The sequence below is a fragment of the Homo sapiens genome, chromosome 15 (genome assembly GCF_000001405.40).
Source record: "Homo sapiens chromosome 15, GRCh38.p14 Primary Assembly".
NCBI lineage: Eukaryota > Metazoa > Chordata > Mammalia > Primates > Hominidae > Homo > Homo sapiens.
The window spans coordinates 23,844,701-24,088,493 of record NC_000015.10 but is presented as its reverse complement, the minus strand read 5'-3'; the positions used below and the strand labels follow the sequence as shown (position 1 = coordinate 24,088,493).

The window sequence follows — 243,793 nt, the reverse complement described above, 5'->3', positions numbered from 1 at the left end:
GACCTCATCTGTAAGAAACCAAAACAAGAAAAAAAAAAAAGCGTTGATAACAGTAGAAGGAATATAAACTTGAATCGGTCCAAATTTAATGATATGGGGCCATTAAGCAGATATTCCGGTTTAATGTTGCAGCTTGGGTATTTAAGGATGGTATTAGTAGTTTTATGACAGGTTGGCTGAAGTATAGTTCAACAGATGTATGACCATGAGCAAGTCGGTGATTCCCCCATCTTCCCTGTATTATGTTGGATGAAGGAATTCATAGGCCTAGGGAGATAGGAATGCTAGAATGGATCTGCCGTTTAAAAGCAACTTACAGCAGGGCATGGTGGCTCATGCCTGTAATTCCAGCACTTTTGGAAGCCAAGACAGGTCCATCACTTGAGGTCAGGAGTTTAAGACCAGCCTTCACACCTAGGGTTAAGTGACGAGTTAATGGGTGCAGCACGCCAACATGGCACATGTATACATATGTAACTAACCTGCACGTTGTGCACATATACCCTAAAACTTAAAGTATAATAAAAAAAATTGAAAAAAAAAGAAAAACTCATTCTAAAATTCAAATGGAAAAAAAAAAAAAAAAAGACCAGCCTTGCCAACATGGTGAAACCCCACCTCTACAAAAAACTACAAAAATTAGCCAGACATGGTAGCACACACCTGTTGCCCCAGCTACTCAGGAGGCTGAGGCCGGAGGATGGTTTGAATCCAGGAGGCAGAGTTTGCGGTAAGCTGAAATCATGCCACTGTACTCCAGCCTGGGCAAAAAAAGTGAGACTCTGTTTCTAAATAAATAAAAAAATAAATGCAACTTACCCATATTGATAGACTCCAGAAAACATACTGTTTATCAGGACTTTGTTAGGTAGATTTGTGTGGGGAGGCTGGGTACAACTGAAGAGCTCCCTGATCTCTCTTCTCTGTAGACCAGACCTTAATACAGAAACCACAGTACACCAACTGGAAAATCAAAATGCAAGGGGAATAACCGAGTTTCAGGGAATCTTGGGAGCAAGTAGCAACATTCGATCTTCAAAGGCAAGGTTGGCATAGTTATGTCAATGGACAGCAAAGGCGAAGCAACAATCAGGTTCATCTGATTCCTATAGATTTATGTTGCTGGCTAGTTTATAATAGTGTTCTTGGAATTGAAGTACACAGGTAGCCTACTAAAGGCTTACTTGATTTGAAGAAGCAGAAAATCTTTAGATCAAATGAACAAGATTCTACCTCAAATCCTAAAAACCAGAGACTCAAAGAACCTCACTCAATTCTCACAATTGAGCGAGTTTACAATCTCAGAACCCCTTGAAAGGAGCAGCAGCCCAGTCCTCTTGAAGTAGGACACAAGTACACTACCAAAATGTTATAGTTTATATTTCTGCTATCCTTCCTAAAAGGAACCTACAATCACTTACTAGAGTAATGACAGCAGCAGGAGGTAGACACATCCTTAGGCAGATATGGGCCGCTCCCCGATGAAACCCCACCTTCAAACCAAAGACTGTTTAAAGCCTGAAAGCCAAGCTCCAAGACTCAGATAAATCCACAGACCATATTGGGAAGCTCCTCGTTTGGCACACTTTCCTCTGATTGGTCCCCACCCTTCACCTACTTTACATATACCTACTCTTTCCTAATTTTCTTTTTTTTTTGGCACCATTGCACCCACCTTTGAGTGGTCGCTTATTTTACCATTTTATGCATTCTCACAAACCAATCAGCATGCACTCCCCCATTCTGAGCCCATAAAAGCCCTGGACTCAGCCACACTTGGGGACTACCTGCCTCTGGGTGGGGAGGACCACCTGCCTAATGTATTCTCTCTACTGAGAGCTGTTCCATCACTCAATAAAACTCTTCTCTGCCTTTCTGACACTTTGACTGTCAGTGTAACCTCATTCTCCTTGGACATGAGAACTCAGGAACTGCCAAACAAATGCGAGTACAAAAAAGCTGTAATACTGTGGCCCTCCACACTCTGCCGGTACCCACCAACCACTGCACATGATGGGAAGCTGCAGGAGGGCTGGGCCAGCTCTAGAGTCATGAGTCAGAGTGAGGCAATGGTACTGAACGAGCTGTAGCATGCTATAACACCCACTTTGGGACTTTGGGGTTACTGATGTCTCCGAGTTTTTTGGGTGCCACTGCATTCCCCTCATCCAGATGCCAGTGCCCAAGGTGAAGCAGTTTGTGGCAGGCCCAGCCCAGCTGCAGGCTAAGCATGGATCTCACAGCCAGTGTGGGATCCAGGGCAGAGTGCAAGCTAGGTGCCATCTGGAAGGGTGAGAGGGCAGGGTGCCTCCTGCAGTGAGTCCGAGGTGGAGGGAGGCCTGAGCAGGGGCATCGCCAGCCATGGAAGTCTCCAGCTGGTTTTAAGTGGCACTGAAAATCATCCTTCAGTAACTGTGCTTTAATAAAATAAATTTTGAGGATCACTGGACACTGACTCTGCACTTGACATTGATTCCAGGAGACCCACAGTAACCCTGTAGCCCACTAATTAGAGTACCTTCTTATAGAGGTCAGGTGATTAATGGAGTTTTAGCTCATGTCTGACTCACAGTGGGTCTGGTGGGTCCCTGAAGCCATTCTCTGATAATTTTCCAGTTCCTGATGCATAATCGGAATAGAAACACATAACAGCTGAAAGAATGCCCATATTGGTAGCCTAACCAATGAGAACAATTAGGGTGAGAAAGCACAAATGCAATCCAAGAGAGATGCTTCTATCTAGGAAAATATTAAATCAAAAACATAACTGCATCTTTGGAGGAATTTAAGACATTAGTGCCACCATCACGGACTTGGAAGATGCAAGAATGGTTATTTTCACCACATTCCCATGCAACTCTCCTATTTGGCCTATGCAGAAGATAAATGGATACTAGATAATGACAGTATATTCCCAGAAGCTCAATCAAGTATCAACTAAAATTGAAGTTGTTATACAAAATGTTGTTTCATTGTTCCAGCAAATTAACACATTTCCTGGAACTGGTATGTAGCTACTGATCTAGTGAATGCTTTATCTCTATCTCTGTCCATAAGTTTCAAAAGAAGTTTGTTTTCAGATGCCACAGACAGCACTAAACCTTAACTGTCCTACCTGAGGAGTATATTAACCATCTATCCCATGTCACAAACAGAACACTTCATTAACTTCCCTTCCACAGGTATCACATTGGTCCATTTCATTGATGGGATAATGGTGATTGGACCAAGTGAATGTCAAGTAGCATTTACACTTAGCATACTCATAAAATATTTTTATGTCAGACAATATATTATGACATAATATGTGGGCAATATATTTAACTGAAATTCTGTTAATATATATTGTGGGCAATATATATTATGTGGGCAATATATTTAACTGAATATATATTATGTTAATATATATATTCAGCCCACAGAAATATATTATGTGGGCAATATATTTAAATGAAATTCAGAGGCCTTCTACATTAGTGAAATTTGTAGATATCCAGTGGTGTGGAACATTTTGAGGTATTCCTTCCAAAATAAAGTAAAATTGGTTGCATCTGGTCTCACCAACAACCAAGAAAAAGGCACAAGGCCTAGCGGGCCTATTTGGATTTTGGAGGCAACAATTTTGTCCTTTGGGTGTGTTACTCTGGCCCATCTACCAAACAACTCAAAAAGCTTCTAGGTTTGAGGGGGCCCAGAACACAAGACTTCAGCAGTACAGGCTGCCATGCAAGCAGCTTTTCCACTTAGGCCATATAATCCAGCAGATCCAACAGTACTTGAGGTGTCAGTGGCAGATAGAGATGTTCTTTGGAGTCTTTCTTAGGCTCCCACAGGTAAATCACAGTAGAGGGTCTTCAAATTTTGGAGCAAGGCACTGCCCTTATCCACAGATAAATACCCTCTTTTTCAGGGTCAGTTTGTGTCCTACCACTGGGTTGTAATAAAATAAAATGCATGATTTTGAGCCACCAAGTTCCATGTATCCTGAGCTGCCCATCATGAATGAAGTGTTTCCTGACCCACCTAGCCATAAAGTTGAGTGTGCATGGTAGCACTCTAACAAATGGAAATGGTACATATGTGATTGGTCCAGAACAGGTCCTGAAAACACAAGTTACATGAAGAAATATACAACTGCCTACAATCTCCACTCCTGCCACATTGCCTTCTCTCTCCTAATCTGCACTTATGGCCTCATGAAGAGTTCCCTATAATCAGTTGACAGAGTAAGAGAAGACTGTTCAGATGGTTCTTCAGGATATCCAGACACCACCTGAAAGTAGACAGCTGCAGCACTATCGCCCTTTCTGGGACATCCCTGAAGGACAGTGGGGAAATAAATCTTCTCTATCGACATAAATCAGTCAGTATATCTAGCTGTGCACTTTGCTTGGAAGGAAAAATTATTGTGAGTGTGCTTATATATTGATTCATGGGCTGCGTACAATGATTTGATCAGTCAGAAACTTGGAAATACATGATTGAAACATGCTGACAAAGTAATTTGCAATAGAATCATGTGGATAGCCCTCTCTGAGTGGCAAAAGAAAATGTGAAGACATTTGTGTTCCATATGGATTCCCACCAAAAGACCAACATTGAGTCCCTGATAAGGCACAATTCCCCAGAATAGTCGACCATTAACCCGGTGGTAGGTTGGTTATATTGACCTACTCTGATCATGGAAGGGGCTGGGGTTTGCTTCCTACTGAATAGACCCTTATTCTGATTATGTGTTTTCCTTTTCTGCATGCAGACCTTTTGCCAAAACCCATCCATGGACTTAAAGCCTGCCTTATATACAATGATAGTATTCCATACAGCATTCCTTCTCAACAAAGAACTACACAACCATAAAATTGTTGCAATGATCTTATGCTCATAAATTTCACTGGTTTTTCCATGCACACCATAATCTTGGAGAAACTGGTTGGATAAAATGGTGGAATATGCCTTTGGAAGTCACAGGTATGGTACCTGCTAGGTGAGAACACTATGCAGGTTTGAGTCAAGGTTCATCTGAAGATTGTATATGCTAAAAAATCAGAATGTATTATATAGAAAATTTTATCCCCAAACCATAATTTACAGGTTTAGAAATCACAGGATTAAAAATTAGAGTTGCACCATTCACTATTCCTAACGTAACACTAGCAAAAATTTTACTTTCTGTTCCTGTGATTTTAAGCTATACTGGTCTAGAGGTCTTACAGACAGAGGAATGCTGCTGCTAAGAGATACAGCAATTATTCAACTGAACTAAAAGTTAAGACTGCCACTCAGCCATATTAAGCTCCTTATATTTCTGAGTCAAAAGACTGAGAACACAGTTGCAGTGTGGTCAGGAGTAACTGATCTAGACTACCAGTTTAAAATGGGACTAATACTCCACAACATGGGTAGAAGAGTATTATATGGGAAACAGCGGATCTTGTGACAGTTACTGTGGTTGGAACATTTTCCCTTAACCGAACTCATTTTTAAATTTAATCCCCAATGTGGCAGCATTGAGAGTTGGGGCCTCATAGAGGTGACCATATCATAAGTGCTCTGCCCTTATAAGTGGATACATCTACTAAAGTATTAATGGGTTAAAGGATTAATGGTTTATTATGTGAGGTTAAGTGGTGACTTTGTCGGAGGAAGAGAGGTCTGCACTAGCATTCCAAACCTCCAGCCAGCCGATACCCTGTGTGGCCTCAGGAATCTTCGGAGAGTCTCCACCAACAACAGGCTATTGCCAGATACTGCCCCTTAACCTTGGACCTCTCAGCCTCCATAACCAAAAGAAATAATTTTTAAAAATAAATTACCCAATATTCTGTATTCTGTTTTATAAGCAAAGAACAAAGGTTACTACAGAAATCAGTGATGAGAAGTGTGATCTTGCTGATAATGAATACCATACCTGAAACTGTAAAACTAGTCTTGGAACTAGGTATTAATAGGGCAGAAGTTTGAAGAATTTGGAAAAACAGGCTGGAAAAAGCCTAGGTTCTGGTGAGGGGTTAGAAAACAAGAAAATGGGAAAAGTTTGGGAGTCCTTAGAGACAGGTGAAGTTGTTGTGAACAGACTGTTTACAGAAATATGAAGATTTAAGGCCATTCTGACTAAGTTTCAGATGGAGCTGAGGAATTAGACATTGGAAATTAAGGCCATTCTTAAAATCAACGGGCAAGTAATGTGGCTGTGTCCATGCTCAAGGGCTTTGTGAGAGGCCTATCTTCAGAGTGATGAACTAGGGAACCTGACGGGAGAAATTTCTAAGCTTCGAAGTGTTCAAGCTGTAGCGTGGTTACTCCTAACTGCTTAAGGTAAAACTGCTAGAGAAAAGAAAAACACAAAGAAAAAATCTGAAGCCTGGCCAAGTGAGAATGAAAAAGCCTTTCCAGGAGAATAGTCCAAGGTTGCGGCAGAGCCACAGTGTTCCAGAGACGGGCATGATTTAAAGGGAGCTAGGTGTCAATACTCAAGACAATGGAAGAAAAACCCCACAGGCATTTCAGTAATCTTCTAGGCTGTCCATCCCATCAGAGGCCCAGCAGCATAAGGGGACAGGATTGTTTCTGGGGACAGGTGGTGGCATTGCCATGTGCCACTTTAGGGTGCTGCTCTCTGAATTCCACCTGCTTTGGCTCCCAAGTGGGGCTTGTGCCCCAGCTCTGGAAGATACAAATTGTACTACCTGGAAATGCTTATGAGGTGGTAATTCTGTAGGCTTACAGAAAACAAGAGCTCTGGAGGCTTGGTAGCCTCCACAAATTTAAAAAAAAATTTCAAAAGCCTGGGGTCCCAATCAGAGATTTCTCACAGGGGTAGAGCCCCCAAAGAGAGCCCCCAGTAGAGCAATATTAAGTGGGAATGTAGGTTGGAGCTGCTGCAAAGACTCTCCACAAGAGCATGCCTGGTGAAGCTATAAAAGCAGGGTCAGCACAGAGTCCTCACTAGGATAATGCTTAGTGCTGCTGTGGAGGTGGTACCACCACCAGGACCCCATAACTGCAAAGTCACTCACAGCATTGACCACTTGCTTGGAAAAGCTTCAGGCACCTGACTGCAACCAGTACAAGCAGCCCTATGGCTCCCAGAATAGTCTGTTTTTCTCCTTTTCAAACAGAGATATTTCAGGAGATCTTTCTGAAAAATGCTAAAACAGAATGTATCACACCTGACATTTATTCAAAACGTGATATTGGAATTCAATTTAGGGCAGAGAATGTGTGAACAGATTACAATAATTGAAATGGTTATTTGAAAAACAATTATGGGCTAGCTGCAGTGGCTCACGTTGGTAATCCCAGTACTCCGAGAGGTTGAGGCAGGAAAATCACTTGAGCTCAGGAGTTTGAGACCAGCCTAGGCAACATGGCAAAATCCTGTCTCTACAAAAAAAGTGAAAAATTAGCCAGGCATGGTGGCATGCATCTGCAGTGCCAGCCACTCATGTGGCAGAGGCAAGAAGATTGCTTGAACCTGGGAGGTCAAGACTGCTGCGAGCTGTGATCATGCCACTGCACTCCAATGTGGGTGATAGAGTAAGACCGTATCTCAAAAAAGAGAAGGAGAAGAGGAAGGGGAAGAGGAGGAGGAAGAGGAGGAGGAGGAGGAGGAGGAGGAGGAGGAAGAGGAAGAAGAAGAAGAGTAAGAAGAAGAAGAAGAGGAAGAAGAAGAAGAAAGGAACAATTACGAATGCATTTGAAAAAAAAAGAATGTCTTATTGCACAACACAAAAATAAAATTTTCTCTATACGTGATGATTATGTGACCACAGAGGAAATTTAACCTAAATGCATTTGCAGACAAAAACAGGAAATAGTATTACAGTGCAAGAATAGTCAGTGAATTGGAAAAGATATTTTTTTCAAAAATGTTCTAGAAAATTGAATATCCTTTAAGAGGAATTAAAACCTGAAATGTGACCTCACATTAAATGCAAAATATATTCCAAGTGGATCATAGACCAAAATAAAAAATATTTAATCCAATATATACAACACAATTTAGGGAAATATTTTCATGAGCATGGAGCAGGGTAAGATTCCTAAAACTAAACTTAGAAAGTATTTACCATATAAGAGAAAACACATTGGAATACAGTTCATGAGAGCTAAGTCTCTGGAGACAGATTGTGTCAAACTGAGATTCTCCTAATTCTTTCCTTCAGAGTTTTTGGATCACATTCAAAATTGGACTATGGAAATGGTAATAGCACCTACTTCCTCGTGTTGGCTGGATTGTATGAACTAACAGTATTTAAAATATATAGTGTACACTAACAAGTATTAAAACTTTTTCTAGTAAATTGCGAGATGTATTACTGCATCAATTGTAACATGTATCACTTGTTTATATATAAGAATGGAAGAATAAAACCACAACCAAATGATGAAACAAATACATTTCACATAATATATTAGAAATTTTAGGGACCGGGCGTGGCGGCTCACACCCATAATCCTAGCACTTTGGGAGGCTGAGGCAGGTGGATCATGAGTCAGGAGTATGAGACCATCCTGGCCAACATGCTGAAACCCCGTCTCTACTAAAATACAAAAATTAGCTGGGTGTGGTGGTGCACACCTGTAATCCCAGCTACTTGAGAGGCAGAGGCAGGAGAATTGCTTGAACCTGGGGGACAGAGATTGTGGTGAGCCAAGATCACACCACTGCACTCCACTCCAGCCTGGCAGCAAAGTGAGACTCCGCCAAAAAAAAAAAAAAAAAGAAAGAAAAAGAAAAAAGAAAAAAAAAGAAATTTTAAGTGATTTTTGAATTGCATAAAAATTTTACATTGTAATTGATTTTAAAGTCTTTTCCACTTAGATCCAAGTCTTTAGAATAATTTTTACTTCACTAGCCCATGATTGATTATTCATCATCTGTGCTAATCTGAAGCAATGGTGATTCTGCATTTCTTGTGAGAGTCCTGAACTACTCTTTGTGAGATTCTCTCTCCAAACACTTCTGTGAATTACAACAGTGATGATATTATCCAAAGATATCAAAGGAAGATTCTTAGACCAGTTTCATGTATGTGTACACGAGGACAGTGACATTAAAACTGCCTTCTGGCCAACAGTGTTCTGACACTATCAAATTTAAAATGCTGCATCTGTATGTGAAATGTGAAAATGTGCACTCTCAGATGAATGGAACACAGCATTTCTGTTAATGCCCATTTCTCATTGTTAAGTAAGGGTGGCACATCTGTGTATTCTGGCCTGTTATTGAGAAAACGTGCCTAGAAACATTTTCACAGAAATTGACCACCTCTGTGTCTTCCCAGCTATTAAACACATGAGAGCTTCTGCTGGGGTTTTGGAATTCCTATTTTCTATGTGGAGAAGTTGTTATATAAACTATGATTCATGAAATCCATTGAGAAGCAAAATAGAAATTTTAAATAGGTATTTGAAAATGCAAATTTGGTTAAATACACAAAAAAAGTTAGTGCCATGCAATATATTAAGAGAAAGAAAAAAAAAATGATCAAGATTTGTAGTACTGAGAGGTGACAATGTGCTAGCAGCCCTCGCTTGCTCTGGGTGCTGCCTGGGGCTCTGCGTCCACTCTGGCTGCACTTGAGGAGCCCTTCAGGCCGCTGCTGCACTGTGGGAGCCCCTCTCTGGGCTGGCCGACACTGGAGCCGGCTCCCTCTGCTTGCGGGGAGGTGTGGAGGGAGAACCACAGGCGGGAACCTGGGCTGTGCATGGTGCTGGCGGGCCAGTGCGAGTTCTGGGTGGGCGGGGGCTCAGCAGGCTCCGCGCTCCCAGCAGCAAGCTAGTGCCGACGGCACTGCCCTGGGCAGTGAGGTGCTTAGCATCTGGGCCAGCAGCTGCAGAGGGTGCGCCAGGTCCCCCAGCACTGCCAGCCTGCCCACATCGAGCTCGGATTCTTGCCAGGCCTCAGCTGCCTCCCCACGGGGCAGGGCTCGGGACCCGCAGCCTGTCATGCCCGAGCCCCGCAACTGGTGGGCTCCCGCCAAGCCTCCCTGATGGGTGAAGGCTCCTGCTCCATGACATCCGGTCCCATCGACCACCCAAGGGCTGAGGAGTGTGAGCGTGCAGTGCAGGACTGGCGGGCAGCTCCGCCCTTGGCCCCAGGCGTGGGATCCACTAGGCAAAGCCAGCTGGGCTCCTGAGTTGGGTGGGGACTTAGAGAACTTTTATGTCTAGCTAAAGGGTTGTAAATGCACCAATCGGCACTCTGTGTCTAGCTAAAGGTTTGTAAATGCACCAATCAGTGCTCTGTGTCTAGCTAATCTAGTGGGGACTTGGAGAACTTGTGTCTACCTAAAAGATTGTAAATGCACCAATTAGCTCTGTGTCTAGCTCAAGGTTTGTAAAGGCACCAGTCAGTGCTCTGTGTCTAGTTAATCTATTGGGGACTTGGAAAACTTCTGTGTCTACCTAAAGGATTGTAAATGCACCAATCAGCACTCTGTGTCTGGCTCAAGGTTTGTAAACGCACCAATCAACACCCTGTGAAAACGGACCAATCAGCTCTCTGTACAATGGGCCAATCAGCTCTCTGTAAAATGGGCCAATCAGCTGTCTGTAAAATGGACCAATCAGCAGGATGTGGGTGGAGTCAAGGGAATAAAAGCAGGCTGCCCAAAGCAGCAATGGCAACCCACTTGGGTCCGCTTGCATGGTGTGGAAGCTTTGTTCTTCGCAATGAATCTTGCCGCTGCTCACTCTGGGTCCACGCTGCCTTTATGAGCTGTTAAGACTTACCACAAAGGTCTGCAGCTTCACTCCTGAAGCCAACGAGACCACGAACCCACCAGGAGGAATGAACAACTCTGGCCGCGCTGCCTTTAAGAGCTGTAACACTCACCGTGAGGGTCTGCTGCTTCATTCTTGAAGTCAGCGAAACCAAGAACCCACCAATTCCCGACACAGCACTAGTATAAAAATAGGTATATGTAGGAAACAAATGGCTAAAAAAAATTTTAAAAAGGAATAAAGTAACAATAAAAAAGGATAGGTATATAGATCAATGGAATAAAGCTGAATGTCTAAAAATTACAACTTTATGATCTCATGATTTTATAAGAATGTCAATTTAATGCAATATGGAAACTTTTTGATCAAGTGTTGTTGGGTCAAGGGGATCTCTATGAGTTGAACTATTTAATCTGACACACATACATGTATATTAATGACTCAAATTATGATTAACTTAAATACAAGAAATAAATAGGCTTAACCCATAGAAAGTCACATAGGAATACATGCAGCTTCAGGTTAAACAATGGTTTCTATGATATGAATGCACACGCACCAGAAACTGAAGAAAAAATAGATACATTAAAATTTTTCTGAATTAAACAGTTTTGTGACTCAAAGTATACCATTAAGTAAAAAGACTCACAAAATATTGAAGAAAATCATTGCAAGCCATGTAGCTAATTAAGCTTCTCCTATGCAGAATATATAAAAGCATCTTAACAACTCAAAAATCAAAAGGCACATATCCCAATCAAAAAAGGTAAACTATTTGAATAGTTATTTCTCTAAAGAAGTGATTGTCATGTACAATACGCACATCAAAAGATGCTCAATGCTTTTTCTCATAAAAAAATGCAAATCGCACCTGTAATCCCAGCTACTCAGGAGGCTGAGGCAGGAGAATCGCTTGAACCCGGGAGGTGGAAGTTGCAATGAGCCAAGATTGTGTCATTGCACTCCAGCCTGGAAGACAGAGTGAGACTCTGTCTCAGGGGGAAAAAAAAGCATTTCAAAACAACTAAGAGATATACTTCACAAACTTAGAAGTCATATTGATATGTAATTACTTTTTAAAGTCTTTTCAACTTATATTCATGTGGCTATTTATCTTGTGATAAATCTGACATCATATTCTGGGAAAGGCAAACATGTAGAGATAGTAAAGCAGTAAAGTTTAGTGGTTACAATGGCATCAGGAGAGGAAATGCCAGTAAATCTTAAGTACAGAGGATTTGTTTTGGGCAGTAAAATTATTCTGTATGATACTGTAAGTGCGGATACATAACACTGATTTTCAAATTCTAACTTACATTATTACTAAGAATGAGCATAAAAGTATGCAAATTAAAAACCTTATTCAGTAGGTAGGGGTATCCCAGGAGGAAATGCAGGCAAAAATTAAATACAACTATATAATAACTATAAGACATAACTTCATTGAATGGAGTGGGGAATGAGGGACTGACCTATGAAACAGGAAATAAATGGAGATGCTGAGTCTTAAAGGTTTTGTACATAAGCACTGCACTTTAATTGGCAAAATTCTTTCTCATGGGAACATTACCAATTCTAAACTCACTATATATGTACATATGCATGGGCATTCCTAATTCAAAAATCAAAATTTCAACATTTAAAATGCCATTCAGCAGAATGCCTCCTCATCCATATGGGATGTGCTTCCTGGTTCCTCAACTGTTTGATTTTTCTTCTCACCTATTAAAATAAAATATGATGTATAGTAAGCTTTAAATCAAAACATAACATCACAGGAGGAGGCAGAAAACATGCCATCATTTGTTATTTATGGTAAAGGTACAGTCATGCATTGCTCAATGAATGAGAGTTCTGAGAAATGGGTTAGGTGGCTTCATCATATGTGAACATCCTAGTGTACACATAGAAACCTGGAGAGTATATAGCCTATTGCCCTTAAGCTACAAATCTGTATAACATATTATTATACTAAATACTGCACACAATTGTAACACAATCGTACCTGTTATTCTAAACACACCTCAACACAGAAAAGATACAGTGAAAATGTGGTATAAAAGATAAAAAATTGGTCACCTGTCTAGGGCACTTATCATGAACGGAGCTTGCAGGACTGGAAGTTTCACTGGGTGAGTCAATGAGGAAGTGGTGAGTGAATGTGAAGGCTAGGATATTACTGTACATGAATGTAGACTTCATAAACAGTGTATACTGAGACTAAAATAAAATTATAAAAATATTTCCCTATATTCAGTTATAAAAATGTATCTTAGTGTAGCTGTTTAACTTTAAAACTTGGTTTTTTAACATTTTGACTGTTTTGTAATAACACATTGTACAGATGTAAAAAAATTTCTTTATATTCATATTTGATGAGTTTTTTTCTACTTTAAATTCTCTTAATTTTAAATTTCCAACATTTTGCTAAAACCTCAGAATAGCTTAGGCCTACATATGGTAGGGACCATCAATATCACTATCTTCTACCTTCCTTTACTGGAAGGTCTTCAGTGGAAAAATACAGCCATGGATCTGTCCTCTTCTACAACAATACCTTCTTCTGGTTACCTCCTGAACTACTTATCTGAGCTTGTTTTACAATTAACTTTTTTTTAATTAGTAGAAGGAGTTCATTCTAAAATAATATAGTATTGTAAAAACATAAACCAGTAACATAGTTTGTTACTATTATCAAGTATTATGTACTGTACATAATTGTATGTGCTATACTTTTACACAACTGGCAGCACAGAAGGTTGTTTTTCTTATCAAAACACCAGGGGTTCAATCTAGGTCCTTTTGCTCACCACACAGAAAGTTAATTACTGAGACAAATTTTGCCAGGGAAGAAGCCTTTATATTCAGGTGACATCACCTAGAGAGATGGGAGATAAGCCTCAAATCCATCTCTTCCAACCAACTAAAATTGAGGGTTTATGTAGTTCAGAAGGAAGGTAGCCACCAGCAAGAAAACAGGCATTAGAAGGGGTAAGGAAGCCGTAATGACAATGAGGAATCTAGCATCTCATTGTCTAGATGCAGTGAACTGGTCAGTTTCAGTTCCTTGCCTGAGGGTCAGTTTCCTGAAGAAGAAGTTCAGATAAGACAGATAAAAGTTTCAAGTTTTAAGACCAGTGTGGGTCAATATTTATGTTTATTCAAAAAAATTATATTTGTCCCATGGAACAGTTGGGCTGGCTTCATTTTCGCAACACCACAATAAACAAACACATGAGTAATGCTTTGTACATAGCTAGAAGATAGAAAATTTTCAGCTCCATCATATTCTCATGAGACCTCTACCATATCTGCAGCCCACCTTTGTCTGAAATGTCATTAGGGGGCATGTGACTTTATACTAGGGATGCTACTCTGTTGCTTAGTTACCCTGAACATGCAACTATTTCACTGTATTAAAGGAATATCATTCTTTATAATGTTAAGCACTTATGTATAAATAAGTGTAAGAAAATAATTGCTTATCAGTAACATAAATTCAGAGTCAAGGACCATGGTGATGCTAAACAACCAAAGATTGTCTGCATGGGAGGCCTCTTAAGATAGTGACACCTCTGCTTTCTGATGGCTCAATATATGTAAGCTTTGTTTCATGCACAGTTATTAAAATATTGTGTAAAATTACCGAGACTACGTGTATAAGTCATATTTAAAATATAAATGCCTATTCCATTTCCACTGCTTCATTTGACTAGACTTTTAAAAGATATTTAAATATTAATGAAACAAAATATAAATGAATCCATGTATGGACTTGTGTCCCATCCATAAAATATCTCATCATGTATATAAAAATATTCCAAAATCCCAAAAAATCAAAAATCTTAAACATTTATGGTCCCAAGCATTTTGAATAAATAATACTCAACCTGTATTTTCAAGTGGTATTGTTAGAGTAGATAGTTAGCAGACATGAGCAGTGCAGAAGTGAGTTCCCCCTCCACCAGGAATGTCAGGCAACCATCAGATGATGGTCAGGCGATTGTTAAACTGTCTCTCTAAATAATAATTGGTGGCAACTGGCACTGGGGGAGCAGTCTCCCCATAGATAGAAAACACCTGAAGCTGGTGATCAGCCGTTTCCCCGTAAGATCTCAGCATGTGGGAAAGTGGACTCAACCATGTGCATTAAGAGGCAAAATGGCAGTGTTTGGTGTATGATCTTCCTCTAGGAACCATTGACTGGTAAGGGAAAAATGCCTCAAGTGAGCATGTGCACATCTTTAGTAAACACACTGCGCACGCAGCCCCTCCCATGTGCTGGCAGGCCACTGCATATGTGCACAGCCCACCCCATGGGAAGAATCAGAAGAGAAGAGATGCAACACCCTGGAAGCCTGTTAATGTATAAAACCTCAAGTAAAAGGTCAAACCAGGCACTTGGATCTCTCAAATCACCCACTTGGCCCTCTTCCAAGTGTACTTAACTTCGTTTCACTCCTACTCTAAAACTTTTTAATAAACTTTCATCCAGTTCTAAAACTTGCCTTTGTCTCTCACTCTGCTTCATGCCCCTAGGACAAATTATTTCCTCTGAGGAGGCAAGAACCAAGTTGCTGCAGACCTGTATAAATGTGCCACTGCTAACAGCATAATTAAATTAACAGAACCAACTAGCTCATTATTAGAGCAGTAGGCTATATACAAGTAAGTGGTAAAGAATAGATAGATTAATGTGGTACTAAATAAGATCCTGTGTAGCAGGAAACATTAGTAAAAATTCCTGTTTAATTTAATATGGATACATATTGACACATGTTGATATATATTGTGTCAGTATACAAAGAATGCACAGATATATCTGTTTGCACTTTCTGTTAACAAAGCATCAAATCAATAGATTTCAAAGTCACAATGTATACACCCAGTGCCTGGATCTTCATTCCTTTCCTCCTCCTTCTTTTTTTTTTTTGAAACAGAGTCTGCCTCTGTTGCCTAGGCTGGAGTACAGTGGCACGATTTCAGCTCACTGCAACTTCTGCCTTCCGGGTTCAAGCAATTCTCCTGCCTCAGCCTCCAGAGTAGCTGGGATTAAAGGGATGTGCCACCACTCCCAGCTAATTTTTGTATTTTTAGTAGAGACAGGTTTTTGCCATGCTGACCAGGCTGGTCTCAAACTCCTGGCCTCAAGGGATCCACCCACCTCGGCCTCCCAAAATGATGGGATTACGGATGGAAGCCACTGCACCTGGTCCATTACTAATTCCATTCTCTAACTTAAAAAAATCTAGAACTTTGTGAACAAATGATTAATACAAGGCTTAAATAGGGAATAAGCACAATTAGCCTGGTGCACCCAGTAGTCCCAAAATAATAGAAAATGCTAAACAACAAAACAACCAACCAACCACACATAAAATTGCAGACACAGGTATTGGAAATTAATAGAGTATCCAACTGAAAAAATTTCCAGTGACATTCGGCCTGATTCCATCATTACACCAAGCCCTTCCATGGTTCTGAGGATTGCAGTCTTGCACTTAGGTGCACTATCAGCATCCCTGCATTTCCTGCTTCTAGAGAGCCTTTTGTGAAAGATCTCAGCCTCCATATTTATGCGATCAAATACCATAAAGTAAATCTCTATGTATCTACCTACCTACCTACCTATTCTATTGCTTCTGTTTGGAGAACATTAACTAATACAGATATTGGTAATAAAAATGGTTCTAGAGAAACGACATTTTTAAAATGACCATCCCTAATTGGTGTGAGGGTTTCTAGAATTGGCTCTCAATCTGATTACACCTAAAATTCTAACAATGCTACTTTTTTTTTTTTTTTTTTTTTTGAGACAGAGTCTTGCTCTGTCACCCAGGCTGGAGTGCAATGGCACGATCTTGGCTCACTGCAACCTCTGCCTCCCTGGTTCAAGCCATTCTCCTGCCTCAGCCTCCCAAGTAGCTGGGATTACAGGAACCTGCCATCATGCCCAGCTACTGTTTGTATTTTTGTAGAGACAGGGTTTCACCATGTTGGCCAGGCTGGTCTTGAACTCCTGACCTCAGGTGATCCACCTGCCTTGGCCTCCCAAAGTGCTGGGATTACAGGCATGAGCCATCACGCCTGGCCACAATGCTACTTCTAATAGAAAAAGAACACTGATAGTCCATGGCACGAACTGTTCATAGAGACATGCAAAGTATCTGCATTTCTCACTCCTAATCAGTTTCTTTAGCTGATTGGCTGAAGTAAGGTAAGAGGCAAGGAATTTGGTGATCTTTGAGCATTTGTGAAAAACCAAGGAAGATAATGTCATTGTGTGTTTGCTTCTCATGTGCCTTGGCAAAGAGATAAAATGACAGGAAGTGACTAGATATTCAAATTTCCAGAATCTTCTCTGCATAAATAGCCTAATAGCTTTTAATTGTGCTCTGAGTCAGATTCTTCCCTTCTCTAGTCAATGGGGCTGAAATTGCTAAAAGTCAAACAGAAGCTCTCATCATGAAAGTGGCAAAATTACAAAGAAAGTTTAACTCTCAGTCTGGCAAGGTGTCTAAAGTTTAAGTGAGAGCAATGGTTAGGAAATAATGGGATTCTGTAAAACGGGGAGAGGATAGTTGGGAAGACACTGATGATGCGGGAACATTGAACTCCTAAATTCTAATGAATTTTGTTTGCCACCAGCAGTGAACTTTTTAACCCTACCCACAGTGGAAGCAGCTTTCCCACGTACAATGATGTAAGCCTTGTATCCCCTGTCTGAAAGGATTAAATATTTATTTACCTATGGAAATGATAATGGACTCACCTGAGGCAGTTGCCAAGCAAGACAATGGTGATTTTCATTAGGACTGACCACTGACAGCACTGTTTCTATAATAGAACTATATCTAGGTGCAAGTTTCAGTGGGATCTTAAATATGAGGTACAAATTGTTACTTATGAGGATGTGCACTACATTTAAAAAAAAACCTACTTGAATTTTTTTTAAAAAAATATGTATCAACTAAAACCTTCAGAAAGTCTGTGGAAATGGATCTTAAATGGCAGCAAGGTTGTGGGATAGTGGAAGGAAAATAGCGTTGGATCAAGTTGAATTAATTAACATGGCCCATTAATGTTCCCGTTTGGGGAGTCACGAAAGGTTCTAATAGTTTTTTTAGCTGATCAGCTGAAGTAAGGATAAAAAAATGGCCGACCATGAGCAAGTTGTGCCATCTATCTTGGTTTACCACAGAGGAAGGTATGCAAAGGCTTAGAGACAGATTAATGTTAGAGTGAATTTGTTATTAAAACCTATTCATTCACATTGGAAGGGTCCAGAAGACCTATCATTTACCAATACTGTGAGAAATAGATTCGTGATGGGATCCCCAGCATCCCTGAAGAGCTCTGTGGATGCTTTTCTCTGTAGGACAGATCTTACACTGAGAACCAAAATCAGTCCAATGAAAAGTTTAAATGCAATGAGAATAAGTGGATCCAGGGGTGGCAGGAACCAAGCAGTGGTCCTCAACTATCAAAAGCAAGGGGGCATTGTTATGGTAATGGAGAGCAAAGGCAAAGCAACAATAAGAACCATCTGACTCCTACAGATCTATGGACTTAACCAGTTATCCACAGTTTTCCTAGAAGTGAAACAGGTAAGAAGCTGACTAAATCCTTATTTGATCTCTCTAAGCAAAACACATGTTCGTGTCCATGAACACAACTCTAACTCAAATGATAAAAAAGAAAAAAAAAGAATTATAGACCCACAGTCAATTCCTAGACTTGAGCCAATTTACAGTCTCAGAAGCTTTCCTTGAAGGGGAGGCAGAGATCCTCCAATAAAGACAGAGGTACACTACCAAAACTATACATTAATCTTCCTCCCACACTTTCCTAAAAAGACTTACCACTTTTTATTAAGGCAATTGTTTACTGACAAAAAGGAAATAATCACATCATTTAGGGATGTCTGGACACTTGCTGTGAATGGACATTGATTCCAGGTGACCTGAAACATCAATGTTCCCTTCCAGATAGAATTGGCGCTAATGGAGGTCAGGTGGTCAATGATGTTTTAGCTCATGTCCTAGTCACAGTGTGTCCATTTGGTCCCGAAACCCATCCTCTGTTAATTTCCGAGTTCCCCAATGCATAGTTGGAATAGACATACTTAGCAGCCTACATCTTTGCCACATTGGTTTCCAAAGTGATGTTGTGAGAGATATGAAGGTGGAAAATGCCAAATTGTTATAGGTAGTTAGGAAGGCATGAGCAGGGTAGAAGAGGGCTGTCTCCCCCAACTCACAAGGAATAGCAGGCGATCATCAGATGATTGCTTAGCAGTTATCACATTGCCTCTCTAAAAATGATAATTTGGCAGCCAGTGCCAGGGACAGACAATCTCCTGATTGCCCAGAGCTGTCACACTAAAGTGTTAATTGAACGCAGGTGCCGGGGAGAAACAACTTTCCAAATGGATAAAAACACTTCCTAAACATACTGCCGCATGTTCACTTCCCAAGCATGAGGAGGGCACTGTACAGGTCCACAGCCCACCCTAATGGAAGAATCATGGGAAAGGGGAGCAAGACGCCGAAGGTGGGCCAGCATATAAAGTCCTATGATCAAGGTAAGACACTGTACTTGTCCTTCAAGTTGCCCACTTTGTCTCTTCCAAGTGTACTTTCCTTTCTTTCCTGCTCTAAAGGTTTTTAAAGTTTTCCAAAAAAAAAAAAAAAACTTCCACTCCTGCTCTGAAACTTGCCTCTGTCTCTTTTTCTGCCCTATACCTCTCAGTTGAATTCTTTATTCTGAGGAGGCAAGAATTGAGGTTGCTGTAGACCCACATGGATTCACCACTGGTAACTTGGAGACCTACCCCTAATGTATTTGGTGCCTTGTGACTCACTCAGATCATTCCCTAGTGTTAAGAGAGCTCTGTGCCTCACCTTCTTTGGCTGGAGGCATCTGACCCAGAGCATGGTTTTTTTTCTTCCCTTTCCCTCTCTCTCTCCTGCTTACAAACCAACACGCAGAGCAATTCCTCTTGGCCATAGTTGACTCTGCTCCCCCAGGCTGATTTCTCAGCTTACCCAGACCAGTGGCTTGTGGGGGTGTGAAGGACCTTAGGGTCCACACCCAGCAGATCGGAAGCACTAATGGCCATCCTAAACAGGAGGCTCATGAGATTGGTGAGGCTAAGGCCTAAAAATCACGCAACGTCTGGGGTTTCCTTTGCCTTTATTAAACTACAATCGGCTCTTTTCCAAAAACCTGCACCACCCATTTTCTGGTTTTCTCTGTGTGTTCTGCAATGGGCTAGCGCACACCCTGGACCTTCTGCCTTAGGAGCAAGTCTGCCTCTTTGTTTTTACTTTGCATGCCACGGGACTTCTAAACACACACTCCCTGTTATTCACACCCTGCGGCTCTCTACATTGTATGGCAGCAAAGACACAGGCTCCCTGGTGGATATCCCCTGAGGTTTATATTTGTTTTAACCAGCTCAGGTGACCTTCAATCCTTCCCCTGCATGCTGGCACATGGCCAGGACAGACTCTAATTGGAACTCTGGCTCTGCTGGCATCTTATAACTTACCACGTGCTTTTCAATTCCCGTATGCCACCACGGGGCCAAGTTTCTGATGGCTTTTAAAAGCAGTTTGCCTGCATAGGGCTTCATTCTGGCCCTTTAAGAATCCCACCCGCTTGCTTTTTTGAGATAGCACTACTATTTTGGGAGGAGAAAAAATTCTCCCTTTGCTGCTTGTGAGTTCTTACCCGAAGCCCTAAGTCTTCTGGAGCATACTGCTTTATGTCCAGAGTGTGAATAAACATTGCTGTCTTGAATCCAAGGACTGTTATTTACGTGAGCATGTGAAGGCTTTCCAGATGTAGGAGTCAGATGGTTCTTTTTCCTCTCACTTCCTTCCACTTCCTCCTCTAGGCTTCATTTCTCTAATTACTTCCATGCCCTTCTCAACATGCATCAAGACCTTTAAAGACATATTCTAAGGGAGCAGGGAGGAAACTCAAGTCTCTGTGGCAGCTGAAAAACACGCTTCTGAGAAAAGAGTTACTCATTTTATTGTTAAAATACTCTGAGTGAGAGTTGCTATAAGGTCATGGAGACAAGGTCAGCCAGAGGCCACAGATGCAAGAGACCCATAGGACAGAGACAAAGGGTGGTCACAGGCCAACAGATTACCACTGGAACAGAGATGAGAGGCTCAGGTGGTACATGTTAAAGACCAGTTCATTCCGGAACCCCAAAGATTAACAGGGGCCCACTACTGTTCACTCCAGCATCTCCTCTGTTTTCAAGTGGGTAATTGTGTTGAGATGGGACCATTGGTACACAGTAAGACTGGTTCATTCTGGAACCCAGGACCATGGGGGATGCCCCATTCATGATAATAGAAAGAAAGGGATCTTCTTTTTCCTCTTTCTCCTCTGCTATCTCTTCACAGATGGGTTATCACATCTCTATACGACAGGACATGCTTCTTGGATGCATCCCCCAAACCTGGGAATAGTTTAATTTCCCCAAACCTTCAGCTGGCTTAAAAATGAACTAAGAGGAAAATTATAAAAGTCAGCATTGGAACCCAATGACCCTGTGCAGAGGTCCTCAGATTAGCCTCTTCAGTCTTTTATAACTAAGAGGAGAATAAGGAGGACAGGGCTAAGGAGAACAAGGCAAATGGCATCCCCTCCCTCCAAAAGAAAAGTTTCACACCTCTTTATATTACTTAAGGGACCAATTACCATTCTCCCACCAGTCCCTGGTAATGTCTAAATACCCAACAACTCTTTGGGAAAAAATATACTTTCTAAGATCTGTACTAATTTAATATTTATCCAACCTCTGAACTCCTCTTTCTAATAGCCTATTTGTCTCCACCTAAATCATTAACCAAATCTATAACCTAAACAGTGCTACATCAGGGGTCCAGAAGTAGCCCACACTTATTCAGACAAGCCCTGGCAAAAATATAACTGAGCAATCTCTTGAGAGGGGATAACTTCTACAGTATGCAGATAGCCTCTTTATCTGCTCCCCCTTCACAGGACACACACAGTAATAGGCAGTACAAATCTTAACTTTCTAATGGGAGGAAAATGACTTTTGTCTAATTCAAAAGTTATAAAGGTAAAAAGGTATTTTTGGTAAAGACAGTTTTAAAGAAAAGAAATTTTATATAAGAAAGGATCCTGTATGGTAAATTCTTGTCCTAAAGTAAAATACTGGTTGTTTAAATAGAGGGATATTTAGGACAAGTCAAAAGGTACAAACAAGTTGTAGATGGTTTGTGTATTTCATGGAAGAATTTGTGAAACAGAATTTATGAAAGAAATGTACAATTTAAAGGTTACCAGGCCTCATAAATGCTTCATAAAATGCCAGTGTGACTCTCAACTGCACAACTTAACTACTTTATGGCTAGTTAAGGCCTGGGGTCATGTGGAGTTAGCCATGACCCTAGCTATGCTGGAAAGAGTCAGACCTATCTGCACTCTGGTTTCCTAGGCTCCACACCTGGTACATAAGTAAAATTGCTTAATACCCAGGTTTTTCACCAAAAGTAAAAGTTGCTAAGAGTTAATGATGCAATTGAAACTACTGAAGAAACAGCTTTACACACAACTGTGTGTAGAATGTCCTTTTGGTAAAAGATTATAAGAAGGCATGGGAATGTAGATTTCTTGCCTAACTACAGAGGGCTAAAGGATTGTTTTAAGTAAAATAGGAAAACTCTGACGGTTTGAACAAGTTGTGGAAGGTTTGTGAACAACTAATTATAAAATAGGTTCTGTGTGTAAACATATTGGGGAAAGTTAAAGGGGTATTATTCAGTTTTTCCATAAATTGAACATTGGAATAAAAGAACAAGAGAGTTTCCTTGGAGCATCAACCTTCTCTTTGGCAAAAAAATTGTAAAGGATTATAAAAGACTTCTTACCTTATGGTCAAACTGATTAAAATTGAATAAATTTGTCTACAAGGTTTTATTAATAATTGACTTTAACATTACTAATACACTAATGCAAAGGTGAGATTTGGCTTTCTCTGTGGAACAAGAATTTTTTAATATTAAAAGATAATGAAAGATTTTCATTTTCCTTTTGAATAAACTGTAGGAAAAAGAAGAGAAAGAAAAGAGACAAATTGGAAAGCTAAGTCTCCCTCTTAATAGGGTAGAGGTTTTTGCGTTTATAAAATTTTTGAGTTATTATTTTGTTTAAATGAATGACCTATGGTAAACTCACATTTATTTTGTGATATCAAGTGATTCAAAGTTTTGATATCTGACAAACCTCCAAAAATTAAATTGTAAATTATCTTTTTCTGACCTAATTAATCTTTAACATACTATGCCTTCTAAAGTCCAAAAATGACATTGGCTTCTTTCGTATAAAAATCAAAGAGGAAGCATTGTCAAATATGACATGGTTTTTGGTTTTCCTTGGGCTGTATTTGTATAAATATGTTACTGATATGTGTTCCAAAGTTATGGAATTCTGATACAACTTAGGGCACATTATTAATAGTCAGAATTGTTATGTAAAATTGTTGTGTGCCACAGAAGTAACAAATTTCCGTCAATTGTGCCTTTAACTGTGGCTGTCCTAAAACTTTTTGTTATTCTCAGACAATTGTTGTCTTGTTTTAATCCTCTTCAAATGTAGTTTATGATTGGTTCCAGAACTTTCATAGGTGTTCTTTAGTGCAGGTTTCTGATAACTTTGGAGATTGTGACATTAGAATAAAGGAAAAAAATCCTTTCAGGACTCTCACGGAGAGCTGAAATGTTCATGAATATCAAGCAAAACAGGAGTTAACTGCATGGACTAAACTAATAGAAGTCTGAAGTAATCTTTTTTAAATTTTTGTTTAAAACATTGCTGATCTTTGAAGCAATTGTGAATGGGAGTTCAATCATGATATGTAGAAAGCTGAAACTGGATCCCTTCCTTACACATTATACAAAAATTAATTCAAGATGGATTAAAGACTTAAATGTTAGACCTAAAACCATAAAAACCCTAGAAGAAAACCTAGGCAATACCATTCAGGACATAGGCATGGGCAAAGACTTCATGCCTAAAACACCAAAAGCAATGGCAACAAAAGCCAAAATTGACAAATGGGATCTAATTAAACTAAAGAGCTTCTGCACAGCAAAAGAAACTACCATCAGAGTGAACAGGCAACCTACAGAATGGGAGACAATTTTTGCAATCTACTTATCTGACAATGGGCTAATATCCAGAATCTACAAAGAACCCAAACAAAATTAAAGAAAAAAACAGCCCCATCAAAAAGTGGGTGAAGGAAATGAACAGAAACTTCTCAAAAGAAGACATTTATGCAGCCAAAAGACACATGAAAAAATGCTCATCATCACTGGCCGTCAGAGAAATGCAAATCAAAACCACAGTGAGATACCATCTCACACCAGTTAGAATGGTGATCATTAAAAAGTCAGGAAACACCAGGTGCTGGAGAGGATGTGGAGAAATAGGAAAACTTTTACACTGTTGGTGGGACTGTACACTAGTTCAACCATTGTGGAAGACAGTGTGGCGATTCCTCAAGAATCTAGAACTAGAAATACCATTTGACTCAGCCATCCCATTACTGGGTATATACCCAAAGGATTATAAATCATGCTGCTATAAAGACACATGCACACGTATGTTTATTGCGGCACTATTCACAATAGCAAAGACTTGGAACCAACCCAAATGTCCAACAATGATAGACTGGATTAAGAAAATGTGGCACATATACACCATGGAATACTATACAGCCATAAAAAAGGATGAGTTCATGTCCTTTATAGGGACATGGATGAAGCTGGAAACCATCATTCTCAGCAAACTGTCTCAAGGACAAAAAACCAAACACCACATGTTCTCACTCATAGGTGGGAACTGAACAATGAGAACACTTGGACACAGGAAGGGGAACATCACACACCGGGGCCTATTGTGAGGTGGGAGGCGGGGGGGCGGGGGATAGCATTAGGAGATATACTTAATGTAAATGACAATTTAATGGGCACAGCACACCAACATGGCACATGTATACATATGTAACAAACCTGCACGTTATGCACATGTACCCTAGAACTTAAAGTATAATAATAATTTTAGAAAAAACATCGCTGATCTTTTTTGTTTTTCAGAGCCAAGAAAACTTTTCTTTTGAGCGATTTAAGGCTTTCCACAATTTCAAGGAGTAAAGTATATTCCTGTGAACAATATATATACATAATAAAAGCACATATGATATGGAAGAGGGGAAGGGAAGTGCTGGGAAGAGAATGGTGTGGTCCCTTTAAATGATACAAAATGGTGGAAGGGCGTGGTCCCAGGCTAGGGCTCCACCCCTGGGCCTGTGCCCATGAACCTAGGTTAGAATAGGCATTTTTGTTTTCCTGCCCAACTGTTGCATTTCCCAAGACAATCCTGGCCTGCCACACCCCCATCCTGTGCCTATAAAAACCCTGAGACCCTAGTAGGCCGAGGCACAGGCAGCTAGTCAGTGGAGGAACACACGGGTGGCTGGACATCAAGAGTAATACACCAACAGGCACTGGCATGCTGGCCAGTCACAGACCGGCAGAATGACACGAAGTTTGGCTGGGGCAGTTAGAGGAGAGCCCAGGCTGCCAAGCAGCCCAACTCCAGGGGAAAATCATCTCCCTTCTGGTTCCCCCATCTGCTGAGAGCTACTTCCACTCAATAAAATTTTGCACTCATTCTCCAGTCCTACGTGTGATCTGATTCTTCCGGTACACCAAGGCAAGAACCTCAGGATACAGAAACCCCTCTGTCCTAGTGATAAGGTGAGGATCTAACTGAGCTAAATACACAAGCCACCTATGGACGTCCAAACTAAAAGAGCACCCTGTAACACACGTCCACTGGGGCTTCACCTTTAAACATTCATCCCTAGACACTGCCGTGGGGTTCAAGCCCCACAACCTGCCCGACTGTATGCTCTCCTAGAGGTTTGAGCAGGGGGGGCACTGAAGAAGTGAGCCACACCCACACCACAGGCCCTGTGAAGGGGACAAGGCAACTTTTCCTGTTTTGTGTATGTGTGTTTATCAGTTTAAAGAGTAGTTCAACTCAAACATAGATATCCCCTTGACCCAGCAACACTTGATCAAAAAGTTTCCATACTGAATTAACTTGACATTCTTATAAAATCATGAGATCATAAAGGTAAGAGTTAACTTTTAGACATTCAGTTTTATCCCATCGAGCTATATGCCTATTTTTTAATTTACTTGGTTTTTTCTGTTTTTAATTCTTTTTTTGTTTTGTTTTAGACATTTGTTTCCTACATATACCTATTCTTGTACTACAAATGTGTTTTCTGTTCATTCTATTAATGTATTGCATGGCACTAATGGTTTTTGTGTATTGAACCAAATTTGCATTTCTGAGAAAAATACCCTGGGTCATATGGTATAATAATTTTTACACATTTCTAATTTGTTTTGCTAGTGTTTCTTGGGGATTTTTTCTGTGTTTTTATCGCATATTAGTCTTCATTTTTCCTTTTTTGAAATGCCCTTGCCTTGTTTTCTTACCAGCATAAACTAACTCATAGTAACTGTTGTAGAGTGATTTCTTCTCCACTGTTTTTATTACTGGTGTTGTGGTTATTTTATTTTTTGGAACAATTTGTGATAGATTGATGTTATTTATGATTTACAATAATTTATCAGAGAAATCATCCCAGTGAGGGGAGAGATGTGAATCCTAACAACAATCACATGACTTTGAAAGTGGTTTCTTCCCCCACTGATCCTTCAGTTAAGACTTCGGCCTTGGTCATTATTTCCAGTTGAATTCTTGACCCAGAGAAACTGTGATTAATGTGTGTGTGGCTTGGAGCCGCTAATCCGTATGTTAATTTGTTTTGCAGAAACTAGAAGTATTAACCTGACAACAAATGTAATTTGGTATCCTGGATTACATTTAGGTACAGAAAAAAGTCATTATTAGGAAACCCAATGATATGAAGAACGTCTCTACTGCAGTTAATAATATTGTAACATGGTCCATTTCCTAGTTTTCATGAATAAACTACAGTTATAGAAATGTTAACATTCTAGTTGGCTGAAGGATTTATGAAACTCGTTTGAATATGTGTACATCATTCTGTAAATCTAAAATTATTTCAAAATTTAAAAATGTTTTCCATAGTATTACTTTGGTCCAAGAAGAAAACAAAAACAATGGAGGACATAAGCAGAACACCTACTCCTCAGGAGATGGATATGTAGGGAGAGAATAGCTGAACAGCTTTCCTTATCTATCCAACATTCCATATACACATGCACCTACTTCAGTACAACACCAACAGTCTCCAAGGACTCTCTCATTCATTTCTACATTCACCGTCATATTCTTCACTACCCAGTAAGGAGTAAGCACTGCTTCATAGATTGGTGCCTGTGCTTCACTCATCCCCACAACCTCCATTTTCACATATTGTTCAGAAATGTGTCTGCAGAATTTCACTAAAGCCTTTTTGGAAGACATAACTTCTGGACATTTGGTGCCAAAATTGAGAAAGTCTAGTGTCACAGAATTGAAATCTTACTTCAGCACTCAGAAGAGCATTTCCTTGGGACAGGGATTCCTTCTTTGAGTGATCAAAAAATAACTTTACCTTCAAGATTTTTTTGGGGAAAAAAAAACCCTTCCATAATTTCTTTTCATTCTAAGGTCTCCATGATGAATTCTCTAGAACCATTTATTCTGTTGACACTTACACTGTAGAATTATATTACCCATTGCTAACACGAAAAAAATCCACAGAATAGGTATGGCCATGCAGATACAACATAAAAGCTTACAACTATGGTGGTTTAGGTTAGTCCTTGCTTACAAAGACCTAGACATACATCTCTACCAGGTGTTTTCCAGGTAAAGGCTAGTGAGTGATATACATATACTGTGCATAGGTGGAGAAAGTGCCATACGAACAGAAAAAAGAACAGACCGGTTACAACATATCCCAACTTCACCATGCAGTGATCCAAAAGATGAACACAGGATGACTGATGATTCCGTGTATGTTCCACATTACAACAGAGATGTTGACCACTCATTCCCCACAGGATGCCCTGTCACAGACCACAGCACTCTGTTGGGTAGCAGCAGCACTGTCTCCAGAAACCATGTTTGCAAAGACTACAAAGCTTACAAACCATACTGTACACTCTACTCCTAGTATCCACAAAGTCAAGTATCTTGTTTTATGTTTAATATCATGGGTTATATTCTCCATACCACAAAGTTTCACATAGTTTCAGTGAGAAAATGAGTTTCTGTGACCTGGAGTAAGAGAGAAAGCTGATCTGGACCACAAACCTCAACTGTAAATCAGGATAACAGTTATTTAGGTGCAGTTATGTGAGCATTTGTTACTGAAGAAAGATTGTAACTTCATATTCATACTTCACTCATTAAGACATGACAGCCTCATTTAAATTCCACATCTTAACATATCAAGGGTTATTCCATTTATTTTTTTTTAATTTATTATTATTATACTTTAAGTTTTAGGGTACATGTGCACAATGTGCAAGTTAGTTACATATGTATACATGTGCCATGCTGGTGCGCTGCACCCACTAACTCGTCATCTAGCATTAGGTATATCTCCCAATGCTATCCCTCCCCCCTCCCCCCACCACACAACAGTCCCCAGAGTGTGATGTTCCCCTTCCTGTGTCCATGTGTTCTCATTGTTCCATTTATTTAGTTTTAACTGGATATTGTATAAGAGGTACCTGACAAGTCAAATCCTCCTTCCCTCTTCAATTACATGCATCTATTCTAATGTATCATGATGTAGACTGCAAATACAGTGACTCACCTGAATCTAGGATAAAAAAAAAAAACCAGGCAGTCCATAAGTGAGACACTAGTAGATCTAGATGGAAGGGATGCATTTAAATGTGGCAAATCAGGATCAATTAAATTATAAAGGTCAGAATTTTAAAAAAGCAGGCAGTAAACAAAACTGTACTAATATGATGCCACATGCACAGATGACAAAGTACAGTGAAGCAAAGCACCAAACTCCCCAGTAGAAAGGAAGGTATGATTTTCCGCAGTATATTAAACCACCAGATTTACTAGTAGCTTGCCTTTTCAAGAAGCTGTCATGAAAACAAGCCAGATTCTCAGACCACATCATGAAGCAATTACCCAAAACTCTACCCTTATCAGAAGTTAGTGTTCAGTGAATGAATGGCCTGTATATTTGAGATGATAACTGCATGTTCACGTAATTCATAATTCCTGGAGTGCACTTCTCTAGGTAAACTTTCAGTCAACATCCTACATTGTAAACTCTAAGGGTTTATCACTTAATCCTAAACTGCATGTTTCCTTCTCAGTCAATACATTCATGAGGGAACACCAAAAGTTATTCCTATATTCAATAGCCCCAAAGTGGAGTTAACCAGAGTAGTAAGGGGGCAGAACAAAATATTTTATAAAGACCATAGGATCACCTAGTTCACAGTGACTGATCATAAGGTAATTTGTGTAATTACCTGCTATGTGATTAAAGGATCAGCATGAGGAAGAAATATGAAACATATGTTACGGATGAAAGCATTGAATTTCTATTGCAGATTGTAGCAAAACATTGCTCATATTTCTAGAATAAGGAAAGAAATGTGAAATATACAGCTTTTCCCAAGTCTTTAAAAAACTATCACTCCAGTTATTTTCAAATAACTAACTCTTCAAAATATCTATTTTGTTTCTCAATGAATTTCACGAACCATGGTATATAAAACAACTTCCCCATACAGACAATAGGAATTCCAATACTCCAGTAAAAGAATCTGATATTTTTAATAGCTAGGAAGAATATAAATGGAGGTGGTTAAATTTGTGAAAATGCTTTGATACATGTTTTCTCAATAATAGACTAGAATACAGCAGATGTGCCACCCTAACTTAACAATGATTAATGGGCAGTCGCAGAGAAAAAATGGTACGTTCCATTCATCCTAGAGTGCACATTTTCACATCTTTCAAATAGAGATGAAGCATTTTACATTTGATAGTGTTAGGACACTATTGGCCAGAAGGCAGTTATAATGTAACTGTCCTCACGTACACACACATGAACCTGGCCTAAGGATCTTCCATTGATATCTTTGGATAATATCAACAAACTTGCAGAGGAGGTGTGATAAGGTTGGAAAGATAATCTCACAAAGAGTAGTCCAGGACTCCCATAAGAAATGCAGTGGCTGGGGACAGTGGCTCATGCCTGTAATCCCAGCACTTTGGGAGGCCGAGGAGGGCAGATAACTTGAGGCCAGGAGTTCAAGACCAGCCTGGCCAAACATAGTGAAACCCCATCTCTACTAAAAATACAAAAAAAAAAAATTAGCCAGGTGTGGTAGTATGCACCTGTAATGTCAGCTACTTGGAAGGCTGAGGCAAGAGAATTGCTTGAACCCAGGAGTTGGAGACTGCAGTCAGCCAATATCACGACACTGTACTCCAGCCTGGGCAATAGAGAAAGACACCATCTCAAAAAAAAAAAAAAAAAGAAAGAAAAAGAAAGACATGCAGCATCACCAGATCACCAGTGCTTCTGACTACCACAGAATAACTAACCATGGATTAGTGAAGTAAAAATGATTTCAAAGACTTTGCTCTGAATTGAATAAATTTTAGGCATACCTTTGCTTCTATGTTCTGTGATTATAGGAGTGATACAAGACAAATATCTACATGAATGTAAGTTCAAAAGAGGTTTTTCCAATAATTGTAAAATCTTGAAGTGATTCTGACATCATGATTTCTAAAATGTTAAATAATAAGTATTTGTTTCATTACCTGTTAGTGCTTTTATTTTTTCATTCTGATATATAAAATAATGATAAAATGTTACAGTTGATTCAGTAATACATCTGACAATTAGAAAAAGTTGTCATACTAGCTAGCATACGCTATGTGTTTTAAATGTAATTAGTTCATACAATCCTGCCAACATTCAAGAAGTAGGCGCTATTACCATTCCCATAGTCCAACACTGAATCTGATCCAAACACTCTGAAAGAAAAAGTAGAAGAATCTGACCTTGATTCAGTCTGTCTCCAGAGGCCTAGCTCACATACACTATGTTCCAATGTGTATTCCCATACATGGTAAATACTTCCTAGGGGTAGTTGCAGGACTCTTACCCTGCTTTATGGTCATGAAGATACTTTCCTAAGTTGTGTTATATACTGTTTTAAATATTTTTATATTTTGGCCTATGATCCACCTGGAATTGACTTCATGTGTAATGTGATGTCAAACATCAGGTTTTAGTTTCCCTCAAAGAATATTAAATTTTCTAGGACATTTTTATAAAAAACCATCTATTCCCATCCACTGACTTATAAAATATTTGATCATGTATATATATATATATATATATATATATATATATTTTTTTTTTTTTTTTTTCAGCTGAGTTTTCTTTTTTTACAGGCGTGCACCATCACATACGGCTTATTTCTGCATTTTTGGTAGAGATGGGGTTTCAACATATTGGCCAAGCTGGTCTAACTCCTGACCTCAACTGATCCACCTGCCTCGGCCTCCCAAAGTGCTGGGATTACAGGCATGAGCCCACATATTTACATCTTTCAAATAGAATGCGTAAAGAACTTGATACTCCGAAAACACTCTTGGCCAGACAGCAAATTGTGATTGCCCTTATTAGCACACACATGAACTTGGTGTAAAAACATTCCATAGTCACCTTCCAGTGATATTGTCAGCATCGAAACTTGCAAAGGGGCCATGAGCAGGTTGAAAAAATAATCTCACAAGAGTAGTACAGGATACTACTAAGAAATGTGCATCAACAAAGCTTCTGATTAGCAGAGATATTGATAATGTAAGGAAAATCCTGGATAAGATGTATTGAGAAGTGATTCAGAGTTTGATCTGAATGAGATAAAGTTTCAGGATACTTAATGTTAGTGTATTTTGCTTGTATTTCCCATCTCATATAAATCATACGTGTAATATAAAACAATTATCTACATATAATCATAGGTCGTGCCACTACACTCCAGCCTGGGTGACAGAGTGAGACCCTGTCTTAAAAAACAAACAAACAAAAAACACATTTTTTAAAAGAAGAGTTATACATTTGCAGAATAGTTACAAATGTAGTAGACAGTTTCCATAAACTCCACTCACAGTGCCTCTTATATTATTTATCTGGTACATTAATGTGGGACATTTGTCAAAACTAACCAACTAATACCATGTATTATCATTAAGTACTATACACACTTTATTCAGATTTCTTAGTTCTCACTTAATGTTATGTTTTAGGATCTCATCCAGGATATGTTATCACATTTAGATATCATGTCTTTAAGTTTCTCAGAGTTTCCTTGTTTTTGATGCCATTGACATTTCTAATTTGGGATTTCTCTGATGTTTCGCTCATAATGAGGCTGATCCCCACCCAAGGGTGTATAAGCATTCCCTTCTCACCTCATCCACACCAATATCTATCATTTATTGACTTTTTAATAAGAGCCATTCTGAATAGGGTAGGGTGGTATCTCATTGTGGTTTTCATTTGCATCCCAGATGCTGATTCATGTTGAACATGTTTTCCTGTGTTTGTTGGCCATTTGTGTATCTTTTGAAAACTATCTATTCATGTCATTTTCTCACTTTTTAATGGGATTATTCATTTTTTTCTTACTGATTTGTGTTTTTTGTAGATTCTTGATTAGTCCTTTGTTGGATGTGTACTTTTCAAATATTTTTCTCCCATTCTGTAGGTTGTCTGTTTACTCTGTTGATTATTTGCTTTGCTGTGCAGAAACCTTTTAGTTTAATTCCATTTATTTTTTTTATGTTGCTGTTGCTTTGGGGGTTTTAGTCAAACATTCTTTGCCCAGGTCAATGTCCAGAAGACTTTTTTTTCTAGTTTTTCTTCTAGAATCTTTCTGGTTTCACATCTCACATTTAAGTCTTTAATCCATCTTAGTTGATTTTTTTATATGGTGACAGAAAAGGATCCAATTTCATTCTTCTGCGTGTGGCTATCTTATTTTCCCAGTACCTTTTATTGTATAGGGTGTTCACTCTTCAGTGTATGTTTTTGTCTACTCTGTTGAGTATCAGTTGATTGTAAGTCTTCATTTCTGGGTTCTGTATTCTGTTCCATTGGTCTATATGTTTAAGTTTATACCACTGTCATGTTAGAGTGCCAGCAGATGTTGTAACGGACTGTATTTCTTGACCTCGGGCAAGGGTGCAGTGCTTGCAGGAGACAGCCAGCTGCAGTCATGGTGGTGGGATTTACGCTTAGCCTTTGTTACCCAGGGGAAGTACTCAGGTAGCAAAACAGGAATGCCTGTTCTGCTACTAGGGTAGGTAGAGGGGAAAAGCTGGGTGGGGAGTCAGGAAAGTCCACACTCTGGCTTTTCGAGTGTGGGCACAAGCAGCAGCCCAATGGGGATTGGTGGTTACTTTCCTGGCCACTGGGATAGGATAATGTTCCAGGGAGAAAGAGAATACGCTCTGCTTCACGAGGGTCTGTACATGCAGGGAAGGGTAGCAAATGGCAGGTCAGTTCCCACGACCTTGACACAGCAGGTCTCACACATGCAGACTTCTGCTGGCAAAAAGCCACAACAGCCAGCTAGTTCCAGGCAGTCCAGGCTCAGAAGACAAACCACAAGACTTCCCACTGGAGAATGAAACTGAAACAGTAGCTCTGAGGCCACACCCCTCGATTTGGCATGTGAAGCAGGAATACCCAGCTCCCGTGACCCTGGCAAAAGAATGCTTCCTGCTTGCGTTCTGGTCATAGGGGGTTCATCCCCTGTTCAATACTGGATTGCGCATGTCAGTTGGGAGCTTCTTACAATGTGTGACCACTGCCTGGGTTACCTGGATGTTTTCCACAAGGTTCCCCTATGAATTAGTATCAGGATTATCCTTCTTCTGTCCCTGCTGTGGTCTGAGAGTAGACACGCAGCACATCCAGGTGCCACTCCTTTCATGCTCCCCACCTCTCTAAGTCAGCTCCAGCGCTGGGTAGGGTTAAGGCACTTCCCCATGGACTGGATTGCCTGGCTCCCCAGTGAGAGTGTGTATCATGGAGACTGTCTCCCCCTTTTGCACTTTGAAGACTCAGTTTCCCATCTGACACATGGTGCGAGTTGCTGCCTGCTGCTCCTTTCAAATTATCCAAAGTTTCTTTCACTTTTTCTGTTGAGTTCCTGTGTTTGTTGGATACAAATTTAGTGTAAATCTCTGCACACTATTTTGCTGTTTAGAAGCAGGGAGGTGTGCTAACGAAGCCTCCAATCTGGCATCTTGAAACAAAAACCCAAGAAGACATGCTCCACTTTATGGGTAGAATGTCTACCAAAGTTATTTGGAACTTTCACCATGAACACTGAATATGTATGTATTCTCCTTTAATAATTATTATATTGATTCAGTCATTTTTTATGTCAGACCCCAAACACAGGTGTTTATTTTACCCTTTACTTTTATTACTTCATTTATTTGATTAAATTGTTGCAGTGTTGGCTATTGGATCATCTGTCAATTTTGAAACACCACCATAATTAAGCTTTGATGTTGTTATGTGGTTGTTTAGTTGTTTGCATTGTTGTTTGGCTTTTTTTTTTTCTAGCATTACTAGGTGCTCAGGCTAATGGTGCTGATTCCCGCGCAAGCCTGGTATTAACCTTTTTTTTTTTTTTTTTTCCACAGTTCCCTCGTTCTTTTTATTGGAAAGTTGAATTACAAATGGAGACCTGCGCCTGGACGTGTTCATCACTCCTGTAGCATCTGTATTCATGATCTTGCCTGCTGACAGATCAAATAAATCTACGTACACTGATTCATATATATACGTATGCATATATGGATATGCACACACACATATATGTAAGTTTATATATATGCACATACATACACATATGTATATTTTACCATGTATACAGTGATAAGGATAGTTCTTTTATTTAATCACATAATCCAAAAGACATGTATAGTGGTTTCAGAACTGGAAATGTATACTTGACCAACTGAAGTACTTATGGATAAATCTTTACCCTTTAGACTCAGAATATTCACTTGTTTGCTAAGTTACTTGGGTCCGCTGCTTTTCCCCCACTCCCTTCAGTGAGGTTATTTCACTGATAATGTTATACAGTCACATTATATGCATAGCCCCATGCTATCTCCTACCTACTGTATAAGATTTTTAATTTGCTTATTTGTATTATAAAGTTATTTAGGATTTGTAAAATATAATCATGTGTTTATCATTACAGTATGATACTACAATAATTTCACTTCCCAGAGGAGACCTGCTGTGCCTCACCAATTTGACCTGCCTCTCTTCCAAGCCCCTGGTAAATACAAAACATTTTATTGTCTCTATGCTTTTTCACTTTCCAGAGTGTCACATAACTAGAATCACACACATATTTTGCCTTTTAAAATTTGCTTTGTTTTTTTGCAATATGCCCTTTAGATTTGTGAAGTGTATTTCATGGTTGTTTAGATTTGCATTTTCCTAATGGCAGAAGACTTAGGCCTCACATCATGTGGTAACTAGACATGACTATAGTATCTTTGGAGATACAGCTATTAAAGTAATTTACCAATCTGATTGTGATATTTATTTTTAGTTGTAAAATATTTTTATATGTTGTAGATAATAGACCCTTTTCTGCTATGAGATTGCAAAGATTTTCTTCTATACTTTGTGTTATCTTTTTGCTTTTAATGATGTACTCTGATTTCCAAAAGATTTTAATTCTATGAAGTTCAATATATTCATGTTTTTTACTTAACTTTTTTGGGCTTTAGCTGTCATACCTTAGAAATCACAAATTATTGTTCAACCTAAGACCACAAATATGTATTCCCATATTGTCTTCTGTGGGTCTGGTATATTTAGCTCCTATATTTGGATATATGATCATTTTGGTCCAATTATGTGTATGGTGTGAGAGAGAAGTTCAATTTGTTTTGGATACTCAATTGTCCTAGCAACATTTGATGGAAACCTATTTTCTATATTCAATTTACTTAGCTACCTTGTAAAATCATTTCACCATAAAGGAAAAGGGTAATTTTTAGAATTCAGTTCTATTATATTTCTTTTATCTGTAAGTCTATGTTTACACTAGTACCACAAATCTTGATTATGATTGTTTTGTAGTAACTTTTGAAATTCGAATGCATGAGTCTACTTTGTGAACTCTGCTTTTCATTTGAAAATTTTCTGGCTGTATTGCATAATACATGAATTTTAGAAGCAGCTTGTCAAGTTAGAAAAAAAGTCACCTATTTTTAAAGAGATTGCATTACATCTATATGTGAATATGAAAAATATTGCCACTTAGCAATATTAAATCTTGTGTTCATATTTATTGACTATTTAGCCTGTTTACATACTCCTGTACAATGTTGACAACAAGTGTCAAGAGTGGTCCTGGTCTTGTTTCTAATCTTGTGGAAAAAACTTGAGCCTTTCAGATAAATTGTGATGATATGTGAGGTTTTCATGAATGCCCTTTAACGTAAAGAAAGTTTTCTCATAGGCTTAATTTGCTTTGTATTGTTATCACAAATTGATTTTGAATTTTTCAAGTGAATATTCCGCATCTTTTGAGATGATCATATGGCTTTTGTATTTGATTTTATTAATAAAGGGCATGACACTAATTATTTTATATGTTGAACCAAATTTGCATTTCTGAGCCAAATACCCTTAGTGATGGTATATAATTCTTTTTACATTTGCTGACTTGTTTTGCTGGCACTTCCTTAAGAATATTTGCTTCAATAGTTACAAAACATATTGATCTTAATTTTTCTACCTTGCAGTGTCTTATTTTAGTTTTAGCATCATATAAATTCACCAATAGTATACATTGGAAAGTGATCTCTTCTCCACTTCTGTCATTTTTGTTTAAGTTGTTTTTAAGTTTTAAGAATTTGTGATAGATTGTTACCAATTATTTTCAGGATTGAATAGTTCACCAGTGAAGTCATCTCAACCAGTACAGGGCCTTGACTCCTAACAACAATCATGAGCTTGGAAGAGGATCCTTCCCCAGTTGAACACTTAAGACCTCATTCTTGGCAATGATCTACATCTGAATTCAATGATCCAGAGAAACTGTAATGTGTGCATGTGGTTTTGAGCCATCTAGTATGTTATAATTTATGCAGAAATAAATAGCCCAGCCTGCACGGATGCTGGCGTGAATGCTCTCCCCCATTCTTACCACTGAATGTGGAGAATGGCTTCATGAAACTCAGCTAATTTGTGCTTGACTCTCAGTTCCATCTTCTTAACTCAAAAACTCAGAGTATCTTCAAAAGTCCATGCCACACTACAGGACAGAAACTCTCCCGAAGCAGTGTCTTGAGAAATTGGTAGGGCTCATGTCACTGTCTTGTATGTCTCAGATATCACTGTCCTTCATTGTTTGATATAATCTGTTTTACAAGCCATTGTTCCACTTGTTTTGCCCCTTTTTTTGTTTGTTTATACATGTGGTATAGCAGTCTAATCCTCACAGGGAGAGTATCAGAAAAGAGTTTTGCATTATCTAGAGTTGTGGGTCATTGGGAAGCAGCTTAGAACCTACCTGCCACATCAGTTTCTGTCCAATATGCATCAGTTTCCCCATCATTATTTATTTTGTTGATGTCGACCCTTGTGAACTTACAAAGTATTTTTTAGCCTGTATCACACAATATGGATGTGTTAAATTTTCTCAAAATTTGACTAAGATTACACATTAACTTACACACATATTTATCTAACTTTGACGACAAAAAACCTGAACAGTATATTATTTAGAAATACAAATATAGAAAATAATAAGAATGAGGGAATGACAAAGCGAATTCAATGTTATAGTAACATTCACCACGGTAAAAGAGAGGATGGAACATATGTGATGCATCAGTAATATATATACAATATTTGGTTATTAATCTTGACAGTGGATTAAGACAAAGAAAATGCATTTTTTCTATTTTAGAATAGTTTTAAGTTTACAGAACCATTGGAAGTCACTACAGAGAGTGTATGTATATTTATCCAACACAGGGTTTTCTTTATTAACTTTCTACATTACTATGTGGGATATTTTTTCACAATTATCACACCATTATTATACATTTTCATTCATTTAACAAGTGCACGCATTAATTGTATATTTTTTGCCTTAATGTCAATTTTCTGTTCCAGGATTCCATCCAGGATACCACAACATATTTAGATATCATGTCTCCTTGTGCTCTTCTCCACTGTGCCAGGTTCTCAAATTTTCCTTGTTTTTTTTTTTTTTCATGATACTTACACCTACATTTGGAATTTGACGTTTTTCTGATGATTCGACTGGTGTGGGTTTAGGTGAGGAAGACCACAGAGGATATGTGCCACTCTGATGACATTATACCAGTTATACGTATTAATATATCTATTTCCCCCTTTCCATGTTGTGCTTTTATTTTAAAGTCACTAAGTACAAAACATACTTCACAAGTGAAGAATTAGCTTTAAATTTTATTGGCAGTGCTTGCAGAAATATCATTTGCATTTCTTTTCCACAGGCAATTTATCTGTTCTCCATCATTTATTATATATTTTAAATCGATTATTTATATCATATGGGGTATTATATAAAATTATAGATAAGTATTGTAAGCTATACTTATACTAATTTATTTACTTTGCTGCTCAAATTGTTTCAGGGTTTGTCATTGGAAGGTCTTTCTGTCGGATCCTGTACCATATGGAATTGCCAACATGATTGCTGTTTGATTTTGTTTGTTTGTTTGGTTGGTTGATTCTGTTGTTCATTAGCATGATTTTACTTGCTAGCACTTTAAAGTGTTCCAGGCTTATTGTGTTGTTTCCCTGCACATGCCAGATACTATTTTTCAAGGAATCATAGTTTCTTGTTTTTGTGCATGGTATTAGAAAAAAACATTTGGTCTATGTGTGTTCCCATTTCTACTAGGGATCTGTTGATTCTACTCTGTCATCCAACAAGGCAATAGAATATATGTGTGTATACTAACTCTCACATACACATATAAACACAACATATGTGTATCTATAAACGCACACATATTTCTACATTTGATCATATATATGTATATAAAGTCAAACATGAATTCCTACTAATGTCCTCAGTACCACATGATGTAATCCAGTACCCTATGAATCAATTTTTTCATTTCTACTACTTGTAGGTAATCTCTCACATTTTTTAAGACATTTCCTTTATTAAGTACAGCATTGAAGGTCTCACACAGGTTTTAACATTTGTTATTTAGATCATAATTTTATAGACATATTTACATATCTAGCAATAAGGTTTTTTTTCTTTTTCTTTTTTTTTGTTATACTTTAAGTTTTAGGGTACATGTGCACAACGTGCAGGGTTGTTACATATGTATACATGTGCCATGTTGGTGTGCCGCACCCATTAACTCGTCATTTAACATTAGGTATATCTCCTAATGCTATCCCTCCCCCCTCCTCCCACCCCACAACAGGCCCCAGTGTGTGATGTTCCCCTTCCTGTGTCCAAGTGTTCTCATTGTTCAATTCCCACCTATCAGTGAGAACATGCGGTGCTTGGTTTTTTGTCCTTGTGATAGTTTGCTGAGAATGATGGTTTCCAGCTTCATCCATGTCCCTACCAAGAACATGAACTCATCCTTTTTTATGGCTGCATAGTATTCCATGGTATATATGTGCCACATTTTCTTAATCCAGTCTATCACTGATGGACATTTGGGTTGGTTCCAAGTCTTTGCTATTGTGAATAGTGCCTCAATAAACATACATGTGCATGTGTCTTTATAGCAGCATGATTTATAATCCTTTGGGTATATATCCAGTAATGGGATGGCTGGGTCAAATGGTATTTCTAGTTCTAGATCCCTGAGGAATCACCACACCGACTTCCACAATGGTTGAACTAGTTTACAGTCCCACCAACAGTGTAAAAGTGTTCCTATTTCTCCACATCTTCTCCAGCACCTGTTGTTTCCTGACTTTTTAATGATCGCCATTCTAACTGGTGTGAGATGGTATCTCATTGTGGTTTTGATTTGCATTTCTCTGACGGCCAGTGATGATGAGCATTTTTTCATGTGTCTTTTGGCTGCATAAATGTCATCTTTTGAGAAGTGTCTACTCATATCCTTCGCCTACTTTTTGATGGGGCTGTTTTTTTCTTGTAAATTTGTTTGAGTTCTTTGTAGATTCTGCATATTAGCCTGTTGTCAGATAAGTAGATTGCAAAAATTTTTTCCCATTCTGTAGGTTGCCTGTTCACTCTGATGGTAGTTTCTTTTGCTGTGCAGAAGCTCTTTAGTTTAATTAGATCCCATTTGTCAATTTTGGCTTCTGTTGCCATTGCTTTTGGTGTTTTAGACATGAAGTCCATGCCCATGCCTATGTCCTGAATGGTATTGCCTAGGTTTTCTTCTAGGGTTTTTATGGTTGTAGGTCTAACATTTCAGTCTTTGATCCATCTTGAATTAATTTTTGTACACGGTGTAAGGAAGGGGTCCAGTTTCAGCTCTCTATGGATGGCTAGCCAGTTTTCCCAGCACCATTTATTAAATAGGGAATCCTTTCCCCCCATTTCTTGTTTTTGTCAGGTTTGTCAAAGATCAGATAGTTGTAGATGTGTGGCATTATTTCTAAGGGCTCTGGTCTGTTCCATTGGTCTATATCTCTGTTTTGGTACCAGTACCACGCTGTTTTGGTTACTGTAGCCTTGTAGTATAGTTTGAAGTCAGGTAGCGTGATGCCTGCAGCTTTGTTCTTTTGGCTTAGGATTGACTTGGCAATGCGGGCTCTTTTTTGGTTCCATATGAACTTTAAAGTAGTTTTTTCCAATTCTGTGAAGAAAGTCATTGGTAGCTTGATGGGGATGGCACTGAATCTGTAAATTACCTTGGGCAGTATGGCCATTTTCATGATATTGATTCTTCCTATCCATGAGCATGGAATGTTTTTCCATTTGTTTGTATCCTCTTTTATTTCATTGAGCAGTGGTTTGTAGTTCTCCTTGAAGAGGTCCTTCACATCCCTTGTAAGTTGGATTCCTAGGTATTTTATTCTCTTTGAAGCAAATGTGAATGGGAGTTCACTCATGAGTTGGCTCTCTGTCTGTTATTGGTGTATAAGAATGCTTGTGGTTTTTGCACACTGACTTTGTATCCTGAGACTTTGCTGAAGTTGCTCATCAGCTTAAGGAGATTTTGGGCTGAGATGATGGGGTTTTCTAGATATACAATCATGTCATCTGCAAACAGGGACAATTTGACTTCCTCTTTTCCTAATTGAATACCCCTTATTTCCTTCTCCTGCCTGATTTCCCTGGCCAGAACTTCCAACACTATGTTGAATAGGAGCGGTGAGAGAGGGCATCCCTGTCTTGTGCCAGTTTCCAAAGGGAATGCTTCCAGTTTTTGCCAATTCGGTATGATATTGGCTGTGGGTTTGTCATAAATAGCTCTTATTATTTTGAGATATGTCCCATCAATACCTAATTTATTGAGAGCTTTTAGCATGAAGGGCTGTTTAATTTTGTCAAAGGCCTTTTCTGAATTTATTGATGATGATCTAGTCATGTGGTTTTTGTCTTTGGTCCTGTTTATATGCCGGATTACGTTTATTGATTTGCATGTGTTGAACCAGCCTTGCATCCCAGGGATGAAGCCCACTTTATCTTGGTGGATAAGCTTTTTGATGTGCTGCTGGATTCGGTTTGCCAGTATTTTATTAAGGATTTTTGCATCAATGTTCATCAGGGTTATTGGTCTAAAATTCTCTTTTTTTTTGTTGTGTCTCTGTCAGGCTTTGGTATCAGGATGATGCTGGCCTCATAAAATGAGTTAGGGAGGATTCCCTCTTTTTCTATTGATTGGAATAGTTTCAGAAGGAATGGTACCAGCTCCTCCTTGTACCTCTGGTAGAATTCGGCTGTGAATCCATCTGGTCCCGGACTTTTCTTGGTTGGTAAGCTATTAATTATTGCCTCAATTTCAAAGCCTGTTATTGGTGTATTCAGAGATTCAACTTCTTCCTGGTTTAGTCTTGGGAGAGTGTATGTGTCCAGGAATTTATTCATTTCTTCTAGATTTTCTAGTTTGTTTGTGTAGAGGTGTTTATAGTATTCTCTGACAGTACTTTGTATTTCTGTGGGATCGGTGGTGATATCCCCTTTATCATTTTTTATAGCATCTATTTGATTCTTCTCTCTTTTCTTCTTTATTAGTCTTGCTAGTGGTCTATCAATTTTGCTGATCTTTTCAACAAACCAGCTCCTGGATTCATTGATTTTTTGAAGGGTTTTTGTGTCTCTATCTCCTTCAGTTCTGCTCTGATCTTAGTTATTTCTTGCCTTCTGCTAGCTTTTGAATGTGTTTGTTCTTGCTTTTCTAGTTCTTTTAATTGTGATGTTAGGGTGTCAATTTTAGATCTTTCCTGCTTTCTCTTGTGGGCATTTAGTGCTATAAATTTCCCTCTACACACTGCTTTGAATGTGTCCCAGAGATTCTGGTATGTTGTATCTTTGTTCTCGCTGGTTTCAAAGAACATCTTTATTTCTGCCTTCATTTCATTATGTACCCAGTAGTCACTCAAGAGCAGGTTGTTCTGTTTCCATGTAGTTGAGTGGTTTTGAGTGAGTTTCTTAATCCTGAGTTCTAGTTTGATTGCACTGTGGTCTGAGAGACAGTTCATTATAATTTCTGGTCTTTTACATTTGCTGAGGAGTGCTTTACTTCCAACTATGTGGTCAATTTTGGAATAAGTGCAGTTTGGTGCTGAGACGAATGTATATTCTGTTGATTTGGGGTGGAGAGTTCTGTAGATGTCTATTAGGTCCGCTGGTACAGAGCTGAGTTCCATTCCTCGATATCCTTGTTAACTTTCTGTCTCGTGGATCTGTCTAATGTTGATAGTGGGGTGTTAAAGTCTCCCATTATTATCGTGTGGGAGTCTAACTCTCTGTGTAGGTCTCTAAGGACTTGCTTTATGAATCTGGGTGCTCCTGTATTGGGTGCATATATATTTAGGATAGTTAGCTCTTCTTATTGAATTGATCCCTTTACCATTATGTAATGGCCTTCTTTGTCTCTTTTGATCTTTGTTGGTTTAAAGTCTGTTTTAACCGAGACTAGGATTAGGATTGCAACTCCTGCCTCTTTTTGTTTTCCATTTGCTTGGTAGATCTTCCTCCATCTCTTTATTTTGAGCCTATGTGTGTCACTGCACGTGAGATGGGTTTCCTGAATACAGCACACTGGTGGGTCTTGACTCTTTACCCAATTTGCCAGTCTGTGTCTTTTAATTGGAGCATTTAGCCCATTTACATTTAAGGTTAATATTGTTATGTGTGAATTTGATCCTGTCATTATGATGTTAGCTGGTTATTTTGCTCATTAGTTGATGCAGTTTCTTCGTAGCCTCGATGGTCCTTACAATTTGGCATGATTTTGCAGTGACTGGTATCGGTTGTTCCTTTCCATGTTTAGTGCTTCCTTCAGGAGCTCTTGTAGGGCAGGCCTGGGGGAGACAAAATCTCTCAGCATTTGCTTGTCTGTAAAGGATTTTATTTCTCCTTCACTTATGAATCTTAGTTTGGCTGGATATGAAATTCTGGGTTGAAAATTCTTTTCTTTAAGAATGTTGAATATTGGCCCCCACTCTTCTGGCTCGTAGAGTTTCTGCCGGGAGGTCAGCTGTTAGTGTGATGGGCTTTCCTTTGTGGGTAACCCGACCTTTCTCTCTGGCTGCCCTTAACATTTTTTCCTGCGTTTCAACTTTGGTGAATCTGACAATTACGTGTCCTGGAGTTGCTCTTCTCAAGGAGTATCTTTGTGGCATTCTCTGTTTTTCCTGAATCTGAATGTTGGCCTGCCTTGCTAGATTGGGGAAGTTCTCCTGGATAATATCCTGCAGAGTGTTTTCCAGCTTGGTTCCATTCTCCCCGTTACTTTCAGGTACACCAATCAGACGTAGATTTGGTCTTTTCACATAGTCCCACATTTCTTGGAGGCTTTGTTCGTTTCTTTTTATTCTTTTTTCTCTAAACTTCTCTTCTCACTTCATTTCATTCATTTGATCTTCCATCACTGATACCCTTTCTTCCAGTTGATCGAGTCAGCTACTGAGGCTTGTGCATTCAACACATAGTTCTCATGCCATGGTTTTCAGCTCCATCAGGTCCTTTAAGGACTTCTCTGCATTGATTATTCTAGTTAACCATTTGTCTAATCTTTTTTCAAGGTTTTTAACTTCTTTGCCATGGGTTCACACTTCCTCATTTAGCTTGGAGAAGTTTGATCGTCTGAAGCCTTCTTCTCTCAACTTGTCAAAGTCATTCTCCATTGAGCTTTGTTCCATTGCTGGTGAGGAGCTGCATTCCTTTGGAGGAGGAGAGGCGCTCTGATTTTTAGAATTTTCAGTTTTTCTGCTGTTTTTTCCCCATCTTTGTGGTTTTATCTACATTAGATCTTTGATGATGGTGACGTACAGAGGGGGTTTTGGTGTGGATGTCCTTTCTGTTTGTTAGTTTTCCTTCTAACAGTCAGGACCCTCAGCTGCAGGTCTGTTGGAGTTTGCCGGAGGTCCACTCCAGACCCTGTTTGCCTGGGTATCAGCAGCAGAGGCTGCAGAACAGCAGATATTGGTGAACAGCAAATGTTGCTGCCTGATCATTCCTCTGGAAGTTTTGTCTTAGGGGTACCCGGCCGTGTGAGGTGTCAGTCTGCCCCTACTGGGAGGTACCTCCCAGTTAGGCTACTCAGGGTTCAGGGACCCACTTGAGGAGGCAGTCTGTCCATTCTCACATCTCAAGCTGCATGCTGGGAGAACCACTACTGTCTTCCAATCTGTCAGACAGGGACATTTAAGTCTGCAGAGGTTTCTGCTGCCTTTTGTTTGGCTATGCCCTGCCCCCAGAGGTGGAGTCTACAGAGGCAGGCAGGCCTCCTTGAGCTGCAGTGGGCTCCACCCAGTTTGAGCTTCCTGGCCACTTTGTTTACCTACTCAAGCCTCGGCAATGGCAGGCGCCCCTCCCCCAGCCTTGCTGCCGCCTTGCAGTTTGATCACAGACTGCTGTGCTAGCAATGAGTGAGACTCCGTGGGCGTAGGACCCTCCAAGCCAGGCACAGGATATAATCTCCTGGTGTGCCGTTTGCTAAGACTGTTGGAAAAGCGCAGTATTAGGGTGGGAGTGACCCGATCTTCCAGGTGCCATCTGTCACCACTTTCCTTGGCTAGAAAAGGGAATTCCCTGACCCCTTGTGCTTCCCAGGTGAGGCGATGCCTCGCCCTGCTTTGTCTAGTGCTCAGTGCACTGCACCCACTGTCCTGCACCCACTGTCTGTCAGTCCCCAATGAGATGAACCCGGTAACTCAGCTGGAAATGCAGAAATTATCCAACTTCTGCGTCACTGACACTGGGAGCTGTAGACTGGAGCTGTTCCTATTTGGCCATCTTGGAACTGCCCCCCTCTCCCACTTTTGACAATGAAACAGTTCACCTCCTTTGCGTAATTATTGAGTTCCAAAATACTTGCATAGTGGTTTCCAAATTGGTGGTGGAAAGTGTCTGCACCAAGTAAGATGCTCACTTGCAAATCACAAATGTTTTAGACTGTGAATCTCCTCTTATTTCCTAAGTTACTTTGGTCAGTCTCTTTTTCACCCACTCCCTTCATGAATTTTTTTCATACATGTGTTACACATTTATGTTATGTTGTCTGCACGGCTCCCTGGGATTCCCCAACCTACTAAGTAAGGTTTTTAATTTGCATACATCTGCATTCACACTTTGTGATGTAAAATTCTTCAGGATTTGAAAAATAGTGTCATTCACCCACTATTCCAGTATAATAGAAAATAATTTCACTGTAAAGAATATTTTTTACCTATTCAGCCTTTTTCTCTGAAGTCCCTGCTAACCACTAATCTTTTTACTGTCTCTATAATTACACTTTGTCACAATATCGTTTAAATTTAATTACCCACAGAATTCACTCTCCTCAAACTGGCTTCTTTTGCTTAAAAATATGCCTTTAAGGCCAGGTGCGGTGGCTCACACCTGTAATCACAACACTTTGGGAGGCCAAGGCAGGCAAATCACGAGGTCAGCAGATCGAGACCATCCTCTCTAACACAGTGAAACCCCATCTCCACTAAAAATACAAAAAAGTTAGCCAGGCGTGGTGGCAGGTGCCTGTAGTCCCACCTACTTGGGAGGCTGAGACAGAAGAATGGCGTGAACCCGGGAGGCAGAGCTTGCAGTGAGCCGAGATTGTGCCACTGCACTCCAGCCCGGGCGATAGATCGAGACTCCATCTCAAAAAAATAATAATAGTAATAATATGTTTTTAGTATTTGTGAAGTGTCTCTTGGTTCAGATTTGCATTTTAGTTGAAAGGTCAGGTATTGAGCAACTTTTCATGTGCTTTTTGGACATCTACATAGCATCTTTGAAGGAAAGAGTCTATTCACAATATTTACCCACTTTTATTTTTATTTATTTATTTTAAGTTGCATAGAAATGGGGTCTGGCTCTTCCACCCAGGCTGTAGTGCAATGGGGTGGTCACTGTAGCTCACTGTGGCCTCAAACTCCTGCACTCAAGTGATTCTCATACCTCACTGTCTCGAGTAGCTGAGACTACACGTGCATGCTACCATACCCCGCTAATAAAAAAAAAATGTGGGTACAGGGTCTCACTATGTTGCATAGACTGGGCTCAAATTCCTGGCCTCAATTGATTCTTCCATCTCAGCCTCCCAAAGCTCTGGGATTACAGATGTGAGCCACCGCACTCAGCCTCACCCACTTTTAATTAGGATATGTCACTTTTAATTTTTTAGTTGTGAGATGTTCTATGTATTTTGAACAATACACTGCTATCAGTTGTATGATTTGCAAACATTTCTCCCATTTTTTTAGGTGGTTTTGAAGGTGGACTTTGAATTATGAAGTCATTCCATTTTTTTTTTTTTTTTTGAGACAGGGTCCCACTGTATCACCCAGGCTGGGGTGCAGTGGCGTGATCTTGACTCACTGCAACCTCCGCCTCCGAGGTTCAAGAGATTCTCGTGCCTCAGCCTCCCAAGTAGCTGGGATTACAGGTGTGTGCCACCATGCCTGGCTAATTTTTGTATTTTTAGTGTAGATGGGGTTTCATTATGTTGGCCAGGCTGGTGTCAAACTCCTGACCTCATTTGATCCACTCGCCTCAGCCTCCCAAAGTGTGAGGATTACAGGTGTGAGCCACAGCGCCTGGCCTAAAATGATCCAGTTTCTTGGTTTAAAGGAGGAAGACCGCACAGAGAAAATGACATCACATCACATCAAGGTTAAATATTACTAACCTGGTTTATGACTATTGGTATTAATTTTATCACCTGGGTGAGATCATTCTTATCAAATTTCTCCATTGCAAAATTACTTTTTCCCCCTTTCCATATTGTATATTTCAAGAAAAAATGTGAGTATATACAACATACACTTAAGAAGTGGGCAATCACACTCTCCTCCTGATGAGGCAGAATTAAAACAAAACACAACCAAAAAAACCCTGTTTGGACGTGTGTCTATATTTCTTTGTATATTTATCCAATTATTTATTTAAATCAGTATACCAACATAGATATCTAATTTCCACTTATTACTTATTCCACTTATTACTACTTCATTGATTTTCTTGCTAAATTTGTTCCAGTGTTGGCCACTGATACCTCAATAATTATGGTTTGATGTTGTTATGTGTTTTGTTGATTGGTTATGTTGTTGTTTGTCATTGTTTTTAGTTCTGGCACTACTAGGAACTACAGGCTAAATGTGTTTATTCTCTTCACATGCCTAGTATTCACGATTTCTTCACATTTATTGGAAAATAGAATAAAAAAGAAGATCTGGGCACTCAATGGGTGTACTAATTATGCTTGGGGTTTCTGTTAAATCATGGCTTTCTTGGCTGACAGAGCAAATAAACATGTATATTTGTGAGCGAGTATACACTGATATATGTGTACAAAATTCTTTTTTTTATTTCATTATTATTATACTTTAAGTTTTAGGGTACATGTGCACAATGTGCAGGTTAGTTACATATGTACTAATATAAAGTTCTTCAGTATATGGAAAACATTATTATGTATCCACCATTACAGTATCAGAGAAAGTAATTTCACTGCCCAAAAGAAATCTCCCATACTTCACTGATTCAAACTTTCTCTCTCTCCCAAGCCCCTTGTTACCACTGAATTCTTTACTATCACCATATTTTTTCTAGAATCATACAAAGGGAATTATACAGTATTTTGTCTTTTCCAACTTCCATGTTTTTATTTAGCAATATGACATTTAGATTTTTGAAGTATATTTCATGATTGTTTAGATTTTCCTTCCACTAATAATTGCGGGACAGGTGAGCCCCCAAATTAGGGCTTAGACTGGGAAGGTTCTTAGTTTGCCCACGAAATTAATTTAAGGTTGAGCTGCTGGTATTAGACAGCAATTTTTTACTGAGTATTGCTTCTTCCAGAGCAGGAGTAACACATAGGCATTGCATCCAGAGTTGGCAACCTGTGACCTTTTGGCAACTGTATTTATACTAAGGTAAATCTGCTTTCAATTACATGCAAATTGAGGGGCAGGTTATTTAGGACTTTCTAAGAAAGGGGCAGTAACTTCTGGGTTGTTGCCATTGAAATTGCGGGTGGTTGCAATGGAATTTGTAAACAGTCATTGTGCTGTTGGGAGTGTCTTAAGGCAGTGAGCAATGAGGATAGCCAGGATCACTTTTGTCTCCATCTGCTGGTTTCTGGTGGTTTCTTTACTTTATCCTGTGTGAAACAGATCTTGTTTTGCTCAGTAGGGTTGTTAACAGAAAACAAGTCCTGCCATTCTCTCACCTCATAATGTCAAAAGGCACTGAGTGCCTTTTCATGTGATTTTGGATATGACAATAACTTTTTGGAGAGTTGGCTACTTGAATAACTTTCCAATTTGGATTGGGATATTTGCCATTTTATCTTTGAAGTGTAAGATATTGCCATATATTCTGCATAACAGACCATTATCAACTATAAAATTTGCATTTTCTCCCACTCTTTGGGTTTCTCTGTATTTGATGGTGTACTTTTAATTTCAAAGGTTTTCAATTATAATGAAGTTAAATATATATTTATTTTTTCCATCTTTTCCTGGTGCTTTCAGTGTCATATCTTAGAAAGCATTGTTTAACATAGGACTGCAAAGATTTATTCCTATGTTCTTTTCTACAGTTTGTACCTATTTAGCTCTTATATTTCAAGTATGATCATTTTGAGTCAAGTTTTCAGTGTAAGGCAGGAGTCTGACTTACATGTTGATACCCACTTCTTCCAGAAACACTTAATGAAAAAATTTCTCCATACCTAATTTATATGGCCGCAGTATACAATTATTTCATGATAAATTTAAGAATTTATTTTTGAGCATTATATGCTATTCCATTGAACAATATAAATAGATCCTTACACTACTACCATAAATTTTGATTACTCTTACTTTGTAGTAAGTTTTGAAATCAGGAAGTATGTGTCTATTATGCCAACCTTTTATTACTTTTTCTAGATTATGTAGGCTGCTCTGGCTGTACTGTATTATATATGAATTTTAGAATAACATTGTCAATTTAGGGGAAATTTAAGGGTCAGAACACACTAGTGAATTCTTCTTGATCAGGGCAGGGAAGTGAATCTGAAGACCAATCACATGAGCTTGGAAGGAGACCCTTCTCCAACTGAGCCTCAGCATGGGTCATCATCTACATCTGGACTGAAGACTCAGAGAAACTGTGAGTAATAGGTATGTGATTTTGAGACACTAAGGTATGTAGTAATTTGTTATGCACCAAGTAATAATAAGTAAAATACCTGACAGTAATTGTCATGTGGTATTCTGGAATAGGTTCTGGAATAGATAAATATATCATTATTAGAAAAGGTAGACATGTGCCATGGTAGTCTGCTGCACAGCGAATCCCATCACCTAGGCATTAAGACCAGCATCCATTAGCTATTCTTCCTGATGTTCTCCCTTCTAAAGGCTTTAGCCTTTTCTTTAGTCTTAAAGTATATTCTTGAAATATATTTTGAAACTCCACTACCTTCCATTTCCCACTGTATACTCCTTTGCCTTATGCACATTTATCTAACTGTATGTTTGTTAAATTCACACCATGCAAACTAACTATATGCTTTTTAAGAAATTCCAGAGGCTAATTTTAAATGAACTGAGCATAAAGCCCCAGCTGCAGAATTTTCCACCTCTTAATGATTGCCTCAGATGGATAATCTATGGCCCAGCTGCAGTTGAGACGGCATCTGCCTCTGGCTCCAGGTAGAACATAACTCATGGTAGGCATTGGAGAAAGACAAACAGTCCTTGAATTCTGCACAACTCTTGCACAACTCCCATGTCACATTTCTTTTTCTGTAGATCTCTGCCCTCACCCCAAAGTTTCAAAGTGGTCTACAAAGGTGTAATCCCACTGTTTCCCCACTGCTAGCTTTAGCAAATAAAGCCATGTTCCTTTCACTGCACTTCTTTGTAAGACTGTAGGTCTGCTTTCCAACGAATGGGGCAATTATCCTCAGAAGCACACCAAAGCTTAACCATTTATGCCACCAAAGGAGGCAAGGAACACTGATAAATGCTAACTGCTTGGGGCTAGCTGACCCCATGGTTGGGGCTCTAAAGAATTTCCCTGCACCTGCTGAGATGTTTTTGTCTTGAGGAACTTCCTTTCTCTTCTTGCTGCTGCACCAGCTACCTACTACGCTTCCTTAGCACAGGGCAAGTGACATCTGCAGAAACTGACAGACTTCAGAACGGGGTAAGTGAACCAAAATGCACCCTGAACTACCTACTCTGTGATGTCACTTGAGCTCTGCCCTGTTTAGACATAGCTGCTTGTGACCACCTGGGCTTGTATGGCATCTGTATCTTTGTCAAGACCTGAGCTTTGCTTCATTTGGCCTCAGCTGCTTGGCAGGGAGCATCTGATATTGAAATGAGGTTTCAGGACTTTTATCTGGCCCTTTGGTGGGGATCTGTCTGGGAGTATGCAGTCTGCACCTGCAACTGTATAAGTGTGTAATATCTACATTCAGGCCTTTATCTCTGCCTCTCTCCCCTCCTCACTCTTTCATCTGCAAGGTGGTCTCCATAAGCCCCACTCCATCCAGGATCCAGCCCTCAAGGAAACAGTCTCCACTGCCCTGGCTTGGTCATTCTAGGACCCTGGAGTACTTCTCACAACTGTGCCAGTTTTTATGGGGAAAGGAAGCATGTGAACCATTCCATAGGTTGTCTAAAGGGCTTTCTGCCATGCTTATGGTGCTTAATGTTTGTGTGAAAAAAAGCTTAACAGTATATGGGATTGGTATTTAGGCAGTCCTGACTCCAACCTCTTGCCCTTTTTGTCTGCCGAATTCACCATCTCTTTTGTTGCCATTTGGTTATCTACTAGAGTACTAAGTACAGCAGAACACAGACTTGGGATGAAGTTGATATTCTGGTTAAGGAAGCAGTGGGGGAGTGCTGTGCTAGCTGTTGCTAATTACCAGCCTGGCCAAGGACTTTATTCTCTGATCTCATTGGCTGTTCCAGCTGTATGGTCAGATTTGCACACATATGCCTTTTGGGTCCATGGGTGGTACTACTTGCACTGCATATATGAAGAGCTAGAAAAGTCTTTCCAACCCTGGAGTTATGGTTGAAGGAATGAGCAGTGCAGAATGGAAGAGAGACAACGAATAAAAGTTGTCATCACTGTTTCGACAGGGGTGAGCAGTATGGATATAAGAACCAAGCCAGGAGGGGAAACGAGGTCTCTATTTCCTTTGGAAGGCCCTGTGGTATATCCTAGCTAAATGTAGAGCCTATTGCTAATGTGTCTGTGACAGAGAAATGTTGCAATGCTGTTTGGACTCTCTACCAATTGGGTTATGAATTTTGGTCTCTGAATGTAAGTAACCCACACTGGACTGTAATCCAATTAGAGCCATTTTGTCAGAGGTCTGGAAAATGGAAAGTAATATCATATATCCAAGCCTTTATGCTGTTACATAATCAGAGTTCAGACCACAAGAAATGATGCTGGCTGCCAGCTGTACAGAAGGGTAAGAGGAGAAGGAGGTTCTTCACAAGCCATAGAGCCAAACTCAGCCAGAGAACCAAACTCAGGATAAAGAACTGTGTCTTTTTTTTTTTCTTTGATGGAGTCTCACTCTGTTGCCCAGGCTGAAGTGCAGTGGTGTGATTTCAGCTCACTGCAAGTTCCGCCTCCCAGGTTCACGCCATTCTCCCGCCTCTGCCTCCCAACTACCTGGGGCTACAGGCGCCTGTCACCACACCTGGCTAATTTTTTGTATTTTTTAGTAGAGATGGGGTTTCAACGTGTTAGCCAGGATGGTCTCGATCTCCTGACCTCGTGATCCGCCCCCCTTGACCTTTTAAAGTGCTGGAATTATAGGTGTGAGCCACTGCGCCCGGCCAGAACTGTGCCTTTTTAATGCTCTCCACCCAGCTGCTCCCACAGCTCCAGCCACAGCTGCAATCCTCCCTGCCAAAGCTCCATCTAGTTTGCCCAAGACGGCTTCCCTTCATTCTGGGGCTATTGCGTGAGTACGAGGGGTTAGGAAATACCTTAAGTATTTAATCTTTTGAGTTGAAATCTGGGCCTTATGTGTTGAGACCCTATACCCATTAGTTCACAGAAAATTTAGAAACTTAATGGTATTTTCATCTGAATCTCTTTTGGTTGGGCTGGAGACCAAGAAGTCATCCATATATTAGATAATAGTACCTTATTCAATTGTAACAATTCTCTAGCTGATGCATTTCCAAATAGATGAGTGTGTCCCTAAACCTCTAGGGAAGAACTATCCAAGTTAATTGAGAAATAAAATGACTAGCAGGATCAGCCCATTCAAATGCAAAGAGGAATTGCAAATCAGGATGTAGTAGATTGAAAAAAAAAAAAAAGCATCTTTAAGATCTAAGAGCTAAACTAATTGACATCCCCAGGGTCCTGGGCTAACAGCATGTAGAGATTAGTTACTATAGGAGGTATGGGAATAACAGCCTCATTGACAGCTTGAAGATCTTCAACAAATCTATAGTCTCCATTTGTTTTTTCAACAGGCAAGATTGGTGTATTACAAGGGGACTCACAGGGTCTTATCTATCCAAACTGCAAAAACTTAGCTATTAATGGCTGGATTGCACCTTTGGTTTAAAGGGGTAGTGTCTCTTCCAGGGGTATGGGTTACTAAGCTTAAGTTGGACACAAACCAGAGGAATGTTTAACACTTTGCCTGGAAACTCAGTGTCCCATACTATATGATTTACTTGAGAGGTTACTTTAATACATAAGCTAGGTAAGTTTCCTACTGAGTTTCCTCTCTTATCACAGGAAAGGAGAAGGAGCAACCCCTCCTCTGCCTTGCGATTTCCAAAGATACCACTGTTTGCAGCTATGTCAACAAATCCCTTCCCAACAAGGGGATGGGGCATTCACGCATGATAAGAAAGACATGTGAGAAACCAGAATCTCTGAAGAGAAGCTTTAAAGGATAGGTAAAGTGGCATATGAGCTTGTCCACATGTTCCCATGACCATACAGTTTTGGGGTGACGGATGCCCATTATAATGGGTTAAAACAGAGTAAGCAGCCCCTGTATCCAAAAGGAAGTTAATATTCTTATCTACTACTTCAAGGGCAAGTATCCATTAGCTATTTGATGCTCTCCCTACCCAACCCCACCCTTGACAGGCCCCCATGTGTGTTGTTCCCCCTATGTACCCATGTGCTCCCATCATTCAGCTCCGGTGTTTGGTTTTCTGTTCCTGTGATAGTTTGCTGAGGATAATGGCTTCCAACTCCATCCGTGTTTCTGCAAAAGGAGATAATCTCATTCCTTTTTATGGCTGTATAGTATTCCAGGGTGTATATGTACCACTTTCTTTATCCAGTCTTGATTCCATGTCTTTGCTATAGTAAATAGTGCTGCAATGAACATAGGTGTGCATGTGTCTTTATAACAGAACAATTTATATTTTGGGAGGTATATACCCAGTAATGGTCTTGTGGAACAAATGGTATTTCTGACACTAGGTCTTTCAGGAATCACCACACTGTCTTCCACAATAGTTTACCTTTTTTTACACTCCCACCAATGGTATAAAAGAGTTCCTTTTCCTCCACAATCTTGCCAGCATCTGTAGTTTTTCTGACTTTTTAATAATTGCCATTCTGACTGGCATGAGATGGTATCTCATTGTGGTTTTGATGTGCATTTCTCTAATTATCAGTGAGGTTGAGATTTTTTTTTCACGTTTTTTGGCTGTCTGTATGTCTTATTTTGAAAAGTGGTCATTCATCTCACTTGCCCACTTTTTAATGGGGTTGTTCATTTGTTCTGTTTTGTTTATTCAAATTTGTTTAAGTTCCTTGTAGACTATTTGACCTTTGTTAGACGAATGCATTGCTAAAATTTTCTCCCATTCTGTAGGTTGTCTGCTTACTTTAATGTTAGTTTCTTTTAATGTGAAGAAGCTGTTTAGTTTAATTACATCTCATTTGACAATTTTTGCTTTGGTTGCAATTGCTTTTGGCATTTTCATTATGAAATTTTGCCTGTGCCTATGTACTGAATTGTATTGCCTAGATTTATTCTAGGATTTTTATAGTTTTGAGTTTTACATGTAAGTCTTTAATCCATCTTGAGTTAATTTTTGTATATAGCTTAAGGAAGGGGACCAATTTCAACTTTTCTGCATATGGCTATCCAGTTCTCCCAGAACCATTTATTAGGTGGGGAATTCTTCTCCAATTGCTTGTTTTTATCAGGTTTGTTGAAGATCAGAGGGTTATAGGTGTGCAGTCTTATTTCTATAAATAAGACTGTGTTTATATGTTTTCTTATATTTACACCTAAATATAAGAAATAAATAGGCTTAACCCATAGAAAGTCAGATAGGAATATATACTTACAGCTTCAGGTTAAACAATGATTTCTATGCCATGAATGCACAAGCATAAGAAACAGATGAAAAAATAGATATATTAAAATTTCTCAGAATTAAACACTTTTATGACTCAAAGCATACCATTAAAAGACATCCAAAATATTGAAGAAAATCTTTTCAAGTCATATAGCAAATAAGCTTCTACTGCCCAGAATACATGAAAGCACCTTACAGCTCAAAAATAAAATATCAAAAGGTAAATAATCCCAATAAAAATAGTGAAGTATTTGAATAGTGATTTCTCCAAGGAAGTGATAGTCACATACAATAAGCACATCAAAAAATGCTCAATGCCTTTTGTCATAAGAAAAATGCAAATCAAAACAACTGTCAGATATATTTACAAACTTAAAAGGTATATTGATAGGTGAAAAAAGGAAGTTGGAAAAGGCAAAGTACCATGTAATTCTGCTCACATGGTACTCTGGAAAGAGCAATCACATGGAGACAGTAAAATTTAGTGGTTATTAAGGAATTTGGAGAGATGAAAGGAAAATATACATACAGAGGATTTCTTTTCCTCTGTACTGAAATTATTCTGTGTGATAGCGTAAATGTGCACACATGACACTGAGTCTCAAATGTTATCTTACATTATTACTAAGGGTGAGCATAAAAGTATGCAAATTAAAAACTTTATTCAGGGCCGAGCGCAGTGGCTTATGCCTGTAATCCCAGCACTTTAGGTGGCCGAGGCGGGCAGATCATGAGGTCAGGAGATCGAGACCATCCTGGCTAACACAGTGAAACCCAGTCTCTACTAAAAATACAAAAAATTAGCTGGGCATGGTGGTGGGCACCTGTAGTCCCAGCTACTCGGGAGGCTGAGGCAGGAGAATGGCGTTAACCTGGGAGGCAGAGTTTGCAGTGGGCCAAGATCGCACCACTGCACTCCAGCCTGGGTGACAGAGCGAGACTCCATTTCAAAAAAATAAATAAATAAAATAAATAAAAAATAAATAAATAAATAAAAACCTTATTCAGGAGGTAGGGGGATTCCAGAAAGAAATGTGACAAAAACATGTACAAATATATAACAATGGTAAGAAACAACCTCACTGAAGGGATGGGGAATGAGGGACTCATCTATGAAATAAGTAGTAAGTGGAGATTCTGAGTCTTAAAGTCAAAGGTTTTATACATAAGCACTGCACTTTAGTTGGTAAAGTTCTTTCCCATAGGGATATCAAGTACCAATTTTGAACTCACTATACCTGTACATATACATGTGCATCCCTAAATAAAAAAAAAATTAACATTTAAAATGCCACCCAGCAGAACGCCTCATCTATACAGGATGCACTTCCTGGTCCCTCAACTGCTCATGTTTCTTCTGGCCTACAAAAATATAGTGTACAGTGAGCTTCAAATCAAAACACAACATTATAGAAAGAAACTGAAACCATGCCACTGTTTGTTATTGGTGGTACATAAGGCAGGAGAATAGAACCCGGAGGAAGAAAACCTTCAGTTCCTAGAACTAAATCAAATGGAAAGAACTCAGCAATGACAGGAATGTGAATGGCTTTGTAACTTTACTTCATCCTCTCTATTTTCATAGGCCACACATCAAATAACATCCTCTCCAATTACATAGGGCACACACCAAGTAACCAATAGTAAACCTCTAGAGGGTCCTGAAACCCCAGAAAATTCTGTAACCAGGGCCCTTGAGCCACTGCTTGGGCCTGCTCCCACCCTGTGGTACATGCTTTCATGTCCAGTAATTCTCTGTTTTTGTTGCTTCACTCTTTCCTTGCTTTATTTGTGCAAAACTTTTGTCCAATTCTTTGCTCAAAACGCCAAGAACTGGACACCCTAAAGTGGTAACATATTTTGGTGGGCCAGATGGGAGGTAAGACCAAAGTTTAGGGTTTTTCTTTTTTCCCCTTCTTTCTCTCTCTCTCTCTCTCTCTCCCCCTTTCCAGCTCGGGACCCTCGGTGGATGGCACCTAAGCATGGAGAAAACTGCAAGTTTATGGCCAGGGCCACTCTCTGGTGAAACTGAAAGGTTTCCATGTGGAAGCGCCTGACTGCCAGGGCCAGGTTTGGGAATGGGACCTGAGTCCTTTTCCTTTTTCTGAATCCTATTCCTTTTTACCTTTTACTGAGGTCTTTTCTTTTCTTCCTTTCTCAGTCTTTCAGTGGCCATTTCCTAGTAGCTCCTTTGTAAGTGAGGGCAACTGGCTAGGGCCACTCTCTGGCATTGCCAGAGGCCAAGGAATGAACAGGGATGGTCACTTCCCCAGAACGGGGACTCTTTTCTATCCTTTCTAATTATAATTTCTGATCCCTACATGTGATGCAATTGGCAGCGGCAGCTTGTCCAGGGTGAACTCACACATTTCACCTATCTTTCTTTCTTATCTTTCTTAAACCCTCTTTCCATATGCTAAATTCTTCCTTTCCCCTACTCAGCCTGCTAAAGACAAGTCAGAGGGTTTGGGCATGTCGCAGATGGTCTGTGAGAGTGATTGGACTGATTCATAAAAGGGAATTTATGTACAATTTAATTGTACCTAAATTTAGTGAGTTAAATAATTAAGTGGGATAAAAAAAATCCAAAGGTTTGACTGAAAATTAATTCCACAAGTTGAGACCTTCATCCAGAAACAAGAGGGAAAGCTAATAGTAGACCATCAGTGGTGGAAGGAACCATTCCAAAGCAGTGCTGTCACCCATATAAGGTCAGAGATTTCTGACAGACTAAGATGAAGCCCAGTAGGGGGACACCAATGGGGACCCCAGTCAGGGCCCAGCATTTTTCCAGGGGGACACCACAAGTAAAATTTGGGTCACCTGATAAACCTTCCACTTTTCAAAGCACTTTTCCCTTTTCCAGACCACTATGGGCAACTCTCCCTCTATTTGACCTGATTCCATTGTAGACAGCTCTCCATCTGTTCCACCCAATTCCACTGTAGACAACTCTTTGTCTATTCCACCTGATTCCACTGTAGACAACTCTCCATCTATTCCACCCAATTTCACTGTTCTGTGATTCCCAATAGACAGGGACTATGCTCCAAGCCACCATGAAGCAGTTACAGATTAAAGCATTGGTCCCTCTGCCTCCATAAAGACTTATGAGGACCACGTCTTTCAGGGGGGAAATGAGGCAGGAGAATAGGGGCCTGGAGGCAGGGAACCTAAGGACTTCCTAGAACTAAATGAATGGAAACACTTCAGCAATGACAGGAATGTAAATGGCTTTGTAACTCCAACCTCTTCATTTACATAGGGCACACACCAAGTAACCAATGGGAAACCTCTAGAGGGTATTCAAACCCCAGAAAATTCTGTAACCAAGGTCCTTGAGCTGCTTGCTTGGGCCCACTCACATCTGTGAAGCATGCTTTCATTTTCAGTAAATCTTTGCTTTTGTTGCTTCATTCTTTCCTTGCTTTATTTGTGCAAAACTTCTGTCCAATTCTTTGTTCAAGACACAAGAACCTGGACACTCTCAACCAGGAATGTACAGGCACAGTCATGTGTCACTTAATGATAAGGATATGTTCTGAAAAATAATGAGCTGTTAGGTGATTTTGTCATTTTGGGAATATCCTAATGTACTTACAGAACCTGGAGAATATAGCCTATTGTCCTAGGCTACAAACCAATATAGCATGTTATTATAGTACTTGTATATGTAAACACACTTCAACATTAAAAAGATATAGTAAAATATGGTATAAAATATAGAAAATGGTATGCCTGTCTAAGACAGTTATAATGAATGGAGCTTGCAGGACTGCAAGTTACCCCAGGTGACTCAGTGGGTGAGTAGTGAGCAGATGTGAAAGCCAGGATGTTACTGTACACTATTGTAGACTTTATAAATGCTGTACACTTAAACAATAAACTTATGAAAATTGTTCCCCTATATTCAAGTATTAAAACATATCTTAGTTTAACTTTTTAACTTAATAAACTTTTTGATGTTTAAAGTTTTTGCTGTTTTGCAATAATAATTCGCATTATACATTGCACATCTGTACAAAATATTCTCTTTATATTCTTATTTTTGAGCTTTTATCCATTTTAAATTTTAAAGTTTTTCCTTTTAAACTTTTGCTTAAAACTAAGATGCAAACACACAGAATTTCTTAGGCCTTCACAGAGTCAGAATCATCAGTATCACCATCGTCCACCTCCACATCTTATTCCACTAGGTGGTCTTCGGGGGCAGTAACAGGCATGGAACTGTCCTCTCCTATGATAAAAACAACTTCTCTGGGGCCGGGCACTGTGGCTCACACCTGTAATCTCAGCACTATGGGAGGCTGAGGCAGGCAGATCATGAGGTCAAGAGTTGGAGACCAGCCTGGCCAACATGGTGAAACCCCATCTCTACTAAAACTACAAAAATTAGCCGGGCATAGAGGCGGGAACCTGTAATCCCAGGTACTCAGGAGGCTGAGGCAGGAGAATTGCTTGAGCCCGGGAGGTGGAGGTTGCAGTGAGCCGAGATTGCGCCACTGCACTCCAGCCAGGGCAACAAGAGGGAAACTCCATATCAAAAATAAATAAATAAATAAAAATAACTTCTTTGGCTACCTCACGGGAAGCCAAGATAGTGACACTGCTTTCTGATGGTTCAGTGTATGCAAGCTTTGTTTCATGCACAGTTATTAAAATATTGTATACAACTAGCTTCAGGCTATCTGTGTAAAGTATACTTGAAATATAAATGCCTGTTCCACTCCCACTGCTTCACTTGGCTAGCCTTAGAATTTTTTAAAAATAAAATAAAATATAAATAAATCCATGTATAGATTTGTATCCAATCTGTCAGGTCCTAATTAGCGAAAGGGAATCAGGCTGGAAGGACCAGGGGAAAGCAAAAGAGATAAAGCAAAGAGGCTATCAATAGGCCCTTCTGCATGTCCAGAAAATTTAAACAAGAGAAAGCAGGTAAGTTACAGGTCTGCTTTTCTTTATGGCCCAGGACATATGGTCCAAGACATATGGCCCTCCTGCTCAGATAACATATATAACTCACAACCTTCCTGCTTACTATGAGTTGCCTCAATTTATCAAACACCCCTGACAGAAGAATGCAGGTTAAGTGCCCTGCTACTTGGTGTTATCAATCAGCCCAAGTTCCATTCTATAAAATCCTCAGCAATCCTTTGTGTCCTCACAGTTAGCTTCCCTCATGCTAACTTGTCCGCTGACTTTTGTGCAACATATTTTCCTACTTTCTCTAATAAATCTAACCTATCTCTAGCTACGGCTGTCTTGGTAAAAATTCTTTTACCCCATGCACTGCTGTCCATTGTTCCTCTACATTTTAGTGGCCCATAAGGGGACTCTATTGTACAGGAACTCTCTCTCCTCACAAGGAACTCCCTCCCTTCTCTCTCTTTCCCTTTCCCTATTTTGGACCCTCATTGAAGAGTGTCTAAGCACAGAGACAATTGCAGGTTTCTGGCCACGACTATACTCTGGGACTGAATGGTGGGACTGAAGGGTCCCCATGTGGAAGCAACTGATTGCTGCTGCCTGGTTCGGGTGAGTGACCTGAATCCTTTTCTCTTTTCAGTCTTTCAGTGGCCATTTACTAGTATCTCTTTGACAATTGAGGGTAACTGGCCAGGGTCACTCTCCGGAGTTGTCTGAAGGCCAAAAAGTGAACAAGGATAGCCGCTCTGCCCAGAACGAGGGAAGGCTCTCTCCTCTCTTTTCTGGTTATAGTCCCTCATCCCTACATGGGAGACAACTGACAGTGGAAGCTTGTTTCAGGTAACTCATACACTCTCTTTCTCATTCCAAATTCTCTTGTGGACAGTCAGCCAGCCATCCTGTTCTGGACTTGCCAAATCAGATGATCTCAGACAGCCTAAGAATGATGAGCTTTCCTACTGGGCTGGAACCAGATGAAGATCTTCCTTTACCTTCTTTCCTCGTACCTAGGCTGATCACTCAGTGAGAGTACCTGGACTGGCCATCCAGCATAAGGCCCTTGAGGGGCCGAGTGGTCTTTTCCAATAGGTGGGTACACCTTTAATGTACCCGGAGTTCCTTAGGGCTGCTGGCCCTTGAGCAGCATGTTTTCCAGTCCAACCGTAAGACCAACCCTGTCCATTCCTGCAAACTCACTTAGGCTGTATTTTAAAGCACTGGGACAAATTCAACCCCCAAACCCTCAGAAAGAAACACCCTCTTATGTAATACAACATGGCTCATATAAGAAAAACCCTCAAATTGCCCTCCCTAGCCTAAATTTATAATGGAGAGCAAAATGAGGAGAAAAGGGTTAAAGAAAAAAGCAGAGACAAAAGGGAGGCTCAAATGTTGGCTGCTTTACAAGCCCCATCCCCTTATAGGTTTAGGTCCGAGGAGCTAAAGGAGAAAAACAAAAGGAAAAAAGGTGCTGGCTCCACACCCTACAGTGGCTAAGAGGCTCACAAGCTCTCCTGTAAAACGTATCCCTTTCTTCTCCACTCCTTTCTTTTCATTTTTCTGTCCAATCCAAAGATCCAGCCTTAAAAGGGAAAAAAACAGTTTCTAACATCTAACCCCTGATTTTGTCATTCTCTTTAAAACTCCAGCTGGTTACTTGTTATAGCCTGTTTCGGTGCACATTTTAAACGAATGGGCAAATCACTATCAAAAAAAAAAAAAAAATCAGAGCTCAAGTGTTTAACCTGCACTGTAAAGTAAAATTTGCTAAATAAAGCTATCTTCCCCTTTTCTTTTCTGCCTGCTTTAAATCTGCTTTCACTAAGCTGCTAGTGCTGAGATAAAGCTCATTGTTTATGGTCTATCTAAAATGTAAACATTAAAAACTCATTTGAAATTAAAGCATAAAAGAGCTTTTATTAAAACAAACTGCCATAAAGATTGTTTTACCCCAAATTTTGGTTCAAAGCTCTCCTTGGATTGCAAAGGTAGCCATATAAACAGGTTTCAATTTTATCAGAAAAATAACTTAAGTCAGGTATCTTTTATAGGTTAGTAAATTTGTAATACTGAATCATGGCCAAAATTCTAATGTAAAAGCTATTCAATCTTTGTATATATATGTATGTATTCATGTTTAAATATGTTTATGCAATGTACATGTTATCTTGTTTTTTTGTTTAGCATGCTACCCAACTGGCAATATAAATAAATCAGTACACATAAATCACGTCCAAATACTTTTCAAGCTCACAAGAGCCTTAAATAAGCCAGCTTTAAAAATTCTTGATAAAATAATATAAACAATGTCTTAAAAACTGTGAATATGTATTTTTTTGTTTGGGTTTATTGCCCTCTAAAAATTTCTCACACAATGGAATTCTGTCTTAATTCTCCATTTCTGTGTATTATATGATATATATGTGATGTTTATAAAAAAGAGCTCTTATTAATTGGATTAAAGAAAAATAAGTGCTTCAGGCCGGGAGCGGTGGCTCACGCCTGTAATCCCAGCATTTTGGGAGGCCGAAGGGCGCAGATCACGAGGTCAGGAGATCAAGACCATCCTGGCTAACATGGTGAAATCCCGTCTCTACTAAAAATATGAAAAACTTAGCTGGGCATGGTGGTGGGCGCCTGTAGTCCCAGCTACTCGGGAGGCTGAGGCAGGAGAATGGTGAGAACCCATTAGGCAGAGCTAGCAGTGAGCCAAGATTGCACTACTGCACTCCAGCCTGGGCGACAGAGCTAGACTTTCATATCAGAAAAAAAAAAAAAAAAGGGGGCTTCAATCAAACATATTGTCAAAAAATGGAAACTTTAATGGCTTTAGGTCACATGATTCTAATCTTTAAACAAAGACAGTTTTAAAGATTGTTGGTAAAATAAATGTCTTCAAAGTTCTGACATTTAATCTAAATTAGGCAAGCTAAGTACTGTTTGCTAAATGTTTCAAGACCATAAACTGCTTCTATGACTTTAATAATTGTTTAACTTTTCTGTTTTCCAGCGATTACATTCTAGGTAAGGCCTAGGAATATATGGAGTTAGGCAAGTCGCCTGGCTAGGCTTAGAAAAGTTATGGGCTTTGCAATCTTATAAATGGTTGAAGTTGCTGAATTACTAGATTTCTCACCAAAAGTAAAAGTTGCTAAGAGTTAACAGCGTAACATGTACTTAAACTACTAGAAGAGCAGTTTTAAGAAAAGTAAAATGTGTTTTTGGCAAAAGTTTGTAAGAAGGTATGAGAATATGATTTTTCTTAAAGGGAATGTAATTTTGTTTAGTTGAGAAGGTTTTAAGGATTGCCTTAACCTAAAAGTAATGGAATAAAACAGAAGGTTTAAGCAAGTTGTAATAGGTTTCTAAAAGGTTAATCTTGTAAAGAAAATTCTGTGGATCTCCTTAACAAATTGCTAAGATTTGAAGGAGATTGTTTAGTTTTTGCAGATATTAAATACTTTAAAGTCCCAAAAAACCCATATTTGGCTTATTTGGTATTAAATTCATATAAGAAACATTATCAAGTACAAAATGGTGTTTAGCATACTTTGAGTTACACTTATATAACTGTGTTATTGTCATTGATGTGTGTTCCAGAATTTTATAAGATTCCCATAATTGTGATATGTCTCAGTATACACTATCAGTAATAATTATGATTGTTACGTTAAATTATTGTGTGCCACAGAGATAACCAGACCTTAACCATGGGTGTTCTAAGACTTCTTTCATCTACAATTGTTTTACTTAGTTATTGTCAAGGTCGTTCTATAATCAGTTATAGAACTCTTAACAGGTGCTCTTGGATGTGGGTTGCTGATAACTTAAAAGATTGTGATATTAAAATAAATAGCTTCCAAAAACTCCAATTGAAAGCTAATGTGTTCCCAAATATTGAGCAGAGTAGGAGTTAATTACATAAACTAACAAAATACTAAAATCATCTTTTTATGATATTTGGATATTACTAATTTTTTATTTTTCAAACTCCAGAAAAACTTTTTAAGCTACTTATAGCCTTTTACAATTAAATGAAGTACAATCTCATCACCAAAAATCTGAAGCATATTTCTCCAGAATTTAAAAACTATTTGTAAGTATACTGAGTTTATGGCAGTATAGTTATTTGTATAAGTTCTTTAAGTATCTGTTTTCTTTTATAACAGGACACAACTGGAAACACTGGTTATTTTACCAAAGCTTTGGCTGGAATGGCATGCTTTCAAATATAAACAAATTGCTTTAAAGAAGCAAAGCTGACTTACAGAGCCAATCAAAGCTGGAAAAATTGGCCTCATACCTTGTCTTCAGTCCCTGTACAGGGTTTCTTGCTTGCAGTAAGTAAAGAATGTCACTTTCAAACAGGCCCAGGAACCCCAAGTTATTTTGGGTCCTCAAGAGGAGAGGAATTTACACAACTCATACAGGTATTTAATGGCACAAACCCACGACTGGGCTCAAGGCTTTAACATCTGAGATTCCTTATGGAATAAAGTTTCAGCAAAGCCAATTTTTAAAAAGACTATATATGAAAAATAATTATTCTTGCTGACTTTATGCAAACAGTCAAACCAAGTATAACATGACAAAAACTTATTTTGGCAATAGATTTGTCCTACTATAATTTGTCTTTAGTAAAAACAGGGACTGGAGAGAAAAATTATGTTTCAGAAAAGCTGTAGTATACCTGTTGTCAAATTCTAGTCTTGTCCAATGTTTTCACATTTTTCTTATTTTCCGTAGTTTTAACTGAATCCTACAAGTTCCCAATCTAATACTTCCCATTTGTTTTCCTTTCAGTTTTCTAACTTAAACTCAACAGAGCTCTTTGCTAAGGTCCTGCAAACTGAAACTCTATAATACAGGCAAGAGAAAGAAAAAAAATGCCACTGCCTTTCTCCTCTATAACTAAAATTGCTTTAAGTCTAACATCTGCATGAATTGTGCCCAATGCTAATCTTTGTTTTTTTTCTATTTACATAAAAATACCTCTTATTAGAAATTTGTCTGCCTTCATCATACGTAGAGGCCTGTAGGCTATCTTCTACATCAGCAAGTCCGAGGGTCTAATTCTTCCCTAAGGGCTTTAACACCAGCCCATTGCAATTACACTTCAACTATCATCAAACACACCAAAACGGGAGACGAGTTCACTACGTGTACCTCTGCAGGTTTTCTCTATGGTGGGGAAACAACGAAGTTAATGGCAGCAAAATTTGTAGTAATTCCTTTATGCCTATAAATAGTTCAGCAACCAGGATGGAATATGTAAGAACGGGGTCAAGACTAGACAACTTCTCAACCTCACTAATACATTTACAACTTTTCCTCAATTTTCTCTTATCCCACTAATATTTAAAAGTCTTTTCTATCAGGCTCCACTTTGTCACCTATAACAGTGCTCATATTCATTTATTTGCACCATGTATTATTCATGCAATATCTTGTTTTGTGTCTTCTAGAATGCAACAATTTTGAACCAAGAGGTTACTGTAGCGAAAATATCAGTCAGTAAGAGAAATTCATAAATCTCCTTTGGATGCAGCAGGACAAAATTTTAGGCTGCAAATGTTGTTCCCCTACTGTCCCACATCAACTCTGCCCAGTTTAAGTCCCAATTCAAGGATTTAGGCCCATGTAACCACCTGACCTACTAACAATCCTAGATGGGGCCAGCTCTACACCTCCAATCAGCAGGAAGCAGTTAGAAGATAAGACCTTCACCCACATGCCACACTTCAGGACCAGGGGAACAAAAAGAGTTAAAGCAAATAAGCTATAAATATGCCTTTCTCCATGTCCAGAAAATGTAAACAAGAGAAGGCAGATAAGTTACAGGTCTGCTTTCTATATGACTGAGGACATATGGCCCAAGACACATGGCCCTCCTACTCAGAAAACATACATAACTCACAAACTTCCTGCTTACCATCATATGCCTCAATTTATCAAACACCCCAGCGGACGCCAGCTGAAAGAAGAATGCAGGTTAAGTGCCCTGCTACCTTGACATTATCAATTAGCCCAGGTTCCATCCTATAAAATCCTCAGCAAGCCTTTGTTTCCTCACAGTTAGCTTCCCTCACGTTAACTTGACCATTGCCATCCTTGCAATGTGTTTTCCTACTTTCTCTAATAAATCTGCCTTTCTCTACCCATTAGTCTCTTGGTAAACTATTTTATCCTTGCACCACTGGCCATTGTTACCCCACACCACCATCCATAAAATATCTCATCATGTATATGAAAATATTCCAAAACCCCAAAATTCCAAAATCTGAAATACTTCTGGTCCCACACAGTTTGGACAGGTAATACTCAACCTGTATTTTCAGGGTATGATTATATTAACAGAAACATCTAGCTTACTGTTAGAGCAGTAGGCTATATACAAGTAAGGGGTAATGGGTAGATAGAGTCCTGTGTTACTGAATCAGATCATGTGTGGCTGGAAACAATAGATTCACCTTGAATTTAATGTAAATGAATATTGACCCATGTTAACATATATATTCTGTGTCAGTAAAACAAGAATGCACAGATGTATTTGTTTGCTTTCTCAGGTACAAAGTCTTGAATCAAAGATTTCTGATTCACAATGTATAAACTTGGTGGCTAAATCTTCATTTCTAATTCCATTTTCTAATTTAAAAAAGCTAGAACGCTATGAAAATTGATTAGAGTTCAATTAGGTGGCAAATAAGCATAATTATCCTGGAGCATCTAGTAGTCCCAAAACAATAGAATATGCTAGAAAATGACACAACCACATATCGAACTGCAAACATACAGGTATTTGAAATTGATTGGGGATACAATGAAAAAACTTCCCAGTGGCATTCAGCCTAAACTCAATTACACCAAGCTTCCATGGTTCTGAGGATTTTGGTCTTGCACTTAGGTGCACTACCAGCATCCCTGCATCTACAGCTTCCAGAAAGCCTTTTGTGGAAAATCTCAGCCTGGATCTATACTTATGTGAGAAAATACCATAAATAAATCCCTTCTCATCTACCTATCTACCTACCTACTTACCTACCTACATACATACTTATCCATTCTATTGCTTCCGTCTATTTGGATAAAATTAACTAATACAAATACTGGTAATCAGAATGGTTCCAGAAAAACATTTTATTTTTTAAATTGTTTTTATTGAGATGGAGTATCGCTATTTATTTCTCTTGCCTGATTGCCCTAACCAGAACTTCCAATATCATGTTGAATACAAGTGGTAAGAGAGGGCATCCTTGTCTTGTGTCCATTTTCAAATGAAATGCTTCCAGCATTTGCCCATTCAGTATGATATTATCTGTGGGTTTGTCATATATAGCTCCTATTATTTTGAGGTACGTTTCTTTAATACCTAGTTTATTGAGAGTTTTTAACATGAAGGGATGTTTTTTGATATACTGCTAGATTTGGCTTGCCAGTATTTTGTTGAGGATTTTTTCATTGATGTTCATCAAGGATATTGGCTTGAAGTTTTCCCTTTTTGTTGTATCTCGTCAGGTTTTGCTATCAGGATGATACTGGCCCCACAGGATGAGTTAGGGAAGAGTTTCTCCTTTTCACTTTTTGGAATAGATTCAGCATAAATGGTACCAGCTCTTCTTTGTACCTCTGGTAGAATTCAGCTGTGAATCCATCTGGTCCTGGGCTTTTTATGGTTGGGAGGCTATTTATTACTGCCTCAATTTCAGAACAGAACTTATTATTGGTCTATTCAATTTCTTCATGGTTCAGTTTTGGGAGGGTGTGTCAAGGAATTTATCCTTTCTTCCAGATTTTCTACTTTGTGTGCGTAGAGATTACAGTTACAGTATTCTCTGATGGTTGTATTTCTGTGTGGTCAGTGGTGATGTCCCCCTTATCATTTTTGATCGTGTTTATTTGAATCTTCTATCTTTTCTTCTTTATTACTCTAACTAATGATCTATGGCCAATCTATTTTACTAAATTTTCAAAAAACCAGCTCCTGGATTCATTAACTTTTCAAGGGTTTTTTTGTGCCTCTATCACCTTCAGTTCAGCTCTGTTCTTGGTTATTTCTTGTCTTCTGCTAGAGCTTTGAGATTTGTTTGCTCTTGGTTCTCTAGTTCTTTTAGTTGTGATGTCAGGCTGTTAACTTGAGATCTTTCTAGCTTTTTGATATGGGCATTTAGTATTATAAATTACCCTCTTAAGACTGCTGTAGCTGTGTCCCAGAGATTGTACATTGTGTTTTTGTTCTTATTAGTTTCAAATAACTTCTTGATTTATGCCTTAATATCATCATTTACCCAAGACTCATTCAGGAGCAGGTTGTTCAGTGTCCATGTAGTTGGGTGGTCCTTTTGGCTTTTCTTTGTATGTTTAAATTTTCAATGTAATCAGAAAACTGCTCATGTAGTTACAAAAAATTATGAATTCCCCTGCTATACTCATAAACTTGAAGATAAACTCTGAGTCTGATTAAATTCAAAACACATTTTCATAAGATTTAACATCCAGGTTATCTAAATAGACTTCCTATAACTGCAAGTTTTACTCTCTGCCTTTCTGTAAACTGGTTTAAGAAACATTTTTTTTGCTTTGTTTTATCAAAATAATTCTATACTTTCTTTATTAGTTTTTTAATTGCTAAAAAAATACCTAAAAGGGTTAAGGTTTTTACATTCATGTAACCTTCTTTATTGCCTTCAGAGTGTTTTGATTATTGCTTTGGTAAAATGAGCAACTACTGTTTTACAACGACCGGTGGTTCTGTTTTAATCAAATGTTTTGAAACTCTTAACATCTTTAACATCTTTGACAGAGGTAAAGTCAAATCCTAAATTAAGTCTCTGACATATTGCTGAAGTTTGTATCAAAGCTATAAAATTAATCACTGAATGATAAATTTTTTTTACCACTTCCAGTCAGGTCATGGACCATAGTATGACCACCTCCAGCCCCTTAAAAAAATCCTTATTAGGTGCTATTAACTATCCTTGTGCTGTTATGTTACAGAGCTTTGACTCCTAAGTACACATATCTCATCTAAAAAGTGGCACCGACTCCTGCCATTATCTAACACCAAATTCAAGTTAACCAAAGTCTCATCTTGGCACCAGGGCAAAGGCAACAATCAGAGTAAACTGCTTTCAAGAGTCACCAGGACATACTTCGATTTAAAAACATTACAATTCTTAGATCCTTCAATATATAGTTCTATATGGGCTACTAGAATTGGTGTTTGGTCTGATATGTGGCTTTTTATGTAATGACATCCTTTGATTGCTATTTCTGTTTATACTAGTATTTCTATATCTACTACGTGTGCTGTCCGTTGATTTGTGATGTCAACAAATGCTTGGCTGTAGGTATATAAGGTGGGTGAGTCGTCTTTAGTCATGTCACGTATGCTTTCTTCCAAGGTGTATTTAGGAATACATAAAGAACTTCTATGAAGATGCACTGATTAAAAAGCCAAGGCAGGAGGATCCCTTGGGCCCAGGAGTTTAACACCAGCCTGGACTACATAATGTGAACCTGTCTCTATAAAAAATAAAACGAGCTGAGCATGGTGGTGTGGACCTGCAGTTCTAGCTTCACAGGAGACTGAGGTGGGAGGGTCACTTGACCCCAGGACTTTGAAGCTACAGTGAACTGTGATGGTGCCAATGCACTCTAGCCCAGACAAAAGAGTGAGACCTTATCTCTGTTATTATTTTTTTAATTATACTTTAAGTTTTAGGGTACATGTGCACAATGTGCAGGTTAGTTACATATGTATACATGTGCCATGCTGGTGTGCTGTACCCATTAAATCATCATTTAGCATTAGGTATATCTCCTAAAGCTATCCCTCCCCCCTCCCTTCACCCCACAACAGTCCCCAGAGTGTGATGTTCCCCTTCCTGTGTCCATGTGTTCTCATTATTCAATTCCCACCTATGAGTGAGAAAATGCGGTGTTTGGTTTTTTGTTCTTGCGATAGTTTACTGAGAATGATGATTTCCAATTTCATCCATGTCCCTACAAAGGACATGAACTCATCATTTTTTATGGCTGCATAGTATTCCATGGTGTATATGTGCCACATTTTCTTAATCCAGTCTATCATTGTTGAACATTTGGGTTTAGAATGACAATCATTAAAAAGTCAGGAAACAACAGGTGCTGGAGAGGATGTGGAGAAATAGGAACACTTTTACACTGTTGGTGGGACTCTAAACTAGTTCAACCCTTGTGGAAGTCAGTGTAGTGATTCCTCAGGGATCTAGAACTAGAAATACCATTTGACCCAGCCATCCCATTACTGGGTATATACTCAAAGGACTATAAATCATGCTGCTATAAAGACACATGCACACGTATGTTTATTGTGGCACTATTCACAACAGCAAAGACTTGGAACCAACCCTATCTCTGTTATTAAAAAAAGTAGATGCACTGAATAGATATGTGTATGGAAACTCTTCAGGCATTGTATTGGGTCAAATGAATGTCAAGGAAATGGTCTAATTGAGGCTCTAAATATTATTGTTATCAATTCCTTGGTTTTCCAGCAACTGTTCCAAACATGATATATTTTTGTAAAGTACAAATTGTGGAGTGTGTTCTGGTAATCCTACAAATTTAGGTGCTGTGTGAGTTTGCATTGTTTGATATGCATATATTATCTGATATTAAAAATTAAACATAACACTGCAAATAAACTAAGATACAATACCCCACTGATGCATTGCATCTTCATCTGTTCTAACAACACAGCATAGGGTTGCTGTTAGCAGTGGTATGGCAGTTTGAGTAAGGTGAGGTACATAAAGCAAAGGTAGTTCGTTCTATGGGTTTTCTCTTACCTTATTAAGCAGTTTAGCAATACAATCTATATGACAGGGGACCACCGTAATCCTCAAAGCCTGTGTATTCAGCTGAGCTTAAAATGGTTCCTAATGCTGTACTTACTTCACAAACACAGAGAGGATAAAACTGGTAGTGGTGTCTGGTTTCCACCAGGTCTGGTTTGACATTCCAGTTTGGGCCTATCTGATGGAGCTCACATGCTTCAGCTGATTCATCAAGAAAATCTGGTGAGATGGTCATAAAGATCCTAGACAGTGAAGATGTGGCTGAAGATAAAGAAAAAGGTGAATAAGGCAAGAACATAAAGGGGTGATAAGAGATCTTGGAGTTGCTGAATGTGATCTTGGAGATGCTAAGTCCATACACTGGAGGTGCATTACAGGTGTTGGTGTGCAAATTATTAATCCAATGATGTAATTAGCAAGAAAATAGTGTAATTTTTAATTTTTCTACAGTGAGAGAAGTGTGTGCTTGCATTACTCTGGTTTGCAATCTCTGTGGTGGCAATATAAGGAATCACAAGACTGTAAAGTCACTATGATGGCTAGTAAGATGTGAATAACAAAGGTGGTAAGACCAACAGTTGAGAAGCTACAAAAATTCACAGGTGTGATGTTGTCTTAAGCGAGTGACATATTTTATTATTCCAGTGATGGCTATAAGTGATGGTATTAGGTTAGTAGCAAGTAAAATTCGATTGAATTCAATACAATTTCAATTACATTAATACAATGATTAAAAAACAGCAGTGCAGTACCAATTTTGCAGAAAGTATAATAACAAATATAGTTCTAGTGAAAACCAGGAGAAAGGTTGCAGATTGTGTATAATTGTATTTCTCCTATTTTTCCTATAGTCCAGTAAGTATTTACATGTCCATTGGCCACAATGTCCACTTGGGAGATACTGATGTCATTAAGTTTAGTGCTCACCTTGTAAGATATAGATAATATTTACATCATTTTCTTCCTTATTCTATTTTTTTTTTTTAGACAGGGTCTCACTCTGTCACCCAGGCTGGAGTGCAGTGGCATGATCTTGACTCACTGCAACCTCCGCCTCCTGGGTTCAAGTGATTCCTATGCCTCAGCCTCCCGAGTAGCTGGGATTAAAGGTATCCGCCATGACACCTGGCTAATTTTTGTATTTTTAATAAAGAACGGGTTTCACCATGCCCTTTTCAGGCTGGTCTCGAACTCCTGACCTCAAGTGATCTGCCCACCTCGGCCTCCTAAAGTGCTGAGATTACAGGAGTGAGCCACTGCACCCAGCCTCCTTATTCTGTAAGACCACTAAGGTCAGTTGATTAAAATAAGAGTAGGGTTGCTCTCATTGAGTCTTTCTCATTGTTTTAAATTAAAACGTATCAGGTTATTGGATTGTACTCATTTTTTCCTAAAGTTTTTAATTCTCTTTTTGATAATCCATTTTAAATCTATATATATGCAGCTGCTGTGAGATGATAAGGTAGGAAAAAAAATTCCATTATATATCCCATTTATCTGCCAATGCCTGTTATTGCTTGATGCAAAATGAGTTACCTGATCACTTCCAAATTTTTTAGGGGCTGCACAGTGAGCTACCATAAATTCTAAGGCTGAGATGGTGTATTTGGCAGGTAAGTGGCTAACTTTATTGCTATGCAAATTGCTGTACATATATCCAGCTTTTTTAGTGCATATGTTTGTGGGTAGGGATGATTCAGTATCCAATAAAAATCTTTTGTTAGCCCAAGTTGAACGTGCCAGGTCTATGGGTTTAGTGTAACTATACTTTTCTAGATTGGTTTTATATTGTTCACAATTACCTATGCCGTATTGAATTTGATGCCATGCCACTTTTAATTTGTCTGATCGCCACCTGTACAGTGATCATGTGCCTAAGTCTCTTTTTTTCATTATATACTTAGAGGTGTGTTTGTGAAGTGTAAGCTGCTTCTGGTGTCTGTTTAATTGTAAAATCACTTTCCTGTTTTACTATAATTATTAGGGGTACTTGTGGTATCTCCCATTTATTGTCCAATTTTCTGCTGCATTGTAGAGGTGGTACTGAAGTGTCCCATGAGTTGTCTGGATTTCTGTGTTGCTTTAGTTGGGGTGTGTTTTGTGTGCAATGGTTATATTCCCTGATAATGCATCTACTTGATTATAAAAATTTAAGGTCTCTGAATTATATTTTTGTTGTACTGTTGTATGATAAGTATCTTAATTCTGTTTGATAACTCACTTCCTCCCAATAAAACTTGGACCATATATCTTTACCATTAATTTTAAAATCATTTTGTATCTATTTGTGTGACCATAGGTTTATTTCATTTGCAACTGCCCATGAGTCTGTAAAAATGCAAATTTTATGTTGTTTTTCTAATACTGAGTCTCTGACTGCTAGAACATCTGCAATCAGTCCTGCACTCTGTGCAGAGAGTAACTGATCTGCTTCCTTCAGGATTGTGTGGTCCTGGGATCTGAGTGCTGCTTTGTCCATTGGATCTGGCTTTGGGTCACGGAGGCTCATCCGTCTGTAAACCAGGTGTTGAGCAAGACATTAGACCAGACAGGGCCCCATTTGCCGAGATTGACATGGATTGTCCCTGTCCTCAGAATACATTCTGGCAAGTCTATTTCAGTCTTGACAATCTCCTCAGTGAGGAGACCTGGTTGACCCTTAAGGCCAGTGTTTCAACCCTGGATGCACCATTTTCAGGTGAGCAGCTTTAATCAATTTGGATACCTGTCAATTCTTCAGGACTCAGTTTTATCCAGTGAAGGAGAGCCACATAGCATCTAACTGTAATGATGTTGTTGCCAGGCAAAAGCTCAGTATCTTAAGTACATGTAGGCCATGTACATTTTTCAAATGGGCTTTTAATTTGTTGTTAGTGTGAAAATTTTATTGTACAAAATCCCACTGGCAGGAAGAATTTAGAATCTAATTTCTTTGTCCACAATGACCATGGACCTTTCCACATTCAGCACGCATCAGAATTTCCAACCAAAGTTGTGAATCAGAAGATGGATGATGCAAAGTGTGAAATGTGTTAATGTAGCCTTTCAGTGTTGCAAGTGCTTATGTTTGTTTTTGTCCCCACACGAACTTGGAAATTCTTAGTTGTCTTATGTATTGGTTTTAGGATGATGTTTAAATAGGCATATGCTGTCTCCCATATCCAAATAAACCTACTAATCTTTGCCCTACATGTTAATTGATGCCTTAGGGGCTTTTATCTATCATTATCATCATTACTTTTCTCCCTTCTAATGGCTGTTGTACTCCTTAAAATTTGCATTTGGTGTCTGGGCCTGTGGTTTGTCTATATGAATAGTCTATCTCAGTGATCTTAAAAGCAATATTAATTGGGATGTTTCTTGTTTAACATTTATCTGGCCATTGTGTTAACATTTAATGTCATGTATGTATATTATTAATGATGTGTATTTTAATTCATCTATGAGTGATGATAAAATACAGTGGGCTGGCCAGGCGCGGTGGCTCACACCTGTAATGCCAGCACTTTGGGAGGCAGGCGGATCACGAGGTCAGGAGATCCAAACCGGATATCCTAACACGGTGAAACCCTGTCTCTACTAAAAATACAAAAAAAAAAAAAAAAAATTAGCCGGGCATGGTGGCAGGCGCCTGTAGTCCCATCTACTCGGGAGGCTGAGGTAGGAGAATGGCGTGAACCTGGGAGGCGGAGCCTACAGTGAGCTGAGATTGCGCCACTGCACTCCAGCCTGGGCAACAGAGCAAGACTCCGTCTCAAAAAAAAAAAAAAAAAAAATACAGTGGGCTGTTTAATTGCCTTGCATTAAACTTTTAAATTAGTATTTTTTGTCTTTGTAAATAAAGTTGGTATATTCCTGGTTTTCTTTACTGGTAAAACAAAGACACTATCTAACAAGTCTATGGTTACATAGTCTTTTTGATTATAGTAAGAAATTGTAATAATAAATTCTACATCTGGTAATGTTTCTGGCATTTTAGGTGAGACTTTATTTAAATTGGTATCATCAATAGTTCATCTATAGCTCTCATTTGGTTTCAGGACAGGCCATACTGGACAATTAAAGTTATTCAATATGCCCATTATAGTAATATCTTCTTTGAGGAGTCCACATCCTTTGCTTTTATTTCTTCATGTATTCCCTGTAATGGGTACTGTTTAGTGTATGTAGCCTGGTGGGGTGTAGTCACTGTTAGAGGTTTCATTTTAATTTGTGTTAGGTCAGAGAACTTTCATTCCTTTAGTTTCTTAATAAGCCACCTCAGGTTTAAAAGCTTTGCAATCAATCCATTTCTGTAATGTTTTCTAATTTTGGTGAACAGTAAAACATGCAAGAAATACATTTATAGTGCATATAGAAGCAGAGACTGGGGAGACTCTAGTTAATATTCCTCAGTCCTTTATAGAGATGTTTGTATCAAAGTGTGGTACGCTGTATCTAAGGAGGCTTATTTGTCATCTGGTGTCTAAAAGAAATGTGTCCATATGTGTATATTTGTCTATCTCTATAGCCAGTGTATATATGTCCTGTGATCCCCAAGTTCAAGTATTATAGCCTGGGGGGGTCCAAGATTTAAGAAAAAAATGTCTTGTAAAATTTCTGTTTTCACTGCTGTTTCTGAAGAGGTGGGTTTAGTCTTGGAATTCAGGAGTGTCTTTCCCGTTATTTTGGTATCCGGATGGTGGCCTTAGATGGTCCTGTTGCCAGTTTGGCCTTTATGTCCTTGCTTGCCAATCATTTTGTTTAGATTGTGAATTACTTTACATGGGTTACCAATTTCTCTATGTTGGTTTATTTTGCCAAGGTATACAGCCCAATTTTAAATAAAATTTGAGACTTTTATATTGAACATAAATTTAATTTTAGTGCCTTCCAGGGTTTATTTCTTAGTATTTGTATTAGGTTTGTAATAAATATTACCTTATAGGCAGCTGATTTATCTGCCAAAAGTTTGAGTGTTTCCAGTGTATCTTACATGTTTGTCCATGCTGAGAGAGTGTTCCTTTAGGAGACTTTCAGGTTAGGAGGTACTCATAATAGGTGCTCTTAATTTCATTTGAAGCTAGAATTTCAAATGAGTGGCATATCACTTCTAGCTATAATATACCAATTGTAAAATGACTAATTTCCTTATATTTCTTTGTGGCTGATGGTAAATCATTGCATTTGAGTCCACCTCTAAATTTTGTTGGGTCTAAATATGGTTGGATGGATCTACAGGTGAATGTGACCCAGTCCCAGAGATTATAGGACATGTTTTGGGTATTTTATTGTCAGTTCTATGCTGGCAGACCAAACAGTGGATCAAAAACGTTTTTCTGATCCACTTGAAGCCCCTCTGATCTGGGAAGGCTCTGTAAGATAAAACCTCAATATTCTTCTGTGGAAACAGAATGGGCCACCTCTCAGGGATACATGTTTCAGTCCTCAGGATGGTTACAATCAGAGGATGGCAAGGTTCATCTACCAGCTGCCGGCCAATGGAAACCTTCACCAGGCCTTCCACCAAAGTAAGAATAAAACCTATCAATTGCCCCAGAGATTGTTTTCAGGTAAAAATGTGCTACCAACAGTCAAATAGGTCATTAATGCTTGTGAGACTTGCCTTAAGAATTATCCCCTCAATCAACAGCTTATTACCCCCAGAACCCAAAGAACAGGAGCTACCCCAGGGAAAGAATATGTTTCCCAGGCTGTTCTTGAACTCCTGGGATCAAGCAATCCTCCTGCCTTGGCCTCCCAAAGTGCTGGGATTATAAATGTGAACCTTCACACCAGGCCCAATATTAGACCTTATTGTTTGAGAAACTGAGTCTCTTCTCTTTCTATCAAATAATAAAGGTTTTGGTTTTTAAAAATATTTAAAATACCATTTTTGGCTTAATAATTTATTCTATACTGATCACTGGTTCTGTTTTGTAACATCAAGTGTCTTGAACCTTTGATATTTGACAAAATTTCCAAATCGAATTCTAAATTCAGTCTTAATGGCCTAATTAACTTTTTAAATATTAGTTCCCCTGAAGTCCAAGAGAGACACATTTGGCCTATTTCATGTGTTAAAAATCATACAGGTTTTAGGTCTAACATTTAAGTCTTTAATCCATCTTGAATTACCTTTTGTATAACGTGTAAGGAAGGGATCCAGTTTCAGCTTTCTACATATGGCTAGCCAGTTTTCCCAGCACCATTTATTAAATAGGGAATCCTTTCCCCATTTCTTGTTTTTGTCAGGTTTGTCAAAGATCAGATGGTTGTAGATATTCGGCTTTATTTCTGAGAGCTCTGTTCTGTTCCATTGGTCTATATCTCTGTTTTGGTACCAGTACCATGCTGTTTTGGTTACTGTAGCCTTGTAGTATAGTTTGAAGTCAGGTAGCATGATGCCTCCAGCTTTGTTCTTTTGGCTTAGGATTGATTTGGCAATGCAGGCTCTTTTCTGGTTCCATATGAACTTTAAAGTAGTTTTTTCCAATTCTGTGAAGAAAGTCATTGGTAGCTTGATGGGGATGGCATTGAATCTATAAATTACCTTGGGCAGTATGGCCATTTTCACGATACTGATTCTTCCTACCCATGAGCATGGAATGTTTTTCCATTTGTTTGTATCCTCTTTTATTTCATTGAACAGTGGTTTGTAGTTCTCCCTGAAGAGGTCCTTCACATCCCTTGTAAGTTGGATTCCTAGGTATTTTATTCTCTTTGAAGCAATTGCAAATGGGAGTTCGCTCATGATTTGGTTCTCTGTTTGTCCGTTACTGGTGTGTAAGAATGCTTGTGATTTTTGCACATTCTCCAACAAATTTACAAGAAAAAAACAAACAACCCCATCAAAAAGTGGGTGAAGGATATGAACAGACACTTCTCAAAAGAAGACATTTATGCAGCCAAAAGACACATGAAAAAATGCTCATCATCACTGGCCATCAGAGAAATGCAAATCAAAACCACAATGAGATACCATCTCACACCAGTTAGAATGGCAATCATTCAAAAGTCAGGAAACAACAGGTGCTGGAGAGGATGTGGAGAAATAGGAACACTTTTACACTGTTGGTGGGACTGTAAACTAGTTCAACCATTGTGGAAGTCAGTGTGGCGATTCCTCAGGGATCTAGAACTAGAAATACCATTTGACCCAGCCATTCCATTACTGGGTATATACCCCAAGGATTATAAATCATGCTGCTATAAAGACACATGCACACGTATGTTTATTGTGGCACTATTCACAATAGCAAAGACTTGGAACCAACCCAAATGTCCAACAATGATAGACTGGATTAAGAAAATGTGGCACATATACGCCATGGAATACTATGCAGCCATAAAAAGGATGAGTTCATGTCCTTTGTAGGGACATGGATGAAGCTGGAAACCATCATTCTCAGCAAACTGTCGCACGGACAAAAAACCAAAACACCGCATGTTCTCACTCATAGGTGGGAACTGAACAATGAGAACACATGGACACAGTAAGGGGAACATCACACACCGGGGCCTGTTGTTGAGTGGGGGGAGGGGGGACGGACAGCATTTGGAGATATATCTAATGTTAAATGACGAGTTACTGGGTGCAGCACACCAGCATGGCACATGTGTACATATGTAACTAACCTGCATGTTGTGCACATGTACCCTAAAACTTAAACTATAATAAAAAAAATCACACAGGAAGCATGGTTGAATATTTAACTTACTTTGGGTTCTATTTATCTAAATGTTTTATTAGTTTGTGCTCCATTATCATATGAGATGCTAGTAATTCTGATATGTCTTACTATATGTTATCGGTAATAATTATGATTATGTTAAATTGTTGTATGCCACAGAAATAACCAAATTTCCTTGTCAGCTTTGCCTGTAAACATGCTGTCTTAGTTTTTCATTCACAACTATTATTTTACATTAAATATTCTCAAAAAAGTGGTTTATAAAAAAGCAGTGGGCCAAAACTCGCTTCTTCAGTGGAGTTCATGAAAATGACTCTGACCAGTTTTCTTGAATTTAGGTTTCTGATAACTTTGGAGATTGTGCCATTGTACTAGTGAAAACAACAATAAAAAAAAACCCAAAAAACTTCCAGAACTCTAATTAACACGCTGATGTGTTCATGAGGATTGCTAAGCCAATATAAAGTAGAACAAGTTAATTATGTGGGACTGAACTAATAGAAGACTGAAATAACTTTTTAGGACTTTTTTGTTTGAAACATTGATGACTCTTTTCGTTTTGTTTTTCAGAGTAAACTTTCTAAAAGTTATTTACAGTTTTTAACAATTGAGTACAGAATACTCTTGAGAAAAATTTGAAGCATATTTCCCTCTACCTGTACTTCTCCAAAATTTGAAAGCTATTTCTGAATATTCTTAATATACAGCAATATAAGTTATTTGCATATAATCGATAATAATCTTTTTTTTAATGGGACACAATTGGAGATGCTGGTTATCTTGCCAAGGCTTTGCCTGGAATAGCGTATTTTCATCTATAAGCAGATTGCTTTGAGGAATTTAGGTTGAATTATAGAGCAATAAAATCCTCCTGGAAAGACGGGCTTTGTACCTTCTCTATGCAGTTACTTTGCAGGTTTTCTGACCTGTGGCAGGAAAAGTTACTTTGAGAGGCCTAGGAACTCCAAGTAATCTTGTGATCTCAAGATGAGAAGAATTCTCCCAATTCATGTAGTTATTTGCAGGCACAGCAAATACTTGGTTGAGTTTGAGAGGCTTTTTGAAAAGTCACATCTTAGATACCTTATTAAAAATGCTCCATCAAAGCCAATTTATAAGAGCCTATATGAAAAAAATTATTCTTGCTACACTTTGTGAAAATAATCACGTCAAGTAAAATAAACTAAAACTTATTTTGAAAATAAATTGGTCCTACTATGATCTGTCTTAAGTAAAAATGGAAGACTGGAGAAAAAAATATAAATTTCAAATGAAATTATAGTATATCTTTTATTGGATTCTAGCCTTGTCCATTGCCTTCCAGTTTTATAATTTTCTACAATTTAGCTGGACTGGATCCTAAATTCTTTGCTGGCTACAAATATCTAAACAAGCATTTTCAACATCTTTTTTTTCTTCTTTCCCATTTCTTCTGACTTAGGATCAGTAGAAATTAAAACTGTGCTTTTCATAAAGCCCTGCAGACTGAAGCTAGAAAACTTAAACTTTGGGAGAAATAACAGCATCTTGTTTATGTACACAAAATATTTTCATGACTGTCTAGTGATATATGGACTGCTCTGTAATATAGCCTGTATAAGTTTTCCAGAATCGCTTTCTACTTTGTTGCTATAATCCAGCTGTTTCCTTTTTTCTTATTTCTTTCCTTTCTTTCTTCTTCCCCCTATTTCTTCACAACCTTCTAGAATGAGTCTTCTTAAAAATGTGCAACCTAACATTCTAGGAGTAAACCATTGTAGTGTTGAAATATCAGGGAGAAAAACATAACCAAACACTCATTTTCTTCTAAAATGCTTTCTCTGAAATATTTTAAAGAACAAGGAAAATAAAATCTTGGGACCCCAAACTCACTATGCCAAAGGAAAACTTGGGAACTGAGTCATGCAAATACCACCTTCCTTTTGTTTCCCAAACAGACAGCTGTAATTTCACAAGTTCACTTATCTTATGTAAAATGTATATCTACCAAGCATTAAAGAAATGCACATCAACTTTTTCCCCACTCCTCTTTACACTTGTAACATAAGAATGTAGTGAGTGCTAATCAAGGCCTTACAAGAATGTACCACTTGACCCACTGCCTATCCCCTACTTTATTTTCTTTTCCTCCTTTTCATTCAGTGTGGTCTCACCCCCATAAATACTGAAGTTAGCAAAACCCTCTTTGGAAAAAGTACAGGTCAAACATCCTACCGTTACTTGTGTTTCCTTTTCCCAGGCATAACCTTAAAATTGACAAAATAATTTTCTAAAATGAATGAGATACGTCTCAGTTGTTTTTGGTTTACAAAGGTCTACACCAAACATTAAAAGTCAGTATTTGCTACTATTGACAGCTTTTTTCAAGTAATTTTCATATGCATCAATTGTAAAATACATTGTTATTTTATGTCTCAATAAAAGCATAAAACTATGGAAAACTGTAACTCTTCTTACCACTTAAAAATTTTATCTCATATATAGTGAAAATAATACTTTTGAACTTACATATATGTCTTATGTAACTCCTATGATCACATGAGATAGAAAATAAGAGTAAAATAGATGATATGGTTTGGCTTTGTGTCCCCACCCAAATCTCATCTTGTAGCTCCCATAATTCCGTGTCATGGGAGGGAGCTGGTCAGAGATAATTGAATCATCTTTCACTGGTTTCATCTTTCTCATGCTGTTCTCACCATAGCCAATGTCTCATGAGATCTGATGGTTTTAAAAAGAGGAGTTCCCCTGCACAAGCTCTCTCTTGGCCTGCTGCCATCCATGTAAGACATGACTTGCTCCTCCTTGCCTTCCACCAAGATTGTGAGGCCTCCCCAGCCACATGGAGCTCTAAGTCCAATAAACCTTTTTCTTTTGTAAATTGCCCAGTCTCAGGTATGTCTTTATCAGCAGCATGAAAACAGACAAATAGGTAATATTTAGATAAAACTCTTCTAAATCACTTTTCAACTTAGGTTGTCCATGAATTTTCCCAACATTGCATCATCACTACTAATTAGAAGCTTTGTTGATGCCACAATTATTGTGAGTACCATAAAACCTTCTGTTAGATTATCTTTCTTAACTACTGATATCCCACTATGAGTTATATTAACAGTATCACCAGAATGTGAAAATGAGTTTTTTACACCAAGTTCATGTGTGTGCACACAAAGGCAATCACATTATGACTGTCTTCTGATTAACAGTGTTCTTACAATATTAATTTTATGATCCATCTCTACTTGAAATATGTAAAAAATATGCCCTTTAATATAAATGGAACACGCTCTTTTTCTCTATGACTGCCTCCTTCTCAGCATAAAATCATGGTGGCTCATCTGATGTATTCTGGTCTATTATTGAAGAAACATGCTCAACTAGTTTCAAATTAGTTGAACAACTGGGTTTACCTGCTACCTAAGGATTAGAGTTAGAGTTATTACTGCACTACAAGAACTCCTATTTTAAATGTTGCTGTGAATTATTTAAATTTCATATTACTTGGGCATTTATTTTGGATATAGGTTTGATTTGCTCATACCAGAAATAGGGTTTAGAAATCCATGATAGTTTCCAGTTTGTGCCCTCTTCCAATTTCCTCAATGTGGTAATTCCATATTTGTCCTTATAAAATGCTCTCCAGGTGACTATTCCACGTAGGACAGCTGGACACAACACTTATTTCACCCCCACAGACCCTTCAGGGAAATGCATAGATATTCTGCAATAACCAACTCTTGGTCACAGCACGATGCTATGGAAATCATGGTTGCTTGACATTAACCCAGCACTTTGAACTCCTCATGAGAAACCTGCTTGGGTGACACTCCAAAACCCAATTGTGATGTTTTATTTTAGGAGTCAACTAACTGTATTAGGGAACACCTAGAACACTGGCAAAGCATTGCTTCTGGGTCTATGAGGGTTTCACCAGAAAAGTCTGATACGTGAGTCAGTGGACAGAGTGCGGAAGATCCTGTGATAGAGCAGGGACCCCTTGTTAGGGGCCTATGGGTTCCCCAAGCAGGGAAATAAAGGAAAATCGTGAGTCCCTTCAAGGCAAATCCCAGGTACCTAGCTAGCACTGAGAAGTCAATGAAGAACTTGATAAGCAAGAAGGTAATAGTAGCTCAAACAATAGCCAAGGATGTTACAGTTAGAAGATGTTTGTTTTGTTCCCCATGAAAACCAAAGATACCATCTTAACATACATTGCTGAGTCATTTTTCATAAACCTGGACCCCCACCAAATGGATCTGCTGACACGGAGACCTCAGATAAGAGAGACCTGAAGGCTGAACTCTGACTGCTGTTGTCCTAAATATCTTCCTAAGGGGCCTACAGGGAGTCATATCCGTGAGCCAGAGCTAACACGTTTTTCTACTGACCCCAAATTTTAAAACAAAGCTTCTCTTCTTTAACCAACTGCAAATCAGAAACCCTTGAATCTGTATATAACCTATAAGCCCCTGCTTGAGCACTGCTTCGAGATATCCCATCCTTGGCCAGGCACGGTGGGTCATGCCTGTAATCCCAGCACTTTGGGAGGCTGAGGTGGGCGGATCACAACGTCAGGAGTTCGAGACCAGCCTGGCCAATATGGTGAAACCCTGTCTCTACTAAATTTACCAAAATTAGCCGGGCATGGTGGCAGGTGCCTGTAGTCCCAGCTACTCAGGAGGCTGAGGCACGAGAATTGCTTGAACCCGAGAGGCGGAGGTTGCAGTCAGCTGAGATTGTGCCATTGCACTCCAGCCTGGACAACAGAGTAAGAATCCGTCTCAAAAAGAAAGAAAAAGGAAAGAAAAAGATATCCCATCGTTTTATAACAAAACCAATGCAATACTCCATGTATTGATTTATAGTTTTGCCAAAAACTTCTGCTTTCCTGAAATTTACCCCTTCAGTTAACCCTTACCTACAAGCCATTGGGGAAGTGGGAACTTAAGCATTAGCTGCGTGATTCTTCTTTCTTGACAGCATGCACATAAACACCTCTTTTTCTCCCACTGCAAACATCAATGTAGATACCTGGGCTTGCTGCTCTGTGTGAACAGACCCCAGTTCGGTTCTGTAACAATCCACTCACTTTGTGTGTGAGCAATATCCAGTGGGCTGAGGGCCCAGAAAAAACAAAAAAGGAGTGAAAATGATTTTGCTCTCCCTCTCTCCTGGAGCTGGCACACTCTCTACCTCCTGCCCTTGGACATCTTAACTACAAGCTCTCTTCCTTGGGACCCCAGAACTTACTTCTGCATCCCTCCACATTCTCAGGCCTTTAACCTCAGACTGGGAATTACATTGTCAACTTTCCTCATTCTGAGATTTTCAGACTTGGAATGAGCTATGCTACTGGTATTTCAGCGTTTCTAGCTTGCAGAAGATCTGCCTTAGGTTCCATAATCATGTGACCCAATTTCTGTAATTAATCTCCCCCCATCTGTCTGTCTATGTATCTATCCTATTTGTTCTCTCTCTCTAAAGAACCGTAATACAGATTTTTTTTAACCATGAATGGGTTATAGGGAACAAAATTTCAAGGATAAGTTTTTTTCACTGGCTTAGGGGTTTCTAAAATTTTGGATCGGTAACCTGATGATACCTAAAAATGCTTAAGACTCTACTTCTAATAGTAAAGAGAACACACTGCTAGTCCATTTCATGAACTGCTTAAGAGACATGCAAACATCTGCCTTTGACACTAGTAATCAACCACTGATAAGAGGCAAGGAACTTGGTGACTCTGAAAGCATTATCTTTAAATATCAGTGGAAAACTTAAGGACTCTGCTTCTAGTGTTGCTGAGCAAAGGGATGAATAAAAAAAGATAAACTAAGAGATTCAAACTTCAGAATCCAGCTCCACATAAAAAGCCTTACAGTGCTCTGAGAGAGAATTGTATCTCCTGTAGTCATAGGGCTGAAAATGCTGAAAATGAAACACAAGCCATCACCAAGCAGTTGGCTGAATTACTGTGAAAGTTGACTTTCCAGCCTAGCAAGGTGTCTACTGTAAATTTATAGCACTGTTCAGGAAAGAATGAAACCCTGTAAACTGGGTTAGGAACATGTTGGGAGACTGTGTGGAGGTTGGAGACATTGAGCTCTGAAATTCTGATGTCTCTGCCAGTGAAAATGGCCCCCTACACCCATCTCCATGGCAGTGGCCTCCCCACCCACATTGGTATATCCAGTTCCACCTCTGTTTGAAGGGAGTAATCCAGCATTGCCTGAGGAAAAGATAGTGGACTCCCCTGAAGCAGTTGCTGAGGAATGCAGTGCTGCTTCTCCTCAGACCCCACACCCACCACTTCCTTTTTGCTTCTGGATCTGTAAGTAGACTCGAATTCCAACAGTCCCTTAAAAATGACATACAAAGTTTGACCCACAGGAACTTCATTACAGTCCAAGAAAACTATTTGAGTTTTCTAATTTATACAAGCAGAAATCTGGGGAACACATGTGGAAAAGGATATTAAGAGTTGGGATAATGGGTGGAGAAAACATAAAGTCGGATCAGCCCAAATTTATTGATATGGACCCATTAAACAAAGACACTGGTTTTAGTGCTGCAGTATGGGGAGTTAGAAAGGGCTCTAATTGTTTGGTTGGCTGAACCATGAATCAAAAGATGGCCCTCCTTTATCCAGTTGGATGTGTGTGATCTCCCTTGGCCTATGTGGAGGAAAAGATTCAAAGGCTTAGAACAAATGGGACTCTGGAATGCACTTGTCATTTGAAATTTACTCACCTACTCTGGGAGTGTCCAGAAGACACACCTTTCTGCAATACTTTGAGAAACAGATTTGTGAGGGGAGCCCAGCATCCTCGAATAACCTCCTGCTTTCTCTGTAGAATGAAAACCACAGTCACTCAATAAAAAATTTAAATGCATTGAGAATAAGTGGATCTCAGGAGTCCCAGGGCCAAATGGCAGCTGTCAACCTTCAAAGTCAAGGTGGGCATAGTTACCGTTAACAGTCAGCAAAGGTAAACCAACAGTCAGGTCAGTCTGACTCAATTTGATCTATGGTGTTGGCCAGAAAATCCTGGTACTCTTAGAAGTGAAATACGTAAGAGCCTAATAAGTTGTTAATTGATCTGAATATACTGAAAACATTCATGTTAAGTTTACAGAAGTTTAACTCAAAACAGAAAAGTAGAGAATCACAGCCCCTACTCAAATCCCAGATTAGAGCCAGTTTACAGTCAAGAATTCCTTGAAGGAGGGAGCAGCCAGGTCCCCTTGATGAAGGACCCAGGTATACCACAAAAGCTTTTATTCTGTTAATCTTTCTCCTATCCTTCCTAAAAGGGGACCTACAGCCTTTTAACAGGCTGTGTTTCAGGGAAAGGAAAATAGTAAGAACTTTGGGGAACTACTAGACACCGGCTCCGAGCTCACATTGATTCCACAAGACTCAAAAACATCACTATGGAATGCTAGTCAGAGCAGGGGCATATGGAGGTCAGGTGATTAATCAAGTTTTAGTCAGATCAAATCACAGTGGGTCTAGTGGGTCCACAAACACATACTCTGGTAATTTCCCCAGTTGCAGATGCACAGCTGTAATAGACATAGTTAGCACTAGGCCCATTTCCCACATTGGTTCCCTGACCTGTGGAGTGAGGGCTAGTAAGGTGGGAAATCCTAAATGGAAGGCACTAGAGCTACCTAGGGAAATAGAAAATCAAATTCATAACCACATCCCTGGAGAAATTTCAGAGATTACCACCACTATCAAGGTCTTGAATGATGCAGGGGTTGTGATTTCACCACACACCTGTGTAATTTGGCCTGTGCAAAAGACAGATGGATCCTGGAGAGTGACAGTGGATTCCCATAAGGTAAACCAAGTGTTCCCTCTAATTGCAGCTACTATATCAGACATTATATTATTGCTTGAGAAAATTAACACATACCCTGGTACCTTGTATACTCCTATTGATCTAGTGAATGCTGTTTCTCTGTTTCTCTCCATAAGGTCCATCAGAAGCAGTTCAATTTCAGCAACAATGCCAGTAATATACCTTCTCTGTCCTACCTCAAAGGTGTATCAACTCTCCTTCACTAAGTCACAATTTGCAGAGAAGCTGATCACCTTCCCCTTTCACAAGGTATCACACTGGTCCATGGCATTGATGGCATTATACAGATTCAACCCAGTGGATGTGCAGTTAACAACTACTCTGAAAATATTTATAACATATTTTCATTTCAGAAAGTGGGAAAATCTCTTAAGAAGACAGCTTTTGCCAAAAGCAAAATGCAGTACTTCATGGCCCTATGCCAGAATAACGGACTGCAAAAGAAGTGTAAATTGACTTCCACAAAGATAAAACCCAGAGAAGGCAAGCAAATATTTCCTGAATTAGACTCTCCCCATGAAGTGCCTTATGATACCTGGTCCCTCCTGAGACCTACAGCCTCCTTAACACCAGTAGCTGCTGTATCAGACATGGTATTATACAGCAATTGCTGTAGGTGACACACCGGCTCCCTAGCAGTAACCCCCAGGGAAGTGTTCCTAAAAAGAGGAGGATATCCAGGATGGCTTGAAAACTCCCAGAGACAAGAGATTTTTCCAAAAGCCATAGCCACCCAGGTAGTTAAGGAGGCCCATGAGAGCTGAAATTATAGTACAGAACCCTGTACAATTGGCTCCTTCAAATGATGACCACTCCTAACCTTGGAGAGACAGCACAGCAAGCGACCAAGATTTGCTCTCTCTGCCAGACTAACAGCCCCCTAACAGACCACCCCCAAGGCCTCATGTTAAGCCAGTACAACTCAGGGAGTTTACCCTGGTGAGGACTGGCAACTATACTTTATAGTCATGTCCCAGACTTCTGGGAACTTTAGATACCTTCTAGTTGTGGGTGATATCTTCCCAGGATGGGTGCAGGTGTTCCCAACTCCCACTGAGAACACCTTCTAGGTAGCATGCCTTCTCTTAAAAAAATTTTTTCTGGCCGGACACAGTGGTTCACGCCTGTAATCCCAGCACTTTGGGAGGCCGAGGCAGGTGGATCACGAGGTCAGGAGTTCAAGACCAGCCTAGCCAACATGGTGAAACCCCATCTCTACTAAAAATACAAAAATTAGCTGGGTATGGTGGCGTGTGCCTATAATCCCAGCTACTTGGGAGGTTAAGGCAGAAGAATTGCTTGAACCGAGACCTGGGAGGCAGAGGCTGCAGTGAGCTGAGATCACGCCACTGCACTCCAGCCCAGGCTACAGAACAAGACTCCGTCTCAAAAAAAAAAAAAAAAAAAAATTCCTGGCTGTGCATGGTAGCTCATGCCTGTAATCCCAGAACTTTTGGGCCAAGGCAGGTGGATCACGAGGTCAGGAGTTCATGACCAGCCTGGTCAAGATGGTGAAACACCATATCTACTAAAAACATAAAAATTAGCTGGGCGGGGTGGCGGGCACCTGTAATCCCAGCTGCTAGGGAGGCTGAGGCAGGAGAATCGCTTGAACTCAGAAGGTGGAGGTGGCAGTGAGCAGAGATGGTGCCATTGCACTCCAGCCTGGGTGACAGAGCAAGACTCTGTCAAAAAAAAAAAAAATACCTTATGTTCGGGCTGACTAAAGCCATACAGTGACAACAGGCCAGCTTTTATATCTGAAATTATGCAAAAGTTAGTCCAAGGCCTAGAAATCCCCTGAAAACTCCACACAGCATGGAGATCCCAGTCCTCAGGAAAAATAGAAAGAATCAACTAAAGCTTAAACAGAATGTTGGCTAAACTGTGCTGGGAAACCAACAAAAACTGGCTTCCTCTCTTACCATAGTTCTCCTTAGAATAAGGACTGCACCCCCCAAAATAATTTTAACTGAGTGCATTTTAACTCGGTGTTCAATGTATGGGAGATCAATCCCAGAGGCAACCACAGGGAAGTGGTTGAGCCTACAGGAACTGGAACAACTAAAATATGCGTTACATATTAGGAACGTGGCCCGTGTTCTTGCAGCTTATAGAAACCAGGATTCTCCATCACCGACAGACCTGGTTCTGCATCCTTATGTCCATCGATATTAGGTATATCTGAAAATCTGGAAGGTTCAAAGTCCAGAGAGGCAATTAGGTCCAAAACGAATGGGGCCATACGTGGTGATTCTGACAACACATGCTGCCTTAAAGCTTCAGGGAGTCACCCCGCAGCTTCATCACACATGAGTGAAATGAGTGGATGCACCAGTGCAGTAAATTCCCTCGTACCAGGCTTAACCCATCTCAGATTTAAAATTGCTCTTCTGAAAAACCAACCTGACTCCCAAAAATATAAGTACAGGATACTTTGACCCATCTAAACGGTCGCTGCTGTAACACTTAAATGTCTCTACCCGCCAGGAGTGTTCTTGTGGGCTATCTGATGGCATTAGGGCTTGTCCTGTAGTCCTCAAAGCTGGTCTCTGGCTTAGAGATCTGTTTCCTTTTATTCCAGATCATCTTGATCATGTATCCCTGACTTGTGGCCCTCCTGGCATCTTGATAGAAAATTACATATATCTTAACTATACACCTTCAGGACTCCCTGATAGTCCCACAGTGTTTCCTTGAACTATCTCACCCTCTACCTCCTCATCTCTTAGCCACCTCAGGATACTTAAGCTAGGTAAGTAAAACTTTACTCTGACTTTTTCTTATACCACTTGGTCCTTTTAGTCCTCAACATCCAAGGGTCTCTGGGACACCAACACGACAGTCAAATTTTCCCATATTACATAGCCAGTGCAAACAATCTGTCTGAATGCTATATAACCACAGGTACCCCAAGACTGGGGGCGCAGGGCCCAGTGTGTACCTTCGGGAAGGTGGTTTCAACCTTAGAATGCTGCCATGGAAATCTAACCACCTACACCTGTTGCTGTCTACCTGAGAAATTCTCAGCATATGGGTTGCATGGATCCCGCTCCTAAAATCAACTACTTTTGTAGTCTAGCACTCACCTCAGGAAATGAAAAATATTGTTGACTCTACTATGCACCCCCTCCTCCAGCAATATTTCCAGCTCCAATAAGAAATATAAATTTCACCTGAACTCAAGAGGGCCCTCTGTCATTGTCAGAAGACTTCCCCTCCCCCTTGAGGCTCTCAGTTACTTCATGGGCTAAACTTCCGCATTCCCACAAGGGTTTGTGCATCCCCAAAGTATGTGGTCATTTGCGGCTCTCCTCACCACCACCTCCCTAACAGCTCCTCTGCTGCTACTTTTTCCTCCCCATTGCTAGTGGTAGATCACCCTGCTGTAGATAATGAAATACATATAGGACAATGTACAACAGGTGTTATGGAATACAGTGAGATAACCATTCATAATACAACCTGCCATTACAGTAGGCCAAAGATGAGTCTTGGGATGCTCCTGGCTCGAGGACTTGCTGTAGAGTTGGCTGACCCGTGAGTGGGGAAAAGCACTGTACGTACATGAGGATACCCTAATAAATACAACCCAAACAAAAAATCTAGCAAGTAATACCAGGAAGGTTATTCAAAATATACAACCTTCTTTCAATCGGCTAGCTAATGTAGTGCTGGACAATCAGTTAGCCTTAGACTAGCTCCTGGCAAAATAAACAAGAGTATGTGTGATCACCAATACCACTTGTTGCACCTGGGTTAAACCCTCTATGGAGATAGAAGCTAAAATAAAGCAAATATTCAAACAAGAAGAACGGCCTCACTCCTTTGTGTTGACCAAGAGCAGCTCTAAGGACATCTGGAGTGCAATAAAGAGTGTCCTGTTCAACCATACTTTGTTCCTGCTTGGCCTGCTGGTGATGATCCTGTTTTTAATCAATTTTTGACCCCAGTATTCAGGTTAAGAATGAGACTGGAAGCAATCAAGCTGCAGAGGGTAATCACCCAGGGATATGAGCAATTGGGGTTGCAGCCTAGAGACAATCAGATCTACCTTAGAATAGCAAGGGAAAGGTTTTGCTCCTCTAATTTATCAAGTGACAACACCCATAAACATCAGGAAGTAGCTCCAAAAGTTGGACCCCTGCCCCTCAGCAGCCGTCAAGAATGAGGAGAAAATAAACAGAGGTCATCTAGGACAGTCCTGATGAAATAACTGGGAATGTTCCTTTTTCCTACTCTTTTTCTTAAGTTCCTTATTTATAGGCACAGCTGCTGAAGGAAACCAGATGGCCTAGGAACATGCCAGAGCATCCTGACACCTGACCAGATACAGAGAAAGATAAGACTCTATGAAACTGAAGGAGTCTGGAACACGCAACCTTAAGTTACCTTCAGGTCATTAACATATTATTATAATGTTAAAATTCCCACCCGTAAAAGAGTATCTCTGCTATTCTGTGCATATGTGATGTATGAAGACATATGTTTACAAATTGAGCCTGCACATCTGGAGTCCCACCCCACACATGCTAATATTCCTTTCATTCCCCCACAGCTAGTCCTTAAGAACCCCATGCCTTTTGTTCATGCATTTAAAGAAAGAGCTTGCCTTCTCCAGTCGCTGGCCATCAAATAAAACCTAAGTGTCTTTTTCAATTAAATGTTCTTTCTGTACAACTAATCAAAAGTGAGGAAAGAGCCCAGTTTACCAGTGATACCTACAGGTGAATTCAGAGGAGGCCCTTCAGATTTTGCAGCAAGGCCCTGCCATCATCCACAGATAACTACTATTATTTTCATAAGCAGCTCTTGGCTTGTCACTGGGTCTTAACAAAAATGAAATGCATGACTGTGGGCCATTAAGTTACCAGGCAGCCTCAGCTGCCCATTATGAACTGGGCATTGTCTGTCATACCAAGACATAAAGTTGGATGTGCACAGCACCATCATCACATGAGACTAGTATATACAAAACTGGTCCCAAAAAGGCTGAGGAGGCACAAATAAGATACATAAAGTGTCCAAATACCCATGGTCTCCACTCCCATTACACCGCCTTCTCTCTAGAAGCATGTATCATGGCCTCAACTACAACCAGTTGAAGAAGAGAAGGCTAGAGCCTCACTTACTGACAGTTCTGCACAATATGCAGGCATCACTCAAAACTGTACAGCTGTGGCACTACAGCCCCTATCTGGGCCATTGCTGAAGTTTAGTAGAAAAGGGAGATCTCAATCAGCAGAATGTTAAGGAGGGCATATAGTTGTGCACTTTGCTTAGAAGAAAATCTGCTCAGAAGTGTAATTATACAATGATCCAAGGGTTGCAGCCAATGGTTAGGCCAGATGGTCAGGGTCTTTAAAAATACATGATTGAAAAATTGGTGACAAAGCAATTTGCAGGAGTGGTACAGGAATAGACCTCTCTGAGTGGCCAAAAATTTAAAACATCTGTGTCCTATGTGGATGCTCACCAAAGGATGGTCACCTCAGCAGAGGAGGACTCTAATCATCCAGTGGATGGGATAATGCACTCTATGACACTAGTCAGTTTCATTCCCCACCCACCTGTGTCATCACCCACTAGACTCATGAATAAAGCGGCCACAGTGGTAGGGATGGGATTATGCATGCACACAGCAACCTGGAATTCCACTCACCATAGCCAACCAGGTTACAGCTCCCTCTGAGTGCTCAAACTGTCAGCAGCAGAAATTAACACCCACTGAGCCCCTCATATGGCACCATTCCCCAGGATGATCTGGCAACTCCCTGGTGGTAGGCTGATTACCTTGGGCAGCTTTCATCAAGGAAGGGGCAGCATTTTGTCTTTCCCTGAATAGTAAGATAGTTACTCTTTCTATAAATTGAAATTTATAGAAATTTAAAGAAATAGCACATAATTATTCTGTGAAAACTACCATCCATAGACATACAGAATACCTTATCTACCATCATGGTATTTCACACAGCATCACTTCTGAACAGGGAACTCATTTCACAGACAAAGAGGGGCAGAAGTGAGTTCATGCTCAGAAACTTCTGTGAGTTTACCATGTCGTCTGTAATCCTGAAGAAAGTGGCTTGATAAAATTACGGGATGTCCTTTGGAGACTTCGGGTCCAGCACTTGCTAGGTGACAGTACTTTAGGAGACTGTTGCAAGGTTCTCTGGAAGGCTATACGTCCCGTGAATCAGCACCCATTATATGGTGCTGTTTCTCCCCAAACCAGAATTTACATATAGTTCAGGAATCAATAGATTATAATGAGAATGGCCCACCTAGCCACTTTCAAATCTTCAGGTCCCTGAACCAACAGCCTAAGAAGGGGGGTTGCACTGTTGTTTGGGGTAATTGATCCAGATTACCAGGGGGAAATTGGACAAGTACTCCACAATGGAGGACAGAAGAGTATGTCTGGAATACAGATCTCCTTGTGTCTTCTGTGTTTGAAATATTTGTCCCCTACCAAACTCATTGTGAAATGTAATTCCCAGTGTGGCAGTTATTCAGAGGTGTGGCCTTTAAGAGGTGTTTCAATCAATCATGACTGGCCTGCCCTCAAGGATGAATCCATTCATTCATGGATACATAAATTAACGGGTTATCATGTGAGGGCCATTGGTGGTTTTGTTAAAGGAAAAAAGACCTGCATTAGCATGCTCAGCCCTGCCAGAAATAATAAGTTCCTCTTCAAAGCTTTCTTGGTCTTTCTGGCTCTACATACAGCCTTTTCTGCTTGATCTGTAACAAGCATGTTTCTCTCCTTAATCTTTAACTAGCAAATCTATTACTCTGTAAACAACCCTTCGCTGTGCCCAGACATGCCTTGTATTTGTTCTGTAAACAACCCTTCCTACCTTAGCAACGAACAGCCTCTCCCTTCCTGCCTAATTAACCATATTCAATTTCCAACAGTAGCCAATCAGGTTAGCTTAGATTGTGTGGTCTAACTCCAGCCAATGGGGAAAGGACATAGCAACAGAGATTGCATTAAGGATAAAAACCCCTGCCCTACCCCACTCAGTGTACTCTTGCCATTAGACAGACACAGGCAGCACCCTTCTGCAGAAGCAAATGTGCCTTGCTAAGAAATTTTCTAAGTGCTCCTTTTTCTTAGCAACACCAAGCACTTGTTTCTAACAGCCCCCTAACCAGCTGATATCCTGCATGTCATGAGGACTCTTTAGAGAGTCCCCACCAGCAAGAGGCTCTCACCAGATGTGGCCCCTCAGCCTCGGACTTAACAGCTGATGTAAGTTATCAGTGTATTATCATAAGAAATACATTTATTTTCTTTATAAATGACCCAATATTTTGTATCCTGTTATAAGCAGAAAAAAGGGACTAATACAGAAAATTGGTAATAAGAAATAGGTTGCTGTTGAAACTGAGTATCTAAAAATGTGAAAGTGGCTTTCAAACTGGGTTGTGGGCAGAGGCTAAAAGAACCTTGAGAGGCAGACTAGAAAAACCCTGTGTTCTTGTGACAATTCAGAAGACAAAAAGACTGGGAAGTATTTGGAAGTCCTTAGAGATTGATGAAGTGGTTTTGACCAGACTGCTGATAAAACTATGGAGACTAAAGGCTATGCTGACAAGGTTTCAGATGCAACTGTTATAGGAGTTATTAAGCAAATACAGTGGAAAAGGGGTCCTTGGAAAGTTTGTGTGTCTTTTAAAGCAGCTCCAGAAACGTTTCTTGTCTAGCAGGAAAGCCCTGGCTCTTAGAGCCAGGTCTGCAACCTTTGATATGCAAATACGGGCCATTAGAAACTGAGTCTACCCAAAGATGGTGATTCCTGCCCTCTTCTTCCTTGCCCCCACATGTGCCTGGCAACATGGCCACCCCCACATATCCCCATGTGTTAAAACATCATGGTGCTCTGCATTTGCATATTAAAAGTCTAGGGTGGGAGGGCCAGTTTTTTTGAGGGCTACTTGAGTGACTTGCCTGGTCAAACCCATCCCTTGAGCCCTACGCAAATCAGACACCACCTCCTCCAGCCTACTCATATAAGCAGCCACTTTTCCGTGGCACATGGGGTCTCCTCTCTTGGATTTGGAGCTGCCCTCCCTCTGTTTTCTTTCTTTTCCCTTCTTGCCTATTAAACTCTCCACTCCTTAAAACCACTCCATGTGTGTCCATGTCATCTTATCTAATTTGGCGTGAGAGAAGAGCCCTAGTGTTCCTCCACTCATCGGAGCTGTATCACAACTAAGGAAAAACAATATTGGAAACTAAAGAACATCTCTGTTAAAAATTGGCAATTTTGTCTTTTGTTGCCATTGCTTTTGGTGTTTTAGACATGAAGTCCTTGCCCATGCCTATGTCCTGAATGGTATTGCCTAGGTTTTCTTCTAGGGTTTTTATGGTTTTAGGTTGAACGTTTAAGTCTTTAATCCATCTTGAATTAATTTTTGTATAAGGTGTAAGGAAGGGATCCAGTTTCAGCTTTCTACATATGGCTAGCCAGTTTTCCCAGCACCATTTATTAAATAGGGAATCCTTTCCCCATTGCTTGTTTTTCTCAGGTTTGTCAAAGATCAGATAGTTGTAGATATGCGGCGTTATTTCTGAGGGCTCAAATGGGATCTAATTAAACTAAAGAGCTTCTGCACAGCAAAAGAAACTACCATCAGAGTGAACAGGCAACCTACAAAATGGGAAAAAATTTTTGCAACCTACTCATCTGACAAAGGGCTAATATCCAGAATCTACAATGAACTCAAATTTACAAGAAAAAAACAAACAACCCCATCAAAAAGTGGGCAAAGGACATGAACAGACACTTCTCAAAAGAAGACATTTATGCAGCCAAAAAACACATGAAAAAATGCTCATCATCACTGGCCATCAGAGAAATGCAAATCAAAACCACAATGAGATACCATCTCACACCAGTTAGAATGGCAATCATTAAAAAGTCAGGAAACAACAGGTGCTGGAGAGGATGTGGAGAAATAGGAACACTTTTACACTGTTGGTGGGACTGTAAACTAGTTCAACCATCGTGGAAGTCAGTGTGGCGATTCCTCAGGGATCTAGAACTAGAAACACCATTTGACCCAGCCATCCCATTACTGGCTATATACCCAAAGGACTATAAATCATGCTGCTATAAAGACACATGCACACGTATGTTTATTGCGGCACTATTCACAATAGAGACTTGGAACCAACCCAAATGTCCAACAATGATAGACTGGATTAAGAAAATGTGGCACATATACACCATGGAATACTATGCAGCCATAAAAAGGATGAGTTCATGTCCTTTGTAGGGACATGGATGAAACTGGAAATCATCATTCTCAGTAAACTCTCTCAAGAACAAAAAACCAAACACCGCATATTCTCACTCATAGGTGGGAATTGAACAATGAGATCACATGGACACAGGAATGGGAACATCACACTCTGGGGACTGTTGTGGGGTGGGGGGAGGGGGGAGGGATAGCACTGGGAGATATACCTAATGCTAGATGACGAGTTAGTGGGTACAGCTCACCAGCGTGGCACATGTATACATATGTAACTAACCTGCACAATATGCACATGTACCCTAAAACTTAAAGTATAATAATAAAAGAAAAAAAATTTGGCAAATAACTTTGCTGAACTGTGTCCATGCCAAGGGCTTTGTAAAGACACTGACTACTGACTGAAGAACTAGGTAATCTGGCAGAAAAAATTTCTAAAGCCACAAAGTGTTCATATTACTTCTAAGCTGTGTGTGTGGTTACTTCTAACTGCTTAAGGTGAACTGCTAGAGAAAACACACACAAACACACACACACACACACACACACACACACACACAGAAAAATTCTAAAAATTTTCAGCCTAGCCATGTGGTAGAGAATGAAAGAGCATTTTCAGGAGAAAAATCCAAGGATGTCGCAGAGCCATAGCTTGCCAGAAATTACAATGGCTAAAGCACAGCCAGCTGTTAGTAGTCAAGACAACGGGAAAGAGGCCCCTACAACCATTTCAGTCATTTTCTAGGCTGCCTCATCCATTGCAGGCCGACAGGCCTAAGGGGACAGGGTGGTTTCTGGGGACAGCCTGGGCCACTGCCCTGCACATTGTTAGGATGTTGCTCTGCTCATTCCAGATGCTTACCATAAACCCAGGTGGAGCTTATGTCCCAGAGCTCTGGGAGGTACAAGCCCTAAACCTTGGAGGTGTCCATGTGGTGCTAATCATGTAGGCTTACAGAAATGAAGATATGTAGAGGCTTGGCAGTTTCTACAAATTTCAAAGGATTTCTCTGAAAGCCTGGAAGTCCAAAAAGACACTTGTCACAGGGCCAGATCCACTGAAGAGAGTCCCAAATAGAGGGATGCCAAACACAAATGTGGGGTTAGAGCTACTGCAAGGGGTGCCCACCAGGGCAATGCTAAGTGAAGCCACAGCAGTGAGGTCACTGCAGAGTTCCATGTGGGTAATGCTTAGCAAAGTTGAGGAAGTGGTACCACTACCGGGACCCCCCAGAAATGTGTAGTCACCTACAGCATGCAATGTCTGCCCTGGAAAACTTCATGTACCTGACTGCAACCTGTACAAGCACCCACGGAGAATGTACCAAGCAAAGCCATAGGAGTGATAGTACCCGAGGGCCTGTGAGTCCAACCTTTACCCCAGTGTGTTCAGGAGTCAGAGAAAGAGTCAAAAAAATATTCCCCAGCTTTAAGATGTAATGGTTGCCCTGCTCGATTTCAAATTTGCTTGAAGACTGTTACTTTTTGTCCATTTCTCTCTTTTAGAAAGGGAATGTGTACATTATGCTTATCCTGAAATTGCCTTTGCAAAAATGGTAACAGAAAATTATGACAGTGAAAGAGAGATGACCTAAGTTGACGCCATCTTGCCTTTTAACCTCTAAGCTGCCTTTGTTCATTCCTGGGAAAAGGCCAAACTAACTTTGGGAGGAATTTAGTTGCTAGCTTAACTTTGAAACGAAGATGACAAGAGAACCTCCCTGAAACAAATCCCCTCATTGTTTGGGGACTAGACCACTCCTGCAAACACACGAAAATAACCACAAGATTAGAAAGTATTACTCAGGAGTCATAAAGCCAGAGGCCACAAGACTATTAACCTCCCCAGCGGCTCCTATAGATAACCTATTAATACAGTAAAACCTAAGATTGTAGTTTGAGGGATTTTTCGGACCTTGTATTCTGATGAATCAGCTGGTGCTTCCCGAAACAGTAACCTGTCTCATCTGGACTTGTGGCCCCCACACAGGAACTGACACAATGCAAGAGGAGATGTCCTCCTGTTGCCTATCTGTCCTCCTATCTGCTTACTATAATTTCATCTCTGACCCAAATAATCTAAATTCCCCATTCTCCAGCCTCCTGCATTCCAAATTATCTACAAAAAAATCCTAACCTCAGATTTTTTTGGAAGCTTGCTTTGAGTAATAATATAAATCTTGTCTCTTGTTTACCTGGCTCTACAAGTATCAAACCCTTTCTCTATAGTAATTCCCCTCTTGATAAATTGGCTCCATCTGGGCATCAGTCAAGATGAACCCATGAGGCCATTACAAACTTAGGAGCTCATAGGGATATATCCCTTGTGTTTGCCAATCTCTCACTAGTGGCAGATCTGGAGAACAGCCCAATTTTCTGCCTAGTTCTCTTCAAATAAAGGCTGTCTCTGGCACTGTATCTACCAGCAGGGTGCTACTTACCCACAGTGTATGGATCTAACTGGAATAGAGAAATAATTCCTGGAATGAAAAATGTTAGCTGGTTTGGTGAGTATTCCACTTCTCCTGATCTGTTGGCCCCTCTAGAGGCATTGCAGCTCTATCATGGGAACTGTCCAGCTCTCCCTAGATTGCAGGAAGAGGCTCTGTTGGCCTCAAAGGTACTGTGGCCCCATCATGGGGTCTGCCTGTATCTCCCTGAATTGTAGTAAGAGTCTTGGTTTGAGGAGATTTCTCTCTCCAGTTGGAAGGGAATAGGGGACACGTTTGGAGGAATACTCTTCTGGTTTGGATTTGATCAGAAATTTTGGTTTGGAAGGCCTTCTGTTTTTCTGTATTTCATTGAGGGAGTTTGCATGTATGGAGGAGATCTCTGAAGAAATTGTTGATGGAATTACTGCAGGCTTTCCTAGTTTGTCTGATCATTCGGGTTTAGTGAGCGTTACAGGAACTGCTAGCAGGAGCTGAATAGGTCTAACTGAGGGTGACCATCCACCCTTCCATGTTACCTGGGGAGCACCCATTGAAACTACTTTTTGGAGGTCATCTCTCCCTATCTTGAGTGGATCAAAGATGACAGGGGCCAATGGCAACAAGTTAAAGCTTTGCCAAATCAATACTTTGATGGTGAGTGGGGTGATTAGTATCTGTATTTTGTCACATGCATTTTGCTCTGGCCAACATGAGGAGTGTTAATTTGGTTCCCATTGCGGCCCACTGGGTGGCATCTTGCAAAATTTTGTAACACAGCTTGGCCCCCACAGATATGGTGCAGAAAACAGGGTCATCAAAAGTTGCTCCATTCTCCTGGAAGCTGCAAAGGGAACTTGGAAAACTGGCAAGCTAGCAAAAAAGTAAAAATTTCTTACCAGCCAACCTCTCCCTGTGCAAAACCAGTGGAATGAATTGTAAAAGTCACTGTTTGTCTCCTCTGCAAGTTTTGATTAGAAGAAAAACAGATCTATGTGACTAAACTTTTTGTCATTCGGTTGTCAATCTGTCATAGAGAGGAGTACCACAGAATAGAACGTAGGCCTAAGACCCCTAAAAACTCAGTGTTTGAGCTGGCCCTGCGCACTGGTTAGTTACAAACTTTCTTGCAGGTTCCTGAAAAAAAAAAAAAGTGACATTTTCCTCTTTTCTCATTTTTTGTCCTTGAGAACTTAACTTTGTAACCATGTGAGAGTACTGTCCCTTTTTCTCCCACATATGGAGGGTTGGAATTTTTTATTCATGTCAGGCACCCAGTCTGAAAGGACACATTGAAGTCACAGCTTCTCTATGTCTGTTTATTGATATGCTTCATAAGTATAATATTTCACTACCAAAATATTTAAAAGAGCTCTAATGAATTGGCATGTCTATATAATGCACTTAAATATTTTATCACAAGAAAATTAACTACATTGCCTTTTAGTTCACATGACTCTAATAATCTGTGAATAATAAAGACAGTTTTATAGATTATTGGTAAAATAAAATTAAAATGTCTTCAATATTTAAATATTTGGTCTAAATTAGGCAGGTCAGATACTGTCTTTGCCAAATGATTTAAGGTTATAAACTGCTTCTGAGACTTTTTATAATTGCCTAATCTGCCTGCATTAGAGGCATTAGCTTCTAGATAAGGACTGGGGGACATGTTGAGTTAGCTATGCCCTGTAACTATGCTGGAAAGGGTCCGATATTATCTACAGTTCTGTCCTGTGTCCTAGGCTCTGTACTTGGTACAAAATTAACACTGAGTTCACTAAAAATAAAAGTTGTTAAGACTCTACATTGTAATATACATAATTGAGACTACTGAAAAAAGATTTACATGAAAGGTATATAAAAATTATATGTTTTGGTAAAAAATTATACAAAGACATAAAAATGTTAAAATAATTTTGTCTAATTTAGAGGATTTTAAAAAATCATCTCAAGTTAAAAAGGAAAACCTGAAGGTTTAAGCAACTTATAGATTTATAAAAGATTGAACTTGTAAAGAAAGTTCTGTGTATGAGCAAGCTGCCAAAATTTGAAGGGGATTAGTTTTTCTTTTTTTTTTTTTTTTTTTTTTTTTTTTGAGACAGAGTCTTGCTCTGTCATCCAGGCTGGAGTGCAGTGGCACGATCTCGGCTCACTGCAAGCTCCGCCTCCCAGGTTCACACCATTCTCCTGCCTCAGCCTCCCGAATAGCTGGGACTACAGGTGCCCGCCACCACACCCGGCTATTTTTTTTAGTAGAGATGGGGTTTCACCGTGTTATCCAAGATGATCTTGATCTACTGACCTTGTGATCTGCCCACCTTAGCCTCCCAAAGTGCTGGGATTACAGGCTTGAGCCACCGTGCCCAGCCAGGGATTACTTAGTTTTTCTACAGAATAAACATTAAAATAAAATGTACACTGATATAGGCCCAGAGTCTGCAGCCCTGTGTGTGATAAATGGAGTTTTCATGGAGCATTAATCTGCTCTTTAGTATACAATTGTAAAATGCCATAAAATATTTATGAAACTCTTACTTTATAATCAAACTGATTTAGATTAGATAATGTGTTTATAAGGTTTTATATAAAAATTGGGTTTAATATTAATAGTACACTAATGAAGCAGAGAGAATAATAATAACAGAAATAGTAAAAATGAAACAGTAATGACATAGTAATAGTTTCTTCCATAGAATGCTAAGCCTGGGCTAAGAGGGCTATAGGTAACCCCTACCCCGAAAATGGAGTTAAGACAGACTATTAATTGCCCTTCTGTGAAACACTAACCATATCTACCCTCTGCAAATTTTGTAAGTTCCTGTTTTTCTAGCTGTGCAGCTGCAAGGCCACAAGATAAGCACAAGCTGCAAAACATGTTTTTTCCCCAAGATGTAAGACATGTCACAAGAAGATTAACTGCTTTTGTTCTCACTTCTGTAAATCTGCTTCCCACTTCATGTTTTTCCTGCCCCAAATGCATAAAAGGCACGTGCTTTCTTTGTTTGATGCTCAGACTTTCTGGATGCAAGTCCACTGAGCTGGTGTACACCTTAAACAAACCCTCCTGAACCCCTTCGGTCTCTCCAGTTCTCTGATTTTCCCGCTACACTAATGCAGAGGTAAAATTTGTTTTTTTTTTTTCTTTGAACAAGGCTTTTGTATAATATTGAAGGATAATAAAATATTTTTGTTCGCCTTTTAAATAAACTGAAAAACACCGAGAGAGAAGAGACAGATGTGGTCGGCCTCATGCTGTCTTTATTGGTTCTTGTTTGGAGAGATGAGTCTCCCTTCTCTATCAATGAGTAGAGATTTTTGACTTTTTGAAATTGAGTTATTTTCTAAATAAATGATGTGTGGTTATCTGGGATTCCATTTTGTGATATGAAGTGTTTTAAACCTTTAATATTTGAAAAACTTTGAAAAATCAAATTGTAAATTAAGTCTTTTTTTTTTCTACCTAATTAACCTTTTAAGTATTGGGTCCGCTGAACTCCAAAAGACGTATTTGCCTTATTTGGTATATTGACCACACAGAAAACATTGTCAAATACAAAATGGTGTTGAATTTTCTTTGCATTATATTTATATAAATGTAAATATGTATTCCAAAATTATGATTCCTATAATCCTCATTTCATTGTGATTAGTAATAATTATGATTATGTTAAATTATTATGTGCCACAGAGATGACCAGATTTTCTTGTTGACTGTGTCTTTAACAATGGCTGTCCTCATCAGGCATGGTGGCTCATGCCTGTAATCCCAGCATTTTGGAGGCCAAGTATGGAAGATTGCTTGAGCCCAGGAGTTTGAGACCAGCCTGAAAAAGACCTCATCTCTACAAATAAGTATAAAAATTAGCTGAGTGTCACCCAGCATGGTGGCTCATGCTTGTAATCCCAGCACTTTGGGAGGCTGAGGCAGGTGGATCACCTGAGGTCGTGAGTTTGAGACCAGCCTGACCAACATGGAGAAACCCCAGGTCTGCTAAAAATACAAAAAATTCGCCAGGTGTGGTGGCACATGCTTGTAATCCCAGCTACTTGGGAGGCTGAGGCAGGAGAACTGCTTGAACCCAGGAGGCAGAGAATACGGTGAGCCTAGATCGTGCCATTGCACTCCAGCCTGAGCAACAAGAGCAAAACTCTGTCTCAAAAAAAAAAAAAAAATAGCTGAGTGTGGTGGCACTTGCATGTAGTCCCAGCTACTCTGAGGACTGAAGTGTGAGGATTTCTTGATCCCAGGAAGTTGAGGCTGCAGTGAGCCGTGATTGTGCCACTGCACTCCAGCCTGGGTAACTAACTAAGATGCTGTCTCAAAAAAAAGTAAAAGTAAAATTAAAAATCAATGGCTGTCCTGAAACCTTTGTCATCCACAGATAACTGTTGCATTATTTTGATCCTTTTCAAAAAGTGATTTGCTTTATGAAAGGTTCTTTGAATACAGGTTTCTGATAGAGACTGTGCCAGTGAAATAGAAAAAACATACTTTCATAGATAGCTGATATTTTCATGAGGACTACTGGCCCAGTGTCAGGCAGTACAAGAGTTAATTACATGGACTGAACTAATAGGAGACCGAAGTAATCCTTTTATGATTTGTTGCTTAAAATGTTGTTGATCCAGCCAGGTGTGGTGGCTCACGCCAGTAATCACAGCACTTTTGGGAGGCTGAGGCAGGCAGATCACCAGGTCAGCAGATCGAGACCATCCTGGCCAACATGGTAAAACCCTGTCTCTACTAAAAATAAAAAAAAAAAATAGTTGGGTGTGGTGGCAGGCGCCTGTAGTCCCAGCTACTCGAGAGGTTGAGGCAGGAGAATTGCTTGAACCCAGGAGGAAGAGATTACAGTGAGCCGAGATGGTGCCACTGCACTCCAGCCTGGAGACAGAGTGAGACTCTGTCAAAAATATATATATATATATGTTGCTGATCCTTTTGTTGTCGCTGTTTTTCAGTGTCAAGGAAGCTTTTTTGTTTGGAGAGCCTTTTTGTTGTTTTTCAGTGTCAGCTGAGCTTTTAACAATTGAGTTTTGTTTTGAGCTTTTAACAACTGAGTGAAGTATACTCCTGTGAGTAAAATTTGAAGCATTATTTCTCTCTGCCTGGTTTCTCCAGAATTTGAAAATTGTTTATTTTTTTTAAACATATGGATAATTCGTTATTTACATTTAAGAATCTGTTTTCTTTTATAACAGGAAACAACTGGATACACTGGTTATTTTACCAAAATATGCCTATTTTACCAGTGGAATGACATACTTTCACATATAAACAGACTGCCTTAAGGAATTCAAATTGACTAATAGAAATGATGAAAGCCCTGGGGGGGAATCTGGCCTCATACCTTGTCTGCGCAGTCTTTGTACAGGGTTCCTGACCAGAGATAGGGAAAAATGTTACTTTCTGACAGGTCTACGATCCCCATGTTATCTTGGGATGTCAAGAAGAGAGGAATTCACCCAATCCATACACGCATTTGTAGACACAGATAAATCCATGGGTTGACTCAAGGCTTTTAAAAATGTCTAATCTAAAACAAAGTTCCAGCAAAGCCAATTTAGAAACAGCTAATATGGCAAATAATTATTCTTGCTTCACTTTATGCAAATAATAAGGCTAGGTATAATAATGCCAAAACTTATTTTGTAAATAAATGTGTCCTACTATGATGTGTCTTTAATAAAAATGAGAACTAGAACAAGAAAAATTATATTTCAGAAAAATACTATAGCAGACCTGTTGTTAAGATTCTAGTCTTGCCCATTGTTTTTGAGCTTTTAATTATTTTCTGCACTTTGGAAAACTCTGAACTCTTTCAGAGCCAAATACCCCCAAACTAACACTTTCCAATTTTTCTTCCATTTTTACTGACCTGGACTCAATGAAATTGCTATTACCTCTTTCCTGAAGCCCTGCACGCAGATGCTTATTTCTTGTGATACAGGTGATTTGAAAATATGTCAGACTGCCATTGCCTTAAAAATATTTGAGTTTATCATGTGGATACACTGTGCTCAACATTAACCTTTGTAGTTTTTTTCTATTTCTGTTCAAATGCCTGTTATTAAAAATTTTTTCTGCCTTCATCACAAATAGAGGCCTAGTCCATCTGCAATTCTACTTTCTAAAATGAAACATAAATATTTAACTGAATGAATCTATTTGCAGGACTAGGAAATTAACTAAAAAGATGTGGAATGGTATATATAAATTTACTCTTTCCCATTTATTCCAATTTGTCTTTCTAACAACTTATGGCTCAAATCTATCTTGACTACTGACCCCATGTCTGACTGGTTCTTGGGGCTATTCCCCTGAATCCCTCAGGAATTTAGATGAATTATATAAGGACTTCTGAAGCTCGGACTTCTACTTCTTACATTAGGACTCATTGTCCTACAGTCTGCTGCTCACTTAAGTGCTGTACTAAAATTGTGGATGAGCGTACTAACATCTTTGTCATGCAAGCCTAGGAACCCCAACGAGGCACCTGTGAATACATGCAGGCAGCTGCAAAGCAGTTTCATTCCATTTACCCTGGGGCCAAACCCTATCCCAAGTACAAGCCCTGTTGGCAGGAAGAAGTTAGTCTTCAGCCTCTTCCCAACTGCCTGCCTCACACCTTAAGAATAATGTGCAGTAAAACCCCAAAAAGAGAATTGAAATCATCTTTGTAAAAACTGTAACACTGACAAAATTGTGACAGTGAGAGGGATGACCTAAATGACTTCATCTTGCCTTCAGCCTCCAAGTTGTCCTTGTTCAATCATGGGCAAAAGTCAAACTAACTTTGGGAGGAATTTATTTTATAGCTTAACTTTGAAACAAAGATAGTAACAGCTCTTTCCTGAAACAAAACCGCTCATTGTTTGGAGACCATATTGCCTTTGTAAAACTCACAAATTAACTATGGGGTTATAAAGTATGGCTCAGGAGTCATACATCCAGATGCCACAATATTACTAACCTCCCCAATTGCTCCCATAAATAGCATTACTATTGTAAAACCTAAGATTTGTGTTTGATATATTTTTCTGATCTTGCATACTGATGGATCAGCAGGTGCCACCCAAACCAGTAAACCGGCTCATCTGGACATGTGGCCCCCATCCAGGAACTGAGTCAGAAAGAGAAGATGACTTTGACTTCCTAAGATTTTATCCCTGACACCCACCAATCAGCATTCCCCTTTCCCTAGCCCCTTGCATGCCAAACTATCTATAAAAACCCTAGCCTCTTAATATCTGGGGAGGCTGTTTGGAGTAATAAGAAAACTCTGGTCTCTCCTTTAGCCAGCTCTACATGTACTAAGTTTTCTCTACATAGCAATTTCCCTGTCTTGGTAATGTGGCTCTATCTGGGCAGCAGCCAAGATGAATCCATTGGGCCTTAACAATCTAATCACTGAATTTTGTATGAAGATAACTTGTTTTGATTTGTTAGGCTGACAGATGAGACTTTGGATTTTGGAACTTTCGGTTGGTGCTGGAACAACTTAAGCCTTGAACTATAGAAATGGAACAATTTTTTTTAAGTGACAGGGCATGATTTTTAGAAAGCCAGAAGTAGAGGGCTCTCCTCACAAACTCATGTTTAAACTTCATTCCTAATGTGGCAGTCCTGAGATGTGAGACCCTTAAAAGATGACTGGATCATGAAGAGTTTTCCCTTATGATTAAGTTAATCCATTCATGGATTAATACACTGATGAGTTTTAGAATAATGTGTTATTAAGACAGAAAAACTGATAGCTTGTAAGAGGGGAGACCTGATCTTCCATGTTAGCAAGCTCCACTGCATTGCCATATGATACCCTGCATGGCTTCAGGACTCTTTGGAGAGTCCCAAGAAGCAACAGGACTTCACCACATGTGGCCCCTAAACGTTCCACTTTTCAGCCTCCATAACTGTAAGAAATATATATGTCTTCTTTATCAACTACTCAGTTCCAGGTATTTAAGTAACAGAAAATGGGCTAAAACAAAGTCTCTTAGTATTACTACGACCTGTTATTAAGTTCAATGGAAAACTACAACCATTCCCGGCAACAGTACAAATGGTCCAGATCTTTCAGGAATGAAGGTCTGCATCACCCTGCCAGGTAAAGACCTCAGACCAGCTGAGGAGCTTGCTGAACACAAAGAGAATACAGAGTGGGGAGCAGTGGAAGGAATTTATAAATACCAGTTAGGACCAGGTGAACAGTTACAGAAACAAGGATTAAAATTATCACTAGTATTTCCTATCTACTTTAAGAATACATTTGTGTGTTTATATACATATATTAGGCAAATAACTTTGTTTTCATCCCTCTCTTCTTTTATCACATAACCCAAGAATGCATTGATCTGATAGTAGCAGTTAAGTATTAGTAATTTAACATATTTGTATTGAAATTATGGGATATCAGAATAGTAAACTTCACCCACAAACTTTTACTACTCTAAAAAAACAGATTAGTATGTTTTGGTTGTATACAGAATAATTGCATCATGTTGCCTTATTACTGTCTGTATTTGGAGATTAGTATGGCTTAAGGTGATACATATAGGTGCCAGGTAGAAAGGTGATGGGCTTTTCGTGGTTAATTTAATGTAGATTAAAGAATACCTAGAGAACTGATAAAGCATTACTTCTGGATGTGTCTGCCAGGGTATTTCCAGAGGAGATTGTTGTGTGAGGGAAGGAATTTAGTGAGGAAAATACACCCATAATGGAAGCAGGCACCATACAATCCCCTTGATGACCCAGTATAACCTAAAGTGAAAGTTTTAAAAAAGCTATCTCCCTCTCTCTCTCCCCCAATCCCTGCCCACCCCCTTCGGCAGGTACACTTCTTTTCCTGCCCTTGACAGAACTCTGAATTCTCTGACCTTGAAACTCCAGGACTTTTAAGAGGGAAACCTGTGGATTCTCAGGCCTTTGGTCATAAACTGAGAATTACAATAAGGGCTTTCCAGGTTCTGAAGATCTCAGGCTTATAGCCATGCTGTAACATTCTACAGTCTTAAACTTTACAAATGGGCCGGGCACAGTGGCTCATGCCTGTAATCCCAGCACTTTGGGAGTCTGAGGCGGGCGGATCACGAGGTCAGGAGATTGAGACCATCCTGGCTAACACGGTGAAACCCTGTCTCTACTAAAAATACAAAAATTAGCTGGGCATGATGGCGCACGCCTGTAGTCCCAGCTACTCGGGAGGCTGAGGCAGAATAATGGTGTGAACCTGAGAGGCAGAGCTTGCAATGAGCTGAGATCGCGCCACTAAACTCCAGCCATGGCAACAGAGCGAGACTTCGTCTCAAAATAAATAAATAAATAAATAATAAACTTACCAATGGCTGTCCTGGGAATTCTCAGCCTCTATAATCATGTGGGCGAATCCCCAAATAAAAATGCCACTATTCTATTATCTTGCTATCAACTATCTATGTATTGATCTGTCGATGTATCTAATCTATCTACCTACCTATCCTACCTACCATTTGTCCTGTCTCTCTAAAAAAAAAAACTGAGAAATACACCCATAAAGGCTTCAGCCGACTGGCCCATTACCCTGTCTGCTGTAGTTGCTCCCCCACCACCCATACTGTTTGTGAGTGTGTGTCCCGGAGAGCTCTTCCCTTCCTATTGCTGCTTCAAGGAATGCTGCCCTCCACTCTTTGATTGGTTAATAATAATACATTACTAATGTCATTATACACCTTTTGTTGAGTTACCTCCTCTGTGTGTCGCTTTACAAACACATGAAGACCTCACTTTTTTTTCCCCAGGCAGCACTCTCCTAGAGAGTGGCTATCTTGTTAGAAATAACACACAGGTCTGACAGGAGCTACAAGGATGTCTTCCAGTAAAAGCAAGTATACTGTGTGAGAGAAATACCTGGATGCAAGTTGGATTATTAGGCTTTAGGCCATCAACCAAGTTGAATAAACATCCCATGAAAAGCATACCCTGTACCAAAGCCTGAGTTCTACTGGGCAAGGCTATAGATTATAGCCACTACCCAGAGACAGACATCAATAACAAACAGAAATAAAAATGAAACATACGCTATGAGATAACTTTACAAACTGTAATTCCAGGAACCCATTGAGAGAAAAATAAAAATGGCAAAGCAGTACTTGAAAGTCTGTGCTGGAGTGGTAGCTCTTTAAATACATAGAAAAATCTGTATCTAGAGAATTGCAGCCCTAAATATAAGCAACGATCTCTGTAACTTACACTCTAAATCCAATTATTCATTTATTTATTATTTATTTAATTATTTTAGAAACCGAGTCTCGCTATGTTGCCCAGGTTGGAGTGCAATGGCTACTCACAGGCACAAGCACTGCACACTACAGCCTAAAACTCCTCACGTCAAGTGATCATCCAGCCCAACCTCCCAAGCAGCTGCAACTACATGCCCATAGCACCACACCTGCCCAGTTAGAATTTTTAAATCAAGAAAGTTGCATTTCTTTTTCCTCTTTCCCGTGGTCATTTTAATCACATGGATGATGATCATGCAAATCATTTTAAGATCAGTTACTGCACATGTAGATGTAGTATAGTTTCCATCTTCTGTGTTGTCTACTTGTTACATAGCTCAAGTGTACTTCTGGATGCTTTGGAAAAAAAATGGACTTTCATGTTCCCTGAAGAATAGAGTGAATAGGCCGGGCGCGGTGCTGTAATCCCAGCACATTGGGAGGCTGAGGCGGGCGGATCACAAGGTCAGGAGTTTGAGGCCAGCCTGGCCAACATGGTGAAACCCCATCTCAACTAAAAATAAACACACAAAAAAATTAGCCCGCCTGTAGTCCCAGCTACTCGGGAAGCTGAGGCAGGAGAATCACTTGAACCCAGGAGGCGGAAGTGCAGTGAGCCAAGATCCCACCACTGTACTCCATCCTGTGAGAAAGGGTGAGACTCCGTCTCAAAAAAAAACCCGAGTGAATAAAATAGAAAATCATATCATTTATATTTTATAACGTTACTGCATTTGTACCATGTGTTTTAGGTTCCACAAAGGCTCAATTAAGTTAACAGCAAGTCCTGATCTCAAATATATGAGCAATGTCTACACTTCTATTTATTTTAAAATTTTAAATTTACAGAAAATTGCTGAGATCTTACATAAAGTTTCATATACCCTTCAACTTTCCGTAATATTAACATCATACATAAACAAGAATATCTGTGAAAACTCAAAAAATTGATAAAGGTATATAGGACTATTAACTAAAGTACTGACTGTCTTCATATTTTACCTGGTTTTCCCCAATGCCATTTTTCTGTTTTTTGATCCAATTCAGGATAACATATTACATTTACCATCAAGTGTATTATTGTTTATTGCAGCATAGCCAATTACCATGTAGCTTAGTGGCTCAAAAGCATGCACACATTACTTACAGTTTCTCTGGGTCAGAAATCCAGATGTAGGTGATGGCCAAGGCTGAGGTTTCACCTGAAAGATGAGATGGGGATGCATCATCTTCCAAGCTCACATGATTGCCCAGGTTGAGAAGACTTCACTGGTGAATTACTCCAAACCTTTAAAATATCAATAGCAATTTTTCACTAACTGTTCTCCAAGAAGATAAAAACCATAGAGAAGAGACCAGTAAGCAATGCATTCTGTGAGACAGTTTCCTCTGATACCACAACTAGACAAAGACAGTCCAAAAAAGGAAAAATTTAAACCAATATACTTTATGGATACCCAGGCAATAATCCTCAAGGAAATAATTTCAACACAAATCAGGATTATGACACAGGGGTTATATGTTACACAAAGGTATTAATTTACTCAAGATTGCAAATTTGGTAAAACATATAAAAAGAATTATTGTAATACATTATATCAATATAATACATGATAAAGCCTCATTATCACCTCTAAGGATGCAGAATAAGCACTTGACAAATCCAAAATCCACTCACAGTAAAAACACTAAATGACTTTTTCATAGAATGAAATGTTCTTTACATAAAAATGTCATTTATGAAAAACTCACATAACAATAGTATCAAGAAAGTCTCAGTAATTTCTCGAAAATTACAAACATAAAAAGGTTATCTACTCCCACTAAAAATTATTCTTTAAGATTTAATTGATAAAACTAGCCTAGACAAATAAATTTAAGACTTCCAGATTGAGAAGGAAGAAATCAAAGTATCTCTATTTCCCAGTAAATAATCTAGTGTATAGAAAATCCTAAAGAATCCACTAAAATGAGATAGGAACCATTAAAAAAGTTCAGTAATCCTGTAGGATGCAAGATTCATGTAAAAAAATTGCACTCTTATACAATTGATATGGTTTGACTCTGTGTCCCCACCTAAATCTCATCTGGAATTGAAATCCCCCTGTGTTGGGGGAGGGGCTGAGTGGGAGGTGACTGGACCATGTGGATTGTTTCCCCCGTGCTGTTCTCAGGATAGTGAGTGAGTTCTCAAAAAAGCTGATGGTGTTTGGCAGTTTCCTCTTCACTCTCTTTCTCGCCACCTTGTGAAGAAGGTGCCTGCTTCCCCTTCACCTTCCGCCATGAGTATAAGTTTCCTAAGACCTCCCCAGCCATGTGGAACTGTGAGTCAATTAAACCTTTTTTCTTTATAAATTACCCAGTCTCATATAGTATCTTTACAGCAGTGGGAAACAAACTAATACAAAAATACAAACTAATCAAATAAAGAAACTAAAAAAAATTCATTTAACATGGCATCAAAAAGGAAATGTATTTGGAAATAAATTTAACGTAAGTTTGAGGCATGCAGATCATGAGGTCAGGAGTTCAACACCAGCCTGGCCAAAATAGTGAAACCCTGTTTCCACTAAAAAATACAAAAAATTAGCCAGGCATGGTGGTGGGCGCCTGTAATCCCAGCCACTCGGGAGGCTGAGGCAGGAGAATTGCTTGAACCTGGGAGGTAGAAGTTGCAGTGAGGTGAGATTGCACCACTGCACTCCAGCCTGGGCAACAGTGCAAGACTCTGTCTCAAAAAAAAAAAGTACAAGACTATATATACATGTACTGTAAATTACAAGTGATACTGAAGTATTAAAGAAATCCTGAATAAATGAAAAAAAAAACCTAGATTTTCCTTGATGAGAACGCTATTAGGTACTTACCAAGATGCTTATACTTTCCAAATGTATATGCAGATTCAATACAATCCCTACAAAAATTCTAGCTTTCATGTTTTCCATTTTTTTGTGATAACTGGACTGCAGGTTCTAAAATATACAGGAAAATGCATTTAATCCAGAACACCCAAAAGAATGTATAAAAATGTTTGAAGAAATACAAATGATATATATGGAACTTTTGCTCATAAGGAGATGGAGCATAATTCCCTACTTCCTACATATGTGTTGTTCATAATGACTTTTTTCCAAAAATACATCATGAAAACAGGAACAAATATTAATTTTGTAGTGGTAAACTTGAGCTAAACTGCCTCATGCAGGTGATCAAATAACGTTAACCATGATAAGGCAGCTGGGCATGGTAGACCACACCTGTAATTCCAGCACTTTGAGAGGCCAAAGTGAGAGGATCACTAGAGGCCAGGACTTCAACAAAAGGCTAGGCAACATAGGGAGACTACACCTATACAAAAGTAAAAAGTAAAAATAAATTAGCCTGGCATGGTGGCACATGCCTATAGTCCTAGACACTCAACAGGATGAGGTAGAAGAATCACTTGAGCCCAGGAGCTCAAGGCTGCCTTGAACTAGTATCATGCCACTGCACCCCAGCCGGGGCAACAGACAGAATGAGACCCTGTCTTATAAAAAAAAAGTTGGAGGGGGGCGGTGGGTGCGGTGGCTTACACCTCTAATCCCAGCACTTTGGGAAGCCAAGGCAGATAGTATCACGAGGTCAGGAGATCGAGAGACCATCCTGACTAACACGGTGAAACCCCATCTCTATTAAAAATACAAAAAATTAGCTGGGCGTGGTGGCGGGCACCTGTAGTCCCAGCTACTTGGGAGGCTGAAGCAGGAGAATGGCATGAACCTGGGAGGCAGAGCTTGCAGTGAGCCAACATCACGCTGCTGCACTCCAGCCTGGGCAAAAGAGTGAGACTCTGTCTTTAAAAAAAAAAAGAAGTTGCTAGTATATACTGAGTCATCACTCAGCCTGTACCCATCTCTAAGATCACGGCATGGAGGGTTGGGGGTATATCCTACGCTGCTTGTTCTTTTGTTTTTGTTCCTACTGAGCTTCCTTGACTTACACACAATGCACGTGTATCACTCCCTAACATTCACCTGAGAAAATCGTGATGTGTAAAAATTTATATCCAGGTTTCTGTAAGCAGGGACTGGCCTAAATCACCCTATTAGAAATATTTTTTGTACTCTGCTTACTACCTGCTAGCGTAGAAGCTTTAGGAATGCCAATTGGCAATATAATTCCACGATATGAGTGTCCACATAATGCATGGTCTCAAACAATTCCTGATGGAGTCTGTAGAGTTAAAAAGAAAAAAATATATATTAGTACAGGTTTCCTGAAAGGTTTAAAAGTACAGTTGTCTTTTGATTACTTGCAGAAGAAGTACAAGTACTTCTTGTACTTTCTTGGTACCCTTGTACCAAGAACATTATCCAGAAGGCAGAAATATGATTTATGCTCCCTGTCACTGAAATTTCTTATTCTTGGCTTCTAGTATCTCAGAGTCTATCTCCCAAAAAGGCTTCAGTGGGAGACTGCATATACACTGCTAAATGACGCCCACAGATGGGTCTTTCCGGGATATGTGAAGGAAAGGCAACTTTCTTTGAAAAAGGGGTTGCTGACATTCAAACTGGTGACTGCATAATGGGGACGGAGAAAGAGGATGACAGTCCCTGGAGCTTGATGGTGCCTTCCTGAAGCAGGTGCACCTGGGTTTAGAAAGGTGACTAGATAAGAAAAGCCAGTTTGCTATTCTCACCCTACATGCTATTGTGTCTCTGGAGGCCAAATTTTTGCCTTATGTCTTCATTTTATTTCTATAAAACAAATTAATAATTTTAAAAAACATTTACTTTGAAATAACTGCACATTAACATAAAGATGCACTGGTAGTACAGAGAGTTTTGTATAACCTTCAGCTAACTACAATGTTATTATCTATTATAACCATAATATAGTTTTAATGAAAACTAAGAATTTTAACTGTTTTTCAAAACCATCAGCTGATCTACAAACTTTCTTCCTATTTTACCGTGATTTCTGATAATGATGTATTTATCTATTCCACACCTAATCCAGAATGCCATCTTAAAATTACTGTCAGTTATATTACTTATTACTTGGTGCACAACAAATTACTATATACCTAAGTGGCTCAAAAAACACACACGTATTACTCACAGTTTCTTTGGGTCTTCAGTCCAGATGCAGGTGATGGCCCAGGCTGAGGCTCAGCTGGGGAAAGGTCTCCTTCCAAGCTCACGTGATTGTTCCTAGGATTTGCTTCCTTGCCCCAGTCAAGATAATTCATTAGTCAGTTATTGGAATCACTTAACAATTAATATTAATTTATAATAAGTTGTTAAAAACAACAACAACAAAGTGGAGAAGGCATCGCATTTCATTTATACTGTGAGTTGGTTTACCCTGATACCGCAACTAGACAAACAGATTTCAAATAATGAAAATTAAGAACACACCTTACGAATATAGAGCCAAAAATCATCAAGGAAATCCTAGTAAAACAAATCAGCAACATGTAAAAAGTATTATAAAATATGTCAAGGGTATTTACCTCAGGAAAGCAACATTTGGTTCAACATTCAAGTACAATTAATGCCATGCACTATATTAATATGATAAAAAACAAAACCACATAGTCATCTCAAAAGATGCAGCAACACCTGAGAATTCCTGAACTCACTATGATAAAAACATGCAGCAGGCCAGGCGCAGTGGCTCACACCTGTAATCCCAGCACTTTGGGAGGCCGAGATAGGCAGATCACGAGGTCAGGAGATCGAGACCATCCTGGCTAACACGGTGAAACTCTGTCTCGACTAAAAGTACCAAAAAAAAATTAGCCAGGCGTGGTGGCGGGCACCTGTAGTCCCAGCTACTCGGGAGGCTGAGGCAGTAGAATGGCGTGAACCCGGGAGGCAGAGCTTGTAGTGAGCCAAGATTGCGTCACTGCACTCCAGCCTGGGTGACAGAGCGAGACTCCTTCTCAAAAAACAAAAACAAAAACAAAAACAAAAAAAAACATGCAGCAAATAAGGCAGATAAGGGAAGTCAAACTCTTGTTTGCAAATGACATAATCTTATGTATAAAAAAATCCAAAGGACTCTAATAAAATATATTTAAACCTTAAAGATGAGTAACAAACTTACAGTATATACGGTCAACATATAAAATCCTTTGAATTTCTATACACTAGCAATTAACAACCTAAAAACAAAACTCAGAAAACCATTCCACTTGAGATGGCATCGAAAATAGGCATGTTTATCAAATTAAGTGTAAGACATGTACACAAAAACTAGAAAACATATTGAAGAAAATTAAATAAATAGAAAATATTTGAATGTTCATTGCTTAGAAGGATTAGTACTGTTAGGATGGCACTATTTTCCAAATAGATCTATAGATTGAATGCAACATCTACCAAAATCCCAGGTGATATTTCCTTCCCCTAAATTAACAAGGTTATTTTAAAGTTCATATGCAATGCAATAGACCCACAGCAGCCTAAATAATCTCGAATAAGAGGCAAAAGGTTGGAATTGTAGACATCTACTTCCTGATTTCAAAACTTAACTATTAATACAGTCCGGCACAGTGGCTCAATGCCTGTAATCCCAGCACTTTTGGAGGCTGAGGTGGGCAGAGCACTTGAGGTCAGGAGTTTGAGACCAGCCTGGCCAACATGATGAAACCCCATCTCTACTAAAAATCCAAAAATTGGGCATGGTGGCGCATGCCTGTAATTCCAGCTACTCGGGAGGCTGAGGCACGAGAATTGCTTGCGCAAGAATTGCTTGAACACAGGAGGTGGAGGTTGCAGTGAGCCAAGACTGCACCACTGCATTCCAGCCTGGGAGACACAGCAAGACTCTGTCCTGAAAAAAAGAAAAAAAAAGAAAAACTTACTGTTAATACAAAAGAATACAAATCAAGATTTATGGTACTTGTATAAGGATTTACATATTGATCAACAGAATAGAATATAATGGACAAAAATAAATCCTTACATTTATGAGGAAATAATATTAGCATGTGGTCAAATAAATTAGGTATGGAGTTTTTTTTTAATCAAATGTTTCTGAAAAACGCAGATATCCGTAGGCAGGTCGGACTCCTGCCTCACACCACAAACGTAATTGACTCAAAATAATCATACATCTAAATATAATAGCTAAACAGGCCCAAACCATACAAAAAACACAGAAATACATCTTTGCAATCTTAGGTGAAACAATGTTTTCTAAGATATGACACCGAAAACACAGGAAAAGAAGAAAAAATAGATGTACTGAACTTCATTACAATTAAAACATTTTGGGATTCAAAGAACACCATCAAAATTAGAAACCCAAGGAAAGAGAAAATGTATGTAAATTTTATACATAATAATGGTTTATTATTCAGAATATATGACTATCTTAAAACTTGAAAATAAAAAGGCAAATATACCAATCAAAAATTGAAAATTATTCGCATAGCCATTATTCCAAAAAATCTAGTCATACCCAAAAATGACATGAAAAGACACTCAATGCCTTTTGCCATTCTGAGGCGGGAGAACGGCATCACTTGTTTTCTGCTAGCAACCCTACTGACCAAAACAAGATCTGTTCCACACAGGATAAAGTGAAGAAACCAACAAAACCAGTAGATAGAGACAAAAGCGATCCTGGCCATCCTCATTAGCGTAAGACACTCCATCAGCACCATGACTGTTTACAAATTCCGCGGCAACAACCTGAAAGTTAACAGCCATTTCAATGGCAATGACCCATTAGTTACTGCCCATTCCCTAGAAAGTTCTAAATAACCCACCTCTCAATTTGTAATGATCCAACCCTCAATTTTCATGTAACTGAAAGCAGATTTACGTTAGTGTAAATACAGTTGTCAAGAGGCCATAGATTGCCAACTCTGGAGAGACTGCCTAAGAGTTAGCCCTGCTCTGCAAGGAGAAGTACCATAAAATAAAAAGATTTCTACCACCACTGGTTCACCCTTAAATTCTTTACTTGGCAAAGCCAATAACCCTCCAGGCGAAGCCCCAATTTTGGGTGTCACCTATCCTGCAAAAATTAGGGGAACTAAAATCTAAACAGACACGGGATTATACTTCAAATTCTAAAAAAAAATATTGCTAAATATTGCTAAGTGAAAAAATGTAAGTTGGTAAAGGCAAAATACTGTGCAATTTCATTTATATGACTCTATAGAAAAGGCAAAAGGATAGCAATAATTAAGAGTTTGGTGGTAACGAGCGGCTTGAAGGAGAAAAAGGTGGAATCAGTTAACTATCAAGACTTCTTTTGGACAGTGAAATTACTCTCTGATACTGTAATGCTGGATACCTAATTATGTTTTCCAAATCCTGAAGAGCTTTGTAACACAAAGAGTGTACCTAAGTTATGCAAATTAAAAACCTTATTTAGGAGGTAGAGGCTTTCCAGGGACGATGCCCACAATATAATATAACTATGTAATGAATATATGGAATAACCTCACCAAAGAAAATGGAAGAAAGCAGCTGACCTAGGTAAATATGTGGTCCCATGAATTAATGATGGAGTCTGCATGATGAAAACTGAATTATCAGTGTTTTCTCAAGGGCTTAAAGGTATCCTTCTCTTTTAAAACTTGAAAAAGAATGCCTGTACAAAGAAAACACTCCTAATGCAGACATATGATTCATGTTTCCCATCACTGAGCATTTCTCAATCTTGTCTTCTAATGTCTGGAAGTTCTGTCTTTTAATTTTTTAAATTTTTTTTTTTAAGACGGAGTCTCACTCTGTCACCAGGCTGGAGTCCAGTGGCATGATCTCAGCTCACTGCAACCTCCACCTCCTGGGTTCAAGTGATTCTCCTGCCTCAGCCTCCTGAGTAACTGGGACTACAGGCGCCAGCCACCATGCCGAGCTAATTTTTGTATTTTTAGTAGAGCCGGGGTTTCACCATGTTGGCCAGATGGTCTCGATCTCTTGACCTCATGAACCACCCACCTCGGCCTCCCAAAGTGCTGGGATTATAGGCGTGAGCCACCGCACCCGGCCTAAAATGTCTAAAATGTCTTTTCTGGGATCCTACAAACACACTGCCAGGAAGCACCTGAAAACAGGGCCTTCTAACCTATGTGAGAAAGTCACCTTTCTCTAAAAACGTGGTTACTGAGGCAAGAAATTGGTGACTGGGTAATGGGGAAGGTGATGGGAAAAAAGAAAATGGATGAGAGTCCCTAGAGCTTGATGGTGTCTTTCTCAAGCAGGTGCCCTATGTAGGAATGGGGGATAATGAGGCAAGCTACTTTGCCTTTCACTCTCTGCATCTCCACTCATCCTCTGATCTAAGGTTTCTTTGTGGTCTATGTCTGTTTTTTTTTAATAAATAATACATTTTAAGAAACATTTTTTATTTTGAAATAATTTTAGATTTACAGAAAGTTATGAAGATAGGTTTCATATATCCTAAAGCTTCCTGAAATGTTAACAGTTTATATCAACATATCTATGAAAGCTCAGAAATTTACAGTGATACAAAACTAACTAACTGAAATATAGACTTTCTTCACATTTTACCAAGTTTTTCAGTAATGTCATTTTTCTGTTCTAGGATCTAATCCAAGATACCACATTATGTTTACTGTCAGGCATATTACCTACTGATTGCTCTATAACAAAGTACTACACAGCAAAGAGGTTCAAACCTACCCATAAATACACATTACTTATAGTTTCTCCTGGTCAGATGACCCAGGGGGAGATTTCAAGGGAAGGCTCACCTGGGGAAGGATCACCTTCAAAGCTATTGTGATTGTTGTGAGGATCCAATTTCCGTCCAGGCCAAGATGACTTCACTGGTGAATTATTCCAAAGCTTTTGAGATTTAATAAAACAATGTTTTACTTATTTCTTCCAAGAAAAACAGAGGAGTAGAGAACCCTTCCCAATGCACTGTATGAAGCCAGTGTTCCCTGACACCACAACTAAACAAAGACATTTCGAGAAAGGAAAACTACAGACCAATATGAAACAGAGGCAAAAATTCTCAAAAAAAATACTATCAAAATAAACCAGTAACATATAAAAAGGATTACACACTATCGGCAAAAATACTGATTTCCTGGAGTGTAAGTTTGGTTAAACGTACAAAAACAATTGGTGTTATAAACTATACTAATAGAGTTTAAAAAACAAAAGCCTCATGGTCACCTCTAAAGAGGCGGAATAAGCATTTGACAAATCCCAAAACCATTCATGATAAGAGCTCTGGAAAAATTAGGCATAGAAGAAAACTTTCTAAACCAAAAACTGTATCTATGAAAAAGTCACATAACAACATAAACAAAGACATATAAGCCAACAGAACACAGTACTCCAAAATCAATCTTTAGGGCAAACTTATTTTCAAGGTTGAAAAATTAAAGATGGAAAAATATTTTCTCAACAAATGTTACTGGGAGAAGGTGATATCCACATGGAAGTTAAACTCTTTCCTGCACTACGTATGTGTCTAACTCAAAATAGAGCATGTGTCTAAATGTAGGAGCTAAAACTAAAAATCCCATAGATGAGAACATAGAAATACATTTTCATGGCCTTAGGTGAAACAATGGATTCTAACATGTGACACGAAAATACAAGTGAGAGGAAAAAAAAATAGATGCATTGAACTCCATGTGGATTAACACATTTTGTGATGCAAAATACACCATCAAGACAACCCAAATAATGGAAGAACATATTTCCAAGTCATATAGTTGTTAGGAGACTATTGTCCAGAATACATGAAACATTCTTTTTTTTTTTTTTTTTTTTTTTTTTGAGACTGAGGCTCGCTCCGTCACCAGGCTGGAGTGCAGTGGAGCATTCTCGGCTCACTGCAACCTCCACTTCCTGGGTTCAAGCAATTCTCCTGCCTCTGCCTCCCGAGTACCTGGGATTATAGGCTCGCGCCACCATGACCAGCTAATTTTTGTATTTTTTAAAGTAGAGACAGGATTTCACCATGTTGGTCAGGCTGGTCTCAATCTTGTGACCTCGTAATCCACCCGCCTTGGCCTCCCAAAGTGCTGGGATTACAGGCATGAGCCTCCGCACCTGAACACATGAAACATTCTTAAATGCAACATTAAAAAGACACCCAGCCTAATTAAAAGTAGGTAAATTGTATGAATGAATAGACATTTTTCCAAAAAGCTGTAGAAATGTCCAATAAACTCCCAAAAAGATGCTTAACATCTTTACTCCTCGGGGAAATACAAATCTAAGCTACCATAGGACACACTTCACAAATCTTAAAGGCATATTCATAAATGTTTGAAGAAATATTTAAAAGTCTATGCAATTTCAATATATGACACTGAGGAAAAGGTAAAATTATAAAGAATATAAAAATATGAGCTATTACTAAGGTCCTAGAAGAGAGAAAGTTTGATTAGGAGAAATACAAAAGATTATTTGTACATTAAAATTATTATCTGGGCCAGGCATGGTGGATCACCCCTGTAATCCCAGCACTTTGGGAGGTGAGGTGGGCAGATCACTTGAGCTCAAGAGTTTGAGACCAGCCTCGACAACATGGTGAAACTCCATCTCTATCAAAAATACAAAAATCACCCTGGCATGATCACGTGTGCCTGTGGTTCCAGCGCTGCAGGAGGCTGAAATGGGAGGATCAGTTCAGCCCAGGAGGCAGAGGTTGCAGACTGCCAAGGCCATGCCACTGCAATCCAGCCTGAGTGACAGAGTAAGACCACATCTCAAAAAAAAAAAAAAATTATGATGCTGTGATGGTGTTAATGATACCATTTTTTTAATCCTACAGAATTTCACGTCACAAAGAGCAAACCCAAATAATGTATGTAAATTGCTTTAAGAAAACAATAATTATTAAGTTGGGGGATCCCAGAGAGAAATTCAAACAAAGTAACATAACTATATAACCAAAGTATAGAATAACCTGAGTGAAAAGTATAAGAAAAAAAGGTTTACTGACCTAAGTAAGTTGATAAGATTCTATGTCCAAAAACCAAAATATTTAAACATAAACTCTGCACTTTAGTTGATGAAGTTATTGCCCCTGGGAGTATGGATTACCAATTCAGAAACTACAATACTTGTATTTTGGGACTCATGGTTACATAAACATGACTAACTTTCTCACACACTGAGAGGTAACATAAATGTAGTTGAATCGGGTACACTGATTCCTGTGGTACTGGATTATATCATGTGGTACTGGAGATATAGGTAGAAATTCATGTCTAACTTCATACAGACATATATAGAGAACTGTAGAACTATCTATACATATGCATTTGTAAATTGGTATAAACACACATCCCTTTACCCTCGTTAGCTGAGATAACCTAGAATCAACAGATCCTAAACACAAATGAGTGAAATCACTGCCCAGACCTTTGTTTCTAATATAATTACCAAAAAGTAACAGAGATTGCTTGAAAACCATGTTTAATACTATGCTCGAGAAGAACATCAACACAGTTAACCTGGAGAAACTCGTAGTGCCACCAAGAAAGAAAAAGTGAAACAATAATACAACCAAATATACGAACAAAATCAAAGTGTGATGATGCTAATATATCAAAACCATAAAGGAGTATATACAGACCTTCCAATGGCCAACACTAGAACAATTTTTAATAATATATTAGTACAATAAAATGTAAAACTAATATTATGACTTCATATTATAATTTATACGATATAAACAAATGATTGAACAAATAGATAATAAATTAAGAATAGACAAATTATCTTTGGTGAAGAAATACAAATGATTTAGAAGAAGATCTGCTTATGAGGAAGTAGAGCATGTTTTTCTACTTCTTTAGTATGTGTTGTGCATAGCAACTTCTTTTTAAAAAGTGCAACATCGGAAGAAGAAATATTTAAGTTTTATCCAGATGATCAAGTTAACATCAACAGCAATAAAGCATATTGTCATATATTCACTTGGTATAAAGTAATGAGAATGGCACTTTCCCTCTGTGGTCTTCCTCTCCAAAACCCACCAGTCGAGTCTAACCATGATTAACATCAGAAAAATTCTCCATGAGGGATGTTAATGTCATCAAAAACAGGGAAAGTCTGAGAAACTGGCCCAGGTAAAACCAGCCTAATTAGACACAATATATAAACGTTATATAGATCCCAAGTGGGATCCTGGAATAATAAATGGACATTAAGTGAAAGCTAACGATATACAAATAATGTGTGTTAATGAATGTGTAACGTTCATTTTGTTAACTGTGTAACGTTCCCTTTGTTAACTGTGACAAATATCCCACACTAAGAGATTAAAAATAAAGAAAATTGTGTTGGATATCAATAAACTCTCTGTACTGATTTCCAACTGTTCCATAAATCCAAAAGTATTCTAAAATAGAACAGTTTCTCTTTTTTCCCCAATTAACTCCTGAGCTTAATAAAAGAGAATACTATCAATATTGTTAATGTTCCTGAGTGCATTTCTCAAATTCTATTTTCTTCCTTAAACTGGTGAAGGTTACTATTATTTGTCTCTGTCATTTTTTTTAATTTTTCTATGTAAGTTGGCTTTGCTAATATACTATTCAGTTTTTTCATTTTTCCAACTTAGAGAAATGTAGTGCCTAAATTAATCCATAACTCCAGTCAAATTATGAGAAACTACTTGGACAAATCCATATCATGGTACATTGTACAAAATACCTGACTGGTTCTTTTTTTTTCCCCACAAGGACCAAGGTCAGCAAAATAAGTGAAGACTGAGAAACTACTTTAGATTGGGCAAGACCTGATGTGGTAGATAGGCCCTAAGATGGTAATTCCCACCTCCAGGGATACACAATCTGGTATTCTACTTTTCTCCTTATGAGTGTAAACAGGAGTTGTGACTTGCTTGCTAACAATTCAGTAATGCAGTTTTGGTACTTAAAATTGTGATTTCTGTCTTGCATACAAGCTCTCGCCCTTGATGACCAATATGAAATAATCTCCCTGTGAGAGAAGCCAACATGGGAAGGAACTAAATGCAGCCTCTGGTCAACAGCCAGCAAGGAACTGAGGCTCCTGGTCAAACAGCCTGCCCTAAAGTTTGCAGCTTACATTCATGACTATCCCAAGTCCCCTTTCAAATAGCAGTATATCACTTAAAAGGTAGTGTAAACACCTTATAACAGAATAATAATAATTATTGTATCCCATCATTTGTATCATTCTTGTCATTAATATCAATTGAATAAAGCATACTTGTATGTATATTCATGTACAGGTATATAAGTGTGACATACACATAAGAATACCTAATCATATGATGTTGCTATTATTGTATTTAACAATTTATTAAGTAGCAATTAAGCATATGAAAAAATAAAAGTTTTTACTCTAAACACTAAAAAACAAATTTTAAAAGTATGACTGATATGCTATTTAGGAGAACGAAATAATATAAAATGCCCAATTAAAACCACAAAAGGCAGAAAACAAGCAGATAACAAAAGTAAGAATAAAGGGCCACAACTAGAAGATATTAGCAAATATAAAAAATATTAATCCAACTATATCAAAATTCATGCTGAATGCCAAGGGTCTAACCTTACAAATTAACCCATTACCTGTTTGCCCCAAGAAATGAGCACTGGCAGCAAAGCTACACTTTTTTTTTTTTCTAAACAGGAAATTAGTTAAAAGATAAAATTGTCAGAGTGGATGAAAAAGCAAGGCACAACTGTATGTTATTCATAAAAAATCCATTTTAAATGATTACTTGAAACTAAAGTAATGAATGCAATAAAATATATCCTGCCAACACTAATTATAAAATATAAAATTATAAAAATAGCTGGTGTAACAACATTGTCAGACAGAGTAGATTCTGAATCAAGAAGATTATCAGGGATAACAAGCTGCTGCCCAGTCCTTGGTGGGAGTGGTTTATAGAGTAAAGGCCATACCCACTGTGTCATCTGAGCTTGCGCAGGAGGAGGCAGGGATGTTTGTACAGGTTCTTCCTATCACGGACTGTTGAAGATGGAATACAACTTTGGGGAATTCTTTGCTCCAGAAATCAAGAAAGAAAAGGAAGCGGTGGCCAGGCACGGTGGCTCACGCCTATAATCCCAGCACTTTGGGAGGCCAAGGCGGAAGGATCAGAAGGTCAGGAGATCGAGACCATCCTGGCTAAGACGGTGAAACCCCGTCTCTACTGAAAATACAAAAAATTAGCCGGGCGTGGTGGCACCCGCCTGTAGTCCCAGCTACTCGGGAGGCTGAGGCAGGAGAATGGCGTGAACCCGGGAGGCGGAGCTTGCAGTGAGCCGAGATTGCGCCACTGCCCTCCAGTCTGGGCGACAGAGCAAGAATTCATCTCCCAAAAAAAAAAAAAAAGGAGGCGGCATGACATTAAGTTTAATTCCCTAAGAATGAATCACCACCAAAAAACAATACCAGGAGTGATACTGAGGGCACTGCCCAATATCACCCAAGATTCACAAGAATATTAGAGACATAAGTGTGAATAACAATGTTTTAATGTTATAAATACACCTAAATTTCTTCAAGGTTAAACTGGGAATAGTGGTTAGATTCAAGACGTACGGATTTTATTTCTTCTCTCTCTTCATTAAAGAATAGCTAGATGATTAAAAATGGGCTCTGGGCCGGGCGCGGTGGCTCACGCCTGTAATCCCAGCACCTTGGGAAGCGGAGGAGGGCGGATCACGCGGTCAGGAGATCCAGACCATCCTGGCTAACAGAGTGAAACCCCGTCTCTACTAAAAATACAAAAAAATTACCCGGGTGTGGTGGCAGGCGCCTGTAGTCCCAGCTACTGGGGAGGCTGAGGCACGAGAATGGTGTGAACCCGGGAAGCAGAGCTGGCACTGAGCCGAGATCGCGCCACTGCACTCCAACCTGGGTGACAGAGCGAGACTCTGTCTCACACACACATGCGCGCGCGCGCACACACACACACACACACACACACACACACACACACACAAAGGGCTCTGGCCAGGCACGATGGCTCACGCCTGTAATCCCAGCACTTTGGGAGGTCAAAGTTGCAATGAGCTGAGATAGCGTCACTGCACTCCAGCCTAGCGACAGAGTGAGATTCTGTCTCAAAACAAAACCAAAAAATAAATAAATAAATAAATAACCCAGGGCTCTGGAGCAAAAATTTTGTGTTAAACGGAAATCTCTCACTAACTAAGACAATACGATATTTTCACAAAGATGAACAATGACAAAAGAAAACTCAAAATCAGACACTATGCATATTTAAGTAAATGAATAAATCCTATATAATTTTATAACACAAAGGATAAACATAAAAGTATACAAAAGGTAAACATAAAAGTATATAAACTAAAAACCTTATTTATCACCTTATTTATAAACTTTAAACTTATTTATCAACTAAAAACCTTATTTTGGCAAGTTAAAAAAATCAGCAAAAAAATGAATAATCCCATTAAAAAGTGGGCAAATGAACAGGTATCTTTCAAAAGATGACTTGTAAGTGATCAAAAACATACGAAAAAATGCTGAATGTCAGTATCAGGGAATGCAAATTAAAATCATAAGATATCACCTTACCCTAGTCAGAATGGCCATTATTCAACAGTCAATAAATAATAGCTATTGGTGAAGATAAGGTGAAAAGGGAATGTGCTTATACACCCTTGGTGGGAATGTAAATTAGTACAACCTGTATGGTAAACAGTATGAAGATTTCTCAATGAACTAAAAGCAGATCTAATATCCAATCCAGAAATCCCATTACTGGGTATACACTCGAATGAAAAGAAGTCAATATATCAAAAAGACATCTACACTTCTAGGTTAATCACAATAGATTTCACAACTGCAAAAATATTAAATGAATCTAAGTGCCCATCAACAAGCAGATAAAGTAAATGTGGTATATATGCATCACAAAATACATATATCACAAAATACATATATCACAAAATACATATATCACAAAATGAATATCACAAAATATATATCAATATATATCACAAAATATATATATCACTATACCACAAAATACTACTCAGCCATGTAAAAGAACAAAATAAAGTCTTTTGCAGCAATTTGGATGGAACTGGAGGCCATTATCCTAAGGGAAGTAACTCAGGAACAGAAAAACACTGCAGATTATCACTTATAAATGGGAGATAAGTTATGAATAAACATGTTTAATACTATGTTTTTCATAATATGGATAAACATGTTTAATACTATGCTTGAGAAGAAAATCAACACAGTTAACCTGGAGCAACTTGTAGTGCCACCAAGAAAGAAAAAGTGAATCAATAATACAACCAAATATACGAACAAAATCAAAGTGGGATCATGGACATTAGACTCAGAAAGGAGAAGGGTTAGCGGGGAGTGAGAAATGAAAAATCACCCATTGTGTCCGGAGTTGGTTCCTGCCTGTGGGTTCGTGGTCCCGCTGACTTCACAGCCGGGAACCCTCAGCAGTCGACCTTCGCAGTGAGTGTTATAGCTCTTAAAGATGGCACCGACTCAGCAGCGGACCTTCCCAGTGAGTGTTACAGCTCTTAAAGATGGCACGGACCCAAACAACAAGAGGTAGCAAGGTTAACAGTGAAGAGCAAAAACACAAAGCTTCCACACCCTCGAAAAGGACCGGACCAGCTTGCGGCTGCTGGGAGGAGGCCATTGTTTATTCCCGTATTGTCCCCTCCCATGTTCCGTTTCTGTCCTATCAGAGTGCCCTTTTTTCAATCCTCCCCACTATTGGCTACTTTTAGAATCCTGCTGATTGGTGCGTTTTACAGAGCACTGATTGGTGCATTTTACAGAGCGGTGATTGGTGCGTTTTACAAACCTCTTGCAAGACACAAAAGTTCCTGATTGGTGCATTTTACAATCCTCTTGTAAGAAAAGTTCCCCAAGTCCCCACTTGACCCAGGAAGTCCAGCTGGCTTCACCTCTCACTATGAGGTAAAATATACACTCTTCAGGTCACAGGTACACTAAAAACCCCAGACTTCACTACTATACAATTCATTCATGCAACCCAAAACCACTTATAATCCTAAACCTACAATTTTTTTTAAAAAGCAGTGGTGCATGATTCCCCCACTTTTAAGTGTGTGTTGTATATAGTGACTTTTTTTCATGCATACAACATGAAAAGGGGGGAAAGGAGTAATTTTTTTTTTTTTTTTTTTTTGAGACGGAGTCTCGCTCTGTCGCCCAGGCTGGAGTGCAGTGGCGGGATCTCGGCTCACTGCAAGCTCCGTCTCCCGGGTTCACGCCATTCTCCTGCCTCAGCCTCCCAAGTAGCTGGGACTACAGGCGCCCGCCACTACGCCCGGCTAATTTTTTGTATTTTTAGTAGAGACGGGGTTTCACCGTTTTAGCCGGGATGGTCTCGATCTCCTGACCTCGTGATCCGCCCGCCTCGGCCTCCCAAAGTGCTGGGATTACAGGCGTGAGCCACCACGCCCGGCCGGAGTAATTTTACAAAAGAGACTTGTTAGTAACTACCTCATCCAGGTTATCAAATTAACATCAACAGTGATTAAAGCCAGTTGATACCCTGTGCCCGGGATATTATGTGATGAGAATGGCACATTTCCTCTGTGATCTTCCTCCCCTAAACCCACAAATCCAGTCTCTTCATGAGAGAAACATCAGGGAAACCACAAATTAGAAATGTCAATCCCATCAAAAACAATAAAACTCTGAGATATTATCACATTCAGAAGATCCTAAAAATACATGATACCTAAATGTCATGAGGTATCCTGGATGAGATCCTAAAACGTAAACATAACATTAAGTGACAACTAAGAAATCTGAATAAAGTGTAGATGGTACTTAATGATAATCCATGATATTGGCTGGTTAATTTGACAAATGTCCCACACTAATGTACAAGGTAAATAATAAGGGACACTGTGTGTGGGGTATGTTGGAAACTCTTTAATATATTTGCAACTATTCTGTAAATGTAAAAGTATTCTTTTTAAAAAAAAGAAACGGTCCGGCGCGATGGCTCACGCCTGTAATCCCAGCATTTTGGGAGGCCGAGGCGGGTGGATCACCTGAGGTCGGGAGTTAGAGACCAGCCTGACCAACATGGAAAAACCCCGTCTCTACTAAAAATACAAATAAAATTAGCTGGGCATGGTGGTGCATACCTGTAATCCCAGCTACTCGGGAAGCTGAGGCAGGAGAAGCGCTTGAACCCAGGAGGCAGAGGTTGCAGTTAGCTGAGCTCGCGCCACTCTGCACACAGCCTGGGCGACAGGGCGAGACTCCATCTCAAAAAAAAAAAAAAAAAAAAAAACCTATTCTTTAAAAAGAGTTTTTTGTTTTGTTTTGTTTGTTTTGTTTTGTTTTTGTGAGACAGAGTCTCGCTCTCTCACTGAGCCTAGAGTGCAGTGGCCAATCTCGGCTCACTGCAAGCTCCGCCTCCTGGGTTCATGCCATTCTCCTGCCTCAGCCTCCCAGGTAGCTGGGACTACAGGCACCCGCTACCATGCCTGGCTAATTTTTTTGTATTTTTAGTAGAGACAGGGTTTCACTGTGTTAGCCAGGATGTCTCGATCTCCTGACCTCGTGATCCACCTGCCTCGACCCCCCAAAGTGAAAAAGTGTTTTCTTAAATGTCACTCCCAAGCTTAAGAAAAATAATCATTAGCAATATTGCTGATACCTCCTTTGTGCCATCTACTTAATTTCATAGTTTTCCTTAACCACTGAATTAAAACTATATTGTGAATTCGTTGTCATTTCCTATTTTAAAAATTATTCTCCTCTGAGTTTTTAAATCTGAATACTATATTGTTTAGGTCTTTTTTGTCTTCAAACTTAGGTGACTGTATTTAATTCCATCCATACTTACATTGTCATCATGATCACACAAAACCATATTGTAGGTAGGACATGCTATAAAATACCTGACTGGTACTTTTCAAAAGGGTCACTTTAAAAACAAGTGAAGACCAAGATACTGTTTCATATAGGAGAATATCTGATGTGTCAAGTAGATTCTAAGGTGGTGCCCAATTAGCCCCATCTTCTCCAATGCATAACCTTCTATTCTAATCCCATCCCGGTTAGTGTAAGCAGGAATTGTGACGTGCCTTGAAACAACAGAATAGTGCAAAGGTGGATAAATGTGACTTGGATTCTTATATACAATTATGATATTGGTTTTGCTAGAAATATCTCTTGCTTGATGGATTTTATGAAGCCATGTGAGAGAAGTCCCCTTGGCAAGGCACTTTATTCAGCCAATGGCCAATAGCCAGAAAAGTAATGGGCTTTTTATGCAATAGACTGTCCTACAGTTGGTAATATTATATTTAACACTGACTCATACTGCCCAAAGACATTTACAGATTCAATGCTATTCCTATCAAACTACAAATGACATTCTTTAAGAAGTAGAAAAAACTATTTTTTTTTTTGAGGCAGTCTCACTCTGTCACCCAGGCTGAAGTGCAGTGGTGCGATCTTGGCTCACAGCAAGATCCGCCGCCTGGATTCACACCATTCTCCTGCCTCAGCCTCCCGAGTATCTGGGACTACAGGCATGTGCCACCACACCTGGCTAATTTTTTGTATTTTTAGTAGAGATGGGGTATCAGCATGTTAGCCAGGATGGTCTCGATCTCCTGACCTCGTGATCTGCCCACATCGGCCTCCCAAAGTGCTGGGATTACAGGCATGAGCCACCGCAAGGCCCGGCCTAGAAGAAACTATTTTGAAATTCATATGAAATCACAAAAGAGCCCAGACAGACAATGCAATCCTAAGCAAAATGAACAAAGCCGGAAGTATCACATTGCCCGACTTCAAACTATACTACAGGGCTACAGTAAAAAAAAGAGAGCATTGTACTGGTACAAAGGTGAGCACAGACCAAGTGAACAGACTAGATAGCCCAGAAATAAGTCCACACACCTATGGCTATCTGATCTTTGACAAAGCAGACAAAAACAAGCAATGGGGAAAAGACTCCCTATTCAATAAATGGTGCTGGGAGTACTGGTTAGCCATATGCAGAAGATTGAAACTGGACCCCATCCTTATACCATATACAAAAATCAACCCAAGATGGATTAAAGACTTAAATGTAAAACCCAAAGCTATAAAAACCCTGTAAGACAACCTAGGCAATACCATTCTGGACATAGGAATGGGAAAATATTTCCTGAAAAAAACGCCAAAAGCAATTGCAACTGAAGGAAATACTCACAAAAGGGATCCAAATCAACTTAAGAGCTATACAACAAAAGAAACTATCAACAAGTAAACAGACAACCCACAGAATGGGAGAAAATAGAAAATATCTGCAAACTATGCATCTGACAAAGCTCTAATATTCAGCATCTATAAAGAACTTAAACAAATTTACAAGAGAAAAACAAACAACCCCATTAAAAAGTGGGCAAAGGACATGGACAACTTCTCAAAAGAAGACATACATGCGGCCAACAAGCATATGACAAAAAAGTTCAGCATCACTGATACAGAAACGCACATCAAAACCACAATGAGATACTATCTCACACCAGTCAGAATGGCTTTTATGAAAAAATTAAAAAGCATATAAAAAAAGCTCAATATCACTAACTAGAGAAATGCAAATCAAAACTACAATGAGATACTATCTCACACAAGTCAGAATGGCTTTTATTAAAAAGTCAAAAAACATATTTACAAAAGCTCAGTATCACAGATGATTAGAGAAATGCAAATCAAAACCACAATTAGATACTATGTTATACCAGTCAGAATGGTTTTTTATTAAAAAGTCCAAAAATGAAAGATGCTGATGAGGTTGCAGGAGAAAGGGATAACTTATACACTGTTGGTGGGAATATAAATTAGTTCAACCAGTGTGGAAAGCAGTACGGGGACTCCTCAGAGTTAAAATCAGAACAACCATTCAACCTGGCAATCCCATTACTAGGTATATACTCAGAAAAATATAAACCATTCTACATGCATGTGAATGTTCACTGCAGTACTATTCACAATAGTAAAGACATGGAATAAACCTAAATGCCCATCAATGACAGAAAAAAGAAAATGTGGTACATATACACCATGGAATACTATGTAGCCATAAAAAAGGAGATCATGTCTCTTCCACTCTTCCAGGAACATGGATGAAGCCTGAGGCTATTAGCAAACTAATACAGGAATAGAGAACTACTGCTATGTTCTTACTTAAAACTGTGAACTAAATGATGAGAAATCATGAACACAAAGAAGGTAACAACAGACATTGGGGCCTACCTCAGGGTGGAAGGTGGGAGGAGGGAGAGGAGCAGAAAAAAATAACTATTGGGTACTAGGCTTAGCACCTGCGTGATCAAATAATCTGTACAACTAAAATTGGCCTCAGTCCCATAGACAGTTATTTTTGGATAAACATGGAAATTGACCCTTCTGCTGTTAAACCTTGAAACTTGTATTTGTTTTATCTGAGTTCCCTCCCCAGGAAACAAACTTCAGGCCTCTCACAAAAAGGATCAAAGAACTGAAAGCAGACAATGACCCCAGACTTCACAGACCCTTCTTTCTTCATGATTACTTCCTTGCACCCTCCCTAGTTAGTGTTTTCTTACACAGTGTTACATTTCTTCCCTGCTACATAAACCCCTGGTTTTAGTCAGTCAGGGAGATAGATTGCAGACTGAGCTCCCATCCCCTTGACTGCAGCACCCAATTAAGGCCTTCTTCCTTGGCAATACTTTGTCCTCTCAGTAATTGGCTTTCTGTGCAGCCAGCAGCAGGACCTAGACCAAACCCCTGGTGTTTCAGTAACAAACAAACCCTGTGACACGGGTTTACCTAAGTAATGAACCTGCATGTGTATCCCCAAAGATAATTTTTTTAAAAAACCAAAATTATATTAAAAGATATCAAAATAATCAAAATTAAAAAATAAAACTAACCCAAGCTGCTTTTAAAATACAACTACACTGCTTCACAGGTACTGTATCTTATAACAACAAAACAATTCTAATTCCCTTCTTTCGTTAGTAAAGTTATCAAGAATAAAGAAAGGCATTACATAGAGATGAAGAGCCACTCTTCCAGTAAGATGTCATAATTCTTAAAGCCTATGAGCCTGACAACAGAGTGTAAACTATGTGAGACAGAAAGCAACAGAACCACAAGGAAAAAGATATGTATTCACTATTACAGTTGGAAACGTTATCATATGTCAAGTATGGGCAGATCTAGCAGGCAGCAATTCAGGAGGGAAAACCTGAACACAACAGCACCACCAAGCAACTGGGCATAACTGACACTTACAGCCTACTTCCCTCAACTACTGCAGATGACACATTCTTCTTAAGCTTGTATGGAATATTCAGCAAAATATATCACATTCTGGGACAAAAAAATACTCTAACAATTTAAAGAAAATGGAAATCATACAATGTCAGCTCCCAGACTACAGTGGAATTAAATCAGAAATCGCAGGATAACTGCAGCAACTGGAATATCACAAAATGCATAAAGATTAAACAACACACTTCCATATAACGTATGGGTCAAAGAAAACAACCAGACAGTTTTTTAATTTTTTAATTTTTCAACCTAAATGAAAATGAAAACACAATTTCTCAAAATTTGTGAGATGAAAGGAAAACAGAGCATATAGGGAAACGTATAGCACTGAACGCATACATAGGAAACAATGAAAGATCAAAAATCTGTCATCTGTTTCTAGCTTTGCAACTTAGAAAAAGAAGAATATATTAAATCCAAACTCAGTTAAAGAAAAGCTGTAAGGCTATTAACAGTAAAACAAAGTAAAAGTAAAAGCAACTGCATTTTTCACACAAATATTATCTTAGTTCTTAGAACACAGAGGCATCCAAAATTAACAGGGCAAACAAAGCATCCCAAACACCCCCCTTGCTTACGGGCATGCAGCCATGACCCTCTCAGAAATGACGACCCCACGCTTCAGAAATGATCAGTCTCAGGCTCCTGAGGCCGGGCACTTTCATTTGCTCCAAAGTCGTACTGAACATTTTAGAATTGCTAAATAACAGATTTTTAATATTCTCACCATAAAATATTGGTCAGCTGGTAAGCTGATGCATATGTTAATTAGCTTGATTAAATCTTCCACTATGAATATAAAAATCAAAACATCACATCATAATCCATAAATATACGCAATTGATGTCCATTAAAAATAAAAAGTTTGGGCCGGGCGCAGTGGCTCATGCCTGTAATCCCAGCACTCTGAGAGGCCGAGGCGGGCGGATCACAAGGTCAGGAGATCGAAATCATCCTGGCTAATACAGTGAAACCCCGTCTCTACTAAAAAATACAAAAAAAAAAAAAAAAAAAAAATTAGCCGGGCGTGGTGGTGGGCGCCTGTAGTCCCAGCTACTCCGGAGAGTGAGGCAGGAGAATGGAGTGAACCCAGGAGGCGGAGCTTGCAGTCAGACTAGATCGCGCCACTGCACCTCCAGCCTGGGCGACTGAGCGAGACTCCATCTTAAAATAAATAAATAAAAATAAATAAATAAATAAATAAATAAATAAATAAATAAATAAAACACTTTGGTAATTTTTTTTTTTTTTTTTTTTTTTGAGACGGAATCGGACTCTGTCGCCTAGGCTGGAGTGCAGTGGTGCAATCTTGGCTCACTGCAACCTCCGCCTCCCGGGTTAAAGCGATTCTCCTGCCTCAGCCTCCCGAGTAGTTGGGACTACAGGCACCCGCCACCATGCCCAGCTAATTTTTGTATTTTTAGTACAGACGAGGTTTCACCATCTTGGTCACGCTGGTCTCGAACTCCTGACCTCAGGCGATCCACCCGCCTCCGCCTTCCAAGTGCTGGGATTACAGGCGTGAGCCACCGTGCCCAGCCACTTTGGTAAGTTCTTTACGAATAATTCAAAAAGAAAAAACCTAGGTAAATAACTATTACTACGTCCATAATATAAAAGGGCACATGTGAGAGAAAGCACACAGTTTAAATGTACCTTAAGGTCTGGGAAACATGGAAAACTCCTGAGGTTTGTAGGAGAACAAACAGGGACGACGACACAGGCAGGCACCACCTCGGGAACAAGCGGAAGTTCGCAGAAAAGCGACCCTGAAAGCCCAATGCCTCTGACCCTGCAGAGAGCCGCCCTCAGTTCCCCTGTGGGCCTCGCCGCCCCCACATTCCAGTGTCAGCCTTGCCCTCTGCCCTCTGCCTTCTCTCTCCCTGTGGGCCTCCCCCCCAGCTCTTGGCGCCCACTCACTCCTGCTGTCTGCCTGCCGCCCTCACTCTGCCTGCCTCCCTCTGCAGTCCTCCCGCCGTCCTTCCTCAGCCCTCGCTTTCCTTGTAGGCCTGGGCCTCTCCGCTGCCCTCTGCCCTGTGCCCCCTGCCCCCTGTCCCCTGTCCCTTGCCCTCTGCCTGCGGCCCTCACTCCCCACCTCACTGTGCAGACTTGGGCACCACACATCCTGTCAGGCTGCTTCCAGCTTCCGGTAGAATAGAGGAAAGTATACAGAATACACAAGTATGTAAATAAAAACCATGTAAATAGAATAAAGTATTCAAAATTAATCGTTACAGTTACCGAAAAATGACTTTTCAAGGCTGCCAAGATAATTTAGTATGGAAAATATTTTCTGTAAAATTACTGGGACAAGTGGATATTGGCATGAAAGTTGACTCCTCCCTCACAAAATATACTTAACTGACTCAAAATAGATCATAGACTCATATGTATGAGCTGAAACTACAAATCCCATAGAATAGAACATAGAAATAAATCTTTGTGGCTTAGGTGAAACAATAGATTGACACCAAAATACATGCCGCAAAAGAAAAAAAAATAGATAAATTGAACTTCATTAGATTTTAAAACTTTTGTGATTCAAAGTACACCATAAGGATAACCCAAACATGGGAGAAATGTTTGCAAGTCATATAGCTGATAGGGGTCTGTTGTCGAGAATATAGAAAACATTGTTACAAAACAAAACAAAGAAAAGATCATAACTAAATATGAGTACATTGTGTGAACAGATATTTCTCCAAAGAAGCTACACAAATGTCCAAAAAGCACATGAAAATATCTTCCACACCTTTAGTACTTATTTATTAAAATGCAAATCTACATTATCAAGAGATAGATACACTTCCCAAATTTTTTTTTGAGACGGAGTTTTGCCCTTTTTGCCTGGGCTGGAGTACAATGGCATGATCTCAGCTCACTGCAATCTCTGCCTCCCGGGTTCAAGCAATTCTCCTGCCTCAGCCTCCCGAGTAGCTGGGATTACAGGCAAGCACCACCACACCCAGCTAATTTTGTATTTTCAAGAGATGAGGTTTCTCCATGTTGGTCAGGCTGGTCTCGAACTCCCAACCACAGGTGATCCACCCGCCTCGGCCTCCCAAAGTGCTCAGATTACAGGCATAAGCCACCGTGCCTGGCCCACAAATCTTAAAAGCATATTCTTAAGTGAAAGAAGCCAGTTTGAAAAAAGTACATACTGTGTAATTAATTACATTTATATGACATAGTGGACAAGGTGTAATTATAGTTAGGAAAAAGGTAAGTGATTAAAAGGGGCTTGAGGCCAGTAGCGGTGGCTCACGCCTGTAATCCCAGCACTTTGGGAGGCCAAGGCGGGCAGATCATCTGAAGTCAGGAGTTCGAGACCAGCCTTGCCAACATGGTCAAACCCCATCTCTACTAAAAATACAAAATTAGCCGGGTATGGTGGTGCATGCCTGTAATCCCAGCTACTCAGGAGGCTAAGGCAGGAGAATCGCTTGAACCCAGGAGGCAGAAGGTGCAGTGAGCCGAGATCATGCCACTGCACTCCAGCACTCCAGCACTCCAAGCCTGGGAAATAAGAGCAAAACTCCGTCTCAAAAAAAAAAAAAAAAAAAAAAAAGCGCTGGGTGCTTGAGAGAGAAAGGTTGAATAGGTGAAATAGAAACTTTGTATGTGTGCAGTGAAATAATTTTCTGTGATACTTCAATGGTATGTTAATTATACTATTTTACAAACCCCGTAGAATTTTACATCAAAAAGTATAAACCTACATAAATGTGAATTTTAAATGTCATTTAATAGGTTAGGAGATCCTATGGGGGAATGCAGTCAAAATAATATAAATGTGTAACAAATAAATGAAATAACCTCATGGAAGGAAGTGGGGGCAAAGGAGACCAAGCTAAGAAATTTAGAAAAATAGAAGTTCTTAGGCTAAATGTCAAAGTATTTGTTCATAAATACTCTACTTTAGTTGGAAATATTCTTTCCCATCGGGGTATGAATTACCAATTCTAAAAAAACTCTGCATGTATTTTGGGCTCTGAAATTACATAAAGTAGCCCAACCGTCTCACTGTTAACATGGGAGGTAACATACAAGTAGTGGGAATGGGGAGATTGATTCATGTGGTACTGAATTAGATCATGGGTGCTAGAAACAGGAAGAATTCATGCTTAACTTTACATAGATACATATGGAGAAATGTAGACCTACAAATACATATGTCAATATGAGTTACACACACACATACTTTGTCAGATGACAAAGCATAGAACTAGTAAGTCCCTAGTAGAAATGAGAACACTACTCCCCAGAGTTTTGTTTCTAATGCCACTCACCAAAAAAGGAACTAGGAATTTTTGGAGAAATGCTTAATGGTAGGGTTGGGCAGGGAATCAACACTATTAAGTTTAAGCACCTTGTAGTGCCAGAAAGTAAGAAAAAGTTAAACACCACAACCAACCACCCAACTACACAAACAAAATCAAACAGCAATGATGTGGGTATTTCAAAGTGGTAAAGTAGCAGCTGACTGAAAGACCTTCTAATGACCAACACTAGAGCAATTTGAGTAACACAATAAACTAGTACAATTACAGTGGAAATAAATATTTATTATTTGCATAATATTCCATATGTTCTAATTAAATTAATATAAAATAAATGCTGGAGAATAGGTAAATTGCCTATAGTAATGAAATACAAATTATATTTGTAGATGTCCTATCCCCAAGGAGGTAGAGCATAATTCTCCACTTGTGAAGTATGTGCTATGCATAGTAACAGTTTTCCAAAAAGTATGGCATGGAAAAGGGGAAGAAAGATTAATTTTAGAGTTGAGAAACTGACCTAAACTCCCTAATGTAGGTGATCAAATTAGTATCAATAGTTGATACAGCATTCTGATATAATGTCGTGAGTATCACACTTACCCCTATGGTCTTACTGTCCAAAACCCAGAACTCCTGTCTGACTGTAAGCGAAAAAAAAAATCACGGAAATCCCAAATGGAGGATGTCAATGTCATCAAAAACAAGGAAATTCAGAGAAACTGACAGAGACAAAGAAAGACTAAGGAGACATGATATCAAAATGTGATATGCTATCCTGGAAGAGTTCCTGGAACAGAAAATGGGCATTAAGTGAAAAAAGGAAAAAATAAATCTGGTTAATATGTGGATATGTGTATATCAGTGAATGAGAATGCATGTTAGTGTGTTAATTGTGACAGATGCCCCCCACTAATGTAAGAGGTTAATAATAATGGAAACTCTGTGTTGGCTATATATTAACTCTCTGTATTGACTATGCAACTGTTCTGTAAATCCAAAGCTAATGCAAAACAGAAGAGTTTTTTCCTCTCTTTCTAAATACTCTCTGCCAAGCTTGATAAACAGAATATTATCAATATTGTTAATGCCCTAAATGTTCATCTCCCCAATTCCACAGTCTTTCTTACCCCCATGAAGGTTACTATTATTTTCCATTTTCTTTTTATCATTCCCACTTTTTTCTATATTATTTTTATGGTTAAGTTTGTTTTTCTAAATAATATATTGTTCAGTTTGTATTGTCTTCCAATTTAAATAAATAAAGCTGTTCCAATTGATCTGTAGTTCTATTCAAATAACGAGAAACCATCAGATGAATCCACATTGTGATGCGTCCTACAAAATATTTGACCAGTTCTTTTCTGAAAAATAACTGAATACTGGGAAACTGCTGCACCTCAGAAAGGACCTGATATCGCAGGTACCCTAAGACGGTACCCAATGATCACCACCTGTTGGTTTACACGACCTTGTATTGTAATCATCTCCCTGTGAGATTGGGCACAAGATAAGATGTGATTTGCTTTGATACAATAGAATAATACAAGGAGATGGGATATCATATGGGTGATTATGTTACATAAAAGTGTGATTTTTTTTTTCTTGCTAGCAAGCTCTCTGCCTTGATGGCTTTGATGGCTCATTCTGCCATAAGGCAGAAGCCAACATGGGAAGGAACTGAATGCAGCCTCTGGTCAACAGCCAGCAAGGAACTGAGGCTCTGGACCAACAGCCTGCCCTAGAGTTTGCAATTTACACTTCCAAATAATCCAAGCCCCCTTTCAAATAACAGCCTATCACTTGACAGAAAGTGTGAACACCTTATTATACCAGAATAATCCTAATTCTTTTCTCTTATCCCTTGTATCATTGCAGTCATTCATTTCACTTACATAGAATACACATGTGTGTGTATATATATATTAATTTATGTATGACACATACTTAAGCATACTTATTTAAATACATTGGTACTACTACTATTTTTAACAGACTGTTATTTGTTAGATCAATTAAGAATATGAAAAATAAAAGTTTTTATTGCCTAGTTTAACCACTAAACAAAGTTTTAAAAATGTATGGCTGAAATGCTAAGAAAGGAGAGAAGATGAATTTATATAAAATGTTCATCTAGGCTAGGCGTGGTGGCTCACACCTGTAATCCCAGCAGTTTGGGAGGCCAAGGCGGGTGGATCACAAGGTCAGGAGTTCAAGACCAGCCTGATCAATATGGTGAAACCCCGTCTCTACTCAAAAATACAAAAATTAGCCAGGCGTGGTGGTATGCGCCTGTAGTACCAGCTACTCAGGAGGTTGAGGCAGGAGAATCGCTTGAACCCAGGAGGCGGAGGTTGCAGTGAGCCAAGATCTTGCCACTGCACTCCAGCCTGGGAGACAGAGCGAGACTCCGTCTCAAAAAACAAACAAACAAACAAACAAACAAACAAACAAAAAAGCTAATCCAAACAACACAAGGTAGAAAATGAGTGAAATACAAAAAATAGGAACAAAAGCAAATAAACAACTGGAAGATAGTGACAAGTTTCATAGATTTTTAATCAGCTATATCAATGATTTGAATGTCAATGTTCTAAATGCAGTAGATAAAAGACTGAGTGAATCAAAAAGACCCAAGTATATGTTGTCTATATGAAACTCACTTTAAATATGAAGACCTATATGACCTAAAAGTGAGTGGGTACAACAAATATAACATGATTACAAAAATCAAAGGAAGCAGGTGTACCTATATTAGTTTCCAAAGTCAAACATATGTGGGTAATTTCATTCATTTACTAAGATAGCAAATCATTTAAGTACAAATAATCCACCAGTAAAAAACTTCTACAGTTAACAATTAGTACAAATATAATTTAAAAGGGGACATGTGATGAAAGAATAAATTTATGTAACATGTTACAATCTGAGAGACACAGAAACATCACCAGGACATGCAGTCACAGGTGTGTGAACATGTGTATGTCCAAGGAGAAACATCTCTCCTGGATCATTACCCAGTGCCTCCACGGTCTGCCCTTCCAGCTCCTGCCTCCTCACGTATTTCTCATCTCAGCTGTCCTTTCAATCCACTGTCCTCTTCTCATGGGCTAGCCTGTGCCACAGACACAGTTTCCTCTTCCCTTTCCCTCCCCTGTTTGCTGAACTCACTACTCCTTACTCTCCAGAATCTCCTCCAACGCTCCTCCTCCTGGAGGCCTCCCTTGCCCATCCCATCCCAGGCCTGAAACTTGTCCTCTGGGCTCCCAAGGGCAGTTCCTCCACCTACAGTTTAGTTTCTGTTAAGTTTTCTCAGTGCCCACTGAACTGAAATATCACAGAAGAGGGAAACTTTGTCTATGTTGTTCCCCTATGAGCCCCACACATGTTAATAGAGCAACACACAGATTCTGCTTTATATTGAATTCTACAAATAAATTTACAAATCTAACTCCTCACCTATATTCTTGTCTTCTTCCCAATAAATTTCAAGTCTTTCTATCTGAAAATGATTTGAACTTGAAGATAAAGCTGGTTTTTGTTGTTGTTGTTGTTGTCCCTTCTGTTCTCAGGACAGAATCTGAATCCTAATTCCCCCTTAGCCTCTTCTCCAGCCTCCCCAACCTCAATACACTGCAGAGCTCCTCTCACTGACCTGCCTGCTTCTACCTCATCTACTTGCTCCTCTTCTGTCCTAACCACAGTTCTGCCCTCTGAGACTGAGAAAAATATTGTTCACCTCTATTAGCTCTGTTAATATGGCTCCTTTGATAAATATTTCCAAATCTTTATTGGCGACTACATCTCACCTTTTTTTTTTTTTTTTTTTTTGAGACGGAGTTTCACTCTTGTTGCCCAGGCTAGAGTGCAATGGCGTGATCTCAACTCACCACAACCTCTGCCTCCCAGGTTCAAGCGATTCTCCTACCTCAGCCTCCCGGGTAGCTGGGATTACAGGCATGCACCACCATGCCTGGCTAATTTTGTATTTTTATTAGACGCGGTTTCTCCATGTTGGCCAGGCTGGTCTTGAACTCCTGACCTCAGATGATCCGCCCACCGCGGCCTCCCAAAGTGCTGAGATTACAGGCGTGAGCCACTGTGCCAGGCCACATTTCACCAATTCTTAACTTTTCTTTAATGTCACAAATGCCAGTTCCTGTCTGCCTTCCTCACTGTGCTGGACTCACATTTGTCCTCACTCACCTTCACATGGCCAAGTAGAACCACTTAACTGGGGAAGAATCATGTATGAGTAATTCCAGAAAAAATGAAACAAGATGTGGAACAACTGATAGAGATTAGACATGGCTTGCCACATGTAAAAACAAACAAACCAAAAAACTGGATGAATTACATGTGAAAATGGATTCCAGACACTACACATCCATCAGTGAAGAATGGCGATAAGTGAGAAATTTGAAAAATGGTCTGAGACCTACTATTGAGTAAGGATACTGCTTTAGGAGTTCCCAGGCTGTGCTGTAGCATAAACTGTGGAAGGCACACTGAGTTGACAAGAGGGAACATAGAGTCTGGAGAACACAGTGGCTGAATTTTGTCAAGCCATTTTCCACATCTAATGGTAAAGATGTGAGACAGCATAGATGCCAACATCCATACTGACAGGGCTGTGGTGTCATCATTACTACACTAAAACATGGTGAACAGAACTACAGGAGTAGCAAATAAATAAAAGGCAAAGGCACAACCAAGTAATTTGAATGAACTTGGCCTTCACCTTTTCATCTTATTCCTGAACGGAAAACAACAGGTTGTTCATGGCTGTGATCTTGCACCAAGCTTGAGGATGAAGGGATGGCCTTAGAAATGACGTAAACGATGTATTTAAGTACATGAACCACCCCATGTGAACACTAACCTGCCTCTTTGTTTTTTGTTTTTTTCTTTTTTTTTTTTTTTTTGAGACGGAGTCTCGCTCTGTCCCAGGCTGGAGTGCAGCGGTGCGATCTCGGCTCACTGCAAGCTCCGCCTCCCAGGTTCATGCCATTCTCCTGCCTCAGCCTCCTGAGTAGCTGGGACCACAGGCACCCACAACCACGCCTGGCTAATTTTGTTTTTGTATTTTTAGCAGAGACGGGGTTTCAACGTGTTAGCCAGGATGGTCTCAATCTCCTGACCTTGTGATCTGCATGCCTCGGCCTCGCAAAGTGCTAGGTGACATGAGCCACTGTGCCCGGCCCACTAACCTGCCTTTTCTATGTTATCCTGTTAGTTGTGGCTGATAAACTCATTACATTATGAAATAACTAAAGTAGAGGCAAGGTGTGGTGGCTCTCGTCTGTAATCTCAGGACTTTTGGGGGTGTACCATTTGCATCCAGGGGTTCAAGACCAGTGTGGGAAACAAGGTAAGACCCCATTTCTACAAAACATCTAAAATTAGTTAGGCGTCATGGTATGCATCTGTAGTCCAGATGCTCAGGATCCTGATGCAGCAGGACTGCTTGAATACTGGGAGGTCGAGGCTGCAGTGAGCTATGATCATGCTACTGAACTCACCCTGGGTGACAGAATGAGACCTTGTATCAAAAAAAAAAAAAAAAAAAAGACAGTAAAGCTTTCTATTTAAAAGAGCAGAACAAAATTATCACCAAAAGAAGAAGAAACCAATGAAACTTTTTCTATTTGTTTCCCTAGAAATTCTCATTGTTTTTAAATTTGAGAAATAGTTTTCCTTTCTTCTTCACTACATAAACACCACTTTCTATCTGGTTTGCATGAAATATCAGGCTGTTCTTTATAGTCAGTGAAATTAAGTCAAATGATGACACACTGTAATAAAATAGATGGGTACTTTTTCTTCTTTTTACCAAAATCGGTCACCGAAATTATCTGTGTACACTATTGGAGCTCAAAGACTGACTGCTGTCATACCTGAGAAAACAAATGTCCATCTACCAATTTAGAACAAAAGCACCCATAAAACATGGGTAAAAGTACCCATAAAATAGCATTCTTCTTGCTCTGATGGTGCTCACATCTAGTATATCTTTATCAAATGATCTTAATCCTCCCACATATATATAAACTGAGCTTTTCAAAAAGAGTTCAACTATTTTCAGTTTCTATACATGTGGATCTTTGTCTGACGTAATTCTTGATTTCGTGAGATGAAACATAGGCAAAATACATTAAAGTTTTTCTCCTAAAATTTCTCTCACTGAGGCAAAACTTATCTGAATCACTTTTAAACCCATCTTGCCAATAACTAACCCCATATCATCTGTACTAATCAAAAGCACTGATGATGCTGCATTTCTGATGGGATTCCTATGCTACTCTCTGTGAGATTATCTTTCCAACCTCCTGACATCCCTTCTGCAAGTTTTGATGATGATATTACCTGAAGATATCAATGGGAAGTTTTTAGACCAAGTTCATGTCAGTGTCCATGAGGACAATCTCATTATGACTGTCTTCCGGCCAACAGTGTTTCAACACTATCAGATTCAAGATGCCTTTCTGTGAAGAGATGTGACTGGGTGCACCACAGCGTGAATGAAATACATTAGTTTTCCCTGAGACTGCCCGCTTCTCAGTGTTAAATCATCATGGTTGTGTTCCTGTCTGTTTTAAGTGCAAAGAACTTTTTAAAAACTACCATTCGGCCAGGCGCAGTGGCTCACGCCTGTAATCCCAGCACTTTGGGAGGCTGAGGCGGGCGGATCACAAGGTCAGGACATCGAGACCATCCTGGCTAACATAGTGAAACCCTGTCTCTACTAAAAATACAAAAAAATTAGCCGGGCGTGGCGGGCACCTGTAGTCCCAGCTACTAGGGAGGCTGAGGCAGGGGAATGGCATGAACCCGGGAGGCAGAGCTTGCAGTGAGCTGAGATCGCGCCACTGCACTCCAGCCTGGGTGAAAGAGCGAGACTCTGTCTCAAAGAAAAAAAAATTAAAAAAAATAAAAACTATCATTCAAAAAATCAATTAAGGAGGAAGACACAATTGTAAAGAGCTACTAGAAGCTTTCCTTGAAGTGTTAGCTTTTTAAAGACTTATTGAGTACACATGGCACAAAGATGGGAACAATAGACACCAGGGCCTACCTGACAGCAAGGGTGGGAGGAGGGTGATGGTCAAAAAACTAAACTACCTATCGAGTATTACGCTGACTACTTTAGTGATGAAATCATTTGTACACTAGACCCTAGTGACATGCAATTTATTCAGGTAACAAACCTACACGTGTATTCCTGAAACTAAAATAAAAGTTGAAGAAAAGAAAAAATACTTAGAAAAAGCTTTAAATTGATAATTCCTGCCTTTATTTTAGGAATACGAGTAACAGTCTTTGTAAGCTTCATTCTAAACTCAATTCTCCAACCTATAATATTTGTGTGTGTCTCTATATCCTCATTTCCATTTATGTTTTTAATCATGAGGCTGATGAACCTGCAAGTCACCTCATGATGACCCACTGCAGATGTGGATGCTTCGTGGTCCTTGTTAAACCCTTTGATATGTCCCCTGGCTACTTTGTTCAACTCTACTTTGAGGTACTTGGATATTGGAATTGGTTTTCCCATTTCCTCGTGAATGTATCGAGTAAAGAAGAAACTCATATAGTTCATGATTCAGAATTATGACTAAAATTTTACCCAGAGTTTTAGGCTCCAGGAAGACTGAATTAAGTGAACATCAAGTTATGATCTCAAAGATAGGAGCCATTCATTCATTGAACTCTAACTTCTAATCAGGGTAGGGTGTGCAGAGTGTTGGGCATTTGCCTCACGATGTGGTGTAAGAGTTTGGCCTGTGTGCAATGACGTCTTTTGAAAACTGCTGTGGCCAGGCCCATCTGTGTGAAATCTGGTGGTTTAGTATACTGTGGCAAATCATATCTTCCATGCTGTCGGAAGTTTTGTTTGGGGACTTGGTGCACCACACTGTATCATGTAACTTCATGTCAGTACACTTTTGCATCTGTTTGCTTTTTCCTGTTAAGTCTGAGCTCTCACACCTGATTGATTTTGATTTTCCAGTTTGAGGGACCACTCCTTGTCCAGATCTCTTGTGTCTCATTTATGGCCTTCCACTCTGGTCTTTTTGTTGTTGATCCATACTTCAGTAAGGTAGAGTGTTGACAGTATATACATCATGACAGATTATTATTATTATTTTTATTTATTTATTTATTTATTTTTGAGACAGAGTCTTGCTCTGTCGCCCAGGCTGGAGTGCAATGGCACTATCTCAGCTCACTGCAACTGCCACCTCCTGGGTTCAAGTGATTCTCCTGCCTCAGGATTACAGGCAGGTGCCACCATACCCGGCTAATTTTGTATTTTTAGTAGCAATGAGGTTTCTCCACGTTGGTCAGGCTGGCCTCAAACTCCCAACCTCAGGTGATCTGCCTGTCTGGGCCTCCCAATGTGCTGGGATTACAGGCATGAGCCACTGTGCCCGGCCAGATTTTAAAATATGCATTGAAGCGAAGAGTAAAAGGAGATTTCACAAGTCATTAAAGTATTAATATATATCCACTTAAAATAAATAATCCTCCATGTGTTGAGATGTGAAGTATTAATGAGGCCTTTTATATCTCAAAGAGTAAAGTATATGAGATTGGAGAAGTTAAGGATTTTCACAAATACAAATACTCAAATAACAGCGCCTAAATAACAGTTCTTATTATCTTGATCTCAGACATGAGAAATGTGGTTCAGGTCAGCTGTATCTCTCACTCCAGACTCTAAGCTGTGAACTACTTTTCTCACTGACGCTACTGATTTGATGTGGAGAATATAACACATGATTATAGACTTTAAAAGGAATTATGCTAATCTTATGGATCTCTATGGAGTGCAGTACGCATTCACACGGCTTTGTAGGCTTTTTAGGTATGTTTCCTGGACATTACCCTTGTGCTGCCAATCAGATTGCTGTGGTCTGTGAATTGGGAGCTGTTGGTGGCAGGTCAGTGGACAGTCCTCTCTGCAGTGGGATTCTTTCTTTAGCCAGCACATATGCACAATCCTCATTCAGCCTGTTTCCATCTCTTGGATCATGGCATGGAGGGTTGAGCATATGTTGTATATGGCTTGTTCTTTTGCTTTTTCTATCTCGTTTTCTCCACTTACATACAACACATCTGTATTAGTCTCCTTTCACACTGCTATAAAGACATACCTGAGACTGGGTAATTTATTTTAAAAAAAAAGAGGTTTAACTGACTCATAGTTCCACATAGCTGGGGAGGCCTCCAGAAACTTACAATCAAAGCGGAAGGGGAAGCAGGTACATCTTACATGGTGGCAGGCGAGTGAGGCAGGGAGGGGGAGGGAGAGAAGGAGAAAGAGAGAGAGAAAGAGAGAGAGTGCACAAGCAAGAAAGCGAGAGAGACAGAGAGAGAGAGTGCACAAGCAAGTGTGTGTCAGTGAAGGAAAAACTGCTGGTTATAAAACCATCAAATCTCTCGAGAATTCACTATCATGAGAACAGCATGGGGGAATCACCCACATAATCCAATCATTTCCCACCAGGTCTCTCCCTAAACACCTGAGGATTGCAATTCAAGATGAGATTTGGGTAGGGACACAAAGCCTGATCATACCAACATCTGACTTCACCTGCCAAAAACTTTGTGTACGGAGATTCATATGTAGGTCTTTGTAAGCAGGGACTGGCCTAAAGTAGCATATTTATAAACTTATTTTTTGTAGCCAGCTCACCTGCGACCATGATATCTACTTTGTGGCTTTTGGGTTTGGCAAGGGACAATACAATTCTATGATATCAATGTCAATAGGCTACAGGGTTCCAAATAATTCATGATTCAGTCTGTAAAGTGAAAATAACAATTTTCACAGAGTTTTCTCAAAGACTTGAAGGAATATCTGTCTTTTGAGCAAGTAAACAAAAAATACTTGTACATAGAAAAAACACTCTCCTAAATTCAGAAATACAGTTTATATCTCCTATCACTGACTTTTTTTTTTTCCGAGACGGAGTCTCGCTCTGTTGCCCAGGCTGGAGTGCAGTGGTGCGATCTTGGCTCACTGCAAGCTCTGCCTCCCAGGTTCACATCATTCTCCTGCCTCAGCCTCCTGAGTAGCTGGGACTACAGGCGCCCGCCACCATGCCTGGCTAATTTTTTGTATTTTTAGTAGAGACGAGGTTTCACCGTGTTAGCCAGGATGGCCTCAATCTCCTGACCTCATGATCTGCCCACCTCGGCCTCCCAAAGTGCTGGGATTATGGGTGTGAGCCACCACACTCAGCCACTGACATTTCTTAATACTGGATTTTAATATCCTGCAGTCATGTCTTTCAATAAGTTTTTAGTGGATCCTGCAGATTCACTTCAAAATAGAGTCTGAAAGTAGGCTTTCTGGAATATGTATGTGAGGCACAAGCACCTGTCTTTGAAGATGTGGTTACTGACACTCAAATTGGTGAGTGGGGAGTAGGCAGTCTGATGGCAATGAAGAAAGATGACTAGAGTCCCTGGAGCTCGAAGTTCTCTTCCTGAAGCAACCTGTGTTCAGAATGATGGGATGCTCTTCCCTCCCTACACATTCATTCATTTCCTGTGCATGAGGTTATTGTTTCTGATTTGTTTTCTTTGTGCCAAAATAATATCTACACATTTTACTATTTGAAACAATTTTAGATATACAGAAATATTCATAGATAGTACAGAGAGTTTTATACATCTTTCAGATATCTGGAATGATAACATCTAATGTAACCATAGTATATATAGGAAAACAAAGAAGTTGTACGTGGTACTAAAATTTTAACTGAAGTACAGGCTTCTATATTTTACTAGGCTTTGCAGTAATGTCATTCTTTGGTTCTAGGATCTAATCCAGGATGCCACATTACATTTACTATCTGGTGTACTACTTATTAGTTTCTGCATAACAAATTACCACATAATTAGTGCCTCAAAACCACACACATATTACTCACAGTTTCTCTGGGCCAGGAATCCAGATTAGATGATGGCCAGGGCTGGGCTCTCAACTGAAGGCTCACTTGGAAAAGGATCCCCTTCCAAGCTCATGTGTTTGTTGTTAGGATTCACTGGTGCATATGTCTAAACCTTTTAAAAAATTAATACCAAACTATTACCAATAGTTCAAAAAAATTAAAAATGACACAAATAAAGAGGAGAAGACAGCACTTCGCAATGCATTTTATGAGACAGTTTACCCTGATCTCAAACAGAAATGTAACAAAGATATTTCAAGAGAACATTATAAATGGATATTATGAATATAGATGTTAAATATGAGCAAAACAAATCAGTAACATGTAAAAAGAATTATACAGTATGACCAAGGATGTTTATATATCAGTAATGCAAACTTGGTTCAACAACAAAATAAATTAGTATTCATGCACTATATTAGTAAAATAAAGGACAAAATCCACATGATTATCTCAAAAATGAAGACTAAACACTTGCTCAATGCCAAATCAACTGATGATAAAAACATGTAGCAGGTTAGGCATAGAAGGGAACTTTCTTCACCTTAAAGACAACCATGAATAACTCACATAACATCATAATTTACTTGAAAGTTGTCCACTCTTGCCACTTCTATTTTTAACATTTTACTGGAAGGTATAGTAAGGACAAATAGGCTAGAAAAATAAATACGAATAATCTGATTTGGAAAGAAAGTCAACGATGCAAATGACATGGTCTTGAGAATGGAAAATTCTAGGAATTTTAATGAAATATAATTAGAAATAAAAAATGAGTTCATCAAGGTTGCAGTAAACAAGGTCAAAATAGAGAAATAAATTTCATTTATACACACTAGCAACTGTTAGATATGTACATTGAAAACTATAAAACTTATTCAACAAAAACAATTACATCCTAAATAAATGAAAAGGCCTTTTTTATTCACTGATTGAACGGCTTAATATTGCTAAGATAGCACTATTTTCCAAATGGATCTACAGATTTAATGCAGTCCCCATCGAAATTCCAGATGAAATTTTGCTTAAATTTGAATGTTGATTATAAAACTGGTATGTAAATGGAATAGATCCAGAACAAAGAAATTAATCTGCATAGTAAATGCACACTTCCTGATTACAAAATGACTACAAGGCAATAGTAATAAAGTTTTGTGGTACTGGCTGGGTGCAGTGGCTTGTGCCTGTAATCACAGCTACTCAGGAGGCTGAGGCAGGAGGATTGCTTGAGGCCAAGAGTTTGAGATCAGCCTGTGCAACACAGCGAGATCTTTTTCTACAAAAAAGTTTTTGGCCAGGTGCAGTGGCTCATGCCTGTAATCCCAACAGTTTGGGAGGCCGAGGAGGGCAGATCACCTGAGATCAGCAGTTCGAGACCAGCCTGGCCAACGTGGTGAAACCCCATCTCTACTAAAAATGCAAAATTAGCCAGGTGTAGTGGTGCATGCCTATACTCCCAGCTACTTGGGAGGCTGAGGCACGAGAATCACTTGAACCCAGGTGGCGGAGGTTGCAGTGAGCCGAGATCATGCCACTGCACTCCAGCCTGGGTGACAGAGCAAGAATCTGTCTCAAAAAAAAAATAAATAAAAGTTTTAAAAAACTTAGCCAGGCTTGGTGGCCCACATGAGTAGTTCTTCATACTCAGGAGGCCGAGGTGGGAGGATCTCTTGAGCCCAGGAATTGGAGGCTGCAGTGAGGCATGATCATGCCACTGTACTGTGGCCTGGGTGAGACAGCAAGACCCTGTCCCAAAACAAAAAGAAAAAAGTAAAAGAAAAAAAAAAGATTTGTGGAACTAGTATAAAGATAGACATATATACATCAATACAATAAAATTGAGTGTCCAAAAATTAACACTTACCTGCAAGATCAACTGATTTTCAAGTTTGCCAAGCAATTCAATAAGAAAAATAAATAAATATTTTTTAACAAATGTTGCTGGGACAAGTGGATATCTACATGCAAGTTGAACTCCTCTCTCACACCATATACATGACTGATTCGAATTAATCATATATCTAAATATAAGTGCTAGATAGGCCAAAACCATAGACGATAACATAGAAATACGTTTCAATGACATTAGATTATTAAACAATGTTTTCGAAGATGTGACAGATAATGCATAAGTAACAAAATAAAAAAGAGATATATTGGTCTTCATCAGAATTAAAATCTTCTGTGATTCAAAGTGCATCATCAAAAAGTAAAAAGAAAAACCAAAGAAGGGAGAAAATTTTTGCTAGCCACATAAGGATCTAATATTCAGTATATATAAAACATGTTTTAACTCAATAATAAAAAGGCAAATATCTAAGTAAAATGGCCAATTACTTAAATGTACATTTCTCCAAAAATGCTATAATTATAACCAAGAAAGACATGAAGGTTTGCTCAACTCCTTTGTTATTAGGGTAATGAATATTTAAACAATGATGGAGTTACATTTCACCAATCTAAAATGTGTATTGTTAAGTGAAAAAAGCAAGTGGAAAAGGCAAAATACTGTATAATTCCATTTACAGAACACTCTGGAAAAGACAAATGTACAAAGGTAGTAAAAAGATTGGTGGTTACAAGAGGCTTGGGAGAGAGAAAACATGAATATGAATTACAGCAGTTTTCTTTTCTTTTCTTTTCTTTTTTTTTTTTTTTTTTTGAGACGGAGTCTTGCTCTGTCGCCCAGGCTGGAGTGCAGTGGTGTGATCTCGGCTCACTGCAAGCTCCGTCTCCCAGGTTCACGCCATTCTCCTGCCTCAGCCTCCTGAATAGCTGGGACTACAGGCACCCGCCACCACACCGGGCTAATTTTTTGTATTTTTTGTAGTAGAGAAGGGGTTTCACTGTGTTAGCCAGGATGGTCTCGATCTCCTGACCTCGTGATCCACCTGCCTCCGCCTCCCAAAGTGCTGGGATTACAGGCGTGAGCCACCGTGCCCGGCCAAATTACAGGGGTTTTCTATGGGGCAGTGTAATTATTCTGTGTGACGTTACAGTGATGGATACATAACAGTGTTTTTGAAATCCTATAGAATTTTACAACAAAAAGAAATAATCTAAAAGCATGCAAATTTAAAGCATTATTTAGTAGGTTGGGGGAACCCAAAAAGAAATACACAAAATAATGTAACAGTATTACAAATGTATGAGTTATTTCACTGAAGGGAATGGGAGGAGGAAGGGGGAATGACCTGAGTAACTTTAAAAATGAGGGGAGAGTCTAAGTCTAAAAACCAAAGTTGGTGAAAGTCATTTCTCATGGGCATATGGATTACCAATTCTGGAAACACTGTGCATGTCTTTTCAGAATGTAAAACTGTTTACAGAGCCAATTGTCTCACTGTTAGAATGGTAGGCTACATACAAATAAGTGGGAATAGGTAAACTGATTCATCTGCTAATAATTTAGATTATGTGGTAATGGAGCATTAGTAGGAATTCATGTTTAATTTAATATAGATGCATATGGACATATATTGCTATATTTAGAAATATGTGTATATTTATGTGTCAGTATATAGAGATATATTTATTTTCTCGGTCAGCTGGCAAGGCTTTGAATCAACAGATGCCCCAGTAGCAATGAGTGGACCTGGTGCCCAGATCTTTGTTTCAAATTCTATTTTCCAATAAAAGGAACTAGGGCTTCCTGAAGACATGATGGATACTAGGCTTCGGGAAGGAATCAAAACACAAGGAGCCTGGAACACCATGCAGTGCCAGAAAAGAATATGCTAATCAACAATAAAACCAAATAACCAATCACACAACATAAAACTGTAATTACCAGAGTATTTCAAAATGATAGAGGATCAACTAAAAGACCTTTGAATGACCAACAGTAAAACAATTTGAGCAATAAAATAAATGAAGGAGTCCAAGCATGGTGGCCTGCGCCTGTAATCCCAGCACTTTGAGAGGCTACGGTGGGTAGATCACGAGGTCAAGAGATCGCGACCATCCTGGCCAACATGGTGAAACCCTCTACTAAAAATACAAAAATTAGCCGGGCGTGGTGGCACGTGCCTGTAATCCAAGCTACTAGGGAGGCTGAGACAGAAGAATTGCTTGAACCCAGGAGGCAGAGTACGTTGTAGTGAGCCAAGATCGTGTCAATGCACTCCAGCCTGGCAACAGAGCAAGACTCTGTCTCAAAAATATATAAATAAATAAATAAATAAATAAAGTGTAAAATAAATACACACATTTGCATACTTACAGAAATAAGTGATTTAATAAATATAAATGGAAGAAAATATACACACAAATGGTGAAAAACTAAAAATAATTTTTGTAGATATTCTGCCTGTTGGGAGATGGAGCATGACTCCTCATTTCTTATGTGATTAGTAACTTTTTTGATACATACAACATGGAAAATGAGGAAAGGTAATTTATAGTGGAGAAATTTCATATCAACTATCTCATCCAGGTGATCAAATGAACATCAACAGTGATAAAGTGTGATTTTAGTATATATCCTTGATATCATGTAATGAGAATGGCATTTTTTTTTCTCTGTGGTCTTCTACACCAAAATCCACAATCCACCGAAATCTTGTGAAAAACATCAAGTAATCCCAAATCAAGAATGCTCATGTCATCAAAAATGAAAAAACTCCTAGAAACTGTCACAGTCAAAAAAGCCTACATGATATCTAATTGTGATGTGGTATACTAGATGGGATCTTGAAATAGAAACTGGACACTAAGTGCAACAATGAAATATGAATAAAGCATGGGAAGTAGTTAGTGATAATGTATAATATTGGCTGGTTCATTGTGATAAATGTCCTACACTAATATAAGGGGTTAATAATATAGGAAATTCTGTGTGGGGAATACAAGAACTTTTATACTATATTTGCAACTGCTTTGTACATATAAAACTAATCTTAATTTTTAAAACTTTATTTCATTTTATTTATTTATTTTTGATGGGGTCTCACTCTACCACTCAGGCTGGCATGCAGTGGCATGATCACGGCTCACTGCAGACTCGACCTCCTGGGCTCAAGCGATCTTTCCACCTCAGCCTCCTAAGTAGCTGGGACTACAGGTGTGAGTTACCTTACCTGGCCTAATCTTAAATTTTAAAAAGAGAAACTTTTAAAAGTTTCTTGGCAGAGAAACTACCAAGTTTAAGAAACAGCCTTACCATATTTTGATGCCCCCTGGGGGCAGGCATCTCTCTAATGTCATCATCTTCCTTAGCTGTTACAATGAACTATTATGGTGAACTCTTTCTTTGTCATTCTCTACATTTTATTTACTATCTTTCTTTCTATGTTTGTATTTCTAAACTGTATATATTGTTCATTTTTTCTTGTCTTCAAATTTAGATAAAAGCAAGTGTTCAATTTAAACAATACTCCTAGTCTAAACATGAATAAAATCCCACAAATCCATATTGTGGGACATTCTACAAAATTTCTGACCACTATTTTCAAAAGGGTCAAGGTCATGATACACAACTGAAGACTGAGAAACTGTTGCAGACTCAAGAGGACTTGATGTGGCAGGCAGATGGCTACCAGTGATCCCCATCTCTTCATCTACATAACCTTGAATTCTGTTGTGTTTTTGCTGAGTAAGAATAAGAACTTTTATTCACTTGGAAAAAATATAATTTTGCAAAAATGATGAGATATCACTTAGGTAATTATACTGCGTTATGATTTCTGTCTTGCTAGGAACCTCACTCACTTGGTGGCTTTTATGAAGCATTTTGCCATAGGAGAGAAGGCCATTTGGCAAGGAATTGAGTGCAGCCTCTGGTCAACAGCTAGGAAGAGATTGGTGCTTTTGCATAATAAGCTGTCCTGAAGTTTGCAGTACTACATTTAAAACTAATCCAAGCCCCTTTTCAAATTATACGATATCCTTTGCAGGTAGTTTGAGTACCTTACAATAACAAAATAATCCTACTTTCTTCTCCAGTGCCTAGGATTCTTACTGTAATTTATTTTCAGTATACGTAAGCATACTTGCACATATACATATACATGTGCATAGATAATCACATAAATTGTTATTTTCAAGAAACTATTATCTGATAGAAGCTATTAAAAACATTAAAAATTCTTCTTTTTTTTTTTTTTTTGAGACAGAGTCTCTCTCTGTTTCCCAGGCTGGAGTGCAGTGGCTCAATCTCGGCTCACTGCAAGCTCCACCTCCTGGGTTCACGCCATCCTCCTGCCTCAGCCTCCCGAATAGCTAGGACTACAGGCACCCGCCACCGCACCCGGCTAATTTTTTGTATTTTTAGTAGAGACGGGGTTTCACCGTGTTAGTCAGGATGTTCTCAATCTCCTGACCTCGTGATCCGCCTGCCTTGGCCTCCCAAAGTGCTGGGATTACAGGCGTGAGACACCGCGCCCAGCCAAAAACATGAAAAATTCTTAAACCACTTAAAAGGTAAAAATCATACATCTTTATCTTGCTATCAAGAAATACCTGAGGCTGGGTAATTTATAAAGAAAAGTGGTTTACTTGCCTTATGATTCTGCAGGCTGTGCAAGAAACACGGTGCCGGCATCTGCATCTTTTGAGGGCCTCAGGCTGCTTCCACTCAATAGCAGAAGGTAAAGGGGAGCTGATGTGTGCAGAGATCACATGTTGAGAGAGGAAGCAAGAGAGAGGTGGCTAAGTGCCAGGCTCTCTTCAACATCCAGTGCTTGCAGGAACTAAGGGGTGGGAACTCACTCAATCCTGTGAGAATGGCACCAAGCCATTACTGAAGGATCTCTCTCCATGATCAAAACACCTCCCATCATGCCTCACATCCAACACTGGGGATCAAATTTCAACATGAGACCAAACAAACCGTATCCAAACCATAGCATGGGGCCAAACTAACCATACCCAAACCATAGCATGATATGTAACTTACATGAAAAGGAGAAAAACTATAACCATATGAAATGCTCAGCTAAAACAACAACAGGCAGAAAATGAGTGGAAGAAAAAAATTAAGAAAAAACGAGCAACAAATAGAAAACAGTAATGAATATGGCAGATATTAATCCAACTACATCAATAATCGTTCTGAATGGCAAATGGTGTAACTGCATAAATTAAATTAGATTTGCCAGAGTGGATGACAAAGAAGACCAATTATATATTTTCTCCAAAAAAATCTGCCTTTAATATAAAGCCACATGTAAATTAAAAGTAAATAGATGTAGCAAATAGCATAGTAGATAACAGTAATCAAAGAAAGCAAGATTAGCCATATTAATTTCAGATAGAGCAGACATCAAAATAAGGAAAGTTACTAGGAACAAAAATTGACATTACATTAAGATGAAGGGGTAAGTCTCCAACAAGAGATAACAACCCCTAAACTGTATCCACCTAACAATAGAACATCAACCTACATGAGGCAAAATGTGACAGAAATGGAAGGATGAAGAGACGAATTCAATATTACACTTGGAAACTTCAAGACCCTCTATGAGAAACTGCCAGATCCAGCAGGTAGAGTTGCAGTGAGGACATAGCTGAACTCAACAGCAACATCAGTCAACTGGTTAGAAATGACATCTACAGCCTACTTCATCAAACAAATTCAGACTACACATTCTTCTTAAGCTCATCTGGAATACATTTACCAAGACAGAACACAATCTGGCCATAAAACATACCATAAAAAGGAATGGAAATCATAAAATGTATGTTCACAGACCACAGAATCATAAAACTAGAAATCAAGGGATAACTTGAAAAATAACTAGAAAATCTTGAAATGCATGTGGACTGAACAACAAACTTGTTATAAATAGGGTCAAAGAAGAAATCACAAGAGAAATGTAAAAGAAAATACTTCTAAATAAAAATAAAACTAAATAAAAATAAAAACATAACACCGAAATTTGTGTGATACAATGAAACAACATATAGATGGAAATGTATAGCATTGAATGTATACATCCGAGAAAAAAGGTCTAAATTCAATCATCTGAGTTTCCATCTTTCAAACTTAGAAAAGGAAGAGTAATTCCAAAGTAAGTAAAATGAACAGTATTATATAAAGAGTAAAGTAAAAGTAAAAGCTACAGCTACTGGATTATTCAAACAAGTGTCAATAGCATCATGGTTCCCAGAATATAGAAGTATTGAAAAGTAATAGAAAAATATAACACTCCCCCAAAACATAATTGCTTAGGAGCATGTAGCAGAGATCCTCCTCTGAAATAAGGAGATACTAATTTGCAGAATTGATAAAAAGCATGGTATCACAGGGTAATGTCATTTGTTTATTAAATTGTATTGCATATTTTTATATTGCTAAAATAATAGATTTTTTAACTTTTCACCAGAAAAAAAAGATAAACTGGTGAAGCGATGGATATGTTCATTAAGTTTGATTAAATCTTAATTAAATGTACACATAGATAAAATCTAAACACATTGTAACCCATAAATATACACAATTATTATATGTGAATAAAAAGGTAACTATGCAAATGGTTTACCAATAATCTGACAATACAAAATTTAGGTAATTGTAGATACGTGATGGAAATAGGCAAATCTGACAGAAAGAATGAAGTTAAAATATCTGTCGTGGTCTAAGAAAATCATTAGGTTTGTATGAGAATATCACAGAACATGGAGGAGACATGCAGACACAAATGGGTAACATGGTAATGTCCACCGAGAAACGTCCTGTAAAGGTAGCCCACACCACCCACCGCTCATTTCCTCTTGCCAGAACCTCAGGCCCCTTATTGGCCTCCCCTGTACATCTGGCCTCAGATTAGCTCTCTGAGCAGGTTTGAAAACCTGAAATCCCCTCATCAGCACTGCCTGTTGGGCTGTTTTCAGCCTCCCATATGTGGGCAAGGGTGGCCGTGAGTGAGTCATACTGAATTTTCTGATCCCACTTATACCTGCAAAATGACTGAAGGGAGAGAAACCTCTACTTAGGGTGCGGTGGGAGGTCTGTGCGATGGAGGCACAGAGGAGATCTGGAGCATTTAAGGTCCCTAAGCTGGCCAGTCATCTAGCCTGGGGGTCCTCTCTGCCCCTCTCAACCCTCCCTCCTCCTGAGATCCAATCCTCCTGGTAATGCCCAAGGATCTCCCAGTGGGCAGGGGCCATCCTCATTCATTCCGTCTTCCTGAGAAGCATACCTCATGGACTGCATAACATTTCAAAAAAGAAACTGAGGCATTCCATTTCTTTCCCACAGAATGCAGTCCTCAGGGAGCGGCCCTGCCTTCCCTGTCTAGTCCCTCCATGGTCTGCCCTTCCTGCTCCTGCTTTCTCACGTATTACTCATCCCAGAAATCCTTCCAATCAACTGTCATCTTCTCATGGCCTGGCCTGTGCCATGGACACACTGTTTCCTCCTCTCTTCCCCTCCCCTGTCTGCTGGACTCACTGCTCCTCACTCTCCAGCATCTCCTCCATGCTCCTCCTCCTGGAGGCCTCCCTTGTCCATCCCATCCCAGGCCTGATGCCTGTCCCCTGAGTTCCCAAGGGCAGCTCTTCTACCTACAGTTTAGTTTTGGTTATATTTTCTGAATCTCCGTTGAACCAAGGCATCAGAAAATATGTAAACTTCTCTGTGTTGTTCTCCTGTGACCCCCCATGCATATAGTGGTCAAAGAATAATACGAAAGGTGCTGATCATCTAAAAGTCACACACGAGAAACTTTTAAAAATATTTATAGCTGATAAAATAAACATTAAGTTTCAACTCCCTTTCTACCATACCATTTCTATTACGTATTCTAATATATTTAATCCTCTACAAAAATATGTGCTGCCTAACATATATGTACACATTTTCTGAGTGGTATTTTAAAATTGAAAACTAAAGATGCTTTTAGTATTCACTTATCAAAGAGTAAGAAAATGATACAAATCTATATTATAAGCCATCTGTACAGAGATATGTCATGAATACTTTTAGAAGAACTACTTGGAATGAATCAGAAAGTCCAGCCAATGTTTCTAACTTTGGGGTAAGAGAAAAACAAACATGCATATTAACAAAATTCCTGTCCAGAAAATCGATCTCTCAATGCTCTGTCTACAAAAATTAGTAATTTTTAACCTTTAAAAACCAGGACAAACTGAATCATATAATGGCAATAGTCACATCTCTTATTCACAATGATGTTCTCAGCATATTTTGTCTTGTGGTTTCCAGAAAAATCTTTGTTCCTCTTCTTTCCAACTAGAGGTATTTTAGAGAACATTTCCAGAAAACGATAAAAGAGAGAATGCGTAACATCTGTCTTTCCTAATAAAAGTGATATTCCCATTTAATAAAGAGTAATGAATGAAAAGAAGAAAATAATTGAAAAGGTATGCTGAAAAATGATTGTAAATGCATTGTTAAAGGTAGGATGAAAGGCATTAATACACAATACAAAAACACACATTTGGGTTGTAGATGATGCCAAAAAATAAATTTATACACAAATGTTAAAAGCATTTGCATGCCAAAACAAAAACCAAGAAGAAATTATTACAAGCAAGGTTTGTGGGCATTGTATCATTGTTCAGTAAGAAGAATGACTGCTGAACTAACTCGATCTTTGTACAAAACAGCTGAATTCCCGCATGGTCCCCAAAGGGTAGCTGCTAGACAGGCAGATCCAAAAGAGAGGCTCTGAACTCAGCTGTACCTTCTGTGTTCCCATGCTTAATGGGATGGTCTGGAGGAGGTGACCACAGTCACTGGGCAGTCTGTACTTGTGCAAAAGCCATGCAGGGATGTCTATACAGGCTCCTGATCTGCTCCCTGTTGCTGCTGGAGTAGAAAGTTCCTCCGGCTTCGTAAAGCAGAGAAAGAAAATAAGGGGGCATGAGATTGAAAGAAACTTGCTGAGATGATACTAAGTGACACATGGGGTGGTGTTGGGGGATTGTTTAAGATGCAGCAGAACACTAGAAACATAAGTATCAACAGCAATGTTATAAAGTTCTATGCTCTCTGCTTCATTCAAGGCACAGCTTGGAATACTGGTGTAGGTGCAAGGCACACAGCTTTTCACTCTTCTATGTCTTCATTACACAATACCACAGTGGTTAAGAGAATGGGCTATTTGCAGAGATGTATGTGCCCACGAGGACAATCACATCACTGCTGCCTCTGACCAAGAGTATTTCTACAATGTCTATTTTAAGATGCATTTATATCTGAAATATGTGAAAATACCTACCGTAGGATCAACATAATATACCCTTTTTCTCTGTGACTACACATTTATCAGTGTAATGTCACTGCTGACCTGTTGTATTCTGGTCTATTATCGAAGGAATATGTTTCAATATAGGTTTATTTAACTTGCCCAACTGTATTTACCTTCTGCCTAGATACTGGAGATATTAGAGCTTTTAGCGAACTACCGGAATTTCTCTTTTAAATGTTGTAGTAAATACTTACAATTCTATATATTGCCTCAGAATTCATATTAAATATAGGTTTTATTTACTCATATCAGAACCAGGGTTTAGTCATCCATGACACCATTTCCAGTTCTCCACCTTCTTCCAATTCCTTAATGTGGTGGATCCAGATATCTCCTCATACAACCCCTCCAGGTCACTACTCCCTATGGGACAGCTAGATGCAACACTTGACTTGCCCCACTGACCTCCATTCCCCATGTACAATGTATAGACATTCCAGTGAGCACCTCTACATCACAGGATGACTTCATGAAACTCATGCCTTCTTGCTGTAAACCAACAGCTGGAACTTCCTATGAGAAACCGATTTGGGTTACACTCTGGAACCCAATAAAGGCTGCAGCCCACTGGTCCCTCATTCCATCACCCTCCCTTTGACACTCACCCCACTCCCATTTGCTGTGGGTGTATGTTTCAGACAGCTCTTGCCTTCCCATTGGCCTTGGGAGGCATGCTATTTTCTTCTTTCTGGGATCTTTGAGTAATACAGTGCTTCTGTTATTTCACCAGTTTTGTGTTTTACTCTGTCGTACACAACCAACACACCTGAACCTAAATTCTTTCTCATCTGGGGCTCTCCTAGAGAGTGGCTACCTTGGTAGAAGTAAACTGTACATAGGTCAGACAAGAGCTTCAAGGGCATGTGCTAGTATAAACAAGTTTCCTGTGAGAAGAACACCTGGTGACATCTAGGACATTTAGATATTAGGAAATACACCAGGATAAAGAAGTATCCCACGAAAGGTAGACATTGTAGACAACAAGGAGTTAATCTTCTGGAGTCCCATTTGGTAAGGCTATACTTTACAGCCACTGTAGAGAGACAGAACTCAAGAGTAAACTACAAGCAGGGTGCGGTGGCTGACGCCCATAATCCCAGCACTTTGGGAGGCGGAGGCCGGCGGATCACTTGAGGTCAGGAGTTTGAGACCAGCCTGGCCAACATGGTGAAATCCCGTCTCCACTAAAATACAAAAATTAGCTGCGCATGGTGGCACATGCCTGTAGTCCAAGCTACTCGGGAAGGAGAGGTGAGAGAATGGCCTGAACCTGGGAGGTGGAGGTTGCAGTGAGCCTAGATTGTGCTACTGCACTCTAGCCTGGGCAACAGAGCAAGACTCAGTCTCAAAAAAAAAAAAAAAAAAAAAAAAGAGTAAACTATAGATAACAAAGATACATCATAAGTGGAAAGGTAACTTTGTAGACTATGGTTCATAATGTTCATTGAGAAGGAAGATAGAAATAGTAAAGAGTTACTTCAAAGTTTTCACTTGAGTGAAATTCTCTGAAGACAGAAAAATCTGTATCTTGGAAATGTATGCCTTAATCATAATGTAATATTCTCAATCAGCTGCACTGCAAATCTAATTCTTCAATCCAGAATGATTATATATTTATATTTTCCATTTGTGTTAGTCTGTTCTCACATTGCTATAAAAAACAAACAAACAAACAAAACTGGCCGGGTGTGGTGGCTCACGCCTGTAATTGCAGCACTTTGGGAGGCCAAGGTGGACGGATCATGAGGTTAGGAGTTTGAGACCAGCCTGACCAACATGGTGAAACCCCATCTCTACTAAAAATACAAAAATTAGCCGGGCATAGTGGCGTGCGCCTGTAATCCCAGCTACTCGAGAGGCTGAGGCAGGAGAATGGCGTGAACCTGGGAGGTGGAGGTTGCGGTGAGCCGAGATTGCGCCACTGCACTCCAGCCTGGGCGACAGGGCTAGACTCCGTCAAAAAAAGAGAAAAAAAAAAAAAACTGAGATCATGCAATTTATAAAGGAAAGAGGTTTAATTGGCTCACAATTCTGTAAGGCTGCACAGGAAGCATGATGCTGGCATCTGCTCACCTTCTGGGGAGGCTTCAAAACACAATCATGACTGAAAGTGAAGGAGGAGCAGGCACAACACATAGCCAGAGCAGGAGCAAGAGAGAGGCTGGGAACTGCCACAAACCTTTAAACAACTAGATCTTGTGAGAACTCACTATAGTGACAACAGTACCAAGGAGAACAGTGCTAAACCATTAATGAGAAACTTCCTCCATGATCCAGTCACCTCCTACCAGGCCCCACCTTCAATACTGGGGATTATATTTCAACATGATATTTGAGCAGGAATACAAATCCACAATACATCACCATTCATCTTTCTAATCACATGAATGATGCTCACACCAATAACAACTTTATGAATAGTCACTGCAGATGCAGATGCATTGTAGTTTTCACAAAATGTTCTTCTCTGACCACTTGTTCCTCTGGTCAACTTTACTTTCAGGTACTTAGAAATGAAATGGGCTTTGGTGTTGCCTAAAGAGTATGTTTAATGAAGAAGAAATTCATATAATTTATAATTTAGGATGCTGGGTTTATTGGCACTAAAATTTTCAAATTCTAGGAAGGCTCGATTAAGTTAACAACAAGCCTTGATCTCAGAAACAGAAGCTATGCATCCACTGAACACTCTTTTCTATTCAGAATAGAGGGTGGAGACAGTGTTGGCTCCTGATGACATCTAAGACTTTAGACCTTTTCAATGGCATCTTTCTAAGAGTTCTTGTAGGCAGGGCAGCCTAAGTGAAATCTGGTAACAAGCTGTTAAACAGGTTGTGAGAAATCACATCTTCCAGGCTATCAGTCATGTTTGGGAACTCAGTCCTCAGCATTGTGCTGTCTGTGCCAGTGACATCATATTAGCACAGTTTTGTGTCTGAAATTTATTTTTTTTTAACTCAGCACACAGAGCTCATTGTCACTCTTGCCATTTTGGGATGGATCACTCCTTGTCCATATCCTCTTGGGTCTCCTTTATGGTCTGCCATTCTACTTTTTTGTCCCCTGAAGATTTTGGTGAGGGATGTTATTCACAGTATACAACATCATAATAGACTATAATGTATACATAAAAATGAAGAGGAAATGCATTTTACAAGTCACTTAGCTTATAGGAACTCCTGTTACAATTAACAGAATAACTCTCCTTGTTTTAAGATTATCAATTTAAAGGAAATTATCCTTATTCATGGAGCAAAATATAAGCATGGAAGAGTGAGAAGGATTATTGAAATACAAATGTCCATTTTAACAGCACCTAAATATCTGCTATCCTGACCTCAGTGGTGAGATATGTGGCCCAGGTCAGCTGTATCTTCTCACTCCAGGTCTGCAGGCTGCAGAAGCTCATTTTCTCATTGAAGCTATAACTGCAGCGTGGAGAATATTCTCCAGATTATGGACAATAGAAGCAAGAGCCTTGACCTTGTGGATTTCTGTGGGAGTGCAGTAGGTACTCCTATGGCTTTGTACGCTTTGTATGCATGGTTCCTGCGCACAGGCCTGGGGCTACCCAGCAGAGTGCTGAGATCTGTGAACAGGGAGCTGTGCATGGCATGAGTGGACCTGGTTTTTAAAGTTTCTTTCCCTTTTTATTTTCTTGTTTTGAGACAAGGTCTCACCTGTCACCCAGGCTGGAATGCAGTGGCACGATCTTGGCTCACTGCAGCCCCCGTCCCCTGGGCTCAAGTGATCCTCCCACCTCAGTATCCTGAGTAGCTGGGACCACAGGTGCATACCACGACACCAAGCTATTTTTTTGGTATTTTTAGTAGAGATGGGGTCTCGCTATGTTGCCCAGGCTGGTCTTGAACTCTGGAGCTTAAGTGATCCTCCTGCCTGGGCCTCCCAAAGTGCTGGGATTACAGGCATGAGACACCACAGCTGGCCAAAGGTTTCTTTTCCTGATCTGTATAAACAGAGGCTGGCCTAAAGCCCCATGTTTATTAAAGCCTGTTGTTGTTATTGTTGTTATGTGTGTGCCCTACGCACCTGCTACCACTATGATATTTAATCTGTGGCTTTTGGACTTGGCAATGTTCAATATAAATCCATAAGGTTAAGTGTCAGTGGAGTGCATGGTCCCAAAGAATTCATGATTGGGTTTGTAGAAGAAAAAGATTAATTAACCAAGGTGTTTCTCAAAGGCTTGAAGATACAGTTCTCTTTTAAAACTTGAAAAAGGAATCCCTGTACTAAGAAAACACCCTTGAGGCTAGGCGCAGTGGCTCACACCTGTAGTCCCAGCACTTTGGGAGGCTGAGGCGGCTGGATCGCCTGAGGTTAGGAGTTCGAGACCAGCCTGGCCAACATAATGAAACCTCGTCTCTACTAAAAATACAAAAATTAGCTGGGCATGGTGGCAGGCGCCTGTAATCCCAGCTACTCAGGAGGCTGAGGCAGGAGAATGGCTTGAATCCTGGAGGTAGAGGTTGCAGTGAGCCGAGATGGTGCCATTGCACACTCCAGCCTAGGCAACAAGAGAGAAACTCCATCTCAAAAAAAAAAAAAAAGAAAAGAAAACAATGTGGAACAAGTAGTATCCACATGCAAACTGAACTGTCTTATACCCTTGAATGCAGAATTGTGATATATGTTCCCCGTATATTTCTCAATATTATGATAGCTTCTAACGAATGGAAGCCATGTCTTTTAAAAAGTCTTTAGTGGATCCAACAGATACACTGCCAATGTCTGAAAATGGGGCTTTATGAGGTATGGGAGGCACAGGCCACTATCTTTAAAGAAGTAGTGACAAACAAAATGGTGACTGTGTAATGGGAAGTTTTACAGGAAGGGAGAAAATTGAGGGGAGTCCCTAGTGATTGTGGGAGTCTTCTTGAAATAGGTTCATCTGGGTTTGGAATGGTGGATAATAGGCAAACTGCTTTGCCATTCTTTCCCGACATCTCTGTTCATCCTCTGATCAAAGGTTTTTTTTGTTGTTGTTGTTTTTGTTTGTTTTGTTTTGTTTTGTTTTTTTGGAGCAAACAAATACATTTTAAAATGTTTTTATTTTGAAAAAATTTTAGATGTATAGAAAAATGCAAAGATAGGCCAGGTGTGGTGGCTCACACCTGTAATCTCAGCACTTTGGCAGGCCAAGGCGCACGGATCACTTGAGGTCAGGAGTTTGGGACCAGCCTGGCGAACATGGTGAAACCCGTTCTCTGCTAAAAATACAAAAAAAAAAAAATTAGCCTGGCGTGGTGGTGTGTGCCTGTAACCTCAGCTACTCGGGAGGCTAAGGCAGAAGAATCACTTGAACCCTGGAGGCGGAGGTTGCAGTAAGCTGAGATCACGCAATGGCACTCCAGCCCAGGTGACAGAGTGAGGCTCTGTCTCAAAAAAAAAAAAAAAAGAAAGAAAAATGCAATGATAGTACAGAGTGTTTCATATACCTTTCAGCCTCCTGTAATGTTTATACCTTACATAGCCACAGTATGTGTATGAAAACTCAGAAAACTGGTGGTACAAAACTAGTAACTGAAATACAGGCATTCTTCGTGTTGTATTAGGTTTTCACTAATATCTTTTTTCTATTGCATGATCTAATCTAATATAACACACTGCAGTTACTCCCACGTATATTAGTTATTTATTACTGCATAACAAGTTACCTCAAACCTTAGTGACTCAGAACCTCATAAATGTGTTACCCATGGTTTTTCAGGGTCACATGACTCAGGCTGAGGTTACAACTGAAGGCTTGCCTAGGGAAGGTCACCTTCCAAGCTCATGTAATTGTTGTTAGAATTCAATTCTTGTCTAGGGCAAAATGACGGGTGAATTACTCTAAACCTGTTAAGAATGAATAACAATCCTTTACTAACTCTTCCTCAAAGAAAAAAAAAAGAGAAGACAAAATTTACCAATCTATTCTATGAGGGCAGTTATCCTGATACCGCAATGGGACAAATATATTTCAGGATAGGAAAATTACAGACCAATATGCCTCATGAAACAGAGGCAAAAATTCTCAAAGAAATACTACCAAAACATATCAGCAACATATGAAAAGGATTATACACTATGACCAAGGATATTTATCACTGGAATGTCAGTTCGGTTAAACATACAAAAGCAATTGGTGTAAGACATTGTATTAATAAGATGAAGGACAAAATCCAAATGATTATTGCAAAAGATACAGAATAAGCACTTGATAAACCCAAAACCTATTCATGATAAAAACTCTGAACAAATTAGGGATAGAAGGGAACTTTCTCAGCCTAGAAATGGCATCCATTAAAAGCTCACATAATATAACCTATCATGAAAGTCTCAGTAATTTCCCCAAGATTAGAAATGTGACAAAAAATAATCATTTTTCAAATCATACAGAACTTAATACCACTTTTGCCACTTCTATTCAATATTGTACAGAAGGAGGTAGCCAGGGTAATTAGGCTAGAAAATAAATAAAAGATACCTAGATTGTAAATCAAGAAATCAAACTGTTTATATTTGCAAATGACAGGATCTCATGTATAGAAAATCCTGACATATCCACTAAAATAAGAATATAACCATAAAAGAGTTCAGTAACATTGCAGTACACAAAGTAAACTTTGAAATCAACTATATTTCTATGTACTAACAATTAATCCAAAAATGAAACCCAGAAACCTTTTTTCCATATTTTTGCAGTAACTGGCAAGCTGATTCTAAAATTCCTATGGAAATCGAAGTACTCCAGAAGAGACAAAACAATCTTGAAAAAACAATTTTGGAGTATTGCAGTCACACTTCCAAATTTCAAAATGTACTGCAAACTGATAGTAATCAAGACATTGTAGTACCAATATGAGGACTGACATATGTGTTAATGGAATTGAGTTGAGTGCCCCAAATTAACCTTTACATACATGGTAAACTGATTTTAAAAGCTTGCCAAGACAATTCAATATGAAAAAATAGTTTTTGCAACGAATTTTCTGGGACAAGTGGTATCCACATGCAAACTGAACTGTCTTATACCATATATGTCGTTGACTCAAAATCAAACATCGACCTGAATATAAATGCTAAAACTAAAAATCCCAAAAAAGAAACAGCTTCACCTTAGGTGAAACAATCAATTCCAAAATACGACACCAAAATACAAGTGACAAAAGAAAACACTGGATGAAACAGACTTCATCAGAATTAACTTTTGTGACTCAAAATACACCACTGAGACAATCCAAGAAAGTAAGAAAATATTTCCAAATCACAGAGCTGATAGAGGACTATTATCCAGAAAATACGGATCACTCATACAACTCAAAAATAAAAAGACGAATATAATAATGAAAAGTGAGTGTGGTGGCTCCCACCTGTAATCCCAGCTCTTTGGGAGGCTTAGGCAGGCAGATCACGAGGTCAGGAGTTCGAGACTAGCCTGACCAACATGGTGAAACCCTGTCTCTACTAAAAATACAAAATTAGCTGGGCGTGGTGGTGCGCGCCTATAATCCCAGCTACTCAGGAGGCTGAGGCAGGAGAATCACTTGAACCAGGGAGGCAGAGGTTGCAGTGAGCCGAGATCCTGCCACTACACTCCAGCCTGGGCAACAGAGCAAGACTCTGTCTCAAAAAAAAAAAAATGTGAGTAAACTGTGTCAATAGACATTTCTCCAAACGACTATAGAAATGTCCACTAAGGGCATAAAAATATGTTTAGCACTTTTAGTCCATAGTGAAATGCAAATCTAAACCATCATGAGACATGCTTTATAATTTTTTTTTTTTTTTTTTGGTCGGGGTCTCTTGGTCTCCCGGCTCTGTAGCCCAGTTTGGAGTGTAGTGGTGTAATCACAGTTCACTGTAAGCTTGAACTCCTGGGCTCCAGGGATCTTCCTACCTCGGCCTCCCAAGTAGCTAGGACTACAGGCATAGGCCACCACACCCAGCTTATTATTATTTTTTTTAATTTTAGAGGCAGGCTGTCACCTTGTTGCCCAGGCTGGTCTAAAAATCCTGGCTTCAAGCAACTCTCTTACCTCAGCCTCTCAAAGTGCTGCGATTACAGGTATGAACCACCGTGTCTGTCCACACTTCACAAATCTTAAGGGCATATTCATCATTGAAAAAAGCTAGTTTGGGCCGGGTATGGTGGCTCATGCCTGTAATCCCAGCACTTTGTAAGTCTGAGATGGGTGGATCACCTGAAGTCAGGAGTTCAAGACCAGCCTGACCAACATGGAGAAACCCCGTCTCTACTAAAAATACAAAATTAGCTGGGCGTGGTGGTGTATGCCTATAATCCCAGCTACTGAGGAGGCTGAGGCAGCAGAATCACTTGAACCCGGGAGGTGGAGGTTGTGGTCAGCCGAGATCACGCCATTGCACTCCAGCCTGGACAACAAGAGCAAAACTCCATCTCAAAAAAGAAAAGAAAAAAGAAAAGAAAAAAGCTAGTTTGAAAAAACTATTTACTGTGTAATTCCATTTATACGACATTGTGAAAAGGTAAAATTATAGCAAATGAAAAAGATTAGTGGGTATGAGGAGCTTGGAACAGAAGAAGGCTCAATAAATAGGGGAAATGGGGAAGATTTTGTGAAGCCAAATTCTTCTCTATGATACTATAAGGATGTGTTAATAATCGTTTTTCAAATCATATAGAACTTAATATCACAAAGAGTAAACCTAAATGCATACATTGAATCATCATTAAATAAGGCATTACACATTACTTAGTATGTTTGGAGACCCCAGGGAGCAATTCAGACAAAATAATCTAACAGTATAAGAAATAACTTCACTGCAATGTGTAGACTAAAAGGGGACTGACTCCTTTTAGAAACTTAGTCAGTAAAGATAGATTCTAAGCCTAATGGCCAAAGGATTTGAATAAAAGCACTGTACTTCAGTTATTAAATTTATTTCCCATGGGAGTAGAGATGACCAATTCTGTAACCACTATGCATGTATTTTGAGACTCAATAATTAACTAAAGGAGGCCAACTTCCTCAGTTAGAGTGAGAGGTTAGGTAAAGTACTGGGAAAGGGGAGATATTACAGATTCATGTTTTCCTGGATTCCACTGATGTGAACCCAGGGACAGTAGAAATTCAGGTTTAACTTTATATAGATAAATGTGGATAAGTATGGAAATATTTACACATATATACATATGTGTAAGTTAGTATAAACATACATATTCTTTGCTATCAGCTGACAAAACCATATTATTTGCTGTCAAGTGATAAAGCTTCAAATCAGTAGATTCTTAGTAGAAATACGTATACCCATGGACGAGATCTTTGTTGCTAATACCATTCACCAAAAAAGGAGCTAAGATGCCCTAAATAAATGGTTAATACCAGACTTGGGCAGGGAATCACCACAATTAACCTGGAGCACCTTGTATTACCAGAAAGTAAGAAAAATCTAAGCAGCAACACAAACAATCAACCAACAAACCAGACAAACAAAATTGAATTGCAATGATGGAACTTTTTCAAAGTCATACAGGAACCAACTAAAAGACCTTTCAGTGGCCAAAACTTAAAAAAAATGAGCGCTGGAATAAATAAAGTAGGTATACGGTAAGAAAAATATCACGATTTAATGTAACAATCCATAAAAGTAAAATATTGAATAAATAAATAAATACTAAATTGAGGAAAATAGATAAATTGACCACAGTGAAGAAATACAAATGATATTTATAGAGGCTCTGCCTATTAGGAGGTAGTGCAAGTTTCTCTGTTTCTTAAGTGTGTGCTGTGCACAATGACTTTTGAAAAGCACAACTCTGAAAGAGGAAAAATGATTAATTTTACAAGAAAGAAACCTGACCAAAACTACAACATCCAGATAATAAAATTAACATTAACAGTGACAAAGCTCATTGAAAGGATACACACTTAAGAGTACTGTAATGAGAATGGCACTTTCCCTCTGTGGTCCTCCGTGCCAAAACCCACCCATCCAGGCTAATCATGAGAAAAGCAACAGAGACGTCCCAGATTAAGGGCAATGAGGTTATCAAAAACAAAGAAAGTCTTGAGAAACTGGCACAGGAAAAAGGAGCCTAAGGAGAGAGGATATCTCAATGTGATGTGGGATCCCAGATGGGAACCTGGAACAGAAATGGACATTAAGTGAAAAACTAAGGAATTCTGAATAAACTGTGGATATTAGTGAGGGATAAATGTGTAATATTGGTTTATTAATTGTGACAAAGGTGCCACAATAATGTATGAGATTAATAATCAGAAAAAACTGGGTTGGGTGTTTGTAAAGTCTCTGTATTCACTTTCTAACTGCTCTGTAAGCCCAAAACACTTCCAAAATTTAAAAAAGATTCTTACCCTTTTTTATAATTCACTGTGGAGCTCAATAAACAGAACACTATTAATGTTACCAATGCGCACAAATGTATTTCCCAAATTCTACTTTCTTCCTTACCCTGGTGAAGGCTACTATTATTTTGAATTACCTATTTTGCATTCTCTTATTTCCCCTTTTTTATTACGTTTGTTTATCTAAGTAATATAATATCCAGCTTTTCTTGTCTTCAAGGTTAGATAAATGTAAATGTCTAAATTAATCCATAACCCTAGTCAAATTATGAGAAACTATTTAGATACATATTGTGATACATCATGCAAAATACCTGACATTCTTTTTTTTTTTTTTTTTTTGAGATAGAGTCTCGCTCTGTCACCCAGGCTAGAGGGCAGTGGCGAAATCTCGGCTCACTGCAAGCTCCGCCTCCCGGGTTCACACCGTTCTCCTGCCTCAGCCTCCCGAGTAGCTGGGACTACAAGTGCCCGCCACCATGCCCAGCTATTTTTTTGTATTTTTAGTAGAGACGAGGTTTCACCATGTTAGCCAGGATGGTCTCCAACTCCTGACCTTGTGATCCACCCACCTCGGCCTCCCAAAGTGCTGGCATTACAGGTGTGAGCCACCGCACCTGGCCAATACCTGACATTCTTAAGTGGAGACTGAGAAACTTTTGCAGAATAAACAGGACCTGACGTGGCAGGTAGACCCAATGATGGTGCCCAAATATCTTGGCTTATACAACCTTGGGTACTAGTTCTTTGTTTCTGAGTGTGGACAAAAAGTGTGACTGGCATGTAAACGATAGAATACTGGAAAGTTGAAGACTTTAGTGATTATGACACAAATTGTGATTTCTGTCTTCCCTGCAAGCTCTCTCTCCCTTGGTGGTTTTGATGGAGTACTCTGCTCTGTGAGAGAAGCTCACACGGAAAGAAAACAAATGCAGCCTCTGGCCAATGGCCAGCAAGGAACCGGGGCCCTTGATCCAATAACCAGTCCAACAGTTTGCAGTTTACATTTACAACTAATCCAAGCTCCCTTTCAAATAAGAGTATATCATTTCTGAGGTAGTATGACTACTTGTAATAAGAGAATAATATGAATTCTTCCCTCTCATTCTTTGTATCATTGTTGTCATTCATTTTACCTATATATAAGCATATTTGCAAATATATTTATGTATATGAATTTGTATGTATGACATATATATAAGCATACCTAGTCAAATACACTGTTGATATCATTATTTTTAACAATATGGTATCCATTAGATCAATTAATGATATGAAAAATAAAAGTTTTTATTCCTAGGATTAAAAAAAGTAAAAAAAAAGCAAATATGACTGACATACTGATAAAGGAGAGAAAATTATATAAAATGCTCTATTAAAACCACAAAACACAGAAAACTAGTAGGTGACAAAAACTGGAACACAGACAAGTGTCAACTTTAAGATATTAATAAGTATGATCGATATTAATCTGTCTATATCACTATTCACTTTGAATGCCAATAGTCTAAATGAACCAATTAAAAGACAATGATTGTCAGAGTGAATGGGAAAAAAAATACAGTGCAACTATATGTTCTCTACAAGAAATGCACTTTAAATAAAGCACACATATAAATTAATGGATACCCTATTTATGCTGATGTGATTATTAATGTATTGCATGCCTGTATCAAAACATCTCAAGTAACCAATAAATACACGATGTAACCACAAAAACTAAAAATTTAAAGTTACAAAAGTAAATGCATAAAACAAAATATATCATGCTACCACTATTTGTAAGAAAGCAGGAATACCAATATTAATGTTGGAGATAACAGATTTTGAAGCAAGGAAGACTATCAGTGATAACCAAGTACTTCCCAGTTCTTGACATCCCTTGTCCGGAGAAGGAAGGACACATCACTGCATCACCTGAGCTTGTTCAGGAGCCACCCAGGCTGTTTTATTTTTGTTTTTTGTTTCTTTGAGATGGAGTCTAGCTCTGTCACCAGGCTGGAGTGCAGCGGTGCGATCTCAGCTCACTGCAAACTCCACCTCCCAGGTTCAAGCAATTCCCCTGCCTCAGCCTCTCAAGTAGCTGGGACTACAGGTGTGCACCGCCATGCCTGGGTAATTTTTTGTATTTTAGTAGAGACGGGGTTTCACCATGTTGGCCAGGATGGTCTCAATCTCCTGACCTTGTGATCTGCCCGCCTCAGCCTCCCAAAATGCTGGGATTACAGATGTGAGTCCCCGTGCCTGGCTCACTCAGGGCTGTTTGTTAAGGTTCCCACCTCCATAAGCTGTGTACAGTAAAAAATAAAGTCCCTAAGTCTCCAGAAAGCAAGAAAGGAAAAAGAGAGGACATACCAAAAAATACTGAGAATGTACTAAAAATGTTGCCATAAGTGATAATGGGAGTATTGACTCAAGACTCACAAAATAATAGAGACAGCAGTGCAACACCAATGTTCTAATTTTCTAAACACACCTGTTTATTCAAAGTTAAGTTGGGGGCTGGGCATGGTGGCTCATACCTGTAATCTCAGCACTTTGGGAAGCCAAGATAGGAGAAGCACTTGAGCCCAGGAGCTCAACATCAGCATGGGCAACACAGTGAGACCTCATCTGTACAAAATGTTTTAAAAAATTAGCCAGGTGTGGTGGCACACACCTATAGTCCAAGCTACTTACTAGGCTGAGGTGGGATGATCACTGGAGCCTACAAGGTCAAGGCTGCATTGAGCCATGATCGTGCCAGTGCACTCCAGCCTGCGCAACAAAGTGAGACCGTGTCTCAAAACAAAAACAAAAAGTTAAGCTGGGCATACTGGTATAGGTAGAAGGCATGCAGATTTTTAACTTTTCTCATGAATCATTACAGAATAGCCAAGTGATTAAGAGAAAAGGCACTGGAATAAAACTTCTTGGGTTCAATGAAGTCTCTTACTAAGTGTGGTATTTGCACAAAGATAGAGAAATGAACGAATGAAGAAAGAAAAGAGAGCTCAAAACAAATCAATGCATATGCAAGTAAATAATAAGAAAGATCAATGGGGAAAAGATGAATTTTTCTATAAATGTTCTAAGAAATTGAATATACATTGGTGCTGAATAAAAATCTGTCTTTTGAGCTCACTTTACTATTACTCTAAATATCAATTCCAGGTGTATCACAGATTTAAATATAAAATTAATTTAATATAATACTTAGAACATAATTTAAGACAATAATTTCACAATATGGGGCAGTGTATTATTTCTAAAACTAGACTTAGGATACATCTTCCATATAAGAGAAAAAACATATTCTAACATCCTTGTGAGCAAGGACTCTGGAGACAGATTGACTCAAACTCAGGACCTTCTATTAATATTTCTTTCTTGGCCGGGCACAGTGGCTCACGCCTGTAATCCCAGCACTTTGGGAGACCGAGGCAGGTGGATTATCTGAGATCAGGAGTTCTCAACCAGCCTGGCCAACATGGTGAAACCCCATCTCTACTAAAAATACAAAAATTAGCCGGGTGTGTTGGTGCGTGCCTGTAGTCCCAGCTACTCGGGAGGCTGAGGCAGGAGAATCACTTGAACCCAGGAGGCAGAGGTTGAAGTGAGCCAATATCGTGACACTGCACTCCAGCCTGAGTGACAGAGTGAGACTCCGTCTCAAAAAAAAAAAAAATGTATGCACATAACAAAAATGGGTCAAACTGCAAGGAGAAACAGATGAATTCACTATTATTGTTGGAGACTTCAACACCTTCTATTAAAAACAGACAGATCCGGCCGGGCGCAGTAGCCTCATGCCTGTAATCCCAGTACTTTAGGAGGCTGAGGTGGGCGGATCACGAGGTCAGGATTTCAAGAGCAGCCTGACCAACATGGTGAAACCCAATCTCTACTAAAAATACAAAAATTAGCTGGGTGTGGTGGCAGGCACCTGTAATCCCAGCTACTTGGGAGGCTGAGTCAGGAGAATCACTTGAACCTGGCAGACAGAGGTTGCAGTGAGCCAAGATCTCGCCATTGCACTCCAGCCTGGATGACAGAGCGAGACTCCGTCTCAAAAAAAAAAAAAGAAATAATAACAATAATAATAAATTTTTTTTAAAAAAGGACAGATCCAGCAGGCAGCAAACAAGTACACAGTTGAACTAAACAACACCATCAGTCAACTGGGGATAATTGATATCTACAAACTACTTTGTCCAACAAATGCAGATTACACATTCTTCTCAAGACCACATGGAACATTCACCAAGACAGACCACATTCTTGGTCATAAAAGATACTTTAACAATTTTTTTGGGGACAGAGTCTTGCTCTGTTGCCCAGGCTGAAGTGCAGTAGCACAATCTTGACTCACTGCAACCTCTGCCTCCCTGGTTTAAGTGATTTTCCTGCCTCAGTCTCTGAGTAGCTGGGATTACAGGTGCACGCCACCATACCTCGCTAATTTTTGTATTTTTAGTAGAGACAGGGTTTCACCACGTTGACCAGCCTGGTCTAGAACTCCTGAACTCAAGTGATCCACCAGCCTCAACATCCCAAAGTGCTGGGATTACAGGCGTGAGCCACCATGCCCGGCCTGAATAAATTTAAGAAAATAGAAATCATGAAACATCTATTCTCAGACCACAGTTAATTTAAAGTTGAGATCAATACTGGGTGTCAACAGGGAAGTTGGAAATTACACAGACAGTGGTGCCTCTTGTATTAGGAAATGTTTCACTCGTATCACTCTTCATTCCACAGAGTGATGTTAAGATATACATGACTCTGGATCAAGATCTGATTCAGAAAAATTAGAATATCATTGTATCCTTAGAAATTCATTGACAAATTAATTTCAACATGTTTTCATTTTTATGTAAATAAAAGCTACATCTTACCAATTCTGAAGGGCTTTTTCAATGAGTATAAAATAAGGCTATTATGAGTCAAATATTATAATTGACAGAGACAGTATATTTTTTTAGAGATATTATCCATTTTAAATGTTTGATTCACTGACTTCTAGTGGATGTCCCCTATGGAAACTTCTACAGATACTGTACATAGGCCAATTCTGACCTTCTCTTTAGCATTACAAATGCCAATAAAATTATCTATCTCTCTGTGAGTTTAGCTTACATTGGTCTTTATTCTCCTTTACACTGTGAACAAGAAGCATATAGCCAGGGATGGAGTGATCATCGAGAATTTGCAGGAGGAATGAATCAAGATGTTATGGAAAAACTAATAGGAACTGGACATGCCTTATCACACATAAATAAAAAAATGGACAAAGAATATGAAACTTTTTTAAAGTACTGTACACCAAATGATGGAGAACAATGATACCTGGAAATACACAACAATGATGTGAGTGAAGCCTACTATTGCCCAAGTTTACTGCTTTGAGAGTTTCCCAGCTGTGATGTTGTAAGGACCTTGGCAGGCTTTCCGAGTTGAGAAGATGGAACTGAGAGCATAGAAGAGCGAGGTGGCCTGACTTCATCAAGCCATCATGTCCAGTGGTAAGAACAGAAGAGAGAAGTCACACCAGCGTTCATGAGGCAGGGTATCCCTGTGTCATCATTACTTCACCAAAACATGGGTCACAGAACTAAAGGAGCAGTACAGAAGAAAAAGTGAGAAACAAGTAAAATTCATTTAAATAAACTTGGCCTTCAATGCTTTCATCTTATTCCTAACTTCAAAAAGAAATGACCCAGCCATCTTGCAATAAGCCCAAGCGATGAAGGGGATGCCCCATCAGAGCTGAAGGAAATGATGCCTATAAGCAGGTAAAACCTCCCCACCTGGACCCTAACCTGCCTTTCCTATGATGTCTTATGTTTGCTGATAAGATTACCATAATGGAATAACTCAAATAGAGCTTTCTATTTATAAGAGACTTATAACCATCCTTTTGATGGTTGCCATCAAAAGGAGAAACCAGTAAGGCTTACCTTCTCTATTTGTTTCCTCAGAATACTTCCAGTTTCCTTTAAGTTGGAATCATCTTGTCTCCATTCTTCTCTAAATAAATGCCACAGTCAAAACAGTATGCATAGAATATAGGGTTGCTATTTATATTCAGTAAAATTAAAATTAATGATGTCAGGCTCTAATTCAATAATAGAGTGAAGATGACAGGCCATTTTTTTTAAACTAAGATCTGGACTTTAAATTCCCTGGATACAGTACCGACCTCAGAGCCCCTGACTGAAGTCTTACCTGGCAAAACAAACACCAAGTTATAATAATATTTTATAAATAATAATTTGGAGTAACCAAAAAGTATCAGTGTTCTTGCTCTGTAGGTTGCTAACACCTCATAAATCCTGAACAGATCCTTCCAGAATAGTTTGTACACCATTAGATGGAGGACTCATTACTTGCATAGCAGACATATGCCGTTGAGTCTCTAAGATACTCATCCTCTAGGAATGCTCACTCACAAGAAAATGTGTTCCTCTCAACACAGTCTTGCTGACATTAGAGATTTCCACATTGCAGTCACTAAATAGATTGTACTCTGCTTATTGAAGCCCTGAATTGTTTCTGTCCTCTTGTTGCTTTTGTGTCTCTTCACAGTTTCAGGTTCAATAATCCCTTCTTTACTAGTCAGGATAACCAGCTTTCTCTTCATATGCAAAGTACATTAGAAGAGAGTCAGAGCTTCAGACAAAAACAACAGACATCAAAAGATCAGATCAGAAATAGAAAGATGGGCAACTTATTGTCAATAAAAATGGTAATCCGAAAAAGAAACATGCATGAAAACCTCTTTGAAACATGCTATGTGATAAAACAAAATAAGTACTTATTGTAATTATATTTCTACAAGACCGTAATCTAAAAATATTTGCTGCCTGGAGACGCATTTGCCAATTTTCTGAGTGGCATTTTTTATTTAACTGAAAACAATTTTCGTATTTACTCATCAAAGAGAATTTATATCTGTTTTATGAGCCATCTGTTCAAGGAAATGCCATGCACACATTTACAAAAATGAGGAGCAAGCAATTGAGGACTTTAGCCAATGTTTATAGCTTTTGGGTAAGATGAAAAGCTGACAATATGATGAAATTCATGCTTACACAGCAACAACGTGGCAGGTCTGTGCATTCAGAAAGGTGGTCTCGGAGTTCATTCATACAAGTTAAAGCCTTTGTGAACATCTGACAATCAGAGAAAATTCATCTGTGCAATAAAAACATTCAGAGCTCTTTTTAAGCAGGAGACTGAGCAGACTTTTCCTGTGACTCCCAGTAAAGTCTCTGTCCCTCACCTTTCCAACCAGAGGTATTACAGAGGAAATTTCTGGAAAATCCTCAGAGAATGTATAATATATGTCTTTAAAATAATAAAAGCGATATTATCTTTTAATATAGTGAAGAGTGATACCTGAAAACATGGAAATAATTGAAACGATTATTTGAAACCTAATGAAAAAAAATGAATGCATGCATTTTAAATCACAAGTATGAAAGGCCTTAATATAGAAAACAGAATGTGGATTTGCTTGTAGATGATGTTTATGTTACGAATAAAATGAAAATTTATACAAAAGTTTTAAAAACATTCGTGAGCGCCTCTCTGCCCACCCACCCCCACCTAAAAAAAGCAAAAGCACATATTACCAAGCAAGGCCCTAAGGGGTAACGAGTCCTGTCTTTGGTCAACAGGCAAAATCACTGTTGAACAAACTTGTTCTTTATATGAAAACAAGTTATTACCTCCACTGACTCCTGAGGAAAGGCAGGGAGCAGCTGCCCTTGCCGGTGCAGACCCCACAGAGAGGATCTGAGCTCCGCTGCACCAGCTGCTGCCGGCATCGGTGGGCGTGGTCTGGAGGAAGCAACCCACCACCCTTGGCGTGTCTGCGCCCGCGCACAAGGTACTGGGGTTGTCTGTGCAGGTTCCTACCACTGCTGGCTGTTGCTAGGGGAGTAGAAAGTCACTGAGTATCCTAAAAGCAGGGAAAGAAAATCAGGAGTCCTGACAGCAAATGGAATTCACTGAGAACGTTAAACACACGCACACACAATAAAGCAGAAAGTATCTCGGGAGAATTGCCTAAGATTCACAAGGACATTAGAGACATTAGTGTCGACATTAATCTTGAAAGTTCTAACCTCCGCTTCCTTCAAGATACAGCTGGGAATCCTGGTGTAGGTGTAAGGTGTGCAAATTTTCACCCTTCTTTTACTTCATTATAGAACAGTACAGTGGACAACAGAAAGGGCACTGGAGGAAAATTCTTGCATTAAATGAAGGGACTAACTCAGTATTTGCACAAAGATGGAGAATATCAATGGAAAAAAATTAAAGAGAGCTTAAAAACGAACACATGCATATATAGGCAAATAATATATAAGATAAATTAGTGGGGAAATAAATTTTCAATAAATGTAGGGATGTGAATATGCGTCATTGGAAATAAAATCTACCGTCTCACATTACACACATAACCTATTCCAAATGGATCACAGACCTAAATATAAAAACAATTTAATACATTATTTAGAACTTAAAAAGATAGCTTCATGACTGTGGTGAAGAGTAACAATTCTTAAACTAAACCTATAAAGTATTTACTATATAAGATAAAAGATACTCTAACATATTTGATGTGAGCAAGCATTCTGGAAACAGGCTGAGTCAAGCTCAGGTTTTTCTGTTTATTTCTTGTAGGACTTGGGCTTAGATTCAGAATTGGATCACGGGAGTGGTGTTACTGTCTCCCTCCTGAGATGCTGTGAAGATTGAATGAATTAATAATACATCAAGCATGTAGAATAATACCAGGTGTATACAAACCACTGAATGATCATTTGTTAATACTAAAAGCATTTTCTAAAAATTGTATGATGTATCAATCACATCAATTGTAAAATACATCATTATTTTACTGATCACAAAGAATAAAATCACTGACAAACTATGACTCGGATAATACTTATCATTTATAATATGTTATAAATATTGAGAAAACTTTTTATAATTTGTAAAAATATGGATATTTGTTTCAGATTACTTCCATGATTATGTGGGATGGAAAAAAAAAGTTAAGTACAATATATCCACAAAGATATTTCTAAATTTCTCTCATTTGGGTAAAACTCTTCTACGTAACTTTGCAGCTCATCCTCTCCATGACCTTCCCCATATTATCATCATCTGTGTCAATCAGCAGCTTTGGCTATGCCACATTTCTTGTGAGATTCCTAAGTCACTCTCCAGGAGATTATCTTTCCAACCTCCTGACAGCCACTCTGCAGGTTTTGAAGCTGATGATAGCATCATAAGATGTCAATGAAAGGTTTTAGATAAAGTTCATGCATGTTCACATGAGGACAAACACATTATGACTGCCTCCTGGCTAATCCTATTTGACACTATGCATTTTAAGATGCATTTATATTTGAAAGATGTGAAAACATGCACTCTAGCATTAATAGAACACACTATTTTTCCCTCTTACATTTCACAGTGTGAAATCATAGTGGCTCATCTGCCATATTCTGATTCGTTTTCAAGGAAACATGCTTCAATATGAATTTCATATAAGTTGACCAGTTCCACTTACCTTCTACCTAGCTATTAGAATTAGAGATATTAAAGTTACTAGTGGAGTACCAGAATTCCTATTTGACATGTTATACTGAATTATTAAAATTGTATATTGCCTCAGCATCCATTTTGTCTGTAAGATTAACTTGCTCACAACAGAAGCAGGACTTAGTCACCTGTGACACAGTTTCCAGTTCTCTGCTTCCTCCCAGTTCCTTAATGTGATCAATTTGGATATCTATCATGTAGAGTCTATCTATGGGACAGCTAGACACAGCCTACTTTATTCCACACACCAATCCCCACACCCTATGTGGACTGTACAGATATGCCACAGTTGCCATCTCACACAGTGTGACTCCATGGAATTCATGCCTGCTTGCTGTAAAGTGACCAGTTAACACTCCCTGCGGGAAACCTGCTTAGCAACAGGCTTGACCCCAATACAAGTTTTGGCCCACAAGACTCTCTCTCCCTCTGTCTTTGCTCCCCACCTGCTGGCTGTAGGAGTGTGTCCAGGGAAGCTCCTTCCTTCCCGTTTGCCCTCTGAGGTGTGCTGCCTTCTTCTTTATGGGATTTATAAGTCATACACTGTTTCTGTTATTTCATATGGTGAGTTTCCTTCTTTGCATCTCACTTGACCAGCACACCAGAACCTAATTTCTTTTCCAATCAAGGGTCTCCTACACAGTGGCTATCTTGGTAGGAATAAACTGGACCTAGGTAAGACAAAGGACACAAGCATGTCTGCCAGTCCAAACCTTCCCTCTGATGGAACAACTAATCAGGGGTCAGACATTAGGCATTAGGCCATCCACCAGGATAAAGAAGTATCCTGTGATAGGCACATTGTAAACACCATGAGTACCTCCCTTCGAACTCCATTAGGGCAGTGCTAGAGTTTATAGACACCCTCCAGAGACAGGCCCCAAGACCAAACTAGAAATGACAAAAATACAACAAATATGGAGAGGTAATTTTTGTTTGTTTGTTTTGTTTTTGAGACGTATTTTCACTCTTGTCACCCAGGCTGGAGTGCAATGGCACGATCTTGGCTCACTGCAACCTCCGCCCCCCAGGTTCAAGCGATTCTCCTGCCTCAGCCTCCTGAGTAGCTGGGATTACAGGCGCCTGCCACCGCACCTGGCTAATTTTTGTATTTTTTTGTTTGCTTGTCTTTTGTTTTGTTTTGTTTTGTTTCTGTTTTTTGAGAAGAAGTCTTAGTTCTGTTGCCAGGCTGGAGTGCATCTCGGCTCACTGCAATCTCCGCCTCCCAGGTTCAAGCGATTCTCTTGCCTCAGTTTCCTAAGTAGCTGGGACTACAGGCATGCGCCACCACGCCCAGCTAATTTTTTGTATTTTTTAGTAGAGACAGGGTTTTGCCATGTTGGCCAGGATGATCTCGATCTCTTGACCTCGTGATCCACCTGCCTCCCAAAGTGCTGGGATTACAGGTGTGAGCCACCATGCCTAGCCATTTTTGTATTTTTTTGTAGAGACAGGGTTTCACCATTTTGGCCAAGCTGGTCTCAAACTCCTGACCTCAGGTGATCTGCCCATCTCGGCCTCCCAAAGTGCTGGGATTACAGGCATGAGCCACTGCACCTGGCCAGACAGGTAATTTTATAACATAAGGTTCCAAAAGTTTCCGGAGAAGGAATATAATGCCAAAGGGTTCGATGAAAGTTTGCATAAGAGTGGTAATCTAAAGATTTAGAAAACGTTGTGTCTTGAGAAATCCTGTTCTAATCTTAAAAAATATGAGCAATACTCCCTATAAGTGGCACTCCAAGTCTAATTATTCAATCTAATAGATATACATTAGTATATCTATATTTTAGATATAGATTCACATTCACAGTAGTCCTTCTAATCACACGGTCAGCATACAATGGCTTTATGATCAATCAGCACAGAAGTAGATGTATTATGTTTTCCATAAAATGTTTTCTCTTCCCCATTGCTACTATGAACAACCCTATTTTTGGGTAATTGATTATCTAATGGGCTTTCATGTTCCCTGATTAATATATGGATTAAATCATAAATTCATATAATTAATGATTTAATGACTTAGGATGTTGAATGCATTTACACCTAGAGTTGGAGGCTTCAGGAAGGCTGAATTAAGATAACAGCAAGTCCTGATCTTCACTGGACTCTATCTTCTATTCAGGCTGCTGTGGAGACAGGGTGTAGGGTTCTTACCTCACGACGTGGTCTGACTTTGGGATGTTTTCAATAGCATCTTTCTGAGAATTCTAGTGTCCAGGCCAGCTCTGTGAAATCGACTCTCCTTTAGTGGGTTATGGGGAATCAAATCTTCTGCACTATCAGAGAGTCATGTTTGGGCATCTGGTGCTCAGGACTGTGTCCTCTGTGCCTGAGATATCATATTGGTACAGTTTTGTGTCTATTACCTGCCACATCTTAACCTTTAGTACTTGGTGCTTGATGACCGCTCATTGGCCAGGTTGAGGTGGGTCCCTTCTTGTTCACATCTACTTGTGGCTGTTCATCTCCTGTAACTTTGCTCCTCCACCTTTTTTTTTCTGAAAAGTTTGGTCAGGGATAATATTCATAATCTACATCATCATATATTTTAATGTATACATTAAAAGGAAAATGAGATTTGACAAGTCACTTAGCTATTATGGAGGCTCCAGTTAAAATAAAATGAACTGAATAACTCTCCATGTTTTAAGATTAGGAATTTAAATAAGTCTGTCTTTTCTCAAGGAGTGGAGTATCAGCTCAGAGGGGTGACAAGGTGTCTTAATTTATAAACGCCCCAAATCATAGCCCCTAAATATTTGCTATCCCAATCTCAGAAGCAATGCATGTGGTCTGGGTTAGCTGTATCTCTCACTCCAAGTCCCCAAGCCTCAGGAGCTAGCTTTATCCCTGAAGCTATGAATGTGTATGGAGAATATACCTCATTATTACAGACAGTAAATATAGGAGTCTTGACTTGGTAAATGTCCATGGTAGTGCGTTCCCATGTCGTGGCAGGCTTTGTGGGCATGGCTCCTGCACACAGCCCTGGTGATACACAGCAGAGTGCTGTGGCCTGTGAACAGGGAGCTGTGTGGGGGATGAGGGGGACAGTCCTCCCTGCTGTGGGAATCTTTGTTTAGCCAGTATATATGCAGAGTCACCATTCAGCCTGTGTCCATCTCTTAGATCACTGCATGGTGTGTTGGGGATACACTGTATGTGTGTTGTTCTTCTATTTTTTGTTTTCCTTGCTAAGATTTTTCTATCTGTGAACAACAAATTATGAATCACTAATTTGCCTTCATTAGCCAAGAACCTGGTGTATAAAGATTCATTTCCAGGTCTGTGTAAGCAGGAACTGGCCTAAACCACCATGTATACAAGTTTTTTTGTTTTGTTTTTTTTTTTTTGAGATGGATTCTCGCCCTGTTGCCCAGGCTGGAGTGCAGTGGTGCAATCTCGGCTCACTGTAACCTCCGCCTTCTGGGTTCAAGCAATTCTCCTGCCTCAGCCTCCTGAGTAGCTAGTATTGCAGGTGCGCGCCATCATGCCTGGCTAATTTTTGTAGTAGACAGGGGGTTTCACCATGTTGGCCAGGCTGATCTCCAACTCTTGACCTCGTGATCTGCCTGCCTCGGCCTCCCAAAGTGCTGGGATTATAGGTGTGAGCCACTGCACCCGGCCACAAGCTTTCTTTTTTAAAGCTAGCCTACCTGCTACCATGATGATATCTATTATGTGGCTTTGAAGCTTGACAATGCATAATTTAATTCCATGATAAGAGTGTCAGTGAAATACCTGAACCCAGAAAATTCCAGAAAAGTCTTACAATAAACAGAATTGAATTATTACAGGGTTTTATTATAGGGCTGAAAGTATGGTTGTCTTTTGGAAACTTGGAAGAAGGAAACCCTGTACCAGGGAAATACTCTCCTGAATTCAGAAATAAAATTTATGTTCTCCATAATTGAAATTTCTCAGTATTAGCTTTTAATGTCCAGAAGTCATGTGTTCCAAAGAGGCTTTAGTGGTATCCTGCAGATTCACTTACAGATGTTGTCTGAAAATGGGGTTTTCTGGGATAGGTGATGCATGGCCACCACTCTTTGAAGAAGTGGTTACTGACACACAAACTGGTGACTGGGTATTGGGGAGTGTGATGGTAAGGAAAAAAAACTGATGAGTTGAGGAGGTTTTCTTGAAGAAAACTTTTTTTCTTCTTGTGAATAGGTAAGAAGAACTATTTTTCCCATTTTCTATCTGCATGCCTATTAATCTCCTTAGTGCAATGGGGTTTTTAACTATCTTCGTTTTTCTGTACCAAAATAATACTTATTTATTTTGAAATAATTTTAGGTTTGGAGCCTGTTGCAACAATAGTATAGAGAGTTTTATATATGCTTCAGCTTCCTGTAACGTTAACATTGTATATAACCATAGTATATTTATGGAAACTGAGAAATTGGCAATGATACAAAACTAGTAACTCAACCATGGAATTTCCTCAGATTTTGCCACGTTCTCTACTAATGCTATTTCTCTGTTCCAGGATCCAATATGTGATACCATATTAAATTTACTGTCAGGTGTATTACCTATTTATTGCAGCATAACAAATTAGCACATAACTTAGTACATAAAACCTCGCACCCATGTATCATCTCACAGTTTCTCCAGGTCAGGAACCCAGATGTAGTTGATGGCCAAGGCTAAGGTCTCAACTGAAGGCTCAAGTCATACGGATCCTCCTCTCAGCTCACACAATTGCTGTTAGGATCCAAATCTTGTCCAGGTCAAGATGACTTTACTGATGAATTATTCCAAAAGTTTAAATATTTAATATTAAATCTTCAAAAAACCCTTACAAATAAAACCAAAATACAGAATGGAACAGATCACTCCTCAACTCATTTGTAAGGCTAGTTTGCCCTTAGACTACAACCAGAAAAAGGTATTACATGAAAGGAAAATTACAGACTAACATGCTTTATGAATACAGAGGCAAAAATTCTCAAGGAAATACAAGCAAATTAAATCCTGTTGATATAGAAGTGGGGCAAGGAAGCGCTGGGAAGGAAAAGGTGTGGTCCCAGGCTAGGGCTCCACTCCTGGGCCTGTGCCCATGGACCTAGGTGAGGACAGGCATTTCTGTTTTCCTGCCCAAATGTTGCATTTCCCAAGACCACCCTGGCCTGCCATGTCCCCATCCTGTGGCTATAAAAATCCCGAGACCCTTGCGGGCAGAGACACAAGTGGCTGGACGTCAAGAGGACGTTGAGGGGAGCATGCCAGCAGAAGAGCACACTGACAGATGCCAGCAGGCCAGCAGGCCATCGACCAGCAGAACGACACAGTTTGGCCGGGGTAGTTGGAGAAGAGCCCCAGCTGCTAAGTGGCCCGACTTCAGGGGAAAACCACCTTCCCACTCCATCACCCTTCTGGCTCCCCCATCTGTTGAGAGCTACGTCTGCTCAATAAGATCTTGCGCTCATTCTCCAAGCCCACGTGTCCTCCAATTCTCCCAGCCGGGATACAGAAAGCCTTTTGTCCTCGCAATAAGGCAGAAGGTCTAATTGAGCTGACTAACCCAAGACACCTGCGACAGCTAAACTAAAAGAGCACCCTGTAAAACATGCCCACTGGGGCCTCAGGAGCTGTAAACATTCACCCCTAGACACTGCTGTGGGGTAGGAGCCCCACAACTGGCCCGTCTGTATGCTCCCTCTAGGGGTTTGAGCAGCAGGGCACTGAAGAAGCTAGCCACTCCCACATCGCATGCCCTGAGAGGGGGTAAGGGAACTTCTGCGACTTAAAGGGATTTTCCTAAGCATGAACATTTTTTTCCAATATACAAATACGAAAAAAATAAAATAAATAAAAACAAGTAAGGCTGGGCACGGTGGCTCACATCTGTAATCCCAGCACTTTGGGAGGCAAAGGCAGGAGGATCGCTTGAGCTCAGATGTTCGAGGCTCCAGTGAGCTATGATCACACCACTGCACTCCATCCTAGGTGACAGAGTGAAACCCCCATCTCTCTCTAAATAATTTTTTTAAAAGATAAGTGGAAAAATCCCATCTCCATTGATCAGAAGGCTTGATATTGTTAAGATGACAATACTTACACAAATAGTTCAATGCAGCTTTACGGGTTCAATGCAAGTTATCTCTTCAAAAATTGGTCAAAATCCCAGCTGCCTTATTGTTTGCAATAATTTACAAGCTGATTCTAAAATTTGTATGGAAATGCAAGAGATCCAAAAAAGTGAAAAGCAATCTAGAAGAAGAAATATATGCCAGCACTTTGGGAGGCCAAGGTGGGAGGATCACTTGAAACCAGGAGATTGAGACCAGCCTTGGCTTACTACAAAGTGATAGTAATCAAGACAGTGTGCTATTGCTTAGTACAAAGACAGACATACAGATCAATGCAATGGAATTGAGAGCCCCAAAATTAACCCTTACACTTGTAGTCAAGATTTTACAATGTTACCAAAACAATTCAATTTGCAAAAATATTTTTTTCAACAAATGTTGCTGGCACAAATGGATAGCTACATGCAAGTTGGATGCCAATATACCTAAGTGACTCAAAATGGATCATAGACATAAATGTAAGCACTAAAACTACAAACCCCAATAGGATAACATTGGTATAAATTTCTCTGGTCTTGGATTAAATAATGCTTTCTAGAATATGACACCAAAAAAACTGACAAAAAATAGATAAATTCACAAGAAAAGCTGTTTAATACCTTTAGTCATTAGGTGATATAGTTTGGATATTTATCCCTTCCAAATATAATGTTGAAATGTGATCCCCAGTGTTGGAGTTGGGGTCCGGTGAAATGACCCATGGGGTGGATCCCTTATGAATGGCTTGGTGTTGTCCTTGTGGTAATGACTTAGTTATCACTCTATTAGGTTACCAAAAGATCTGATTGTTAAAAACAGCCTGGCACCTCCCCTACTCTCTCTTGCTGTTTCTCTTGTCATGTGACAAGCCTGCTTCCCCTTTGCCTTCCACCATGATTGGAAGCTTCCTAAGGCCCACACAAGATGCTGCCAACAACACTATGCTTCTTACACAGTTTTCAGAACTCTGAGCCAAATAAACCTCTTCGCTTTATAAATTAACCCAGATTTAGGTATTCCTTTACAGCAATGCAAAATGGACTAATACATTAGGGAAGTGCAAGTCTAAACCACCATGAAATGTACTGCACAAATCTTAAAGGCATATTGCTAAGCGAAATAACCCAGTTTGAAAAGACCACATCTCTATATTTCAGTTTATATGAAGCTCTTGAGTAGATGAAACTATAGAGATTATAAAATACTAGTGTCTACCAGGGACTTAGGAGAGAGAAAGGTCGAATGGGTGAGGTACTGGGAGTTCTTAGGGCAGTGAAAAGTTTCTATAATGAAACTGTAATGGTGAACACATGATACTGTATTTCAAATTCCACAGAACTTTATGACACAAACAGTGAACCTAAATATATGCAAATTAAAAAATATTTAGTAAGTTGGGGTTTCCTAGGGAGGGATGCTAACAAAATGAAATAAGTGTACTAAACATGCATAAAATAATCTCACTGAAGGGAGTGGAGGGGGATAAGGGGGGTGGCTTATAAGTACAGATTCTAAATCCAAAGGCTTAAAGACATATATAACCACTGTACTTATTTAGTAAAGTTGTTTCCCAAGAGGATATGAATTATTGATTCTGAAACAGCAATATATGTATTTTGGAACTGAATGATAAAGGAAATGGAGTCAAATTTCTCATGGTTAGAGTATGAGGTTACATATAAGACAGTGAGAGTGGGTAGATTTATTCAGATTAATTCATGTGCTACTGGATTAGGTCATGTGTGCTGGAGACATTAATAGAAATTCATGTTTAATTTAATATAGATAATATGGACATGTGTAGAAATATTTGTAGAAATGAGTACACGTGTGAGCTACTGTAAAACCAAATATTTATTTGTTTTTTCATCTGACAAGGTCTGTGCCAAATTGCACACACTGTGTCCACATCTTCATTTCCAATAGCATTTTCCAATAAATGAATCAGGTCTCCCTGAAGAAATGGTGAATACTAGCCATGGGAAGGGAATAAACACAATGACCCTGGAGCATAAGGTAGTGCTAGAAACCAAGAAAAATTTAAACAAAACCACAACAACACAAGCAAACAAAGAAACAAAATCAAACCACAATGATATGTGTATTTCAAAATGAAAGAAGAGCCAACTGAAAGACCTTCCAATGAACAACAATGGAAAAATCTGAGCAACAAATAAATAAAACAGTATAAGAATAAAATAAATATCCAAGATTTCATGTTCATATACATGAGTGAATAAATAAGTAAAATGATGGAGAACAGATAAATTATCAAAGCTGAATAAAATTCCAAATGGTTTTTGTGGTAACCTGCCCATGAGGAAGTGGAGCTTGACTCTCCTCTGCTCAGTACGTGCAGGGCACAGGGACTTCTTTTCAAAACATATCACATAGAAAGGGGAATAAATGGTGATTACACATGGTATAAATCTGATAAAACTACTCCATCCAGATGATCAAATTAATATCAATCATGATAAAGCATGTTGATAGTACATAACCTTGATATGGTATGAAGAGAATGGCACGTTCCTTCTGTGGTCTTCTTCCCCTTCACCCTTAACACCTGTCTAAATATGAGAAAAACAGCAGACAAATCCCACGTGAGCAATGCCAATGTCATCACTAACACAGAAAGCCTGACAAACTCTCACAGCCAAAAGGAGCCTAAAGAAACTTGATATCTAAATGTGATGTATCCTGGATGGGATCTGGGAGAGTAAATTGACATTAAGTAAAATCTAAGGAAATGGGAATAATGTTTAGATGTTAGTGAATGATCATATATATGAGTTCATTAATCATGACAAATGTGCCCCACTAATGTAAAAGGTGAACAATAAGGGAATCTATGTGCTGGTATGTGGAAATTATTTTCAAAACTGTTATGTAAACATAAAACTATTCTAAATAAAAAATATAGTTCTCATTTTTTTAAAAATTTCACTGTGAGTTTAGTAAACAAGTTATTAGAAATATAGCTGATGCCGGAGATCAACACCATCCTGGCTAACACGGTGAAACCCCGTCTCTACTGAAAAAAAAAAAAAATACAAAAAATTAGCCAGGCGTGATGACAGGCCCCTGTAGTCCCAGCTACTCGGGAGGCTGAGGCAGGAGAATGGCATGAACCTGGGAGGCGGAGCTTGCAGTGAGCTGAGATCGTGCCACAGCACTCCAGCCTGGACAACAGAGCGAGACTCCATCTCAAAAGAAATAAAAAAATAAAAAAAGACATATAGCTGATGCCCCCAGAGTGCATCTCCCTAATTCCATACATTCCTTACCCACTGAAGGTAAGATGAATTCTCTATTTCTTATTTCCTGCTTTTCTTTATTATTTTTCTCTCTAGGTTTGTATTTGTAAGTAATGTATACTCAATATTTATTGTCTTCAAACTTAGATATATGCCAGTGTCTAAATTAATCCATATTCCTAGTTTAATTGTGAGAAACCATCAGACAAACCCATATTGTGGGACATTCTATAAAATGCCTGACCAATGTTTTTCAAAAGGGTCAAATAAAAATATACAAATAAGCGAAGATTAAGAAACTGTTGCAGATTGCAGAAGACTTGATACGGCAGGTACACCCTATGATGGCACCCAAAGATCCCCTCCTCTTGATGTACACAACCTTATATTCAAATCCTTTCCATTTGAGTGAGGTCAGAAAATGTGACTGCTTTAAGACATTTATGCAGCCAAAAAACACATGAAAAAATGCTCACCATCACTGGCCATCAGAGAAATGCAAATCAAAACCACAATGAGATACCATCTCACACCAGTTAGAATGGCAATCATTAAAAAGTCAGGAAACAACAGGTGCTGGAGAGGATGTGGAGAAATAGGAACACTTTTACACTGTTGGTGGGACTGTAAACTAGTTCAACCATTGTGGAAGTCAGTGTGGCGATTCCTCAGGGATCTAGAACTAGAAATACCATTTGACCCAGCCATCCCATTACTGGGTATACACCCAAAGGACTATAAATCATGCTGCTATAAAGACACATGCACATGTATGTTTATTGTGGCATTATTCACAATAGCAAAGACTTGGAACCAACCTAAATGTCCAACAATGATAGACTGGACTAAGAAAATATGGCACATATACACCATGGAATACTATGCAGCCATAAAAAATGATGAGTTCATGTCCTTTGTAGGGACATGGATGAAATTGGAAATCATCATTCTCAGTAAACTATTGCAAGAACAAAAAAACAAACACCGCACATTCTCACTCATAGGTGGGAATTGAACAATGAGAACACATGGACACAGGAAGGGGAACATCACACTCTGGGGACTGTTGTGGGGTGGGGGGAGGGGGGAGGGATAGCATTGGGAGATATACCTAATGCTAGATGACGAGTTAGTGGGTGCAGCGCCGCAGCATGGCACATGTATACATATGTAACTAACCGGCACATTGTGCACATGTACCCTAGAACTTAAAGTATAATAATAATAAATAAATAAAAGATTTAACCAGAAAAAAAATGGAATATTGAAAGGCAAGGAAATATCATGTGGGTGATTATGTTACATAAGATTGTGATGTCTGTCTTACTAGCAAGCTCTCTTCCTTGATGGCTATGTGGGTGTATCCTGTCATGTGGGAGAAGCCAACATAGAATGGAACTGAAAGCAGCCTCTGGTCAATAGCCAAGCAAGAAATTGAGGCCCTTGTTCCAACAGACTGCCTTTGTGTTTTCAATACACATCTACAACAAACCCATGCTACCTTTCACACAGTGCTTCACAGGTAAGATGAGTACCATATCACACCAAAATAATCCCAATTCCTCCCTCCCATTCATTGTATTGTTGCTGTCATTATTGCCTGTGTATAATAATGCTTTTATACATATATATGCACAGATCATATCAAGCATATAGATAGATATAGACATATTTCAGGCATACTATATATATATGTATCAAGAATAAAGAAGGGCATTACAAAGTGAAAAATGGGTTAATTTTCCAAGATGTAACAATCCTTAACATGTATGTACCTAAAAGTGAACATCAAACTATGTGAAGGAGATCCTGATGGAACCACAAGGAGAAACAGATTAATCCAATATCATACCTGGATACTTCACCACTTGACTATTAGAAATGGACAAATCCAGCAGGCAGAAAATCTGTAAGGATATAGCTGAACTCGACAGTACCATCAATCAACTGTATATAATTATTATCTATCAACTATCTTATCCAACAATGAAAAAACGCACAATCTTTTTAAGACCACATAGACCATTAACCAAGCTAGGCAATATTTTTGGCCACAAAATCCAACTAAACAAATTTAAAATAGTAAATGCCATGTAATGTCTGCTCTTGGACCACAGTGGTGTTAAAGTCGAAATCAACATGAGAACAAACACTGAAAAATTCCAAAATTTGTAGTGATTAAACACACTTCAAATAACACATAGGTTAAAAAAAAAAAAGATTTAAAAATATTCTGAACTAAACGAGTGGAATTGAATGAAAGCAGAGGTTAAATTTCCAGCCCTGAATACATGTATGAGGAAGGAAGATACAACTGAAGTAAAAATGAACAAAGTTTCAACCATAGGACCCATAAAGAGGGAACACATTTCCAAAATTAGGCAGAAGAAAAGAGACATGCTAAGGCAGTAAAAACAGAACGGAAGCCACAGCGTTTTAAAAATGAATAATGATCGCTTCATAATTTCCAGAACACAGAAGTACCCAAATTTAACAAGAAACACACAACACCCCTTAAGGGGATGCAGAGGTGAGCCCCCATATGGGAAACAGTAATATTCAACAATGATCGACCAAACTTTGGGAGGCTGAGACGGGCAGATCACCTGAGGTCAGGAGTTTGAGACCAGCCTGACCAACATGGCGAAACCCCGTCTGTACTAAAAATACAAAAATTAAGTGGGTGTGGTGGCAGGAGAATTGCTTGAACCCGGTAGGTGGAGGTTGCAGTGAGCCGAGATCGCGCCACTGGACAGAGAGAGACTTTGTCTTAAAACAAACAAAACTAAACTAAAACTAAAACAAAAATAACCAATCAAAAGCATGCTAAGGCAGGGTTATTTCATTTATTTACTAAACTGGCAAATACTTTAAATATAATCCACCAATAAAAAAAATTAGGTAAGAGGCCAGGCGCCGTGGCTCACGCCTATAATCCCAGCACTTTGGGAGGCCGAGGCGCGCAGATCACCTGAGGTCAGGAGTTCGAGACCAGCCTGGGCAACATGATGAAGCCCCATCTCTACTAAAAATACAAAAATTGGCGTGGTGGCGGGCGCCTGTCATCCCAGCTACTCGGGAGGCTGAGGCAGGAGAATCGCTTGAACCCCGGGGGCGGCGTTGCAGCTTGTGTGCGAAATAGCACCACTGCACTCCAGCCTGGGCTACAAGAGTGAAACTCTGAAAAAATAAAAAAAGAAAGAAAGAGAGAGAAAGAAAGAAGGAGAAAGAGAAAGAAAGAAAAGAAAGAAAGGAGAAATTTAGGTAAGAAACTACAAATACATACACGTAAAGGGGGACATGTCTTAGAAGAGGAAACTGCAAGTATCTCTTAGGCTCAGAGGCACGCGAGGAAATGATGGGTTTTGAATGAAAATATCAAAGATTGAGGACATACAGACACAAATGGATGAACGTGCGTATGTCCACAAAGAAGCACCCCAGAACGCCACCGCGCCCTCTGCCCCTTCCTGCGCACCGCTTCCCGCGCCCGGTCCGCCTCGCCTGTGCATTCTGCCGGGTCTGGTCTCAGCGCAGCCGCTCCGCTCTCTGCACTTCCGGTCAGGCTGCGCCCAGCCCATCCGGTGTGGACGCCAGTTGGCGCACTGAGCGGGTCAGCCTGAATTCTGAATTTCCTCAGCTGTGGACCCCACCTGCACCCGAGGAGAGAGCCTCCACTCCTGTGGGATGAGGGGCTCTTAGGGCAAGGGAGTTGGATGGTGGGTTCTGAGCGAAAGGGAGGAGAACAAGAGAATCCAAGGTCCCTGAGCCTGCCCATCTGCAAGCGCAGGGACCCTGCCTGCCCCTCTCCTATCTTGCTCCTCCTCAGACCCCGCCCCACCTGCTGATGCCCAAAAGCCTCCTCGGTGAGCAGGGACCGTCCTGACTCATTCTGTTTTCTTAAGGCAGACCTCATGGGGTACCATTTTAAGGAATAAGACCCAGACATTCAAATCCACAGTATGCAGTCTGTGCAGTGCTCAGGGAGGGGCCCTCACTTCCCTGCCCAGTCCCTTCCTGCTCCTGCCTCCTCACGTATTACTCATCCCTGCGGTCCTTCCAATCCACTGCCCTCTTCTCATGCCCTGGCCTGTTCCACAGACACACTATTTCTTCTTCCCTTTACCTCCCCTATCTGCTGCACGTACTGCTCCCCACTCTCCAGCATCTCCTGCAATGCTCCTTCTCCTGGAGGCCCCACTTGTCCATCCCATTCCAGGCCTGATGCCTGTCCCATGAGTTCCCAAGGGCAGCTCTTCAAACTACAATTTAGAATTCTTTCAAGCTTTCTGAATCCCCTCTTGTCTGAAATATCAGAGAATATGGAAACTTTGCCCATGTGTTCCCCTATGTGCCCCACACATGTAAATGCACCAAAAGCAACACAGAAGAGTCTCCTCTATATTGTTTCACTAGTGAATTCATAAGAATCTGACCCTCTCTACGTCTATTCTTGCTAAATTCAAAATAAACTCCATGTCTCTTTCAGTCTGAGGAAGACTTGAAATTGAAGATGGGCATGTTTCTTTTCCTCTCTTCTGTTTTCAGGTCAGGATGTGAGCCCTGACTCCCCTCAGCCTCTTCTCCAGCCTCCCCATCCTGAATCCACTGCAGAGCACCTCTCATGGGCCACACTGTTTCTGCCTCATCTGAATTCCTTCTGTCCTTCTGGACCGTGTTGCCTGCCCCGCCTGCCCACCCACCACACCAAGTAAAATATTGTTTTCTAGATTTTGCTCTATTAATATGGATCCCTTGATAAATATTTCCCAATGCTTATTACTTACCCTATGTCACCAATTTTAGTATTGCTGTTTTTCAAATTTTGTCAGAATCACTGTTAGCCTCCTGTGAGCCATGACATGGTGTTTGTTGTCTACACATGGATGAACTTGTCTTGGAATTATCTGCTGCCCCCTTCCGGTGAGATCATCTGCATCAAAACTTGAACATAGGTGTCAGCAGGAGATGTGGAAATCACAAGGACAATGGTGAGGCCTCTTATATTCAGAAAGGTCTCATTGTCGACCATCCTGGCCAACATGGTGAAACCCCGTCTCTACTAAAATACAAAAAATTAGCCAAGTGTAAGTCCTAGCTACTCAGGAAGCTGAGGCAAGGGAATCTCTTGAACCTGGGAGGAGGAGGTTGCAGTGAGCCGAGATTGCACCACTGCACCCCAGTCTGGCAACAGAGCAAGACTCCATCTCAAAGAAAAAAAAAAGAAAGGTCTCATCTTCTTGCAACACAGAGTGATGTTAAGTCATCCATGACTCTGGATCAAAATCTAATTCAGAACAATCAGAATCATAATTTCAAGATATTTATGAATACATATATGAATTAATTTTAATATTGATTTCATTTTTATGTGAATAACTTATGCCTTTATAATTATAGAATAGCTCATTTAATATGTATAAAATAAGGATATTATATTTATAATCATTTGATTTACAGATATTATCCCTTCTTTTAGATCCATCTTAAACCTTTCATTCATTTGACATAGAGTTGATGTCCCCCAATGAGATTCCTACAAAAACAGTGTATTGATCAATTGATCAATTCTGACCTTTTTTTTTTTTTTTTTTGAGATGGAGTGTCACTCTGTGGCCCAGGCTGGAGTTCAATGAGCGATCTCGGCTAACTGCAACCTCTGCCTCCCAGGTTCAAGTGATTCTCCTGCCTCAGCCTCCCGATAGCTGGGATTACAGGCTCCCACCACCACACCCAGCTAATTTTTATATTTTTAGTAGAGACGGGGTTTCACCATGTTGGCCAGGCTGGTCCCGACCTCCTGACCTCAGGTGATCCACCTGCCTCAGCCTTTCAAAGTGCTGGGATTACAGGCGTGAGCCACCGCACCAGGCTTGACCTCCTCTTAAGTGTTACAAATGACAGTTCACTTGTCTGTCTTTCTCTGTGTTTGTTCTCATTGTTCCTTATGCACCTTAATATTGCCAGTTCTAAGTGTACAGCAAGAAGTATAGCAATTATTGAATAATTGTAGATAGAATGAATGAAAATCCTTTGGAAATACTGAGGGATTAGATTTGCCTCACTACATATAAAGATTAAAAATGGACAAGTATATTAAACCGTGGTTTAAAATATCCTGTGCATCAAGCAAGGAAGGACATTGATACCAGAGAGACATGAAACACTTATGTGAGCCCTACTATTTCCTCAGCTTGATGCTTTAAGAAAGTTTCCTGGCTGTGGTTTGGCAAGGATCTTGGATGACTTTCTGAATTCGGAAGATGGAACTGAAAGCCTGGAAAATCAATGTCATCAAATTGCATCAAGCCAGTCTCCACGTCCAGTATCAAGAATGAAAGACAATAATCATACCAGCTCTTATGAGACAGTGTTGCTATGTGCCATCATTATTCTATGAGATATGGGTTACAGAACTATGGGAACAGTTCAGAAAAACAGGAAACAGCATAAGACATTTGAAAGAACTTGGCCTTTGGCTGGGTGCAGTGGCTCACACCTGTAATCCCAACACTTTGGGAGGCCAAGGAGGGCGGATCACGAGGTCAGGAGATCGAGACCATCCTGGCCAACATGGTGAAACCCCGTCTCTACTAAAAATACAAAAATTAGCTAGGCATGGTGGTGCATGCCTGTAGTCCCAGTTACTTGGGAGGCTGAGGAAGGAGAATCACTTGAACCCTAGAGGCGGAGGTTGCAGTCAGTGAGCCAATATTGCACACTCCAGGCTGCGCTCCAGCCTGATGACAAAACGAGACTCAGTCTCAAAAAAAAAAAAGGACTTGGCCTTCAACCTTTTCATCATACTCCTGTCTGAAAAACAGACAGAGGCCTTTATATCACAAGGCCAGCTAGGGCATGACAAGCCCAGGATGAAGGGCAATCCATTATTGATGCAGGAAAAGATGTGTGTAAGCAGGCTGAACCACCCCACGTGGACCCCACCTGGCACTTCCTGTGATTTTTTTGGTTATGTGTGGCTGATATTTAAAAAGACTATATTTAGTTATGTATGCCTGATATTACTATTGTCAAAAAAGAGTAACATTTACCTTGTTTTATCAAGGCAAATGGTGGCAGGCCTGAATTCAACAATAGAGTTGTCTCTAAAAGAAAGACAAGGGGCTTGCCTCGAAAAAATTTTGTTTAAAATGCTCTTTCTCTGTTTGTTGCTAACATCTCATAAATCTTGTACAAATGTCTCTCATTTCCCCAGAATAATTTAAAGACCATTATACTAAGGATTTCATTACTTGAGTAGCAGACTATATAATTAATACATTTAAGTAGAGCTTTCTATTTATAAGAGCAGAACACAATTATCAACAAAAGAAGGAGAAACCAGTAAGGCGTATCTCCTCTATTTATTTCCCCGGAAAAACTCCAGTTTCATTTAAATTGGGAAATCATCTTCCTTTGCCTTTCACTACACAAATGCCACAGTCCACGTAGTTAGCATGGAATATAGAGTTGCTCTTTATACTAAGTTATATCAAGGTAAACGGTGGCAGGCCTGAATTCAACAATAGAGTGAAAATCTTTTAGGATCCTGTCTTGAAATTATCTGTATACAGTACTAAGGGTCAGTGTCTCTAACCGCGGCATTGCCTGGTAAAACAAATGCCCATCTATTAATTTGGTGTGAAAGTACTCATCAAGTATCTGTGCTAGCTAGGCATGGTGGCATGCACCTGTAGGCCCAGATACTCAGGAGACTGAGGCAGGAGGATAGCTTGAGCTTAAGAGTTCAAAGCTGCAGTGAGCTATCATCAACACACTGCACTCCAGCCTGAGCAATAAAGCAAGGCTTGTCTCTAATTTTTTTAAATGCTGTTGTTCTGTTTGTTGCTAAAATCTCATAAATCTTGTACAAATGTCCTTCATTCCCCCAGAAATAATTCAAAAAATATATTGAGGATTTCATTACTTGAATAGCAGACACACGCTGTAGAGTATAAGAGACCCACTTTGAAGGAAAACTTCTTTCACAAGATAATTTGTTCCCCTCAACACTGTCGTGCTGGCACTGGGACACTCAACAACCTTGCAAACCCGAAATAAATCCTAGTCTTCTGGTTGGAGTTCTGAATTGTTTCTGCCTTCTTGCTTTTGTGTCTCCTGGTAGTTTCAGGTGAGAAATCCCATCATTACAAGCCAAGACACTCAGCCATCTAATCACATACCAACTTCATTAGAGTCACCCGAAAGTTTCAGGCTAAAATAATGGACATCAGTAGACCCACTAAATAGAAAATGCGGGTAAATTATTGAATAAGTGAACAAAAATGATCATCTATAAGGGTCATAAACATGAAAACCTTTTACAATATTATGCTAGTAGATAAAAGAAAGTAAATAAAATATTTCAATTCCTTTATACCAGACCATATTACAAAAATATGTGCTGGCTGGAGACGTATGTACACATTATCTGAGTGGCTTTTTTTTGTTTTGTTTTTTTAACTAAAAACTATTTTAACGTTCACTCAATGAAAAGTAAGAAAGAACACATGTCTACATAATGGATCATCTGTACCAGTAGCTATAATATTATGGAGACATTTACAAAAATGTGGTACAAGGAATCAAGTATGACAGGCAATGCATACAGCTTTTGGGTAAGGAGAAAAGCAAAGAATATGATGATATTCACACTTGCAAAGTGTCGGTTCTGCACACTCAGAAGGCGTTTCTAGAAAACACTAACAGAGAATGTGCACCATCTGTCTTTCCTAATAAAAGTGATCTTCCCTTTCAACTTAGGAAAAAGTGATGCTTGAAAAGATGAAAATAATTGAAAAAGATTTTTTGAAACATTATTATGAATGTATTTTTAAATACAGATATGAAAGGTATTAATATACAATATAAACATACAAATTCAGTTGTAGATAATGTTTATATATGCCCCCCTAAAATATACATAAGTGTTGAAGATATGTGCATGCCAAGACAAACAGCGAGAGCATATATTTCAAAGCAAGGCCTGAGTGGGCATGTGTTTGGGGTCAGCAAGCAAGATGATTGTTGAACAAACTTGATCTTTATGCAAAATAATGGAATTGCCCAATCGACCTCAGAGAGAAGGCAGGGGGCAACTGGTCTTGCTCCTGCAGATCCCACAACAGGCTCTGAGCTCAGATGCACAGGCTGTGGCCCCATCCTTGGCAGATGTGGTCCAGAGAAGGAGCAGGACCAACCATCGGAGCATCTGTGCTTCCAAGGGAGACACGCAGAGGTGTCTGTGTATGTTCCTTCCCTGCTGGCTGCTGCTCTCAGAGTAGAAAGTTCCTAAGGCTCCAGAAAGCAGGGAAGGGAAATGAGGAGGCGAGAGATTGAATGAAATTCAGCGAGAATGTACTAAAAAAAAACAAAGTTGGAAGTGGCATGGGAGGACTGCCTAAGATTCACAAGGGTGTTAAAGACATAAGCAACAGTTAGTAGTGTTGTAAAATTCTAAAATATCCTTATTTGCGGTACAACTGGGAATATCAGTGTAGGTACAGGGCATGGAGGTTTTACTCTTCTTTTTCTTTATGACACCATAACACAGTGTTTAAGAAAATGGGCTTTGAGGGAAAAATTCTTCTGTTAAATGAACTTTCTTAAGAACAAGACAGTGTGGTATGTGCACAGAGATAGAAAAATAAATCAATGAAAAAAATAAGAGAGTTAAAACACACACACACACACACACACACACACACACACACATATGCATATCTAAGCAATTTATAAAGGAGAAAATTGGGAAAAGACTAGTTATCAATACTGTTCCAGGAAATGGAATATCCATACAGGGGAAATAAAATCTGACCTTTGAGCTCATGTTACACACAAAAAGCAATTCCAGGTGGATCACAAACTTCAAATACAAAAACAATTTCCAGTAGTTAGACCCTAACTTAGGAAAATAACTTTATTACCGTGATATTTCTTTTCTTTCTTTTTTTTTTTTTTTGAGATGGAGTCTCGCTGAAGTGCAGTGGCACAATCTCGGCTAGCTGCAACATCTGCCTCCCATGTTCAAGTGATTCTCCTGTCTCAGCCTCCTGAGTAGCTGGGATTACAGGCATGCACCACCATGCCTGGCTACTTTTGGTATTTTTAGTAGAGACGGGGTTTCACCACGTTGGCCAGGCTGGTCTTGAACTCCTGACCTAAGTGATCCGCCCGCCTTGGTCCCCCAAGTGCTGGGATTACAGGCGTGAGCCACCATGCCCGGCCAATATTTCTTAAAGTAAGACCTGAAAGTATGTTTCATGTGAGGAAAAAGGTATGCTACTATTGTTGATGTCAGCAAAGACTCTAGAGATAGGCAGAATAAAGCCTAAGCTTCTTTCATTCCTTTCTTGTGGATCTTTAGGCTCAGCTTCAGAACTGAAACATGAGTGTGATCGTAATCCCTATATCTTGGCATGCTGTGAGGATTACTAATAATACTCAAAGCCTGTGATGAATAGAAGGTATATACTAACTACTAAATTAGTAGTTGATAATACTGACAGCTTTTTCTAAGTAATTGCAATATGTATCATTTGCACCAATTGAATGATGTATCATTACTTTATATATGACACTGGAATAATAAAACTACTTACCGATTATGCCACAGATCATTCTTATCACTTAACATTTTTTCTTATAATTGTTGAAAAAACTTTTCAATCTATATAAATGTAGACATTTGTCTTATATAAATCGTGTGATTACATGAGATGGAAACTATAAGCAGAATACATTAACAAAGTGAATTCTGAAATATCTCCCATGAAAAGATAAAGTTTTCTGAAATAGTTTTTAATTCATCCTCTCCATGATTTGTCCCATACAAACATCATTTGTCCTTATCAGAAGCTGTGATGATGCCACTTTTGTTATGAGGGTCACGTGACAGTCTCCATGAGATTATCTTTCCAAAATACTTACAGCCCCTCTGCAACTTTTGATGTTGATGATCTCACTGGAATGTGTCAATGGAAGGTTTTTAGACCAAGTGCATGTTCACATGAGGCTAATCACATCATGACTGCCTCCTCACAGTGGTGTTTTCATTATCATTTTTGAGATACAACCCTATTTGAGAAATGTGAGTTGTATAATCTGGCTTCAATGAAATACACTATTTTTTCTCTGTGACTCCTTCCTCCTCACTGTAAAATCATGGGGTTTATCTGCTGTATTTTGGTCTATTATTGAGAAACTTTTTTTTTTTTTTGAGATGTAGTCTTGCTCTGTCGCCAGGCTGGAGTGCAGTGGCATGATCTCAGCTCACTGCAACCTCTGCCTCCTGGGTTCAATCAATTCCCCTGCCTCAGCCTCCCAAGTAGCTGTGACTACAGGTGCCCGCCATCACACCCAGCTAATTTTTTGTATTTTAGTAGAGACGGGGTTTCACCATGTTGGCCAGGATGGTCTCCATCTCCTGACCTCCTGATCCGCCCACCTGGGACTCACAAAGTGCTGGGATTACAGGCATGAGCCACCGCACCCAGCCGAGAAAACATTCTTAAATATAGTTTAATATATATTGGCCAACTCCATTTGTCTTCTACTGAGGGATTAGAGATTTTAGAGTTATTAGTAGATTACTGGAACTCTTAAGTACTATAGTAAATTATTATAACTTTATATTGCTCAGGCATCCATTTTGAATAGAGATTTAACTTATTCAAAAAGCAGGGTTTAATCACCTAAGGCAAGGTTGCTAGTTTTTCACCTTCTCCCTGTTCCTTGGTGGGGTCTATCCAGACCCCTTCCACAACCTTCCACAACCACATCCTGGTGATGGCCTCTGTGGGACAGCTAGGTATAACACTTGTCTCACTTGGCTGACCCCTCACAACCCACATTTACTATGCAGTTATGCCTCAGTGACCCCCTCAGTCACAGTGTGCCCCCCAGAGCTCTTACCTACTTGCTCTAAACCCACCACTTAGAACTCCCCAATGGAAGCCTGTATGAGTCATGCGCTGAACCCCAGTAGACGCTTTGGCCCTCTGGTCACTCCCTGTTTCTCTCTCTTGCTCACCTCCAGCTGGCTGCCTGTAATCGTCCCAGATGAATTTTCCCTTCCAGCTGCCCTGGAAGGGAATGCTGCCCTGTTCTCTCTATCTGGAAGTAATAAACGGTTCCTGTGCTTTCATGTGTTCTGTTATTTCCTGTGTGTCTCACTTAACCTAACAACCAAACCTAAACCTAACTTCTTTTTCACTCAGCGTTCTCTTAGAGAATGCCTATCATAGCTGGGCATGGTGGCTCATGCCTGTAATCCTAGCACTTTGGGAGGCCGAGGCGGGCAGATAACTTGAGGTCAGGAGTTCGAGACCGGCACGGCCAACATGATGAAACCCCATCTCTACTAAAAAAACACAAAAATCAGCAGGGCATGGTGGTGCACACCTATAGTCCCAGCTACTTGGGAGGCTGAGGCAGGAGAATCGCTTGAACCTGGGAGGTGGAGATTGCAGTGAGTCGAAATCATGCCACTGCATTCCAGCCTAAGCTTCACAGTGAGATTCCGTCTCAAAAAAATAAAATAAATAAATAAATAAAAGAGAATGCCTATCATGGTAGCAATAGACGAGATGTGGGTCAGACAAAAACCACTAGGGCATCTGCGAGCATAAACAAGTTTCCTGTGAGGGGCCGGGCATGGTGGCTCACGCCTGTTATCGCACCACTGTGGGAGGCCGAGGCGGGCAGATCACCTGAGATCAGGAGTTTGAGACCAGCCTGACCAATATGGAGAAACCCCGTCTCTACTAAAAATACAAAATTAGTCAGGCATGGTGGCGCATGCTTGTAATCCCAGCTACTCAGGAGGCTGAGGCAGAAGAATCGCTTGAACCAGGGAGGTGGAGGGTGGAGGTTGCGGTGAGCCGAGATTGCGCCACTGTACTCCGGCCTGGGCAACAAGAGTGAAACTCCATCTCAAAAAAAAAAAAAAAAAAAAAATCTCAGGTTGAAATTTCATCCCCAGTATGGTCATGTTGGGTAGTGGAGCCTAATTAGAGCTGTTTGGGTCCGGGGGGCAGCTCCCTCATAAATAGATTAATTCTCTCCCGAAGGGTGAGTTCTCACCTTATTAGCTCTCTCAAGATACCACTGTAAAAAGAGCCTGGCATCTCCCCCGGTTCCTGCTTCCTCTCTCATCCTGTAATCTCTGCACATACCGGGTCCCTTTTGCCTTCCACCAAGACCTGAAGCAGCCTGAGGCCCTCATCAGACGCAGACACCCAATCTGGAGCCTTTTCAGTCATCAGAATTGTGAGCCAAATAAACCTTTAACAAATAAATTACCCAGTCTCAGGCATTCTGTTATAGCAACAGGAAACAGACTAGTACACCATTTGTTTGTCTAATCACATGGATAGTGATCATACAAGTTATTTTAAACTCAGTCACTGCATAAGCAGGTATAGCATGGTTTTCATACAATATTTTGCTCTGTTCATTTGCTACTCTGGCCAAATATACTTTTGAGTTCTTGGAAACTGGAATGGACTTTGTTGTTCTCTGATGAATATATTGAAGAAAAAGAAACCCATAGAATTCATAGAATTAATGATTTAGGAGGTTGACTTTTTTTACCTAGACTTTTAGGTTCCAGGAAGATTCAATAAAGTTAACATAAATTCCTGATCTCAAACATATAAGCCATGTCTCCAGTTGCTTCTATGCTCTTTTCAGACTTGAGTGTAGACACAAGGCAGTGGGTTCTTGCCTCATGGTGTGCTATGACTTTTGGTTCTTTGCCATGGTATGTTTCTGGGAATTCTGGTGGAAAGGCACACCTCTGGGGAATCTGGCCACAGATAGTTTAGGTTGTGGAAAATCATATCCTCCATGCTGTCAGAGAGTTAGGGACTTTGCTCAGCACTGTGTCCTCTTTGCCTGGGGTATCGTGTTAGCTTGGTTTTGTGTCTATCATCTGTTCTGTCTTCACTCTGAGTACTCAGAGCTCATTGAACCTCATTCACCACTTAGAGATGGGTCACTCCTTGTTCATTTCTACTTCTTTCTCCTTTATGGCCTTCCAATCTGTCTTTTTCTGAAGAATTTGGTGAAGGATGATATTCCATGTATACATCATAATAAATTTTAATGTGTGCATTAGAATGAAGAGAAAAAGGGGGATTTGACAAGTCACTTAGTTTAAATACTGTGATTAAAGTGGTATGAATTTAATAACCCTCCATGTTTAAGGTTTAAATTTTAAATGAGCCTATCACTTCTCAATGAGTAAAATATGAGCTCATGGGGTGAAAACGTTTCTTGTGCAAATGCCTAAAATAACAGCACCTAAATAATGGCTATCCTGATATCAGAAGTAAAAAATGTGGTTCAGATCAGGTGTAGCTCCCACTCCAAGTCTCCAGCCTGCTCCTTTCATCAATACAGTTATGAATGTGATATGAAGAATATACTCCATGATTACAGATCATAAAAGCAAAATCTTGACTTTGTAGATATCCATGGATCACAGCCTGCAGTCCCCTGACTTTGTAGGCTTTGTAGGCATGTTTCCCAGAAACAACCCAATGCTCTCCAGCAGAGTGCTGGAGCTGTGTAGGGAGTGGGTGGACAGCCCTCCTTGCTGTGGGATTTTTGTTTAGCCAGCACAAAAGCAGAGTCATCATTCAGCCCATGTCCATCTCTTAGACTGGTGCATGGATTGTTGCATGAAGTCCTTCTATTCTGTGGCTTTGAGGCTTGACCATGTATAATATAATTTCACAGAATACACGATACCATAAAATCATTATGGAATCTGTAGAATAGAAAACCTGAATTATAACAGGGTTTTCTCAAAGCTTTTACACAGCTTTATTTTGAAAACTTTATGAAAGAAATCCTCTACCAAGAAAACACTATGTGGAATGCAGAAATTTGATTTATGTTCCCTATCACTTAAATTTCTCAATCTTGACTTTTAATGTCCAGCAGTCATGTCTTAGGCTTCAGTGGGAGTCTGCAGATAGACTGCCAGAGGGTGTGTGAAAATGGGAGTCTCTGAGATATGGGAGGTAAATGCACCTATCTTTGAAGAAATGGTTACTGACCCTCAGACTAGTGACAGGGTAATAAGGAGTCTAAAGGGAAAGAAGAAAGCGAAAGAGAATCGCCAGTGTTGTGGTTGTTTTCCTGAAGCAGGTGTGCGTGATTTTGGAATGGTGGATAGACAAGGGAAGGTGATTTGTTGTTCTCTCTCAACATGTGCATTCACCTTCTGAACCCAAGGTTTCTTATTTATATATTTGGTTTGATTTTGCTTATTTTGGTGCCAAGTTAATACCTTTTAAAAACAATTTTATTTTGAAATAATTTTAGAAATAGAGAATTTTGCAAGGATAGTATAGAAAGCTGCATATATCCTTTAGCTTACTGTAATGTTAACATTTTATATAACCATAGTAAATTCATGAAAACTGAGGATATAACAATGGTACAAAACCATTAATTGAACTCCTGAATTTCTGACTGCTTTACAAGGTTTTAACATAGTCAACTCTCTGTTCGAGGACCCAATCTAGGCTATCACGTTACATTCAGTTGTCAGGTATATTATTTATTTCTACATAAAAATAACCATGCAACTTAGTGGCTCAAAACCACACACATACTACTGATAGTTTCTCCAGATCAGGACCCCAGATATTGATGATGCCCAAGACTGAGGTCTCAACCGAAGGCTCACCTGGGTAAGGATCCACTTCCAATCTCATGTAATCATTAGAATTCAATTTCATGCCAAGGTCAAGAGGACTTCACTTGTGAGTTGTTTCAGATGTTTAAAGAATTAATCTTAATACTTCTCAAACTCTTACCAAAAACAAACAAAACAACAACAACAACAACAAAAAGTAACCAGAATAGAATAAATCGCTTTCCAACTCATTCTATAAGGCCAGTTTATCTTCATACCAAAACTAGAAAAAGATAAGAGAATAAAATTACAGCCCAATATTCCTCATGACTATGACTACTTTTGCTTTATGGCAAAAATATTCAAGGAAATATTAGCAAAAACTAATTCCTGCAGTATATAAATATAAGTATACACCATGATCAAGGAAATATAATACAGAAATGTAAGTTTAGTTAAATACTGAAAGATTTGGTATAGAAGGAAACATTATTTAAAATGGCAACCCCAAAAGTCTCATAGGGCTTCATATATTTCTCTTGAAAGACTCACAATTTTCCCAAGATTAGACACAAGACAACGATGTTGACTCTTCCCACTTCTATTCAACCATGTTTCTTCAATATTGTATTGGAGACTCTATCCAGGGCAATGAGGCCAGAAAAATAAACATGAGGCATCCTGACTGGAAATAAAGTCAAATACTTCTATTTGCAAATGAAATAATCTTCTATAGAGAAAATCCTAAGGAATCCATTAAAATATGGTTAAAACTAAATAAGTTCAGTAAAGTTGCAGTACACAAGGTGAATATTAAAGATTCAGTGTCATTTGTGTACATTAATCCAATTAACAACATAAAAATGAAATTAGGAAAACAGTTCATTTAAACAAGCATCAAGAAGAAAAAATACTTATGAATAAATGTATGATATGTACACTGAAAACTACATATTGAGTTAAATTTAATAACTAAATAAATTGAAACATACTACATATCCATTAATGAGAAGGCTTAATATTTTTAAGAGAGCAATACTTTCCAATAGGATATATAGATACAATGCAATCCCTATAAAAAGTCCAGCTGCCTTTTTGTGCAGTAATAAGCTGATGTGAAAATCTATATGGAAATGCAAGAGGTCTATAATAGCTAAAACAATCTAAAAACAATAACAAAATTGGAGTACTCTACTCCTACATCCTGATTTCAAAACTTACTACAATGAAACAGTAAACAATACATTGTAATACTGGTGTAAGAGTAAACATATAGATCAATGAAATAGAATCAAGTGTACAAAAATTAACCCTTACATTTATGATCAACTGATTTTACAATATTACCAAGACAATTCAATAGGGTAAAAGTTTGTTTCAACAAATGTGGGACAAATAGATACCCATATGAAAGTTATACTCCTCCCTGATACTATGTACATGTTAGACTGAAAACGGATCATAGATCAAAATGTAGGCGCTAAAACCACAAAACCCATGAAAGATAATATATGAGTCAATCTTGGTGGTCTTAGGTTACACAATAGTTTCTATGACATGACACCAAAAATACAAGTGACAGAAAAAATATATGGCTATATTGAACTTAACAGAATTTTTAAAATTATTATTCAAAATACACCATTAACAAGTGAAAATACAACTCAGAAACTGAATAAAAAATTTGCAAAACATATAGCAGATAAAGGTGTATGTTTCAGAATATATAAAATATGCTTACTACTAAAAAAACAAATATAAAAAGGCAAAATCTCAAATAAAAATAGGTAAATCATTTGAATAGACACTTCTCCAAATAAGCTATACCAATGTCCAATAAGCACATGAAAAGATGCTCAACACTTTGAGTCTTTAGGGAAATGCAAATCTAAACAACCATGAGATGCATTGCACAAATCTGAAAGGCCTATTACTAAGTAAAAGAGAGTCAAGTTTGAAAAGACTACATACTTTGTCATTCCATTTATATGGCACTCTTGAAAAAGTGAAACTACAGAGATAATAAAGAGATTAGTTGTTACAAGGGGCTTGGGAGAGAGAAGAAGGTCAAATAAGTGAAAGTACAGTGGGTTTCTATAGGGCAATTAAATTCTCTATGGTACTGTAATGGTGGATATCCGATACTGTTTGTAAAACCCAGCAGAATTTTTTTTTTTTTTTTGAGATGGAGTCTCGCTCTGTCACCCAGGCTGGAGTGCAGTGGCGCAATCTCAGCTCACTGCAACCTCTGCCTCCTGGGTTCAAGCAATTCTCCTGCCTCAGCCTCTCGAGTAGCTGGGATTACAGGTGTGCACCACCACGCCTGGCTAATTTTTGTGTTTTTAGTAGAGACGGGGTTTCATGTTGGCCAGGATGGTTTCAAACTCCTGGCCTCAGATGATCGACCCACCTCGGCCTCCCAAAGTGCTGGGATTACAGGACTGAGCCACCACGCCTGGCCAGAAATGTATAACACGAAGAATGAACCTAAATGTATACAAATTAAAAATAAAATATGTGCTAAGTTGGGGGAATCCCAGGGAGGGACGCAGAAAAAGAAATATAAATATATTAACGTGTACGAAATAACCTCACTGAAGAAAATGGTAGCAATCAGGGCTCAGTGAAGACATTTAGGAAATAAGTGGAGATTCAAAGCCTAAAGGACAAAGGAGATGTATGTATATGCTATGTTTATTTGTAAAGTTGCTCTCCCTGAGGGTATGAATTACCAGTTCTGAAACCAATATCTATCTACAGTATTTAGGGATGGAAGGATTAAATTAATGGAGCCAACTGTCTCACTGTTACAGCGGAGGTTACATGCAAGTAGTGGGAATGGGTAGATTGATTTATGTGGTGCTGGATTAGATCCTGTGGTCCTGGAGACATGAGTAGCAATTCATGTTTAATTTAATATAAATACATATGGACACATGTTGAAATATTTATAGATATGTGTATGAGTATAAATTAGCATATACACATAGATTCTTTGTTCTGTTAGCTAACAAAGCCTTGAATCAACAGGCATTCAAACAGCAATGAGTACGTATGGTATCCGAATCTTAGTTTCTAATACCACTCTCCAGTAAAAGGAACTGAGGCTCCTTGAAGAAACAGCGGCTACTTGTCTTGGACATGAAGTCAACAAAATTAACTGGGTAACTACATATACATATATAACATACAGTACTAGAAAGTAAGAAAATGCTAAACAACAGAGCAACCAAGGGACCAATCAAACAAAATTACACTGAAGTGATCTGGGAATTTCAAAATGGTACAGGAGCCTAATGAAAGACCTTGCAATGGCCTAAGTAGAGTGTAAGATAAATATGCACGATCCCATATTGATCTAAATAAATAAGTGAATAAATATAAAATAAACAAAGGAGAACAGACAAATTGTCCATGGTGAAGAATTCCAAATAATATTTGTATTTTTTCTGCACATAAGAAGGTAGATCACAACTCTCCACTGCTTTTTTATTTTTTATTTTTCAAGAGGGAGTCTCCCTCTGTTGCCCAAGCTGGAGTGCAGTGGCCCAATCGCGACTCACTGCAAGCTCCGCCTCCCGGGTTCACACCATTCTCCTGCCTCAGCCTCCTGAGTAGCTGGGACTACAGGCACCCGCCACCACGCCGGGCTAATTCTATGTAGTTTTAGTAAAGATGGGGTTTCACCATGTTAGCCAGGATGGTCTCAATCTTCTGACCTTGTGATCCGCCCACCTTGGCCTCCCAAAGTGTTGGGATTACAGGCCTTGAGTCACTGCACCCGACCATAACTCTCCACTTCTTAAGCATGTGCTGCATATAGTGCCTTCCATTCAAAAACAGAATGGGAAAAATAATTTTACAGAGGAGAAATTTGATAAAACTACTTCATCCAGCTGATCAAATTAACATGAACAGTGATAAGGCATGTCAATAGTCTAAGCACTCTTGGTATGTTGTAATTGAGAGGTGAAGCCGGCTGGGCTTGAGTCAGGTGGGGACTTGGGGAACTTTTCTGTCTAGCTAAAGGATTGTAAACACACCAATCAGCACTCTCTGTCTAGCTAAAGATTTTTAAACGCACCAATCAGCACACTGTAAAAACAGACCAATCAGCACTCTGTAAAATGGACCAATCAGCAGGGTGTGGGCGGGGCCAAATAAGGGCATAAAAGCTGGCCACCCGAGCCAGAAGCGGCAACTGCTGGAGTCCCTTTCCAGGTGTGAAGCTTTGTTCTTTCGCTCTTGCTGCTGCTCCCTGTTTAAGTCCAGACTACCTTTGTGAGCTTGTAACACAGTGAGGGTCTGTGGCTTTATTCGTGAAGTCAGCTAGACCACGAACCCACCAAGAAACAATTCTGGACGTGCCACCTTTAAGAGCTGTAATACTTGCTGCAAAGGTTTGTGGCTTCACTCTTGAAATCAGCAAGACCACAAACCCACGGAATGGAGAAACTCCAGACACACCATCTTTAAGAGCTGTAACACTCAGGATAAGGGTCAGTGGTTTCATTCTTGAAGTCAGTGAGACCAAGAACCCACTGGAAGGAATAAATTCTGGACCCATGAGGGACGGTCGTTCTCCATGATATTTTTTTTCCTAACTATCCAAATCCAGTGTGGACACTGAGAAAAAGGCTGGGTCCATCCCCAAGGAGGGACAGTAAAATAAGGAATTGTTGCGGAACTGTCACAGGAAAAAATTAAAGGGAGCTTAAGGAGAAATGCTACGTAATTATCAAATGTAATGTAGCTTCTAGCGTGGCATGCTGGGCTCGGTGCTGTGGGGTTAACTACCAGCACTTTGGGAGGCTGCGGCGGGCGGATCATGAGGTGAGGGAATTGAGACCATCCTGGCGAATACCGTGAGACCCCCCTTTCCACTAAAAACACAAAAAATTAGCTGAGTGGTGTTGCAGGCGCTTGCAGTCCCAGGTACTTAGGAAGCTGGGGCAGGAGAATGGCATGAACCCAGGAGGCGGAGCTTGCAGTGAGTTGAGATCGCGCCATTGCACTCCAGCCTGGGTGACACAGGGAGACTCCGTCTCAAAAGAAAAAAAAAAAATGGGATCCTGGAATAAAAAATGGGCATTAAGTGAAAACTAAAAGTATTCAAATAATGTGTGGATGTTAGTGAATATTCTATCGCTTCATTGTGACAAATGTTCCACAGTAATGCAAGAAAATAATAGAAACTGTGGAAAATGTTAGTGCTTTGTACTGTCTTCACAACTGTTCTGAAACTAAAACTCTTCTAAAATAAAAACAAAGTTATGTGTTTTTTAAGTCACTGCTGAGCTTACTGTACAGGACATTATTAATATTCCTGATGCCTGCTGAGTGCATCTCCCCAATTCCAGCCCCTTTCTTACTCACTGCAGGTAATTATTATTTTAAATTCTCTCATGCCCTAATTCTTATTTTTCTAAATTTTTATTTCTAAATTAACTGATTATTGCCTTCAAACTTAAATGTATCTAAATCCGTATTCCTAATTTAATTTTGAGAAACCAAACAAACCCATATTGTAGGATATTTTGCAAAACAAAAACAAGGCTCACGCCTGTAATCCCAGCACTTTGGGAGGCTGAGGCAGGTGGATCACGAGGCCAGGAGATCGAGATCATCTTGGATAGCATGGTGAAACCACGTCTCTACTAAAAAACATACAAAAAATTAGCCGGGTGTGGTGGTGGGCGCCTGTAATCCCAGCTACTCCGGAGGCTGAGGCAGGAGAATGGTGTGAACCTGGGGTGCGGAGGTTGCAGTGAGCCAAGATTGCGCCAATGTACTCCAGCCTGGGCGACAGAGCGAGACTCCATCTCAACAAAACAAAAACAAAAACACCTGACTACTTTACCCTTTTCAAAAGGGTAAAGTGATAAAAATTTAAGTGAAGACTGAGAAACTGTTGCAGACTGGAAAAGACCTGATGTGGCAGATAGAACCTAACATGCTGCCCAATGATGCCCACCTCTTGGTGTACACAACCTTGTATTCTAATCCCCTCCCAGTGCGTGTGGTCAAGAACCGTGACTTATAAACAACAGAATACCAAAAGACTGACGCGATGTGACTTGGGTGATGATCTTACATAAGTCTGTGATTTCTTTCTTCCTGGCAAACTCTTTCTCTTTATGGCTTTGGAGGAGCATTCCGCTATGTGGGATAAACCAACATGAGAAGAACTGAATGCAGCCTTAGGCCAACAGCCAGCAAGGCGCTGAGGCCCTTGGTCTAATAGCCTGCCCCAGAAGTTGCAATATACATTTACAAATAAAACTACATTATTTCACAAGTATTGTGAGTATCTTATAATAAGAGAACAATCCTAAATCCTCTGTCCTGTAGCTTGTATCATTATTCATTCATGTCACCTATATTGGAGCATATATATAAACATACATAAAAAAGTCAATTGTTGCTATTATTGTTTTCAACCAGCTCTTATCTGTTGAATCAATTCACACAAGGAAAAATAAAAGCTTTTATTCTCTAGAGAAATTACTTTAAAAAGTTTATTGCTGATATGCTAATAAAGGATAAGAATGGAATATAAAATATTCAATTGAAATCACACAATGCAGAAAGAGTAGAATACAAAAATATAAACAAAGAACAAGAACAGCAAATATAAAACAGTAAGAAATATGGTTGGTATTAATGCAATTGTATCAACAATCACTATGAACGTCTCTGGTCTAAGTGCACCAATTAAAAGACACAAACGGCAAATTAAAAAACTATGTGTTGTTGTCTACAAGACACCCACTTTTAATTTTAAAAAGATACGTATAAATTAAATTAAAAGATATAAGATATACTTCACATATATTGAAAAAGAAAAAATCTAAAACAATAATCTAAGTTTCCATCTTAGGATCCTAGAAAAGAAGAACAAATTAAATACAAAGTAAGCAGAAGAAAACATATGAGACTGCAAAGATAGTAAAAGCAAAGTAACAGATATGCCAACTGAATTTTTCAAATGAATATTAATTACGTAACACTTTCCAGAACACAGAAGTATCCGAATTTAAGAAGGAAAACACAACCCCAAATAGAATCTTTGCTTAAGGCATGCAGGGGTGATACCCTCGTGAAATAAGTAGACAGTAATCTTCAGAAATGATCAACCAAAGGCTTATTAAAGTAGATAATTTCATTTTTTACTCAGCTGGGAAATACTTTATGAATAACCCACCAGTAAGAAACTTAAGTAAGCAACCATTGCTACATATATAATGAAAACGAGCACAGGTGACAAGACATCAAAATACTTGTTACGCTCTGAGACACAGGAGAAAATCATGAGATTTGTATGAGAATATCAAAGAGCATGTTGGAGGAAACGCAGACACAGGTGAACCTGCGCTAAGAAACGTCCCGTGAAGGTTCGCCCGCCGCCGCATCTGGCGCATCTCCTACACGCCTCTCCTGCGTCCTGGCGCCAGGCGCTTTACTCTGCGCAGCTGGGCACCGGTTTCATCCACAGCTTCCGGTGAGGCTGCGCTCAGCTTCTGATGGATGGACGCTAGGGGGCGGAATGAGACCGCCGCTCTAAAGTTCTGCGGGGATCCTACCTACACCTGCAAAGTGACCAAGGGACGGAGGCCAGTGCTAGACGTGTGGTGCAGGTTCTAAACGATGGAGAAACGGGAACAAGACCATCTAAGCACCCGAGCCTCCCTTTCCGGGAGCCTTGGGTCCTCTCTCTCCACCCTCGTTCCTCTCTAGACCCAACCCCTCCTGATAATGCCCAGGGACCATCTTGACTCATTCTGTCTTCCTCCAAGCAGACCTCGTGCGCTGGGGAACCATTTTAGGAAACCAGAACTAGATATTCAAATCCCTCCCCACAGAATGCAGTCCTCAGGGAGCAGCCCTCCCTTCCCTGCCCAGTCCCTCCTTGGTCAGCGCTTCCTGCTCCTACCTCCTCAGGTATTACTCATCCCAGCGGTCCTTCCAATCCACTGCCCTCTTCTCATGCCCTGGCCTGTGCCATGGACACATTGTTTCCTCGTCTCTTTCCCTCCCCTGCTGGCTGGACTCACTGCTTCTCACTCTCCAGAATCTCCTCCAATGCTCCTCCTCCTGGAGACCTCCCTTGTCCATCCCAGTCCAGGTCTGATGCCTGTCCCCTGAGTTTGCAAGGGCAGTTCTTCCACCTACAGTTTGGTGTCTGTAAGTTTCCTAAATCCTCGCTGGACTTAAACATCAGATAATTTTAAAACTTTTTCTATGCTCCTTCCCTGTAAGCCCCACACATGTAGTGGACAAAGAGCAACACAGAAGATTCTTTATATTTAACTTCACAAATGAACTAATAAATCTCTCCAAATCCTCACCTGTATTCTTGTCTACTTCCCAATAAACTCAAAGGATGTTAATATGAAGAGGGTTTGCACTAGACAATAAGCATGTTTCTGTTTTGTTTTGGTTTTGCTCCCTTCTGTTCTCAGGCCAGGATGGGAGCCCTGACTTCCCCTCAGCCTCTTCTCCAGCCTCTCCATCCTCAATCCACTGCAGGGCCCCTCTCATGGGTTAGGCTGCTTCTACCTCATCTGCTCCTCTTCTGTCCTGCAGGACAATGTTACCCTCTTAGAGCATGTAAAATCATCTTCTCTGGATTCATATCTATTAATATAGGTCCCTTCATAAATATTTCCAAATCTTTATTATTTACCCTATTTCACTAATTTTATTATGCATGTTTTTGAATTTTTACCACATTTGCTTTTTGGCTAGTGTGAGTCAGGACATGGTTTTCATTATCTGCACTTGGATGAAACTTTTCTGGAATTTTCTTCTGTCTCCTTCTGGTAGGGCCACCTGCATCAACACTGGTAGAATGGAGGGAGAGGTGTAAATCACACAAACAATGGTGCAGCCTTCTTTATTAAAAATGATTTCTTTATCCCCACTCTTCATTCCACAAAAGGAGAGATTAAGATATCCATTATTTGTTTATTTTATTTTATTTCAATTCTGGCACTTTTTATTTTCCCATGTTCTGGCTTCTTTTTTATTTTCTTCCAACTTTTATTTTAGATTCACAGTGTCCATGTGCAGATTCGTTATATGAGTAAGCTGTGTGTCACTGGGGCTTGATATACAAAGGATTTTGTCACCCAGTTAGTGCACATAGTACCCAATAGGTAGCATTTTTAGTCCTCACCCTCCACGCTCAAGCAAACCCTAGGGTCTATTGTTCCCCTCTTTGGGTTCATGTGTACTCAGTGTTTATTCCTCACTCTTAAGTTAGAACATGTAGTATTTGGTTTTGTTTTATTGTGTTAACTCACTTAGGATAATGTCCTCCAGGTGCATCCATATTGCTGCAAATGACATGATTTCATTTTTTATGGCTGCATAGTATTCTGTGTATATATGTGGCACATTTTCATTATCTAGTCCACCATTGATGGGAATCTAGGTTAATTCCATGTCTTTGCTATTGCAAAATGTACTGCAGTTATCCATTCTTTAAATCAAATTCTGATTCAAAATCAGAATAGGACTATCAATATACTTTAAAATTCATTGGCAAATGAATTTTCATGTTGTTTTCATTTTTATGTGAATATAATGTATACTCTAATAATTCCACAGGGACTCTTAAATAAGTATAAAATAAAGCTATTTACTGTGTCACATTTTGACTGTCATATTTATCTTTTATTTTAGATGCATGTTAAATCTTTCATTCAGTGGCACACAGTGAATGAACCCATGGAGGCTCCTACAGACATCGTGAGTAGAAAAGTTCTCACTTTCCCTTTCACATTACAAATGCCAGTTCACTTGTCTGTTTTCCCTGTGAATTTGATTCACAGTGTTCCTTCTTCACCTTAATTTTGCCAACTAGGAGCATACAGCCAGTGATACAATAATAATTGAATAATCGCCAGATGAATGAATCACAATGTTGTGGATAAATCATTATGGTTTGAATGTCTTACCACATGTAAACATATAAAAAATGGGTACATATGTAAATCAATGGTTTGCAAGACAGTGTATATCAAATATTGAAGGTCGGTGCAGTGACACGTGAAAGATTTGAAACAATGACCTTTGTCCTAGTAATGCCCCCAGTTTAATGATTCCAAAAATTTTCCAGTGGCAAAGATCTTGGAAAACTTTTTTATTTGAGATGAAGAATCTGAAGTCTGAAAGAACAAGGTGGCTCTATTTTCTAGAACAGGTCTGAAGAAGACAGGTCTAGTCACAGAAAAAACTCTAGAGATTGGCAAAAGTTCCTGCAGCGCATCTGAGTTAAGAAATTAACTGCGGCTGGGCAAAGAATCACCTAATTTGATTAGAGGTGCCTCACACACAAGGTTGGAAACAATTTCTTTTCTTAAACTACATCAGCCAAATTGGTAAACTTCAGGATTCATAGGACATTGGAAAGAAGACACAGATGGGTCTTCTCTCAGAAGTAGAGAATAATTGGTCCTACATTAAATACAGTATCTGGGTCCAAGTAGCAAACATAAGAGGCAAGATTGCAAAGAATGAAACTGTTCCCAAAAAATGTCTCAGAATAGTCAAGCGTATTTATTGAAATACAAAAATTTACAGTACCCAACAAGCTAAAATTCACAATAGCTGGCATCGAATAAATATTGGGCATGCAAAGAAATATAAAAATATCACCCAGAATGCATAGATAATTTAATTATTTGAAACCGGCCCAGAAGTGACACAGCAGTTATATAACATTAAAAGTTAGTGTTTTTCATACATAGTTTTTGTCACTGCACTCTATACGTTGAAAAGTTAATAGAGATGAGGTGAAAATAAAGAAGACCCAGATAAAACTTCTAGGGAGGAAAACTATAATGTCAGTGATGTTTTAAAAGTACAGGGAATGGTATTAACTGCAGATTAGACTTCCAGAAGAAAAGATTAGTAAGCTTGAAGATATGGCAATGGAACCCATCTAAAATAAAAGAGACAAACATAATAAACATGAATGAAAACAGTATCAGTGAGCTGTAGTATAGCTTCCAGCAGCCTCACATATGTGTAACTGGAGTCCAAATTTATACAAAGTAATAAACCCACACATTCAAAAACTCAGTGAGTTCCCAAACACAAAAAACATGAATATATCTATTTAAAAAGCACTTCATGACCAAGTGGCTCCAAAACAATGATAAAGAAAGCACCTAGACAGAAGAAAGGCATGTTGGTAGAAAAGAATAGAAATCAGGCCAGGCGAGCCCGGTGGCTCACGCCTGCAATCCCAGCACTTTGGCAGGCCCAGGCGGGTAAATCACGAGGTCAGGAGATCGAGATCATCCTGGATAATATGGTGAAACCCCATCTCTACTAAAAATACAAAAAATTAACCGGGCCTGTTGGCGGGCGCCTGTAATCCCAGCTACTAGGAAGGCTGAGGCAGGAGAATGGCGGGAACCCGGGAGGCGGAGCTTGCAGTGAGCCGACATCGCGCCACTGCACTCCAGCCTGGGCGACAGAGCTAGACTCCATCTCAAAAAAGGAAAAGAAAAGAATACAAATCAGGATAACATCAGATTTCTCAATGAAAATGTGTCTGGAAGTGGTTCCTTCCGGTAGGTTCTTGGTCTCACTGACTTCAAGAATGAAGCTGCAGACCCTCATGGTGAGTGTTACAGCTCTTAAAAATGGTATGTCCAGAGTTTGTTCCTTCAGATGTTCAGATGTGTCTAGAGTTTATTCCTTACGGTGGGCTCATGATCTCGTTTGACTTCAGGAGTGAAGCCACAGACGTTCGCAGTGAGTGTTACAGCTCTTAAAGGTGGCGCATCCGGAGTTGTTTCTTCCTCCTGGTGGGTTTGTGGTCTTGCTGACTTCAGGAGTGAAGCCACAGACCTTCACAGTCAGTGTTACAGCTGGTAAAGGTAGTGCAGACCCAAACAATGAGCAGCAGCAAGATTTATTGTGAAGAGTGAAAGAACAAAGCTTTCACAACCTGGAAGAGAACTCCAGCAGGTTGCCTCTGCTGCCTCTCCCGGCCAACTCTTATTCCCTTGTTTGTCCCTGCTCACGTCCTGCTGATTGGTCTATTTTACAGAGCGCTGATTGGTCCATTTTACAGAGTGCTGATTGGTCCGTTTTTACAGAGTGCTAATTGGTCTGTTTACAAACCTTTAGCTAGACACAGAGTGCTGATTGGTGTGTTTTAACAGAGTGCTGATTGGTGTGTTTACAAACCTTTAGCTAGACACAGAGCGCTGATTGGTGTGTTTACAATCCTTCAGCTAGACAGAAAAGTCCCCCAAGTCCCCACCGGACCCAGAAGCCCAGCTGATTTCACCTCTCAAAAACAACACAGAAGTGACAGTGTGGTGATACTGTTAAAGCAATGAAAATGCTTTAACATTTTAATTTTAAAATGCTTTTAAAATTAGCATTTTAGCATTTTAATGTTAAAATGCTTTAACATTAAAAATGAGCTGAGATGGCGCCACTGCACTCCAGACTGGGCGACACAGTGAGACTCCGTCTCAAAAAAAAAAAAAAAAAAAAAAAAGTATGGTACCAATGTCAAGTTCTTGGTTTTGATAATTGTACTGTGTTAAATAACATGTTATCACTGGGGGCCAGCTAGGTTTGTCATGGGTAAACATGGCTCACAATTCTATTTTGCTAGCAGTTTACCACCAAGAAGCAACATGTTCTTTGTGTGCTCATTTCCTTAGTACTTTCATTCTCTCAAGTACACAAAACATATACTTTGAACAGGATCCTTTTCTCACTTTAGGATCCCAATCAGCAATGTGGCCTTTGATAGCAAATTTTGCATCTCTGATTTGGCAAAACCAAGACTTCCTATTTTACTCTTGAGAAATTTGCATTGCAGTGAACACAATATTGGGAATTAACTAATTTTGTAGTCTGCCACTCTCCATTCATGACTATTAATGATAGTCCTAGATGAGGACTGTGACCAGGTCCTGAGTTTGAGATCAACGTAATATTTATGCATGGTATCCCACAAATGCATGGTTGCAGGACGGGAGATGATACAATAAGAAGCAAAGAATAGGGAGGCATAGGAAAAAAATGTATGCCAAATGCCTCATAATATCACTGCTGTTTAATGCTTAAAATTGAGTTTGGCTTTATGACATTGTTTCAGTTAATATCATAGTCTTGTCACACACAGTGTGACCTTAAGAAACATATTTTCTCAGTCTTAGAGTATTGTGTTTTTAAACTTCTTTAAGTGCTGTTTTCTATTTTTATCTTTAAGACAAGATGTGTAAATTCATGTGAATAACTATTAAGATAATGGCTAGCAATTATTCAATTCATTTTACGTGTCAAGAATTGTTCCATGTGTTTTCCATGAATCACGTCATGCCATGGCTACTGTTACAGGTCTGACTCAGTGTAAGGTGATTCTCCCTACAAGAAAATGATAAGCCCCTGGAGTAAACCCACAGCTTAACTGGTAGGTGTTTAGTTTGAGCAAGTATACAGTATTTTACAACTGAGCAAGTAATCCACACATGCCATCTGTCAAGAGATGTAATGGTAATCCCCATCACTGACCTCAACTCATCCTCCAATACTGGAGGAATAAGAAGGTCTACATGTTGAGCGTGGTAGAAAAGAAAATCAGGTTGGGACTCAGGACATACCTGAGCTTTCAGAACAGTCCAAGATGGTTACGATGATTTGAATATTTGATGTGATATGAAATAAATCCTCATTGCATCTTAAAGAAATGAGATTAAGATTTTTCTTTTATACCAGAATTCTTAAAACATGGTCTTTAGGCTTGAATTACAAATAGGCAGCACTTACAGCAAACACCCACACCAAAGTTCCCCAGAATGCCTCTCAATGTTTATTTTAAACACGGTCTTTGTCATTTGCTTTCTCTCTGCTCTTTCCTCTGGTTTATTGTCCATCTGTAATGAGTCAACCAATCAGGCCACTCCCAAAAAAACTTACCAAAGGCATGTGAAAGGTTTAGTTAAAAGCAATAAAAAGTATTTAAATAGCTGCTAAATCAAAATGACTGAATTATGTATTCTAATTAGTAAAGGAGAGGAAATGTACTTTTTCAATATGAAAACTGTTTCTCATATTATGTCATATACAACATAACTCTACAAGATGATGTACATTATAGTAAAAAGTAATATAACTTGGGTAGCAATTTGCTACTATATAAGATTTCAGAGATGCACATCCTTTGACCCAGAATTTTAAATTCTATGAATATATTCTACAAAAATAATAGACCTCTAGTACAGACGAATGTACAGGGATGTGGACTCCAATACTGTTTCTTTTGGCAAAATACAAAAAGAAAACAAACTACTGTATATATCCATCAAAGAATAATGGATAATTTTTTAAATATACTATAACACACCCTTTCAACAGATTAACATACAAATATTAGAGATAATCAGTAATTTCTGAATATTTAACACATCCACAGTAAAAGACTATAGAACAGAACAGTGAGATGATTTTTCTTCCTATACAGTGGTGAAGAGGATGGTAGGGTGCAGCGAACCAGAGGGATGGTATTCTGATTTCATCACTTAATGCCTTTGTAACCTTTCAATAGTTACCCTATCACATTTTAGTGTCCTCACTTGTGCAGTGGATGTAAGAAGGCATACTATGTATTTTTTTAGTTATAACGTTCCAACCAATTAAAGGAGCATTGATAACACCGCATGGCAATTCTATGACTTGATATATCTAGTTTAAATTAACACAATTAACCTTGTATAGTCTACTGCACGCAGGAAAACAGAAATATGCATATTTGTGTATATAGGTATTTACAAGCATAGATCTGAAAACGCAGACACCCAGGTATGAATGTTGAAGGTGGTTGCAAATTTCAGGATTCAGAAAGTAGATGACAGTCTATTATTATGTAATTTTTTTCTAGATTTAAATTTTTATCAACAAAATATTTTCTTCCCTCAAAAATTAGAAAGTTAACACAGCAAAATAATTACTCGCATATAGTTCTGAATATTCCTCAAAGAAAATTTCTAAGTCTATAAGAAGACAGCTGAATATCATTCCTAAATGTCATATCAGGAATTTTGTTATTGGGATTTCTTTCCTGCCTCTGCTTCACCCTTAACTTTGTCAATGTCCTTTTATAATACTTTTAGAATACAGAAGAACATGGAGGTAAATTCCACATAATTTACAACACATAGGAAAAAAGGACCTACACTTGCTTATTTTGTGAGAGGTGGCAGTGAAGAGATTTCTGCAACAGATGACTGAGCTAGGAGATGGCACACGAGGTACAAGGGTGGGGGTAAGTTAGAAACAAAATTCTGAAGTCGGAGGAGTTTCATATAGAAGTGGTTCAAAAATGAAGTTCAATAGTTTTCCTATTAATGAATTTAATAAAGTTGTTTAAGTGGAATGAAAATTAAAAGATTGGGGGTAAAAATCACAAACTTTTAAATAAGGTTATATACTGGTAATAGTCACAGGATTTTAAAGATAATGTATAAAACTATGAAGAAATTTTGCTTCTGGAGCTTTTGTGGTAGATGAAAAAGTCCAAAGAACACAAAATAGAGAATCAGTATCCAAATCTAAAATCAAAATTGATGTTGACTTCCCATTAAACAAAAAACTCCACATCAATCTAAACATTCAAAAAAAAAAGTCTTACCAATGTAATTAAAGTAGAAATATAAAGCGCTAATAATACAAAGGAATACAAAAACTTTATTTGTGGATCGTCACATGAATATAAAATCGATAGATATTAACAACACTTTTACGTTTTCCAGAAAAAAAAAAAAGCCACTCCCTTTATATGGTAGGAAACAAACAAACAAGCAAAATCCACGTCTGGGGGCCTAAACCCTAGAAAGAATGAAGTCAGGGGAGTTGAGCGATATTTCCCATCTCAATTTCCCCGCGCAAACCAGAGACGAGAAATTCCTAGCAAGCGCCCTGATCTTAAAGGGACCTGGCCAAGGCCCAAGAGCCTGAGGCCCGCAGGAGCGCAGCCGCTCCTCCTGGCTCCGCCTCACCAGCGCTGAGCGGAAGCTCCTGGCCCGACCCCCGTAGCCGAAGGCCTCCCCGCCCACATGACCTTCCCACAGCACACCGCGAGGTAGCCTCCTGTCTGACCGGCGCTCCTGCGGCAGTGCGCTGTCAGGCGCACCCATGGTTACCATCCTGGGACAAACCGGGAATACCCGGAGACCAGAGGGTTATTGAGTCTTCTCTCTGGGCTGTTAAGAAGTCAAGAATAAACAGTTTCCAAAAGTCTCTGTCACCCCACGATCGATTTCTATATCCTTGCTGCTTTTCAGCATAGCATAAAATAAGTGTAAAATAACTTTTTTTTTTGCCGTTGCTTCCAGAAAAAAGCATTTCAGGTTGCATGGAAAGAAAATCCTGTAGTTTATACGTTCTGTAGCTGCATTCTTACAGGTCAGTCCTGAAAAGCTGAATCTGAAAGGTTAATAGCTTACGAAGTAGCGTGCACCCTAAAATACGTATTTAGACAAATGTACCAGTACCAACAAAATCACAGTAAGAAGAAAATACTCAAAAATGGTTTTAAAAAATAGCACTTGTCATACTATTCAGGGAGACTCTTGTTACAATTTTTCACTGAATATATTTTGTATATAACATAAAACTTAATAAAAATCTACAATCCAGAGTGGATGTATAAAGATTTTAGAATTTCCAGCCATATATTAAAAAGTAACCTTAGATTCTCCACCTTTGACCATATATATAAATTCTAGATGTAATAAAAGACTATGCATCTTAAAAGAAAATTAAACAGCAATAAAATATTTCCTAACTGTCCACGTGAAATCGGAAATATTTACATTTGTCCATAAAATTATTTAATAATGTTTAAGCATACTAGAGAAAGACTACAAATAATAGTTAAATATTTGTAATGTATTTGCAGTGAAGGACCCAATATAATGCTAATAAAATATCATGACCTAAAATTAATAAGTAATAAAAGCAACCTAATTTTAAAAATAATGTATTAAGTGACATGAGCAGGCACTTTTCCAGAAAAACATAAATAACACAATAAACACTATGTATCCTCCAAAATTAAATAAGCTAATTAGAGAAACCACTTTAGCCTGACTGGGGAGAAAATGAATTACTAATATTTAGGCTTGAGAATTGCCTATGTAATTTATTACATACACTTTTTTTTTTTGAGACATTGTCTCACTCTTGGTGCCCAGGCTGGAGTGCAGTGGCGTGATCTCGGCTCACTGCAACCTCCGCCACCGGGGTTCAAGCAATTCTCCTGCCTCAGCCTCCTGAGTAGCAGGATTACAGGTGCCCACCACTATGCCCGGCTATTTTTTGTATCTTTAGTAGAGACGGGGTTTCATCATGTTCAGGCCAGGCTGGTCGGGAACTCCCAACCTCAGGTTATCCACCCACTGCCGCCTCCCAAAGTGCTGGGATTACAGGCGTGAGCCACGATGCCTGGTCTGTTACATACACATTTTAATGTAGGGTATGTATTGCTATATACGTTTTTGACTCACTGATTTTATTATTACTGAAGTGTAAGGTTCATCAGAATGCTTTCTGCAGCATTTTCTGCAAAATTTAAAAATAAAAATACACTAAATTTTTATGAATAGGCCATAGGCAAATTGAAGGGTATATGTATTTTGGAATACAAAGTGCTAACAAAAATACTGCAGTGGATATCTAATGATATGGAAAGAGCACTATGACATACTACAGATAACCAATTTGGAAAATAAAATGTGAATATCACCTATATAGCTATATATACATATATATATAGCTAGATCAATCTATTAAATATATATAGAAACATATACATTAGTAGATATAGATCTGGTTAAATGCCATTGAAAGCATTATGAAAAATCTAATATCTATATTTATAGCTGTATCTACATCTAAATTGCTATCTCTATGTAGGTAGACATATAAGTTCATTTGGATACATTGGTAGACGTACTGGAAAATATGCACACATAAACACAGTTAAAAATGGTATGCAGTCGGCGGGCCCAGTGGCTCACGCCTGTAATCCCAGCACTTTGGGAGGCCAAGGCAGGCAGATCACAAGGTCAGGAGATCGAGAACATCCTGTCTAACACGGTGAAAACCCGTCTCTACTAAAAAACAAAAAATTAGCGGGGCGTGGTGGCGGGCACCTGTAGTCCCAGCTACTCGGGAGGCTGAGGCAGGAGAATGGCGTGAACCCGGGAGGCGGAGCTTGCAGTAAGCCGAGATTGCGCCACTGCACTCCAGCCTGGGCGACAGAGTGAGACTCCGTCTCAAAAAATAATAATAATAATAATGGTATGCAGTTAAATGGAAAAAAGGATATTGTGTATATACATTTTAATGTTTAATTTGTAATCTTCTGTACGTTTGAATATTCACAGTAAATTGTACGAATTGTATAATTTAAAAGACATTATAATTTGCTGTTCATTGAAGTCCATCAACAGTGGTTCCTTGGAATCGTTTCTGTCCAGGACTCTGAACTCTGTCTTCACAATCACCACCACGATCTACAGCAGCTGCTGGGAGCCTGGGTTCTTAGAAATTTGTTTGCTCTCATTCTTCCATTTTTGGATGACAGATGGCGCTACAACATGGGTTTCTGATAGTTGCATAAATTTCTAACACTGACAACTCACATATGAATGAAGTGGATTTTAACGTTAAAAAATGGAGTTGTTCTCAGGGTTCACACATTTTCTTCGAGGAAGAGAAATTAATGTAAATTTTCACAGGAAGAGTTTAAGGGCTTTAGCAACTGGGGAATGCAGGGCACTATCCCTGTGCTAAGAAAAAGCTGCAAAATAAACTCTCTTGACTTCTCACTCAAATGTCTTCTCACTCAAATGACTTCTCACTCAAATGTCTAAGAGCAGTTTCTGTTACAATTCAGTAATTTTTATGGACACAGGATGGCTCCCCAACTCCAAAGTGACAGAAATATTAATATAATAAACAGTGAGCCTGGAGGAAGATTTAATTGCGGTATATCTCAGTTGGAATATGCAGAAAATGGATAGAAGAGGTAGTGGAAGAGGTGCTGGAAAATTGTGGGTTGAGAACAAAAACAGAGGTATACATTTAAACTGAAAGACTTTAATAGAGAAGGCAGTCACTTCCCTCAAATTATTGAAGCACAAGCGAATTTCCCAATATTAGCAATTTTTAAGCTATGAGCAAAATCTTCCATTAGCCACTTTGTTTTAGGGTATTTCTAGGGGCTTATGGGCTTACAGAAGACCCTGCCTCATGATTTAACTAATGCATTCGTCACTTTTGCATGGTCAACAAGTGCTAGTGAAAAAGGGATAATAGAAAAATAGTATAAAGCTGAATGTAGCCCGTGAGTATATAAACTCATATAAATAAGATACTACAAATCAGAAAAGAACTGAATAATTTATTTTTGAAGGAAAACAATATTCCAGTAAGGAAGTGCTGGAAAAAAGCATGGGAACATGTCAAAGTCTACAGAAGCCAGCCTGAAGGAGTCAGAATTCCAAATAATTTATATAGATAATCTCCCCTTGAGGAGGTAGAGCATATCTTATGACTTAAGTGTGGGCTTCTCATAGTGACTTCCTTCTAAGGAGTATAGTATGGAAATGGAGAAAAATAAATACTTTTACAGTGGAGAACCCTGAGAATCATTGTCCAAACCAGGTGTTGAAGGTCAACATCAACAGTGATAATTCATGTTGATAACATATACCATTGATAGGATGTTATAAAACTGGCAGTTTATCTTGATGAACCTTCTCCCTCAAAATCCATAGCACCAGTCTAATAATGAGAAAATCATAAAATAGATCCCAATTGATGGATGTTTTACAAAATATTTGACCAGTAATTCTAAAAAGTGTCAAAGTTATCAAAAACAAGGAAAGTCTAAAAAAGCCATCACAGTCTAGAGGATCCTAAGGAAACATGATGAGTAAATGGGGTTTGGAATTCAGACTGAGATCCTGGAAGAGACAAAGCACACATTAGATGGACACCAGGGAAATTTGAATAAGTGTGCATTTTAGTTAATAATACACCAATATTGGTTCATTCACTGTAATAAATGTACCATACCTATGTAAGATGTCAGTAAGGGCAAAACTGGGTGTCAGATACTCTGGACTATCTTTAGGAGGAACTCTGAGTAGCTACATAGGAAATTTCTTTACTACTTTCCCATCTTTTCTGTAAATTTAGAACTGTGTTACAAGAACTTTAATTTTAAAAAATAGATAAAAGGTAGTAAGGGATTTAACCCAATGATCGAAATGAGAATCATGAGTCCAAACCAATATAAATCAGTGAATGAATGAATGAAGGTGAAAGTAAAACTCTTCCAGACAGTAGGATACCGACTAATAACTAAAGGATAAATGATAAAGGAATTACAAAGTCATGAATTTATGCTAAAATAGTAAGTTAAATTGTGACTATGTATCTTCCCACAAATTACCTTTATTAATTACAAAATGGAAATGTTAATTATGGAGAAATCTATCCTAATCAAGTGATCAAAGTTACTATCACCAATATTGGTAAAAATCAACATCATTTGCCTCATTGAAAAGATGCTCTAAAAAGGACACAGCATCTCTTCAATAACATTCTTGCTAAAAATGCATAACATAAATCTAATCATGGAACAACATTAGACAAACAGAAATTGAGAAATAATTCACAAAATAAGTGACCATAGGCCTCAAAAACCTAAAAGTCATGATTCTCAAATAAATGTTGAAGATTTATTCCAGAGAAAAGGTGCTGAAAGAAAGATAGTTAAATGCAACATATTGTCCTTGATTCTAAACTAATGGCTGTAAAGGACATACTTGTGACAAGTGACAAAACTTGAATATAGATTGTGAATTAGATAATAGCATTTAATCAATCCTAAATTTCCAGAACCATGTTTATGTAAGAGGATGTCAGTGTTACTGGAAATGTACTCCAAAATATTTAGGATTAAAAGAACATTCTTTATCTAATTTATTAACAAATAATTTGTAAAAAGTGTGTGTGGAGGGTAGTGGGTGTGACATGTTTACGCAAACCCATATATCTATCCATGTGTATAGAGAAAGACAATGATAAAAATAATAAATCAAATGAAGCAAAAATGAAGCATTTTAAACAAAATATAAATGATGAATCTGGGTAAAGAAAGTATAGGAGTCCCTTGTCCTATTCTTGCAACTTTTTTTTAAGCTTAAAATCACAGAAACAAAGTTACAATAAATAATTTTGGGAATAATTTACTATTTCATTAATCTAGAAAAAATATGCATCACTATATTCATAAAAGTGAGTTTAACAATACTGTGCATAGTGACTATAACTACTACTGCAATTCTGGAATCAAATAATGAAAGTATACTATCATGTATTGGAAATAAATGAATACTTTAATTTTCCAGCCTTCTATTTATTCTATATACATTTCAATATTCTGCTTTCCAAAAATGTTGGAAATAATGCCAGTGTGAATGATAAAATAAGTTTTGACTGTTATTAACTAGTATGGCTAATTCCAGTTATGCCTGATGAAATATTTGTGAAATGAAAAGACTAATCCAAATAGTTAGAATGTTTTGGAGCGTTCTGAGAACAAGATAAATTCCTGAATTTCAACTGAAAGGAGTAAATGAACAAGTTGTATTGTTATTTATCATTTCCTCTTTGTCTTCAATACCTCAATCATTAACAAAATTGCAAAAAAAAAAAAAGCCTTAAAGTATCATCATGTTCTTCATTTCTTCATGGTTTTCCCACTCTAAACACAGATATCTACCTAAGGTGCTTGATGCTGAGGCTTTCAGCTGGGCCCATCCATCTACCAACTACATCACCAGGATTCTAGCCAGGACAGGAATAGAGCCTGGCATGTCTTTTAAAGCCATAGAAATGTATTGGAGATTATCATGCGCTTTCTGACTGCCATGAATCAAGAATAGATGCTGTGATTATTTTTCATGTGGTTGAAATATTTGTAGTGAATTTGAGTTAGAATTAAAAAAAAATTCTTGTCCCACACAGGAAAGTCTATGCATAATGAACAATAATGGGTTACTCTACAGACACTACCTATTTGCAGCTAAGTATTCATGCCTCTCTGGGTGTGTTTTCCCCTCACTCCATCGAAATAAAACTTTCAAACATCACTGTGAACCTTCTGGTGGACACTTCTCAGTGCTCGTCTTATTTGACCGCTCGTGTGCATCCACGTATTTCTGAGCCTCCCCTTTAAGTAGCCTCCTTTCTGCTTCTGAGCCTCCATTTTCCATGTAATTCACTGAACTCTCTGACTTGTCTAACTCAGTTTTGTTTATTGATTCCTCCTCCTCTGTTCATAAGTCTAAAACGTTGGAATACTCAGTATGGTAATAGCCCCTACACAAATCCATTTCCATGCATGCAAATGTGGCAGCAATAATTCCACTCCCTGTATCCAATCCACTGGGTTGTTCTCTCCCACACTGACTCTGGGTCTGGCCAAGTTCATTGCTTTGGTCAGTTCATTGCTTAGGAACAATAGCAAATGTGACCCATCTATAGATGTAGAAAAAAATGCTTACACGTTTGGGCTTGTCTTCTCCTGCTACTTTTGAACTCTGAGGTTATATGAAGCAGACTGGGCAAGCCTGCTTAAGAATAACAGACATAATGCCAAATCATCCCTAAGCTGCCACCAAGCCAACGTTCACATATATGAGGCCATTCCAGACAATCTAGGGCCAGATGAGATGGCCCAGATCAGAAGAACCACTAAGATGACCCACAGGATCATTAGAAATGTAGCTGTTGTTTTAAACCACTGATTTGGGGAGATAAATTGATATGCACCACACAGCTATGGGACAAATACATAGATACCTAGAAGTGGGGCACCACTGTAAAATATATATTTTTTATATATATATATATAATATATATATATAATATATATATTTTATATATATATATTATATATATATATATATAAAATATATATTTTATATATATATATTATATATATATATATATATATAATATATATATATATATAAAACGCTTGTGGCACTGGCTCTGAGATGCAGCAGCCGGTATAAAGGAAAAGCACAGTGAGGAAATCTGTCAGGAAAAGGTGAGCAAACCTCCTGTGGGCATGGATGGGCTGGAAAATGGAAAATTGGTAAAACTATCACCAGCTGAAGGATCTACCTATGATTCATGGACCTTGGCAAGATTATTTTCAGGTACAATGTTTCAAGCATCAATTGACTTTAGTTAATCATAAGATAAAACAACAACAAAAAATGATGAGCTAAAGAAATAGTTGCTCAGGACATAGGCAAAATTTAGAGGAAACACAGAGGAACCAGAATGTGCTGGGTGGGAAAATAAAACTATTTCTCATGCACAATCTCAAGTAGGCACAGAGAATTTAAATAACAAATTATTAATACTTTAAGCCACTGATTTTGGGGATGGGGAAAACCAACACATACATCATGGCTTTAAATATTCAGGCATGTGACTGACTCCCATGTTTTGTTATCTCTAATACAAACTTCTTCTAAGCTTTGCACATACAAATCTTACAGCTAACTTGAAACCTACTTGAATTTTCAGATTTCTTTCATGCATCAAAAGTCAGAAATGGCACTCTGATTTTTCCTTCTTGAAAGCTACTCCCACTCCACCATTCTACATCTCAATAAATGGCATTGCCTTTAGAATAAGTATCGCAGGTCCAACACCTAGTTTATTCTCCATACTTCTGAATAACCCACTCCCTCCACCTACTCTCCTATTTCAAATTCTATCTACCTTGAAAAGAATAACAAATTTATGTGCTTTTCATCACTAAAGTAATTCAAGCAACTATCATCTCTTGCCTAAGTGACTGCAAAAACCTACCAAATGATGTAGCACGAACATACTTGGGGATATAACTTTATTTTGTTCCACCTCGTATTTTTCTCTTCATTTCCCCCATTCAAGGACACAGTCACATCTCTGCTCATTAAATTACTCGGGACTTCGGTAAGGTTACATCTGTAATGTCCTTGAGTCTTCCCAGTTTCTGTTTTCGAAACCCACATCTTAGATGAGGGAGAAGCCACGATAATAAGGCAAAATGCCACAGTTAGAGCAGGGAGGAAAGAGCAGAACAGAATGAGCAGTTAGTGAGAGGCCTTCAAAAACGCATCGCCTCTTCCTAATCTCCCTCAGAATCCTCACTTTTGATACAGCCATGAGAGGCACAGGAACAGAGATTTCATAATACAGCAATAGCACACAAGCTTCAGACGGGCAGACTGTCCCTCTCCTGCCACTACTCCCTCTCAGAAAGCGCAGGAGTTCAGCCAGGCTGGGAGGGGAGACTCTTCAGAGTGAGATCCTGGAAATGAAAAGTTTCTAGTTTTCTTTGGGCTGCTTCCACCACAAGCTCTCCCACCCCAGTGTGAGCACCCCGCCCCAGTGTCCAGCTCAAGTGCACGCATCAAAATCACTCGCAGGGCTTGTTAGACATCGGCGGGTCCACTCCCAGAATTTCTGACTGACAGGGCATGAGTGGACCAGGCATCTGGTTTCTAACAAGTTCAATCAGCCCTGGCCACTGAGGATGGAGCCCCCAGCGAAGAGAAGGTGGTGGGCGCAGGGCTCAGATGCTGTGGCGAGGCTTCCCTAGGACGGCTCACTTCCGGCCTGTCAATCTACCCACATTGCCTTCATGCAGCTGCTCTCTTTCCAAAATTAGGGTCTGTTATTTGACTCTAATGCTACTTTGGTGACCCGCACAGCGTATTTCCAAGTCCTAACAAACTTCCCAATTAGAAGTTGTCAGAGAACAGAACGGGGCAATGCCTCTGACACTTGCTTGCCGCCTGCCGGCGCAGTAACAAATCAGAAAAGGAACACTTGTGGCTAGAATGACAGGCCAATACCCCCTCCTGATCCCCCCTCCCAGCCCTCGAGCTTTCTGGAAGTTGCCAAACTAGCGCAGCCGCAAAGTGGACTCTGCAATGCTGTAAGAATAGTGCGCAGGCGCCAGGAAGCCCCCTCCTCGAGCAAAGCTAGCCCCTGCAGTGTATAAAGAGTGCGCATGCGCCAAGAAACCCCTTCCCTCCTGAAGCCGACCCCTGCAGTGCGGTGGAGAGACTGCGCATGCGCCAGAAGGCCCCCCTGCCTCTGGGATATTAGTTGATCTCCACCCATTTCCTCCCACCTCTCCTCCCAGGTGATTGACACTAGCTGTGGCCTGGTGGATGAAGGCCTTTCAAAATGGTGGCCCTGTGAGACCCGTTTCCCTACGCAAATGTGGCTTGAACGTTCTGTGTTGCTGCGACATCACCTAAGCACCTGTCCCCATCCCCAGATGGACAGATCTTAGAACAGGAAAGTGTGCTGACAGTAGGTCGAGGTCAGATCGGCTCAGATTTCTTGAAACAGGGCTTTCTTGGGTTGTGATTCTCTTCACTCTGAATTCTTCAAAGCTCCTTAGTCTTCCTCCCTAGAGATGTCATCTTAAGGGCCTGCAACTGGCTTTGCCTTTTCTGCTTCGGGTAACCAGTGTTTCTTTTCTTTTTTTTAACCTTAGAGACAAGGTTGTTCTGTCGCCCAGGCTGGAGTGTGGTAACGGGATCACAGCTCCCTGCAGCCTCAAACTCCCAGATTCAAGCGATCCTCCCACCTCATCCTCCTGAGTAGCTGAGACTACAGGCATCTGAACTGCACTCAACTAGTTCTTTTTATTTGTGTGAAGAAGGGGGCCTCGCTATTTTGCTCAGGCTGGTCTTGAACTCCTGGCCTCAAGCCATCCTTTCACCTCAGCCTCCCAAAAAGCTGGGATTACAGGTGCACCGGGTGACTGTTACCACCAGTTCTTAAAATTTACACATCTACAGCCATGAGACACTGAGCTTATTCTGGATTTTAACATCTCACAGATACAAGAAGTCAGGACAGAAGCACAGGCGGAAGGCCTAGTTACTTTTGAAGGGAGTCTTATTGAAGGGGATGACTCAATTCAAAAGCAGAGTTTTGGAGCAAGAAAAGGAGAGGCAGAAAGCACAAGTGTCCCTGCTCGTCCCCTCCCCGCTTCTGTGTCCTCGCTAAATCCTTACCCTGCTGTTCCCTAACTCTTCTTAGGCTAAGAACCACATTTCCCTAATCAGCTCATGTTTAAACAGTCTGGTTTCAAACTGGCCATGTTATAAACCACACTTTCATCATCCTGTCTCAGAGACCCAGCTAAACAAGACTTCTCTGGGAAGCACAGATCTGGGCTAACACAGCAAAGCTCCTATTTCTCACGTCAGTTCAATACTTCTTAAGGTATAGGGTTTCTCTTACACAGACTGTAGGGAGAGCTTCCCTAGATTGCTTCTTCACACCTCTATCAGGAACGCATAACCACACAGTTTCATCAGACTGAATGGCAGGAAGACGGAATCTGACACAGGTGAAACCTGATCGGAGCCTCATCATCTCTCCCTGGAGCTTCAAAAAATGTCTCCCTGCTTCCACCCCTGCCCCTCCCTCTAGCTATATCATTCATACAGCTGAATGAGAATGAGACCATGCGCAACCTCTCTGTTCAAACCCTGCAATGGCCATGTATTCAGCTCAGAGTGGAAGCCAGATTCCTTGGCATGCCCTTCGCACTAAGAATGACCCTCCGAGGTCAGCTGCACTCCAGCCACGCTGGCCTTGCAGAACCCTTGAAAAATGAGCTCTCTAGTAGGGCTTTTGCCCTCCCTAGGACACACTCCACTCTGCATCTGTTGATTAACTCTTTCATTTCCTTCAAGTTTTTGCTCAAAGCTCAATTCAACTGAATCCTGTCTTGGTCACCCTATTTACTTTTGAAACCTGAGGTATCAAGTACTCTAGTCATCTTACCTTCATGCACTTTGTTCACCGCTCTCATTGACTTCTTACCTACGATATAATTTAATATACATAAAATATAAATGCATAGTAGTATAAATTCTGATTGTAAACTCCATGAGATCAGGTAGCTTTAGTTTGCACACTAATATATTTCAAGCTCCTGGGACAGTGCTTCATATGTAAGGGGTATTTGAGAAATATTTTTAAATAAGTGAATACTTAGGTCTCAAGGTTAAGACACTTAATATGAAATAACAGTTTAGGAAGCGTGAGTTGATTGGGAGAAATAGCAAAAGAAAAAAGTGGCATAGCAAAATTCTTAGGCTCAGAAACAATCTTCCCAAACTCTTTTTTTGTGTGTGTGCACAAAGAGGGTAATGCCGTCACAATGAAGACTTTGTCAAGAATAATTAAGTCTGTACAGGCACCAGAAAGACAACTCCAGAAGAGGGAGGTGCAGGCTTGCTGCCACTCTCCTCTTCCTGCCTCAGGAAGCCATCCTACACGATGTTCACCAACCTTGCTTCCCTGGAACCAAATGTGCACACATTAGGGCATGAACTTGTTTTCCCTAGAAGGCCTCAATTTCACAATTGGTGGCCTCAGTTTTAATATTTTGGTCTCTACATGTCTGAATCACAGAGCCTGTCCTCAGAAGTCCACTTCTGTCCCACAGCCAGGGAGGCCTTCAAGGGATCAGCTGCCTAGAATGAGCAATGGAGACTGGCAGGAGTTGTAGTTCCCTTTTTGAGATCAGGGCAAGGCTACCTGGGACCCTTGGTTCTGTTCATGTGACCTGAGAGAAGCCTCTTCTGGGAGAGATATTTTTTTAACAGCTTGCAATATGTAAAATACGCCTACACTTAGACTTAACCATTTTATTTTTCCATAAATAATATTTTAAAGAGGAGAGAATAAGAATGTCCCAATGCAACATTGTTTGTGATAGTGGAAAAATTAGCAATGATCTAATTATAAATAGATGGCTGACAACAAAATACAGTGTATGTGATACTGCATATCATAGAGGTGAAAAAAGAATGCAGGATCTATAAGCTGATATTTTACAAAGTAGAACAATTTTAAATTTCACTGATAATTTAAAAATAACCTGTTCTATAGTCACTTTTGATTACATTTGTAGAGGCATCAAACCCTTTGTGGATGCTGATCAATTTGTAAAAAGGATCACAAATTTTAAGTTAAATGAAGAAGGGGAATTGACCATAGGACACTCATTAATAACTTTAAGCAACGCTGGATTATTTGACCATTTGCCTTAACTATGAGAATCACAGGTCAGTTTTAGATTCCTGTTCCACTGATGTCCATCATCACCCTGCCTTCAGACCCTCGGCTTCAGCCCCACTGCATCTATGCTGAGTCCGGTCGGCCTGACCTCTCTACCCAGCTGCTCCAATTCAGCACCTCTTTCCCCAGCGGCTCCCAGGGCATTTCTGAAGCAGTTCACTTCTCGCCCAGGACTCCCAGTTTTGAATGCTAGATGGCGCTGTAACCTGATTGAAAGAAGACTGTCCCAACAAAGATAACTCAAATGGAAATGAAAATCATTTTAAAGCGGTCCATTCGGATGTGTTTGGGATTTACTCCTCTCCTTCAAGGAGGAGGTGTTAGTGCTCTCGTTAGATGTTTCTGTTGATGTTAGATGTCAGATGATTCCGTTGACGAGAAGGGCTGACCACAGCAAAGAACTCGGACGCTGAGGTGCTCCCCCTTAACTCACCATTTCCCCAGACCCATTATCCCAACCAGTAATCACAGTCTTGGGGAAATAAAACTTTTCTTGGGGACCTGCCATGTTGGAATCTCCATAAATAAGTCAGATAGGGCAGCCTAAGAAAGGTTTACTTAAATGAATGATATAAAATGGCTAAAATTTTGCATCAGAAAAAAAGACTTTAAATGACAAGAATGGTCAATTAGAAAAATATTCCCTCAAAATTTATCCTGAATTTAGCTGTTATTACATTATGAGAAAAAATCTGCCAAAAGTGGTTTCATTGGAAGAACTTTTGACTGCTGGTACCTACAAAGATTCTGATTTACAGATTTTCTAGTTGATTACTTCTGAAGATTCTATAAATATGAATAATAAGATAAAAAATTAGATTTGTGTTTCATCCAAGTGTACATCAAAAGTTATTCAAGCAATTTGGAATCTTCTAAATAGGATAAAGTTGAAACATTGAAAATATTGTGTTGCAATATTTGGCTAACATTTGAAAAAATGACAGCTAAATCTCTATTTTAAATCCTTTCTAAAGTAAATCCCAGTGGTATAAAATCAGCAAAAGGTAGCGTAAAAAAATAGTGAAAAGGAAAGGAAAGCCATCTTGGTGGAGATATCAGCAACTTTTATAACTAGATTACATAAGAGACCTCTATGCATCAGTAAGAGAAAAAGTCATAAGCCAGGGGAGATGGACAAATTATTTGAAAAACTACCACAACATAGGAGAGGATTAAACATGTTCACTGGCAAGTTGTATTTCCATGTTGTCCTTCTACAACAATGTACCCAAGCACACATTGCTGCCCTGTGAACACCAAGGACATCCGCCAGAGGTCGGGGTCACCAGGACGCTGACATTCTGGAAGTAAACAACGTTAATGGACAGTAAGTAAATCATTTTATTTTCCAAACCTTTAATTGTTTTTTATGATTGTGAATGTATTTTTATGCTTTAAGACTTCCTTATATAAAGCACTGTAGGAAAATTTTAAATGACAGATAAATGAAAAAAGTTTTGTTACCTTTATCTGCAGGGAGTTGGAGGTGTCACAAGTTATAAACATTGGAACATTTGTGAAATAAATATTTTGAAACAATTAAAATGTTACAGACTTTTCAGATCATATATCAGGAGTATATGCAGAAAAACATGAGAAGTACATTCCCCATATTTCACAGTAAAAATGGAGATGCATATATTTTTCCAATACAGAATAGTTTTATGTTCACCCTCACCAAACAACTCTTGACCAAATATTTAATGAATATGAGTTTTAGGGTCACATTATCATTAGTTCTCTTATGTCTCTGTCCTACCCAAACATAGAAATGTCCACCCTAGGGTCTCACTCCTATTCAGGCATCCAGCTGGACCTATCCATCCACAAAGCCTTCTCTGGGCTCCTGGCCAGGGCAGGAATAGAGCCTGGGATGGTATGTCTTTCAGAGTCACTGAAATATGTCAGAGGTTACCACGTGCTCCCTCAGGATTTCTGGGGGTTAGGAATAGAGCACGAGAATGTTTATTTGTGGTTTGTTAAGTTTCTTACAGAAGTCTGAATTGGAAACAGTGTCCTCTGACCCTCCTCAGGAGAGAGCGTGGTGTAAAGGGAGATAAAGTGTCTCTTCCTGTGGTCACAGAGCCTTCACTTTCGAGCCTGCTTTTAAGGGGTTTCCGTTCCTATCCCTCCAACCAAAGACTCTTGCCTAGTCCTCTGCTTTCCTTCATGTTGTGGAATCTAAGGGACACGTGTCACTGCTCATCTGAGTTGACCATACAGCAACCCTTGACTGCCAGCAGACCCTCTCCTGCCCACATCTCTGCATGCTCCTGGGCTTCAAGAAAACACTAGCCAGGACTTTTCTGCCTCTTTTTCCTGCACTCTCAAGGCTCTGCTGTCCTTGAATGAAGTCATACTCCCGCTTTTGAGCTCATCATTCACTTCTTGTGAAATCCCAGCTTCATGTTTGTTCCTGACTGCAAACCTTCACCTATTTGAGTCCTCCCTGCACCAAGGGCAGGGGCCCAGCAAGATTTGAAGGGGTGGGAGTGGTGGAGGGAGAGAGTACTCTCCTTCTCTGATCCCCTTGGCAACTCTTTTCTGGATGCCTGGTGTGAGCTTTGCTGAAGGGGCAGGGAGTCTGCAGGAAAGCGGCTCTGAAAGCCACAGACTTCCTCAACAGATGCAATTAGCACGTCCTGGATTATACTAGACTAGACTAGAGTGTGATGCCCCCAGCACAGGCCCTCCCTCCTCCCCTCACCCCAGGTCCATGTCCCAGCCAATGGGGGCCTCTGGTGGTCACAGAGGAATGGAGATGACCAGGTGCACATACCGATTTTTTTTTTCTGCTGAGCTGTTTATTCAGCCTTTCAGAATCTTCTTGTCACCCACCTTTAAATAACTCCCTTATGAAAAGCAGCTGCCCTTCCTTTCCATGGTTATCTGGGTGCATTTTTTACCCTCTGTGAATCCCATATCTCTTCCAGGTTTGCTTGATTGGGGTATTCACTTAATAGCTAGCGACTGACTCCTCTTTGTCTTTGGCTACTACAGTCTGTCTCTCCTAGTGGCACACATCCATATACTTTATGGCAGGACAGGGCATGATCTGGGGAGGGACTTCAAGGAGAGAACACAAGGGGCCTCTGGGCTGCTGGGGATGCTGTTTTTCTGGATCTGGGTGTTGGATACACAAGCGTGTTCACCTTGTGAAAATTCACTGTGTTTACCCTTAGAGTATTCAATTTTATGTAGTTTTCTTAAAAGAAAGCCAACAAGCAAATGAATTAGCAAAAAATAATAAACCAAAATATGAAACAGAAACAAAAAATTACTTAGGGGCTTAAGCAGAGAAACAATCCAGCAAAAACACACACACACACAGAGACACACACACACCACCCCCCACACATACACACAGATACCCTGACCCCCAACACACACACACTGATAACAACTAGTGCCCCAGCTCCACATATAAGGAGGCAGCCCAGGAAAGGGTGCAAGTAAGAACCTCAGAGTTCCATCAAGAAATACATGCCTGCCTGCCCACGATCCCTCCGAGCCCAGAAAGCTTGCTTTGTACCCCCTGCTGACCATGTGCCCTTCCTTCTCCTTATCACCAGGTACAGGCATGGATGTTATTTATTTATTTATTTTTTTGACAGGCTCAATTTAAAACATTCTCGTTTCTACCTGGTCACTTTATGCAGTACTATGTTTTAAGCATCTCATCAGAGACACCAGCTGGGTAAGGCTTTTAGAAATTGAAAGCCTTGTATGAAAATTGAGGCTAATGGCAGCAAAACTCACACTTCTGCACTCCAAACCTTCATACCTGAGGTCACGCTTTGTCTTTCAGGTGGCCTGAAGCCAGTCTTTAAGCCTTTTGGTTACTACTTTTGAAATCAGCCTCCTAGTCATTCTAAAGGTCATATCCTCAGTCAAGGTTTGCTGTGTCTCTGTTTATTGTCTTTGCTTTTGAGTGTGCATCACATTTTCCTGTTTCTTCATATGTTGCATCATTTTGGATGACTTCCTAGACAGTGTGAATGAAATTTTATAAACAATCTTGATTATGACATGTTCTTCTAACTGTGATATGTTCTTATGTATGTATGCATGCATATATTATATATATAAACAGTCAGCTAGCCTGGCTGAACAAAAACTGCAAACTTGGTCTCCCCTGCACTGGTGGAAACTGAAGTCTCTGTTCAATCTCAGGTGAATTGCTTACAGTCTTCCCTGTGTGCATATTTCAGGGACAGTCAGAGTTGGGCAGCGTATATAGACAGGATTTAGGGCGCCCCCAACCATGACGCTCTTCTTTCTGAGACTGCACTCTCCCCTCATTTTCTAACTCATGTGACTGCCCCAAACTCCATCCTCTGGTTTTTCATGCCAGTGAAGCTGCAGGTTTTTCCATTGGAATTTAAGCTGTCCTTCATGGCAGGGACTTGGAACTTCCCCCAGGCTGAAAACCATAAAACAATGAGAAACTCACCCAGTCCCATTCCCCTATAACCAAGTGTCTGCCTGTTTCTGACTGCCCCCTAATGTCTTCAGAGAGTTGCTGTTATAGTTTATCTTATATTTCTATTTAAAATTATGCATATTATTACCATTAAATAATATATTTAAAACATTTCAAATATTTGCATTGCTATATCAATTATATGGATATTAATATGAAATAATACATCAATATGCTATTAATGTAAAATAGTTACAACATTCATATTTAAGCATTTACATATATAAAACTCAACCTGTATTTAGTGGGTGTTACCTGCAGGAGGATTGCTCCAACAGGATATACTTGGCCTGAAGCAGATCCCCAAGTTGGTTGACTTGAAGCACACATGGAGAAGCCCATGAACGGCTCCAAAGCTCCAAGCATAATTAATTGTGAAGAGACAGTAGAGGAACATTTCTATAAATGCATGTCAGAGCATCCCTCTACATAGAAATGGCAGAAAATTGTGTTTTCACATCCACAAGCATTGATGTGGGGTATAGGGAGATGGGTTGGTGGGGAAGTGCAAAGGCTGATACAATGTAAATAGTCCCTTTCCATGCAGCCACCCAAAAGAAGGACATAGGAGAAAGGAATACCCTGGAGAGGTCCATGAAGCAGGTGTGGGCCTAGGATAGAGTGCCCCACGGAGGCCTGCCTGCTCACCCCACCCCATCACACCTCCTCGGTCATCCCTAGTGCTGAGGAATGAAACCTCAGAGTCATATGACTGTTCACCCTTGTCAAGAGCATGAAATACTGTTCTTTGTTTTAATAAAACAGAACAAAACAAAACAGCTCATCCTCCAAATTCTATCCTAGGCTTTAGTCCCCTTCAGGGAGTTGGGGACCTGGATGAAGGAGAGCAGCACACAGGAAACACAGCTCTGTTTTTCTTTTTCTTTCTTTCTTTTTCTTTCTTTCTTCTTTCTTTCTTTCCTTCCTTCCTTCTTTCATCTTTCTTTCTTTCATTTTATTTTCCTTCCTTCCTTCTTTCCTTCCCTCCTTCTTTTTCTTTCTTTCCTTTCTTTCTCTCTCTCTCTTTCTTTCTTTTCCCCCCTTTAGAGATTGCTGTTCTTTCCATTTAGCCTTCCTAAAGCATCTGGGCTCTCCAAATGCTGACCTCACCCCTCAGGAAAATTTAATATCAATTCTCGAGGCTTAAATTGTGGAAAACTTTTTTTTGTTTGTTTCATTTAGTATAGATTTTCTTTCCACAATACCGTATGGGCTTGTTTCATCCCCCCTTTCATTAACCACCCTTCATCACAATGCACAATGTGTTTTGCATTCCACTGGCACCTACCCTAAGGACGCCATCGGTCACTGGGGCTCTCAGTAGCCAATTGGCACCAAAGGACTGTCAAGAGAGTGGAAAGAATATGGCAGCTTGACATGAAGCCATGCTCATTTTTTTATCAAAGAGTGATTAGACAGATGGAGGCTCAAGATCAGTGAATGGGGAGGGTTCTATGTCATGAGGGGCAAGGAGGTGGTCTCACAAAGGTCGCCAGGAGAGCACTGGAACAGCAGAAGACCCCTTGGTGCACAAGCCTATGTGCAGACTCTAGAGGCATCCTGGGAACATACCAGACCCCCTCACGCCCTACATCACATAAAGCCACAATGTAATGATTTCCCCAAAATGGCAACTTCAAATCTACTCTCATTGCTCACCTCAAATCCTGAATTAATATTTGAGGATCTGGAGCACACTCTCTAGTTAGTAATAATATCTGGGTTTAGAAGCCTGAAAAGAGGAATGTAGCCAGCAAGGTACACAGCTCATAGCAGTATAATTCTACTTCCCTGCCTCCAAAGTCATCCTAAAAAGCCTGAGAAACTTCAAGTGTCATCTCAATCAACACCTTATAGCATGAGTTGTTGATCACTCAATATCTGCTTCAGGATCCCCCAAAGCCCATGTCCAACCCTAAGGTCCCAGAGGTTCATGTGGCCAGAGGTGCTGACGGTTGAGCAGGATGGTTTCTGCAGAGTCCTGTTAATTCCTACAGCGACAGACCGTAACCCAGCAGAAAAGCAGTCGAGAGGGAGCACTGCTCATATTTCTCAGATCTGGGCAAAGCTTCCTAGGATACATCTGTTTTCTTAATTCAGTCTTTATGAAGCCATTACTCACCTCCGAGATCTTAACTCTTTGCCAAATTCCAGACTCCTTTTCTTCCACTTCTCAAGCCGTAAAATACTGGGGTTAACTTCAGACCCAAATCAAGGAAATCTTCTCCCCAATAAAATAATAGTACCACATAATTAAATGTGTGAAAAGTAAAATAATTTTTGTGTAAAATGGGCCACATATATGAAACTATGCTAACTCTCATCTTGTACTTTTATATGGGAAATATGGTGAATTAGAAACGATCAATTTGTATGGAGGAATAAGCTGGGAGGAAGGGAATGGTAGTGGAACTCCTCCACACTTCTCAGTTCGTCTCTCTCTCCAACTGCCTGATGCAGCTTCCATCAACAGAGAAGTGCTGGCACTGAGAAGGTGCCCCTCCTGCTCCATGAAGATGCACTTGATCCAGAAAGATCCATCCCAACTTATCTACCACCTTTGTACTTGCTCCCCTTCCCAAATGCCTGACAACAGCTTTGGCCTCAGGAACTCAAAGCTGCAGGCTTGAGTTGCACATTTCTGCTGAAAGTCCCCAAACCAAAAATTCTATGCATCCTACGGTCAATCATACTCTTATACTCAGCACAAGAAACCACCCCTGGATCTGAACTGACAAGGCTTGTGGGGATCAGAGACTTACATCTAGAAATGCAATTAGAAGGGAACACAAAATATGCATCCCATGCCTGAACGGTGCCAGGAAATCCAGGCACTGTCTTTTCCTTCATGCATTCCTGGTGAATCCAATTTGTTTCACCCATCTTGGTCTGAGCTCAAATTCAACCTTGCACTTTTAGTTTTATAGCATGGAATATCAATTAAATCTGAGATTACCATATTCCATTCTGGCACATAATACTTTTATATAGACATGGTGGCAGATAGGCAGAGCAAGGAAGTTTACTCTTTGTGGAGATATTTCTAAGCTAGCAAGTGTTTTTTTTCTAATTTCTGGTTAAGAAACCTAGGTATTTGTATGTGTTTAGTTTCCACGTATATGCCATTAGCAAACCGTCTGGAAAAGAACTGAAGCAAGCAATACTATTTACAATACCTACCAAAAAATTAAAATACCTAGAAATATATTGAATGAAGGAGGTGAAAGATCTTTACAATGAAAATTATAAAACATTTATAAAAGAAGATGAAGAGGACACAAATAAATGAAAATATATTAAACTTTCTTGGAACCACAAAAGACTCTGGATAGCCAAAGCAATCTTGAGAAAAAAACAAACAAACAAAAAACAAACAAAACAAAAACAAACAGAGCTGGAGGCACCATACTACCTGATTTCAAAATGTACTACAAAGCTACAATAGCCAAAACAGCACAGTACTGGCATAAAAACACATACACCAGTGGAACAATACAGAAAGCCCAGAAACAAACCCACATATTATAGCCAACTGTTTTTGACAAGGTGCCAAGAAGACAATGGAGAAAAAAACTGTCTCTTCAACAAACAGTGTTAGGGAAAACTGGATATCCACATGCGAAATAACGAAATTTGATACCTATCTCTCACCGTATGCAAAATTCACCTCAAAACAGAGTAAAGTCTTCATGCAATACCTGAAACTATGAAACTACAGAAGAAAGCATGGAGGAAACACTCATAGAGGAAATCAAACATAGAGGAAAGACCTCAAGAGCATGAACAAAACCAAAAATAAACAAACTGACTATATCAAACCAAAAAAGCTTCTGCACAGCAATGGGAACAATAAACAGAGTGAAGACACAAGTTATGTAATGGGATAAAATATTTGCAAACTGTACATCTGACAAGGGATTATCTAAAACGTGTAAGGAACTCAAATAATTCAAAAGCAAAAATCAAAATATTTAGGTAAAAAATGGGCAAGTGACTTAGATAGACAAGACATACAAATAACCAACAGGTATATGAAAAAATGTTCACGATCACTAATCATCAGGGAAATGCAAATAAAAATCACAATGAGATATCACCTCACCCAAGTTAGGATGGCTATTATCAAAATGACAAAAAAATAAACAAATGCTGGCAAGGATGTGTAGAAAAAGGAAATTTTACACACTGTTGGTGGTAGTGTAAATTTGTATAGCCATTACAGAAAACACTACGGAGGCCGCTCCAAAAAAATTAAAAATAAATCTAACCAGATGATCCCATTACTGGGTATATACCCATGAAAACATGTCAAAGAGACATCTGCATTCTCATGTTTATTGCAGCATGATTCACAATAGCCAGGATATGGAATCAACCTAAGTGTCCATAAAGAGATGAACAGACAAATAAAATATGGTATGTATACACAATGGAATACTATTCAGCCATAAAAAATCCTGCCATTTGAGACAAGAATGAACCTGGAGGACATTATACTAAGTGAAATAAGCCAGACACAGAATGACAAATATTGCATGATCTTATTTCTATGTCAAATTTAAAAAATAATCTTATAAAAGTTGAGAATATAATAGTGATTATCAGAGACTGGGGAGAATAGGAGGGAGAAAGAAATGAGACAAGGTTGGTCAATGAGAAAATTGTTACAGTTCAATAGGAGGACTAAGTTCTGGTACTATATTTGATGGTAGGGTGACGACAGCCAACAATAATGCATTTTATATTTCAAATAGCTGGAAGAGAGGATTTTTAATGTTCTCACAATACAGAAGTGATCAATGTTAAGGTGATGCATATACTAATTACCATTGATAATTACACAATGTACACATATATCTAAACATAACATTGTACCTCATAAATGTACAATTACTAAATGTCAATAAAAATCTAATTTAATTTAATTTAAAAAGAAACCTAGGTACATAGGGTGGGCATATTCATCAACTTTTTAAAAAATCATTAACCTTATTATTATAACTTACATACAACAAAGGTCACCCATTTTAAGTGTACAGTTCAATGAATCTTAAAAATTGATTTCATCTGTGTGACCACAATAACAATCAAGATATAGAAATTCTGATCATCCCCCCAAAATTTCATCCTCCCCTTTGCATTCAATTTCCAAGTTCCAGCCCTACGCAAGCAAATGATAGGATTTTTGTTACAAAAGATCAGTTTTAGAAATTCATGTAAACTGATACTACAGTATGCAGTCTCACTTCTTTTACTTAGCAAATATTTTTGAGGTTCATTCATGTTGTGTGTTTTGGTAGTTTGTTCCTTTTCATAACTTAGAAGTGTTCCATTTTATGGATATAACATGATTATTTGCCCACTCAATTGTTGCTAGAAATTTTGGTTGTTCTCTGTTTGGGGCTATAACTTATTCATATGGTAACTCTATGTTTACCTCTATAATAAATTCCCAAACTGTGTGCTAAAAAAAGTTGTATAATTTTATGATCTCAACAGCAGTATATAATAATTCCATTTGTTTCACATTAGTGCCAACAATCAGTATTGCCAACCTCTTAAATTTTAGCCATTCTACTGGTTGTGTAATACCATTTCACTGTGGTTTTTAAAAATTTGCATTTCTCTCATGACTACTTATGTTGTGAATCTTTGTAGAGTGTATTGGCCATTCACTTATCTTCTAGGGTCTGGTTAGGTATTTTTTTCATGTTTCATTGAATTGCTTGCCTTATAACTTAATTTTAAGATTTGTTTCCATATTGTAGATACAATTCCCTTGCCAGATATATGTATTATAAATACTTTCTCACAGTTTGTGTCTTGTCATTTTATTTCCTTAAAAACATCTTTCAAGGAACACAATTTTTGGATCAAGTTCAGACTATTAAGTTTTCATTTATGGTTCAAAGTATCTCTCACTTAAAATCATGAATATTTTTAATGACTGGGTTTTGAAATAATCTGTACAACAAACCCTCATGACACAAGTTTACCTGTGTAACAAACCTGTACTTGTACTGCTGAACATAAAAGTTAAAAATAAATAAAAAAAATGTAGAAAATGAAACAATGTATTTTGTTGTTATTTTCTCCTAGATGGTTTATAACTTTCGCTTTTATGTTTAGTCCTATGGTCTACATCAAGTTAATTTTGTGTTTGATGTGAGATAAAGATCGAGGTTAGTTTTTCACCAAATGGATAATCAATTGTTCTAATACTTGTTAAAAAGACTATCTGTTCTTGATTGAACTACCTTGGAAATGTCAGAAAACAATTGACCCATATACGTATAAGTCTATTTCTGCACTCTCCATACTGTTCCATGAAGCTGCATGTTTAGACCAATAATGCACTGTCATGATCAATGTAGCATTATAGTAACTTAAAATCAGACATTGTGAATACTCCAATTTTGACCCTCTTTTTCAAAATTGTTTTGGTCATTCGAGGTCTTTTGCATTTCCAAATTAATTTTTGAATTAGAACATCATTTTATTTAAAAATCATGCTGTTATTTTGATGAGTTTGCACATTATACATCTACTTGATATCTTAACAATATTGAGCCCGTATGGCCATGACCATGCTATATATTTCCATTTATTTAGATCTTTAAATTCTCCTGGTGACTGTTGTAGTTTTCAGTGCAGAGGTCTTGAAAATATTTTGTTAAATATATCCTGATTTTGTGTTTGTTGGTCGCTATAAGTGGTAATGTTTTATTTATCATTTTCAAATTGTTTGCTAGTGGTAAACAGAGATACAATGAATTTTTGTGTTTTGACTCTGTGCCCTACAATCTTGTCAAATCCACTGCTCACTTTTACTGTATGTTTTGTAGACTCCTTAGAATTTTAAAATATATATTAACATGCCATTTATAAATAAAGAGTTATTTAAAGTAAAGTATATACACTATACATTCTAAATTCTGTCCGCTAATCCCACCACATCTGAGTCTATTTCAATTGACAGATTTTTCTCCTAGTTATGGGTCATATTTTCCTGCTTTTCACATGTTTAGTGATTTTTGAGTGAATGCTGAATATTGTGAATGTTTCAGTGTTGATTATCTGGATTCTGTTGGGCTTTGTTCACACAGAGAATTAAGAAACTTGCAAATCAGCTCAATCATTTTGAGGCTTGTTTTGAGGCATTATTAAGGCAGGCCTGGTGTTACTTTACTGAAAGTTTGGCTCCGTTACTAATGAGTCATTTTTTCTGGATTTCCCCTGAATGTCTTGGTTGTTCTTTTTTTTTTTTTTTTTTTTTCTTTAGACGGAGTTTCGCTCTTGTTGCCCAAACTGGAGTGCAATGGTGCGATCCCGGCTCACTGCCACCTCTGCCTCCCGGATTCAAGTGATTCTCCTGCCTCAGCCTCCTGAGTAGCTGGGATTACAGGCATGCACCACCACACCTGGCTAATTTTTTTGTATTTTTAGTAGAGACGGGGTTTCTCTATCTTGGTCAGGCTGGTCTTGAACTCCCAACCTCAGGTGATCTGCCTGCCTCGGCATCCCAGAGTGCTGGGATTACAGGCGTGAGCCACCACGCCCAGCCGTTTTGCCTGATCTGTAATGGGATGTTCTTCGGATCTGCATAATGTTTAGAACACGCTCAGCTCACAGCTCTGTGGTTGCTTTTGCCCAGCCTCCTGGTGTGTTCTCCCGCATATGCATGGCTTGATAGCAGACTCAATGGGAATCTAGGCAGATTGTTGGAACTTTTTATTTCTGCGTATTTTTCTTTCCTTTGTAACTATGTCCCATAAATCCCAGCCATCTCAACCTCCCTGAGCCCTGGCCTTTGTTTCCTCATATCAGAACAGTTACTACTGTTTCTTAGTATCCCGCTTCCTCCATTAGAAGTTGAAAGGGGCTTCAGGGACAAGAGTGGAGCAATTGTCTGTTTCTTTTCTCTCAAAGATGTAGTTCTATGCTGCCTCCTGTTAATGTTTAAAAGCAATTGTTTCACATATTTCTCCCAGTTTTCTAGTTGTTTATGGCAGGAGGAAAAGTCCAGTCTAAGCTCTTCTTAATGGTAAGAAACAGAAGTTCTACCACCCTTTTAATTCACCTCTTCAATATACCTGAGCTAAAATTAACAGCACCTGATGTTTGCTATAAACATGGCACAGAATCTGAGAAGACCCCTCAAAGCTCAGAGGGTGACAAAATTTCTTGCTATTCCACTATACACACCATACCATGGCTTTTACCAATTCAAGAACAAATCTC

General features: G+C 39.3%; 3 long non-coding RNA genes across 4 annotated transcripts, besides 3 other annotated features; all 3 read right to left on the bottom strand.

The window, feature by feature from the left end:
* Positions 1 to 339: 339 nt before the first annotated feature.
* On the bottom strand, positions 340 to 113,347 carry PWRN4 (Prader-Willi region non-protein coding RNA 4). The gene is made up of 6 exons (NR_126392.1): positions 113,239 to 113,347; positions 112,251 to 112,347; positions 109,283 to 109,423; positions 85,059 to 85,156; positions 664 to 761; positions 340 to 414 (listed from the first exon to the last, which is right to left on the bottom strand). It is a non-coding gene; the product is annotated as a Prader-Willi region non-protein coding RNA 4 (long non-coding RNA).
* A 1,571-nt stretch (positions 113,348 to 114,918) lies between these two features.
* On the bottom strand, positions 114,919 to 133,458 carry LOC107984787 (uncharacterized). The gene is made up of 3 exons (XR_007064535.1): positions 133,098 to 133,458; positions 117,857 to 117,950; positions 114,919 to 114,957 (listed from the first exon to the last, which is right to left on the bottom strand). It is a non-coding gene; the product is annotated as an uncharacterized LOC107984787 (long non-coding RNA).
* Positions 132,855 to 133,366: an enhancer, noted in NCBI's record as "H3K4me1 hESC enhancer chr15:24200275-24200786 (GRCh37/hg19 assembly coordinates)". NCBI's record gives its function as "activates a minimal SCP1, AML or CMV promoter by ChIP-STARR-seq in primed H9 embryonic stem cells {active_cell/tissue: H9 hESC(primed)}" and the evidence as "EXISTENCE:reporter gene assay evidence [ECO:0000049][PMID:30033119]".
* Positions 133,367 to 133,880: an enhancer, noted in NCBI's record as "H3K4me1 hESC enhancer chr15:24199761-24200274 (GRCh37/hg19 assembly coordinates)". NCBI's record gives its function as "activates a minimal SCP1, AML or CMV promoter by ChIP-STARR-seq in primed H9 embryonic stem cells {active_cell/tissue: H9 hESC(primed)}" and the evidence as "EXISTENCE:reporter gene assay evidence [ECO:0000049][PMID:30033119]".
* Positions 161,323 to 161,537: a silencer, noted in NCBI's record as "fragment chr15:24172104-24172318 (GRCh37/hg19 assembly coordinates)". NCBI's record gives its function as "represses an EF-1alpha promoter that drives an FKBP-Casp9 reporter gene in an ReSE screen in phorbol 12-myristate 13-acetate-treated (for megakaryocytic differentiation) K562 erythroleukemia cells {active_cell/tissue: K562(+PMA)}" and the evidence as "EXISTENCE:reporter gene assay evidence [ECO:0000049][PMID:32094911]".
* LOC124903447 (uncharacterized) lies at positions 173,359 to 176,076 on the bottom strand. Of its 2 annotated transcripts, XR_007064534.1 has the most exons (3): positions 175,963 to 176,076; positions 174,190 to 175,426; positions 173,359 to 173,843 (listed from the first exon to the last, which is right to left on the bottom strand). It is a non-coding gene; the product is annotated as an uncharacterized LOC124903447 (long non-coding RNA). The 2 variants fall into 2 exon arrangements; XR_007064533.1 differs by lacking the exon at positions 175,963 to 176,076 and having other exon boundaries at positions 174,190 to 175,956.
* Between the last annotated feature and the right edge of the window lie 67,717 nt (positions 176,077 to 243,793).